This window comes from Alligator mississippiensis, chromosome 1 (genome assembly GCF_030867095.1).
Source record: "Alligator mississippiensis isolate rAllMis1 chromosome 1, rAllMis1, whole genome shotgun sequence".
Taxonomy (NCBI): Eukaryota; Metazoa; Chordata; order Crocodylia; family Alligatoridae; genus Alligator; species Alligator mississippiensis.
The window spans coordinates 455,498,801-455,787,158 of NC_081824.1; positions in this window are offsets into that span (position 1 = coordinate 455,498,801).

Genomic DNA, 288,358 nt, shown 5'->3' on the forward strand with positions numbered 1-288,358 from the left:
GGGCTTGTGCCTTCAGTCTTTGCTGTCAGGTATTCAGTCCTCTGCCATGCCACAGTCCTCCTTCCAAAATGCTTACATCTCTGCTCTACACAGCCCACCAGGCTTCAGGGCCTGAAGGTGCTATGTACTGGGTGCCTCTGCAGCACCTGGTGGCCTCCAATACTCCCCTTACAGCCACACCTGGTCAAAAGCATGATCATCTCCTCCCCAGACATAAAACTCACAAAGCACAAGCTCCCCTGTAAGGGTCAATCTTACCCAACAGAAGCCCCAATGCAAAAGGGTCAAGGCACTATCTTGTGTTGCTTGTGGTAGAGGGTTTCTTCCACCCTTGTGTGGTATAGCGTCCTTCCTCCTTCTGCACCTCTCATGGCCAGATTTCCCTTCTGGGCCAAGCCCTGCACTTATGAGTCTCTCCCTGGGTCACCTGACCCTCTACTTCCACCCTAGGCCTGCCAATCACCATCTATACCTGGGGCAGGTGGCCATTGTATTTAAGGCTCTTCTTGCCCTTAAATGTGTTTAAGGGGCTGCTGGCCAGCCAATGGGCCCTGGGTTCCCTCCCGCTCTCAGTAATGGGGCAGGGACCCCATTATATACATTCACCTTTTGTCTTACACTTACCTTGTAATGTTCCTAGACACAGAGACCAGATTTTAATTTTGTATTTGTACAGCACCTTGCTCAGTGGGATCCCATGACTGGGGATTATACATAGTACTATGATACAAGCAGTATCTTATTATAATAGAAAGATAATAAGAGGCTGAGATTTTCCAAACCACTTCAGGCTGTGCCGGCAGCCACCTAGATTCATAGATTCATAGATACATAGATGTTAGGGTCAGAAGGGACCTCAATAGATCATCGAGTCCGACCCCCTGCATAAGCAGGAAAGAATGCTGGGTCTAGATGACCCCAGCTAGATGCTCATCTAACCTCCTCTTGAAGACCCCCAGGGTAGGGGAGAGCACCACCTCCCTTGGGAGCCCGTTCCAGACCCTGGCCACTTGAACTGTGAAGAAGTTCTTCCTAATGTCCAATCTAAATCTGCTCTCTGCTAGCTTGTGGCCATTATTTCTTGTAAACCCCGGGGGCGCCTTGGTGAATAAATACTCACCAATTCCCTTCTGTGCCCCCGTGATGAACTTATAGGCAGCCACAAGGTCGCCTCTCAACCTTCTCTTGCGGAGGCTGAAAAGGTCCAGTTTCTCTAGTCTCTCCTTGGAGGGCTTGGACTGCAGGCCCTTAACCATACGAGTGGCCCTTCTCTGGACCCTCTCCAGGTTACCTGCATCCCTCTCGAATTGCGGCGCCCAGAATTGCATGCAGTACTCCAACTGCGGTCTGACCAGCGCCCGATAGAGGGGAAGGATCACCTCCTTGGACCTATTTATCATGCATCTGCTGATGCATGATAAAGTGCCATTGGCTTTTTTGATGGCTTTGTCACACTGCCGACTCATGTTCATCTTGGAGTCCACTAGGACTCCAAGATCCCTTTCCACTTCCGTGCCACCCAGCAGGTCATTCCCTAGGCTGTAGGTGTGCTGGACATTTTTCCTCCCTAGGTGCAGCACTTTGCATTTCTCCTTGTTGAACTGCATTCTGTTGTTTTCTGCCCACTTGTCCAACTTATCCAGGTCTGCTTGCAGCTGTTCCCTGCCCTCCGGCGTGTCTACATCTCCCCACAGCTTTGTGTCATCTGCAAACTTGGACAGAGTACATTTGACTCCCTCATCCAAGTCACTGATGAAGACATTAAAGAGTATCGGTCCAAGGACCGAACCCTGCGGGACCCCACTGCCCACACCCTTCCAGGTCGAAACCGACCCATCCACCACGACTCTCTGGGTGCGACCCTCCAGCCAATTCGCCACCCACCAGACCGTGTAGCCATCCAAGTCACAGCCTCTTAACTTGTTCACCAGTGTGGGGTGGGATACCGTATCGAAGGCCTTCCTGAAGTCTAAGTATACGACATCTACCCCTCCTCCTGTGTCCAGGCATTTCGTAACCTGGTCATAAAAAGAAACTAGATTGGTCAGGCACGATCTGCCTGCCACGAACCCATGCTGATTTCCCCTCAGCATAATTTGTCCTGCCGGGCTCTCACAAATGTGAGCCTTGATAATTTTTTCAAAGACTTTGCCAAGGATGGAGGTGAGACTGACTGGCCTATAGTTGCCCGGGTCCTCCTTCCTCCCCTTTTTGAAAATGGGGACCACGTTGGCCCTTTTCCAGTCCTCCAGGACTTGGCCCGTGCGCCACAAGCATTCAAATATTCCCGCCAGTGGCTCTGCAATGATGTCGGCCAGTGCCTTCAGCACCCTCAGATGGAGCTCATCCGGGCCTGCCGACTTAAAGGCATCCAGTTCTTCCAAGTGACTCTGCACCATCTCAGGGTCTACACATGGAAGTCTGGTGCCTTGCTGCTGCCTTTCTACAACCCCAGTGAGAGACTTGTTGTGCCCCACACTTAGGAACACTGAGGCAAAGAACTTGTTGAGGAGTTCAGCCTTGTCCCCCCTGTCCGTCACCAATTGTTTCTGCCCATTTAGCAGGGGTCCTATTCCTCCCTGGGCCTTCCTTTTACTCCCTATATAGCTAAAAAAAATTTCTTGTTGTCTTTTACTTGGGTTGCCATCCTCAGCTCCATGGTAGCTTTGGCCCGCCTAACTGCCTCCCTACAAGCACAAGCAGAGGAGGTATATGCGTCTTTGGTGATCTCTCCCTGTTTCCACTTTTTGTGTGCTCCCCTTTTGTCCCTTAGGCTGTCCTGGATTTCTCTGGTCAGCCAGGGAAGCCTCCTGGCCCCTTTCTCTCTTTTGCCTCGCTCGGGGATCGTCTTGCTTTGTGCCCAAAGGATCGTTTCCTTAAGGCACAGCCACCCTTCCTGGGCTTCCATTTCTTCAAATCTCCTACTCTGCAGTGCGTCCTTGACTAATCGCCTGAGTTCATTGAAATCAGCTTTCCTAAAGTCTAGCACTTTCACCCTACTAGTTACCTTACTCACTCGACGTCTTATGGTGTATTCTATTATTAGGTGATCACTGTCCCCCAGATGGCTACCAATCTGGAGGTCTGCTACCATGTCATCTCCCATTGCCAATACCAGATCCAGTATGGCATTCCCCCTAGTGGGACCATGTACCTCCTGTGTCAGGTGGAGGTCCTGTACACAGGTTAGAAACCTGCGTGAGCGGTGGGACTTTGCTGTCTGCGTCTCCCAGCAGATATCCGGGTAGTTTCGGTCTCCCATGACTACCACCTCTTTAGCTTTTATGGTCTCTGAGAGTTGCATCAGGAGTCCTGAATCTCTTTCTTCCCCTGCTCACATCACCCCTATAAAAAAAAAAGTGAAAAAACAAGTGAATGGGTACACCTGCAGGTGCATACTGCCTCAGGGCCGGAGTTGGTCCTGCAAGCACCTTGCCTGCTTTCCTTCTATTCTGCCTCCCATTGGTCTCCTTAAGTTAGCTGATTTCACATATACAGGTTCTTTTGGTCCCTTAGGCCCTCCTCTTTCCTGGTATCCTCAGCCCAGGATCACTGCTGCCTTTCAAAGCAGTTGGCTGGATCTTTTCTGGAGTCCTCTTGGTCCCCGAATTCCAAAACTGACTTATCAACTTGCCCAAGCTCTCAGTCTAAACTACCCAATTCTCCCTTTGCTAGGGAGGATCAAAAGTAGCCCATATCTCCTACTGGTCTCTCTCTATTATAAGGGAAAGAGCCTGAATATACACAATCCCTGTTTCTAAAACTTCCCACGTCTGCCTTGGCCACTGAAAAATCTTGTCCCATGAATTTTACAAGTCTTTGGGCTCATAAAGAAGCAAGAGCCTGGGTTAATCTTGGTTTCCCTGTACCATTACAGGACTGTTTCATAGGTTTAATAGAGTTAATAAACGTTAGGGCTGGAAGGGACCTCTTGAGACCATCAGATCCAGCCTCTTGCCCAAGGAGCAGGAAGTCAGCTGGGGTCAGATGACCCCAGCAAGATAAGCATCCAAGTGTTTCTTAAAGGCATCCAGAGTAGGTGCTTGCACCACTTCTGGGGGAGTCTATTCCAGACTCTGGAGACTCGAGCTGTAAAGAAGTTTTTCTTTATTTCCAGTCTAAAACAGTCTTCCAACAGTTTGTGACCATTAGACCTTGTCTTTTCTTGGGATGCCCTGGTGAACAGATGTTCTCACAATTCCTGATGAACGCTTCTTTTATACTTATGGGCTGCCACCAAGTCACCCCTGAGCCTTCACTTCTCCAGGCTGAAGAGTCCCATTCCCCTCAGCTTCTTCTCATAAGGCCTGTTCTCTTTCCCTCTGATCATGCACGTGGCTCTCCTCTGGACTCTCTCAAGCTGGACTCCCCGGTATCTCTGAAGCTGTTTTCTGAAACCACTTCCTCTCTTGTGTTGCCTACTTCTGATCTCTTCAGTCTTCAATTGATTCCAAGCCATGGAACAATGTGAAAGTGGACAGATACATGAGTACCCCTTTGTAATAACAAATACATTTGAAGAAAATCACAAGCAGTGAGCAGAAAGACTGCTTATTTATTGGATAATTTATTATACATAGTAATTCCTGCTTTTATCATCATTGTGGGGGTGATAACCAAACAATTAACAGCAGGGACATGAGAGAACTTACATTTATCATCCACCTTTCCCTACCACCCCTGTGCTTTGCCCATTAATTCAGCTATATTAGGATTTATACTCAGATCTCAACCTCAACTCTTTCTTAGATTTCAGACTAAAATGAAAGACTACTTAGATTATAAGGTATTTGGGGCAGAGGTTCATTGACTTTTTGGTGCCATTGAAACTGACCATGAACCCTGGTCCTGTCTATTAGTAGCATCTGATTAAATAGCCATTTGCCTAATGAAGCTCATGTCTCTAAACTAGTTAGTTTCTAAGGACATCTTTACACATGCTTTGGGGGCGGGGGGATGATTTAAATAGAGCTGCTGCTCTTGGGAGCTGCTCTAATTATAGCACCTTCAGCATCTTGTGTATTTAGCGTACCATTCTTCAAAATGGTGGCAGGGGTGCTTTAACTAAAGCTAGTTTGCTGAGCTTTAATTAAAGCACCCCCACCATTTTGAAGTATGGTGATGCCAAATACTCAAAGCGCTGAGGCTGCTGGAGCATGTATTGAGTCTGCTCCAACATGCTGTAATGACAGTGTGTTGGAGCAGGCATCCCGCATGTCTTCAGGCATCCTAAGATGGCATGATGGCTTGCCTTTTATCTAATTTTAGGGTAAAATGGCTAACTGCCTCATAGCCCTACAGTAACATAGCTAAAGGAGAGTGAGGAGATGGGACACTTGTCCTAACTACTGGCTTGGAGGGCACAAAAACAGCATCTACCAAGCTGCTAACCTGCAGCCCTACTGCAGCTCCTACCTTGTGCACTGCCACTGCACAGGGTGCAGAACAATCCAGTTACACCTCTGAGCCCTGTTATTGGAATAATAACACTCTTTGGCCCGTTAATACTCAGTGGGTGAGTCTACATGTGCATTTATTGTGCGGTAACTTACTGTGAAGTAAGCTGCTTTCGTGCTGGTGTCGACATGGGCAGGCACTACAGTGCAGTAATGCTGTGTGTGAATTGACTTCAGACTAAAGTTAGTCTCAAGTCAGTCCACACAAACAGTGTTACTGCGCAGTAAGGCATCTACACATGCCTTACTGTGCAGTAACTATTTGGGCATAAATTTGCTACCTGCATCATACAGGTAACAAATTTACTCCCAAGTTGGCGTATATAACCATAGTTACTGTGCAATAGATTCATAGATTGTAAGGCTGGAAGGGACCTCGAAAGATCATCGGGTCCAGCCCCCTGCACCAACCAGGAAAGATAAGTGGGGGTCAGGTGACCCCAGCAAGGTGACTGTCCAGTCTCCTCTTGAAGATTTTCAGGGAAGGTGATTGCACCACCTCTGCAGGGAACTTATTTCACAGATTGGACACCTTGACTATGAAGAAGTTTTTCCTAATGTTGACTCTGAATTGATCTTCCAGGAGTTTGTGGCCATTACCCCTGGTTTTCCCCTCGGATGCCCTGGTGAATAGTTGCTCACTGAGCCCCTGATGTGCTCCCCTAGTGTAGTGGTAAGCTGCTACCAGGTCCCCTCTCAGCTTTCTTTTCCTCAGGCTGAAGAGTCCCAGATCCCTCAGCCTTTCCTCGTATGGCTTGCCTTTTAAGACTCTGATCACACGGATGGCTCTTCTTTCAACTCTCTCAAGCTTGTCCATGTCCTTGTTAAAGTGTGGTGCTCAGAACCAGACACAATACTCCAGCTGCAGTCTCACCAGTGCTGAGTAGAGTGGAAGAATCACCTCCTTGGTTTTGCTGGAGATGCATTGATTGATGCAAGCCAGAGTATTATTTGCCCTACTGGCTACAGCATCACATTGCCAGCTCATATTCATACTATGGTCTATTACTGCCCCCAGGTCCCTTACATTTGTGGCACTAGTCAGTTTGGTGCCACCAAGTCTGTAGGTGTGTTAGAGGTTGCTCGTGCCAAGGTGGAGCACTTTGTGTTTCTTGATGTTGAAGTTCAATTTCTTGATGTTGAATGAGTGTAGATGCACTCTCGTACTGCACAGTAATTTCCAGTTACTGCCCAGTATCCTAAGTTATTGCAAAGTAACAGTGCATGTGTAGATGCACCCAGTCTTATTTAAATTATGATTAAATATTAAATTAAGGCACCAGTGCCTGCTAAAATGACTTCTCAAGACAAAGGGTAGAAAGCCTAGGGCAGATATTCTTGAAGATTTTCCCCTTCTTTATGTCTATGGGAAAGCCTATTTTGAAGGAAAAGTGCTGCACCTGTTGGTTTTAAAGCACTGCCTGAAGATTTATAATGTTTAGTGTAGCCAAAAGGGTCAAACAGGCACCATGTCTGGGAACTCGTACATTGTGGCCATGGTTCAGAAAGCGTCCAGACATCTGAGATCCTTGAGATTCATTCCAGACACTGAAGAGCTCATAGGCCCAAATTCTGTCTGTGGGGAGGATGCTGGAAATGTTGATAAGAGATGGGGATTAAATAGCGTTCCAGAAAGTTTTAATGTGATAAAGGATAATAGGCTGGAGTTCAAGAAGGGGAGGACTGATGCAGATGAAGTAGTGTGCGGTGTTTGAGAAGATTTTTGATATGGGAGGCAGGGGGAAGCAGTGACATAAGACATCCAGACATCAAAACAATATTTGACATTGCAAAAGAGAGATGATTTTCCCCCAGCAATGATCCAATTTTAAAAGCTATTATTGGAATGGATTTTTAAAACATGCTTAGTAAATGGAGAACAGAAACTTTGGCCAATGAGTTCAGGAAGCTAAGATAGGTTACATGGAGGGCTCTGTTGGGTGAGTATTAGAGACATCTGTATGCATTTTATATTGATATTGTGTATAATTCTGTATAATAGAATATACCCAATATTAGAATCAAGACAAACTACTGGGATACTGTTACATAGAAACACATCACAATACTGAACTGATGGAAATCTAGACCAAGGAAGAAAGAAAGTGGCTGGGGGAGGAAGGAAAGAGGATGGAATTAATATTTAGAGAAGAAGACTGGCTTTCATCCTGTTCTCAGCTCTGACACAGAGACTCCTGTAGGAGCTTGGGTACATAATGATGCCCCAGCCAAGTAAAACCTATGGCAAAGCACATAAGTGTGGGCAAAATATTAGCACATTCTTAAATCTCATAGAAGATGATTGGGTTGAAGCTCATGTTTAAGAGTTTTGCAGAATAAGGGTGGGTGGCTAAATTAGGGCCCTAATGTCTTTTGGCTTTAATTTCTCCAGCTGTAATATGTATATACTGTGGGAAGAGAGAGTGGGAAGAGGGAGACTGAGAGGGTTTTGAGCCTTAATTAGCAGTCATTTGTAAATTGCTTTCTGGGCCCCTTATCAAAGGTCTGTAGCATTATTATTCTTTTATAAGTTTTAAAATAGATTATTTGGCATAACTTCCTCTCATCTAAAGCATGGAGGTATTACAGCTGGGGAAGCCCATTCTGTATTCTATAATACATTACTATATGCTCTGTTTCTTGACATAATGGACTTACGTGTATTCAGCAGTCCCTATACAGAGCCTTATGATATATTGAGACTTTGAAGAATAAATCATTCTACAATGACTGAATATTTTTACAGGATGAAAAAAAGAGGAAAGCCTGGTACAATGGTGCAACAAGGCAATCCAACCATCTAACCAGCCTTCCCCACCAAAAAGGATTTGACTAAACCTTCATTGCAACATGTGTGAGAAGAGATCTGGAAGCCTAAACAAATAATAGGAGCAGGACACAACAGAGGTTTTTTTTGAAAAAAAAGACCATACTGATGTTGCCAAATCATCTGCAAGCAGTGGCAAGAGATATTAGAAAAAGAAAAGGGTTTATGTGTCAGCTTCCCAGAAGCTGAGGTTTGGAATATAAACCAGTGGGCCATCTGTGGCTAGACAGTAGGAGTCACTACCAATTAACTCCAGTCCTGGACATGATCCCACAGGATCAGGCAGATCTCCCATTGAAACCTATGGGAGTTTTGCCTGAGCAAGAGCTGCAGGCATGGGTCTTCCAGGCAAGAGACCCAGGCCCCTGATCACCAGATTTGCTTCCAGACCATGGACCCCATGACCTTCCACTTGCAGTCGTACAGCTCAGTTCTCTTCCTATGTATATCTTCCTATATATATAAAGTAATATAAGATTCTTTTGGCAATATGCCTGCATGGGAAAGTTATATTAGGAAAGAATTAAGGGTATCCTTAGTTTCTTTTAATCCAGTTTATCAGCTGCAAGTGAGGAGGAGGGGGAGCCAGCCTGATCTTTCCAGATCATGGACCACTAGTACTCTGCAACCCAGAGTTCCTGAACTGCCAGCAGTGGCTATCTGAGGAAACAGTGAAGACAGGAACAAGTGGAGGCACAGTAGAGAGGAAGGATGCTTTTGTCATTAAGGCACTGACACAGGGGAACCACCAGGCAGGCACAGATTCAGTGGTTTGCCCAAAGACTATAACAGCCTCCATCCACAAAACAAAGGATAACTGTACTCCCTTACCATGCACAGTGCTCACTAATAGCTGGGGTGCACTCACCTTCTACACTGATCAGTGCCAAAGCAGTGCCTATAAATAAAATGTGAGAAATAAATATATTAGGAAGTTGAACCAATTTTTAGAGGAAGCTTATGGAGCAGATTACCAGTGATAAGCACAAAAGGCTGTCTCTACAGTAGATTCAGATACCCAACCCTGACATTTCCATCCACAAATACAAAAAATGACACACATCCATGTCCTTTCACACATGTAACAGTAAGGAGGTGATATAGGCAACCAGCACATAAGCAACTTCACTGCTGCAGCTATTGTATTCAGAGCTAAAAATGTGACCCTCAATCTCGATTTAAACTTATGAGTCTTCCTATTGTAAAGCTTACTCTTGTTACATAATGAATAAGTACATTCCTTTTCTTAACCATTGCTTATAGCCTAGCAAAGGTTTTGTGTTTTAAAATGGATGTGAAAATTATCTGACAGTTTCAAAACAAAGGAGATCCGGGAAAGAACGTGTGCGCTAAAATGTATCATCATCCATTTTAAAAACCAATACCATTTTTATCCAGCCTCAAACTTGAGTGCGTTTTTCCCATTGAGAGATTACATTTATTTTTCAACAGTGAACATATGACACAGTCTTACTTTAACAAATTTATTGAGTCTGAAGGAGATGCTAAAACCAGACAGGCACCTGGAAATGCCAAAACTGGAATAGAAGAAAATATTTTTTGTTTCAAAAAGAACCATGGCATACTCTATGATTTTCCCCCCACACATAAAGCAAATATAATAATTTGCCTCTCTTCCACCTCTTTCCTCTTAACTTTTCATATTAGATTTTTGGATAAACTTATCAGTCTGATAATAAGATTAATATAGTTGAAATTGATCTCTTCAGAAAGCTAGCAGGCGATGTCATTAGTTTTCTGAGATTTACTCTCTATTCATTTTTCAGAGACACTGTCCTTTAACTGTAACATTTGCATAGGGGTAAACTAATTAGAATCCTTTGAACCTACCTTGAAATTACTTATATGAAATCTCTGCTTTCTGATTTTCTGGGATTAGAACTACTAGATAGTCTGAGAACATCTGTGAAAGAAATAAAAGGGATGCCCTTTTATGAAAAGCAATAGGAACTATTGCTGGATCTGGTGACATCTTGCTGTTCCTAATCTGTGTGCCTCAGCAGAAGCTTTGCCTCATCTGGTTTAATGTCATATCCAGAGATGCAACTGGATGACATTGGAAATTCTGCAAATAAATGACCAAAGATCCACATTCAGCAAAACGTGTAGGGGAGTGCTTAACTTTTAAGGAAATGAGTAATCCAAACCTTTTTATCTGTGCATTTAAGAATATGTTTAACTCCCACTACATCTACGTGTGTGCTTTACTATAAGAGTTGACTAATTAGCTCCACAGTAAAATGTCACTGTCTACACATAGATGTTTTACTGTGGAGCTAATTAGTCAACTTCACAGTACAACACACACATAGAGGTAGTGGGAGTTAAACATGTACTGGTAATAGGGTGCAATAAATTAATTAACTCTGCTGTAGGGTGGTACTGTTGGGGACCGTACTATCCTACAGTAATTATGCGCACTGAAATGCACATGTAGGCAGTGAATTTCAGTGGGCTGGCTGAAGTACAGGGGACTGCCTGCCACCTATTCCCACACTTTAGCACCCTTGTGCCCCAGCCAGCCCCTCCACCACGCAACGCTGCCACCTAGGCTCGGGGCTGAGCCCCCAGGCTCCCTGGCAGCCTGGGATGCTCTGCCCCAGCTCAAACTGCTGCAATCCAGGGTGCATATGCAGACCCTGTGCCCAGGAGCAGCTGACTCTGACCCAAACCGCACTGTAGTTTAACATTTCTGTAATGGCATGTGTAGATGCACGCACTTGTTGTGTCCAAATGAGCATGGATCTTTGATTCCACAGGGAACACCTGTGGCATGTGGACTTTGGCACGCACAAGTTACCCCAGGGGCAGTAGGGCAGGCTGGGACAAGCAGCCTTACCTGGGGTCCTGGGGGCCTTCTGGGGCTGCAGCAGTGGTGATCCTGCTAGGCGGAACCTGGCTGGCAGCCACAGTGTGGCTACGGGTGGCCAGCTCCTCTTTTCAGTGGCATGCACTGCCTGTGTGTGTGCTGGTCTGGGGTTTTGGGGGTTTTTTTGTTTGTTTGTTTGTTTGGGGGGGGGGTTGTGGGTTTTTTTGATTCCTGGATATCCATGGAAAAAAAACCCAGAGCACCACATGCATTGGCAGTACACCCTTGCAGTGCAGAGAACACTGAACTGCACATTATGTGGCACTGCAGACATGCTTAAAGTTAAGCATGTGCTTAGATGTTTTGCTGAATCAGGGAGTATGGAGGATGTTCCAAATGCTACTCTTTTGGTCCTTACTAAAACTTTCTCATACTTATTTTTCCATCTAGTCATATTACAAATTTCTGTTGGCATAGCTAGTTTGGCAGGGGTATGAAGAGATGTGCTCCGTGGATAATTTAACTTTATTGGCAAAAGCCCTTGGTATAGATGCAGTTTTATGAGCTAAACTGTTTTTTTTCTAATATAACTTATTTCAGTGGCAGTAAACTATCCTGATGAAAGTATGCTTTGCCAGTCTAACTGTACATAAACTAGTGTAGTTGTAAAGGCTACATGTTCCTAGTAGAGACTTGATGTTAGTAGTTCTGGGGTTTAAAATATGAGGCTGAATATATGATACTTGGGCCCAATGCCAATTTTAACCAAAGAAGAATAAATGTTAAAACAGTCTCTTTTAAAACACTGATAGTAGTTCTGATAGTAGCTGTGAACAAAAGTAGTAATTGTGAAAACAGATAAGCACATGAGTAACTTGATATATGTGAATAATCCCACAGAGCTCTGGCGATTCTGAAAAGAGTGCTAAAATGTTATTTGAAAATGTAAGTAATTGGAAGACCAGGGATTTTCTTGAGGAATCAACAATTAATTGATTCCTATTAACCAACAGTTAGAATGATGAGGTTGTCTCAGATTGACTCCTTATTCATAGGTTCATAGGAAATCAAGGCTGGAATGGATCTCATGAGGTCATCTAGTCCAGTCCCGTACTTAAGGCAGGATCATCCTTGACTAAACCATCCCAGGAGGATCATCCAACACTGTGTGCAGGACCTCCACCTAACCCAAATGGTGTCCAGTCCCATCAGGGGTAGTGCCCTGCTAGACCTGGTCCTAGCAACAGGGGATGATCTCGTGGGGGACCTGCAGGTACACAGTAACCTGGGTGATAAGTGACCACCACTTGGTAGAATTCGCTATCCAGCAAAGGGTGACAAAAATATCCAGTGATACTAGAGATTTAGACTTCAGAAGGGTCAACTTTACTAAACTTAGGAACCTAGTTAGTGAGGTGGCTGAACTCAAGAGCATTGGGCTAATGGGAGTCCAAGAAGGTTGGAAGTTTCTCAAGGGAGTGATCCTTGTAGCACAAAAGGAGTCTATGCCCTTACACAGGAAAGGGGCTAAGGGGATAAAAAAGCCCCCTTGGCTGAACAGGGAGCTTCAGGAAAGACTGGGGGCAAAGAAAGAGATATATAGGTAGTAGAAGCAGTGGGCAGCCACCAAAGAGGCATACACCACCCTGGCACGCTATTGCGGGGAGTCAGTTAGGCAGGCCAAGGCAGGACTGGAGCTTAGGCTGGCTACAACAAGGACAATAAACAGGACAATAAAAAATCAAGGACAATAAAAAGTCCTTCTACAGATACATAGTGAGCAAAAAGAAGGCACAGAGTAGCATAGGGCCCCTGCAGGACAAATCAGGTTAGTTGGTGGTTGATGCAGACAAAAAGGTGGAGCGCTTCAATGAGTTTTTTGCTTCAGTATTCCTTAATACTGACCAAGATAATCCCCCCACCTTGAACATAGACAGATGTCCAAAAGGCACCAGACCACTGGAGGTTAGTGTTGACTTAGTTAAAGAGCACTTGGAAGGGATAGATGGGTACAAGTCAGCCAGCCCAGATTACCTCCACCCACAGGTGCTGAAGAAATTGGCCAGTGTCATTGCTGAGCCACTGGCACAGCTGTTCGAGCTCTCATGGTGCTCCAGACAGGTCGCTGAGGACTGGAAAAAGGCCAACATGGTGCCCATTTTTAAGAAGGGGAGAAGAGAGGAGCCTGGTAACTTTAGGCCAGTCAGTCTTACCTCTGTCCCTGGGAAAATACTAGAAAAAATCATCAAAAAGCATATTTGTGAAAGCCCAGCAGGGGAAATGATGCTAAATGGAAACCAGCATGGGTTCATCTCAGGTAGATCCTGCCTGACAAACCTTATAGCCTTTTATGACCAGGCCACACACTGCCTTGACACAGGAGCAGGGGCTGATGTCATCTACCTGAAGTTTAGGAAGGCCTTTGACACAGTTTCGCATCCTATTCTCATAGTGAAGCTAATGGGCTGTGGAGTGGACGCCTACACAGTCAGGTGGGTGGCTAACTGGCTTAGGGACCGCACCCAGAGAGCGGTGGTGGACGGGTCATTTTCAACCTGGAAGGAGGTGGGCAGTGGAGTCCCACAGGGTTCGGTCCTTGGGCCGGTATTATTTAATATCTTCATCAGTGATTTGGATGAGGATGTGTTGAGCACCCTCTCCAAGTTCGCAAATGATACCAAATGATGGGGCAAAATTAATACACCAGAGGGCAGGGAGCAGTTACAGGCTGACCTGGACAGGTTAGATCAATGGGCAGAATGTAATAGGATGCTGTTGACCAAAGATAAATGTAAGGTACTCCACCTAGGAAGGAGGAATCCCCAGCACACCTACAGGTTGGGGGATGACCTCCTCAGCAGCTCAGAGGCTGAGAGAGATCTTGGAGTCATAGTTGACTCCAAGATGCACATGAGCCGGCAGTGTAACAAGGCCAACAACAAGGCCAATAGCACCTTGTTGTGTATTAGCAGATGCATGACCAACAGATTGAGGGAGGTGATGCTCCCCCTCTATGTAGCACTAGTCAGGCCTCAGTTGGAGTACTGCGTCCAGTTCTGGGTGCCACACTTCAAGACAGACACAGAGGATCTGGAAAGGGTTCAGAGGAGGGCCACCCACATGATTAGTAGTCTCCATGAAAGATCCTACGAGGAGAAGTTGAGAGATCTGGATCTCTTCAGCCTATACAAAAGACGGCTGAGGGGTGACCTTGTGGCCACCTATAAATATATCAGGGAAAGACAGCAGGGAATTGGAGATACACTGTTTACCAGAGTGTCCCAGGGAGTAACTAGGAATTAATGGGTGCAAACTAGTGGAGACTAGATTTAGTTTAGACATTAGGAAGAAATTTTTTACAATAAGCATGGCCAGAGTCTGGAATGGGCTTCCAAGAGAGGTGGTACTGTCACCTAACTTGGAGGTCTTCAAGAGGAGGCTTGACAGTCACCTGGCTGGGGGTCATCTGACCTCGGTCCTCTTTCCTGCCAGGGGGCAGGGGGTCGGACACAATGATCCATTGGGTCCCTTCCAACTCTATAATCTATGAATCTATGAATCCTTGACTAAACCATTCCAGCCAGCTATCTATTTAAACTGCTTTTGAAAGATCCAAGTATGGAGCAAATGATAAAGTGCATCAGCAAAGCTAACTGCACTTTATCATGCATCAGCAGATGCATGACAAACAGAACCAAGGAGGTGATACTTCCCCTATATCGGGTGCTGGTCAGACCACAGTTGGAATACTGCATCCAGTTTAGGGCACCACACCTTAAGAGGGATGTGGATAACCTGGAGAGGGTCCAGAGAAGGGCCACTCGTATGGTTAAGGGCTTGCAGGCCAAGCCCTACGAGGAGAGACTAGGGCACCTGGACCTCTTCAGCCTCCTCAAGAGAAGGTTGAGAAGTGACCTTGTGGCTGCCTATAAATTCATCATGGGGGCACAGAAGGGAATTGGTGAGGCTCTACTCACCAAGGCGCCCCTGGGGGTCACAAGAAATAATGGCCACAAGCTAGCAGAGAGCAGATTTAGACTGGACATTAGGAAGAACTTCTTCACAGTTAGTGGCCAAAATCATCTGGAATGGGCTCCTAAGGGAGGTGGTGCTCTCCCCTACCCTGGGGGTCTTCAAGAGGAGGTTGGATAGGCATCTGGCTGGGGTTATCTGAACCCAGCACTCTTTCCTGCATATGCAGGGGGTCGGACTCGATGATCTATTGAGGTCCCTTCTGACCCTAACATTTATGAATCTATAAGATTCCACAGCTCCTCTAGGTAGCCTGTTCCCATGCCTCATTACTCCCATAGTTAGAAAGTTCCTCCTATATCTTCTACAGCCACAGAAAAAGTCTATTTTCATCCTCTCTATAGTCACCCTATAGGTATTTGAAGACTGTCGCTAAATTCCCTCCTTGCCTTCCCCTCTCCACCCCTCCATACTAAATAACCCTGGTTCTCTCAATCTTTCCTCATAAGTCTTGCATCCCAGGCCTCTAATAATTTTGTTGCTCTCTAATGAACTCTTTCCAATCTATCCACATCCTTCTTGAAGTGTAGGATCCAAAACTGGGCACAGTACTCCAGGTAAGGCAAGGTGCCTCTGACAAGAGTTGGTGTTGATTCTAATAGCTTCAAACGTTTTTCTAGTAAATAAAGGAGCAGATCTGAAAGGGCTAACTCCATTCACAAGCAAAACCCTCATTGACTGAGACTTTAAGGTGCTGAGACAGTTAGTTATCAGCTTAACAGATCTCTGGCACAATAGCAGAGGGGATTTTGGATTCTTAAGTAGATTTACAAAAACTAAAAATGTGCATCAGTTTTTTATACTTTATGCCCATCATAATTTCTTTTAAAAAGCTTTATTTAAAACATTGCTACGCTTGTATTCACCTTGATATTAGAGGGTTTGTGGGTCTTATTCTGGTCTCTTTTACAATATCAAAGAGTGTATTTACACTGCACATTAGTATAGAAATGTCTGAACTAGCCCTCATTGGCTAGCTTTGGGGACCAGAAACTGTCTAGTTGTAGTAGCAATGAGCTTCTCATGGGCAGTTTTATGCAGTGGAGTAAATAGCCTCATAGAGTAACTCCATTGAAAATGAATGTGAAACAGATGTAATTTAGATTAGAATTAACCCTTTGTATTTTGTCTCATATATTTACTTGGTATTTCCTCTCCACCAGTGACTGAAAAGCATAAAAAGTAGCAATATATTAAGGAAATAAGCCCTAAATGATGCATTAAGTGAGTAACAAATGTATATGTCTGTAAAATACTGCCCTTTATGCTCCAGCCAAATAAAAGCTGCCTTCTGTCAAAGCTTCTCTGTGTTAGGTCACTGCACCAAGTGACCCTCATTCAGTTAATAGTGTCCAGAACTATTGACAGCACAAGACATTTGGACCACATTAAGGATATTATGGAAAGCCCCTTTGGGATTTGGATCTTTGGGAATTATGGAGGTAAGTCATTCTTTCATTTGTATTTTTCATTTGAAGTAAATCTTATAGGCAACTGCACTCATTCATATATTGGATGTATATGCCGCCCTCTCCCTAAAATAGGCTCAGAACAGTTTAAAATGAAAAATAGAAATAAAACTTGCTTGGCTCCTTGAAAATATTTAATGGAACTGTTAAATATTTGTTGCAATTTATGTTTTCTATTTTTGTTGCTATAAAAATCCAGAAGTCCCTGTTATATGGGGCTTAATTATGCACAGTACTGTTTAGGCTACTGTGAGGCTGAGTCCTTTCAGCTGGAGCAGACATCAGTAGGCTTCATACTCTTGCTGTCCCTCATCTGATGGTGAGGTAACTTTACTGATTTCAGTGAGTTATTAATAATTTGCGGCAATAAACACAACAAAAAAGAAGCATCACAAAAAACTGATCAGTCATCTTCTAGTGGCTGCAAAAATTACAGTTACAAAGGCTGGAATAGATGTGACACTCCTAAAAATCAGTGACTGGATTAAAAAAGTTTGCAAAGTTTTAGTGATGAAAAAGTCTTATCAAGTCAATGTTCAACAGGGGAGAAGGAAGAAAGGTGCTTTCTTAGAAACCTGTTGGAAGTTCTTGAAATTTTATGGAAAAAAAAATCTTCTCTTACCAAACCAGGAAGACAGAAACTTTTTTGAGTACTGAAGGAGACTGCAAGTTCTACAAGCTAACAGTTAAGAACAAATTTGGAATTAATTTAAAAATGAAATGCAGAGCTAGGCAGAAGATAGTATGCCTTGTATTATGCAGATTTCAGAGAGAAAAGGGACATGAATTATTAAACAGTTTACACATAGAGATGAAGAAACACAAAAGTTTAACATTGTGTAACCCGTACACCCAAGGGAGTCCCCTTTCCTCAACTGGATAGAACAGGTGGGCAAGCAACAGGGCTGCTATGACTTGGGTACAGATCCCTCTATTATCTATAGAGCCACATCACACAAAGTGTTCTTAACTATATACAGAATTTATTTAACATATAAAGAATTATATGCAACTATATATAACTATATCTATCTGTCTATCTGTCTATCTATCTATCCCAAAGTAATAGATACTATTAGAAAAAATTAACCACTATACACTCTTATACATACACATAGTTATAACTATATTCAGGAATGGGGTTGCGCAGGGCATGCTTTGAGAGAGGCCCCCTTACCTAGGACCCTGAGATCCTTAAGGTAAACCACTAGGCCCACAGGGTGATCCTGTGCAGGCCTCCAGCAGGTAAGTACCAGATTCCCAATATAATACTCAACAAATTAAACAACAAGAAAAATAGACTCCAATAGAAAAATAACAACCTGAAAATTATTTTCCAGCTAAAATATAAAATAACTTACATAGTACAGCTACTTTACAAAATATTAGGTGCAACTCCCCATTTTGTAGGGCACACTCTCATCCAGTTCTCTGAAAGGAGCGGGGTGGGGAGGGGTCCCTTTTTTCCGGCCCCTCCCCTGCAAAGCCCCTATTCCCTGAACTCGTGGCTGTCCTGAGCAGGGATGTGGTAGGCTTGTTTTCCCCCCCGTGTGGACCCGGTTGCTGCTCCGGTGTGCCACAGGGGGTTCCTTCTTCATAGGCTGACCTCCAAGGTCAGATTCTGTCAAGATAAGGGGTGGGGCTCAGCCTGCCTTTTCTGGGCCCAGGCCCAGTACCCCTGTAGGAGGAAAGGGACTGGCAATGCTCCAAGAGCGCCTGAGGGCACATGCCCCTTGATGAGGCCCGAGCAGTCTCTCACCACTCCCAGGACCAAGGCTTCATGCACAGGGGTGTGCACCATGTGGGGCCTGAGCAGGGGGTCTGTTTGTGTGAGGGCAATAAAGTGTTTTTCTGAAACCTGTCCCCAGTGAGCGTGGTGCTGGGGGTGGGTGGTGGGGTGGGGTTTTGTGTTTGGTTGTTCAGGTGTGCTACAGTGGGGAGTGCAGTAGGACATGATTAGCCAGTGTCTCTCACACCAAGTGCCCTGGCCCCCACTGGGGCCTGCTGCTGTCACTGCCACTGCAGCTGATGCTCCTGCTGCCAGGCGTCATCTACCCACTGCACCTCCTATGCCCAGGGCTTGTGAAAGAGCTCCCCCTGTGTGTTGCAGATGTTATGCAGCACTCAGACTGTGATGATGACCCAGGGGATGTTGGCCTCCGAGACCTTGAGTTGGGCGGTGAGGGTGCACTAGTGTCCCTTCAGCTGGCTGAAGGCACACTCCATGAAGGCACGGGTCTGGCCCAGGCACCGGCTGAAGTGGGCCTGGTGGGGGGCCAGGTGGCCAGTGTAGGGCCACATAAGCCAGTGGGGTAGCAGGTAAGTGTTGTCCCTGATGAGGAGGGGCAAGACCACCACTGCACCCAGCTGGAGGTGTGCCCTTCCCTGTGGCATGAAGTGCCCGCTCTGCCCCAGGGCTGGCAGGGTGGAGTTCTGGAAATTTCATAGATTCATAGATTGTGAGGCTGGAAGGAACCTCGGTAGATCATCAGGTCCAGCCCCCTGCACAAAGCAGGAAAGATAACTGAGAGTCAGATGATCCCAGCAAGCTGACTGTTTAGTCTCCTCCTGAAGATTTCCAGTGTGGCATAGTGGGTAAAGATCTAGGTGTGGTGGGCACTGCCCATTTAGCTGGCACACACATTCATGAAGGTGCTGTGATGATCGACAATGGCCTAGAGCACAATGGAGTGGAAGCCCGGCTGGCTGTAGTAGAGGTGATCACCATGGGGTGGGCAGGTGATGGGGATGTGGGTCCCATCCAGGGTCCTGATGCACTAGGGGAATCCCAGGGCATGGAGTCTGTCACCACCATGAGGGTGTCATGCACATGGAGTACTATGTGCCCCAGCATGTTCTGGAGGGCACCATGTACCTCCAGGATGGCCTTCCCAGTGGTGGCTTTGCCCACACCAAAGAGGTGAGCAATGTAGCAGAGGCTGGCAGGCACGGCCAGCTTCAGCAGGTCAATTGGCAGCTGGGTGTCCACATGGAGGGTCTGCCACATGATGGTGTTTTGCCATTCCAGGTATGGGTGGAGCTGGGACCAGGTTGTGGTGTCCAGGGTCATTGGTTTGGGATGTGCATTGGGTTATTGTCCCATTGGGTGTATTTTATTGTGTTGCGGCTCAGGTGTTACGGGAATATTGCATCGGGTAGTTGTTGTGTGGGTTTTGTTGTGTAATACAGCTTATATTGCTCAACCTACCTGTGTTGTAGTATGTAGCTACTCTTTCTAACCCTGATTGGAGTCGAGCAGTAGATCAATGCTCAGGGAAATTAACTTACTTTAATGCCTCAAATCTGACTACTTGTGGGTCGCAGAGGATTAACAGTCCTCTGGATTAATTAGTTAATTGGCATCCCCACAGGCGGTCCTTCAGCCAGAGCCTCCAGTTCCCCCTGGTGGTAGCAGCAGCCTGTGGCAGGGCCCCAGGAAGTGGGAGCTGTTTGCTGCTAGGAGCAGCAAATCTGCCCCCTCTTCCCTGCACATGTAGACAGTTGCCCAGGAGCGTTTACTTGCAAGTAGTTTACTCACGAGTAAGCTGCTCCTGGATCAAATGCATGTGTAGGTGCACCCAGAGTGTAGTAGAGTAGAATCTAACATACAATGAAATGGCTTCTTTGCAACTGTATATATATTTCCAAGTATGATATCTGGGATCTGTATTAAACCTACTGACATCCTTTTCCCTAATAATTAACAAGAAATATTGTTCATTAGTTGAATGGTCAAGTACCTTGTCATTATCCAGCTTGGCCAGTTCAACTTCATCAGTTGGGCTTCTTGCATATGGAAGGAATTAAGTTTATGTGAAACTGTTCCACTAACATGTAGTTTTAGACTGTAAATGAAAAAAAATTGCCTTGCACAATTTCAGGTATGTATCACTCTCTGACTTCCAGATTAAGTTTGGTATATGTACAGTAACATCCATTTTTATATTATTTATTTTCTTTTTTGTTATAGCGTCTCAGCAAATTCAGCTTAAGATTCATAGAGTAATAGATTGTAAGGCTGGAAGGGACCTCAGAATGTCATTGGGTCCAGCCCCCTGCACCAAGCAGGACAGACAACTGGAGTCAGGTGACCCCAGCAAGGTGATTGTCCAGTCTCCTCTTGAAGATTTCCAGGGTAGGCAATTGCACCAACTTTGGAGGGAGCTTATTCCACAGTCTGGACACCCTAGTTGTGAAGTAGTTTTTCCTAATGTTGAGCCTGAAATAGTCATCCAGGAGTTTGTGACCATTACTCCTAGTTTTCCCCAAGGGCACCCTTGTGAACAGTTGTTCACTGAGCCCTTGATATACGTCTCTGAAATAGCGGTAAGCTGCTATCAAGTTCCTTCTTAGCCTTCTTTTTCAGGCTGAAGAGTCCCAGATCCCTCAGTTTTTCCTCATATGGCTTCCTGTGTAAGTCTCTGATTATACAGGTTGCCCTTCTCTGAACTCTCTCAAGCTTTACCACATCCCTGTTAAATTGTGATGCCCAGAACTGGATGCAGTACTTCTGCTGTGGTCTTAGCAATGCCACATAGAGTGGGAGAATTACTTCTTTGGTTTTGCTGGAGATGCATCGAGGAGATGCATCGATTGATGCATGCCAGAGTATTGTTAGGTCTGCTGACTACAGTGTTGCGCTGCTGGCTCATGTTCATACTGCAGTCTATTTTTACCCCCAGGTCCCTTTCAATCATAGTGCTGGTCAGGTTGGCATTGCCAAGCCTGTAGGTGTGCAGGGAATTGTTCATCCCAAGGTGCAGCACTTTACATTTCTCAATGTTTAACTTCATCTGGTTCTGGTCTGCCCAACTTGCCAGCCTGTTTAGGTCCACCTGTATCTGCAGCCTACTGTCAAGCATGACCACACTTCCCCATAACTTAGTGTCATCTGTGAACTTTTGACCCCCACATCCAAATCACTGATGAAAATGTTGAATAGCACTGGACTAAGCATCGACCTGTGGAACACCACTGGCCACTGGCCACTTCCCACCAAGATGAACTCTGGCTCCTACCCCACAGCCAGTTTCCTACCCACTTGACTGTCTTGCAGTTAAGCCCACAGTCTTCCAATTTCCTCATGAGAACATTGTGGAATCCCTGACTGAAAGCTTTTTGGAAGTCAAAGAATATAATGTCAACCTCCTCTTTCTTATCCAGGTGGCGAGCCACCTGATTGTAAAAGTAGATGAGTTTCGTAAGCCATGCTGGCTGTCATTCAGAATCCTACTTTCTGCAAGTCTATCACACATAGACTCCTTAATGATTTTTTCCGGTATTTTCCCTGGAATAGAAGTTAGGCTAATTGTCCTCTAGTTACCCGGGTCCTCTCTCCTCCCCTTCCTGAAGATGGCCCTCTTCCAGTCCTTGGGGACCTCACTGGAGTGCCATGAGTTTTGGAAGAGATTTGCCAGGGGCTCCACAATTACTTTGGCCAACTCCTTCAGCACTCTTGGATGAAGTTCATCTGGTTCTGCTGACTTATATATGTCCAATTTCTTTAATTGATCATACACCAGTTCTACAGCAATAGTAGGAAGGCAGTCATTTGAACCCTGCTCATTCTATACCCTAGCTGGCATGATTCTCTGATTGGCCTGGTGAAAGACCAAAGCAAAGTAGTCATTCAGGAGTTCAATTTTATCCTGTGTGCTGGTGACTAGCTGTCCTGAGTTGTTGACCAATGGCCCCACATTCCCATTTGTTTTTTGTTATCAAGTTATGTGTTTTGGGGATTGTAAATAAAAATGTGCAGATTAATTTTTGCTCTCAGATACACCTTTGAAATTCCATTGTCTTCAAAAGGGCTACATATATGTGACACAAAACTAGGAACTTTGTGTACAATTCTGTGGCAAATGCAACCAAAATATAATTCAGGGGTAGAATTGTAGTTTCAATGAAATCATAAGAGTTCTATTAGTGGTTTCACCAAGTCCAGAATTTCATTCCAGGTTTTTATTGACATTGTAGTGCTAAAGGGAATAAGAAACAGTATTTAAATTAAATAGATACATTATGTACATGGAAGGCTTTATATACTTCACTGCCTGCACCTTGTTCACCAGTGCAGTGTATATATAAAACTTTATCAAATAAAAATTCCCTATTCACTTCCATTCATGTTAGCATCTCACAAACACTGTGTCCAGGTGCTATGCTCACTATGTACTTTATGCAAATTCCTTTAAGGCATTTTCACACCACTCATTTACCAAGGTATACACTTGCTTGGTAATCAGGACACCTAGCACCATGATCATGGCCATAGAATGAACTGCAAACTGTTAACTGATTAATTGATAGCAGGAACTATACAGAGAGGATTTGGAGTGTTCAACTGATTACAATTCTCACCAGAAGTCATTGCGTTTCCAACATTTTTATCAAAGAGGATCAATGCAGCTCAAGGCTGACGGCTTTTCACACCCACTTCAGCTGCAGCCATATGGTCTACTTTTCTACTGAGCCTCAAGGGTATCCAATATGTACCTTGCATGGCTGCCATTCCAGCTTATATTATGTAAACAACACATTCAAGCTGTAATCACTATTAGTGGAACTTCCTAACAATATTACAACTACTCACACCTCTGTATTGATAATGAAAACACAACCAGAAAATGAAGAGACAAAGTTGTTTTTACCCAATCATTACACAATTTTCATGGGGTGCTTTAAGTTGTATAATCAGCCTCAGATATTCAACCACAACTAATTAGCCCTACTCAAATCATTGTTTAAAAATTGAGATTGTTTGTGGAAGGGTTTTAACAGTTACTTAGTTCCCCTGGCCCCTCCTTATTTCAACATTCAAGATCTATAATTTGTAAGAAAACTGGAAACATTATTTTTAGATGCTGTTAAACTGTCTTTTTTAATGTTTAAATTGTTGAAGAACTATTTATGGCTTTTACAGACTAATCAAATGCAGACCTGTCATACCATCGCTATTTCTGAAACCACTGGTTATATTTTAGAAACCTTTATACTTGAAGAAATAGCCAATGACAAAAAAAGTTATTGTGGGCTGTAAGACTATATTTAAAATGTTCTTGTTTAGCTGATCTCAAAAGGAATGGATTTAGATACTTGCAACATGGCCTGAAAAGGCCACTGAAATCAATAGTCTTTTAGCTGTCTTCAAACTCTTTGAACAAGAGGGAACTTCTGGAGGGACTGGACATATTTAAATCAGCAGGTCCTGATGATCTCCACCCCAGAGTGCTGAGGGAATTAGCAGAATTAGTCATTGTGGGACCCCTGGCACAGCTTTATGAGCGCTCATGGTACTCTAGCATGGTGCCAGAGGACTGGAAAAGGGCCAATGTGGTTCCCATTTTCAAAAAGGGAGGAAGGAGGACCCAGGAAACTATAGGCCAGTCAGTCTTACCTCGGTCCTGGGTAAGCTTTTTGAGAGAGTTATCCTGGCGCATGTCCGCGAGGGGCCAGCAGGGGAGATTATGCTTAGGGGCAACCAACACAGGCTCATTAGAGGCAGGTCCTGTCAGACCAACTGGGTGGCCTTCTATGACCAGGTCACAAAATCCTTAGATGCAGGGGTAGCAGTGGACGTAGTCTTTCTGGACTTTAGGAAGGCCTTCGACACTGTCTCTCACCCCATTCTCATTACAAAACTAGGGGACTGTGGCGTTGACACCTACACTGTCAAATGGGCCGCTAATTGGCTGGAGGGCCGCACCTGGAGTGTGGTAGTGGATGGGTTCATTTTCAACCTGGAGGGTTGTGGGCAGTGTGGTACCCCAGGGCTCGGTCCTCAGGCCTGCATTGTTCAACATCTTCATCAGCGACTTGGACAAAGGTGTAAAAAGCACCCTGTTCAAATTCGCAGACAACACTAAGATGTGGGGAGAAGTGGGCATGCTAGAAGGGAGGAACAGGCTGCAATCAGACCTAGACAGGTTACAGGGGTGGGTGGATGAGAACATGATGGGTTTCAACACTGACAAGTGCAAGGTGCTGCACCTGGGGACGAAGAACCAGCAGCAAACCTACAGGCTGGGGAACTCCCTTCCTGTCAGTGCAGAGGCAGAAAAGGATCTTGGAGTCATTATTGATGCCAAAATGAACATGGGCCGACAGTGTGGGGACGTGGTCAGGAAGGCCAACTGTACCTTGTCATGCATCCACAGATGCATCTCGAGCAGGTCCAAGGAGGTGATCCTCCCCCTGTATGTGACACTGGTCAGGCCGCAGTTGGAGTACTGTGTCCAGTTCTGGGCACCGCACTTCAGGAGGGATGTGGACGACATGGAGAGGGTCCAGAGGAGGGGCACTTGCATGATCAGGGGACAGCGGGGCAGACCCTGCGAGGAGAGGCTACAGGACCTGAATCTGTTCAGCCTCCACAAGGGAAGTCTGAGGGGTGATCTAGTGGCCATTTACAAACCAGTAGACACTGGGAGAATCCCTGTTCCCCCGAGCACTACCAGGTGTGACTACAAATAATGGTCAAGAGCTGGCAGAGAGTAGATTCAGAGTAGATATCAGGAGGCACTACTTCACAGTTAGGGCGGCTAGGATCCGGAAGCAACTTGCAAGAGAAGTGGTGCTGGCTCCTACCCTGAGGGTCTTGAAAAGGAGGCTGGATGAACACCTTGCTGGGGTCATTTGACCCCAGTACTCTTTCCTGCCATGGCAGGGGGTTGGACTTGATGATCTGCTCAGGTCCCTTCCGAACCTACCAGCTATGAAACTAAGACCCTTAGTCCTTTTTATCTCTATTAACTAAGCAAGGGTCACACAATAAAAAATATTAGTAAATGAAAACTACCACAAATCTCACAGCCGATTCTGTTCCCAATGACTGGAATAACTAAGACCTGTAGCAATGACCTCTGGTAATAGTCTCGTTGGTTTGATGCCAATCCAAGTTTGTTTTTCAGTTAAGATGATAAAGCTTGTCCTGAAAGTACAACCCAAAAAGACAATTATGCTAAACTAAACTGATGGAAAAACAATTTGGGAATGTCTGCCATACCTATTAGTCATGGATAGTTTGTAGTAGAATCCTTTTCTATTATTGAAGCTGACAGGGCTCCACGTAGTCACAGCAATCCACTCATACATATCACAAAGTGGGATCTATGCCAAATACTTGCTACCCAAAATGATACAATGATTCAGTGCAGGAGAAAATGCATGGAAATAGTTTCTGTTAGTCCTGGCTCAACGAAGTTACTCAACTAACCCCCAAACCCGAAACAATTCTACGTGATCTATGCAGTTTCCCAACCACCATAATTTAAGAATTACAGATGAATGCCACTAAAATTTCTGAGCTTGGCTTACAAACCATAAAAGCCATTGTGGTTAAAAGGGGAGTAGATAAGAGACAGCCTGACTTTGTAACCCAGTACTGTGGACGTTTTCTTGTAAGAGAAGGTGCTCTGGGTTCTGGCCCTTTCATCCAATGTCTTTATGCATTTGGTATTATGTAGCCCTTTATAAAATGCATAAACAGCACTGGGAAGCTCAGAGCAGGGACCAGAATCTACAGTTCCCTTCCTCCCTCCCTCCAAGGGCAGTTTTCTCCTTACATGGCTACGAATCCAGAATCATTGAAAAGTTGAGTTGGAAGGGACCCCAGGGGCACGTCCCCACAAGTGTGCGCATGCAGTTTGTGACATCTCAAAAGCAGTTTGAGGCACTGCAAACTGCATACAGCACACATGCAAGCATTCACTGCACTGCTAATTAGCAACACTGGGTTTTTTGACACTGGGAGATCCTGGTGTCAAAAAAAAACCTGCCACCGAAAATACAGCATAGCACACATGGCAGCAGCATGTGCCAGAGGAAACTGGAGCCTGGCCAGCCAGAGCCATGCTTCAGCTGCCGGCCAGGCTCTGAGCAGCTGGCTCAGCACCACTGTTTCCCTGGGAGGCCCTCAGGGCCCCAGGTACGGCTGCTGAGGCCAGCACAGATGTTGGCCCCCACCTCCTCTACTCTACCCGGGTCCCTTTGCTGCATGCCAGTGCATGCGTGCAGGGTTGTGCCAATATAGACTGGGGGGGGGAGGGTTACCTTCTCTGTAGCAGTGGACACAGCTTTCTATCTAGGATCTCTTGAGCATGTATTAACAACCTTTTATAGAAGCAGGATGTTGGCTGCCATGGTCACCCTGTTTGACCTGGGGCAGGTTAGGGTGTTAGGTCCTGTGCTATGTTACGGTTGGCTCTGGTTTTGCTAAGAGATTAGATAATAGATATGTATAGGATAATTTGGATAGAGATGATCCTGTCTCAGGCAGGTGGTTAATTTAGATGACCTCTTGAGGTCTCTTCTAGTCTTACTTCTCTATGACTCTGTGGCTAAGTACAGACAGTCAAAAAGCCAAAGGTGGAATCAATTCAATCTTCACAGGTTAGTCTAAGCTCCATAGATTAAACCAATAAACCAGTGAACAGACATTCACTTTTGATTCTGGAAATGCAACCACATGCCTGCAGTGGCTTAGGCCAGAACCTAGGAGGCGATAAAGCATGACTCTTTACTTAGCTGAAGCAGACAACTTGGGCCAAGACTAGCCTGCCCACCCTGTAAGCGAGGCAGGAGGGGAGGGGTTGTAGGTGAGGTGTGAAGCAACCTGGGATGCTGGGAACTGTGAGTTAACTTGATTCTGGACGGGATCTGGAACAGAAGTTCAGTAAACTGATTTAACCTAAATCAGTTAAGTCTGATACTACATCCACCCAGGTTTATCTTATACCGGTTTTGGCCATCTTGAAAGTGGTTTATGCACACTGAACTTCTGTTGTGTTACAGAACTGAACTGGTTTCTGATCACTTATACTGGTTTATGTGTCATTTCTGTCCCTAGCCTATAAATCTGTATTCCTCTAGGTGAATGCAAGTCACAAAGCCCAAGACAAAGCATGTACCATCTAGGGGCAGTTTTCTCTCTAAATGAGTTCCAGCTACAGAACAAAATTCCAGAGTAAGCTACATGCATGTAGAGGCCCTTGGAGAATGTTTATAAAATGCTGTAAAAGAATTCTCTTCATTTCCATGATATTGATGACAATCATTACACTGGCACTCCTTTCTAATTTTAAGCCCTGACCAACAAAACCAGGAGATAAAATGGAAAGGAAGGAAGGAATGTATTAGAAGTCACTTGATCCTTATCCTAAATAGTGTTTTGACCCTGTAAGGGAGAAATCAGTTAGGAAATCTGCTACTGCATTTATTTTTTACACGGAAAACATTCAGATACTACAATGATGAACATGAATGTATAACCCAGAGCATAAACACACAGCAAGAAAGTGGCTGAATTTTCTTTCATAGGGCTCGCAAATTATCTGTAGGCAAAAGGGTTCTTTCCCAATGTGTTTGTTTATTTGCAGATTCATTTCTGTGAATAAGTTTTTGGTCCGTAGATCATGTGGTAACAATTTGTTATTAGCATTTAGTATTTATAATTAGAGTTGTTTTGATTGCAGACATAGGTTGCATGGTATCTTTCTGTTCTCCGCTGGGCTGAGTTTAACTGTTAACAGCAGTTTTCTAGTGAGAATATTCCTGAATAAAAATTCAGTATTTGTGAATGTTCAATGATAGTTACTTAAAATTCACTATTTCGGCTACCATTCCTGACAGCAAGCTTGCATTGTAACATATGCACAGATTGTTAAAACAAGCAGAACATGAAAAAGTTTATGATACTGATGCAAATCTAATTAATAGAAGCTCTCTTAGCCTGGAGAGATGACACATTTACATTCGTGTAATTTACACTGGGTTGCTCACTACTGTAAATAACATCATAATCCAGAGTGGACAAATGTGCAGCTATGTCAAGGGCTTTGCATGCAGCTACCACAAGGCGGTGAGAAAGCAAGTATTAGCCTGTTTCCTTAAGCAAATGGCTACTCCAATAGAAACTGCAGACAGATAATACTTACCCCAGTATAACTTACAATGGTGGAGTCTTGCTCCTATTTTGTTCAGAATCAAAGTTACTCCTGTACGGGTAGGGCGTAGACACCACAGATCTACAAACAGCAGCTCAGAATGGTGTCTACGAGGAGTGCTGCTAGGGCCTCTGCCCAGGGGGACAAGGCTAACTGGGGCTGGTCTGAGGCCTCCACCCAGACCGAGCCTATGGGGGAGCTGATGTCCCCCTACCTCCTGGCCTGTGGGGGATCCCCAGCAGAGCTGGGGGGGGCAGAGATTGGGGGCCCCCACACCTGTCTGGCAGGTGCCCATCTTAGGGATCTGCAGGCACAGGTGAGGGAGCTCCGGGAGGAGGGTAGCAGGTTGAGGGGTATCAGGGAGGCGGAGGATGAAATTGACAGTTATTTCCTTTCCCTGCAGGACCAGGCACCTAAGGAAGAAGCAGCCCAGGGAATGCCCTCCACAGCAGAGTGGCAGACGGTCACATCCAGGACCGCAGCGAACAGGTACCAGTTCCTCCAGTCCAACTGGAGAACAGGTACGAGGCCCTGGTGACCCTGCAGGAGATGGAAGGGGAGGAGGAAACCCTTGGGCAGGAAGGAACACCACATTCTTCACGCTCCGAACAGGTCAAGAGATCCAAGAAGACCCAGAGGAGGAGGCAACGAGTGCCCATCTGTCGCCAGGACCCCTCAACATGAGAGGTATACTGCCTACCTGGAGCAAAGATTCGGGATGTGAAGGAGGTAATCCAGGCCAGGATCAAGCCCACCAATTACTACCCCATGGTCCTAGTCCATGTGGGTACTAATGATGCGGCCAGGAGAACCCCCGATCACCTGATGGCGGACTACACTGCTCTGGGCAGCGTGCTGAGGGAGTTCGGTGCACAGGTGGTATTCTCTTCCATCCTACCAGTGAGCGGACGCGGAAGATGGCATGAGAACTGCATCCGAGAGACCAACTGGTGGCTTTGGCAGTGGTGTCTTGAGGCAGGGTTCGGCTTCCTGGACAACGACCCGAACATCACGACGAGGGACATGCTCAGTTGGGACGGGCTTCACCTGTCCCCCAAAGGTAAGTGTGTGTTTTCTTCTAGGCTGGCGGATCTCCTCCAGCGGGCTTTAAACTAGGCTCGCCGGGGGGAGGGGAAGATGAGGGCGGGGGAAGCTGTGGACCACCAATACATGTGGCACTCACAAGGACAGCCCAGCCTGAAGAAAGAGAACATTGGGAACCTGCAAGACGTGGGGTGGCCAGCACTATGTATGGCACAGGTAAGAAACAAGAAGGTAAGAGATAAGGGGCCCCTTGGGACTAGGAGCGGGGGGGGGGCAGCAAAGGCACCAGTCGCAGGGCTCAAGTGCCTACATACTAATGCTAGGAGCATGGGAAACAAGCAGGATGAACTAGCACTCCTGCTTGCACAAAACACCTACGACTTAGTAGGGCTAACGGAAACCTGGTGGGATTCGTCCCACGACTGGGCGGTACATATTGAGGGTTATAGATTGTACAGAAAGGACAGGGTGGGGAAAAAACGGGGAGGGGTTGCGCTCTGTGTCAATGAGCAATATACGTCAACCCTCATCAAGACGGAATCCAAGGATGAGGAAGTAGAAGGATTGTGGGTTAGGCTACATGGGGGGCAAAGAGAAAGGGATTTGGTGGTAGAGGTCTGCTACAGACCCCCACATCAAGGGGAAGAAATAGATGTGGGGCTCCTGAGGCAGCTCACAGAGACCATAAAAGCTAAAGAGGTGGTAGTAATGGGGGACCTAAACTACCCGGACATCTGCTGGGAGTCACAGACGGCAAAGTCCCACTGCTCACACAGGTTTCTAACCTGTGTACAGGACCTCCACCTGACACAGGAGGTACATGGTCCCACTAGGGGGAATGCCATACTGGATCTGGTATTGGCAACGGGGGATGACATGGTAGGGGACCTACAGATCGGTAGCCATCTGGGGGACAGTGATTACCTAATAATAGAATTCACCATAAGATGTCGAGTGGGTAAGGTAACTAGTAGGGTGAAAGTGCTAGACTTTAGGAAAGCTGATTTAAATGAACTCAGGCAATTAGTCAAGGACGCACTGTAGAGTAGGAGTTTTGAATTGATAGGAGCCCAAGAAGGGTGGCTATGCCTTAAGGAAATGATCCTTCAGGCACAAAGCGAGACGATCCCCATGCAGGGTAAAAGAGGGAAAGGGGCCAGGAGCTGAGGATGGCATCCCAAGTAAAGGACGACAAGAAATTGTTTTTTAGATATATAGGGAGTAAAAGGAAGGCCCAGGGAGGAATAGGACCCCTGCTAAATGGGCAGAAACAATTGGTGACGGACAGGGGGGGACGAGGCTGAACTCCTCAACAAGTTCTTTGCCTCAGTGTTCCTAAGCGAGGGGCACGACAAGTCTCTCACTGGGGTTGTAGAGAGGCAACAGCAAGGCGCCAGACTTCCATGCGTAGACCCTGAGATGGTGCAGAGTCACTTGGAAGAACTGGATGCCTTTAAGTCGGCAGGCCCGGATGAGCTCCATCCGAGGGTGCTGAAGGCACTGGCCGACATCATTGCAGAGCCAGTGGCGGGAATATTTGAACGCTCGTGGCGCACAGGCCAAGTCCCGGAGGACTGGAAAAGGGCCAATGTGGTCCCCATTTTCAAGAAGGGGAGGAAGGAGGACCCGGGCAACTATAGGCCAGTCAGTCTCACCTCCGTCCTTCGCAAAGTCTTTGAAAAAATTATCAAGGCTCACATTTGCGAGAGCCCAGCAAGACAAATTATGCTGAGGGGAAACCAGCACGGATTCGTGGCAGGCAGATCGTGCCTGACCAATCTAGTCTCTTTCTATGACCAGGTTACGAAACGCCTGGACACAGGAGGAGGGGTGGATGTCGTATATTTAGACTTCAGGAAGGCCTTCAATACGGTATCCCACCCCATACTGGTGAACAAGTTAAGAGGCTGTGACTTGGATGACTACACAGTCCAGTGGGTGGTGAATTGGCTGGAGGGTCTCACTCAGAGAGTCGTGGTAGATGGGTCGGCTTTGACCTGAAAGGGTGTGGGCAGTGGAGTCCGACAGGGCTCGGTCCTTGGACCGATACTCTTTAATGTCTTCATCAGCGACTTGGATGAGGGAGAGAAATGTACTCTGTCCAAGTTTGCAGATGCCACAAAGCTATGGGGAGAAGTGGACACGCTGGAGGGCAGGGAACAGCTACAAGCAGACCTGGACAGGTTGGACAAGTGGGCAGAAAATAACAGAATGCAGTTCAACAAGGAGAAATGCAAAGTGCTGCACCTAGGGAGGAAAAATGTCCAGCACACCTACAGCCTAGGGAATGACCTGCTGGGTGGCACGGAAGTGGAAAGGGATCTTGGAGTCGTAGTGGACTCCAAAATGAACATGAGCCGGCAGTGTGACGAAGCCATCAGAAAAGCCAATGGCACTTTATCGTGCATCAGCAGATGTATGACGAATAGGTCCAAGGAGGTGATCCTTCCCCTCTATCGGGCGCTGGTCAGACCGCAGTTGGAGTACTGCGTGCAATTCTGGGCGCCGCAATTCAAGAAGGATGCGGATAACCCGGAGAGGGTCCAGAGAAGGGCAACTCGTATGGTCAAGGGCCTGAAGACCAAGCCCTACGAGGAGAGACTAGAGAAACTGGACCTTTTCAGCCTCCGCAAGAGAAGGTTGAGAGGTGACCTTGTGGCTGCCTATAAGTTCATCACGGGGGCACAGAAAGGAATTGGTGAGTATTTATTCACCAAGGCACCCCCGGGGGTTGCAAGAAATAATGGCCACAAGCTAGCAGAGAGCAGATTTAGATTGGACATTAGGAAGAACTTCTTCACAGTTCGAGTGGCCAAGGTCTAGAACGGGCTCCCAAGGGAGGTGGTGCTCTCCCCTACCCTGGGGGTCTTCAAGAGGAGGTTAGATGAGTATCTACCTGGGGTCATCTAGACCCAGCACTCTTTCCTGCCTATGCAGGGGGTTGGACTCGATGATCTATTGAGGTCCCCTCCAACTCTAACATCTATTAATCTATGAATCTACTCTGGTGTGGGAGTTTACATTATCTGTACATGGCTTTCATCTGTCCTAGTCTATAGAAACTGATTAGTGGCCGCAGTTCGGTTATATGTTAGAAAGAAATCCATGATGAATACATGTCAGTAAATGATTTTGCAGTTAGTCAAATGGATACTGGGACTCTATATGGTATCTGGGCCTGAGTCGTCTTCCTGATTCTTCTCTCAGTGATATAAATTATTAGTGAACTAACATCAGTATAAAGCTGGTTAAGTGAAAGGATAATCAGGACAGTATATAGATGTATAAAGACTTTGACCCTAAAACTGTATGTTGCCTCATATCAACAGATCTCTTTATCTAAGACCAAGTTTACATCAACCTGTGAAATGACCCCAAGATAGCATCAGTGTAATCAGGGTCAGGATCAGGTTTAGCCTGTTAAAATCTCAATCTAAAACAATTGCCAGACACACAATCTAAGAGCAAGTCAAGACTGGCTTCAATAACAAAAACCTGTCGGGTTAATCCCAGGATCCAAAGACTAATATCCAATATATTCTAATTAAAACTTCATATTACAAAACTCTAGTAAGATTACTTAGGAATACAGACCAAACACAGGCCTAATTTCAACATGGTCTCATTAAATGGGAGAAAACACAGGCTCTGAAACAGAGCTTTAAAGTTTCATGCTGAAACCGATACCATTACAGAGAATTCGCATTGTATCTGTAAGTGAATATCCATGCTCCCTTGTTTTCTCTGTTTCTCTTTTTTGTTTCCACACTGCGGGTTCTTTACTGTTATCAGCCATCAGAAAACTCATTCCTGGAATCAATAATATGCTCCTGTGCCACAGAAAAGGTATATTTATAACCCAGGTGCACCTTTAATTGTCCCAATTAACTAATTAGTTCTTGCCATCAGGGCCAAGGGTGATGACAATTTAGAGTGACAAAACACCCTTTAAAGGAGTTTCCATGCATACAAAGTGATTTCATGGGAACAAAAATTCCCTTGGGAATATTAACTCAGAAATGTACAAAGATCCATTACAAATACAGATGGTTGCAGGGCAATATTGCGCATAGTGTTCAAGGCTTTATAAAACAGGGCTAATATCACAATAAACATGGGGCAAACTGTGCACAAGGTTAAATTATTAAATCCATATTCCTAAACAAAGTCTCCATGATTAGCAAAGGTGCTAAGCATCTGCAGGGGATTTCTGGGTGCTCCAGTGGTATAACAACGTGGCTAGGCACCCAGGAGAGCTTCTGCAGATGCGGGCACTGGCACTGGCAACTTGTGGTTGTCACTGCCATTGGCTTAATTGCAAGTCTGTAGTGAAAGCCATTTTTTTCTATCCCTGTCCTCTCCTCCCCCTAGGTCTCAGGTCAGCACCCAGGGTGGGCTCTGGACACCGTACTCTAGTAGCACTTGGAAAGACAGGGAGGGGAGAGTCATGGGCTGTGGTCTCTGCTATCAGGGATACTTGTAATTTTAAGGAATAACTGTCTAAAGCAGGAGTATCAAACTTGGCCTGCTCCCAGACTGGATCTGGACATGTGGGGCCAGCAGTGGAAGTGATGGCAGGCTAAGCAGCAGCAGGCCATATGGAAGTTACCCAAATGGCAGCGGGGAGAACAGGGCTGTCTTGCCGCCCTCAACCCCTGCTGCCAATGGGACCATAGAGCTCTGGAGTCTATGACAGGGACTACCTCCCTGGTAGCCCTGCCTCTAAGTTTGCTGGCCCACCAGGAGCCCTGTCAGATAGATGAAGCAGATCCATAGGCCGGCTGTGGTTGATAAGACCTATAGTTGATGTCCCTGTTCTAAGGTAAAATGCATAAACAGGCCTAGAAGAAGGGACTTGAAACCACGTTCTCCCATGCATTCTTAACTCGGCGGCAGTCTCTTTTTGGCTCAATGAATCTTACCCTCGTGGGTGCCCAGTGGCTCAGTTTCCAAAGGTGGCGTAGAAGGTCCCCTTCCCCAGACTGTTGTATGGCCTAGTTATTAGGGTAGCTTCCTGTAAGGTTGAAGGTGTAGGTTTGAGACTTTCTCAGGCTGAGAAGGGCCTGGAACCAAAAGCCTAGAACAATTCCAATTTCCTGGGCAAGTGCTCTGAGTACCAGGCTACTGTGCAGTGTGTGGGCACAACTACAAGTGGTCATGTCCGAGATTGAAAATCATCAAATGTGCTTTATATCATCGGTGTCAGTTAGGTTTGCTTTGCAAATACCTAAAGGCCTAGGGATTTAGGAAGCATTTAGGAACCTGACAGTTCAGAAGAGGATTGTTACAGATTTTAGGCAGGAGCCAGGTGTCTGGATTGCTTCTGAGAATAAGCATAATCTTAATTCAAGGCATATAGGGGACTTTTGATGTCAAAATGTGGACACCAAATGAAATTGGACACCTAAGAGTTTCTTTGGCACTATACCAAGGTGATCTGGATTGCTTTCATAACATAGGCACCTACATTCTATCTATGTCCTGATTAAATACCTCCAAGAACAAATTTGAATCTGGACCTAATTATTTTAGCTGCCCTTAAAATCCTACCCACACTCCACTCTTATAGATGAGAAAACTACTATGATTTACCTAACAAGGTAAAGAGAGTCAGAAAGGTAAACAGAATTTGAATCCAGATCTCCTGATGTCCAGTCCCCCTGTGCTTCCATGCAGGCCTTCAAAGCCTACTGATTCAAATGGACTTCCATAGGCTACAAGTCATGCTTCATATAAGCTGCTCCCTTAAACACAAAAGGCTAGCTTTACATGTAAGATATCTGAGGCAATCCCGGTAATATTCCATGCGGTATGATGATTGCTCTGCTTTTCTCATTGTTTGCTTCTTGTTCTGCAGATCAATACTACAGATTTGCTCTTACAGGAGTTAAGAGACCTGTTCTTTGTGATTGAATTACTCTATGATAATCTCCCCCCTTGAGCTATTATAAAAACAGAGTTAATAACATTGCCTAAATGACATTTGAATATGATGCAGCTGTCTGAATCATATTATTATAACTACCTTTTGATTGCTAGAAAAAACAATTCCAATCATTCTTTCCCCATTTCCATTTCTAAGAAAAAAGTACATCTCTGAAATGACAAAAAGCACTGCATAAAAATGGAAAAGAAGTTTATAAAAAAATTGGGTGGACATATCCTGTAAATATCTATTTGCCTTTTCTAAACAAACTTGCAGAAAGATTCACATGCACGCTGTTCTAAAAATCATCTTTCTAATCACATCTGAGTCTGGCACCTCAATGGGAGAATCACAGATAATTGTCATGTCATTACAGTAATATGCATTCCACAAATAAATTGAAAGCGAAGGCCCACTCCAACTGAAGATTGTGGAAAGCATATATAGTGCAGAGTGGGTGCATCTACATGTGTGCTGGACTGAGCAGCTGTTACTTAAGGGAGTACTAAATGACTGTGCAGTAACTGCCATTATTGCACAGTCCCAGCATTGCATGCTTCATTTCTGATGCTACTGAACAGTAGCGTTGGCATCATGGTTCATGTCAGCATCATGTAGCATCTCATGTAGATGTGCCCAGTGGGTTACAATAGATAGACTGGGCTACAAACTTAATATCAATCTCTTATCTTCAGCATCATTTACTCTACTGGGACCATGGTCTTCCAAGATGCTGAGCTATTTCAGGTCCCACTAGGTCTGATTATTTTTTCATCTTTTTTATAAACTTCATTTATTATTCAATCTAACTTATTAAGTAACAAATTTAAGATTTTAAGAAACAGCCAGTTCCCTAAGTTATATATAAAGACATATAATTATCTTCCATCAATAATGTTGCCTTAACCAAAGTCAATGTCCACAGAGGGGAAGTCTTGTGTTCTTTTCATCTCTTCCTTTCAGTCTCTGACAACTCCTTTACATTTCATAGTCAACTGTAGCAGGCGCACCAGCCGCAATGCAGCTTGTGCGCAGCTTGCCGGCTCAAGTAGAACACCGAGCCATTGATGGAATATCTTCAGCAATCAGGAGAGGGTGCCCCCCCCTTCTCCTGATTGGTGCATTTACAATCCGGGGGCAGAGCTCCCGGAAGGAGATGTCCTAGTGAGGTTTTTGCCGCCCCTCACTCTGATTGGATCTTTTGTGATCCAGGGAAGAGCCCCGGATGGCTATAAAAGACCAGCATGTTTGGCTGGGAGACCAGACCAGTGAGGGATGAGAAGAAAAGTGGAGCCAAGAAAAGCTGGGCGAGTTGCCCCGGTGGGTGGTAGCCCTAAGCTCCTGAAGATGCCGCTGGAGGAGCTGCCCCTGGAGCCTCAGCCCTGGGAGCAGGGAGCAGGGGTTGTGCATGCATGGGTGCCCACAGACCATGGTAAGTCAGACAGGCAGGCCCAGACCCAGGCCCCGGCTCAGGCCCCGGCCTAGGAAGCTGCTGGACAAGCCCTCCCCTCCCCCCACCCCGCATTCCCCTCTTGCTCTCTAGGAGCCAGCGGGTCGCTCGGTGCTGGCCACAGGAAACCTGCCTTCCCTGCCCTGTTCCCAGGCTGGGTTGGGCCTGACTCCTGGCAGCACCTGCTGCTGTGGCTCTAGACCCACTCTTCTCCCTTCTCCAGTGTGGCCAGTGCGTAAGCCAAATGGAGGGTATCCACTGACTATTGACTTTCAAGCTTTAAATGCTAATACTTACCCCTTGATGGCTGCAGTCCTGCCACTATCAGCCTTGACAGAAAGCATCTTGTGTTATAAGCCTGCATGGATAGGATCCATTAATATCAAAGACATGTTGCGACAGTACATGTTTGTAGCCGTAGAAGTTATCATGAGGATAACGTTCGCCCACACCTCGGTAAGAGTTATAGCCCAGGACACTTGTGCAGCACTGGAAACTCTGTTAGCTGTGTATCCACCACCCATAGAACTACAGAGCAATAATGGCCCTCACTTCTGCAATCATCTTGTGTATTCCTGGACCGCAAAACAGCATGTTATGGACATATCACATCCCATACCATCCGCAGTCTAACGGATTGGTAGAGCGAGCCAATGGCATCCTCAAATGCAATTTGCAATTGGCCGCTGGCCTGGCTCTTAAGGATTGGGACTTGTACCTAGATCGAGCTATCAATTGGGCCAATAACTGACCCTATCCAGGAGGTAGCCCTATGCAACAGGCCTTTGGATTGGGTGGTCCCTGCGAGCAGGCAGCAGAGTGACTTAGGAGTACTGACCTGGGGAAGCTCCAAGCAGGAGATCAGGTGGTAATGAAGCAACCTCAGGGAGATAAATGGGAGGGGACACTATTGGCAAAAAATATGCATAATACATGGTGGGCATTTAAGTCAGATTCACCTAACAGGAGCCAAACTCCTTGTTGTCTTGTTTGTACAGATTAGATCTATCCACAAATGCAGCCATAGCCACTCCTAATTGAGCCTGCCACTGAAGACGAGTCCTGCTCTGTCACCAGTCTGAAATGACTGACACGATAAAGCAGTGGACTGTTATAACTGTACTCTTTTTATTAATGCCTTATTGTGTTTCCTAAGTAGGCTGTGTCTACTATCGTTCTTATTACCCAGATATTAATGAACTTGCTCCTGAAGACCTCAAGAAGCGGCCTGACCCTGAAAAGCGTCTCCCGGAAACGTGCTCAGATGAACTTCACATGGTCCAGCTGCAGTATCCATAGGGGAAGAAACCCGCCACCCCAGAGCAAGTGAAATCCTGGTCTCTAAGTAGAAGAAACAGAATAGTTGACTGGCAAAGTGGCAACTGTCAGTGCATTTGTGGCACCAGTTATTATCTTGGGTACATTCCCTACCTGAAGGCTGGAATAGCTAACTGTGGGAGGGGAGGTAATTGTTGTAGCTCTGCTTGTTTAGGGGTTTGTTGTAACATACTTCCTGAGGGAAACCCCATTGAGCTGAACGCCCCTGAGTCTGTGTCCCCAGTTGTGCATTCTGCATCTGTTTAGCCTCTTGAGCTACTGCATTTATGGGAGAATCTTCCCCCTCCCATTCCTATGGCTGACAACACTCTCCAGTGATGGTGTGAAGCCCATCAGGTGGGAGGGCGCATTACAAGTTAGAACAAAGTTATTACATGGTTTGTAAATTATACCTACACAGAGGCATAGTAGAACGGTACCCACTTTAATATAACTAGAAGGAGGCTGTATCCGCAAGTCTCCACTACTTATCCCCATCCTTTTGTACAAGTGGAGTTCCTAAAGCAAATTAGTGCTATGATTCTGCCAGGGCAGTGCCATTTCATCAACTTGGTATAGCATCGTCCCCATGAGTGACAGTGGGAACTATTTCGCTCTCTGGGAGGTGAAGCATGGTTACAAGTTCCCAAAGAGGGAAGGATAAATGTGATCTGTAAGAGAACAGAGTGTTCACTACTATCTCTAGCTGTTCCCCCACGTAAGGCCCCAACACCGCCCGTGTATAACTCAGAATCCTGGTGGAGGTCACAGGTTAAAATCCCAACCCTCCTAAATGCTTCATTGTTCACTGCCCGGGTATTGTTCAGACCAGAACAATAGTATGTCTAAGCTACTTTTCCAAATTGTTCGGAAGGAGCCCACATAGCTAAAGGGTTACTTAAGTGGTAATGGCCAATCATTTTCCGTTCCACAAATGCAGTTAAGTCCCACAGACAAAAGGATACTCCAGGTTATCTTTAAGACAGATTTAACTCAGCTATAAATGTATAGAACTTAGATAAATACCAGAAAAACACTAAAGGAGTAGCCAATCTCTGACAGGCAGTAGGGCTGTTCACTAGGGGAGGCATGCTTGAAAGAAAAACTTTAGAGCACACTGATGATTTGCTAACTAATGTAAAATTAGAGACGGCGTGTCTTACCCAGGCCATGATGGACACTGCTTTTAAAGCAAACAAAAATCAAACTTAGAGTATGGCTTGTGCGCAAGTTCAGTTGTCATTAACCATGCATTTTTCCCAGGTAATAAACAACATTAAAAATAAAAAATAGCATCCTGACTTAAAGCATCATAAAATGTCTGCAACATTTAAAGAAAGATACCCCTATCGAAGTACCTGGATTACCACTTAAGAAAGCTGTGATAGAGGAAAGTGTTCATTCCTAGTGCAGGAAGTAAAAAATAGAAACTAAACCAGTGCTTATTTGCTAAGCAAGAAGCTAAGAGGAGGATGCCTTTAAGACTAGAATCTGCATTGCCCCATATGAAAAATAGTTACCCCCGATGGCCCTCAGTATGTGGTGCAATCCCCCTTAGTTCAAATCAGTAACACCTTAATTAGATTTAAAACCCTCTAGAGAAGCTGGCCTCTCAGCCCACCTAACATAACCTGCATATACAAGTTACCTAATGTGTCATATGTAACAATAGGGCAATGTGTTTGTTAAGAAAAAACAGGTCGTTTGCTATATAAAAATAGCACCACCTAGACTTTATGCAATTCATGTTAGTTAAAAGCTAAAAGTAGAGCGGTTGCTCTGCTGCAATTAAGTAACCATACTATTGCCCTAAAATGGCCCGAAATTTCCTCTGAGACTATACCTCTCAACTTTATGATAACCACTTCATGGGTATCAGATATAGACATGCCACAGTTAAAAAACTAGAATAAAGTAAAAAAATAATCTGCAAAGCCTTAAGGCAAAAGCTCTGCAAGAAACTCAGTTAGCCCTCCTTGCTCGGAAGGGTGGGCAAATTATCAGTTTAGCTGTCAACGTGCCTGAGCCATGTAAATAGTACAATGTAATCTGCACTATTTGTATGTCACCAAGTATCACCTCAACTACATGGCTAACCATTTTAAGCATCTTAGTGTTCTGCATTGCCCTAGTAGCAATAGCTAAATAGTGTTTTAATCGTTGTTATTGTAAATCTGTTCATGCTATGCAAGTTAAATTTAAAGATCCCTCCCCATTCCCTAATGTAGTGCATGTAGCTTTAGCATCTCAACTGTAGCTATCATAGTGCTTCAGCAAGCAAAGGGTGGAGTGTGACAGCTAAAAATTATGCCTGTGTAATAAAAGTGCTTGCTGAAGGCTCTATGAAAATTAGACCAGGTGTTTTTCTGTCATTTGTTTAAATATTAAACTATATGTTGCTAAAAGCCTAATTCACATTTAAAATGTAGTAAAGCCTTGTATAAAATAAGGCCTAGTAAATTTAGCAAAGCCTTAAAGTAGTAAAGCCCTGTGGCATAGTTAAAATTAACCTTATCAAAAAAATAAGGCTTGTACTGCTATTAGTCAGTCTAAAGACAGTTAAAATAAAAAAAACCTGAATAGCTGTAACTTATCAACATAGCTCAGAAATGATAAATTAGCCGACACTTCTAGAAATCATTTAAAAAGAAGATGTAGCTCTCTGAAAGAAGTAATACTTTAAGATTAACTGCTAGACTAAATCAGTGAGCCCGTGAACCTCAAAGAGCCCAAAGACTGAATACCAGGGTCCTTCCCAGTACCCCTCAGACAGCGATAATCAGGGACGCCTGACTTCGCTGAGCTTTGAAGAAGAGAAACTTGTTCTACATCAAGCATCCAAAAGGACTGCCAATAAGTTACCAACGCAAATTATTATTGTCTGTCTGTTATTTTGTTATCTGTGCATAGTCGTGTTTTTGTTAAGTCAATAAACCTTTCTTACCTTTCTACCCTCAACCACACTCCCAATTCCAAACCCTCAGCAGGCAGCTAAAACACCCCTGACCCCACCAAGAGGAGCAAGAGGACCCCACCAAGAGGAGCAAGAGTGGCAGAACAAGCCAGCAGTGGCACCTAGGTAAGCTGCGCAAGGGGGAAGAGGGAGGAGAGGCTGGGCCAGCTGAAGGTAATCGGGAAGGGTTTTTTTCCCCCTTCCATCCCCATATAGCTGAACCAGGTGGGAGCCTCACTCCCAAGCTGGGCGAAGAGGCTGAGCAAACAGGCTTGCTCCTCAAGAGCGTGCCTAGGGGCTACTGGGGAGGGCAGTGGGCCCCTAGGGAGGAGGGGGCCACTTACCGGGGATCCCAGGGGGAGAGAGGCTCCCTGGTTAAGTCCCCTCAGGGGAGGAGGCTGCCAGCAGACTCTTCTGTGCAGGTGCAGGGCAAGCCATACCTGCACAGAACAGCTGATCGGCATTTTAAAAAGGGCAGGAGATTTGGCCCCAGTCGGGCCAGGATGCCAGAGGAGGCAGATGTGTGCAGCTGTACACATGAGCCCTCAGCTCCCCCCGACCCCACCGAGAAGAGCGGGATCTAGGTAAGCCAGGCAGGAGGGAAGGGGAAGGAGTGGCCAGGCCAGCTAAAGGGAATTGGGAAGGGGTTTTTTTTCACCTCCTGTCCCCATATAAGTGAGCCAGGCAGGAGCTACGCTCCCAAGCTGGACGAACAGACCAGGCAAACAGGTGCACTCTTCAGGAGTGCACCGGAGTTTGCACAAGAGTTCACACAGGGAGGAGGGCAGGTGTGGTGTCCAGAACCAGAGGGGGTACTATCATGAACAATAAATATATGCTCTTGGAGACATCCAGGCAATTGTTTAGCAGTTAAGATTAGCTAATGCAAAGCTTGCCACCCACCTCTGTCACAATTTAACTAAAGTGTTGAATCTAACTGTTTGCACAGATCATGGGCCACAAAAATAAGCAAACTACAAGATTAGCTGATCTAACAGGTTTTTTAAAGGTTGGCCGTAACAAGATCTGACCACCTAATATAATTAGCACATTCCTAGGAATCTAAGAAATATAAAACCAGGGGTTGAGCTTGGGCAGGTAATGCTAATTTCAAACCTCAAAGTAATGTGGTGTAATTTGCTTATTGGGTGAACCCAAGTTCAGGCAGTAACCTTTCATGATAATTTCTAACACCTTTTGATCCCATAGGGTAACAGCTATAGGGCAAGATTGTGAGTGGCTCTAAAGCCAACAGATTAGCATAAAATAAGGCATAAAGGAACATACATGTCAAGTGACCAGTTAGAAGGACAGGACACAAGGAGCATCACTGTACCAAACCTGGACTCTGGACTCCCAGTGTGAGTGAGGACCAGATCCTGACCAACGGACCTTCCTGGTGACCCCTTGGACAGTGTTGATTGGGGATGCCTGACTTCACTGGAACAATTTGGCGTGCATCTGGCATAGAAGGTCTGCTGATAAGTTGCCAACCCCATGTGGGAACTCCTTGTCATTCTGTCTATCTGTTGTTATCATTCGTTATTCTATGGGATTTCTCTGATATTGCTCTACCTTCTACCCTATTCCAACCCTACACCTTGTAACCAATAAAGCTCTCCTTTGTACCTAGTGTGGGAGACTTATTGGGAGTGGGTCTAGATTATGCCTTGGGGTCCCCTTGGTTCAGCTGACTGAGGGAGACCATTACTTGTGCTTCTGACTGAGGGAAGCATTGCAAGTTCTTGAAGTGAATCAAGTACCCTTGAGGGCTACTAGGCCTGTGTTTCCTGGGGTGCTCAGAGCCAGAATCAAGCCTAGCCCTGGGTGGTGGCTGTGGAACCCCCAGGCTAGTGGGTGTGCTCCAGGAAGGGCATCAGCCAAATATGAGTTGCCCCCAGGGAGGCACTTGGAGCCTGGAAGGTGGTTGTGTGCAGTGAGGTGGGTGGCTCAATGCAGGAGCACCGCTTACTGGCCCACCACAGGCTGCACAGACAGGACAGTGTAGAAAAAAGTGGGGTGGGGGGGGCATTGCTCTCTATGTTAAAGAGCAATATACAGCTATAGTTAAATTGGGCCAAGAAGAAGGGCAAATAGAGGTACTATGGGTCAGATTACAGGGGGGTTGGGGAGAAAGGAACTTGGTAGTGGGGGTCTATTACAGACCCCCACACCAGGGGGACAAGTTAGACCTAGAATTCTCAAGACACCTGTCAGAGGCAGCACGCTCAAAGGACCTGGTTGCCATGGGTGACTTCAACTTCCCAGACATCTGCTGGGAGAAACAGGCAGCCAGGTCTGCTCATTCACGTATGTTTCTAACCTCCTTACAGGACCTTCACCTATCACAGGAGGTATGCATTCCTACTAGGGGAAATGTCTTACTAGACTTGGTACTGGCCACAGGGGACAACTTGGTGGAGGATCTGCAGGTACAAGGTAACCTAGGGGATAGTGACCACCATTTGATAGGGTTTACTATCTGGAGAAAGGTGGGGAAGATAACTAATAGGGCGGAAGTGCTACACTTCAGGAAGGCCAACTTCCTGAAACGGAGCTTAGACTGGCAACAAAAGGTAAGGATAACAAAAAGTCATTCTTTAAGTACATAGGAAGCAAAAAGAAAGTGCAGGGTAAGTTAGGGCTCCTTCAGAATGAAGTAGGGCAACTGGTAACAGATAGGATGGCCAAACCGGAGCTTCTAAATGATTTCTTTGCATCTGTGTTCTTGGACATGAATACAAATACAAATCCCATTGTGACTTTAGATAAGCCCAGGATAGATACCAACGCACCAACTGTTTGTGCTGACCTACTAAAGGGGCACCTGGAGAGGTTGAATATATTTAAGTCAACAGGCCCTCATGATCTTCATCCTAGGGTACTTAGGGTATTAGCTGGAGTCATAGTGGATCTGCTGGCACAACTATTTGAGCACTCGTGGTGTCAGGACAGGTCCTGGAGGATTGGAAAAGGGCTAATATGGTTCTTATTTTCAAGAAGGGGAGCAAGGAGGAACCACGTAAGTACAGGTTGGTTAGCTTCACCTATAGCCTTGGCAAGACCTTTGAGAAAATTGTTAAGGAGCACATTTGTGGGGGACCAGCAGGTAAAGTGATGCTAAAGGGCAATCAGTATGGGTTCATAGGAGACAGATCCTGCCTGACTAACCTGGTTTCATTGTATGACTGGGTCATAAAAAGCTTGGATGAAGGAATAGAGGTAGATATTATTTACTTAGATTTTAAAAAGGCCTTTGACACAACATCACACCCAATTCTTATAAATAAACTAAACAGTTGCAGTGTAGATTATTACCGAGTCTAGTGGGTAGAAAATTGGCTTATGGGATGCACCCGGAGAGTGGTGGCGGACGGGTTGATTTCTACATGGAGAAACGTAGGCAGCAGAATCTCCTGAGGCTCTCTCTTGGGACCAGTACTATTCAACATCTTCATTAGTGACTTGGATGAGGGAGCAGAAAGCACCCAGTCCAAGTTTGCTGATGACACCAAACTATGCGACGGGCTTTAACCTAGGCTCACCGGGGGGAGGGGAAGATGAGGGCAGGGGAAGCTGTGGATCACCAAACCATGTGGCACCCACAAGGGCAGCCCAGCCTGAAGAAAGAGAACATTGGGAACCTGCAAGCCGCGGAGCGGCCAGCACTACGGCACAGGTAAGAAATGAGAAGGTAAGAAATAAGGGGCCCCTTGGGACTCGGAGCAGAGGGGCAGCAAAGGCACCTGTCGCAGGGCCCAAGTGCCTATATACTAATGCTAGGAGCATGGGAAACAAGCAGGATGAACTAGCGCTCCTGCTTGCACAAAACACCTATGACTTAGTAGGGCTAACGGAAACCTGGTAGGATTCATCCCACGACTGGGCGGTACATATTGAGGGTTATAGATTATACAGAAAGGACAGGGTGGGGAAAAAAGGGGGAGGGGTTGCGCTCTGTGTCAATGTGCAATATACATCGACCCTCATCAAGACGGAATCCAAGGATGAGGAAGTAGAAGGATTGTGGGTTAGGTTACATGGGGGGCAAGGAGAAAGGGATTTGGTGGTAGGGGTCTGTTACAGACCCCCACATCAAGGGGAAGAAACAGATGAGGGGCTCCTGAGGCAGCTCTCGGAGACCATAAAAGCTAAAGAGGTGGTAGTAATGGGGGACCTAAACTACCCGGACATCTGCTGGGAGTCACAGACGGCAAAGTCCCACTGCTCACACAGGTTTCTAACCTGTGTACAGGACCTCCACCTGACACAGGAGGTACATGGTCCCACTAGGGGGAATGCCATACTGGATCTGGTATTGGCAACGGGGGATGACATGGTAGGGGACCTACAGATCGGTAGCCATCTGCGGGACAGTGATCACCTAATAACAGAATTCACCATAAGACATCGAGTGGGTAAGGTAACTAGTAGGATGAAAGTGCTAGACTTTAGGAAAACTGATTTCAATGAACTCAGGCGATTAGTCAAGGACGCACTGCAGAGTAGGAGTTTTGAAGTAATGAGAGCCCAAGAAGGGTGGCTGTGCCTTAAGGAAACGATCCTTCGGGCACAAGGCAAGACGATCCCCGTGCGAGGTAAAAGAGGGAAAGGGGACAGGAGGCTTCCCTGGCTGACCGCAGAAATCCAGGGCAGCCTAAGGGCCAAAAGGGGAGCACATAAAAAGTGGAAACAGGGAGAGATCACCAAAGACGCATATACCTCCTCTGCTTGTGCTTGTAGGGAGGCAGTTAGATGGGCCAAAGCTACCATGGAGCTGAGGATGGCATCCCAAGTAAAGGATAACAAGAAATTGTTTTTTAGCTATATAGGGAGTAAAAGGAAGGCCCAGGGAGGAATAGGACCCCTGCTAAATGGGCAGAAACAATTGGTGACGGACAGGGGGGGACGAGGCTGAACTCCTCAACGAGTTCTTTGCCTCAGTGTTCCTAAGTGAGGGGCACGACAAGTCTCTCACTGGGGTTGTAGAGAGGCAGTAGCAAGGTGCCAGACTTCCATGCGTAGACCCTGAGATGGTGCAGAGGCACTTGGAAGAACTGGATGCCTTTAAGTCAGCAGGCCCGGATGAGATCCATCCGAGGGTGCTGAAGGCACTGGCCGACATCATTGCAGAGCCACTGGTGGGAATATTTGAACGCTTGTGGTGCACGGGCCAAGTCCCGGAGGACTGGAAAAGGGCCAATGTGGTCCCCATTTTCAAGAAGGGGAGGAAGGAGGACCCGGGCAATTATAGGCCAGTCAGCCTCACCTCCATCCTTGGCAAAGTCTTTGAAAAAATTATCAAGGCTCACATTTGCGAGAGCCCGGCAGGGCAAATTAAGCTGAGGGGAAACCAGCACGGGTTCGTGGCAGGCAGATCATGCCTGACCAATCTAGTTTCTTTTTATGACCAGGTTACGAAATGCCTGGACACAGGAGGAGGGGTGGATGTCGTATACTTAGACGTCAGGAAAGCCTTCGATACGGTATCCCACCCCATACTGGTGAACAAGTTAAGAGGTTGTGACTTGGATGACTACACAGTCCAGTGGGTGGTGAATTGGCTGGAGGGTCTCACTCAGAGTCGTGGTGGATGGGTTGGCTTCGACCTGGAAGGGTGTGGGCAGTGGGGTCGGACAGGGCTCGGTCCTTGGACTGATACTCTTTAATGTCTTCATCTGTGACTTGGACGAGGGAGTGAAATGTACTCTGTCCAAGTTTGCAGATGCCACAAAGCTATGGGGAGAAATGGACACACCGGAGGGCAGGGAACAGCTGCAAGCAGACCTGGATAGGTTGGACAAGTGGGCAGAAAACAACAGGATGCAGTTCAACAAGGAGAAATGCAAAGTGCTGCACCTCGGGAGGAAAAATATCCAGCACACCTACAACCTAGGGAATGACCTGCTGGGTGGCACGGGAGTGGAAAGGGATCTTGGAGTCCTAGTGGACTCCAAGATGAACATGAGTTGGCAGTGTGATGAAGCCATCAGAAAAGCCAACGGCACTTTATCGTGCATCAGCAGATGCATGACGAATAGGTCCAAGGAGGTGATACTTCCCCTCTATCGTGCACTGGTGAGACTGCAGTTGTAGTACTGCATGCAATTCTGGGCGCCGCTATTCAAGAGGCACGCGGATAACCTGGAGAGGGTCCAGAGAAGGGCCACTCATATGGTTAAGGGCCTGCAGACCAAGCCCTACGAGGAGAGACTAGAGAAACTGAACCTTTTCAGTCTCCGCAAGAGAAGGTTGAGAGGTGACCTTGTGGCTGCCTATAAGTTCATCACGGGGGCACAGAAGGGAATTGGTGAGTATTTATTCACCGAGGAGCCCCCAGGGGTTACAAGAAATAATGGCCACAAGCTAGCTAACTAAGTAAAGGTAGCCGAACCCTTTCTTGTGTAAGTTGGTGCATCACAAAAGGGTCTAGAGAGGTGATACTTCCCCTATATGTGGCATTGGTCGGGCCACAGCTGGAGTACTGCATCCAATTTTGGGCACTGCACTTCAGGGGGGATGTGGATGGCCTGGAGAGGTTTCAGAGGCAGGTCACTCATATGGTTAAAGGCCTAAAGAAAAAAGCCCTATGTGGACCAATTGAGAGACCTGAACCTCTTCAGCCTGTGCAAGAGGAGGCTGAAAGGTGATCTCGTGGCCACCTACCAACTCATCAGGGGGGTCAACAAGAAATAGGGGATACGATGTTTACCAGGGCACCGATCAGGGTAACTAGAAATAATGGCCACAAACTGGAAGAGAGCAAATTCAGATTGGACATCAGGAAAAAATTCTTTACAGTGAGGGTTGCCAAGATATGAAATATGCTTCCAAGGGAGGTGGTGCTGTCCCCTTCCTTGGAGATATTTAAAAGGAGATTGGACAGACACTTGGCTGGGGCCATCTGACCCCAGCACTCTTTTCTGCCTGGGGCAGGGGGTCAGACTCGATGATCTAATAGGTTCCTTCTGACCCTAAGAACTATGAAACTATAAAACTATGAAACTGAAAGAACATTTGCCAGAATAATTCTTATACCTCTTCCTACTTAGATTCCAGCTTCTGCACCAAATGAAAATCTTTGCTCAATTCTACCAGCTTCCTTTGAGTTGTGGCTCAAAACCTTTTTAGACTTAGCAATTCCCTCAGAAAATGCCAGCTTTTAGCTTTCATTCATTTTTTACTACAAAAAAATGATAAAGCAATTTTTCTGTTGCAAAGAACACAGAAAGAGCAAAGCAAGTCAGAATGTTTTTGACACTGTGGATTCCTATTTGAAATCTATGGGCACACACAAACAAGCGTGGCCATGCATTATGTGGTGCTGCAGACATATTTGCAGCACCACATACTTCACAGTGAGGCATTTTCTGCACTCCAAAAGCATGCTGCCTGCGCATGAGCTGCTGCAGTTTTTTTTCCATGCTTTTTTTTGACCCCTAGTTATCCAGGGGTGATTAAAAAAAAACTGCAGAAAAAAAACCAGAGCAGCACATACTCAGGTAGCTGAAAAGCAGAGCTGGGCCGCCCCAAGCCATGCTGTGGCTGCCAGCCAAGCTCTGCCTGGCAGGATTGCCGCTGCTGCAACCCTGTGAGGCCCCCAGAACCCCAGGTAAGGCTGCTGGGGCCAGCACAGTGCCGCTCCCAGCCTCTCCTACCAGCCCCAGGGTAACTTGCCACACACCAAAGCACTCATGGCACAGGCATTCCCTGGGGACATGTAGCTGCAGCGCAAGGTGCACCACTGCTACTTGCCCCAGGGAACCAAATGTCTATTGGGTTTATCTTATGACTCCCGGTTTGAGTCATAACCAAATGTCTGTGCTATGGGTTTCTCTTATGACTCATGTTTACATCCCGAACAGCGTTAATATTACATGAAACCTCGTGGCACCCTTAAAAGGTGCTGGAGCAGCCTTGCTGAGAATCACTGCATTAGAAGATCTGCAAAATCCTGGGAACAACCACTTAACATTGCCAGTTAGGAAACCTAGCACAGTTTCTATAGTTTTGAGTTTGGATTTTCACAGATTCAAAATGTTAAGGCCAGAAAGGATCATTAAAACTTTTAATCTGACCTCAGCTTCTTAGGTGATCCTAAACATTCCTGGGCGAAAGAGCTTTTGGGAAATATAATACATGCATATATGTGAATCAAAATATTTAATATTAAAATATTATTTTAGAACCATAAAGGATACTTCCACCACCCCTTGTGCTCCTTCCTGCATGGTATTCTCTTTAAGGACATGATTCTTGGAGGTGCTGAACACCCTCAGTGCTCATTGGCTTCAAATGCCCAATTGTCTACTGATTCCTGAGTAGCGCTAACAAAACCGTTTTGTGAAAATCATAAGTGACTTCTTTTTAATGCACTATCTGCACTTCTGTAAGTTGCTGAGGGAATAGCTGTAACCTCCTTATGCACAGCTGTACTAACAAATCCCTTGATCTGTCATCTTTCTCACCACGTCAGCTCAAAGGCTTCCACACATCTTTGTTTTAATTAAATTAAAATGCAAGGAAAAGAGGTACCCTTTCATGCACGTGCTTTGAGAGGAACAATAATTTGAAGTGTAGATCAGACAATGACCCTTTCTATTTACAAGCCTGAGAATTGTATGAAAATGGGGAAACAAACTTTGTTTCTCATCAGAGGAGCATTTAATTATGAAACAAAAAAGGGTTGCTTTTTATAAAAGTTATAAGAGACATAGGTGTTCAGAGGTTGCAGAACACCTGTCCTAGACAAAAAAGTAACTTGGATGGAACATGCAAAATCCTGATTCCAAAATGTGTAATAGTTTGGATCTATTTGGAAACTCTTTTTGGATAAAATTATGAAGCTGACAATATCCTCTGTTAATGCAGCGCTCCATGGTAAACTCTGAAGTGTTTTCTTGCTCTATAGACATGTGTATTGAGTTTCTCCCTATATCAGTCACCTAGAGCCCTAAAGATTAGGCTGAAAATCCCAGCATCCTGTTATTTCTGTGGGCTTCACAGAATGAATTTTCACTTCTTTTCATGGGATGTGTATCCATCTAAGGCTGTATAATAAGTGATGCAGAGAAATGTTTTTACACTGTGGTAATGTGCTCCTAGTTGTGTGCCCTTGGATATATAGATATAACCTCACTTAGGTGCCCCAATTAGAATAAATCTTGAAGAAATCATTTCCAAAGATGTACTAGGCAGAAATATACCATAAGAAAAAAAAAACATCAGCTGGTTACACTTCCTGTATTTTACTGATAGCAAGGCTACTTAATATTATGTCTGACTAGGTGTTTGCTCCATGTTTTCAGCTCCGAAGTCTGAAGCAGTAGAGATCCTCGAAAGAGCAGTTTTCACCAAATCTGGTATCAATGATTAAAACCAATCTGTCACCTTGTAGACAATTTATTTCAATTGCTTCAGTTAAATTTACTGATAATGAATATGCCTTCCACCTCTGATCAAATGGGAAAGAAATGTAATGCTGCATCCTGCCACATAGCATAAAACAGTTTGACACAATGAACCATAAAATCTTAATTGAAAAGCTGCAATTGATTGGTGTCAGTATGCTGCTTATTTCACATTTACCAGCCAGCAGAAGGATGGAAGACTAAACATTGTCACACAGGCCAGTAGGAAATAAAAATCTTACTGGGAGTATGTTTTGAATGTATAAGCATTATGCCTGATTTTCTTCTTTGCTTGCACCATTGCAAACTAAGAGTAACTTAGTTCATTTGGATTTACCCCCGCTAAATAAGAGCATTAATGCCTTTATATACCTGTGTGTAGGTTGTAGCCATGTTGGTCTAAGGACATAGGCAGATAAGGTTCTTTGGGTGAATCTGTTATCTTTTATTAGACCAACTTAAATAGTTCAATTTTTTTTTTAAGCAAGCTTTTGGGTTTAAAAACCCTTTGTCAGGCTGAGAAAGCCTCTGCAGTCGGTGTGTGTTCTTCCTGGATGGAATGAAAAGTAAAGAAGCCAGGGGCTGGTCTGGTCTGCATGCAAGACAGGCAGTCAGTGAAGATGTAAATTGAGGAGTCAGTGGGTAAGAGACAGGCTGGGGGTGGGGCGGGTGGGGGAAGGGAAGAGAGAAAAGGGGGATGAATGTAGCAGTTGAACAGTGGAGTGGTACCTGGGGAGTCAAATGTCAGGCAGGTTATAATTTGTCATAAATCCAGTGTCTATATTTGGACCCCCACAAATCACACACCGCTGGTTATGACATATCACCCCTCCCTCAAACCCATACGGAAAAAACTCAAACAATTTGCAACCCATGCTAGAAAGAGACCCTATCCTTAAAGAGATCTTCCCAGAACCAGCCATCCTAGCCTTCAAACAAGCACCAAACCTTGCTAACCTCATCACCAGAAGCAAACTTCCTCAGGCCCAGAACACACCGAATGGATCCAGACCGTGCCATGACAAGAAATACAAAACTTGCCAACACATCTCCTCCACCCCTACAATTACTACACCCCACAACAGAGCCGTCAGTATTTTTGCATCTTACAGCTGCACCTCCAGAAATGTAATATCTCATCCAATGAACCAAATGCCCTGCTGGAAAATACGTAGCAGAGACCAAACAACAACTGCGCACCAGAATGAATGCACACCGGAAATCTATCAAAGACAAAAATACCCAAATACCTGTGGGGTCACATTTCTCACAAGAAAACCATTCTGTCTCCAATCTCTCAGTTCTAATCCTCAAAGGGAACTTACAAAACACTTCTCAGTGACAAGCCTATGCACTTCACTTCATTGACTTCCTGGATACAAAAAATCATGGACTAAATATAGATTTATGACACATTATAACCTGCCTGATTCCCCAGTTACCTCTCCACTATTCAACTGCTACATTCATCCCCCTTTTCTGTTCCCCGCCCCACCCAGCCTGTCTCTCACCCACTGATTCCTCAATTTACATCTTCACTGACTTCCTGTCTTGCATGCAGACCAGCCCATCCTCTGGCTTCTTTACTACTCATTCCATCCAGGAAGAGCACACACCAACTGCAGAAACTTCCTCAGCCTGACAAAGGGTTTTTAAACCTGAAAGCTTGCTATTTTTTTCCAGCTATTTAAGTTGTTCTAATAAAATATATCAGATTCACCCAAAGTACATTGTCTGTTTATATACCTGTAACTTTTCTGTAGTGACAATGCTAGTGAGTGCCTATGGCAGAATTCTGTTGCCCTTTGTACCCATCAATGGTAACTTTCTAGCCATGTAAACGGCCTTTTTCAGCCTTAACAACAAATTGCAATTCTAGTGTCCCTGCTCTGTAAACATTTTTGGGGTAAACTAAGTATGAGCCATATGTACACTGGCCAGATAGGTATGCAGCTACCTGTGCAAATCCATTCTGGGTGTGTAAGCCACAGAAATGTAGCCTGTCAGAAAATCATGTCTTGGTCACTGAAGGATCAATCTCTTCAAGAAGCTGGAACTCAAAAAAGTAATTCTATAAAAAGTGGAAACGTGGTCATAGTACTAGGGGATAGTATAAGAGTATTGCATGGGCATGAAGGGGAAAAAAATAGATGGCCAAGGCATGATTTGAGATGCAGCAAGGAACATAACTGACAAAATAAAGGGATTTCACAGATACGTCAAAAGTAAGAGGAAGACCAGCGATTCCATAAGTCCCTGACAGAATGAGGAAGGCAAGCTAGTCATACATAATGCAAGGAAGGCTGAAGTATTTAATGCTTTTTTACTTCACTTTTCACAAATAGGGGCAGCTACTAGGTGATAGATGAGGGCAGTTAATAGCAGAGATAGGGTAGGAGAGCAGTGAACATGGTATTCCTTGATTTTAGCAAGGCTTTTGATACTGTCTCTCACAACATTCCCGCAAGCAAACTAAGGAAATATGGGTTGGATGAATGGATTGTAAGGTGGATAAAAACCTGTCTGGATCATTGGGGTCATAGGGTAGTAATCAATGGCTCAGCATCTAGTTGGCAGCCAGTATCAAGTGGAGTTCCCCAGGGATCAGTCCTGGGGCCAGTTTTGTTCAATACCAATGACCTGAAAGATGGGATGTAGTGCACCCTCAGCAAGTTTGCAGATATCACCAAGCTGGAGGGAGGAGTGGATACACTGATAGGACCAAGTAGGACCATGATTCAGACAGACCTCAACAAATTGGAGGATTGGACCAAAGGAAATCTCATGAGGTTCAATAAGGACAAATGCAAAGTCCTGCATTTAGGATGAAACAATCCCATGCACTAGTAGTATAGGCTGGGGCTAAGCAGCAGCTTTGCAGAAAATGACCTGGGGGTTACAATAAGTGGAATCTGAGCCAGCAGTGTGCCCTTGTTGCAAAGAAAGCTGATAGCATACTGAGCTGCATCAGTAGGAGCGTAGCCAGTAGATCAAGGGAAGTGATTCTTCCCCTCTATTCTGTACTAGTGAGGCCACATCTGCAGTACTATGTTCATTTTGGGCCTGCCACTACAGGAAGGATGTGGACAAATTGGAGAGAGTCCAGCAGAGGGCAAAATGGTGAGAGGGATGGGGAACATGAGTTTTGATGAAAGGCTGAGGGAACTGGGCTTATTTAGTTTGGAGAAGAGAAGACAGAAGGGGGGGTTACTAGCAGTCTTCCGCTACCTAAAGCAGGGTTTGAAAGGGGATGGAGTGAGACTGTTCTCAGTGCTGGCAAATGACAGAACAAAGAGCAATGATGTCCAGTTGCAGCAAGGGAAGCTTAGGTTAGATATTAAGAAAAAGCTTTCTCACTAGAAGGGTAATAAAGCACTGGAACAAGTTACCCAGAAAGGTTGTGGAATCTCCATCCTTGGAGGTTTATAAGACATGGGTAGACAAGTTTTATCCTTGGAGGTTTATTAGACCTGGGATGATCTAGTTGAGGCTGGTCCTGCTTAAAGCAGCGGGTTGGACTAGGTGACCTCCTGAGGTCCCTTCCCACCCTTATTTTCTATGATTCTAAGGCTAGAGTAATGGCAGACTAGGTTAAGGACCACTTAGACAAGCTAGATGCTTTCAAGTTGGCAGGGCTGGGTGGGATGCATGTACTTCATGTTCTTAAGGGTATTTCAGGCAGGCAGCTCTGCCTTCATAGTGTGGGATGTCAGTGTAGAGCAGCAGTTCCCAAACTGTGGGTCATAACCCAATATGGGATTGCAACATCAGTGGATGGGGTCGTGGCGTGGCACTCTCTCCCATGCCATGTCCTGCCCCCTGGGCTGCGGAGACCTGGGAGAAGGGCAGCAAGATGGGGAGCCCCAAGCCTGCAGCTGGCATCCCATATCCTTCCTGCCCACCATGGCTCCACTCTGGCCATGCTGCTCACAATGGAGGGGGTAGGGGTGGAGAGCTGGGCTCTACTTTCCCGCCTCAGCAGTTTCTGTTTCTTCTGGGTAGCAGCTGGGGTGAGTGAGAGGCTGTGGATTGGGAGTGAGGGGCATCGGCAGGGCTAGGGGGCTGTGGGTCAGGAGTCAGAGACACCTGGGGAGGGATAGGGAGCTGTGAATTGGGAGTGAGGGGGCGTGCTGAGGAAATGGGGTCATAAATGGGATCGTGCCGAGGAAACGTTTGGGAAGCACTGGGGTAAAAATGGTGGAGACTTAACATGTGTTGGTTTTAGGACACATTACAAACTATCTTATTCCTGAATTCTCTCCACACACGAAAGGTGAGAATGCTTCTCCATCCTTTGGATAGGCCTTGATCTCCCAGGATTTTGCTTATTTTCTGCTGCTGTTTGTTTTGTACCCCAGGAATCTGTTTCCTCCCTCTTACAACTGTTTTTTTACTATGCTGTGCTGGCTTCGACTGCTCAGACCTGAGGAAGAATGCCTTGCATTCCAGAGCTCGTCTAACTCTATCTCAACTATGAAGTTGGTCCAAGAAAATATATCACCCTAAGAAATCCTTGCTTCTTGCCAACTATTGGCATGTGATAAATACTGTTATACATGCTGGTTCTTAGCCAGATCACATGCCCACGTTCTGCTGTTAAGACAGAGCCCCTACTTGAAGCTGAGAAAAGCTGCCTTGTGTGTGTTTCAGGATGTGCTGCGTTTCAGGAAGTCACAAAGCCTCCTTAAGAGTGCAAGCATTTTGCTGTGGGATGTTGGGAGGCCTTATCCCTTTTTAGATAGAAAAGAGGAGAGGTAGAAGGAAGGAGAAAAATGTGGGGAGAAGAATACCCACTATGTCATTAGCTCCCTGTGCAAGGTCTGCAACTGAGGAAGAACTACTGTGCATGCATGAGTGAACAGAGAAAAGACTGGCTGTTCCCTTACATTTCTCCCTTTCACTATCATTATTTTAGGAGCAGACCGAGGTGACAACTAATGATAGCTTGGAAAGTGGGAAAACCTCCATGTGCAGTTGATGGTTGAAATGGTGAGTTATTACTTAATGCTAACCCTTGGTGGGAAGCTGATAAATGAAGGCCGTGCCTACTAGAACAATGCCTTCCCACTCCAGCCTGCACAGCACTCCATGACTAAGGAGAGAGGAAAGTGGAATACATTGTCCTTATTCACTCAGGCATGCAGAAGGAGCCACTGAAATGCTTCCTTATTACTAACGGTTTTAGTATTGCCACATCTGCTGTTCAAAACATGAAAAACAATACTGAAATCAATAAAGTATAATCAGATACATTCTGTAGTCTTTGCCACGAAAGATAACAAGATGCCATTTGTTACATCAGTTAAGGTGTCACACTGTTTTCTTTCCAGTGCATCAGCTGAATGAGTTTCTAGAGTAAATTAGTGCCAAAATATTTGAATAGTTAAGAGAATGTATGAAATGCTGATAGCAGCTGTGGCACCTCTATAAAGAGTGTCTTTCTCTTTTCCATGGACATTTTTTTCTCTCTGACTTTAATAAAAATGTCAATTCCTATTTTTATTAACTGGGTGGCAAGTCATGGGGACATTCTCATTGTGTTGTGCCCCCATTTGTTCTTGTGCCAAACTCATAATGACTTCATTAAGCAATTATCTCCTCCTGCCTTCTCTTTTCTTTTAAACAGTATCATTATTTTCAGGCCCAAATGTTCAAAAATAGAGTGAGATACCCATCCCCTCTCCTCTCACTCCTATCATCCAGAGTTTTTACACTTAAGTCACATTTGTATCATTTGGTTCTGGTTCAAATGGACCAGCATCCAGCACTCAAGGGCAGAAGTACCAAGAATCAAGACAGGTTTTCCTTGGCACCCTACTTTGAATTTGGGCTCACTGAACTCAGGATATTTTGAGCGAAACATTTCAGGATCAATATGCAGCATTTTTTGACAGAAAACATCGTTTTGTCAGAAATTTGTGACTAGCTCCATGTGAAGAGATATTTTTCCATTATTAGTTCAGCTTTACAGAACAGCCTGTTAAATTTTGTACCTTCTACCGCAAATCGAAGAGCCTGACAGGAAGACAAATGCTGGAGATGGGTTGTAAGAAGGGTGATGAGTGCCCTGTGTGCAATCATTTTTTCGTTAGCCCCAAAGCCTACAGCCATAGAAAAAAAAGCTGTCTTAAGAAAGGAAATGGCAACATAGAGAAAAAAAATGGGAACCCTGGTCAAACGTGTGGGAGAAGAGTTTGTAAAAAAATTTGATTTATCTCCTATATTCCTGCATTGAAAATTGCAACATGTATAATAACCCTGTCTAGGTTATACATGTTTGGCTATGATTATGTGCTACAATGGTAACTTTGTATATTCTTTCTTTGCAAACCCTCATTAATATACAGGTTCAAAGGTTTGGGGGCTACTTGGGCCCGCTTTTATTGTTTGTGGTCCTGGGTCTGACTGTTTGGGATTAACGTTGGCAATTGTAAATGGTGGGTGGATCAGATGTTGCACCTACTTGCTCTTCCTTCCAAAATGGTGACGTTTGTAGGCACACAAATGCTGGTAAGGGAAAGTCACTGAAATGCAAAGTAATGCAAAGGTCACTGATTCCCTGTTAGCTGTGCAGAGCTCTGCATGGGGTGGCCCTCAGTTTTACTGGAGAGAGAGTGTGGGTGTGAAGGGCTGGAAAGTTTCAGGACAGGAGGATGGTCTTGTGGCTCAGCAGCTCCTGAAGTTTAAATGCTTGTGAGCACAAGTCCCAATGGTGGGTTCAGGGGGTGGAAGCTATAGCTAAAACAGCTGAAAATCCCTGAGTCTGCTGGTAAAGCAGGGCAAGATCTAAAAGAGCTGGTGTTGCAGAGGCAGCCTGAGAAGGATCAGTAGATGAGTAGAAGCAACCCCTGGAGGTGGTTGCAGGGCAGCTGCAGTGACCCCTGGAGGTGGTGGCCAAAGCAGTACTCCCTAGCGGTGCTCCCCACCAGCCATTGTTGGCTGGCACAGCTGGTAGAGCCCTGAACAGCAGCCCTGGGTGAGTCTCCCTTCCAGCTGAGTGGTTAGGTCAGGGATGGGCAATTATTTTGGCTAAAGGGCTGCTTAATGAGTTTTGGTGAGCTGTCGAGGGCTGCAAATGTAGCCCCGCCCCTTGACTTTGGACCAGAAGTCCCTTCCATAATCCCTGGGCTTTGCCACCCAAAGTTCCTCCCCTTGCTCCCAGAATTACTTCTTTTGGGGTAAGGGTTGCCACCTTGGAACTGGAAAAAAATCCCAAATCATATACTAAAAGGGAAGCATCCCTTATAATATATTTTAATTTTGTTTCAAAAATATTTTTGTCCTGATTTACATGTGTTGCATAGTGTGTGTAGAGGTGATTGCATAATAGCTCAAACATAAAATCTTACTCTTGTATATTGTGGGGGTGGGGAGTGTGTGGGGTGTGGTCGCGGTATGTGTGTATGTATGGTGGGGTGTGGGCTGTGTGTCTTGGTGGGTGTGTGCATGGGGTTTGTGAGGGGGTGTGGCATGTAGGGTATGTTGGGGTGTGGGGGGTGTATATGTGGGGGGTTGTAGGGGCAGGGTGTGGGTGTGTGGGGTTTGTGGGGTGTGAGGAAGGATAGGGGGTTGTGGGGACCTCCCACATCCCCCCGTATAATGCCCCATACCCTTTCATGGCACACGGCCCCCACCACCAGTGGCAGCAACAGCAGGTGGCGGGCCTTCAGGGTGCTCATGGCTGGTGCAGACATAGCCACCCAATGGTTCGTGGCTCTAGCCAGTTGCAGGAGCTGCACATGGCGGCAAGGAGTGGATCCAGATCAGCCTGCCTCTATTGGTCAGGGCTTCCTGTGGCTCATGTGAAGCTCCCGGTACTCACATTCTACCAGGGGGAAACCCCATACGATGAAGCCAGCTGCCTTCTCTGTTCTACGCTGCCACATGCAGCTCCCAAGATCCACCAGGAAGCAAGGAGTGGGTTTCCCTGCCACTTCTGGTGGAGGGTGTACAACATAGTGGGGAGCATGTACTGGGGTCCCCACACCCTCCACCCTTCTTCACACCCCACAAACCCCACACACCCACACTCTACCACCCGAGCTCTGTGCTTCTACCACCCTGCTGAGCATGGGCTTTGGGCTCTGATCTTCCACCAGCCCCAGCCCCACGCTGTGCACTCTCATCCAGCTGCAGCTTCCCCCGACTGCTGCTGCTTCCCTACTGGCTGCCTGGAGTAAGGGCTGCAGCAGGAACAGGAAGAGGAGCAGCTAAAGGCTAGGGAAGATGAGCATTTCCCCTGGATGCTGCAGCAGTGGCAGTAGCAGCCCTGCCTGGAAGCTGTGCAAGCTGGCCAGGGCCAGGGCCATGGGGGACTGAAATGCATAGGTTGGGCAGGGTGCAATTGATTGTTAAGCACCCGTGGGCCAGATGAAATTGCCTGGCAGGCTGGATCTGGCCCTTGAGCCATATTTTGCCCTCACTTGGGTTAGGTGCTAGCTCCCCTGGGTTAGTATGCCAGTAACTGAGACTGATACCTGTTTTGAGATTCAGTGAATGCTCAATAGCTAAGGTTGAATATTTGATTCTTTTTCCCCTGTAATATGCTCTGTTTCATTTGAACATTGCTTGCAAGTGGGGAAGTTTGTTCAAATAAGAACACCAGGTTTCTGGGTGGGGTCCTGAGCCAAATTTGAAAAATTGATGTTAAGCCCCTAAATTGGAGCCTAGCCCTTGTTACTGATGTCCAGTGCCTGACAGAAGGGTGACATATTACACATCCCCACATGCACGGTCCTATCTTGCTCTTATTGAAATCTATGAGACCCATGATATTGGAAATATTACAAGTATATGACCATGGATATATTAACAAAGTTACCCTGGGACAAGTGCCCTGGAAGCAAAAGCCTGGGATGTTGGTTTTAGTAACACTGTCCTAGAAAGAAGCTACCTACTGCTGGATTGCAGTCAGAGTAACATTTCCTGGGGTTAGGACAAACTAGTTCAAAGGGGTTGTATCACAGCTTCAACTTTTTTTTGGCTAAGGAGGTTTTCTTGCAATATCCCATTCATGGCCTAAGACAGGTAGAAATTATTGTTGAACAAATACAAATGCTATGTAATATTTCAAGGCAGCAGCATGTATCCTCAAAGTGAACAGTTAGTTGAGCCGATTAAAGCAAGAGCATTTATCTCCCATGCCTCTTTTGTATTTTGAAGGCATGCAGTGGCCAACAGTTTTCAAAATTACAGAGAAGAACAACACCAGTTCCACTTAGAACAGCCCTACAGGATAATAAAGAGTTAGAATTTGTGGAAGGATTTTTTTTTTATTTTGTCTCCTTACGGCCCTCTTCTCATTCAAGTGGCTGCTATAATATAAATGCACAAGAAATGTATCTGTGGCTACAAGAAAGGCAGCTTCAGGGTGTTAGCCATCCATAGACTGCCTGGGGTTAGATGGAAGCTGGGATTAGAGGCAGATTGTTCCATAATTGCCCATTATAAAATTCTTCACTCATTTATTTTGAAAAGCATCTGGTCACTGTTGGAGACAGGATATTGAACTGAAGATACTATTTTTCTTATCTAATATGGCAGGGCAGGTACAGAATTTACACTTATTGCACGGTAAGCTCACAGAAAGCGCTCTACAGCCGCAATCGAACAGACGGTCGGGGCACATAGAGTGCTGTAAAAATAGTGGATTCTGCTCTAAGATTACCTCGGATGGATGTGGTATCAGACTTCAGTGCTGTAGGTTAGAGCACCATAACAAACATCTGTACTAAATCCCATCGCAATTCACAATAGCTTACATTCTGCCGGCAATCCATGGGGCTTTGCAGCACCTTGCTGACCCCCTCCTCTCAGGGAGGTACTCTAGCTTTGACCAGAGGTAGTGTGGTTTGCCCGAGTACCAGGCTAGCCCTCCCAGTGAGCTGTCACTGAAAAGTGTTAGCAAAGTCCCTATTTACAACCCCACACATCTTGTTCCCTCCAACCCGCTATGAGCCACTGTCTGGTATTATTGCTCAGGGTGTGGATTCCATCTACTTTGTCTGTAAAGATTGCAGCTTTCAGCTAAGTGCTGTGCTGATTGCTGGACTTCGGATTCACACAGGGGCCATCTAAGATGTTCATCTTGTGAAGTGCTATTTTTAACCATCTGTATACAGATCTCAGTCTGTTTAGCTTGACCCATGCTTCTCTGTATAGGTCTTGCCCAATGTGGGACTTGTTTAATGTTAGTATAAAATGCTGTAGGAACACATTTCAGACCAGATTACTCTGAACGATCATTTCATTTCCATGTGCCCCACCTTATCTAAATTTAGGGCAACACACAAGGCTACAGTACCTATCCTGCTGGGCTCTTCATGGGACCAGAAACCTGGCAGCAGGGGAGCAGTTAGGGTCTGTTTTATGTTAGTTGGTCTAATGCCAAGAGTGCATGGGATACGTCTATGTGTGTGTGCAAGTTGTGTAGCCTGTTGTGAGTCTCTGCACACTGTTAAGTACAGTGCTGAGCTTTTTAGTGCAACAACTTCTAGACCATATATAAGACCATTACATTGCTGGTGTATATACCATTGCAAGTGGCTTCACAGATCTGGGGCCAGGGCCACACACGTTGGCACAGAGGGTGCAGGAATATAGGCATCCAGGACAAATACACACACACACATACACAGAACCCTCACACAAGCACAATTGGCAGGTGCAGGGTGAGCTGAGTGGGTATGCATGGGACAGCGGGGTGTTGGCCCATGGCTATGAGGACACATGCCATGATGAGCCAGGGCTGCATCAGGGCCAGGTGGGTGGCCATGAAATCCCTGCAAGCCAGTCAGGGGTGTCTTGGCCATTTGGCAACACTAAGGAGTATTCAACAGCCTGGGGAGTCACGGGGCTCTGGGAGAAGTGTGGCAGCCCTGCCTCTTGGGCTGACTGAGCAGGCAGGCTCCAAGTCCCTTCTCCCCCACGAGGGCTAGCGCATGGTCTGCCTCCTCCTGACCTATCCCTGAACATTTAGAATAAAGCTCAAAAGAGTGCTTCTGCCACTGGCTTCTTGAATGCCTGCACTTAGCTTCAATTTCTATGTTCAGTTTCTATTCACTATCTTTATTTTTGCCCCTTCTGAATGGTACAGCAGGTTGCATTGGTAAGAAGTGGAAGGAGCATGTATGTCTAAAGGTTTTATTCAGCTGCTGGTGTCTGCAGCCCAGTGGGCAACCATTTTATCCCCTGCAGTAAATTGGAGGCATTGGAAAGGTCTGCTGTAGTGTGTGGCTAACATTTACACAACCAGCTGTTTTCAGTATATCCTCACTTGCATTTTTTAACGTATGCAGTAAGCTGGTTACTGCAGTATTAGTGTGAGGGGATCTGTTTCATTTACACAGTGGATATGTTATTTCTATATGGCTTGGCAACTACTATACTTTGAAATTTAACTTCTTTGTGCAGTCAAAATAAGTCTGTGGCTGTCAGTGTTCTGTGATTTATGCTAACTTTACAAAACACTTAATATTCTTCTCCAAAGCACAGCAAAATTAAAAGGTCACATTTTCACATGACTTGTAAAACTGTACTTACAAATTATGTACAGGTAAACGGAGTAGTTAAGCAAGCAAGTGCCTATTTGCTGTGTGCATAGAATAATTTAGTCTGTTTGAAAATCTGGCACTAAGGCTGCTTACAGATGTTAAAAAACAAAACAAAACCGCACTTCAACAGAAGCAGCAGCGCGTTACTTCAACCTGGTTCTATAGCATCTGTATAGATTGGGTGCTTCAGCAGGGTTTTTTGGCACATTTAGCTAAAGCTGATTCAATCAGCTATTAGATAAATGTGCCAAAAAAGCCTCACTAAAGCACCTGATCTTTACAGAAGTCAGGCAAGCTGGGTCCAACTAAGTCACTGCCTCTTCTGGGCATGTGCTGGGCTTGGCATGAGAGCAGAATGAGTTTAAAGTAAAGCACCATTTATTTTTTTTAACATCTGCAAGCATCCTAAGAGAACAATTTTAAAGTGTCAATATACCTTAGATAAAACATTCAGAATCATCTGTGTGATATATGTTACAAAACATTGGGCTACTAAGTGTCTGAGGTACTTTGGAACATCTTACCCCTACCGTAAGAATGGAGAAGAGTGAAAGTTTTATTTTTATTTCAAGTAAAGGAATATGGGTATCTGCTTCATATTTTATTATGCATCATTTATACCACAGTCATGCTCAGGGGCTCCTATGAAGACCTGCATTGTTCTGGGTATTGTGTAAGATAAAATACCTGTCACAAAGCTTAGGCCTGAGGGTTAGTTGGCTCCCTGCCCTGCTACTCACCCCCTGGAGGAACTCGGCAGGGATCCTTGGTGACTAACCCTGTTTATTGGGATCATTGTTCTGGAGTAAGGCAACTAATTATTAGACGAGCTGAAGTCTACATTTTTAACCTAAGGCCAGATCCTGATCATTCTCTTACAGTCAAAATAGACAAGACCAAAATTAAGAGGGAAACAAAGGCATAGAGAGGTGATGTGCCCTAGCTCAAGAGACAGAGCAGGTCAGTGGCAGAACTGGAACTAGACTCAGATGTCCTATGTGCCTGTCCAAGTGCTTTTCCATTAGACCATGCTGTTCCTGCAAACAATGCCCCCTCTCTTCAGAAAGTAGCTATAATGGCTGGGGGAAAAACCCCCAAAAACCTGTGTGTCAGCTCGGCTCTGTAAAAAAGAGAACAAAATCAGCATGTTCTACTCAGCAATGGCCAGTGCCTTTCAAGTAGTGCCTAAATTTGCATTTAAGGTTTGTAAAAAAGAGAAAAAGGGGTGCACTCAGGAGCCACTGCTAATTAACACCAGCTATTGTTCTTGGTGGCAATTTGAGGTTGTTGCTCTTCATACATTAAACCTGCAGCCTTGAACAACTCTCTGTGGTTAATGGCCAGTATTATGAGACACGTGGTACACAGTTCAGCAAGTGGCCTTTTGCTTGCCATATAGAAAGAAGTTCAGCACTACCACCAGGCCCACGTTGCCTGGCCTGAGTGACTGGGTTGAAGTCTACAGAAGGAGACTGGGGTAACAAGTCCCTACATGTGACGTGATCGCTTATGTACACTAGTATTGGTTCTGAGTAAAATGAACCTAAAATAACATCTCACAGAACAAGCATGTGCTGAATCAACTGTAATCTAAGGCAGAGGAGGCCAACCTGAGGTTTTTTCCCACAGGTGGCATGGGCAGCTTCTGTGTGTGTGTGGCATATGTGCCCTGGGTGCTCAGCAAAGAGACACTAGAACGGGGGCAGGAAGTAGAGCACTTGGTGGAGCACAGTAGGGTCAGGGCATTGCTGGGAGGGGATTTGTCAGGAAAGGAGGTGTCATATAGTACTGCCAAGAGTTGGGTCAACTAGGGTGACTATATGTCCTGTTTTAGCTGGGACAGTCCCAGATTTCAGAAGTTGGTCCCAACCAGCTGTTGGGAATTATAATGGGCATCCATGTAGTGGTGTGGGACGCAGTCTGGCTGGGAGTTGAAGCAACACAAAGAGCCTTGCACGTGGGCAGGCAGGCACCGCTGCCAGCCTGGCATGCAGCCCCACCCCCACCGACTTGTAAGGGGATTGTGTCCTGGATTTTTGGGATTTCCATACAGTCAGCCTAGGTGCTTAGATTAACCCTTCCTTGGCTGTGCAGCTGCCACTGAATTCAGTATTTCAAATCATCATTTGCCCTATAAACCTGCAGTGGTTGTACTGCCAAGGAGAGGTTAACCGGGCTCTTGACAGTGACACCTCCTCCTGCAACAGCATATGGTTTGTGTGGCCATGGCCAAAGGTTCAAGCCTCCCTGCCTCCCTTCTAGCACTCTAGGGAGAAAAATCTATTAGGTACACCTCTGAGCGCGTGGGGATCAGAGTGTAATTTGTGGGAGGGTGGGGGTGGGCAGGGGCCTACCCTGTGTCAGGAAAAAAAGTTGTCCACTACTGATTTAAGTAGTTGCCTACATGGGGTATAAAGGCAGCTTGCACTGAGCTGTGGCTCAGTAACTGTTGCATATTAGATAATACCCTGCAGCCATGCTGACACAGTCAATAGGCTTTTAGTATACGGCTGTGTCTAGACAAAATGAAGTGCATGTGTGCATGACACTATAAAGCGGGCTAAATGCTCCAAGGAGTTTTAGTTTGCTGCCCTATAGCCGTGGAGCGAGCACTGGGTTCTGTGCAGCTCAGGGACTCAGCAGGAAGCCCTGCAGGTAGCCTGGCAGGAGCCCGGGAAGGCAAGCTCCACCCATGTCTCCACATGGCAGAGACTTTCTTTATATTAAGCAACACTTAGCATTGTGGGAGGGATCCTATGATTCTCTACTTTCTGGTGCTGGGTCCTGTGCACTGTGTCATATTTCCCAAGGCCCTTTGTGGGATCCATAAGACAAAACCAGACCAAATTCACAAGTCCCCATAATTCCTCTCCCAGCATCCCATGATCCAGGTTTTGCCTAGCCAGCATAAGTTTCAAATCGTTATCAATCACTAGGGTTGGAGTAGCATTGCATATCACATCAGCATCAATATCTCAAGCCCGCCACTGTATCGACAAATAGCTTTTGCATTGGTTGGCCTTCTCCAAAATGTGAAATGTTAGAGGTGCCTGATTAAGAAATCCTTGTGTTTTGGGATTGAGGAGAGGGACTTTGTTTTGGTTTTTTTTGTCTCTTCCTATGTTAAAAATTAATTTCAGGAGGCTTGTGGGTTTTCTTATGTTTGGCCCATCTTTTCATGCATAATTTATGCAACATTCATAGATTATTTCAAGAACTATTTCAGTTGCAGGGACTGTGCTTTCAGTATACAGGATATGACTATTCATATTTTGATTATGTTTCCCCCTTTTGAACTATGTAACCCTGGCAGTTGTTTAGCATAATGTACACTGCTTAGGAACTGTGATCGCACAGAAACTGAACTTGCAGAAAAATTATCATAGTTGAATAAAACTTCTTGTCATATTTACATATGTATAGATAATGTGAAAAATCAAGTAAAAATACAAAGATTAGGAAGAAAATTAAAGTATTTTACTGTCTCGACTCAGCTTTTGAAGAGATGCAAATAGCTTTAAAAGTTTGAAACTGTCGGTTCAAACTCTTAAAATGTGCATGGTTTTCAACCTTAAAGCGGTTTATTGCTACATGGATTTTGGTTTTGTTTTGTTACTCTTCAGGAATCTCAGCGGCTGGAATGCTGTGGCGGCAGCCCTCACTTTGGGGTTGGAGGGTACAAAACTCGGCTCCCAGAAGCCATTGTTTTGATAGCCTGTGGGAAGGAACTGTGGTTTGTGGTCCTTGTGGCAAGAAAAAAGCAGGGTTTCTCTAGGGTGCGTAGGGCTGAAGCTGCAGCCACTGAAACATGTTCTGACAAGAAAGGGGGAAAGCTTTCCTGTAGCATGTTTTCCAGCACAGCTATTTTTGTCTGTTCATTGTCTCCATAGGCAAACTCTGCATTTCCCAGTCTTTTCCCATGGTGTCCTATGTTACTGCAAGGCTCTGCCAACTGGTCATGGAGACATCTTCTTCTGCCAGCTTGGGATCAGACCAAAGCCTTCAGCCTGTGAAAACTCTCCACTCCTGATCTGCCCTGTCTCACTTTAGTGGAGGCTTCTAGGAGCTCACAGTTTTTATATTTGTCCTTTTCTCCCATAATTGGTTGTTACCTGTCTTACTCTCTTTCTGGTTCCACAGTATCAAATTTAATTGCCCAGCAAGGGCACCCTCAAAGATGTGAGACTGTTGAGACAGGAAGACATGTTCTGCCTTACTTTCCATGCCTTGGAATGCAAATGCTGTGAATATTAGATTAGTGATTAGCTGGCCATTGTGATTTCTTGCTCTTAGTCTTGCACAACATGTGTGCTATTGTGCAAGTCATAGCAGTGGGTTGGAAGGACAGGGCTTTCACACACACAAAAGGATGGTGGACATTTGGTTTGAGGGGACCACGCTAGCAATTGCATTAGCATCTCTGCAAACAGTCCTTACGCTGGAGAATGTATGGAGACAGTGCTTGGCTAAAAGAAGCACCGATGCTGTTCTTTAGAGTGGTCCCATCTGACACTCTGTATGGCTATAAGGGAACAGCTACATATTCTCCTTAAATGTAACAAAGTCTTTTCCGTACCTTAAATTCCATTTTAGGTCCCAATAATATTTGCATGAAATCCACTGTAAAATGAATGGGAGTTCTGTAATTCTTGTTCAGAATGCTAGGGGTTAACCATCTCCTATGCCTCTTGCTGTCTTGGTGCTTCTTTATTTTCACATGTTTCCTAAGTGGTGTTTACTTACTGCTGCAAAACCCCTTGAAAATCCCTTTGCACAAAGTTATTCTTGGAAAAATGCTTAGAAAATAACTTGTACAGTACTAACATTGTTCCTAGCTGGCCTGCATTCAAGCATTTCTATGGGGCAGATGTGTTTTGAATCTGGCACACTAAAAGGAAAGGCCACCATTGTGAACACCTAGAGCACATACTTGTGAGCGGGAATGTGTCTCCCTGGGGACAACTAGCAGTGGCACATATTTGTTATGTCCAAATAGCAGACATATATTTGTCCACATAGGCCATATCCAGATGAGTGTGGCCATGCAGTATATGGCGCTGCAGACATGTCTGTGGTGCCACACACTGCACATTCAGGTGTTCTCTGTACTGCAAGGTAGCAGCAGGGGGGTGGGACATGGCCACAGTGGGCATATCTGTGCCACAGTTTGTTGCCCCTGGGGAAAGCCCCTGCGCACATGAGTCCTCAGCTTCCCACCAACCCCACTGAGTGGAGGGGTGGGACCAGAAAAGTGAAGCCACTGCCGAAAGGTAAGTGGGCAAGGGCTGGAGAAAGGCAAGGAGGAGCCAGGCCAGCTGTAGGGAATTGGGAAGGCTTTTTTTCCCCCCTCCTGTCCCTACTTAGCGGCGCCAGCCTGGAGCCGCGTTCCCAAGCCAGGCGAACAGGTTGGACAAACAGGCGCACTCTTCAGAAGCATGCCAGAGTTTGCAAGGGAGTTCACGCAGGGGGGAGAGCAGGGGGGCCTGAGAGTCCATGTGTCAGGAGCCCCTGCCACAGAGGAGGACTCCTGACTGAGACTTCAGGTAAGTGAATCAGGAGGAGGGCAGCGATGCGGGTGGTGACACAGAGCACAGCCAGGGACCTGGCCTTGGTGTTGCCTCTGGCTCAGAGCTCCTGTGGGGCTAGCACCTAGACAGGGCCTTTGGAGGGGTTGGCAACACCCTGATCCCCTGTCTGTGGCAGCTGCCTGGCTGGGGCTCTGGGGCCTGGGCAAAGCAAGAGTCCCCTCACCTGTCCCATGTGTGCCCAACTTGCGGCCCTGGAGGGGCAGGTGAGGGAACTCCAGGTGGAGGTCAGCAGGCTGCAGGTGATCAGGGCAGTTGAGGAAGAGATTGATGGGTACTTCCATTCTCTGCAGGACCACACACCTGGAGGGAATGCACCACAGGCAGCAGTCGATGCAGAAGGATGGAAGACAATCACCTCCAGATCCAGACATCGCAGACCTAGACGTTACACTACTGGTACTCCCCTAGGACAGCTGGGAAACAGGTATGATGCCCTAGCATCACTGGGAGAGAGTACAGCAATGGAAGCCACATCCACAGCTACCAGAAGACAGGCTGAGAGGCAACTGGGCAGCCAGAGGAGAAGACGTCGAGTCATAGTGGTGAGCAACTCGCTCCTGAGAGGAACAGAGGGAGCCATCTGCTGCCCTGATCCTACACTACAGGCGGTATGCTGCCTGCCCAGAGCTAGGATTTGGGATGTCACAGCAAGGCTTTCAGACCTAATCAGGCCCACTGACTACTACCCCATGGTCCTCATTCATGTTGGAACAAATGATGTGGCCTGGAGTAGTCCAGGATGGGTCATGGCTGACTACATGGCTCTGGGAGACAGGCTTAGAGGCTTGGGGACACAAGAAGTCTTCTCATTGGCCCTCCTGGATGGCGATGCCGAGGTCAGGATGAGATCGGGTAGGACAAGCCATGAACCTCACACTGGAAATAATCAGGTAAGTACTAAGAGGCCCAATAAGGATCAGGATAGGGGGATACTAAGGGAACCTATCGGGGGGCTTAGGTGTCTCTATACTAATGCTAAAAGTATGGGAAACAAGCTGGAGTAACTTGTACTCCTGCTTGTAGGCAAAGACTTTGACCTGGTTGGTCTAACAGAAACCTGGTGGGACCCTACCCATGACTGGGCAGCGAGAATTGAAGGCTACAGGCTATACAGGCAGGTTAGATTGGGGAAAAATGGGAGTGGGAGGCATTACTCTATATGTTAGGGAATATTATACATCCTGTGTAATAAAGATGGGGACAGAGGACGGGCAAATTGAAGTCCTCTGGTGGGCTTTAAACTAGGCTTGTTGGGGGAAGGGGAGGATGAGGTTGGAGGGAGCCTCGGAACACCAAACCAAGTGTCGCCCACAAGAACAGCCCAGCCAAGACTGACGACGAGCACAAGAAATACCCAGGTAAGAGACCCGGATAGTCCTGGGATTAGGGAGGTGGTGCATACACCTTCAGGAGGACTTAAATGCCTATAAACTAATGCTCATAGTATGGGGAACAAGCAGGAGGAATTTGCCCTCCTACTAGCTAACACAAACCCAGACATAGTGGGGCTCACCAAAACATGGTGGGATCCTACGCAAGACAGGGTGGTGAACATCAAGGGCTATAGGCTGTACAGGAAGGATAGAACAGGGAGGAAAGGCGGGGGTGTGGCACTCTATGACAAAGAACAATACACATCCTCAACAAGCAGCAGTGGGTCAGAGGAGGGGCAGACTGAAGTGCTCTGGGTCAGAATACAAGGGGGTCGAGGGGAAAGGGACTTAACGGTGGGGGTCTACTACAGACCACCTAACCAGGGAGAAGAGCTACACTGGGAATTCTCAGGTCAGCTCGCGGAGGCAGTTAAGTCAAGGGATGTGGTCATCATGGGTGACCTAAACTATCCGGACATTTGCTGGGAAGAACAGTCAGCCAGGTCTGACCTCTCATGTAGGTTCCTAGCCAAGTTACAGGACCTCCATCTAACCCAGGAATGCACAGTCCTACCAAGGGAAATGCCTTGTTAGACCTGGTCCTGGCCACAAGCGACAACCTGGTGAGGGGACTGCGGGTGCTCGATCACCTAGCCAATAGCGATCATTGCCTATTAGAATTCACCATCCAGCGCAGGGTAACAAAGGCCTGCAGCAGGACAGCAGCCCTGGACTTCAGGAGGGCGGATTTCATTGAGCTAAGGAGACTAGTCAGGGAGGCACTGAGGTCCTGGAGGGGCGGGGAGTTGGGAGTCCAAGAAGAATGGTCATTCCTGAAGGAGACGATCCTCCAAGCCCAAAGTGTGGCCATCTCAACATGGATCAAAGTGGGCAAGAGTGCTCAAAAGCCCCCATGGCTCACCAAAAGTATCCAGGAACTTCTCAAAGCTAAGAAGAAGGCATACACCCAATGGTAAGGAGGAGCCATCACCAGGGAGGACTATACCTCCGTTGCTCAGGATTGTAGGGGGGCTGTTAGGAAGGCCAAGGTGGAGATGGAACTGGGACTAGCGACCCAGATCAAGGATAACAAGAAATCCTTTTTTAAATACATAGGGGGTAAAAAGAAGGCTCTGGGTAATGTGGGGCCTCTGCAGAACATGCTTGGAAATGAGGTGGTCTCACCAGATGACAAAGCTAACCTATTTAACAATTTATTTGCCTCCATTTTTCTGAGCAGGGACCAGGACATCCCCCCAACTGGGATCCCCGATGGTCCCAGGGGAGGCACAGCCAGGCCCAGGGTCAGTGAGGACCTAGTCAGGGAACTTCTGGTGGGACTGGACGTGTTCAAATTAGCACTTCCTGACGATCTCCACCCCAGAGTGCGGGGGAACTAACAGAGGTCATTGTAGGACCTCTGGCATAGCTTTATGAGCACTAGTGGTGCTCTGGCAAGGTGCCAGAGGACTGGGAAAGGGCCAATGTGTTTCCCATTTTCAAAAAAAGGGAGGAAGGAGGACCCAGGGAATTATAGGCTGTTAGTCTTGCCTCAGTCCTGGGGAAGCTCTTTGAGAAAATTATCCAGATGCATATCTATGAGGGGCAAGCAGGGGAGTGTATGCTTAGGGGCAACCAACATGGGTTCATTAGAGGCAGGTCCTGTCAGACCAACCTGGTGGCCTTCTACGACCAGGTCACAAAATCTTTGGACGCAGGTGTCACAGTGGATGTAGTCTTTCTGGACTTTAGGAAGGCCTTCGACACTGTCTCTCACCCCATTCTCATTAAAAAATTAGGAGATTGTGGTGTTGATGCCTACATAGTCAAAGGGTCACCAATTGGCTGGAGGGCTGCACCCAGACAGTGGTGGTAGACGGGTCATTTTCAACCTGAAGGGATGTGGGCAGTGGGGTCCCCCAGGGCTCGGTCCTCAGGCCCGCACTGTTTAATATCTTCATCAGCGACTTGGATGAGGGGGTGAAAAGCACCTTGTTCAAATTCGCAGATGACACTAAGATGAGGGGAAAAGTGGGCATGCTAGAAGGGAGGGACAGGCTGCAATTGGATCTGGACAGGCTACAGGGGTGGGCAGATAAGAATAAGATGGGATTCAATACTGACAAGTGCAGGGTACTGTACCTAGGGAGAAAGAACCAGCAGCATACTTACAGACTGGGGAACTCCCCTCTCATCAGCACAGAGGCAGTAAAGGATCTTGGAGTCATTATAGACTCCAAGATGAACGTGAGCCACCAATGTCGGGATGCAGTCAGGAAGGCTAACCGTACCTTGTCATGCATCAACAGATGCATCACGAGCAGGTCCAACGAGGTGATCCTTCCCCTCTATGCGACACTGGTCAGGCCGCAGTTGGAGTACTGCATCCAGTTCTGGACGCCGCACTTTAGGAGGGATATAGACAACATGGTGACAGTCCAGTGGAGGGCCACTCACATGATCAGGGGGCAGCAGGGCAGGCCCTACGAGCGGAGGCTAAGGGACCTGAACCTGTTCAGCCTCCACAAGAGAAGGCTGAGAGGGGATCTGGTGGCTGTCTACAAACTTACCAATGGAGACCAGCAGGCAATGGGAGAGTTCCCGTTCCCTCGAGCACTCCTGGGAGTAACAAGGAATAATGGCCATAAGTTGACAGAGAGTTGATTCAGGCTAGATATCAGGAGGCACTACTTCACAGTCAGGGCATCTAGGATCTGGAACCAACTTCCAAGGGAAGTGGTGCTCACCTCTACCCTTGGGGGTCTTCAAAAGGAGGCTAGATAGACACCTAGCTGGGATCGTTTGACCCCAGCATTCTTTCCTGACCATGGCAGGGGGTCAGACTTGATGATCTGCTCAGGTCCCTTCCGACCCTACCAACTATGAAACTATGAAACTATGAAGTCCTATGGGTCAGATTACAAGGAGTTAGAGCAGAAAGGGACTTGGTAGTGGGGGCCCAGAAGGAAGAGTTAGACCTAGCCTTCTCAAAACAGTTCTCAAAGGCAGCATGCTCAAAAGACCTAGTTGTCATGGGTGACCTAAATTACCTGGACATCTTCTGGGAGAAGCAGTCAGCCAGGTCTACCCGCTCACGTAGGTTCTTAACCTGCATACAGGACCTGCATCTAAAAAAGGAGGTATGCAGTCCCACTAGGGGAGGTGCCTTACTTGACTTGGTGCTGACCTCAGAGGATGACTTGGTGGGGGAGCTACAGGTACAAGGCAACCTAGGGAATAGTGACCACCAGTTGATAGGATTCACTATCCGGCATAAGGTGGGAAAGACAAATAGTAGGGCAGTAGTGGTAGTGCTAGACTTCTGGAAGGCCAACTTCAACAAGCTCAGGAGATTGGTTAGGGTGGGATTGAGGGGTAACTGCATCTGCAAGATGGGGGTCCAAGAAGGGTGGGAGTTCCTCAAGTGGCTGATCCTACAGCCACAGAGGGACACCATCCCAATACATGCAAAAGGAGGCAAAAGAGTCAAGAAACCTTCTTGATTCAGCAAGGAAATCCAAGAGAGCCTTCAAAGGAAAAAAAAGGCCTACAGGCTGTGGAAGCAGGGGGCAGCCACCAAGGAGGAGTATACCTACTTGGCTTGCACTTGTAGAGAAGCAATGAGAAAGGCCAAAGCAGATACAGAATTCAAGCTGGCAACAAAGATTAAGGATAACAAAAAGTCCTTCTTTAAGTACATAGGGAGCAGAAAGAAGGTGCAGGGTAACATAGGGCCACTACAAAATGGACTAGGGCAACTCATAACTGATAGGATGGAAAAAGCAGAGCTCTTAAATAATTTCTTTGCTTCTGTTTTTCTGGACATGGATACAATTGCACCTCCCAATGAGTCTTTAGTCTGGAGTGAGAGTAATACCAATCCACCAATGGTCAGCACTGACCTAGTGAAGGGGCACTTGGAAGGGTTGGACATATTTAAGTCATCAGGCCCCGACGATCTTCACCCAAAGGTACTAAAGGAATTGGCCAATGACATAGCAGAACCACTAGCGCAGCTATTTGAGCGCTCATGGCACTTGGGACAGGGCCCAGAGGACTGGAAAAGGGCCAATTTGGTCCCTATCTTCAAGAAGGGGAGGAAGGAGGACCCGGGTAATTATAGGCCAGTTAGCTTCACCTCTATTCTTGGCAAGACCTTAGAAAAAATCATAAAGGATCACATTTGCAGGGGGCTAGTGGGTAACACAATAGTAAGAGACAACCAGCATGGGTTTATAGCGGGCAGATCCTGTGCCAGTGTGACGAGGTAATAAGTAAGGCTAACCGCACTCTTTCTTGCATCAGCGGGTACATCATGAGCAGGTCTAGGGAAGTGATTCTCCTCTATGCAGCATTGGTGAGGCCGAAGATGGAGTACTGCATCCAGTTTTGGGCTTTGCACTTCAAGAGGGATGTGGATAACCTTGAGAGGGTTCAGAGGAGGGCTACTCATATGATTAAGGGCCTGGAGGTAAGACCCTATGAGGACAGACTGAGGGATCTGAATCTCTTCAGCCTCCGCAAGAGAAGACTGAGAGGTGATCTTGTGGTTGCCTACAAACTCATCGGGGGGCCAGTGCGGAATGGGGGACACTCTGTTTACCAGGGCGCCCCTGGGGGTTACCAGGAATAACAGCCACAAACTGAAGGAGAACGGATTTAGATTGAACATAAGGAATAAATTATTTACAGTAAGGGTTGCCAAAATATGGAATGGACTTCCAAGGGAGGTGGTGCTTTCCCCTACCCTGGAGGTGTTCAAGAGGAGATTAGACAGGCATCTGGCTGGGGTTACCTAGCCCCAGTGCTCTTTTCTACCTGGAGCAGGGGGGTGGACCCAATGATCTACCAGGTCCCTTCTGACTCTAGAAATCTATGAAATCTATGTGCTCTGGCGCATGACAGGTTGCCCCAGATGGAGTAAGGGAGGCTGGGGCCAGCTCCTGAGCAACCTTACCTGGATCCTGTGGGCTTCCCGGAGCTCCAGCAATGGCAATCCAGGCATGCAGAGCCTGGCTGGCAGCTAGAGCATGGCTCTTGCTGGTGAGGATCTGGTTTTGGATGACACATGCTGCTGCCATGTGTGCTGCTCCCCTTTTTTCTGGTGTGGGATTTTTGACGCTGGGAAATTAGCAGTGTGGTGAACACATGTATGCTTGGTATATATGGTTTGTGGTGCCGCAGACAGGAATGCAGCATCACATACCTCATGTGTGTGCCCATGGGGATGCCCCCTGTGGGCCTCAGGATGCTGAAGTGGATGGATGGGAAGTGAAGGAGGGGTTGTGGATGGGTGGTTGGGCTGTGGGAAATACTAATGGCCAGATCCTACTCCATCTATTAAGTACCTAAGTGTAATTCTATTCCAACCCTGCTCAAGTCCCTGAAAAACTATTAATACAGAAGGTGGATGGTCCTTATCCTTGCTACTGTTGTGTGACTTAGTTTTCAGGCTAAGATGACAGCAGATTACAAAAATAGATGCATTAATGGATTTTTCAAGGACTCAAGCAGGGTTGAACAGCATCACATTTGGCATCTGAGTCCACTTAGGCATCTAATCAGGGGGAGTAGGACCTGGTCCTAAATTTTCACTTTAGCACTGTGTTAAGCCATTTTGAGTCAGCATTTTGAGCAGACAGGGTGAGTGCTGTTCTGTTCTAAGTAGAAATGAGGGGAAAGGGTTTGCGAATAGGTGATGGTCTGAGAGTGATGAGAATACTTTTTAAATGCATATAGCAAGACTTATACTGAGTAGATTTGTCCTTGGAGCTGCAGTTATTTTTATCATGTGGGAACAGAGTAGAAGTCAATGGCTATATCCAAGAAATTTCCAGTGCACTTCATACTACAAAATACCAATTACTTTTAAAATCACATATAAAGAGGCACAATTAGGCTGCTTACCAGCTGAGGCCTCTTGCATGTAGCTGACACTCGGGGTGTGCTGAAACATTTAGAGTCTCCTGCATCCAGCTGTACCTGGTTGGATTCTTGTGTAGTAAAGAGATCCTGGCTTTCCCTTGCCCCTCCTTCAATCCTAAATTGTCTTAGCAGTATCCCCCATAAAACACAAGTTGATGTTGACAAGACATGGCAAAGTCCTGTTCAGTTCATTGTATTGTAAGCGGATGCTGTGAGGGCTGGCAGAAGGCTTGTTCTTGTCTTTTGCTTTCTTGTATGGGAATGTCAGGTCCTTATTTCTGGTCTGCTATTGCATGAGCTATTGCATGCTCATCCCTATGGCAATTTTCTCAGATGGCTTTGTTGCAATATTGAAAGGAAACAATCTCTGTGTGAAAGATTTCTGGTAATCCCACATGCCAGTTCCTCTGCTGGTCACATTTGGAGGCCTGGAAGAATTCTTTAATTGCTTTGGCTTCTGGGGTTTTTAGCTTTCCTCTGAAACACTGGACATGTCCATCTTTAGGTGTCCCACTGAGCGTCCCTAGAGTCTGGCTGGAAGGTCTGTCATATGTGCTCAGAGTCAAACTCTTCACCAGCTTTGGATTCAAGAACAAATTTATCCTTCCACATCAGATTGGCAAGGGTCGCTTTTTTTTACCTTCCTGTTTGGCATGGGGGATTATTCTCTCCATATGTCAATCTAACAAATTCCCTGCCATTGCTGTAAGGAACAAATCAGAGGCCTTGACAAATTAGAGACCTCCATCTTCTATATATATATCTTCCATTTTATAATGATTGGAACTGTTCTTGCTGTTCTTGCTTAACTAAAAGGCAAGGATTTCTTAGGGGGATATTTTTTTATTGCACCAACTGCAGAGTTGGGATAGAGTTAGGCAAACTTTTGAATGAAAAATCATTCTCAGTTTGAATGTCTTGGATCCAGAACTTTGACTAACTATCCCACCTATGCAGCTGGTTCAATAAAAGATATCACCCTAAAAATATTTGCCTCTTGCATAATTCCTGGACTATCACAGCTACACTATCACTCTAACACTACCATAACTAATTAAAAGAAGTTACAGGCAACCCCCACTTAGCACTCTTAATTGATTCCGGAAAAACTGAGCGCTAAGCAAAACAGCGTTAAGTGAAACAGATTATCCCATAGGAATGAATGTACTGTAAATAAATATAATTCATTCCTGGGGCTCCCCACTCAAAATAGAATCACTGAAATCCCTGACTAGTACTATGAATTCAATGAATTCAGACATCTAAATGTATGTAAATGTTTTATTTAACACTTTGAACTTTGAAATAATATATAAAATTACAGGGGTTGAAGCAGGAGTTGTGCACTTCCTGAAAAAGGAATGCATTGATAGTCACACTTCGAGCTTCTTCTTTTCATTGTAGAGCAGCCTGTAACAATTGATTTCATTGTTAACTCCTCTTGCAACTGCAGAACTGCAGTGCATGTCAGGGTCATTCTCATCAAAGTAGGAAAGAAAAGCTTCAAGATTTTTGAAAGCTTCAGCCATGCCTTTGCTGGTTAAGGCCCTTGCTGGCTGAACATCTTCCTCAGCATCTTCCTCCTCTTCATGGTGTCTCTGCTGTTTTATTTGAATGAGTTCCTCGTTGCTCAGATTCAAGTTCATCAAATCCAATTTTCCTTCCAAACTTAACAATGTTGTCCTGAATTGTAACCATTGGTTCCCCAAACTCTTGGGAACCCTGGACACAGTCTGCCCAAAGCTTTCACCAGATACCATTCATTGTTTTGGAAGCAACTTCATGCCAGGCACTTGAAATATTATCTATTGCCTTATGGATATTATAACCCTTCTAAAATTATTTTAAGGTCAAAGCACCCTCTCCGTCTGTAGCCCTGACTGCCTGGGTGAATGTTTTTCTTATGTAATAAGCCTTAAAGGCAGCAATGACACCCTGGTCCATTGGTTGTATAATGAAGGTGGTATTGGAAGGCAAGAAAACAACTTTGAGATTATCACTGAGGTCATCTAGTGTGGTAGGATGTCCTGGTGCATTGTCTAAGATGAGAAGTGCCTTGTGGCACAGATTGTTCTCAGCACAATATTTTTCAACTGCAGGACAAAAATAATCCCTGACCCAACTCTGAAAGACTGACGTTGTCACCCAGGCCTTCTTGTTAGACTTCCCAATGACTGGCAGACTGCTTTTAAGATACCTCTTGACAGCCCTGGGATTTTTCTGAGTGGTATACAAGCAGTGGTTTCAATTTAAAAGTCCTTGCAGCATTACCACCAAGCAATAAAATAAGTCGATCCTTTGACACCTTAAAACCTGGTGTTGACTTCTCCTCCCTGGGAATGTAAGTCCTAGAAGGCATTCTCTTCCAGAACAGGCCTGTTTCATCAGCATTGAAGACATATTGAGAAATAAAACTCCCTTCTCAATGATTTCCACAAGCATCTTTCTATAACTGGAAGCTGATTGGGTGTCAGCACCAGCAGCCTCCCCCGAATAGAAATATCATGCAAGTTTCTGCATCTTTTAAATCTTCGAACCACCCCTTACTTGCAATAAAAGGCTCAGAAGCAGACCCTTCAGGCAAATCTTTCTGTAAATCATCATACAGACTCTTAGCCTTCTTTTGAATAAGCAGCATGCTCAAGGGCAAACGACATCGAGTTGTATCCTCTATCCACACACTTAACCTCTCCATTGCTAATATAATTGGAGCCTTACTCCTACTGAGCTTCGGAGCATTCAAGGGAGTTACAATTCTACCACATTCTTTTATTTTGTCTTTATTTTTCAATATGGTCCTAACAGTCGACCCAGCCAAATTCAGCACTCTACAGACCTCATTCTGGTACTACCCTGCCTCAGTTCACTTCAGGACATCCAATATAAGCTCCAGCCTTATGCCTTTGCACTGTTTTTTCTCAGCACTTGCAGTCTCAGAGTCACTTGCATGTTTCTGACTCCCGATGACTGATTTCAACACGGAGCTCAAAAGATGAAGCAAGACAGTGACACAAGCACGGAAGAGCATGAAAGAGCACAGAGCATGAAAGTTTTTGATGAAGCAAGATGGCACTGAGGCTGTGCACTGCCGATACTCCTTGCTCAATACCCATGATCGTTACAGCAAAACTCACTGAGTGCTAAGTGAAATCGGGTATTGATGTGAAATGAGAACTGCAGCAAAATAGAGCTAAGAGAAACAGGGTTAGGTGGGGGTGTTGTATATTGTTAAACTGCAGAATGGTCATGTTTTACTGAATCCCACTCCCTTTCCTATCTTAAATTCCATCCTCATTCTCTCTCTCTCTCTCTTTCAATTCCAGCCCCCACCCCTCTCCACTATTTTCCCAATTTCCTCTAAATTCCTACTGCCTTTTCCCTGTGACTTTCTGCTGTCTTTCTCTGCTTTCCCGCTGCCTCTGTTTCTTCTGTCACTTTTCCTGTGATTTTCTGCTGTCCCCCTGCTTCCCACGCTCCCACTGCCTTTTCCCTGTGACTTTCTGCACCTTGCTCTGCTTTCCTGCTGCCCTGCTACCTTTCAGTCTCTTCTACTGCTTTTTCTGTGATTTTCTGCTGTCTGTCTCTCTGGTTTCAGGCTTCCCTCCCCTGCCCCCCAGCTTCCCAGACTTCTCTAGCTGCCCCAGAGCCATCCTCTGGCTCCCCCACACGCAGAGCCTCTCTTTAACACCCACACTTTCCCTTAGTCCCACTTTCCCTCTCCAGCACCTACCTTTTCAGCTTCCCCGTAGCTCTGGCTCCAGTCCCAGACTCTGTGCTGGCATGTTTCCCTGTTCTGCAGTTTTTCCACGTTGTCTTTTAATCAGTTAAGATCAATTAACCTAAAGTTACCCCCAAGCCTCAATTCTTCAGCCCAGGCCCCCATAATCTACCGGTTCTAATCCTGGTCCTGGTAACTTTAACTCCCTACACTTCTACTTTCTTACCTTAACCTTTCCCCAAGTACACCAAGCACATGCATACATACACATCATAACACCCAACTTAGAAACTCACCTGTGTGTATGTGTAGGTGGGTGGTATGTGTGTGAATTAGTGAATACACATATATAGATATCATTGTGTGTGTGTGGTATATGAATTAGTAATCCATATATGTGTAATGGATGTGAAGGTGTTGGTAACTGGTAACTGATTCTGTCTAAATGTGGTGTGTGTAGCGTGTATGGGCTTAAACTGGTGATAAGTGTGCATGAACCTAGACTGGTTATTTTGAATGTGTGTGTATCTGAGTTGCTAGTGAGTGTGTGTGTGTGTGTATACATACATATATATATATATATATATATATATATATATATATATAGCATTGCATGCATGATATACAAATTAGTGATCTGTGTCTAACTTTTGGGGTGTATAGTGTATGTGCTTGAATTGGTGATAAGTATGGATGTGCCTAGGCTGGTTTGGATGTGTATGTGCCTGAGCTGGTTGTGTGTGTGTGTATGCACATAATTGATTTGTGTGTATTTTGTATATGTGCAATTGTGTCACACCCTCCTGTCTAACAGCGCAATATTTAGATCCTGAGAGTTGGCCTGACCCCCCAGGGCAACAGTGATACTCAACTATTTACAGGTTTAATTCTACAACATAACATAAAACTTATAACCATAAACTAACATAACAAATATTTCTCTATATACATTATATATATATATATATATATATATATATATATATATATATATATATATATACAGATATAGATTTACACAAACAGTAACTCTTATTCACCCTTATCTTAGGCACAGCCTTAACTTCAATGACAGGAATACCAGGCGGTGACAGGACAATAATTGAACACAACACAAGAAGGTTACAACACATGTGCAAAAATAACCAATACAATAGATTCAGACATAAGCAGCTTATAACCCTTTCATATAGCAACAATAGGGATGCAATATTACAGACAGAATCCCAAAGGCATAAATAACTAAACCTCAATTAATGCCACAGTAGCTATGCCCAAAGAAGAAATGACAACCTGGGAAAGGATCCTGTTACCTAATAGCACATCATTACTCTCTCCCAGGTTGTTCAACTAGGAGGGGCCCATAATCTTGAAACCACCCTTTCTTCAAGGGCTTCCCCTGGATCACCACAGTGAGGAAGGTCCCTCCTCCCTTGTGGGAATCCCCTTTGCTAGGTAACTCAGCATCCTCCCTTGCAGGGGGGTGGGGAAGGTTGATCCATCTGGTGGTCGTCTGTGGCAGGAAGGCCTGAGTTGCCTCCTGCAGCCACTGGGGCCTATCAGCCGTATGCACCAGTCCATGCACTGAGGGTTCCTGCCTTGTACAGGGATGGGGAACCTGTGCTGCCTCATGCAGCTGCTGGGTCCCTTTCAACTCTATTAGCCCCGTGCACCATTGTGTGCACTGAAAGGGCCTCAGCTCCTGCCTAGTACATGGTTGGAGACCCACACTGCCTTGTGCAGCCGCTGGGTCCCTTCATCTCTGCAGACCCTGTGCACCAATCCATGCACCAAGGGGTCCTGCCTCATGCAGGGATGGGGACTCACACTGACCTGCACAGCCACCGAGGTCCTGTCTGACCTCCAGACACTCCATGCACTGATCCATACACTGTCGCTATGCTCTTCTCATGGCTGCTGGGATGCAGCCGCTTCTCCCCATCAGAGGCATCTTTAGGGCACTTCTGGGGCAACTGCTCCACCCCTGCTAGTCAGCTTCACTGGATCTTCTACAGCCCTTGTGTGACAGAATACCCTTTAGGGTGTTTGTCACTTTAAGGACTGGAGCAAGGAGCTGCAAGGTAGCTAATGAGAGTGGCCATTTTGGGAGAGCTCTGTTATAAGAGCGGAGCATTTTGAGATCAGCCAGCTAGGAGCAACATTATCTGGCGGAGCTCCTGTTCCAGGAATATCTCAGAGGTTATGGTGAGGCTATGGGGAAGGAGGAGGCCTCAATGGTCCTGGGCATGACCTAAAGCTGCACCCTGCTGGGATAGGGAGGCCTCATGGTCCTGCCTGTGGTAGGGCAGGGCCATTCAAATATCAGAACCGAGAACCTCTGCGGTATAAAGCAGGTCAGGGTGCCTAAATACTTGCCCCCACCTTTGGGTGAGTGATAAGGAGAGAGGTGGGGCCAGATAAGCTTAGTGAGAAGTGCCTGAGTCCCATGGGGTGTTGGGCCCTGGAGTGGGGGCCAGGCACACTGAAGGACCAGCACCTGAGCCCAAGGGGGTGTAAGACAAAAGCCCGGGCTCTGAGAGTTGCAGGGCAGAGCTGTGGGGCCAGTTAAGCTCAGGAAGTAGTGGCTGGGCCCTAAGGGGTGGAAGACCACAGGCCCTAGTATAAAGGGGGCAGATTTGTAGCCCAGTGAGGGGCTAGGCCTGAGAGAGCCCAGAGTGGGGTCAGCAGTCACTACCCAGATGAGGGTCAAAGTGGACCCAAAAGGCTGGGCCAGGGCTGGCTGAAGTATGAGTCAACAAGCCTGAGGATCTTTCTAGAGTAGGGTGGTGGGACTGTGGCCAGGATAGGCAGCATGTAAGAGGCCCTTGGGAGAGGGGGGCGGAGTGTGAGGGGCCCTTGGGAGAGGGGGGCAGTAAGGGAGAGGCCCAAGTAGGGAAGTATGTGAGTGGCCTTACAAGGGGCTATATTCAACCTGCCTGTAAACCGGAGCTGTTTATGTTTACAGCATGACATCAGCGAGGCATGGGATACATGTAGGGATGGTAGGAGCATGTACTGATTGCCTATGGTCATTTGGGTGCATGAAGGGCAGCCACCTGCCTATTTGACATCATAATTATTTACCAACAAGGTGTGGCAAGTGAGCAAGGTGGGCAGTTTGCCCAGAGACAAGGGCGGGGCCATACTAGTATCAGGCCTGGAAGGTGCCTTTGTCACACCTTCTCTTCATCGTCCCTCAACAAAAGCTCCCCATGTGCTGGGCACACTGGCTTTTTATTCCACCCCCAAATTGGGAGTGGACAATAGGAAAGCCTGAGGGATTAGTTCCCCCTCAACTCCTCTTCTTCACCTTGCCCCTAGGTCAGGGCAGGGAAAGCCTCTCTCCCATCTCCTCCTGATTGGTGGGGAAGGGGAATGCCCCCACCAATCAATCTCAGCCTTCTGGCTCAAACTGGCAAGATGGGCTGCCACTGGTAAGCCTGCCACACCTGAAGAAGTGTGTTTGAAAGCTTACAAAGAACAATTGTTCCAACTATTTAGTTGGTCTAATAAAAGATATCACATTTACCTGGAGAACTTTGTCTGCCTATGTCCTTAGACCAACATGGCTATAACCAACATCAGTGAAACAAATTTGAATATATCCAATCAAAGTGTAGAAAAATGCATATCATTAATGGCTGTATATCTGTGGTTGTAAACCTAGGAAGTTTGGGGAATGATGGGCCTGAGTTGCTGGGGAAACAGCTAACAAGAGCTCAGAAATCCTGGGGTCTGGCCTACATTTATCATCCTAGGCAACAGTATGTTTGTGCATTTCCATTGCCTGATCTGAATGCTAGTTAAACTTATGTTTAGCTTTCTAATACAGTGGTTCTCTTGAAAAGTGACAGATGTGCTCTTTTTTTTCCCAAGGCCCTGCTCCTTTTGTTCCAATTTGGAGATAGAGGATTTTCCTTCAATTGCAGTGGCAGGGCATTCATGGAGTCCTCGTCTCCCCAGCTTTTTCTGTGACACATTGTAGGTCCCATCCTGTGTGCCCCCCTTTAACAGGGAACCCTAGCCCTGTTACTAAGAAACAGGGCGGTCCCTTAAAATCCAGAGCCTTCCGGGCATGGCTGGTTGGTCAAGTAGAGGTTAAGGATTGAGCCCTGCACACTGGTTAGGTGACAAGACGGGGAAGGCCAGAACCATATAAACTGCAAGTGGAGAAGGCCAGAGAGGCAGCAGAGCAGGGGACTCCCAATGACGATGGTGCAGCTGCAGCAGTCTCTTTGGGAAGAACGCGCCACGCTGTGAGACAGAAGCACGATCACATAAAGTAAGCAGGCACTTTGCCTCTCTTATTCCTTTATTATTATTTTCATTATATGGCCACAGAAGCCTATGGTTTACATTTGATGTTAAAAATGCCGGTGGTTTGTGGCTGAGGCTGTAGGGGTGGAGGAGGCCTCATTAGTACCAAAGGGCACTGTGATAGAGGGCTCAAGAATTCCTGCTGCACTAGGGGTGACGTACTAGGGCCATGAGCCCAAAGTCACTTGAAGGGAAGATAGGAACCTTGAAGCCAGGTCCTAGTGGGCAGATCTAGGTGAAAGGCCCTAACTACAGAAAGAAGGGCAAAGCTGAAGGGGGCTGAGGCCCCAAGAGTCTGGCACCACAGGGGCGCACAGTGTAGAAGGGCCAGTAGGCCTGGTGCCGCAGAGAGCATGGAACAGAGAACCTTGAGCCTGAGTGAGTTAGACAGCTAGAGCCCCATGTCACACCCCCATATGGTACTTTGTTTCTGTGATATGTGCTGGGTTAGAATGGATGACCTTGGAGGCCCTGCAAAGTACTTATATTTTGCTCACCATCAGGAGCATGCAACCACAAATAGACCAGTCTTGGTAGTGTGGCAGTATTTAAGCAGACAAGTGATATCTAATCAACATCAGAATGGAGAGCTCAAAGGTAAAAAAAAATGGTTGGTCCTAGTGGGATGCAAAGCAGAGTGGGATAGCTGCTGGAGGACTACCCAGAAATCACACAGTACAGAGGCACCCATAAAAACACTAATGAATATTAATTTATTATGCAGTAAACATATTACCCTTTCAAATGGAATGTGAATTCACTCTCCACATATTATGCCCTAAGAATTGCATGTTATGAATGCAGGTCATTTCAATGCACAGCCACTGAGTATAATGGAAAGTAAGCCCCTGTGTGTAAGAAAGACCTTTGGGAAAGGAAGCAGTTTAGCGGCAAGAGATTGCAAACATTTCAGCATGGACAAATCACTCTCCAGTCATCTAGAGCTAGGTTTTTAAGGGCGTCTTAATTGCAAAAGATGAAATAGGCACTGGCAGAAGCAGAGCAGGCTCCTTCAGTGCTTAGCACTGGTGGTGGGGTTGGGGGGAATATTCAGGCGATTGGAGGTGGGAGGTTGGCAGGAAGGCAGGGAAACAGTCTTACCAGTCCCTGGTCTCCGCATTTAAGTGGCAGCTGCTACTCCTGTAGCTGCTGCTGTAGCTACATGGGATCTTGCTGCTGCTGCTGGGGGACAGTTTCACTGCATATCACCTAGTGCAGGGTTGCACCTACCATAGCAAAGACTCCCTAGGGGCGTTCATCCCCTCAACCCCAGATATACCACTGGGTGAGTGACTGCACCTGCCTGGCCCCAATGGCCAGGCAGCGCGGTGCTACTTTTGCCATGGCAAAGAGTCCTGGGGTGGGGCGGGGGAGAGTCTGGCACCCTCTCTAGATGGTGCTTGGGGCTGGTGCTCTGAGTATGCCCCAGCCCCTTCTCATTGGGCTATTGGGCACCTCACGAAATCTTTGAAAATGCATATCAGCCAATTGAAATGATCAGTATGTTGTGGAATATTATGTAATGTATCTCTCTGAAGATATGACTGAAAAACTGAAAATCTGTGGCAATTGCTTTTCTATATTGAACTAATAACCTGTTTAAATTTTGGGAAGTATTTAGATCTGTGGCTAGGCACCGCCTGATTTTTAGAAATTTGATTTCCTTAAGCTAGCTAGTGAGTCTTCCTTTTTGTTCAATTGTGAAAATGTTAATTATCTTGCTTGGAAAAAGGTAAAGTACATTTTAAATTAAACTTTTTGCCAAAAACAGAAGCATAAAGTCCATAAAACTGTTACTAAGAAAAAAAAGAAAACCCTCTTCATGCTTGAGTAACTTTCCTTAATTTTTTTTTAAACCTTAATTGTTTTTAAATATACACAATTGACTTGTAAAAAACTTACTCGAGGTACTGGAATATAGATATATCATTAAGGCCTTGATCAAGCATATTCTTAAATAAATGCATGGGTGAACACATAGGAATGGAATAGATGACTTCTTGAAGTTCCTTAAAACCTTATTTTCTATTACTTGAACATATTCACTGTAGTGAAACTAAATTGTTCAAGATTAAAGAGTCTTATAGAAATCCATAGCAGTAATGTTAAGCAAAGATTTAGTAGGGAAATGCTATTTTTTCCTTTAAACCATGTTAGAGATTTGAGCAGAATAAGGAGGACCAAAATCCCCTTACACTGTTAAAGAAGTGCCCCTTACTCCAAGCACTGCAAAAGACAGCCATAAATCTTCTTTTTGAGGATCCTGTTGAAAGCCCTGGCATAATGGGCAAAGCCATGATGGAAAGATGTTAGAGATGGATCTAGAACAGTGGTTGTCACATTTGTTTTTTTTGTGGACCATTTGAAAATTGCTGAGGGTCTCAGCGGACCACTTAATAAACTTTTTTTTGTTCTGCAAATCAAAGCACACAATTCATATTTTAATATCAGTAGTCTTACCTTACAAGTACAGATATTCTCGATTGTTCTGCAGCCTTTCTGTGGACCACCTGAATGGAACTCGTGGACCAGTGGTGGTCCATGGATCACCGTTTGAGAACCTCTGATCTCGAAGATACAACACTATGAAGATTCTGGAGAGCAGTGATCCTCATTGTGTACCTTCCCCGGGCTGTGAATTGTTTACTGCGCTTCTGCATAGTTAAATCTCAGTTAGAATTTAATAAGGTATATTTTTCTTGTACCTCAATATTAGCAAGATTAACCCAGTTCCAAGGATCTTTGTCACTAGACTTCATATAAGGATTTTGCCCATCAAATTTCCTACCTATTACTGCATCACTTCTAATTAACTCCCCAGTTAAAAGATTTAATACTTTCAACTTGAGTCTGCAATTTGAGAATCCTATCAAAGCTTTTCTGAAATTAACTACTGTTAGTTCTATTCATTGCTTGAAATTCATCATGGACTTCTTCAGATCATTAATGGCTGTATTAAATGAGCACAGGCAGAATATGACATCTCACTAAGTACTTGTATGATCCTCATCACCATAATACCTGAGCACTTCACAGTCATTAATGGATTTTATCCTCCTTCTCTACCCACTTGAGTAAGGAAGTATTATCCCTAATTTACAGATGGGGAGGGGAGACAAAGATTAAGTGATTTTTCTGAGATTATATAGAATATTTGTGGCTCTTTATAATTAATCAAAATTCTCTTGAATCCAGCCCCCCCCACCCCCTCCAAATATTTTCTAAGTTACATTTTTCCATTGAAAATAGACACTGAGGCCAGTTTCTCTTCTACCTGTTAGGTATCTACATACATTTAAGCACCTTAGTGTGATTCTGTTCCCTTTAGTTCACTTCTAAAAATTTATGATTGCCTCTACTTTTGTAACACACCATCATCTTACCCTTAAGATTCAATCACATAACAGCAATGAGGAGAAGCACCCAACTACCTTTTGCATTAACTGTTTTTCAGGGACTCAAACAAGATGGAACAAAATCAGACTTCGGTGTACCTCAGTCCACTTTCGTGCCTGATTGGTGGAATAGAATATTGACTCTTGTGAAAAAAAATCACCTTGTCAAACAATTTCAATGGGGATGTTTCAGCATGTCTTAACCTACATGGTCATTGATCAGAGTGCAAATATGTGTAAACAGCAAGACTAGAAATTAAGAACCCCTAATTGCTGAGTATGATACCAACAGCCTTCTGATCATGAGTAAGTACTGTAATTTTTTTAGCAGTAGGTTTCCTTCATCTGGTAAGTGGAACTAAGTTCCTGCTACACCGAGGCTTAATTGGGTAGAATGCAAGATGTGTAGTTGTGATATGTAATATCTAAAACCAGGTTATATAGGGTGAACTCTGAAAAGACAAGGGGTTATGTTCTGCCTGTACCCATGAAACTTTTTTTCCAGTTTACAGATAGTGAAGTGAAGCAGAGGAATCTACAAAAGGAAAAGGTTGATGGGTCTCTAAATTCCACTCGGAGTGCAAGACTGTGGGCCTTTAAACACCATATAACCCCTGTGGCACCTATATTTTCACTAGCAAATTCCTCTAGGTTCATAAATTCTGCTTCTGCATATACCTAGTCTTGTTGGAGCTGAGCAAGTTTGTTCCCATGTCTCACTAAAACTCAGGCAGGAGCTTAAGTGGAATCATAGAAAAGTAGGGTAGGAAGGGACTTCGTGAAGTCATTTAGTCCAAGCCCCTGATCAAGACAGGATCAACCCTGTCTAAACTATCCATCAAGTGTCTATCTTATCTTTTCTGGCAAATTTCCAAGGATGGAGATTCCACACCCTCTCTAGGTAGCCTGTTCCAATGCTTAATCACTCTCATTCTTCCTAATATCCAACCTAAATTTCCTCCCCTGCAGTTTGAGAGTGTTGCTCCTAATTTTGTCCCTTTGGGCCACAGAGAATAGTTTATCTCCAGTACTCCAATCTCCATAACTATGTATGTTGCTTTTGGTTTGATCTAGTAGGTATGATCAGAGCCAAATTGGACTCTGCACACTTCTCACCAGCAGGCTAGCAGATGCTTCAGTTGAAAACCCCAAAGGAAGAAGGAGTAGTGGTTTTGAGCCACTCAAGGCACTCTCAGGGTTGGAGGAAGATGTGGACTTGACTGCCCTCAGGCAGGGTTGAAACTGAATCTGGGTCTCCCACATTCTGGGCAAGTGCTCTAACCACTCAGCTCCTGTATACAAAGGGAAGCATCAGCAACATCTCTTTTGGCTCTGCTCTGATTAAAAAAAAAAAAATCAAATTAGATACTTTAACCCATGAGAAGACTCAGGATTCCAAGTTGCAGGTGGAACTAGACACCTTTGCACCTCAGATAAAGGCTCATTAAGTCACAGAAGGGCAGGATTTAAGACCTCCTTCCTTGCAGCATTCATTTAACTAGTTTAAGTGGTTCCCTGCTCACTGTGCTACCTGTTTCAATTCTCTACCTAAGTTTCATATACCTGCATGGGGAGAGATTAATATCCAGAAGCCTACTGCAGCAGAGTTTGTCTCAGTGGGGATCTATACGTAAGTGACTTGTCCAAGGAGTCTGTAGTGAGGTAGTTCTCCCAAGAGTTGGGCTAATTTTTCCTAGCCCTGAATTACAGCTCCTTTCCTCCCATTTCAGCATATGTGAAGCTACACACAGAAAATGAGTGATTCTGTTTTAATATTCATCCTCACACATTGCAGCTGTTTATCACTTAAGAACTAAATTGGATGCACAGCTAATATGGACAAAGGAATCTGTGAATGCATCCAGAAGCAGAATTCTGAACTAATTACTTTGAAATATCTCCCATGGAAAAGTGGAGTGTCTAACTATGGTGGTTCTGTGAAACATATCGCCACAACATCTGAGCACCTCATATTTTTTTAATGTATTTATTCTCATATCCTTGGGCAGTCTTATTCCCATTTCATAAACTGACAATAGAGGCACAGAAAGCAAGTATCCCAAGGTATGGAGCTGTTGAGTTACACCTCTAGTGAAACCAACAGGAGTTAGTGCCTAGGCATTTGGTAAAATCCCATTAGGGGCCTGTTTGCATCCTAACTAACACACCTTTAAATAACTTGATTTCCTTGCACCTTGGAAATTTGAGGCAGAATAGATTCCTTCTGAATCACAGTCTCCAGAGCACCAGACAAGGACCTCCACTCTTGAACCTCCTCCTTCTCCATCCATCCTTCCTCAAAAGAAGTTCTGACCTAACGTAGAAGTGCTCCAAGGACTGGTGTTTTTGGATTGCTGCTGCAATCAGCCTGGACTGGTGAGGCACTTGGCGTGCCAATGAGGCTCATCTCTACTATCAAGGCTGTAAGTGCTTATGTGAAGTAGGCCCTGTAACTCACTCTTGTTCAGCATGCAGCAAATTCCCCAAATGAGGTGACTTTGCTGCCCACAACTTGTCTCAGGTTAGCTCTAGGCCAGTGGAGGCCAGCCTTTTTGCAAGTGCACCACAAATTAAACCTATACTATTCATGAATACCACTCCAATCCCCTTCCCTGCCATATCTGCTGCTCTGCTTTCTGTATCCTACCCTGTACTTCCTGACCAATTTCCTGCTCTTTTTTTTCTATTTCCTGCCTCATATGCTGCTTTGTTTCCTGCCCCATTCCTGATCTGCTGTGTGCGACAAACAGAGGTTGCCAGTGCAATTTGTGACACATATACTGCAGGTTGACCACCCCTCGTCTGTGGCAGGTGCATTGCTCCATTTCTGGGATTTGGCGTGAAAGGAGCAGGCATAAGCGAGTGGTGCATGTTTTACAGTAGGGCATGCCTTTGTGTGCTCAGCCCAAAGTAGATAAAATCTTTGGGGTCCTACAGGATTCCCTGCAGGCAAAGGACAAATGTTCATTGCTTTCAGCTGAATTAGAAGTAGATTATTAGATCCTGATTCTGCTATCCTCCTTGTGGATGTTAGTGTCTAAATACAAAAAACAGCTTGCAAAATTGGGTCTCAAATAAAAATACAATAAGCTATGGTTTGGGTCAGAACTAATTAATCTGGTATAGTTTTCATGCGCAGCCTACACTGGGTTGAAACATCCCACAGTTTTATTTGATAAGCAATATCTCCAAAACATTAGGTAACCAAAAATTATCGTGAGGATGGCATTCTGTAATCATGTATCACATTTATCTAAATCTTCCCCATGTGATGTGGCAACTAAACTCCCTCACTACAATTGAAGCACTTAGCACCTTTCCCATGTAATTCAGTTCATAGAAGTCTAATTAAAGATCAGTGAACCAAGTGTTTAAAAGGCAACCAATTTAATTGCTGTAATTGTATGATTTAGATGAAGAATAAATGTGCTAATGATACTGTAATATTAAGTGTTCAACTTAGTTATCAAGTCAATTAAGATATAATTGTAAAGTAGCAATCCACAAATAATGAGTGAAAGCCTATCTTTTGAGCATGATGTTGACAGGGAACAAAATAGTACAACCCCCATTACATTTTATCACTTCATTCAATATATAAACCCTATACCTGTTCATCAGGCAGAAATCAGAGTGCCCCTGGTATTTCCCAGGCAAGCTGGTGATGAGGAATGAAGATTAATAGGGAGGGAGTATTAAATTTTTCTGTTACCTGTCTTTCATCTTCCCTTTGTCTTGGCCTGTTTTATCTTACTGGATAGGTCTTAGTATATTTAAAGGTCCAGGAAGAAGATAATGGTTGGATAATGGTTGGTTCCACTGCTTTGGAAACAACTATTCACTGTAAGAGTTAAGCTTATTTGTGCAGGAGACAGGGCCTCTTTGGGCTGGTTCAAGGTTGAGTAATGAACTGCTTTTCACTCTAGCTACAGACAGACATTCAAAAAGCCCGAGCCTGAATTGACCCAATCTTTGCAGGTTAGTCTAACCTGCCTAGGCTGAATCAGTTTGCAACTGTACAGACCTTCCCTCTGGACTGATGAATTGCAGGCACATGTCTGTGGTGGCTCAGGCTAGAAGCCGAGGGATGCTAAAGTAGCCATCCCTCCTCAGTGCTGAGCTGAGGTGGGGCATGGCCAGCCTCTGACAGGATGCTCTGATTAGGGAGGGATTAAAACCCCTAGCCTGTCTGCACAGTCCCAGGCTTTTCCCCACTTGCTGCTCAAAGGGAAGTAGTGTTGCCGGACCTCAGCTCCTGGCTAGTACTCTGAGGCAAAGAAGGTGTGTGCAGTGCATGCACCTATTGATGAAGCTGAGCTTTTGAATCTCCCTCTCCCTGCTTCTTCATACTGTCTGCAAACTTGACAGGCAAGGGATCCAGCAGGGTGCTGATAACACAGACTTTATCAGCCCATCAATGAAACAAATGCCTCTCTCATTAGTTCATGCTCTTGTTAAACAGCTTTTTCCAAGGAAGAAATGGAGGGACATTACCAGCTGACCTGTTAATTAGCTCCAAAAAGCCTCTAAGCAGACACTGTTCTGCCTGCCTGTGCCAGTGAAATTGGAGACACACACATGCACATGCACACACAGACAGCATTAGCTAACATACCACATGCCTAGGGACTGTGGGAGATGGGGTCCATGCTGTGGGAGATAGGAGGGAGGGGAGGGGAGAATCCCTGCTTGAGTAGCAAGGTGTGGTGGGGCAGGGAGAAGCCAGGAAGTTTCCGCTGTGCCTGCAGTCTCCGTCGGATCTCCAGCCAGGGAGCAGAGGGGAGGGAACAGCCCTGTTCTCTGGAGCAGACAGCCCAGCCCAGCCCAGCCCAGCCCAGCCTAGGGCTGCAAAGCATCTGGGATGTTGAGGGATTCTGGTTTAACTTAAACCAGGAAGGAGTCTGGGGCAGACATTGCAGAAACCAGTTTGACCCAAATCAATTAAGTCTGATACTACTTTCAATCAGTTTCATAGTAACCATCTTAAACCAGTTTCAGCCATTTTAAACTGGTTTATGTGCACTGAACTTATGTTCTGTTACAGGTTTTAACCGGTTTCTGATCACTTAAATCCATTTATGTGTAATGTCTGCCCCTAGCTTTTGAGAACAAGGTGTACTACTTTGACATTTCCACCTCCAACAATAACTCGGAGCTCCATTAAAGGAACTCCGGCCAGAACAAAACACTGCAGTGCACATGAATAGGCCTTTTGGCAGGAGGGAGAGAGAAAGGCAAAACAACTTCTGACAGTTGTTAATTGTATCACTGAATCTACTGCTGGAAGTGCTGATGCACTGCAGTAGTGAGGGCAGCATAAGAATGTGTTAGGTGCACTAGTTAGATTGCAAGCTCTTTAGGGTAAGGACTGTCTACAGCTCATCTGTACTGTGTTACAATGGGAACTCACTTTTGGGTGAGTTCCCATTGTAATCAACTGGATTTTTTACTTAGGCTCTGTTCTGAGAATAATTTGTGGAGACAATGTGGACATGCGTGTGTGAGGACACATTTTATGACTTTGTTGATACCCTCTTCCTGCAAGGATCTTTGCAACAGCCTTGATTCCATCACCTTTGGGTCCATGGATGTGAGTACACAAGGGGAGGGAAGGAAGGAAAAGGCTTTGGTGTTTACATTAGCAGTCTCTTGGGAGTAAGAGAGATCCTCTAATTTGCTGTCATGGGTGAAAGCCTCCCCTAATAGGAGGAAGCCAATCTTCTCTTGTGTTAACAGTCAGCTATTTTCCTTGCTCTTCAGAGGAATATTTACATTTAAAATATAAAGGCTCTTCAGAGGAATAGATTACATTTAAAGAACAGCTTATGGTTAAAATCATGGCTGGAGTCCAGTGAGGTTTTCTCAAGAACGCCTGAGAAAAAGGAAGGGGGGATAGAAGAATATCATTTTCCTCTCTTGTGTTTTGTCTCCCACTTAGATTGGAAGAATTTTGTAACAGTGACCATCCTCTTCCCCTACATTTTCATAGCAGGGTTCTGAATGAGGCTTTTAACTTCTAACAAGTAATGAAAAAGCAGCTGCTGCCAGTGCCAGTGGAACTAGCTGGTAGGAGGCAGGGAGTGTCATTGTGGCTAGAGATGACTCTCTGACAAAAAGTTTATTCACCAAAAATGCTGTTTTTTGCAGTTTAGCTTGACTTTACAAAATAATTCTGGCTTAAGGTTGTTCCCTGCCTGCTTCTAGAGCTGGATTCACAAAAGCAGCATTGTTGTGGTGCCTCTTGTACACGGTAGCCCAGCAATTCAGATTCACCTACCCTGTGAGTTTGAACTTGAGTTTCCCATCCATCCATTTCACTTGATTCAAACCCAGTCAAGGTCTCCCAACTCTAAGAAAAGCACCTTAGAGGCTAACTGTTTCAAAGACTAATTTTGTAGGTTGTTGCCTATGAGAGCTCATGACTCCCTGAACCAATCTCAAAGGCACGACTGCCTGATCTTCTCCTGACTTCAGACTAACAACACTCTGTTTTGGGTATTGTTTCTGGTAGTTGGGCAAGAAGGTAGAGGGGAAACCACCTTCTCCTTATGATTTCTTCACATTTCCTTTACTGTTGTTAAAATGTTTGAAATAGAACTTTCCAGGGGCTTTATTTTTAGCCCAAAACCCTGAAACATTTTTGCTTTGGTTCAGGCAGAACCATTTTTTTGGTTCACCCCTCAAATGAAAAAAAAAAAAAATCAGTTATTCACACAGCCCTAGTTGTCAATGGTTAGGCCAGTGTCAAACCAAGCATCTGAAGTAGGCACAGATGAGCATATTTATAAAAAAGAACAGAAGTGCTAGGGGAGAACTTTATTGTTAAACTTGTTCTGTTGAATCAAAGGATGAATTGAAAGCAGTATTAGACTGTAAGCTTTTTCTTCTTTCGTTCTTTTTCCTGAAAAGACTTATTTGAAAATAAACACTGATAAGTTCTGTGAAGGTTTTCCTAAGGACAGGCAGTACATCTTAGTAACAAGTTTGTATCCCACATAAGCAATTTTCCATCCTATCAAATTAGCATAATTTTTAATTGAATCTTATCATCTTAGTTTTTTTGTTTTTGCTAATATGGCTAAAGTATAATCCCATTAGTCTCTCATATGCCATGATAAAGGAATACTAATCAGACAGTAATAAAACATAATGCAGAACTATTACACTGAGAACATTAATTTCTTGGTAGGTTGGTGTAGCAGCACTGGGCCCCAGGGGCAGCTGTGTTGCACCATGAGCACGTGGCCCCTGGTCCCCTCTAGCCCCTCAGGTACCCTCCCTTTCCTTTCACCTGCCATGCCTTGATGGAATTGTCTTTTAATTGTAGAAGAAAGGCTGCCCCAGGGTCCCAGAGCGAGTCCTAGGACTTCTTTGGCCAGCAGGTCTCTCCCATACCCAGGTGTCACCAAGCCGTTGGTGACACATAGAGGGTGCAAGCGGGTGCATGTGCACCCCCTGAGCTTGGCAGTACACCCCCTGCAGAAAGCACTGCCAACGCTGCCAGCAGTGCCTGCAGGTGCCCGTCCCTCTCTGCCCCTTCCACTGCTGACATCACCACGGCTGCCTGCGGGAGGTACCTCCTCGCCGCTGCCATGCTGCCACTGCTGCCACTGCTGCCAGTGCTGCAGCCACCTGCGGGAGTTTGTCGTGCCCCCCAGCCTCTGGAGGCACACAGCGTCCATGCCCCCAGCTCTGTCCTTCAAGTCCTAAGGGGGTACCCCCCTTTGTCCCATCAGTGCCTCAGGGCACCCATTTCTTTGAGGGCTATTTGTGGCCTCCTTCTACCCCTACAGCTATACCCATATGATGTTACTTCAAGATGTTACTTCAAGTTGTCTACTGGGCTTTCTGGCCTGTCTGTCATACTCCTGTCAGCCTGCTGGACCCCTGGCCCTGGCAAGGCCTTCTCTTTTCTCTGGGCTACTGGCCCTAATCCCTCTCAAGTCTTTGCCATCTTGGCTTAAGCCTGTTCTGGCCCCAGCCTTCCCACTCTCTGGGTCCCTGGCCCCCACACAGTGCCTGTAGCTCTATCCCAGCCTTAAGCCTTCTGGGTCCCTAACCCCAGGGAGGGCTGCTTCTGCTACACCGGTCCCAGCCCTCAGGGTCCCAGACCCCAAACCAAACTGCAGCCACTGGCCTTGGCTCTCCCAGCCTCAGCTCTGCACCCCTCTGACTCCAGGCTGGACTGCCTGACCCTAGCTGTAGCACTCTCAGCCTTGGCCAGGACATCACACTAGCCCCAGCCCTCTAGGTCCCTGACTCCTGGCTAGGCTGCCTGCTTCTGAGTGCCCCACCAGGCACCTCTATATGGCTTTAGGGAGCCAGGCAGGGCACTCAGTACACCATTCCTCCCCTATAGCCACAACCTGGTCCTCTGGTTCTCAATCAGAACATAAACACAAGCCCCCAGCTATATTAAAACAACTCTCCCCACATTGGGTCATAACTTCCCCACAAGCTATCGGTCTCCCTTAGCGCTTTCCTTGCCACATTCTGGGGCCACTTGGGTGCCGGTCAGTCTCTCTCTTGCAGCCACCTTGCTCAGGAGCCGCTCTCTCTACTGCCTGCAGGGGCAGACTGACTGCCTGGTCTCAGGCTCTGGCCTTATGTACCTCCAAAACACCACGCCTTCTGGTCAGGTGGCTCTCTAGCCACCCACAAAGGTTTCAGTTTGGGACCTGATGACCAGCTTGCCTCTCCCTGCTGAGGATTAGCCTAGCTGCTGGCCCCACACAGCAAGTTCCTGGGATAGTCCCTTCCCCAGGAGTGGCTCCTGGCCCAGCTGATACTGGCCTGCTTCCTTCCCTGCAAGAATGCTAGTTAGATGCTAGTCCCATCCAGCAAACTCAGCTTACTGTTCCCCTTAAAGGAACTGGAGACTCCAGCTCCCTGTTACAGTTGGAAGCCCTGGTTTTGTCCATTCTCTCTAAAACCCAGCTGTTTCTTTTGCCTGACATGTTGAAGGAGGTTTTTTTTTTCCTTTTTGGATTTTCTGTCTCAGCCTCAAACTTACAGGGTGCATATACACATGTGCTTCACTGTGCAGTAGACTGATTTACTGCAGTGTAAAGCATCTCAGTCTACATGTGAGACACTCTTAGACCAGAGCAGTACTATCTTACTGCATCTAACCGCATGTGTAAACGCTGACCCGAGTGTACATTGCCCCCAGTCATCCCAGGCAGCAGGAAGCCAGACTCCTGCCTGCCACTTAGCCACACCACTTTCCTATTTGGGAATTCCTATATTTTTAAAAATATCATTATCCGTTTCATATTTTTCCCCCACACCATAAACTATTTTATTTTAAAAGCAGTAGTTGACCAAATGATTGAACCTGACATTGTAAGTATCCTTGTCTCAGTAACTTTCAAAGTTCCCACTTGGGCAGTAAGAATTCTGGCAGATGAACACAGCTTTGGAGAGCCTCAGTCTACAATTTATTGAGAAAAATCAATATACTATTTGTGGAGACAAATACCATTGGAAATAGCAGAGCTCACTTACTGGGGGAGAAACCAAAGCATTTCTTAGAGGAACTATAACTTAATAACTCTGAAAAAAAAATAAAAAAAAATTGTTGAGACTTTTAGAGCTTGAGGGTCAGAGAACAGAACTTGAGGCTCAACTAAGTCATCCATTAGATTGGAGGATAAATCTGTAGTAGATGTTGCCAAGCTGGTATTTTGCTCTGATTGACAAAAATTCAATATTTTCAGCTGGACTTTTTCTTTCAACAGAATAAACCAGAAATTGTAGCAATGCTAGCTAAAGGCGATCTTCCATATACATTAATCCTTGCAGTGAAGATGATAGCTAAATGCTACTTTCTTTGAGTTGTGTAAGGAAGACTTTATAACTATACTTCTATAATTCTGTATAGAATAATTCAGAGGTCCAATGTATCAAATATCCCATGAATGATACATAACTGGTTGGATCATCATAATCACATTGAGCAGTCCTCAGTGACTCAATATCTAATTGGGAGGGAGTATCAAGTGGAGTTCCTCAGGGGTCTCTCCTGGATCTGGTATTGTTCAACATCTTCATTAATGGTTTGGATAATGGTATCCAGTACATGCACACATGTAGACTGGGGAATAACAAATACATGCCAAATAACCAGATACACAAATATAGACTGGGGAATGGTTGTCTTGGTTGCAGTACTTCAGAGATGGACCTAGAGAATACAATGGACCATAAGCGAAATATAAACCAAAAATGTGCACTTGTTGCAAAAAAAGCCAACAACGTTCTGGCTTGTATTAACAGGTCTGTCACTTGCAAATCAAGGGGAGTGATTCTTCATTTCTATTCAGCACTGGTGAGGCCTCACTTGGCGTACTGCGTCCAGTTTTAGGCCCTGCACTTCAGGAAGGATATGGACAGTTTGGAAAGAGTCCAGCACAAGGCAACAAAAATGAATAGGGGCCTGGGAGACCAGACATGAGGAATAGCTGAAAGAACTAGGGTTGTTTAGCTTGCAGAAGAGAAGACTGAGGTGGGATTTGATAAAAATCTTCAAGTACCTGAAGGGTGATTATAGAGATGATGGCAATGGATATAGGGGACAGGACTAAGAACAATAGCCTCAAGCTGCAGCAGGGGGGATTTAGGTTGGAGATTAGGGTAAACTTTCTGACTATGAGCATGATCAGGCATTGGAACAGGCTACCTAGAGAAGCTGTGGAGTCTCCATCTTCGGAAACTTTCAAAAGCCGATTAGACAGACACTTGCCTGGGATGGTCTGAGCAGGGGCTGGTTCAGATGACCTTGTGAGGTTCCTTCCAGGCCTACTTTCCTATAATCCTAAATCATAGAGTCATAGAATAATAGAGAAGTAAGGCTTGAAGGGACCTCCAGAGGTCATCTAGTACAACCCCCTGCTTGAGGCAGGAGCAACCCATAATCCCCCTCCACCCTGCTATCTCCCGGTGCTGTGGAGTGGCTGGCTGGGACTCAGGATGCCTCAGTACAGGGGCTTCCTGCTGATTAGCCCCAGACTGAGGCACCCTTGAACTCCAGCCAGCCCCTATGCAGCACACTTAGCCCAGTCGGAGCAGTCATGGCTGGCAGCCTGACTCCCTGGATTGCTCTGCCAGCCTGGACTGCTCCAACCGGGTTCCATGTGCTGCACACAAATAAACTCCAGGGCAATATGCTTCAGAATTTTTTGCTCTCAGGTGAATGTTCAAATGGCATAAAAACTCCTTAGCAATAAGCTCCAGAGTTTATTTGTATGCCTTAATTGAATACAATGTGCAATTAAATGTGTAGATGTGCCCAGTATGAGTACAACTGAGGAAGTATGTGGCCATGCTAAATCTTAAAAGAACTATACCTGGGCTGGCTGTTCCCCCCCCATCTCTGTGTGCTGCAGAGCAATTGGCTGGGCGCAGTGTGCCTCAGTGCAGAGCCTACCTGCTGGCTAGCCCCACACTGAGGCACCCTGTGCCCCAGCCAGCCGGGGCTGTGTCTACATGTGTACTACTGTACATGAAAAACTCCACAGCAGGGTAGTACTTGTATTTTACAAGACTACCCTGCTATGGCGTTTATTATTTTTGTGCACCCTAATAGGGGCGCACGTGTAGACACCAAGATGTTCACTGCACAGTTCATTAATCAACTGCACAGTAAATGTCTTGTGTAGATGTGCTCACTGTGTACTCTTTCCTATACTCTGATCTTACCTCCTCTAGTAAGTTAGAAAGGCAGGACAAGGCAGAGGGAGTCTCCTCTTTACTCTTTTCCTTGGTGTGTAAGCCTTGTCCCAGGTTGCCTCTCAAATACCATTCTGCAATACATTCAGCTTGGCTACAGTTGCTTCACAGCTTTTTTTCTGGTGACAAGCTGGTGTCCAAGTCCTCTCTTGCATCACGTATTGCTCAAAAATCATTCTGTTATCTAGTTATCATGATCCCTTTTATGTTTTCTGGGTTGTACTCCTCCAAGTTTAATCCCTCTGTAAGTGGGAAATCAAAATATTGGTAGTCTATTAAGACTTTTTGTCTTTCTTTAGTTTGAATGAAATATTAAAAATGTCTGAAAAAAAATGCACTGCATTCAATAGCTGGTTGAAGTCTAGTCCAGCCATGCAGTTGGTCTAATAAAAATGTCACTTACCATAAGCCTTGCCATTTCCATATTTTCTGGACCATCATAGCTACAGTATTACCCCAACACTACCAATATTACTTGAATTAACTATTTCCTACAAATACTGAAGAAGTCACTTAGGTTGCATCCACACAAGTGAGCACATCTGTTACAGCATCTCAAAGCAGTTTGAGATGCTGCAGGAGGCATGTCATGAACAAAAATATGTTTCCTGCACTACATATTTGTAGTACAGACTCTAAGTTTGATACTGGGGAATCCTCGTATCAAAAGAAAACAGGAGTGTGCCCTGAAGCCGTGGGGGTGAGAGGACCATGTGTGGGTGAGGGGACTGTGTGTCGTGTGGGTGTGGGGGGGACTGTGTGGGAGGGGTGGGTCCCCTACCAACCCCCTATGATGCACAGTCCTTGCCGGTGGCAGCAGCAGGAGTAGCCAGCAGCGGGCCCTCAGGGCACTCCTGGCCCACTACAGGCAGAGCCCCCTGGCAGTGCATGGTGCTGCCTGAGTCCTGGGGGCTACATGTGGCTCATGAAGCTGGGATGGCCTTCTGGCACATGATTTCGCACAGGACCAGGCTAGCTTCTGCTGCCATCCAAGCTCCCAGCACTGGAGGCAGGAGCTGCATGCCATCAGGCCAGGCTGGCTCCTGCCTCCATGTCATGGGCTGGTGGATTCAGCAGCTGGCCAGGCCTGATGCTGCATGGGCCACATGAAAGCAGGAGCTGGCTTGGCCTGATGGTGTGTAGCTCCTGCCTCCAGTGCTGAGAGCCCCAGATGCCAGCAGGAGCTGGCCCGGTAATCCTTGAAGGCTCACATCAGCAGGCCAGCCCGGCTCTGTGTGCCACGTGTAGCCTCTGGGATTCAGGTGGAGCTGCATTCCACTATGGGGCTCTGCCTGAAGTTGGCCATGAGCACCCTCAGGGTGTGGAGTGTGGAAGGGATCTGTGGGTGGGGTGTATGAGTATGGAGGGAGTTTGTGGGTAGATGTGGGGTATTGAGGGGGTTTGTGGATGGATGTATAGGTGTGGGGTGTGTGGGTGTAGAGGGTGTGGGGTGGGTCACAACACATGCACCCCTCTCCACCACCTGCCACACACAGCCCCTGTGGCTGGTGGCAACAAGCAGTAGCAGGGCCATGAGGGACATGAGGGTCCGCCACAGGCAGAAACCCCCAGCGACATGTGGCACTGCCTTGGTCACAGGGCTACACATGGCACAGGGCACCAATCTGGCCCAATGCCACATGTCCTCAGCCAGGACCAGGCTGGTTCTCACCCTCTGGCAGGACTGGGCCAGTTCTTGCCACCACCTGGGGATACATGTGGTGGCAAGAAGCAGTCTGGTCCTGCCCAAAGGCATGTGACATCAGGCCAGGTCAGTGCCCTGTGACACGTGTAGCTCCTTGACTCAGCACTCATGGTCCCACTCCTGCCTGATGCTGCCAGCCACAGGGGCTGTGCATGGTGTGGGGGCTAGAGGTGGGCATGTGGTGACCTTTGTTAATACCCCTTAACACCCACACACCCACCTATCAACCCCCCTATACCCCACACTGCACAGGGCAGGCTGGTGCCCTACACCACATGTAGCCCTGAGACTCAGGTGGCACCGTGCACCATGAGGGGTCTCTGCCTACGGCAGGCCCTTGCATTTCTCATTGTCCACTGCTGCCTGGTGCCACCAGGTGTGAGGGTTGTGCGCTATGGGGTGAGGGGGCCCAACCCACCCAGTCCCCCACCCTGGGGCCCACACAAGCCATCAGGCTGGGTAGCCTCTGTGGCTGCCCCTTAGTTTCTCGCCTGTTTGCAAGCAGCTCTTGCAGGCTGAAACATTTTCCCATGTGCCTTCTTACCAGGATCACCCATAGTCCCTGCTGCAACCTCCAGGTCCTCCTGGCTCTGCTGCTGGCCTGGACAGTCCTGGGTGCCTCCACTTCTAGGACATGGGCACTAGTGACCCCCGTGCATGCCTGGTCCTGGTCCTGGTCTTGCTACTGTGCCTGGGCCTAGGGCATACCCTAGGTGCCAGGCAGCTCTGGAGCAATCAGGGACAAAGCCTGGGTCCCAGCCAGCTCCAAGCCACCACTACCAGCCTTACCCCTCTTTTATTCCCTCCAGCACAATGAGGCAGTGTGCTGGAGCAGCAGCAGCATGTGGCAGGCATAGAGATGCTCTAGCCAGGATCCAGAGCATCTCCTTGGAGGACCCAGCCTCTGGATGCCTCTGGACATGCTCCACAAGTGTGCCCTGTGCCACTTTTTTCTGGAGTGGATTTTTTGTTTTTTGATAATTTTTTGAATTTTTAAATTTTTTTCTGGGATTTCAGACTGCTTTGAGATGCCGCAACAGGCATGTGCTTCCTCATCTGGACACGCCCCCTGGGTGTGTCCAGATGAGCATGGATGTTTCGGTCCCTGGGGACAAATAGCAGTGGTGCAACTTGTGCCGCTGCTACTTGTCCCCAGGGAATGCTCATGCCACGTGCACTTTGGCACGTGGCAAGTTACCCCAGGTGGGGTAGAAGAGGCTGGGACCAGCATTGGGTTGACTCCAGCAGCCTTACCTGGGGTCCTGGGGGCCTCCTGGGGCTGCAGCAGCAGTGATTCTGTCATGTGGAGCCTGGCTGGCAGCTGAAGTATGGCTCTGGGTGGGCTGGCTCTGCTTTTGGGAGGTGCACAGCACCTGTGTATGCACTGCTTCACTTTTTTTTCCTGTGGATTTCCAGGGGTCAAAAAAACCCACTGGAAAAAAAAAGCAGAGCAGCACACATGTGAGCAGCACACCCTTCTAACATGAACATCTAAATGTGTGGTATGTGGCAGTGCAGACGTGTTTGTGGCACCATTTACCACATGGCTGCACTCATCTGCACATGGCCCTTGACAGCAAGTAGCTCTGAACTTTTTAATACTGTTGGGCAGCTTTTTATACTGCTGGGTTCAGCACAGGTGCTGGCCCCAGCATCTAGCTCCCCCTGGCTGAAGATCCAGGAGGAGTTGAGCAGGGTCAGCTTGCCCCAAGTGGCACAATTTATCCCACACCAAAGTGCATATTCAGGCACAGATGTTGAGGCACAAATCTCTGGCACAAACCTGTGCCAGTGCTACTTGAGCTGCTGCAAGTGCACATGCCTGCATGTGTGGATGTACTCTTAGGCCACATCCACACTTGCAGGAACATGCAGTTGCAGGAACTCAAGAGCAACAGCACAAATTTGTGCCAGAGATTTGTGCCTCAGCACATGTGCGTGAACATGAACTTTGGTGTTGGGCAAATTGTGCCAGTTGGGGCAAACTGACCCTGCTCAGCTCCTTCTGGATCTTCAGCCAGGGGGAGCTAGAGGCTCAGGCCAGCACCAGTATAAAAAGATCCCCTGGTGAGCAGCTCAAGGCTACTTGCCCTCCAGAGCTTCAGAGGCCCAGCCAGTTAGTATCTGGGGACACTAGGCCCCTGTGCCAGCTGGACTGTTGCGGTAGCCCTGACCTAGAGTGACCCCTGCACCCTTTACCCACTGCAACAGTCTGGCAGTGGGGGCTGCTGCCTGGCTGTGACTTGATTCCACCTATGACAGCATCCAGACTCTTGAACCTGCAGCCCCATTTCTGCATGCCTGTCAGACCTGGATGGGGACTGCACGGCCACCTGGGATGTGGTACAGGAACTGAAGCAGAGCTGCTTGCACCTCTGGGCCAGCTGCCAGTGGGCCATGGCTGCACAATTGGCCTTTGTGTAGCACTGCTGCCATGTGTGCCCCTGCCCTACCATCTGGGCAGCTATTGCCTGGAAAATGTGTTCATTGTGGTGGCCCGCTTTGAACTGTTGAAGCATGTCCTCCTGTCCCCAAATGGCCAAGAGGTCAGCCACCTCATTTGCACTCCAGGTAGGTCCCCAGTGCCAGCCCTGGGCAGGCTTCTCTGCCTGGATCCCACCACTTGCCTTACTAGCAGGAATCCTGGTGTTCCCTGTTTAAAAACTGCAAATTCTCTGATAAAAAATCCCGAATTCACTCATTAAAATACTCCAAAATCAACGTTTTTCTATGATTGAAATGAAATAACATCAATGTTTCATTCATTTCATTTTAATCATGGAAGAACATTGATTTTGGGGTATTTTAATGAGTGAATTTGGGATTTTTATCAGAGAATTTGCAGTGTGTGTGTGTATATATATATATATCTATATATATCTATAAGAGAGAGAGAGAGATCAGTTGGGCAATGTTTAATTGATATAGTTACAATTTTAATGTAATTTGGAAGCCTAGCAGCGGCTCTATCATCATAATAAAATAAATTCTAAATATCTATATGCTTTGGTGTTTGCTTTTGGTTTTTTTATCATAGAAAAATCAGAGCTCCTCCTGCTTACTTCACTAACTAGGATGTGGGGACAGCTGCCCCTGCAGCCACAGCTACTGCCAGCAGGTCCCATCCTATCTGGCAGCTGGGTACACAGCATGTGAGACATGGGGGTGGGGGGAGCGTGCAGAGTTTGGGGAAGGGGGCCGGGAAGGGGCATGGGAGGTGGGGTTTCTGAGTATGTGTGGGGGATTTGTGGGTGCGTGTAGGGGTGATGTGGGGTTTGGGGTGATATGGAGTGTGGGGTTTGTGGGTGGGGGTTTAGGGGTGTGAGGATTTTTTGCGGAGGGGGAAGATTGTGGGGGCAGAGTATGAGGGAGGGGCTTCCACATGCCCACCCCCCTACCTCCCTTAGTGCTGGCAGCAGCAGTCAGCTAGGCTGTTGGGCTGCTAATGGCCCGCTGCAGGCACAGCCCCGCAGTGTTGCAGTGCTGCTTGAAACCCAGGGGCTGCACATGGTGAACAGAGCCAGCCCAGCCCAGTGTTGTGTGCCTTTGAATAGGACCAGGATGGCTCCTGCTGCTACCCAGGGCTCCTGACACAGCACACAGCAGCTGCACACCATCAGACAGGTTACTTGGAAACCTGGCCCAGCCCAGCCTGGCCCAATTGCATATGGCTCCGGAGTGCAGTGCTGGGAGCCTCAGGTGATGCCAGGAGCCATTCCGGTCTTGTGCGAAAGCTCACACCGGGTCGGGTCATCTCCATTTGCCATATGCAGCCCTTGGGTCTTAGGCGGCTCCAGGCCATTGCAGGGTTGTGCCTGCAGCTCGTCACGAGGGCCCTTATGGCCCAGCTGGCTGATTACTTACCGGGGACAGAGCCTGAGTCCAAGCCACTGATGCCAGCCTTGCTCCACTTCTATTTCCCCCAGTGCGCAGAGGCAGCATGCTGGAGCAGCAGGGGCATGTGATAGGCATAGAGACACTCTGGCTGGGTGCTAGAGCATGTCTTTGGAGGATCCAGCCTCTGGTTGCCTCCAGGCATGCTCTGCACTGCTTTTTTTTCTAGGGTGATTTCTTTAGAGTTTGCAATGCAAATATGCAGCACAGGGAACATTTTTTTCATTTGTGGCGTGCCTCCTGAGGCATCTCAAACTGCTTTGAGACACTGCAACAAGTACATGCTCAGTCATCTGGATGTGGCCTTAGAGGTAAAATTTATCACTTTAGCTGACATAACTGACAGTCATGTATACACTTACCAGGTCTCAGGAGGTCTAAAATGGAAGGCAGCCTTGGTTTTCCTGATAATGACTTCTACAGCATGACATATTATTAAGACACTGAATGAGGTGAGAAAGCATGCACATTAGGCACAAGGTTATGAGATTTTGCAGTTGCCCAGTTTACCAGCTACAGAAATCTTCAAACATATCAACTCAAATCTTTTCATTCAACGGCTTGGAGACAAGAGAATTCTCACTCTCTCACCATTGCAACTTGATTTGAAATAGGAACTTTTCTCTACCCCTATTTTCATGTTATGTCTCTGAAACAAGATGTGGGATAGTTTCCAAGATACTGAGCAAGCAGATAATAAAAGATGAAGTAAACACTCATATGAATGTTTGTTGCATTTGGAAAGCAACAGCTATATAAGGAAATTTGTATAATATGCCTCCTGGATTCCAGCTGTTTATACAAGGATTTTGCTGGATGTAATACAGAGAAGTAGTATCTGGCTACTGTATGAGCATTCCTGATGTCTCACTCAGTACTGCACAGGAACATGCTTAACCATTAAGGAATTTCTTCAGAAAGAGACAATGTGAACCAGGTCCTTTATGCTCCAGAAAAATGTCTAATAACATTGAATACAATTCCTTCATTCTGCAGAGGTCCGCTCTATGGCATCTGTGCTTTTTTAGATGCTATTCGCTTTGAGAGACGGAGATGAAGATTTTTGAGAGGGCTAGAGACCAGTCCTGACTCTTTCACACTGTACAGAAACACCATAGTCTGATATGAACGAATTGTTGTAAGACTTTAATAATTAGAAAAGCTGGATGCTTTTCCTTTGGAGTTCTTTTATGATTCAAGTTTTAAAGAGTCAAGGTTTTTTTTGTGTGTTTTTTATAGAAAGATGAAGTAGGTATGTTCAGAAAAATGGCTTTGGGTTCTCTAAGGTCAGGTTCTAAGTATGGAGGTGTTATATCCTCTTACTGTCTTACTGGTGATTTAATACTTCTTACAATTGTCACTGGATCTGGGAATCCATTATATTTGTTATAAAAAACCCTCAAAGGGTTCCCTCAAATGCCCCATCAAATGCTCCCATTGGAGCATTGCAGAAACCTACTGTAATTTCGGCCTCTCTCCCAAGATCAAAAGGGCTAAACTACCCTGTCAGCCTGCTCCAGGCCATGAATGTGACTCCTATTTCTCAGTAGCCACCTCTCTCAGACAGTAAACACTGATGAGGAGATTCAGCACAGGGTCTAGTGCGCATGTGCCTCCTGGAAATTGCTTCAGCATGTTTTTATTGATCATGATCTCCAGAAAGACACCATGATCCAAGTCTACAATGCAGTCATTATCCTCAGTCTCCTCTATGGATGTGAAATGTGGGTGACCTACTGTCATCATCTCAAGAGTCTGAAGAGGTATCACCAATGATGCCTCCAGAAAATCTTCCACATCAAATAGGAACATCGCCGTACAAACACCAGTATCTTTGCTAAAAGCCAATGTTACCAGCATGAAGTCAGTGATTCCCAGCACCAGCTTTGCTGGGCCAGTTATTGTGTATGGATGCCTGATTCTCAGCTCCCAGAACAAGTGCTCTACTTTCAGCTTAGTTTCAGCCTCAGATTGAGGCAGCCAGAGGAAATGCTACAATGACAAGTTGAAGGCATACCTCAAGAAAAGAGATGCTGACATCAGGAGCTGGGAGGAGCTGGCTGGTAACCAATTCCAATGGTGCTGCAACCTCAACCAAGCAGTAGACCACTTTGACATAAATTATCTTGCCCTCAAAGCACACAAGAGAGAGTGAAGGAAGGGAAAGCAGAGGTATCTCAACCTATAGCTTCTGGTTTCCTCTGCAGAAAGACCTGCAACTTCTGCAGGCAGACCTGTGGCTCAAGGATTGGACTCTTAAGTCACCTCAAGACCCATCAATGAGCTGTAGTAGAGATCATCCTTGAATTGAGGGATTGCTGATGACAACGCATCCTTTCTGGCTCAAGTCCAAGTGGCACCTCCCTGTCCAGAACTCAAACCCTCCATAGAGGTCAGGCAGTGCTTTTACTTGGCATTTGGGTTGTGGCAGTTTCACTGTACAAAGGAAACACAGCAGATACTGCCTGTGCTTTGCTGAATTAGCCCATCCTTCAGCTGTCTTTGTTGCGCACCTCTCCAGGTATCACTCTCCAGGGTTGGTGGAAGGTGGCTCTGGTTGCTTTCCTTTCTTCTACTTCAAGCCTCCCTTGATATGGTGAGCTGTTGCTGTCAAATGCTGTGCAGTTCCTTTATGAACCTAGCCACCAAATCCCTATATACAAAATATTATATACAAATCTGTCAGGTGTTCCTTATACTCTGCTTCCTCCCACCCTCTTTCTTGTTTTGGTTTTCCCTACCAGGCCCTTCCAATGGGTTTTTTAAACAGGAAGAAATGTATAATAAGGCTTGTAGTATAACTGACAGGGAGTGACTGAAGCAGTAGCCCCTAGCGCTGCCTTTGATGGGGGACACAAAAACAGCCATTGTCAAAGTTGTGGCTGTTTGCACCACAGCAATCAGCAATGCAGGAGCCAGAGTTGCCCCAGGTGCTACATGGTTGCCCCAGGTGCAGAGCTGCATTGCTGTGCCTCTGGATAAGACAGTTGAAAATCTGTCCCATTTTGTTGGTTCTTAGGTCAAAAATGATAGCGTCTGCATTTCAGCACTTCCCTACCTCCACTCCACAAACCTCTGCCAGAGGAACTCACCACAACAACCCTATTCCTCCTGCCTTTTTATTCCCTCTGGGCTTCATGGGTGCCTGTACACGAGTGCAGAGGCTGCTCCAACGCGCTGTGATTACAGGACGTCAGAGCAGACTCGATTAATTGAGTCTGCTGGAACCTGGCAATTACCGTACTCCAGTAGCCTTTCGTGTCTTGAGTATCAGCATCCCTGCACTTCAAATTGGAGGCAGGGGTGCTTGAACTAAAGCTTGTTGAATGAGCTTTACTTCAAGTGCCCCCATTGCCATTTTGAAGTGCAGAGATGCTGATACATGAGGCGCTGCGGCACTTTAATTAGATCAGCTCTTGGAGTAGCTCTAATTAAACCACTGCCCCTCCCCCCACTCCCCCCCACCGCACATATGGCCGGCAGGTATGGGATGAGATTGGCTTCAGCCTCTGTCTCCATCACAGTTTCAGTGTTGAGTTTCCCTGCTGTGTTATGTATTAAATTTGAGTGGAATCTCAGCATGACAATGATCATTCCGTGTTTTACATCTGCCCCGGGACTGGTATAGGGTGTTATATACATAATTAACATTAATAATTAAGAGAACACAAACATATTAATATCTCAAGGTTGTGACAACAGCTAACAAAAGCAAAACCATTCAGAATGAAGGAAGAAAAACTCAGATATTATCTGCCCAAATGGCTTAACAGAGTTGCAGTCTCCATAGTATCCACACTTTCACTGTGGTTTATTTTTCCCCAAAGTACTGAACATCTACAGATTACTGAAATCAGTGGTTTCTGTCATTCCTTCTTACTGCAGAAAAATATCCATGAAGCTTACAGTAATACCTGTGTCCCAATCTTGAAACACATATAGACACTTGAAGATTTTTACTGGTACAACAGGTCTCATTAAGACTCATTGCTTAAGTGTTTCTGGGACTGGGGCCTTGAATACAACAAAAAGGGTAAGAGAAGGTTTTTGAAGGGGAACTGGGGGCCTTGTTACACATTCCACTTAACACCTGTTAATTTTAATGTGTGTTAAAATTAGCATGCACTTTGAGCAGCCACATGTTAAAGCTTAATACCCCCTATAACATGCACTGATCTGACCTGCCCTTAGAGGGCTGGCAAGCAGGGACCTGTCTAGGAGCCAAGCTGCCTCTGTGCCTGCCCAGCTTGCCTGCTGCCAGGGGCAGGGTAGGTGGCCCAGACTGTAGGCAGCCAGGGGCTATTAGGGTCCCATAGGGCCTGCTAGCATCTGCCTGTCTGGGTCCCTGCTGTCCCCACCCACCTGGATTTAGCCCATTGCCCCCCAGCTGCCTGGATCAGACCTACCACTGTCCCCTTCTGTCCTACCCACCCCTAGGGCCTCCCTGCCTGCTGCTCAGGACTCCTTCCCTGTCCCTGCCCCCCAGCCCTCACAGCTCACCTCTGCCCCCAACTCTTCCCATAGACTGTGTGGCTCACTTGCAGATCCTTGCACTGTCCTGGGGCAGCAAACAGGGAAGTGGAACCTACCTTCAGCCACCCTTGCTTGGCTGCCTCGGCTGTCCAGGATGAGCCTGGCCTGAGAGTTCAACAAGGAGAAATGCAAAGTGCTGCACCTAGGGAGAAAAAATGTCCAGCACACCTACAGCCTAGGGAATGACCTGCTGGGTGGCACGGAAGTGGAAAGGGATCTTGGAGTCCTAGTGGACTCCAAGATGAACATGAGTCGGCAGTGTGACGAAGCCATCAGAAAAGCCAATGGCACTTTATTGTGCATCAGCAGATGCATGACGAATAGGTCCAAGGAGGTGATACTTCCCCTCTATCGGGCACTAGTCAGACCGCAGTTGGAGTACTGCGTGCAATTCTGGGTGCCGCACTTCAAGAGGGATGCGGATAACCTGGAGAGGGTCCAGAGAAGGGCCACTCGTATGGTCAAGGGCCTGCAGACCAAGCCCTACGAGGAGAGACTAGAGAAACTGGACCTTTTCAGCCTCCGCAAGAGAAGGTTGAGAGGCGACCTTGTGGCTGCCTATAAGTTCATCACAGGGGCACAGAAGGGAATTGGTGAGGATTTATTCACCAAGGCGCCCCCGGGGGTCACAAGAAACAATGGCCACAAGCTAGCAGAGAGCAGATTTAGATTGGACATTAGGAAGAACTTCTTCACAGTTAGAGTGGCCAAGGTCTGGAACGGGCTCCCAAGGGAGGTGGTGCTCTCTCCTACCCTGGGGGTCTTCAAGAGGAGGTTAGATAAGCATCTAGCTGGGATCATCTAGACCCAGCACTCTTTCCTGCCTATGCAGTGGGTTGGACCCGATGATCTATTGAGGTCCCTTCTGACCCTAACATCTATGAATCTATGAATCTATGAGAGCAGCAGCGGTGACAGAGGGTAGGTTCCTCATCTGTGTGCTCTCCCACACCAGTACTGGGAGCTGCAGGGAGGCAGGGATCTGGGTTGTGGTGGGTGGGGATAGGGTGGCAAGCAGTGTTGTATGTCTGATGCAGGGGGGCATGGTGGGCCCACTGTGCCACCTGCACCCCTACCCCAGCACCTCAGGTCAGGCCCGCCTTCCCCACATCCAGATCCCTGTGCCCTCTCCTCCCCCACTCCCCTACCACATAGCTCCCAGTTTACCTGCAGCTCCCTGTGGTGTTCCAGAACACGTTGGAAAGGGGGACTTGGCTACTGCTGCTGCCATTGCCTCCGATCTGACCTGTGGCCTGGTGGCAGTGGCAGGAGCTAGGCAGACAGGTTCCTTTTCCTTGCCTGCTCCCCCAGGACAGCAGTGACAGACAGAGGTGAGCTGCGAGGGCTGGGGGAGTTGGAAGGGGAGCCCTGGGGGTGGGCAAATAGAGCAAGAGCCTTTAGGGGCAAGGAAGGAGCCCCAGGGGTGGTGGGGGGAACCCTGGGGACAGAAGGGACAGGGTCAGAGTCTCGAGGGGTGGGGGGAAGATGGACAGGGGGAGCCTGGGGACTGGGAAGCCTGTGGAAGGGGAGGGAAGGGGGGATTCTTACTTTTAGGTGGTGTCACTGTGGAGGGAGATAGAGCAGTGCCTCCTTGGGTGCTGTAGGACTGCTCCCAACTGGTTTTGGGGTTGTGGAGCAGTCCCATGTAACTGCACCAAAAGCTGCCTGAAGCCTGTTAGAGATAATCCTCGATGGTCAAGGGCCCTTATGTATTTCCCTGCCCTAATGTGTGGACACTCCTGTTTTCAGGGCCCTTAACACATATTTAAGTTAACATGTAACACCACCCTGGCTCAGGTTCTGTATCCCTCTGTAGTAGCAATCCATTTTCTCCTCCAGTTTCCATTTAGAATCTAATTCAGGTTAGTAGCAATCATTTTTTTACTGCCATTCAACATCTATGTGGGACCCTAGCTGTTACTCATTGATCTCTGTCATAGATCTATTGGACAACTGTCTACAAATGCCACTACCACAATTCACACACTAATCAGTCTTTGCTGAGATTGACAAGACAGAGACAAGGCTACCTTCTCCTCTTTAATGCAGAAACAGAAAGGTTGCAGGTAAAGCTCTCGTGGGGCTGCTACATTAAATTCCAAACACATTGTGGCCATAAGTTCCTTTAGTAGATCCTAACACTTTCATTTACTTTAGGCTCTTTCACATGTTTCCTAGAGGCATACTCTTTGTTACGTCTGCCTAAAACGTCTATATAGTCTTCAGGACCACTGCTATTTCTCTCCCCCTTCCTTCCCCCTCCTCCCCCCACAAAATAGCCCAGTTGCTTCAGCACATCCTACAGCTCCAAACTCTGGTTTACAGTTTTCCTCTCCAGGGACAAGCACACAATCATTGAAGCACACAATACACAGACTTTGCAGAAGGGATTCTAATATACTTCCTGTACTGGAGACTGAGACAAGTCTAGGCAAAAGAGCAGAATATATTTCCCTGCCTCTATTTCTTCACCGTTATTGCACATTCTTTGGTATAACTCACTTTTAAAAATAATTCAGGACTCCATCCCTACCACCTGGGGCACAGTGTCTCCCTTTTACTTCATGCTGCCAACTTTCTGCTCTATTGTTTTCTTATGCTTTTTAAAATGGCTCTTATAAAGTTGTAATCTCCTGGGTCAAGTGACCTCTGATGAACCTTGTCAAGTGATCAAACTACTGCACCAGCTGATCAGATGCTCATCTAGTAGCCTACATGGGCAGACTGACTTCCTTGTCCAGTCACATTCTTTGTGCAAGACCATCAATGTTTTACCTCCATCTACTGTTAACTCTTTGCCAGGTGTGAGAATGTCTTCTGATGCCATCTAGATATTCAGCACAATAGGAAGGTTACAGAATGTTTTCAAAATCAAAACCATCTTGAGACATACAATGGAAGTTGTAATTTGATATAGAAATGCAAGGACGCACACTAATCCATCATAGTAACCTCATTCTGTACAAATAAAACCAACACAGGATCCCAGCCACAGTTTTTACCTTGTTCAAAAAACTAGGTAATGAATAACTAAGGAATCATCGTAACTCCCTTAGGAAACAGGTCAGTAATTATTATTATCCTCTCTATTTTTGTTAATGGAAAAATGGATGCAGAGATGTTAAGAGATTAGGCTAAGGTCACTGCAGGTCAACTATCAGAGCCAGGATTTGAACACTGATGTTCCTGGCTCCTTGTCATCTACTCAAACAAACCTTTCAACAAAGTAACTTTGGATTTCAGCATCAGGGACCCAAATCGGGTGATACAGGTAAATTGTAAAGTGGATTCTCTCTCTCTCTCTCTCTCTCTCTCTCTGTTTGAAATACATGAACAGAAAGTGTTAGCCCTAGTAACATACAAGAGGAGGGGATGTGAAGTGACAACTCTAAGTAGAGAAACATTAATTCAAAATAGAGACAGTATAATGAAGTAAGGCAATTTTCCTTAATGCATTTTCAAAATTATATTACTACTTAATTTTTATGACAGAAACATAAGATTTGTGAGGGGAGGGAGAGGGGGGTGTAAAGGCACAAAAACTCTCCATTTCCAGAGCTGATCTGGGCCTGGGCAAGTAAGGTTTTCCTTTCCAAGTTAATTTATTCACTACTGATATTTTCAGCTGGGATGGGCTTCACCTGTCCCCCAAAGGTAAGCGTGTGTTTTCTTCTAGGTTGGCGGATCTCCTCTGGCGGGCTTTAAACTAGGCTCGTCGGGGGGAGGGGAGTACGAGGGCAGGGGAAGCTGTGGACCACCAAACCATGTGGCACCCACAAGGACAGCCCAGCCTGAAGAAGGAGAACATTGGGAACCTGAAAGCCATGGGGAGGCCAGCACAACAGAACAGGTAAGGAACAAGAAGGTAAGAAACAATGGGCCCCATGGGACTGGGAGCAGGGGGGCAGCAAAGGCGCCAGTCGCAGGGCTCAAGTGCCTATATACTAATGCTAGGAGCATGGGGAACAAGCAGGATGAACTAGCGCTCCTGCTTGCACTAAACACCTATGACTTAGTGGGGCTAACAGAGACCTGGTGGGATTCATCCCATGACTGGGCGGTACATATTGAGGGCTATAGATTGTACAGAAAGGACAGGTCGGGGAAGAAAGGGGGGGGGGGTTGCACTTTATGTCAGTGAGCAATATACATCAACCCTCATCAAGACAGAATCCCAGGCTGAGGAAGTAGAAGGATTGTGGGTTAGGCTACATGGGGGGCAAGGAGAAAGGGATTTGGTGGTAGGGGTCTGTTACAGACCCCCACATCAAGGGGAAGAAATAGATGCGGGGCTCCTGAGGCAACTCTCGGAGACCATAAAAGCTAAAGAGGCGGTAGTCATGGGGGACCTAAACTACCCGGACATCTGCTGGGAGACGCAGACAGCAAGGTCCCATCGCTCACGCAGGTTTCTAACTTGTGTACAGGACCTCCACCTGACACAGGAGGTGTATGGTCCCACTAGGGGGAATGCCATACTGGATCTGGTATTGGCAACGGGAGATGACATGATAGGGGACCTCCAAATCGGTAGCTATCTGGGAGACAGTGATCACCTTATGATAGAATTCAACATAAGACGGCGAGTGGGTAAGGTAACTAGTAGGGTGAAAGTGCTAGACTTTAGGAAAGCTGATCTCAGTGCACTCAGGCGATTAGTCAAGGAAGCACTGCAGAGTAGGAGTTTTGATGGGATGGGTGCCCAAGAAGGGTGGCTGTGCCTAAAGGAAACGATCCTTTGGGCACAAAGCAAGACGATCCCCGAGCGAGGCAAAAGAGGGAAAGGGGCCAGGAGGCTTCCATCGCTGACCAGAGAAATCCAGGGCAGCCTAAGGGCCAAAAGGGGAGCACATAAAAAGTGGAAACAGGGTGAGATCACTAAAGATGAATATACCTCCTCTGCTCGTGCTTGTAGGGAGGCAGTTAGGCGGGCCAAAGCTACCATGGAGCTGAGGATGGCAACCCAAGTAAAGGACAACAAGAAATTGTTTTTTAGATACATAGGGAGTAAAAGGAAGGCCCAGGGAGGAATAGGACCCCTGCTAAATGGGCAGAAGCAATTGGTGACAGATAGAGGGGACAAGGCTGAACTCCTCAACGAGTTCTTTGCCTCAGTGTTCCTAAGCGAGGGGCACGACAAGTCTCTCACTGGGGTTGTAGAGAGGCAGCAGCAAGGCGCCAGACTGCCATGTGTAGATCCTGAGGTGGTGCAGAGTCACTTGGAAGAACTGGATGCCTTTAAGTCAGCAGGCCCGGATGGGCTCCATCCCAGGGTGCTGAAGGCACTGGCCGACGTCACTGCAGAGCCACTGGCGGGAATATTCGAATGCTCGTGGCGCACAGGCCAAGTCCCGGAGGACTGGAAAAGGGCTAACGTGGTCCCCATTTTCAAAAAGGGGAGGAAGGAGGACTCGGGCAACTATAGGCCAGTCAGTCTCACCTCCATCCTTGGTAAAGTATTTGAAAAAATTATCAAGGCTCACATTTGTGAGAGCCCGGCAGGACAAATTATGCTGACGGGAAACCAGCATGGGTTTGTGGCGGGCAGATCGTGCCTGACCAACCTAGTCTCTTTCTATGACCAGGTTACGAAACGCCTGGACACAGGAGGAGGGGTGGATGTCGTATACCTGGACTTCAGGAAGGCCTTCGATACGGTATCCCACCCCATACTGGTGAACAAGTTAAGAGGCTGTGACGTGGATGACTGCACAGTCCGGTGGGTGGCGAATTGGCTAGAGGGTCGCACCCAAAGAGTCGTGGTAGATGGGTCGGTCTCGACCTGGAAGGGTGTGGGCAGTGGGGTCCCGCAGGGTTCGGTCCTTGGACCGATACTCTTTAATGTCTTCATCAGCGACTTGGACGTGGGAGTGAAATGTACTCTGTCCAAGTTTGCAGATGACACAAAGCTATGGGGAGAAGTGGACACGCCGGAGGGCAGGGAACAGCTGCAGGCAGACCTGGATAGGCTGGACAAGTGGGCAGAAAACAACAGGATGCAGTTCAACAAGGAGAAATCCAAAGTGCTGCACCTAGGGAGGAAAAATGTCCAGCACACCTACAGCCTAGGGAATGACCTGCTGGGTGGCACGGAGGTGGAAAGGGACCTTGGAGTCCTAGTGGACTCCAAGTTGAACATGAGCCGGCAGTGTGACGAAGCCATCAGAAAAGCCAATGGCACTTTATCGTGCATCAGCAGATGCATGACAAATAGGTCCAGGGAGGTAATGCTTCCCCTCTATAGGGCGTTGGTCAGACCGCAGTTGGAGTACTGCGTGCAATTCTGGGCGCCACACTTCAAGAAGGATGCGGATAACCTGGAGAGGGTACAGCGAAGGGCAACTCGTATGGTCAAGGGCCTGCAGACCAAGCCCTACGAGGAGAGACTAGAGAAACTGGACCTTTTCAGCCTCCGCAAGAGAAGGTTGAGAGGCGACCTTGTGGCTGCCTATAAGTTCATCACGGGGGCACAGAAGGGAATTGGTGAGGATTTATTCACCAAGGCGCCCCCGGGGGTTACAAGAAACAATGGCCACAAGCTAGCAGAGAGCAGATTTAGACTGGACATTAGGAAGAACTTCTTCACAGTTCGAGTGGCCAAGGTCTGGAACGGGCTCCCAAGGGAGGTGGTGCTCTCCCCTACCCTGGGGGTCTTCAAGAGGAGGTTAGACGAGTATCTAGCTGGGGTCATTGAGACCCAGCACTCTTTCCTGCTTATGCAGGGGGTCGGACTTGATGATCTATTGAGGTCCCTTCCGACCCTAACATCTATGAATCTATGAATCTATAAAATGCTGTAACAACATAGGATCTGATCCCTGCAGTGAGATCCCCATGGATGAACGCTTATACATTACTGAAGTCCCACTGAGTTTATTGTAGCTTCACAAGTGTCTGCTTATATGGAGTTCATTGGAGAAGTGGGGAATAAGGACTGCCAGTGACTAAACAAATGATAGATTTCTACATCCTAGACTGGTGGGTATTTGAGTGGGATAGTTTTTAAGAATAAGAATTATATATCGTTTTTAAAACTGGTTGAATGCATTTGGAGCCTAAGTAGCCTCCCACTTTGAGAGTGGTGTTTGGTCAATTTGGGTGTTTATAGGCATTTAAATAGCACAGCTCCAAGAGCCGTGCTAATTAAAGCACCCAGAGCGTCATATGCATCAGCATCCTCACACCGAAGAAGGCAGCGGGAGCACTTTATGTAAAGCTTGTTGAATGTGCTTTAGTTAAAGTGCTCCCATTGTCATTTTTCAGCACAGGGATGCTGATACACATGACACTGGAATCTGCTGGAGCACTGTAATTACCATACTCCAGCAGACTCGATTAACTGAGTCTTTCTTTTCCAATGCTTTGTAATCACAGTGTGTTGGAGCAGTCTCCCTGCAATGTTTATAGGAGCCCTTTGTTAAAAGGGATTTAGTCAGCTGAAGATTCAAATGGATGCCCTGTGGAAGTTTCTGATGTGCTTATATGGTTCTGGAAAAGCAAGCCAGCAAGCAAGCAAACCTAGATACTTCTGTCCTGGACAGGTAGAGCCAAACCCTAATTGCCACTTAAATGCCTCTACTTGGGGAATCACAGTGCCTAAAACCTAGGGGGGTTTCTTCAGCAGTGTGATGCAAAGTAGAGAGAGTGCCTTTATCACTGGGCTACAGAATCACAGTCTGTTTTGTTTGCTTTCCTTCAGCTTCCATCAAACTTGTACTCTTGGCTTCCCAGTGGATTAGCTTCAGCAAAGGGTCCCTCTCTCCCATTCTTCACCCAGCGCCACCAGTTCAGTCTGTAACCCAAGGGCTAAGCACACTCTCCTGGAAAATAGATGTGGGATTGAATCCGTTTATGGTGAGAAGAGTCTAGAACCCCGTTCTGCCATTCCTTCCTACTATCAGGGTATTGGGCAAAAAGCAGATGCTAACTTCTCACTATCTTTTCAGGACAAAATGTACCTGACTAACAGAGGCACAGCATGGAAAAAAATGTGCCCTCAGCAGCTGTCTGTCACCTTTCCCCCATCCTCTCCTGGCATGGAGTGCAAGGTGTTTGGGGCACTGTAGTTCACTAGACTCACAGTGGAGTTTGCTTCTGCTGGAAACATTCACCCCATTTTTATTGCTGAAGCCCATATCTAGAAGGCAATGCACATGTTGATTAGTCCTGTTTAGGCATTTAGGGGTCAAAATAGGATCTGACTTCTATGACCTAGATGCTTTTGGAAATCCGAGTAGGCATGTCTGCATAATTAGTTGCCTAAAACCTTAATATCTTGCCCTTGGAGTCTCAGCTCCTATTGATTTTATTGAGATAGACCCATAAATACCATTAAACTCTAGCTCTGAAGATCACTTCAAACTTTGTTGCTGTGAAGTGCCATTCTGCTGTTCTTTCAGATAGATTTGAAATTCTACTGCTGAAGCAAAAAGAGGATTTCATAAAGCAGCACAACACATCTATTCTTTTATTTCTTTTTAAGTGGTTACAATGTTTCAAATGCAGTGGGCTGATTGAGGTAGGCAGGTATCCAAGAAAGACACAATGTAACCGTCTGAACAGGCTCTGGATGCCTCTAGCTCAGTGCATCCCTTTGTTTCCAACCCTGTAGTATCAAAGCTGTGGCACTCAAACCCAGCATTTTGTACTCAAATCATCTTAGGAAATGGAAAGTGTATCTGAAATTTCATGGCATTAACTCTTACAGGCTACAGCTGTTTGAAGTTGGAGACTGTGAATAGAAACCCCAGAATTTCCCTGCAAAAGAAGTGCTTTTCTCATATAATAACTACTTACAAACGGCTGTGTGAGGAAAATGGGGGGGGCGGAGGGGGGGGGGGAGGAGAAGCTAATGATCCTATATCTTCAAAGCGGGATGGAAAGATGTGCTTGTTTAGAAGCCAAAACATGGAAACTTCCCAATGCAGACTTCTTTACAAAGGGTTTGGTGTTGCAAGTCTACAAGGTAAGGACCAGCTTCTAATTTAATGGTAAGCTGCGTACTCCTGATCTGCCACTGCTGAAAAGCAGGAGCAATGCCTCTAGCTCAGCAGACTAACACCATCATGGCAGCCAGGGAAGTGTTCAAAATCAATGATGATTTTCTCTGAAGATGTAAGGGAGCCATAAAAGTGGTTTAGCCATTGTGTCAGGAGATTGCCCAGATCACATACAGCTGGCACAAAGGCTCTGTGATGCTTCCCTCCTCCAGACTCCCGGTAGAGTGAATTACAGGAAGAAAGTAAGGTGGGTGGAAAAGTACCTCTAGTTAGATTGGCATAACTTTATAGAAACTAGAAGTTTGCCTAAATTTTCCCTCAGGTGCTCTGAACAGACTGCAGCTGAGACCCTTACACTTTGTTGGTCTTAGTGTCTGATCCTTCTTCCATGAAGTCAGTGGAGGTTTTTCTGCTGACTTCCATGAAAGAAGAAGTAATAGCTTAGGATGACAAGTTTGTTAGGACAGGAAGAGCATCTTTCTCTGTGTTTTGTACAGTATTAAGCACTCGGTGCACATGTACCACATATATAAGGTGGATTGGAAGTCCTGGACAATGAAGCAAGTGGTAAAGGGTTTGCCTTATAATGAAAAAGTTGCAGCTTCAAAACTGACATCAATGACTGAGGTTTTTGGTTTAACCCTGTGGCCAGTAGAGACAGCACTGCGACGTGGGGTTAGGGGTTGTGAGTCCAAGTCCCATTTGAGATAAAAATGTACATTTTTTTATCATCTAAAAAATTATGGGATCTTTATACTGGGTATTTTGAGTCCATTTTAGACACAGTTGTCTAGTATAGCTTAGACAGGGATGATCCTGCCGTGAGCTGCTGGGTGATCTTCTGGGGCTTTTTCCAGCTCTGTTTTTCTGTGATTCTGTGGACCAATCTCCATGGCTGGAAGGAGTAAATTGGAGAGACATGTGAGATATGTGAGGGATATGTAAACTGTAAATCTGGCTAAATGACTTCAAGAAATTGCACTATCTGCTTTCACTGTGAAGACTGACCACAGCTTGTTGTCTCCAACAGTTTTGTTCAGTTGACCTATGAAACTGTGATAGACATGCTTGAAAAATGGAAATGCCAACTGTCACAGGCCAGCTGGGCACTGTGAGTGTATCAGTTTTATCACAGGCCAACTGGGCTGTTTGATTCAGTTTCAGATCAAGGAGGCAAAGTTGGCAGTGGAATAAAGGCAAATTTATTATAGCTAACACACACACAACAGTTAACAGAAAGATAAATGCAATTAGCAGATAAGGCAGTATAAAAGAGCTAATAGTAAATAGTAACAACAGATAATAATAACAGATAGATAGATCAATCTGTCGTAGGCCAACTGGGCACTGCGAGGGTGTTAGCCACACTGGGCTGTTCAAAACAACAAATAGACAGACATGGGTTGGCAACTTATCGATAGTCCCTCGATGCCAGGTGTGCGCCAAGTGATTCCAGTGAAGTCAGGCGTCCCTGATGATAGACGCTGTCAGAGGGATTACCGGGGAAGGTCCCTTGCTCAGGATCTGATCCTCACTCACACTGGGTGTCTGGGGTCCGGGCGTGGAACAGAAATGACCGTTCTGTTCCCTCCTTCCTGCTGGTTACCTGATGCATGTGTTTTTTATACCTAGTTTTATGTTAATCTGTTGGCCTCAGGGCCACTCACAATGTTGCCCTATAGCTGTTACCCTATGGGATTGAAAGGTGTTAAAACTATCATAAAAGGTTACTACCCAGGCTCAGGTTTATCCAATAAGCAAATTATGATGCAGCACCTTAAGGTTTGAAATTGTCATCGCTCCGCCTAAATCCTAACCCCTTTTAGGCTTCATTTGAATATGCTTTTTTGGGATATGCTTTCCTGGAATGTGTTGGGTGTGCCAAGCAGTTAGATCTAGTTTTTATCGCTAAGGCTGAACCCTGAGCAAAAAAATGTTAGGTCAGCTAATCTCACAGCTACAGCTTTGCCTCTGGGGCCCTGTCACTTCCATGAATGGTTAATTTATCATTTTGGTTAAACTTATGACAGACAAGTTACATTTGCAATTTACAAACTTATAAGCTAATATTAACTAATATTACCCGCTTAGGCAAAATACCAAATGCCTCCAAGAAGCACATATTATTGCTTATTAATCCCTCTGGTTCTGGCTGTCACACCAGCTGGGGATAATATATTTTGCAAGTGTCACTGGGAAAGTGCTGAAACATTCAAAACTTTAACTGGCCAGCAAACCATTGTATCTGCTGATTCAGTGATAGTAAAGGTGTTCAAGCTAAAGTGTTTCTCTGTGCATAGGCTTTATTCATGCATGGTTGTCTGTGGACCTTGGATGTAAGAAATAATATTTTCTATGTAAAAATTAGGCTTTTAGATTTTTTTTATATAGTAAGCACTGAGTAGAGCAAAGAGACCAACTTACTGTAACCTTTCTTTATATGATGAAGACAGTGGTGAGATGAGAATGAAGAAGCTTGCACTGCTGCTGCTCATATTGAGAATGGCCAAGTGCACCTCCTGTGTTCTCCATCTTTAATCAGCACATAGCAATGAAATGGACCTGAATTTCATGTCTAGATTCATATAGAGTACCTGTTTAGGAGTAGCCTAAACCATGTTGTTGTTCATACAAAGTAGCACTTAATAGGAATATTAATAGCATGTGCTGTGCTTGTTCATGCTATATAAAGCACTAAACTAGGACTCATGAGATGTAAAGAGTACATTTTCCAGTTCTGCCACCAGCTTACTGACTTTGAGCAAGTATATTAAACTTTGCTCCTCATCCACAGAGAGAAATAGTAATAACACCTCCTTTGTCTATTTAGACTGCAAGCTCTTTCTGGACGTCTCTTACTACCTAGTTAGACAGCTCTAGTATAATGGAGCTAAAAGCCCAGTAAGTGCTACCATATTGCAAAGACTGTATTGAAAGTACTCATTACATGAAGCCCTGATGGAAAACACAGACTGTTTTCTGATTTAATTGAGAAATGATTTCTCATTTCACATTTTTCTTTACATAAAAAGAAGGACTAGATATTCTTCCTGGTATACCACGGTGAAAAAGCAGCAGCTTATCCCAGTTGCTGAAGAGAAAAGCAGGGTCCTTCGGAAACCTGTAATGGCTAATAATGCACCTGGACATTGAATATAGTCTCAGGGTGAAATGAGGAGACATTCACATTTGCTTCTCATCACTAGTGTGATTAGTTTGTGCTGTGAAGCCTGAAGATGAATCCTCTTATAATATTTAGTCTCGCAATGGATGTGTGATGGACATGCTTGGAAGGGGGAAGTGCCAGCTGGGGATAATATATGTTGTAAATGGTGCTGGAAATGTGCTGAAACATACAGCCTAAGCTAGTTAGCATAACTTCAAATGCTATTTGTTCAATAAGGGTCTCATCTCTTAGCCATAATAGGCTCTTGTATTAACCCCCCTCCCCCCCTCCAACTAGATTATTGCTCTGGAAGAATGTTTGTGTCTCCCCTGACCCCAACCACTTCATTCTGAAATCCTACCTTTACCTCCTTCCCAACATTTAGGACATCTTAAGTGGCTGGCCCTAGATATGTGTCTAAATCTTTTAGGTCTATATCCTGCAAAGATTTATGTATCATTTGATGGAAGTTGGGATTATTCTCAGATCATACAGCTAAACATATGAAGAAGACTTTAGGACCACTGCTATATTTCCAGTTTGGATTGAAATTTTTCAGTGCAAGAGCTGCTGTTAATTACTTTAGACACAACAATAATATTATAATCAGAGGATGATGATTGTAGGTGAGAAACAAGAAGTAAGTGAAGATAAACTGCCAAAAAGTAAAAGTGAACTAAATAGTGATGGTACAGTATTAATTATGTCTTACTGATGATGAAGCATAAAAAGTAAAGTGATGAGAATAATGTTCCGTGAAAAATGTTGACTGATTTTTTTTTTAAGTTCTCACTAGAAATTTCTGTGCAAAAAAATATTTTCAAGGATAAATCTATTTTAATTTTTTACAAAAAATCCCAACATTATCATTTATCATTTCAAAACATTATAATTTTCCATGGAAAAAAGATCCTATTAAAAAAAAAAATCAAATCATTTAATGAAAAATCCATCAAAAACTTTTATCAGAAGGTTTTAAAATGGCAGTAACTTGAGTTTTATGTCCTAATATGCTATAGCAGTGTTGGGGAAACACTATTATACAGATTTTTAAGTTGCATTTTTAAAGGCCCCATATTGATTTGCCACAGTGTTGAGAAGTATTGTTACAATATTAAAATGGACTGAATGCTTTCTTGCTGTTCTTTTGTCCACATGTGCCATTGCTGGTAGCTGTTGTAGCTTTTACTGTGTTTCAGCTTCACAGCTGAACAAAGATACTGCAGACAAGCTGGGGTCTATAATAGGTATTGATGAGATAGTACTGTGGTACATAAAGCTGTAGAATCTAACATAGTATGTTCAATGTGATGGGGCACAGATAAGCAAGGAAAGTTCATTAAGACTCCTTTTCTCTTTATTCGTGTCAGAAATGATTATTTTGAAAAGATTTTTTAAGTGAGAAGTTACTGTCCATTATCTGTATTTGCCGTAGGGCTTTTTTCTTTTCCTTTTTTTTCATAGGGGTTAAGGGAACAGAGGTTTTCCATGTAATCACAGTGCATTTGTTTAGCATGTCAGCAGCCAATCTTACTGAAATGGCATTTTAACTCTTCAAAGAAAGACATGTTAACTCTACTGCTGCATAGACTGGCTTAACAGCACTTGTCCAGTTGATTGTTTGGGGTCAAAAGACAGGGAAATAATAAGGAGAGACAATGGTAGAAGAAGAGATGTAGGGTCAGTGTCTTAAGTGTAGAAATCACACAAGGGAAGGAAAAAAGAGAGAAGATGACAAAAGAGTATAATGGATAATGAATACTGTTGCAGAAGCACTCCAAGCTCTTCTTAGTAAAAGTGCTCCCAGTATTAGTGAGGAAGAGTTCACGGCTGTTTGTTTATCCAGTAATGCAGTGGTGCATTGATTTCTTTGGTGTGAGAGAGTTTATGGCCTACGAAATGGAGCAGACTGACAGCTTTGTAAACTAAAGTCAATTATTTAGAAGTGGCCTCCCGACTCTATTACTTCATGTACTACCACCTTCTTAAAACTGCTGCTATGGGAAAGGATAGAAAACTGCACTCACCTGCCGTCAGGGGCAGACATACCACAGGCAGGGGTCCCTCATTTAGAGTCCGAATAGAAGCAAGGTGAGCTTCCCCAGATGGCATCACAATGTCCTTCCACCCTTCTCTGAGGATTTACAATCACTTCAAAATTTAATTCTTGGCTTTTCCATTGGAACATCAAACATTGAAACAGTGCTTTTATGATGTGGCACTGAACTAAAACTGTTGGTTCATTTTATGTTGGAGCAACCATTGTAACACCCTCCTCAGTGAGGTATAATACCCACTTCCTATGGAGTGCTGAACTCCTGCGGATATCAGTGGGCTATGCACGGAAGAGCTCCTTTAATCTCCTCTTTTGAGATTATGGCTTCAACCAAAAGGAGGGGAGCAGAGGCTAATAACCCCGGGAGCAGAACAATCCTTGGTACCATCCATCCTACTCGCACAGTACCTAGACAGGAGCATGGAGGAGGTGCATTAAAAGAGTTGCAAGGGAAAAAAATATGGCTGTCTCCATCACAGTTCATTTTCTAGGTTGCATTAATATGCAGCCCCTTATACAGGGCAGTTTATAAAGTGATAATTTAGCTAACTGGGAATGGAAAGAATTCACAGGCAGCATGTCACAAATCTGGGTTCTTGGGGAGAAGCAGCCATGAACTCTACCCTAGGTGTCGGTCCAAATGTAGAAAGAGTCCCACTTTGAAACACATTTCTGTGAATGTGATACTCCAGCAAGTAAAAGACCAACAGGATTATCTACAGCCAGTTAGCATGTTAGCAGGGGCTGTGCAAGCCTCTCTGGGAGCTCTGCCAATGCAGGTGCAGAGACTGCATTTGGAAAACTCCATATCTGCTTCAAAAAAGAATGGCAACTGTGCAGTGATTTATGAAGCAGACTAGGTTTATGGCAATATACCATGTTTTGTAATTAGAGACATGACCCTGATGTGGTATTTTTAGGGAAGTAGTATGCATGCAGACTTCTTTTCTGGTTTCGCTACAGATCTGCTACATGACCTTGGGTAAGAGGTGTCATCTTCCAACATTTTTGTTTCTCTCCCACATTTTGTTGTCTTCTCTCTTTAGAATCACAATCAGGACTCGTAGTAGAGATGATATCTTTTATTAGACCAACAAGATAATTAGAGTGTAAATTCTTCAGAGTATCTATGATAGATTTGTATAGCATCTGGCACATTGGGGCCTGATTTCAGTCACTATTTTTAATTCAGAAGAGATGAGAATCTGTCTGTCTATAAAAGGCTCAGGTGAGAGTTACTTCTGTGTGGGAGATGAGTGCTGAGTATAGGCACTCCTCTATAGGCCTTGCTCTGGCTTCATGGTCCCTACAAGTCACCAGGTTTTGTATATCCTTCAAAAATAAATCAGGAAGTTTGTAGATGCCACATTCAAAAAGAAAAGCTTACGAACAGACCACTTCCATTTGCTTGGGTTAGATACAAAGATCTTTAATTGTGTTAGTGCATTAAAACATTATAATGCCAAACCCAGCAATCAGCTCTTCTGGATAATTTTAGAAATGTCTTTTCAAAAGCCAACCATGGTATAATAGTATGAGTGCAATGAGCAGTGACAGATTATTTGTGTTATTGCCAAGGGAAACTGTTGGCATTAACTTGGTGCAGAGTCTTTGTTACTTTATGAATAAGAAGTGCAGTTAATGTATTATACACCATGTGCCTTCCCACCCTACCCAGAACCTAATTACACTTTATGGAAAGTTAAGTAGGCAGTAAACTAAGTGGTATGGAAAGCACATACAGTAAAACTCTGTTGGCTACAAACACTGAACAGTTGTTTTGTCCTTATACTTTGGAGAACTTCATAATTATACATTTAGTGCTACTGAGAGATCCACTGTGTAATTACACAGCTCAGCAATAATGGCACCAGTTTCTGTGCAAATACAAGGAGCGACATGAGATTAAAATGAACTTAACATCAGCTCTGTAAAAACAAGATGGGAAGTGATGTTGGGGCCTTGGTTGCCAGTCTTATGGGGAAACCTGCAGGAGGGGAGAACCTCACAAGGGTTTGCCCCCACTTCTATGGAGTAGAAAGAGTTAAGGTGTGGTTTACCCCCACCCATGGTATTGGCCCCAAATCTCCACAGGAAATTATAGTGCTTTAAAATCTATCCATTTTAGGTATTATTATACAGGCTTTCATTACAGTAGTATCTGTGCACTTCACAGGCTTTATTCCTCCCTCACTATACCACTGTGATTTAGAGAAGTGCTGTTGTCACCAGTTTACAGATGGGGAAGTGAGGTGCAGAAAGGCTGTGAGCTAGACCCACGAAGGGGCTTAGACATTGTGATACTTAGTGTTGCTGTACCTACAAAGCCCAGAAACTTCCATATCGTTAAATAAAAGCACAGATTTCTCAGATTGCACAACTGTATCTCGAGGTCAGCCCAAGTGTTGCTTGCCAGAGAGGGCAAGCCCAAGCTTTGTGTGATCGATCTCAGACTAGATCTTTAGATCGCAGCATCTCTCTGGCCACATTAGTCAGTATGAACTTGCTCAGCTGCTGTTGACTTACCCCTTTATGTGAAGGAGCACAACCAGATGACAAATACAACAAGGCAGGCAGCCTTTCTAAAACAAAACAGCATGTAGGGCACTTGTACATGTAACCATTTCATTCTATGCCCCCTAAATTGAAACAGTGAGTTTTCAATTGAAATGGTGGGTTTTATTTTTCTGTCACTGTATACATGTCATTGTCCTGGTGAACGCAGGTGCCTGCTGAAGGCAGAAGTGGTGAGGGGCCCAACTCTTTTTTGTCAGAGCTTGCCTGCCTCTCTTGTGGCTAGGGGGTGAGCTGCTTTTGGACCAAGTGGCCCCTGAGTTGCAGGTGGCTCCAGTCCTTACCTCTGCAGTGGCGATGCCACCTGGGGCTACCCAGGCAGGCTACTAGCAGGCTGGGTGCTGCCTGAGCTCAGAGGTGCCCAATCCAACTTTTCCCTGAGCCCGCCCAGGCTTCCAGTGGCCCATACACTGTCCCCACCACCTTCTCCACCCTCCTGCTGCCTCCCTGTGCTGCCCCAGGGTGGCTGTTCCCAGGTGGCTCCAGGTGTCCTGGCAGCCAGAGGCACCTGCTAAAGGTAGACATGGTGAGGGGCCTGATCCCTTTTCTCAGCGGAGCCTGTCTGCCTATTCCACAGCTGGGGGGGTGAGCTGACAGATTAATGGCTGCAACGTTCCTAGTTGCAACATTGTAAATTAAACTACGCCGGGATGTGGTTTAGTTTGTGATGTTGCAAACTCATTTAAAACCCCCCAAACTCACGTACATGTAAAGTGTGATTCCATTAAGCCACACAAAAGGAATTTTTTGTCATGTGTACATGGTATCATCATCACATATACAAGCACCCTTATTGGCTGACTTCAATACAGGAGGCAGAGCCCTTGTATCAGAATGGCTAAGCTAAACCTTAGCAGTATCCAGGTCAGCAAAGGTACAGGCTTAGGCCTAGTCAGTCATGCTATCTAGGATCCATGCTTTTTCTGCAACAAAGTCCAAGCTATGTCCCATTCTCAAGACAGATTCGTACACTGGGTTTTTTCGATTCCTACTCTTAGGTACTAGTCTTTGCAAATTAAATACTTGTCATTAGGGCTTGATTTGAACGGTCCAGGTGCTGCTTTTGTAGGTAAATTGCTTTGCCAGTGGATGTAACTAGATATAGATCCCAATGTCTCACCCTTAGGTCCAGATAAGTCAAGCCTATTCCTTCCAGGTGCATCACAACATAAAATCAGGGCAGGGGGACTGAGGCATGCATCAGTATCACACTATAACAAAACAGCCCTTCGTTCTCTCACAGGTGGTCAAGGGTTTGTCCAGATTGTAGTTTAGATATACTGGAGCTAGCTGTAAAAAGACTGGGTGGGGTGCCACAAGAAGCTGATCCTTAACTGCATGGAGATATGCATGGGATATCTATTCTGATGCGAGGTCTTACAAATCTTAAGTATTTTTCTCCTCATAGTCTGGAGAAGCAGTGTAAAATTTGTCAGCTTGGAGTTTCCCTTTTGTGATTCTTTCTTAAGCTTATTTTTTTGCAAAGCCTTGCTATGTGTCTCTCCTGTCTAGCCACAGATTATAGTTCTCTGGTGAATACATTTGAGACATGCAGTCCATCCTTTCTTTCAGGTCCTCTCAAGGATCATGTCTCTGTGTGGTACTATAAACAAATATTTTGGGTGTGCTTTTTCGATTCAAGAGATTAAAATTCCTCCAAGTCTCAGTAATCTTTTTGGTGTTTTTCACATTGAACAGCACCAAGCCATCCATCTGAGACAGCTGGGGTTCAGCTTTGAGACCTTGCAATATATAAACACATCTTATGTTAAGTAGATTAAACACAGGGTTGATGAATGCCCATTACAAATATTTAACTTGCATTATTATTGCTATCTAATAAAGATCTGTATATTTTTATGTGCAGTTCCTCTCTAGATTTGCGGAAATTAGCATTTTCATTAGACCTTGAAACCTGGGGAGAGCTTGTGATTTAAGTGTTCCAGGATTTTGTTTTAAATTCAGTTGGTGGAATTTTATGTACTAACTGTTAACACACTTATACAGTTACTTTGCAAATTTCTTTCTTTTCTAGTTTCTCTTATAGGCACTCAGTAGATTAGAAACTGCTGCCTCTCAGCAACTGATTACTATGATTAATGTTAACACAATTACTATGACACTCTCTTCAGATTCAGCTAGTTAATTGTAATAAAACTTTGAACATACAGTGCTTTTCGTCTGAAGACCATAATGTATTTTATATGCCTACGCCAATTAAATTCTCACAACACCCCTGTGAGATGCATAAATACTGTTCTTTCCAGACAAAATTATTCTTTAAGCTGCAGTTCAGTCACTGAGATGTATTCATAATCTGCAAGGGGGCGGAAAAAAAAAACTTTTAAAAGTTTGGTCTTTGGAATGAACTGCAAAATCAAACTAGCAATAGATTCATTTGTAAATTAACATTTATTCTCACTCCTCCTGAGCATTTGAAAATATATAGAGCTAAGATTAGTGAAAATAACCTTAACGCTTCCTATGCTCTCCCTATAAATTGATATGACACCCTTGTAAGCCCACATTACTTTTTTAATTTGCATAGTTTAAACCACATACAACCATTACGCTATCCTTTACTTCTAATATTAAGGTATAAAACACTGCCTAATATGTGAAAGCCACTAATCAACCACCAATCTTTTTAAATTTACCCCTCCTTTGAGGAAGCTTCAGCTCTCATTCAAGCCAAAAGAGGTCTGTCTATCATTTCCACTCACAGTTTCATTAGGCCCCTTTTGTAAGACTGTTACTCCATCACCTAAATCTTTTTCTTTCATCCCTTTTTTCTGTTTCTGCCTTATGTAGGGAACATTTTCACAACATAATCTACATCTGTCCTCCACAAATAGTATCCCTATCATTCACATTCTGCCCACCTTCACTATAAAGACCATAATAAATATCCAGGTTTTCACCTCATTCAACCCTCTGATTGGGTTTGAAGGCAACACAGGTTACACAACATGGTTTATCCCTATTTACAGTTACAGATCTTTTACAAAGGCAGGCTGATACCTGTTACCCAGGTCTGAAGAAGCCATATAGGTAAAGCACCTGAAGAGGGATTTAAGCATCTGAGTCTAAAACTGCCATTCTGAAAAGCTGCTTCACTCCATTGATACCTTACCTTAAAGTTGCCCAGTTATCTATTAACTGCCTCTATACCCAGAAATGTTTCATGCTTCACAGGGTGAAGCAGCAGACACCCAAACTTGACTGAAGTCCTTAAAAAGGACACACATTCACCTAAGTCCTCTAAGGAGTTTGATGTAGGAGGTATTCTCAGAGACGTACTAGCAGGGTCAGGCTTCTCACAAAATGCCCTGGTAGTCACAGGTATTTTTTTTAAACAGTTGGAGGAATAGATGCTCCTTCTCCCCCTTTATACCTCTCCCAGATGCAATTTTTTTTTCCTGTCCTTAAGGTGCTTCAACCTCACAGTCCCATTCCCACACCCACTTCTCTACCCCAACAAAACATCTTTACCATTGGGTTATTGGCTACCTTTGCAGTGGATTACTTACCCCCTTTTCTGCTACAGCTATATCACTGTGCAGAAAGAAGGAAATATTCTTCAATCAGAGAGCATGAGGGCAAATAAAGACTGCCTACAGACATGCTTGTAATTAGTACACTCCAGCGTAGCCTCCCCATCACAAGTGTTAAGTCCCCACATGTCTCAACATGGTCACAAGGGTGTTTTATCTAAACCTTATTGAATGAACTTCAGATAACATGTCCCATGGCCATTTTGAAACATGTGCAGGCTTAATGCATGTGATGGTGAACCATTTTAATTAGAGCAGCTGTCCAGGAACCGCTCTAATTAAAACCCTCCCACCCCCCCACCCCTGAGCACATGTATAGGCTGACATAGTACCTATCTTTAAGGAAGGGAAGGAGGATCTGGGGAACTACAGACCCATCAGCCTCACCTCAGTCCCTGGAAAAATTATGGAGCTGGCTCTCAAAGAGTCTGTTTCTGAGCACTTAGAGGAGAAGGTTGTGGTTAGGAACAGTCAGCATGGATTTAGCAGGAGCAAGTCATGCTTGACCAACCTGATTTCCTTCTTTGATGAGAGGACTGGCACTGTGGATGTAGGGAGAGCAGTGTATGTGATATACCTTGACTTCAGCAAGGTTTTTGATATAGTATCCCACAACAATCTTGTAAGCAAGCTAAGGAAGTATGGATTGGATGAATGGACTGTAGATGAATAGAAAACTGGCTGAATCATCAGGCTCAAAAGGTAGTAATCAATGGCACAATATCTAGTTGGCAGCCAGTATTAAGTGGAGTGCCCCAGGGCATTTCTGTGACTGTTTTTGTTCAATACCTTCATCAGTGATCCAGAGAATGGGATGCTGTACATGCTCAGCAAGTTTGAGGATGACACCAAGATGGGGTGAAGAGTAGAGACAGTGGAGGGTAGGGCTAGGATTGAGAGACCTAGAAAAATTGGATGATTGGACCAAAAGAAATCTCATGGGTCACATCCAGACATTTGGCTCCCTGGGGACAATTAGCAGCGGGACACATTGTACCGTTGTCCCCATAGAATGCCTGTGCCTTGTGCCCTCTGGGGCATGGCATGTTACCTTAAGTGAGATAGGGGAGGCTGGGATCAGCAACTGTGTTGGCCCCAACAGCCTTACCTGTGGTCCTGGGTGCCAGGGAAGCTGCAGCTGCATTGCTTCTGCAGCTTGGAGCCTGGCTGGCAGCTGGAGTGTGGCTCCAGGCAGACAGGCTCTGGTTTTGAGTGGCACGTGCTGCCTCCACGTGCATCACCCTGCTTTTTTCTCTGTGGGATTTTTTGACCTTTGGATCTCCATTTTTGACCCCAGTGAAACAGAAAAATGTTAAGGATAATATTAGTTTCCTTATTATTACTGCAGTATTTTACTAAAGATATCTGTTCGGGAGTCTAAAAGAATCTAACAAAAGAAATCAAAGTGGCTACTTTGAAGCTGCATATATTTTACCAAAACGATATCTGGGATCTGTATTAATTCTATGGACACCTGTTTTCCTAAAACTGAACAGAAAATGTTATTCATTAACTGATTGGTAAAGTACTCTGCTGTGCTACTACCCAGCTTGGCCAGTTCAGACTCATCAACTGGGCTTTTTACATTTTGAGGGGATGAAATTTATGTGAAACTGTTCCACTAACATGTAGGTTTACCCTGAGAAGTAAACATGTTCTTTTGCAATTTCAGGTATTTATCCCTCATCTGCTTCTCAACTATTTACCAAATTACTGGTAATTAGTCTTAAACATCTGGGTGCTGGCTGGGATGGGTATGGTCAGTGCTTCCCCTCCCTTGATGCTGGCTCTGCAGTGTTGGCTCCTTTGAGGAGTTGGGTTTGGCTTCTTCTGATCTTGCTCCTGACTGACACTGCATCTCTCTGATGAAAAAGCTGGGTGTTCCCACTGGATGGTAGGTTGGTTGGGTTCTCTTTGATGTGGTCTTTTTGGCCCTTCAAAAGTCAAAACTCTCTTCTGGCAAGGTTGAGTTTGTTTCCCTTTTAAATTACATTGAAGATTAAGCAGGAGAAAATGTACAAATCATTGGTGGATTCCTGTTTACAAAAGCTACAAAATGCCATTCCATTTGGCTCCCCTTTGAATTGTTGCAAATATTGGGAACCAAAAGTTTCTTTAGGTGCTTAGCTTCTTAATTTTTTTTTTAAACTAGCGTTGTTCATATTAATCCCAACAGTGAAAGCTACAAGAGTTAAATTCACTCTTGTGCAAAAAACTGTCACAAGGCATCTGTACCACTTCAACCTTTGACATAGAGCTTAGGTGGGACCTGAAAAAATCATAGACTTTGTAATGGCTCTCTGAACAAGGTCATTCTCATGCTCTGAGCCTGAAAATAGGCAGGCGTGGCGTGTGAACTCAGACTGGTTGGGTAGTGGAGTGTCCCACAGGAGTGGGGTGAGGGGGTTTGCAGCCAGCTTGGGGTGGGGGGCAGGTTGCAGTTAGCCAGGCACTCTGGCCAGTAGTGAGGAGGCTGCAAACCCCCTCCCTCCTCCACTGCCAGCCAGCTGCAAACCGCCACCCCCCACTCCCATGGGACACTCCACTGCCCCACCAGTCTGAGTTCACCAGCCACACTTTGACGAACATAAGAGTACTGGGTTAAACTATCTAACTTAATATCCTGTCTCTCACACTGGCACAGAGCAAATTCTAAGGGAAAGAGGGCCTGATCTAGCCCCTTTTCCCTTATAGCTTCCAGCATTTAGAGGCCTAAGGGTTCCTAATCTGGAGTTTGAAGACCTACTTTATTGTTTAATGAAAATGTGTCCAGTCATCTTTTTTAACCTGCCTAACTTGTTGAGTTCTGCAACATTTTGCGACAAGGATTTCCACAGGTTAGTTGCACAGTGGGTGCATCTGCACATGCTCAATAAACTCCATTTTGCACCAGAGTTGGAGGGTTTGCACTGGAATTTATTGTTCCTAGGTGCAGCAGTGTTTACACGTGCATCTGGAACTGCAGCACATTGAGCTGAGGCAGTACAGCCCTGGCTGGCTGAGGGGCTGTGGGTCAGCCTGTCAGCCGGGAGCTGTTCCCCTCCAGCTTGACATGCTACAGGAGGGCTGGCTGGGGCATGAGGGTGCTACAGTGTGGGGCTAGTGGGCAGGCAGCCCCCACAATGTAGCACCCTTCTGCCCCAGACAGCCCTGGTCACCATCTACATGTGAATTTTGGTGGAGTGAATAACTCTGCTGTAGGATAATACTTGCATTAGGCAGTACTAACCTATGGCAGAGTTCATTCGTTTACTGCAGCCTAATAGCTCCACATGTATAGATGAAGGTACTTTATTGCAGAGCTAATTAGGCAATTCCACAGTAAACAGCTCACGTAGCTGCCCCTAGTGTGTGGCAAAGAATTTCCTTTTGCCATTTTAAAGTCTGCTTACTAATAATTTTCTTGTATGTTCCCAAGTTCCTTGTGTGCTTAACTTTCATTGTGTCACTAAACCCACCAAAGCCAAATCTAGGCACATGTCCAAGTCAGGGTCCTCAGAGAGAAGACTCATTATTGTAGGCTCTCCAAAAAAGTAAACTTGTGAGATAGATAAGCATTTACCCTTGGTTTTTCCCCTTTAAAGAAAACAAATATTTATGGGAGAAATTTTCTACTTTATGTTGGGTCTGAGGTCCCATAAAGAGAATATAGAAAGATGCATTGCAGTAACACAGACTCTGGAGAGTTCTGTGATTTTTCTAAAGGCTTGACATTTCTTAGCATCAGCATTGCCTGTTTTGGGAGCTGATGTTAATGCCTAATTGTCATTTGTTTGTTAGCAATTAAAATAGAAGTGCTAATTTTGATGGGGGGGGGGAGGGGATCCACTTTGAGCAGAGAGGTTGGGATTAAAGAGATTGATTTTAGTCCCTGATTAGCCATGTGGCCTTGGGCAAATCATTGAACTGCTCTGTGCCCCTTGTGTAACATGGAGATGTCTGTAGCCTTCTTTTAAGGTCCATAGAAGAAAGGTAATAACACATGTAAACTGCTATTATACAATCCATTCCTGCAGCTAAAGAAATGTTGCTGTAAGAAGAAATGGATCTGTGGAGGTTGGCCTTTAAAGGCTAGTATGCACATGAAGGATTGATAATCACACTGTTTTACAATGAACATGGTGAACATGCTGTGTAATAATGTGGATGTTGAGAACTGAACCACTATTTTACACTTCAGTTCCAAGGTGTTGGAGGAGTAGGAATGATGAGGCTCCTTTAAGAGCTTATTACCTTTTAGAGTGAGATAAATTTGGAGTGAAAAGTGCTATAAAGATCACCTAATTCGTTAATTGCATATAGAATGTCTCTAATTCTCTTCTCATTTTCCTTCATGAAAGAATAAGGATAAGAACCACACCAGGAGTAGAGGTTTAGTAGGTATTTAGTGTTTCAGAGGTAGATTAGGTAAGGCTGAGTTTTTTGGTTTTTGGTTTTGAGTTCACTTGATCCAGAGGCCTAAAGGATACAAATTTATGTGAAGTGACACAAAGGCAAAGGCTAGCAGAAAACCCTGTAGGCTAAGGCAATGCACCCCTTTTGCAAAGTTCTGTTTTGTGTATAAGAAGTAGTGGGTCCTGTCCTTGGGAGAAGTGACAATGACAGTGGCTAGCCCTAGTGCCCACTGTGGCAGGGTACTGTTGGTGCTTGTCACCCACTTTAAGGGCCGAGCCTAGCAGCCAGCAGTGCTTAATTGTGGCAGCCATTTTAGATCCATGGCTGCCTATATAAACAGGGCAGTTTGCTGCTGGCAGGCCAGGCAGTAACATTGCCTGGCTGCAGGGCTGTTTGGAACATCCTGGAGGTAAGGGCAGTAGCTGTAGAGGATGGTTTGGAGGCTCCTGGTCCTCGGCATGATCTTAAACTGCACCCTGCCAGGAGTGGGTGGCCTGGTGGGGCTCTCAGTTGTATGGGAGATCCCAGGAAATGCCAGGCCAGTTACCACCCCAGTGAAAGGTGAGTAGGGGTGCCTTAACCCCAGCCCTCACCTTTGGGTGGGCCTTATAACATAAGAGTAGGGTAGGCCAGGTAAGCTTCTGGAGGCACCTGAGCCTGCTGGGGGAGTGACTCCGCAGGGCCAGGCACACTTCCAGGAGCACCTGAGCTGGGAATGGGGAACCCCGACCCATAAGTGCAGGTAAGAGGCAAAAACAACACTGAGGTACTCAACTGGTCAATGCTGGGGCCAGGGGCCCACTGCGAGGGACACCCATGAAGATCTAAGAAGCTTGGAGTCCCGACTGGGCCTGAGATGGGACCAGGGCTTATGGAAGCCAAAGGTCCTCAGGGTTGGGGCCACAGCAAATGGGCAAAGGCGACAGTTGAGCTGACTGCCTGATATGCCATCTGCAAGGTTTGGGCTGCAGTGTAGGTATGGAACAGAGCTGCAGATAGCCCCCCAATATTGGGGTGTACAATGGGCAGCCTCCCACCTTAGTTAACAACATTATTAATTACCAACAAGTCGAGGCAGGTGAGACAGGTGGGCGGCGTGCCTAGAGGCAGGTGGGAAACTAGCTCTGTGGCTAGTCAGGGACTCCCACTTTGCCACACCCACCTGTCTGGGTCATTCTGGCCTGCCAGTGTTACCAACTGCTGAGATAGACCAGTATAACAGTGTCACAAAGTGCATGTTCTCTGGGGCTACTCTTGGGCACCCCGGGAGGACACCACCTCCAACTATCCTGCCACGTCTTTGGTCTTATGAAGAAAGAGGATGGTTCAGTAATATCATTAAGAGTTCCCACAGGGTTACTCAGGCAGTGACAGGTTGATGACTTGGGGCTCTACCTCCCCCATGCCCCATCCACACTCCAGCCGTGCTGTTACCATGGATGAAATTGTCACCCAGTTGAAGCCAATGAGCTCAATCAAGGAAGTTGGTGCCAGGAAAGTGCCAATGAAATCTTGTTATCCCTATGAGGTTGTAAGATGCTATTTTGCCATTATCAAAACACCCCAGTCTGAGTTATCCAGATAAATATTCAATTAAGACAATAACAAAAGAAATAATAATATACCTCTGAGGCAGAGGTGTGATATCCCTTGCTCTTGGGCTCATTGACAGGTAAGTCATTAGGTAACTCAAAATCCCATGGCCAAGATACTTCTCTTGGTCCAGGTTGCCACAATACAATGTACCACAAACAAGATAAGTTTGGTGGGGCTGGTAAACTCCCTTCTCAACTCAAGTAAAAGAAAATTCTTTGAATACCAGAAAAAATAAATGTAAACTGCTTGATGAGGTCCTTTTGGCTGGGCTGAACCTCTCAGGCCCTGGCAACCAGCCTTCACAGTTCTTCCTCCCAGAGAAGAAATAACTTGATTACCCCTTACCTGGGTCTGCCGTTAGGTCCTCTGAATCCTGGACTCTTCTGCCTGGCATCTCTCTCCCTTTGAGTGAATCTGTTTCCCTTCTTATGCTGCAGTAGTCTCACGTCTCTTCTACATCACTCGTGTGTGCCCTCTGAGCCGCACAAAGCAGGCGCTGATAAATCGGCTCACTGGTGCCATATGCTGCTTCTGTTCTCTCGCCACTCTACCCCTGCAGGTAAATCTAATGTGAGGCCGGCCTTTTATGGGCTCCTCCCAGCTGGTCCACATCTGCCAACCGTGTCCTCGCTCGCACTTTCTAGCAAAGTTCACCCAACTCCCCAGGTCTTGCCATTACAAACAGGATCCCTGGCCCTGTTACTGAAAGGTGGCATAGCCTCTTTAATGGCAGGGTCTTTGTAGCTTGGGGACAGGCAATCATCAAGGCAGGAGTTAAGAAACAGCCCTATGGGCAGGCTTGAACTATATAGGCCCAGAGTCTGTACCAGTCAGGGAAACCAGACCTGAGGGCCACAAGAAATGGGGTCTTAGCAGCCAGGCCCCTGAAAGACCCAGGAATTAGGGTGAGCTGATCTGCAGGCCCGGGAAGATGGGAATGTTTGCTGGGGTGAAGAGGGAATGCTTTTAATCAGCCAAGTGGCCTTGTTTAAGTTACAACTTGTGTGTGAGTGCCAAGCCTTGGGCCCTGTTGAAGGCAGCCCACGGGTTATGCCCAGAGGGGCTGAGTGAGGGACCAACAGGTCCAGGATCCCAGAGCAGAGCAGAGATAAGGCTGGGGCCCAGCAGCCAAGCCTAGAACAGTGGGCCTTGGCTAAGGGACCAGCCAGAGTAGAGGGGCAGAATCCGGGAGGTCAGAAACCCCAACAAGTAAAGGAAGGCCTGAGGTGGCCTAGAGGCTCAGGAACAAGTGTCCCAACTGATTGGTGATTTAAAACACCCACATGGCATGTGGCATAGTATAGGGACAGACTGGAGCCATGCAATAAGCCAGGGGTTGCCAACTGGGGATACGCTCAGTGGCCGGGGGCACACTACCCCGCGTCTAGCTGCCAGGGGGTACAATGATCCAAAAAGGTTGAAAACCCCTGCACTAAGCCCTTAAGGTATACAAGGTGGAAAGAGCTGACCATAGGAAGACAGAAAGAGCACTGTGGGCTGGCTAGTCTCTGGGGACAGTCTCCTGTTTAAAAAGGTTTCATCAAGATGTGGTAGAAGAAGGCAGGGCGAGACCCAGAGAGGCAAGGCACAGAGAGAGCCTAGCAGGGATGAGGGGGCTTGCCTGGGGCATCACAGCGTCCCTTAGGCTCCTAACCTGTTACAACCAGTCTAACTTAATCGGCCTAAATGGTAGCCATCGCCAAAAGGATCAGGTCCCATATGTTTACCTAGTAGCTAAGTATCAGAGTTTTCATGTGAAAAATCCTCAGGAGACTTTGCAAGCATAGTATTAACATTCTTTTTTCCCTTATTTTTTAAAAAGGAAAACATGTAAATAATTCCCATTTTCTTTAACTTATTGCTCATCTGTAAGAAAGAGAGCACAGTGTAAACAGAGGGACATAGATTAATTATTAACTAACCAACTATCAGCTGCTTTCCTACAGGCAGTTTGTCAACCCCTCTACCGGTTTTGCATCTGGGTTTTCATTGGCAAAGCCCAGTGATTTTTTTTTTTTTCTGGTGATGCAGACCTGCAGCCAGTGAGGACAGCCAAGGTGACTGAGTATCTAGGATATCAGTAGTGTAACTAAGGGTGCATGAACACGGCATCAGCTACAGGTGCTGACTTAGAAGGGGAGCAAGATTGGTGGGTGCCACTACTGTCCAGGACACAGAAACAGCATGTTGTGCCTCTGTGGGAGCTGCACTGAAGCAGTTCACATTCATGCTGAGGACTATCCTGGGGCTTTGGACACCCCTTTTCAGTTCCAAGCTCTACCCCAGATGTTACTTGTGATCCTGGGCAAGTAACTTAGGGTCCAAACCACATAAAGATTTAGATGATTCACTGCCATTTTAAGTTCTAAGGCCACTACAACTACATTGCCTCATTTTGGGAGCTGGTGCACACAAAGCAGGACATACCTAGAAGTGTTTCCCAGCATGGGTTGGAGATGACATGTCCTAATGTTTGCTACTGCTGGGCCTCACCAGAGCCGCATAAGTCCTGTCAAAGCCAAGCACCTTGATGCCCCTTAGCTCATGCCTAAGCCCTTTCAGGTTTGACCAACAAAGTGTTCTTTTCAGCTATTTGGCTTGCAGGGGTCTATCCGATTAGCTATCTCAGAGCATGCTTAAGCATACACAAAGCAGTAAGGAGGAGCATCCCTTTTGTACAGCACACTAGAAGCTAGGGTATTCAAATGCAGGGGTGTAAGAAATGATAGCTCAAATTCTGTCTTTCATAGTTTCATAGCTGTTAGGGCCAGAACAGATCTCAATAGATCATTGAATCCAAACCCCTGCCCTAAGCAGGAAAGAGCGCTGAAGGCAAGTGGCCCTGTATTCAGGGGGGAGGGAGTGGAGTCTCAGTAGAGTCTCAGTGACTCCCAAAACTGCTCTGACAATTTCTGGAGAATAATATTAGTTAATTGGGAGCACTGGAGACTGTGGTGGCCCTTCCAGGAAACTGCCTCTGTGAATTCATACCTTTTTCTTATGGACCATTGTGAGAGCAGGAAGATCTATGCTGCCTACAACATGCCCCAAATTGTGGCAGTTGTACCTTTATGACAATGACTGTCATCATGCTTCAAGTCCTCAAAAAAGCTTAGAAGGAACTGCCTCTCCCACAATGCACAATTGCCCAGACTTTTTTTTTTTTTGAGGAGGGGGAGGAAAAGCTTTTGTCTCAGGTACAAGAGTTTGGATACAGCTGAAGAAAGTGCCTAAGAGTGGACTAACACTCTAAGGTGATCAGTGGATCTCCTGTCTTGGATGCCAAGCTACTGTGTCTTGCTCACATGCTCAGTGTTAAACTGACTGCCAGGTTTGGTGTGTGAAAGCAATTTCCCCCTAGAGATTCAGGGATCTGCCTGGGAACATGTTCACTTTTCTCTGCAGTGCAGCTCGTGATTTACTTGCTGGGATGGTCTGGACTTATCTCACCTAATCATTTACAGGCTATTGCAGAGGCTTAGATGTTGCTAGTATTTCATTCTCCCTTTTTCTCTGCCTCTGATTTAGTTTGGTCTAATAAGGACTAAAATATTTTAGTTTAACCCTAGCTATTGGATGGAAAATGAGCGTAACTAGGTGAAATGTAGTGGTCTGTGTTATTACAAGAGGTCAGAGTAGATGAACCTTTTTAAATTCAGAGCACCCCTCCAAAACCCTTTATGAATTTGGTGCTTTACCCACTCACAGTCAAAAACCACCATTGCATTTCCTCAGCTTACCTCCCTAGTTCTCAGCCAGGATGTTGCCGTGTGTTCTGCCAGTATTAGGATTCTGATAAATCTAAAACTTGATCATTAATCATGATAAATCTAAGACATGAACAGAGGCATAAAGGAAATGTAAAGGTTCTGAGTTTCTGAGACTTCAAACTCCCGGAGCTGCATTTTTCTTCCAGGCTAATGAAATGGGAATTGGTAAGAATTTATTTAGATCATTCTCTCAACAGTGGACAGCACTTTATACCATTTAGAGGGACTCATCTAGAAAGCCAAGTAGGTAATAAATTACACTGTGTATTGCCAGTTGGAAGTGGCCTGACAAAGACTGAATAAGCAAAGAGTAAGGCTTGAATAAGCATGACAAAGCTCACACCTTGTGCCTAATTCTGATTTAACTGTGCTAATACACCACTGCTGCTGTCAATGGAATTGCTTGCCGGACTCTTTGTTGTAAGTGAAAGCAGAATCATGCCTATGGATTTTTAGGCATATGAAAATGTTCCTGTTTATACATATATTTGTTTTAGAAACTTTATACTAATAACCTGCAAGATGCATTGGCATCATTCAGATATACCTAGAGAGTCTAAAAGCCATCTATGAATTAGATTTACACAGGTGAGACTCGGGTGACAGCATCAAGGCAAAAAGACTTGCTTTGAAATCTCATCCATATACAAGTTTCCCTTGCTTCACACTATACATGCAGTCCTGGAAAATGGCACATAACTTGAATTCACATAAAGGAAACCCACTTTCCAATGTAACAACTAGGGATACTTTCCAAGACCTTGATTGTACTGATCCCCAGACTGATTTCTACCACTTTTACAAGACAATTTTGGTACTCACCAACAGCAGGCAGTACACACAAGCACAGAGTGGTGGTGAATGTTTAGTTGGTGGGGATGGCAACTACAGGAACATGTGTCGCAGACAATGAGTGATGAGCCCAGATCCACACAGGAAACTATATTTTGGTGCGTGTCACCTGCACAATGCACTGCACAAAGCAGCTGACTGTGGGCTTCGACCACACCGATCGCATAAGAGTAAACTTGTCTCTAATATAACACATTTTTGGTATAATAAGAGTCATCGCATATGAGTGAATTTGCACATGCAGAACCCACATAAAGTGAAGGAAACCTGTAAATGAGTTCAGATTCTGTCATGCTTCTGTTGGGTCTATTCCAGCTTCCATTAAAGTCAATAGAATTTAGCCATAGATTCCAGTGGGAAAGCGAGCTTTCTATAGTCTAGCCTATTCTTGGCAGGATTTGGAGGTCATACAGTTTGTGAAGTAGGGTTCTTCACTTGCACTTTTGTTTCTGTGTGCACATGATTTTACTAAGTCATAATCTGTCCCACTGTGTATATTGTATACAGAGACTATGAGTATAAGGTGTGCATACATGGAAGTGCCAAACCAAGAAGTGCAGTGATAGTGTTCTGCTTAACTGCATTTCTCTCTCTGAAAAGAGAAATAACTTCATTTAGTAAGTGACATTCTGATTTCTTCTAGATAATAATGATGTTACCATAGTGATGACTGAAAAATAGCTAGGCTTTCATAAAACCATATGGAAGGGGGAAGAAACACTTGTTTTGTTACATTTACAAGTGAAGATCCTGCTTGTAGATATTTTAAGATAGCCAAGATTTGTAGATGTTTGATGTTCTTGTCTCAGCCCCACTACATAAATAATGAATCTGCAAACAACAAATGATCCAAAAATAATAATGGAAAAAAGAGCCCAACTTCTATAGTTCACATCTGGGAGCTTGTGGACTTGAAAGTGGGAGACAACTCAGTTATTTTAGCAGCAGTCATTGGAGAGACTGGTTCTTGACATGGCCTTGTATACCTGCAGTCAGGAAATGCTATTCAAGTTTTTAACTCTGTTTCTGCATATCAGGCTGCTCCTCTGTTCCCTAAGAATGTTAAAATCCATGAAAAATAAGATCTATTTTAAAATTTAAAAAATGAATGTTGCAGATATAACTACTTACTAATTGATTCTGAGCATGTATTTGGCTTCTATAACCCTCGCATTTGAGTATCTTATGACATTTTTTTTCATGATGGGTAGCATCTGCAGATATTAGCAGCAGTGTATCCAGCCCCCGCCATCCCCTCCTCCCAACAGTGGTATTCCCTGGCCTTGATCTGGTCTACCTACACCACTTTCAGGTGTCTCCTGGCCCTTTGGAGTAACATTTATTCCCAAATAAATGGGAAGCCTTGCTCTTAAGAAATCAACATCCACTGCATCCAGATGTCCAAGAACTGCCCCCCTCACTAGATTCTCTTCTCCCAGCTCTCTGTTGGCCAACGCTCAAAGGGCGGCCAAAGGAAACAGTACAAAATCATGCTTAAGGTCACCCTCAAGCATAGAGGCATCGACACCAATGACTGCGAGGAGCAAGATGCTGGCTGCTCAGTGTGGTACCACCTGGTCCACCAAGGCATGCACCACTTTGAGGCCCAACGACTTGATACCGAGGCAGAGCAGTGGCAGCAGAGGAAGGAGAAGGAGACCAATCCAGGGCTGCAAATCCCATTCCCCCATGGAACAACATGTCCCCATTGCTGAAGAACGTGTGCATCCAGAATCAGGCTCCTCTGTCACCTGAGGACCTATCAGGTCTGACGGATATCATCCTCAACTTCGAGGGAGCGCTGCTGCTGTCGATTCCCAAATTGTTATTCCTCAAAGTATTCAAAACAACCATCCTTGACCTTCAGTACACTGAAGACTGCACCATCCTTGATCATGCTGAAGAAGACCTCCAAACTGTGGTGGATCTCTTCAGAGAAGCCTACCAAAATTTGGGCCTCTCTCTCAACATTGAGAAAACTAAAGTGCTTTATCCATCTCCTCCAGGTCATGGATATGACCCCCTCCCCAAACTACCATTGAGGGAAATTTCAATATCAAGAACTGGGAGATGCTGGCTGGTAACCAACTCCAATGGTGCCACAACCTCAATGAAACAGCAGCTTGCTTCAAGGTAAAATGTCTTGCCCTTGAAGCAGAACAGAAAGATCAGAGGAAGAATAAGGATAAAAATTCCAGCCTATGGCCTACTTTGCTCTGTGGAAAGACCTGCAAACTCTGAGGACGGATATGTGGCTCAAGGATTGGATTCTTAAATCACCTCAAGACCCATTAATGAGCCATGGTAGAAATCATCCTCAAATCCAAGGACTGCTGACAATGGAATAACATTTGTAAAATGGCAGCTGCACCATTTTGCAATAAAACATTTGTGTGAGTTTGCAATTAAAAGTGATCCCTTAAATTTGGCATTGTCCATGGTTTTTTTTTTTTTTTGTCAGTTTCACACCTGAACTAGTACTTGTATGAAAAAAACTATATAGAAGAATAACCACATCTGCAGGACAAATTTGCCTGTGCAGAGCTCTGTGTTAATGTGACTGTACACTGCTGCTAATGCAACCTAGTATGCTGTTAGCTTTTTTGGCAACAGGGGCACACTGTTGACTCATATCCAGCTCCTTGCACACTGTAACCCCCAGGTCCTTTTCTGCAAAGCTGCTGCCCAGTCAGTCAGCCCCCAGCCTGTACATGGGATTGTTCCTTCCTAAGTGCAGAACTTTGCACTTGTCCTTGCTGAACCTCATGAGATTCCTTTTAGCCCAATTCTCCAATTTGTCTAAGTCACTCTCACTCTGAATCCTAGTCTTACCCTCCAGCTTGTTTACTATTCCCCCCAGCTTGGTGTTAGCCATGAATTGCTTAAGGTGCGATCCATCCCATCTTTCAAATCGTTAATGAAGATATTGAACAAAATCAACCCCTAGGGCACTCCACTTGATACCAGCTGCCAACTAGAGATTGAGTCATTGATTCCTACCCATTGAGCCAGATGATTCATCCAGCTTTCTCTCCACCTTAAAGTCCATTCATCTAACCCATACTTCCTTAACTTGCTTACAAGAATTTAGGACAGTGCAAAATGGTGGTGTTTCTATTTGGGTTCAGATTCGGCCATTCCGAAGGACAGTGATTCATTTCGGTGTTTTGGATCACTGTCCTGTTTCGTTTTGGCCAAATACGTTTCAGAGATTTGGCTGTGCTGAATCTCCTCTGAATCTGTTTCGAATGGGCTGCAAGGGAAACTTCGCACAGCTCTACCCAGCTGGGCGGGGTTGCAGAGCCAGGGGCTGCAGGCCCGCACTGGGGAGCAGGATGGGACTATGGGTGGCTCATCAGGGGGAGGGCCGCAGCGGCCTTCCATGCAGGCGAGGAATCCCTGATCCCTGTCACACTGGGTTGTGGGGCAGGGAAGCAGTGTAGAGTGGCAAGCAAGCCTGTTGGTCCCTGCTGTTCAACTTGGCTCTGCAGGAAGCAGAGATCTGAACTGGGTGTCTCCTTGCCACTGTTGCATACCCTGTGCTGCCCTCGCAGATCTCTGCTCCCTGTGGAGCCAGGTCGCATGGCAGGGACCAGCACAGCCCTGCCACACAACTTGACTGCACAGGAAGCAGAGATCCATGCCAGGGTCTCTTGCCACCACTGCCTATCCTTTGCAGCCCCAGATCTCTGCTCCCTGCAGAGCCAGGTCATGCAACAGGGACCAGCACTGCCTTGCCACATGACCTGGCTCCACAGGGACCAGAGAACTGTGCCAGGGCCTCCTCACCACTGCTGCCCGCCTCATGTAGACCCGTGTCACCGGAGCAGTACAGGGCAGGCAGCAGTGTCAAGGAGACCCCCGACACAGATCTCTGCTCCCTGTGGAGTCAAGTTGCATGGCAGGGCAGCAGCATACAGCTATTTCCCTGCAAGCCCAGCTCTGAAACTCTGAAATTTTCCAAAACATTTCTGAAACATTTTGATGGCTCGTTTGATGCCAATTTGATGCCTCATTTCATTTTGAAGATTTTTCTGAGCCTTCTGTTTCGATGTGGATTTGGTGTTTTGGGTGCCGAAATGGCCTGGAACACCTGTGAAAAAAAACGGCTGCCAAAATTTTGCACAGCCATAAAAGAATTCTCAAAAGCCTTGCTAATGTCAAGGCATATCATGTCCCCCATTCACAGAGCCAGTCATCTCATCATTGAAAGAAGTCAGGTTGGTCAGGAATGAGTTGCCCTTGGTGAATTCATGCTGATGGTTCCTAATCACTTTCTTCTCCTCCAAGTGCTTAGAAATGGATTGCTCTATAGATCCCTGGATCCTCTTTCTTCCCTTTCTTAAAGATGGGCACTATATTTGCCCTTTTCCAATTGTCCGGGACCTCCCCTGATTGCCATGAGTTTTCAAAGATTTCATAGACGTTAGAGCTGGAAGGGACCTCAAAGATCATCAAGTCCAGCCTCCAGCCCCAGTGAGATAATGCCAGTGGCTCTGCAATCACATCAGCCATCTCCCTCAGCACCTTGAGATGCATTGCATTTGATCCTGTGGGCTGGTACACATCCAACTTTTTGAAATAGTCCCTAACATATCCTTTCACCACTGAGGTCAGCTCACCTTCTTCCCAAACTGTGCTGCCTGGTGCAGTAGTCTGGGAGCTGACCTTGCCTGTGAAGACTGAGGCAAAAAATGCATTGAGCACTTCGGCCTTTTCTGCACCCTCTGTCACTAGCTTGTCTCCTGTATTCTGTAATGGACCCACAGTTTCCCAGATCCTCCTCTTGCTACTGACATACTTGTAGAAACCCTTCTTGTTACCCTTTACATCCCTTGCTAACTGCAACTCCAATTGTGCTTTGACCTTCTTGACTTCATCCCTCCATGCCCAAGCAATATTCTTATACTTCTCCCTATTCATCTGCTTAAGATTCCACTTGTAAGCTTCCTTTTTGTGTTTTAGCTCACTGAAGAGTTATTTGCTAAGCCAAGCTGGTCACCTGCCATATTTACTATTTTTCCTGCACATTGGGATGGTTTGTTCCTGGGCCCTCAGTAAGGTTTCTTTAAAATACAACCAGCTGTCCTGGACTTCTTTCCATCTCAGACTGCCCTCCCAGGGGATCCTGTTGATCAGTTCCCTGATGTGCCTTTCATTTGTTTATATTCAGAAAGCTCCTGTCCTGTACAAGGCACAGATAGATTAGATGATTTGCTGATGGTGAAATAGAAAATCTATAGGAGAGTGAAGGATTAAAGCCAGATACTTTGGGCACAACTCTGGTGTCCTCATAACAAGAACATGTATCCCATCTGTCCTTTCCTAAAGCAACTGTGTTGGTTCTTCAACACTACTGCAGAATGAATGGTGATAAATAGTTTTAGTATCAACATTAGTAGATGTCACATGGCATGTTCACAAGGATCAGAGGAACCAGTTTACAGCACACTAATCCAAGTTTAAAGAACAATGCACCTATGGTAGCACAGAACCCTCAGCTGGCGAATTCTGGCTCAGCTCCCTGTTTGAGGAGTTCTTGTCTTCCTCCTCCCACCAGTCCCTCATGCATCTTTCAATTTGCATGTGCAAGACCCAGGAGTTGTGGCATCTTCATGCACTCACAACCAAAAGCCAGTGGAATGCTGCAGTAATGGGACATGCTTGGAGGGCTGAGCTCCAAGTGTGAAAAGCAGTTGGGACGATGAGGTACTCAGCCATGCTGGGAGAGACTCAGAGTCAAATCATGCTTTGTGCCACAGGTGGCCCCTCTGTAAAGCTTCTGCCTGCAACTCTGGGGGTGGTAAGAGGGGACTGGGCCACAGCTCTGCAGCATTTGGAGGGCACTGAAGAAAAGATCAGGTGGTAGAGCAGAAATGATTTCCTTAGCACTCAATGCATCAATGAAGGAAAGGATCCTACTTTCTGTGGTTTAAAGAGTGCACCAGTACCCTGTGTTTTCTTCCAAGACAAGAGACTTCTATATTATCCTCCTTCTAAGTACCATCTTTGAAGAGCTAAAGAAAACAGGGTCTGTCACAGTCTCAGTATGGGACTGTTTTTTCCAGCCTTTAAAGCAATGATGGGAAGTACGTAATGGACTGACATCCCAGGGTCTGGGGTAGATTATCCTTCCCTATTGTTTATCCCTCAAGCATTGGTGAGACCATAGCTGGAGTACTACGTCCAATTTTGGGCACCACACTTTAACAAGGACATGGTAAAGACTGAGAGAGTCCAGAGAAGGGCCACCTGTATGATCAGAGACTTGCACAGCAAGCTATACGGGAAAAGGCTGAGGGACCTGGGACTCTTTAGCCTGAAAAAGGGAAGGCTGAGAGGAGACTTGGTAGCAGCTTAGCACTACGACAGGGGCATACATCAAGGGCTCATTGAACAACTGTTCACCAGGGCTCCCTTAGGGAAAACCAGGAGTAATGGTCACAAACTCCTAGAAGACCATTTCAGGATCAACATTACCAAAAACGTCTTCACGTATAGGGTGTCTACACTGTGGAATAAACTCCCTCCAGAGGTGGTGCAATTGCCTACCCTGGATATCTTCAAGAGGAGACTGGACCTTGCTGGGGTCACCTGACTCCAGTTGTCCCTTCCTGCTTTGTGCAGGGGGGCTTGACTCAATGATCTTCCAAAGTCCCTTCCAGCCTCACAATCTATCAGTCTATCAATCTATGAACTCCACTGCCCCTTGAAAATCAACAAGTAATGGACACATTCAAAATCTGTTTCAATTACAGACTCCCTTACTAACTCACATGCTGGGCAAACAAGAGTGCCTGTTTGCGCGTCCCGTTCGCACGACTTGGGTCATTCAGCTTCCTGGGGGGCTGGGCAAAGTAGGAGCCCAGGTGGGGTGAGACCCTCCATGGCTCCTCTCAGCTGCCTCCCTGCACCTGGCTAGCCCCTCCCACCCTATGGCACCCTTGAAAGGAACCTAAGCCTCCCTGGTTGAGAGTCACTGGTATAGTGCCACAGGTTACTTAACATTCACAGGGAATTCCAGTGGAGTGTCAGTCTCTTTCTCTAAAATAGGAAAGACCACCCACTTTAAAAGCTAAGTGGTCCATTCAGATGTCAATTGGTTCCATTACAGTCCTGAAAGAAAAGATGAAGTTGGGCCCCCAGCATTTGCCCTTAATAAAAATCTGCCAGTGACATTAATGCTCACGTCTGGGGCTGCCAGGGGCTAAGGTTTTCACTGGTATCTCCAGTCCTGGGGAACAGCTCTCTCCTGACTCCTTTTTTTGCCTTTTCAAGGATTCAGTAAAACCAGGGAGACTGATCCTCATGAATAACAGAGTCAAATAGAAAACTGAATTGTCCATTCCTGGGTGTAAGAGCAAAGGCAACACATGAGTCCTTTATTTATCCCAGGACCATGCCCCAATTGCAGCTACCTAAATCCTATGGCATTTGGTTAGAAGCAGCCATCATTTCCTAGACTTTATGATGGATTTCAATTCTCATAGATTTTTCTTCTTGAGTCCAGTTTCTGATTTATTTGTCATTGCTTTATAATGCTGTAATTTATGTTGGATTTGTCTCATGGGCCAAATTCTGGAAATGATCTAGTCTAGGCACAAACATCCCTGTCCAAACCATTCCAGGCAAATGTTCGTCTAACCTGCATTTAAAACATCTGATTCTGGAGAGTCCATCTCCTCCTGTGGAATTTTGCAAAGGTTTAACCACCATCATAATTAGCAAGTTCTTCATATCTAATCAATATCTTCCATGTTGCAATTGGAGACCTCCCTTCTTATGCTGTTCCCTGTTGTCACAGAAAAGAATTAATCATGTTCTTTTTTATATCAATCATTTCTGTATAGATAGTGTTATTAAATCCCCTCTCCATCTTCTGTTCTTTTGGTTACATAATCCCAGTTCTTCCAGCCTTTTCTCACTGGACATGTTTTCTAGATGTCTAGTCACTGCTTTCCTGTGAAAGTTTCCCAGTTTAGCTACACCTTTCATGAAGTGCAGTGTCGAAGCCAGATATAGTATTTCTCAGTGCTTGGCAGAGAGGAAGAATCATTGCCCGTGACCTGCAGACAGCAATCATATTAATATATCTCAGTGCCTACTAGGTTCTTTTCAACCACATTACATCCTTCACTCCTTTTCCACTTATGATCCACTCCAACACAGCAGTATTTTTTTTTTGTCCTACTGCAGCCATGTTTTGTATTTGTGCATTAAATTGTTTCTTCCTGGGAACAGATATTTTTTTATTTTACATGTCCATAAACGTATTATTTCACTGCATTTCATATTGAATCCTAATCTTCTCCTTCACAGTTTCTGCTACCCCACCCAGGTTGGCAACATAACTCCTTTCATAAATGAATAGAGCTCCATCTTCAACTACTTTGGAACTTTGCTGTACATAGTCATACCAGAATTTTGTGAACTAAATTAAGTTAACCAACACTATTTTTTTTCTTTCTGGTTACTAAATAAAATCATCACTTGAATAAAGGACATCTGACCGAACCTAAACCTAGACAAAGCTGTGTAATACTGGTAAGATGGAAGATGTGTAACCCGGCGGTACTCCAAGAGGTACCCCCTCTCCAACTGAAGGGATCAAAGCAAGTGCACAAGTGCTGTGGGAAGTGTACGGACTCTCCTCCCCATATAGAGCAGAGTCAGACCACCAATGGGGACTTAACCATATACCTTTTAATGATAGAACAATACTGAGAACATAACCAGTATAAACTAGGGTGTATAGTAGACACTACAATGCTCTGAGGGGGCAGGATTCAACAAAGGTTAGACACTTGCAATCATAGACATATTCACCCAGTTGACAAATGACAGGGTTAACCAAAATATAAAACACAAACAGCAGAACAAACAATACTAGTTGGTGAAATATAAAAGGCACAAACTACAGAATGTCAAATGACAAGGAATATAGGGCCTAGGTACTTGGAGGGGCAGAAAGGGGGAAAACACAATATCCCCTTTCCACTGCAAGAAGGTTTTCTCCCTGTTAACCCACTCACCACAGCTGTAACTTGAACTCAGATCTCCCACATGGTAGGCAGAAACTCTACCATACAACCATCAGGCCTGATACTGCTTCAACCTGCTAGGGGTGTTGACCCTCCTGGAGACCCAGCCTCGTGTCAAGCTGCCTGGCCTCTGATTGGAGGAGCTGGAAGCAGAGCTGGGAACCTCTCAGGTCCCTGCTCAGATCCTTGCTGGAGCGGGGGAACCTCTCCTGCTGGCCACAGCCGCTCGTAGGCAATCCTGGAGCCCAGTGGGGAGCCTCTCCTGCCAGCTGTACACTGCACTGCTGAGGGTCCAACTGCTTCCTGCAGGTCTCACTCCTTCAGGGTCTTCTGGGGCAACTGCTCCCGCCCCACTGGCCCAGCTATTGCCAGCTCTTTGAAGCTTCTTCCTTGTGGTCCCTCACTGGGCTCTCCTGAGTCAGACGCGCTGCCCTTTTTATCCCCCTCCAGGTGACCCAAGGGGCCAATCAGGGGACATGGAGGGTGAGTCTCTGGGGCCTGATTGTTGAGGAAAGGGAATCCCAAGTCCTCCAGTCATCTTTTGCCCCTTCAAAGCCCCTGGGCTAAGTCACTGCCAGCTAGCCCATCACAGAAGTATGAAGAAATTGTTTTTGCCAATAATTATTCAGGGCATCTTGATTGTTGAGTCACTCTTCAGCCTTAGGGTGAACTAACACCCTGCGCTTAGACCATGCTAAGGACACTTAAAAAGCTGGAGTTTTAGCTCTTCATGTTAAGGTTTGAGCTTTGTTACACATTAATTTCAGGCAGCTCAGGGAGCTCTTAACCTTGTGATTGTCCACATATTAAGATGTGAAATAGTTTTAAGCATGCTTTAGATATCTTAAAGTTATGCTACTCCAGGGTAAGTTTATCTTTGGTCTGTGTTACCCAGCTCATGTTATACAAATGTGTAGCCGCTATACTCTCCCCTGCTGCATTCCTTGCCCCTGCCCCCTCCAGTGGCCTGGATTGCCCCTCTAGCACCACAGATCCCCATTCACCTGCCTCCTTCCCTGCCTTGCAGCTCCTGGCTCACCTGTGGCTGCTACTGCTGTTCTGGGATAGCAGGCAGGGAAGGGGAATCCATGAGCCTGGCTGCTGCCACTGCTGCCTCTCTCTGGGCTGGGCTCAGCATTAAGAGCAGCTGCAGCTCACTGGTGGCCATTGGGCAGGTTTCCTTTCCCTGACTGCTCCCCTGGGACAGTGCTGACAGCCACAGGTGAGCCAAGGGACATGGCGGTATGGGTGAGCCACAAGGGCTGGCGTGGGCAAGGGAAGAACACTGATGGGCAAGCGGCAGATCTCCAAGGGGCAGGAGTGGATCCCCAGGGCTGGGGGAAGGGGGATCCCCAAGGGGCATAGAGGACAGAGGAGAACCCTAAGGGGCAGGAGTGGAGCCTGGCATGGGAGGGAGGGATTCTTATCTTTCAGTCCTCCAGGTACACGCCCACCAGTCACAGTCATGCCAGTTCAGGACAGTCAGAGGTTTTCAGTCTGAATGTCTGACTGCTCTAAACTCAAGCTAGCATTGACGTGATTACCACTTTGAATGTAAAGTGTAACAAGCTCCCTTGCTAACTTGTACTAAGTGCCTTCTGAACAATGAAGTTATGCCACTTCAGGCGAGTGTTAACTCTGGGTCATGCTACCTAGCTCATGTTAGGGTAGCTTCAGTCTGCTTCATGGGCAATTTTCAGTACTCCAGCATCCCAAGCTGCTGCCATATCAACACAAGGAAGAAGTAACATTTCTTAACTTTCGCTGGTGATGGCACTGTTTGTGAGAGAAGGGACTAGTGCTCAGGATCACCCAGAATCCTGCCCCAGACTTTACTGTGCTGCCTACTGTGTTGTGGCATTATAATTATTACACGTCTTATCACGTTACATATTTATTACTTCTCCATTGCTTGTACTATTTGATTTCTTACAAGGAATACTTTTATCACATGAAAAAGCAGACCTAGGAATGAGATTCATTGATTATTTGTGTTTCTGTAGCCACAACTTTACAAGAGCTACTAGCTTTTGCATACCAAGAAACAAATTATTAATTCATGGGGGAAAATCGGGAAGTGATTTATTATTGCATGTCTAATTTCCAATGAAGTTTTTTTTCCCCCTCAGATCACTCAGCAGGGTGCCTTTCTTGTTTTAAATAAGAGAAATTTCAACTGTCATTAGGATTCAAAACATGACTTGAACTTTTCTAGATCTTCTGGCTGTAGGGAAACTCAGAGTGCATTATTTAAGGTGACATCAAAGTTCCTTAACACACTGTTTCTGAGACTTATTTGATGAGGCTGACTGTGCAAAGGAACTCTCAATTGTGTGCCAGGAAGCTTTTGCTTAGCTCCTCTATTCCTGCATTCCTAGACCACTGAAGGCATCACACATTAACTGTACTGCATGGGAACGAAGGCAACAGGTAATGATAATTGGAGCCACTTCCCTCAAAATATTATGGGAGGAGATCTCTTTTTCAGACAGTAATTGGTTGACCTCTGTGCAATTAATCATGTCTAGGGCTACATTATGCTAGAGCTACTCCGTACAATGTATAGTCCATACAAAGGAGTATGAACTTCCTTGCACCAGTATGTGAGATAACAGGAACTTCAGTCTGAGCATACAAGACTGAGCAGGCCTATTTACTTGTGATTGGGGAAAAAGTAGGGTCATCATACACCCCATTTTAACCGGGACGATCCCATTTTAAATATCTATCCCAGGTGTTCCATCAGTTTGGACAAATGAATACTTTTCCCCCGTTCATTTGACCAAATGCAGTGGATGTGTGATAGGGAACTGATGGCATTCTGCAGCCCTCTGCACCACCATCATCCCACCCTGCTCTCTGGTGTTTTGCACTATTGCTATTAGAAGCTTCAGTGCCTGATCTGATTCGGTGGAGATTTGGCCCAATTCAGTGGCCAAATCTCCAAATCTGAATTGAATCAGAGGACCCTTTAATCTTTCTGAGTCAAATTGGAACCCTTCAAATTGATTTAGAGAGATTCAGAAAGATTCAGAGATTCATACATACAGACAGCTTAAATGTTTTTTCTACATACCTCTGGGTAGCAGGGGTTGGTGAGTGCTGCGATGCTGGGGCACATGGAGCATCCCACAGAAGCACAGGGGGCTCCCCAGCGTGCTTGGCAGCAGGCCCGGAACTGGACCTGAATGCTTCTTCTGGTCCACATCTGGGTCCTCCGGGGAGTGCACAGGCCCCCCCCCCCCATGCTCCCCTGATTCAGCGACTGGTGCCTCCTGGGTCTGGGGGGGCACCCAGGGTCCCCCTGCAGCTGATCACTGAACCAACGGGGCACAGGGGACCCCCCCAGCACGCTCCCTGGCAGACCTGGAAGTGGACCAGAAGTACCTCCAGTCCACTTCTGGGTTCACCGCCAAGCACATGGAGGGCCCCCTCCCCCCCGCACTCCTGTGGGATGCTCCATGTACCCCAGCATCGCAGTGTTCACAAGCTGCGCCTGCTACCTCAACGTCTATAGAAAAAGCTTTTAAAACTGCGTCTATGTCCGAGTCACCGATTCTCCGAATCAGCATCAAATCTTCAGATTCAGCTGAATTGCATCAGGGACAGTGATCTGAATCAATGAATCGAACCACTTCTCCCTAATTCGGGCCAAATCCAAATCCAAATTGAATAGGAACCACTTCTCACACTCCTACTTTGCACCCTCCCTACCTCCCTTTTTTCCTGCCATTACCTCCAACCAACTCTGGCACACTCTCCTGAGACTAGAGTATGGAGTTAGATGAGCTTGCTAGACAGTATGGTAGGGTGGGAGGAGATGAGTTTCCTGGTTTGAGACTTGGGAAATATGGTCACTTTAGAAAGAACTCGATCCATTCTCTACACTTCATGCTACTGAATGAATACACTGAGTAGCACTTCATGCTACTGAATGAATTCATGTTTTATCATTTACTGCATTTACTAAATCATTTACATTACCATTTAATGGTGAATTGCACTTAATTTATTTCTATGCTTTTATTTTATTGCATATTATCACCAAAATCCCACAGTACAATACATTTCAGAAGAGCAGTGAAACAATAAGGGAGTTTGATATATGTTTTTTGATACAGTAAGTGGCAGGGAACACTTTGTAAGGATTACATGGAGCTGAATCCATCCTTGAATTTCTAACCCCAATGTGGGATAGAAGGGAAGGCTGCAAAATTATTTTAAAAATAAAAGGAATCAGAGCTGGAAAGTTATGTGGGAACTGCTTGCTTCTGCTTTGCTCATTTGTCATGTCAGCAGTCCAAAGAAGGACAAGCACAGGAAAATCATCCCAGTTTCCAACAAGTGGAAATGAAGAACAAAACAGAATGATTTTCCCACATACACTTGTTCCATATATCAAATTAATATTGCTGGTTATATGAAAACTATGCCACAGGGATGAAATAGGTGAGGTTTTGGCTGCAGGTGATGATTCTCTGCTTTGCTGTAATATTTTGATGAGGCCTCAGGAAGATTGTCTCTCTCATTTTTCCTTTTCTCATAGGACACTTTCTCTTTTCTTTTTCACCTAAGGGCCTTGTTGCATGGTAATTTTGGGCAGCTCCTAGAGCTCTTAACCTCTGGATTGTCCACACATTAATACCTTAAGGAGGTTTTAAGTACTCACTGGGCATGTCTATATGTGTATTTATGCCATCTTATATTTACTGCACAGTAAATTACTGTGCAGTAAGTGGGAATAGGCCAGCATCTACACATGCCAGTGACCTGGGACTAAATTTAGTCCCAGGTCAGAGCAGCCTGCCATGTGCCCCTGTGGCCACAGGGAGGAGCTCCAGGCTTCAGCCACATGGATGCCAGCACTTGGTACTAACATTAGTTCCAAATTGAAGTCAGAGACAGCTGCCAGCACCTGGGACTAACTTTAGTCCCAAACTGAATCCAGGAGAGGCAGCCAGCCAGAAGCCCCGGGGGCTGGGTACAGGCTGGCCATCAGTGGCTGGGCAGACCCAACAGAGAGGCACCCTGGGTTACTGTGTAATAACGTATCTACTACACAGTGTGTTACTGCACAGTAACTAATCAGGCATACATCTGATACCTGCACGATGCACGTATCAAATTTGCACTTGACTCAGTGTAAGTCACCATATTTACTGCACAATACGGGCATGCATGTCTAGATGCATGCCTGTACTGTTCTGTAATTTTGGTTATTGTACAGTAAATGTGCATGTGTAGATGTGCCCATTATGTAGTTTAAAGTTATGCCACTCCAGGGCAGGATTATCTTTGATCAGTACTACCCAGCTCTTCTTCCATTAAGGTGCATCCACTCCCTAGAGATGTGCCACCCAAATTGAAGTCCTCCAGTACCCAGAATCTCTCACACTCCTGCCCATAGGACAGGGATAGAAGCCTGTCCTAGATCACCAGCCCTGTAGTAGCAACTAATAACTATAGCTCCTAGTCCTGCCCCTGCTCACCAGGCCTCTAGTGGCAAGTCACAGCTGTGCAGGTGGGGGACAGTCGGAGAAGGTTTCCAGACTAAGTGTGTGATTGCTTCAAACTCCAAGCTAGCACTAACACTCATTCACATTTGTGCAACTCACAGTGTAAGGTATAACAAGGCCCTTTAAGAGAGATGATGGCTTTGTCAAAAGTTGTACAATGGAAGGATTTCATAGACATTTTTTTTAGACATTAGGGCTGGAAGGGACCTCGGAAGATCATCGAGTCCAGCCCCCCGCCCAAAGGGCAGGACGTCAGCTGGGGTCAGAGGATCCCAGCAAGATAAGCATCCAGTTTCATCTTGAAGGTGTTCAATGAAGGCGCTTGAACAACCTCCGGTGGCAGGCTGTTCCAGACCTTGGGGGCTCGGACAATAAAGAAATTCTTCCTCATGTCCAGCCTGAAACAATCTTGTAGTAGTTTGTGACCATTCGACCTCGTCATCCCTTGGGGCGCTCTGGTGAACAAACGTTCCCCTAGATACTGGTGGTCACCCCTGATAAACTTATAGGTGGCCATCAGATCACCCCTGAGCCTGCGCTTTTCCAGGCTAAAGAGCCCCAAGGCTCTCAGCCTGTCATTGTAGGGTCTGCTTCCCTGACCTCTGATCATGCGCGTGGCTCTTCTCTGGACTCTCTCAAGCTTCTCCACATCCTTTTTGAATTGTGGAGCCCAAAACTGGACGCAGTACTCCAGCTGCTGCCTCACTAAGGCCGAGTACAGGGGGAGAATGACGTCCCGGGTTTTGCTTGAGAAGCACCTATGGATGCAAGCCAGCGTTTTGGTCGCTTTACTAGCCGCAGCATCGCATTGCAGGCTCATGTTCATCTTGTGGTCAATGATGACCCCCAAGTCTCTTTCTTCCATAGTGCTAGCCAACATAGCACTGCCGAGCCTATACGGATGCTGCAGGTTTTTTTTCCCAAGGTGGAGAACCTTGCATTTATCGGCATTGAACACCATCAGATTCTCTTCCGCCCACTTGCTGAGCCTGTACAGGTCAGCCTGGATCATCTGCCTGTCTTCTGGTGTGGATGCTTTGCCCCAAAGTTTGGTGTCATCTGCGAACTTGGCCAGTCCGCTTCTGACTCCAGTGTCCACATCATTAATGAAGGTGTTGAACAGTATGGGTCCAAGGACAGAGCCCTAGGGGACCCCACTGGTCACAGGACACCACGATGAGTGACTTCCATCAATTACTACCCTCTGGGTCCGACCCCGGAGCCAATTTTCCAGCCAGTGGATCGTGGGGGAACCAAGGCGACAATTGGCCAGTTTCTCCAAGAGGCGATCGTGGGACACCAGATCGAAGGCTTTTTTGAAGTCAAGATATATGACATCAATCTCATCTCCCTTGTCCAGGTGATAGGTCACCTGGTCGTAGAAGGAAATGAGATTGGTCAAGCAAGACCTACCCGCAACAAGCCCATGCTGGCTATCCCTTAAGATGTTGGCATCGGCCAGTCCATAAAGGATGGCCTCTTTAATAAACTTTTCTAAGATCTTCCCCGGGATAGAAGTCAGGCTGATGGGCCTATAGTTAGCCGGATCCACTTTCCTCCCTTTCTTGAAGATAGGCACCACATTGGCCTTCTTCCAGTCTTCAGACACTACACCAGAGCGCCAAGAGTTTTCAAAGATCTGCGCTAGAGGCTGGGCTATGATGCTCGCCAGCTCCTTGAGTACCCTGGGGTGAAGATTGTCAGGGCCGGCTGACTTGAAGGTATCCATCTTCTCAAGATATTCCTTCATGAAGTCAGCATTAATGGAGAGCAGGGGATCACCCTCACCCGGACTTCCCGGCCCTGTAGCGGGCATGGGCGTCCCATGGGGCTGATGAAAGACCGACGCAAAGTACCTATTTAATAGGTTGGCTTTTTCCTGGGCGTCAGTTGTCAGTTGCCCCATCTGGTTCAGCAGGGGTCCAACGTTGCCCCTGCTTTTCCTCCGGCTCCCCACGTATCTGAAAAAGGACTTTTTATTGTCCTTGATGCTCAAAGCTAGCTGGAGTTCAGTTGCAGCCTTGGCTTTCCTAGTCTGCTCCCTACAGCACCGGACCAGTGCAGAATAATCCTCCTTGGAGGTGACTCCCATCCTCCATCCTTTGTAGGCCTTTCTTTTTAGCCTCAGGAGGTCTGCTAGGTCCCTGGAGAGCCAGGGGGGCTGCTGTGCCCTCTTGCTGCCTTTCCTCCGAGATGGAATAGACTTAGTTTGGGCATTAAGGATCGCTCCCTTGAGGAGCAACCACTCTTCTTGAACTCCCCTCTCCCTGTGGTCACCGTCCCTTAGGGCCTCACTGACAAGCCTCCTGAGCTTGTCAAAGTCGGCTTTCCTGAAGTCAAGGACTTGCGTGTTGCTGACTGACTGGCCAGCTTTTTGGCGGATGGTGAAGGTGATCAGCTCGTGGTCGCTGTCACCCAGCTTCCCATCGATCACTAGGTCGCCGACTAGGTCATCCCCAGTAACCAGTACCAGGTCGAGCAGCGCTTTGCCTTTCTTTGGCCCATAGACTTCTTGAGTCAGGTAGAGGTCATCCACGCATGAGAGGAAGCTCTGCAACCGCTCAGATTTTGCAGAGCGATCCTCCCACGAGATGTCTGGGTAATTGAAGTCACCCATGACAACCATGGTCCTGGAGCAAGCTGCCTCAGCCAGTTCCCGGGCAAACTCCTGGTCAAGCTCAGGACTTTGGGTGGGAGGTCTCTAATAGATTCCCACCATTGTGTCCCCCGTGCCGTGTTCCCCATGGATTTTAACCCAGAGGGTCTCCGGCTGTCCACCCTGGTCGCCAATATCGGCCTGCAGGGACGCATAGCTTTCCTTAACTTAGAGAGCTACACCCCCGCCCCTTTTCTCTACACGATCCCTCCTGTACAGGGCATAGCCATCTATACCCGTGGTCCAGTCATGGGTGGAGTCCCACCAGGTCTCTGTGATCCCTATGACATCGTAATTGTTTGCATTGAGCAGGAGAATGAGTTCCTCCTGCTTATTCCCCAGGCTTCTGGCATTAGTGTAGAGGCAGGCAAGTGCCCCCTGGGGGGCTCCTTCCTTGCCCACAGATTTTACCAGGGCTGGGGCTGGGGTGGGCTCCCTTGAGTGCCGTGATCCGCTGGCTTTGCAAGGATTGCTCAGCGGGCCAGCAGTGGCGGTAGTCCCCCCGTCCCCCAACGGGCTTAGTTCAAAGCCCGGTGGAGCAGGTCAGCCAGTCTGGCTGAGAAGAGCCTCCTCCCTAGGGAAGAGAGGTGGAGACCATCTCTTCCCAGCAGCTCGCTGCCTCTCTAGCCAAAGAGCGGGCTGTGGTCATGAAAGCCAAAGCCTTCCTGACGACACCAGCGCCACAGTCTTTGGTTGACCACATAGATCCTCCTGTCCCTTCTCAGCCCATAGCCTGAGACTGGGAGGATCGACGTGAACACCACAAAATCCCTGTAGCGCCTCCCAAATCCCTGTAGCGCCTCATGACCTGGCTGGGAGTGCTCCGAGCCGTGTCATTGGTGCCCACATGAATAAGGAGCATGGGATAGCGGTCTGTGGGTTTGAGGAGCTTGGGAATCCTCTCCGCAATGTCCTGGATGCGGGCCCCTGGGAAGCAGCAGACTTGCCGGGCTAAGGGGTCGGGGTGGCAGATTGGCCCCTCCGTCCCCCTCAGGAGGGAGTCTCCCACAACAAACACCTTAGGAGACCTGGGTGGATCTCTCAGGTCTGTCACACTTCCTTGGTGATTTGGACAATTGCATAGAGGTTTATTCCGCTTTCTTTTGTGAAAAACTCTGCTAAAACCAACAGTGGTATTTGCAAAGGAAAGTAGAGGTTAAATGGATAAAAGCAGTATGGCAAGATCCTAGCCAAATCTAATTTACCCATTTTTGTGGCATAGTCTTTCTCTCTTGACAGACATTTCTGTTACTTAATCTTTTCCTTTATTTTTTTGTATTTATCACATAGTCCATTCTGTTCATAAATGTTGTCAGAATTTATGACAACCTGCTGCTGAGAAATAAGACACACCCACTTGCTACTGGTCCACATGCGTCCAAACCTGGCTGTTAGGCTGAGTGGACAGCTTCATTGTCACCTGTTGTGGGGGCAGGCAGAGGTGAGGGGGAGGTGGAGAAGTGATTAGTGCTTCTGAAAGCACACTTTTTGAAGTGACTTTGAAGAGGAGTGTATGTGGGCATCACAAAAAGAAACAGGACCACAGCTGTAGATGAATATGGTAAAAATAACATGAGATTGTGTGGCTTTGGTGCACTTACATTTTCAACCACAGTCTCTACTAAGTATCCAGTTTGTAAGCATGTGTGTGTTTGATGTGAGGCCAAGTAAAATCAGTCAGATTGCTAAAAATTAACCATATTCATAAATACAGGATTTAGATCTAGCATTCAGTGCTATTTCAGAGTTACTGTTTCATTTCTAATTGTAAACTTGCATCAGCTAACAGATTTGATTTTGTTTAAAAAATAACTTCACATTGTAGAGGCAAGAATTTATAAATATTTTTCTGTAGAGTAAGTTTATGTGGGAGAAATAATATGTCAGATGGAGCCATTAATAACCTGGAGTGAATGAACAAATAAAGAGACAATTCTCATCACTGTATGTATGGAAGAGAACAGATGAAAATCTGTGTCGTCATGTAAAGAAGAGCCATTGGATTGTATAATTACCTAATCTCCGAAGCTAGTTTATAAAATTTAAAATCTTTGAATGGCAACTAGATCACTCTTCTTTTCTGCTCCACAGGGAACTGCTGTGAACATCTGCAAGACATCACCTCCTGCCAGGCAGAACAAGGCAGGTAATGATGAGGACACACATGAGAATAATTATACAAAACACAATTTCAGAAACACAGCCAGAGAAAATATTAGGAGACATTGTAGAGATAAAGAGGAAGGTTCTAATCTCTGCGCGTAGCCCTGCTGAGTTCCTGTGCATTCAGTGGAGTTGCTTGGGAATCACACCAGTGACACTGAGATTGGAATCTGGCCTCGTAGACCGCCTCTAAAGGTTACAAAGGAAGAGATGTGTGTACTAGAGGATGAGAGTCAGGAAGCACTGAAGTGCAAAGTGAATGTTAAAATGCTGATGTTAGGCAGACTGGGTGCATTTGAGGATTGGTAATAGGATATAGAGCTTTTCTCCTGAACAAGAGGGGTCTGTTTTTCTGTTGGCCTGCAGCTTGTGTAATCATTTAAATCAGTGCAAGGTGGATGTAAACCAGAATTATACTTTGTAGAGCAACATAAGGTTCAGGGCTGTGTTACAATGTCACCTCATTGCACAAGACATAGGGCAACAGAGAATAAGGCCCTTGCTTTCTGTTTGGAATTCAGCTGAGCAAGGAAATGGTAGAAACCTGTTATTCTCCACTAGCTGCTTATAGGTCCATAGGATATGAATTTCTTCACCCCACTGCTCAAGAGAGGTGCTTATTATGGCAGTGCTGCTATGAGGTGTTATGCACCTTGTAGGGTACAGGAGCTGGTCTAAACTTCAGTAAAATATTTGAAGAGAGAAACCTCCTCTGTACTGATATCAAACTGAGTTTAGGGCCCACAAAGGAAAATATGGATAAATTGGTGGCTCTAGAGGAAAGGCGTATAAAGGAGAAGGCTAATGATGCTCCAGCTGTTAGTCACTAGCTTCGATCTTTGAAGCTCTGGGCTTGGGTCTTTGCTTTGCCTCTATATGATCTTGAGAGAGTTGTTTAATTTCTTTTTCCATCTCTTGAAAAATAATGTGAGTTGAAGTGGTTGGGAATTTTCTGACACAGCAGATTTTTCTCAGAAAATAGTTATTTGTTGGGACCAATACATTCAGCAAGAACCCTTGTATCACTTTCAGCGAGGATGGATTTTCCAATCAAACTGAGAGGGACCTACTCACTGCAGAAAAGCCAACAGACTGGTGGTCATGGCATTCACCTGGTAAGCGAGACAGGTTCAAGTCTGACTAGTCAGAACAAGGACATGAGTGTTGGTCTCTTGTATACTCGGTGAGTGCCCTAACCACTGGCAACTGGTGCAGACTTCAGAAGTCTTGGGTTCATTTTAATGCAAAACAGAACAATTCTTGAAACCTCAAAATTTTTCACAGGGTGGGAAAAGTAACTGGCTATTGAACCCCAGTGTAACTTGAAGAGAGGTGTCAAGGGTCAATGACCTAAGGACTGCAGTGTTACTCTTAGTTTTAACTGGAGTTGAGAGTGAGACTGATGACCAGTGAGACTATTCCAGACACAACTCAAAAACTTTATTAGGATATATGAAAGTAAAGCTTTCTTTGTATTAATAAAGATTGTACTTACATAGCTTTGGATTCAAGGGAAAACAGATTCCTTTTTTTTGGTGAGCTTTGAAGAAAGCTGAAGTCACAGAGTTTACCCACAATTATATACTTAACACAGAGTTATTTGGTTATGCTTTGGTGCTACATCAATCTTTTTTCATTTCCTTATATCAGTGTATCTTATTCACATTTACAGCACATGTTCAACTCACATCGTTGCTATACAGGTCAAGCTTAGATTATGTCATGACATGGCCTATGCTATACGTGGTCCATGCTGCACGTGGCCTACAAGGCACGTGTGGCCTACAGTAGAGTGCTTAGATACTGTGGTAATGGGGCCACATGCATTACCAGGCCTTGGCTAGACTCCTGATTTATTGTTTTAGGCTCCCAAAAGAGGCTTGAAATTCAAAGACATTTACTGCCCTGCAGCTCCTGCTGATTTGGTGTCTAATCCCCTACTGCTGCCCATCAGAGTATGAATAGCATTTTTTTTATCCACAGACCTTGATGCACTTTCCAAAGCAGGGTCTAAGTATCACTGTGTTCTGTTTAGATATAGAAAGTATGAGGCAGGGTAACCAAAAGTGGGTTGCCAGAAGCTCAGAGTAGATTGTTCAAATGGGTAGAAACCTGCTTTAACTCCTAGTCTAGTGTCCTGTCTCCTGAACTCTGCTGCTTCCCTAAGAATAATAGACATAGGCTGAGAAGTTGGACAAATAGTTTATTTGATTTCAGTGTGGCAGGCTCTAGTGAATTATGCTTTAACTGAGTGCAGTAATCACTTTAGCTACTGTCTGATATTGTAATTGTATTGTACCGGGGAGTGTGGGGTGAGGGGGTTTGCAGTACTCTCACTTTGCAACTGTAATTGATAGAAAAAAGGATATATATATATAAAAAAAGCACTTTCCTTTCTGGGAGCTGAAGATCATCTTTTTTTGTGTCTTCTGGTTAACCACTGATATTAATTAAATATTCTATTTAATGATGCATGGGGATTTGGCAGCACAATTCCAATCAACGTTAAAAGTGCACAATGAAACTGAAAATGTATCTCATTTTGTGTAAGATGCTTGTTTAACATATAAACGGGACAATATCTTGGTTTAACATAATGTAACATAACATAATGTTATGTTTATAGACAAAAACATGTGCAGCAAATCCTCTTTTGTTTGAATCAATGCATTTTACAGACATGTAAAAAAAAAGTATTTGCACCTGAGACCTACAACATACTGTGCAGAATAAACCAATCATACATAAAAATCTACTTAGAATATCAATGTAGATAATGGCTCTTAATTTATTCCAGTAGAATTTAAACCATATGGCCTATGTGAGTATATTAATGCACTATATCCATAAAACATGCTTGCTTAAGTGTATGTTTCTGAAGGAAACAACCTTATGCAACAGTGACAAGTCTCAGAGAACAATGGAAACAAAATTACAGATTCCTAAAAATATCATGGGAAAGCAGACATAGGCCTCTGATGGAAATTCAATCTTAACTCTCTGGTATAACATAAAGAGATTTAGGAAAGCTCAAATCTGCATGTGAACTTCGTAGCTCAGCCTTCCTCTCTAACTTACATCAGAAGATTCAACAAATTGGGCTTAGTACATAAGGTGCACTAGATGAGTGCATAGTAGAAGTGGGTTAGGTTACAGAAATAATGAAGGATAACATAGCAGTGGAGAACCGAGTGGGTCTAACCTTCTGAGACTGCTCAATCTTTGCATTGGGAGTTGATACATTTAAAGCAGTCTTCTGGATTCCACCTTGGGAACCAGACAACTAAATATTAACCTGGAAAATCTGTCTTTCTTGGATTATAGCCATTAGCCTCCTTGTGCCTTGATTGCCCATCTGTTAAGTGGGGATAATAGTACTGGCCAAACTCAGAAGAGAGTGTTATTTTAAAGACTGACATGTAGTGGCTGTTCAGATACCTAAAATAGAAACATAGTGAACAGGTGCCCCCAGACCATAAGGGAAGTGGTCATGGCTCACTACTAGATGTGTATTTCCTGCTGAATAGTCTGAGGAAGAAAAGAAAAAGAAAACTTTATGAAAAGGTATATTTGGTACCTTATTGTTAATTTTTTTGCTAATAAACCCGAGCCCTTGGAAGACTGGGGAGTTTTACTTCTATATAGTACATGATTTGCGTTTTAGAGCAGGTTGAGAAACACATTTGTTCACCCAGTAATAAGCAGGAAGCTTTAACTTTAAGTAGTTAATTTTTTAAAAACATTTTCACTGCACATGTCTAGTTAATTTTCACACATTATTAACTGGATCTCTTACATGATATTTCTGCTAATTATGATTTTCTAATGATCATCTCTTCCCTTCTTTTATTATAGAACATAGGGAGCTCATTGGTTTCTGCAATAAATGATTGCAAAATATTCAGGATTCAGTAACCAACTGCAAACTATGCCCAGTTTCCAAAGAAAACTCACAATGAAATAATTTGAGTTGATAATGGTGAAACAACAGGGCATTGTGATCCATGGTGGAAAATAGCTAGGGTTTGGTATGAAGTGCACCTGTACAATTTATGTTGCTGAAGGTATATGTTCAGTGTTAGAATTTTCACAGAATACTTGTTCAATAATCTTCCAGAATAAACATTGAACAATGTGGAATCTGTACACAGAATTACAGAAAAGTAGGGTTGAAAGGGACCTCAGGAGGTTATCTAGTCCAGCTCTCTGCTTAAAGCAGGACCAGCCCAAACTAGATCATCCGAGCCAAGGCTTTGTTTACTCCAGGTCTTGAAAACAGCCAAGGATGGAGATTGCACAACCTCTCTGGGTAACCTGTCCCCATAATTTACTTCCCTCCTAGTGAGAAAGATTGTCTTAATATTTCACCTTAACTGCCTTTGCTGCAACTTGAAGTCATTGCTCCTTGTTCTGTCATCTGCCACCACTGAGAACAGTCCACCTCTATCTTCTTTTGAACGCTCCTTCAGGTAGTTGAAGGCTGCTATTAAATCTTCCCCTCAGTCTTCTCATCTCTAAACTAAATAAGTCCAGTTCTCTTAGCCTCACATCCAAGTTCATGTTCCCCAGTCCTCTCATCATTTTCATTGCCCTCCGTTAGACTATCTCCAATTTGTCCACATCCTGTCTGTAGTGGAGGGCCCAAAACTGGACATAGAATTCCAGATGTGACCATAGCAGTGCCAAATAAAGGGGAAGAATCACTTCCTTCAATCTGCTGGCAGTACTCTTACTAATGCAGCCCAGTATGCTGTTAGCCTTCTTAACAACAATGGCACATCGTTGGCTTTTGTCCCCTGTAACTTTGAACAAAACCAGCTCTAGGACTGACCCCTGCGGCACTCCACTTGATACTGACTGCCAATTAGACATTGAGCCTTTGATTACTAGCCTTTGAACCTAAAGATCCAGCCAGTTTTCTATCTACCTTACAACCCACTCATCCAACCTGTACTTCCTTAGCTTGCTGGTGAGAATGTTATGGGAGACCATAAAGCCTTGCTAAAGTCAAGCTATAACATATCTAGTGTTCTCCCTGCATCCACAAAGTCAGTCATCTTATCATACAAGGCAGTGAAGTTGTTAACACATGACTTGCACTTGGTGAATCGATGCTGACTGCTCCTAATCACTAGGGCTGTACAAAATTTCACCTGCTGTTTCATGTCAACGTTGTTTTGAGCTTGAAACAGCGAAATCAAAATGAAACAAAAGACTTCAAAAGAGCCTCAAGATTATAGCAGGCTTGCCTTTTGGAGCTTGGGTTTAGTCCCAGGCTTGAAATCTTGCTGTTTTGATTGGTGAAGTCTATCCACCAATCAGGAGGCAGCAAAAGCAGTTCAATCACACTCCTTTCATGAGGGGAGGGAGAGAGGAGTCCCCCACCCCAACCCGGACCTGATTGAAGACTGCAACACTGAGGTCCAGAAGACATCAGGGGTGGAGCCCTGGAGACTGTAAAAGGAGCTGCATACCCAGCATGAGGAAAAACATCTAGGATGGTAAAGAGAGAAGGGCAGGGCTTAGAAGAGCTGAGGAGAGCTGCTCAGCAGGGTGAAGCAGTAGCCCAAAAGCACCTATGAAGACTTCCATAAGCGGGGAATGGCAGATGGCTCCAGCAGCTAGGCTCTCGGTGTGCAGCACAGCACGTGGTGTCCAGACCCTGGGAGCTGCGTGAGGTGGCTCAGGTCTACAACCTCTGGTGTGTGGCCAGGGACATGGTGCACAGAGTAGGACCTTTGGAGTGCTTGGGCAGCTCAGGTTCTCAACCCCCGGAACAAGCCTGGGACCTCGGTGCAGGAGGAGCTGCGTGGAAGGTCCAGGAGTGGACTGAGCCTGGTGCTGCACAAGGCAGCCCAGGCCTCTGAACCATAGCAAAAGGTTGAGCCCAGGGAGCCAGATGGTGCTTGGGCTACTAAGCCAGCAGACAGGGCCAAGCCAGAGTCCCCAGAAGCCCTGCATAGAGGAGCCCTGTTCCAGGGGACAGAAACCCTGCCCCCTTTACCCCCCCACCAAAGCCCACTGCATATGAGAGAGCAGCTTGGTGCAGAGTACAAGGGCCACCTTCCAGGACTGGGAGCCATGAGTTGCAGGGAACAGAGGATTCCCACAGGGGAGGAGGAGTCCCCCCTGGTTAAATAAGGGCTCCTGACAGTGGAGGTGCCACTGGGAGAGCCCCCTAAAGTTACCAGCTGCCTTGTAGGGCTTGGAAAAAGTGCAAGGGCATTGGGGTTTCCCCTTGGGATTAAATTTATATTTGGGGTTTATCTGTTTCAGATCAGATACTTACCTGTGAGTTACCGGTATCTGGAGCACTGGTATAAGGTTTTACAACACCTACCCAGAGGGTATTGTTTATGTTACTTGTTTAGATATCTTATAAACATATATATATTGTACATATGTTTATATCCATGTTGCTTTCCCTTGTGATAAGCTGTTGTAAATAAATTTGTATATAGTTAAGTCCCCTGACTGTCCTAGCCTGATTCTATAGGGACGGAGGGAAACTGAGCAGTCTGCAGTTCCCCCGCTCCCACAGCACACCTTCCAACTAACAGTCCCCTTCAATTGGAGAAGGGGAGTATATACCCGAGTTACTTGGGCTACAAGATGAAATGAGGGCAGTCGAAATGTTTTGAAACATTTCAAGTTTTGAAGCTGGGGTAGCTTGCAGCTAAAGAGAAACTAAGCAGAGGGAAGGGGAAGAGGGGAAGGACTGCTACTGTGTAGCTGGCCAGTGACTGTGATCCATCCCTGAGGTCCCTTCCAATGCCAGTGCTCTGGGGGAGGGACACAAAAACAGCATAAAAAGCATTGTTTTAACTGAGCTTTCTCTGTGCCTTCACACTTACAAGTGATGCAAGTTTTACTCTGAACAGTTTGAGGTGCAGTTTCCCAGAAACCCCTGCACCTATCTCCTTGAAACTTGGTAGGCTTCATGGCCTTACAAGTGGCTATCATCTGTGTAGGTTTCATCTGAATCAGGAAAGAACTGACAAAGTTATAGGCAGTTTCATGCTTCTCCAGTATAACCTACAGGCGAAACATCAAAACAGCATCAAAACAGGGAAACGATTTCATAGATTAATAGATGTTAGGGTCAGAAGGGACCTTAGCAGATTGAATCAGACCCTCTGCCCTAGGCAGGAAAGAGCACTAGGGTCAGATGACCCCATCCAGGTGCACGTCTAGCCTCATCTTAAAGACACCCAAAGTAGAGGGAGACCATCACCTCCCTTGGAAACCCATTCCAAATTTTGGCCACCCTTACCATGAAGAAGTATTTCCTGATGTCTAGCTTGTTTTGATGAAACAAAAACAGAATGGTGCTTTCAAAAGAAAATGAAATGAAACTCTAAATTAAACACTGTCCTGTTGAAATAGTGAAAAAAAAGTTGAAACGAAACAGTGCTGTTTCTCACCGCCCTACTAATCACCTTCTTCTCCTCCTATTGAGTGCAAATGGCCAACTCCCAGGATCCTTAAAATTCTAGTTTATTAGACTGAATGTGCAAAATTGATAGAATAAAAAAAATAAACCATCAAATTATGGGTACTGTCTATCAAATACCACCCCACCCCAACACAGACACACACACGCACACATGTAGCAGCTGCAATAGAGCACTGGTGTCAGGTATAGCTATCCTAAGCATTGGAGTTTGCTGTCGATGGCCAGTCAAGGTTTCCTCCAAGCGGTGTTTGCAAAAAGTTGTTTGCCAGCTGGTCTTTCTGACTGAATGGGTAGAGTGGTGGTCAGGTCAAGAAGGCACCCCTGAGGGTCAATTTTCACTGCCTTTTATCCTCCTCTGGCAGATTTCTGTGCTCCCCCAGTTTTCAGATTTGCCCAATCCAGGGGTTCCTGACCCTCCTGGGATGTCCCCTGGGTGGCTGCCAGGGGACAGCTGTCAGTCCCGAGGGTCACGTCCATTGCTAAGTACAGTTCTGAGTGTCCATTGCTGATTTTAATTAATTTAGTTTTGGGCATTGTCCGGGGTCTGAAAGCAGTCGATCAGGAGGTATTCACTTCAGTCCCAATGGCTGGTCTCCAGCATTGATTAGCTCAAACCCGAGCTTCGCTTTCTTTAACAATGAAGTTTTAGGGAATTTCCGGCTGTGTATTGATACTTTCCTCTTGTTGGTCTGTGGTTTTGTAGGTGTTAATTCCTGCTCATTAACTTGTTATTGTAACTAGCTTCTGTCCTTATGCAAATAACTCACTCCCATTCATACAGAGATCAGCCTGATACATAGAGATGTTAGTTGGATTCCCACCCTTGCTACTATTGTTACAGGGTACAAAATATTTCAAAGAAAAAATAAAATAAAATGCATTTGTTACAAGGTTGAAAGCATAAAATATAAAAGATGAAATGCCATTACACATACAATAGATAGAATACCAAATACAAATGCACAATACCATACTATAGCTATATAAGCCCTTATCAAATATGATTTCATAAAGCATCAATTTTATAGAATACCTAAATAATTCCCCATCCTTATCCTTATAGTGAGAAGACAGAGAAATACCCCAAGAAGGGGCTGGCAGTGCAGGCAAGAAGACTTTGCTATGTGGAAGGGGAGCTTTATGGTATTGGGGCAGACAAGAAGGGGGCTTCTTGTTACACTCCAAGTGCTTAGAAATGGATTCCTTGAGGATCTTCTCCATGATTTTTCTGGGGCGTGAAGTGAAGCTGACTGGCCTGTAGTTCCCCAGATCCTCCTCCTTTCCTTCCTTAAACATAAGCATTATATTTGCCCTTTTCAAATTATCTGGAACCTCTCCCAGTCACCATGGGTTTTCAAAGACAATGGCCAGCAGCTCTGTAATCACATCAGCCAACTCCCTCAAGACCTTTCGTACCTCATGTCTGGTCCCATGGAATTGTCCACATCCATCCTTTCTAAATAGTATACCTGCTCTTTTGCTATTGTCAGCAGCTTACTTCCTCCCCAAACTGTGCTGCCAAATGCAGTAGTCTGGAAGCTGATGTTGCCTGTGAAGACTGAGGTAAAAAAGACATTGAGTATATCAGCTTTTTTCACATCATCTGTCACTAGGTTGCTTCCCCAATTCAGCAAGGGGCCCACACGTTCCCTCATCTTTGTCATCTTGTTAACATTATTGTAGAGAACCCTCTTGTCCTTTGCTAGCTGCAACTCCAGTTGCACTTTGGCCTTTCTGCTTTCATCCCCGCATGCCTGAGCATTGCTCTTATGCTCCTCCCTAGTCATTTGTCCAAGTTTCCACTTCTTTTACACTTCCTTTTTGTGTTTTAGTTCACAGAAGGGTTCCCTGGTAAGCCAAGCTGGTCCTCTGTCATACTTGTGAGTCTTCCTGTGCATCAGGATGGATCATTTCTCTGCCCTCAGTAAAATTGCTGTGAGGTACCACCAGTTGTCTTGGACTCCTTTCCTCCTCAGACTGGTCTCACAGCAGATCCTGCCCATCAGTTCCCTGAGTTGGAGTCTGCTTTTCTGAAGTCCAAGGTCCTTACTCTGCTATTTTTCTTCCTTTCCTTAGGATCCTGAACTCAGTCATCTCATGGTCGCTGCTGCCCAAATTGCCATCCACTTCTACATTCTTTAGGAAGAATTTTCTCACTAGGAGGATAGTAAAACCAGGGAACAGGCTGCCCAGGTGGTGGAAGCTCCATCCTTGGAGGTTTTCAAAACCTGGCTACACAAAGCTTTGGCTGGAATGATCTATTTGGGGTTGGTCCTGCTTTGAGCAGGAGGTTGGTCTAGATGCCCTCCTAAGATCCCTTCCAACCATAACTTTCAATGATTCTGTGATTTTTCTACCAGTTATTTCCTGTTTGTAAGCAGCAGATCAAGAAAAGCATGGTCCCTAGTTGGTCTCTCCAAACTTGAACCAATACTCTCCAAATGAACAGGAAGGAATGAGGTTTCTTTTTTGCTGCCTTGATTTATTATTGCCCAAGCAAATTAGACAGATGAATTATGCCATTTCAGATTTAATTCATTGTCTGAGTGGTAGGTAGATTTACTGATACACCCTTGTTCTTAACTAGATCCTAAGGAGGATGTGCCTAACAGTCGTGTATCTAGGTTTGGAGCTCAACTTCAAAGCCGGCAGTGATTATGGATAAGGATAATTTTTGTGTTCAGTAGTATTTTTTCAAATAATTTTCTTAGTGAAATTTCACATGCAACACAGATATCCATGGAGACAATAGATTTAACATCATGTTTCTGTAGCTGAAGTTAATTCTGCTGAGCTTTTTTTATGTCTGATTTTCAGTGTGGATATTTTGCTCTCAATGGAAAGGTATTGCCATGATGTGAAACAAGATTTTGCAAGGCCCTTTTTAATTAAATAGCTCATTCCATAAAACACAAACACTTTACATAGAAATAAGTTAATCTAGTACACCTAATTAAGCATTATATATTGAAGCCACGCATCAGTGATTGGAACTATATCAATGGACCATTTCATTTATTGAGGCTGACAGTCCAAGTTCTTAACTACAATGATAAATGACTTCCCTTCAAGGGAATGATACTTCACCTTGGCAATTCCCTTTCTTTTTTATGCTTTAGAAACAGCATGAAGTGTGCAGTTCATAAACATCTCAAACAGGGACCCTTCCACTTGGTCAGTCTGTATAGTTTGTTTCTCCCAGTGAAGTCCTCAGGGTTATCTGGAGGTTAGTACACTTACTTTTACAGTCAAATCTTCGCAGTAACAATATATTTAGTATTATAATGGTTATAGCATTATCATGCATTTCTCTGGCCACTTTGTCCCTTACCATTTCCAGAGTAGTTCTGAAGGCAAAAGCCAAATTTTAAGTGAAATGCACAAGACTATTTTATATTAATAAGTGCAGACACGGAAGGACACAATGGGACCCAATGAAACCAATAAGAAGTAGTGAGAAAAAAAGTATTTCCTTTCTTTTAGTTGAATCAATACTATTATGGAAGTATGCTATTCTGCTTTAATTTGAAATAAATTAAAGTAAATGCAGCCCTCCTGGAAAAGAAAGTAACATATGCTACTTAATATAAATAGATCCTTGGGCTTTTATCCAGTAGAACGCAGACATATTCTTAACATTGAGTATGTAAGTAATCCTCCCGTTTGCAGTCTACATACCTTAAATTTAGTGTTCATTGAAGAGACAGACTTACTGATAAGGTTGGCTGGGCAAGGATTTTCTGTCAAAACCATATTTTTAATAGAAAATCTGGTAACCATTTTTTTCCAAGAAATAAAGTCAGTTATCTGCCACTGATGGAAAATACTACATTTAAATTTGTAAATATTGTTTCACAGCCCTATAGGAGTTTTAGTTTGTTGTCTTGTATCTCATTCCCCTTCATGGGCCAGAATCCCAGGCAGAGTAATCCTCCATGATGTACTGGGCACATCTACACACACTATTAATTCACAGTAAGGTTATTCCACATTAAAAAATGGTGCAGTAAACTGCTGTGGGGAAAGGATCTACACATGCCCTGGCTTGGGAACAAATTTGCTCCCAACCAGAGCAGCTGAGACCAGGGATGTTTCTGCCCTCCTTCCCTGCCCTGCCCAATTGCAGCAGCCAAATGGAGCTCCAGGCTTCCCAGAGTGTCAGCTGAGGGCTGGCAGAGAGAAGGGTGCCTGGTCCCAATCCCCATGTGGGGAGGGAGGGAGGGGGAGGGGAGACGTGGCCTAGTGGGGATGCTGCCTGGCAGCTATGTGGGGATTGGGAGAGTCCCAATCCCCATGTTATTTGGGGAGGCATCATTGGGGCTGTTCCCACCAGGCAGTGACACCTCTCCAGGCCACATAGGGATTGGGACCCCATGTGGCTGTCCCTGCCAAGTGGGGACACATCTTCCCACCATGTTGGGATTGGGTCCATCTTCACCTGATAACTCTAAGGAAGTGTCAGTCTCCATGTGGTGGGGAGACAGCTGCCCCTGTAGTAAAAACTCTAGTTTTTCTTTTCTTTTCTTTTTTTAAATACATTCCCTCCCCTTTCCCAACCATTTCTGACTTTGTCTCTCCCTCTCTATTCCCTATAGATAAGTATAAGTGAGCTAAGACATAGGATAAGCTTCAGCATTTAATTTTGGTAGCAAGTTGTATTGGTTTTGTTTTTTCTCCTTCTTTATATTGTATAATTATTATGTTTATATTGATTTTTACTGTTCTATATTACTGTTTTACTGGTACTATATGATTTAGGCCTACATATGTAAGTTAGCATAAGTCATGTCAAGTTTCCATTTTGTTTGTCAAGTCTCCATCCTGTCCCCAGGCCCAGCTGTGTAATCCATGACTCACACCTACCCCTCCTATGTAACTTGGTTCCTGAATGAATGGGGATGAATGAGGGTGCTTGAGAGACAGTGGCAGTAGGTCTAAAAATAGCTCCCTCTGAATGACTGAACTATCAAACACCAATACCTGGACAAATGACCCAGCCCTTAGAACCACCCTCAGCATTCAAGAAACAAAAGATGAGGCAACCCACCATTGTGCCAGGCTGCACATGCTTAGTAAGAACACCTGGAGACCTCTGGGACAGGACTGACCTTGCCTGGACAGGCCCTCCCCATAGGAGATCAGAGGTAGACTGCCCCATAAAAGGGGTAATGAAGACAGACTCCATGGGATGCCCTCTCCATCTGGACCAGCACCATGCCACACCACCTATCCACCCAGAGGCCCTGCCGGCGACCCCCTTCTGGACAACACCTACTGGACAAGGACCCCTTTCCAGCCTGGATAGGTAGATATCACCCCTCACCCCCTCTTCAACCAAGGACTTGGACTCTGTTTCTCTTCCCTACCTCGACTCCAACCCTTCCACTGAGACTCTTTCTCCTGCTGCCTCTGTGTGTGTGTGTGTGTACCAATAACTTCATGGAGCTAGGCAGTGTGTTGTCTGTTTAATAAAACTGTTATTTGGACCCCTATGTTGGGTTTTACTTTACTATGGTTTGGCCCTGCTCCAATCTCTGCTCCTCTAACTTCTGTCTCATTTCTCCCTTTCCTGCTTCTGCCTCACTGCCACCTCCAACACCTGTCCTGAGCTCCTCTCTGCCTCCAAACCCCCTGTTTCTTTGCCACTGTCTTATCCCCACTGCCTTTTCCTTTTCCCCTGAGCAACCAGGTTTCTGCCTCAATTTCTTTCCTGGCAGTACCCTCCTTGCCACCACTTATCTGCCCCCTACCCCCCTGCAGTATCTCAGCTGTCTGCCTCATTTTCCAGACCCAGTCCACCTGAAGTAAACCCAAGCCTCAGTTCCTCAGCCAGTTTCTGTGTAGTCTACCAGTTCTAATCCTGGTTCTGGCAAATTTCACTCCCTACACTTCAACTCTCTCTCTCTCTCACCTGAACTTTCCCCCAGGTACCCCAAGCACACAGATACACACTGTACCATCCAAGTTAGGAACTTACCTATGTATAGGTGGGTTGTATATATATATATATATATATATATATATATATTATAGTGTATGTGCTTGAATTGGTGATAGGTATGCATGTACGTAGGCTGGTTTGGATGTGCATCTGTCTGAGTTGGTTGTGTGTATGCATCCAATTGATTTTTGAATGTGTGCATGTGCAGTTGTACACCATGCCCTCCTGTCTAACAGTGCAATATTGAGTTCCTGAGGGTTGGCCTGCCCCCACAGGGTAACCCTCCTGGAGCCAGCACAGCTCCCTGCCACATGGAGCTTAACCAGGTAGCAGTGGGCCCCCTGCTGCCTGGGCTGACTGAGAGCAAGTTGCTCCCATTTAGCAACTACATGTGTGCTACTGAGCAGTATCTAATGCACAGTTAATCTAATACCTGTATTTTCACATAGTAGAAAACCACACATTACCCTATTTTACTGTGCAGTAGACTTGTGCACAGTTAAATAGTGATCCTTTACTGCACAATAAATTAATCTATTACGCAGGAAAGTGTTTCGTGTAGACATATCCACCAATTCCTAAATCTTTCCTCTTTACTCGAATTCTGTCCCAGACCAAGCAGTTTGCTCATTTTCTAATGGCTCCTTTCTACTTCTTTTAGTGGTACATAATTGATGAGTTTTCCTGCTTCTACTGTCATGAAAAACAATGTTATTCTTTCCTAGATTAGACTCAGTAGAATTATTTAGGATTGGCAAGCAGGGCACCAGCCCCAGGCACTGACTTAAAGGGGGAACCCAAGTGGTGGCCCCCTGGGCAGTCCATGGTGCAGCAGCAGAAGCCCCCACACAGTGGCTATAATGAGAGCAATACACTGCTGGGACTTCATCCCGGTGCTGTAGCAACCTAGTGAAACCTTGGATTAGCGAGTAAAGAATGCTTGTGTTCTCTATGTTTGTTCTAATGAAGCTGTCATTCAAATCCTCTGAAAGACAGCGAGGTATTAATGAAATAAAACACTGCCTTTACATGTTATAAGCACATTGCTGGCCCTATCTCCAGGAATTACAAAAGAAAACTAGAATTGACCCAGTTACCTTAGGGAAGCCTGATGTAATATCAGTCATCACGATTATAAGCTAATGTACAAACTTGTCAACCTTGTTAGAAACCAATTCTGAATTCACATATAGTTTATAAAGCAAGGAGCAGACAGTGAATGTCATATGTTGATAGCAAATATTTAGTCTTCTATCACTTGATTTCCATTTGATTTCAATAGTAGGAGAGGATACTCAGAGAATTGGGACCCATACAGTTGCTCCCTTACTGGGACTAATAGGAAGAATACCCTGGTATTTCTGTTCCGCGTGCTGCTTCAGCACAATAAAATGATGGCTAACAGCATGGAAAAGAGCCCCCCGAGTCCACAACTAAAAGCAACAGCCTTTGTTGTTCTCCACAGTGAAACCCACAGACTTTATTTTGGTTGATGAGAACAGGTGTAATCCTAGAATATAAAGTGATGGCAAGTCCAAGCTCAGGAGCAATCCAGTGTCAAGGTGGATATAAAAGCCACCCACAGCATTGCTTATCCAACAGCAGATCAGAAACCAAGGGCACAAATATGGCTTAAGGCTACCTTTGTCTCTTCCCCTGAGCAACAGTTTGTCTTTAAGGCTGTAGAAGAAGGAGGATGGTTCCACTGTTACAGCATTTGCTTGGGATTTGAGGGCTGGGTTTAATTCATTTTAGATATTTAGCAAGTTGTTTAGCCTCTCTGTGGCTCAGTTCCCCATCTGTAAATGGAGATAATACAAGATATGACAATGATGGTGGCCATTTAAGTACCTTTAAGATAGACTGGAATCATGGGTAACAAATTTGCATGAGCTGTGGGGGTATGAAATATCTGCTTGAGACAGAGTGTTTTTTAAAAATCATAAAATATCATTGTTTATATATTATTGGCATTTAATGTGATATGCCTGTCCACAATGGGAGTCATCATGGATGAAATAATAGCAGTACTGAGATCACCACTGTGTATGTGGGGATCCAGAGCCTTGGCTTGGGATAATACTGTCTTTCTACTGGAGTGCTTTGATTGTATGGCTGAAAAATGGATTTACATCTTGTAGGCAGAATTATTTGAATGGAGTGGATAGAATAAAAATGACAGCAAATCTCATGCATTAATAGAACAAGCAGGAGATGTATATATAGCAGGTGTTCTGGCACCCCCACCCCCATAAATGTATATATGCATTACACAAGCACATATGGTACAAAAAAAGCCTAAAAGCAAGGGAGAAATTATAGATGATGCTAATTATAGTTATCTCCACTACTTGAGGGGAATGATACATGCTCACACCCACGTGTACACCACTCTCTCTATAAGCTAGTGTATTACAGCCTAGAGGGTCTCCTAAGATTTGTTACCTCAAATGGGACAAGGGATCCTATTCATGATTGGCAAGTGTCTGACACATGAAATATGCAGACAAGGTTCTTTGGGTGAATCTGATATATTTTATTAGACCAACTTAAATAGCTGGAAAACAATTATTAAGCAAGCTTTTGGGTTCAAAAACCCTTCATCAGGCTAAGGAAGTTTCAGCAGTTGGTGTGCGCTCTTCCTGGATGGAATGAAAAGTAAAGAAGCCAGCGGCTGGGCTGGGCTGCATACAAAACAGGTAGTCAGTGAAAATGTAGATTGAGGAGTCAATGAGTGAGAGACAGGCTGGGGAGGGGGGGAAGTAGAGAGAAGGGGGATGAATAGTGGAGAAAAACTGGGGGAGTCAGATGTCAGGCAGGTTATTATGTGTCATAAATCCAATGTCTATATTTAGTCCATGATTTTTAGTATCCAGGAGGTTGATGAAGTGGAGCTCATAGGCTCGTCTCTGGGAAGCGTTTTGTAAGTTCCTTTTGAGGATCAGGACTGAGAGATTGGAGAGAGACTGGTTTTCTTGTGAGAAATGTGCCCCCACCGGTAATTGGGTGTTCCTGTCTTCGATAGATTTCCGGTGTGCGTTCATTCTGGTGCGCAGTTGTTGTTTGGTCTCTCCTACGTATTTTCCATCAGGGCATTTGGTGCATTGGATGAGATATATCACATTTCTGGAGGTGCAGCTGTGAGACCCAGGAATGCTTACAAAACACTTCCCAGAGATGAGCCTATGAACTCCACTTCATCAACCTCCTGGATACTAAAAATCATGGACTAAATATAGACATTGGATTTATGACACATTATAACCTGCCTGACATCTGACTCCCCAGGTATCTCTCCACTATTCATCCCCCCTTCTCTCTACTTACCCATCCTCCTCAGCCTGTCTCTCACCCATTGACTCCTCAATCTACATTTTCACTGACTACCTGTCTTGCATGCAGCCCAGCCCAGCCCAGCCCAGCCTCTGATTCTTTACTTTTCATTCCATACAGGAAGAGCACATACCAACTGCTGAAACTTCCTTAGCCTGATGAAGGGTTTTTGAATCCGAAAGCTTACTTAATAATTGTTTTCCAACTATTTAAGTTGGGCTAATAAAAGATATCAGATTCACCCAAAGAACTTTGTCTGCATATGTCCTTAGACCAACACAGCTACAACCTACACCCCTGTGACACATGAAATAGGTTTTCTGCAAAATACAGTGAGGGGTGGGGAATGATGGCTGAGACAAATGGAGATCTGCTGGCCTGTCTAGACTGGTTAGTTTGTGCTGTCATTGAGAAGTACAGCTGTATTTCTGGATGTTGCTCTCCTGTTGTTTTACATGACCACATTAGTTATTTCTGCTTGTTCCCCCTGACACTTCCTTGGAGTTATCAGTTGTAATTAATTTATATTAGCAAAGACCATTTACATTTGCCATAGCAGTTCCCCAATCCCCTCAGGCTTCTCAAATATTAAATAGATGGCATAGTAAGATACGTTACTGGGGTTTTACTCCCATCTTTAATTTTTTGAGGGTCCCAAGGGCATGTCGATAACCCAGCAGCATCGGTCTATGGTTGAGATGGCCTCAAGTATTCCCTGCCCACTTGTTCCCACAGACATGCTCCAAATCCAGAATTAAACCAGTGCAACTGCTCGGGGAAACCATTTGTAACTGGTCTCAGGACATTGCTTTCCATGATGCTTGAGAGCAGCTGCTGGACTGTGGACCCAGAGTGTCCTCCTTATATGCTTTTGCAGTATGTCAGTGATCAGGGTATGTCTGGGGCATGCCACTGCTTCACTGTAGACATTCCCTAAATCTGTGTGGTAACACATTTAATAAAGGAGAATCAAGATGGCCTACCCATTTCCACCCTTCGCCTAATGTAGCTTCTTGATTTGGGTGGGATTTTTTTTCACAGAGCAATATGCCAGTCCAATTGATTATAATAAGTTATCTTTGGGAACAGTCAGGCTCTTGCCAGGAGGATTAAAGGGGTAAGTTTATTATTCTCTCAGTTGGATGGAAGCATCTATTTTTTTTTCACACTTGTGTGCACACACATTATTAGCAGAAAAGCATGTTCTGTCCCCTTGACTACAGTCAAATCCAGTGAATTGTGATCCAAATGTGCCCAGTCAGATGTGGGAATAATTTTATTTTGCATAATTGTTCTATAGCTCATAGCTCATTTTACATAGCTAATATCTGGGGCCTTGTCAATAGAAAAAAAGAAAAATGCAAACCACTGATTCGAAATCTTTGCCACTGGTCTTCGGTTAGGGTTTAACTGAAGCATTTAAATGGATGTTTCTCAGCTGTGCAAGACCAAAAACTTTGCATGCAGAGAATCACAAAACATAAATCACATACTTCATGCTTTACCACTACCGGCTAATTGTATTGATTCACTACAATTTTAATTTCCAGCAAACCATCCTGAAAATCTGATTGCCGTTCGGTGAGGTATGTGAAATGCATTTGATGGCCATGGTCCATTTTCAGGTAGACGAGCTTCCACAGCACAAAAATCCTGTTGGGGCTTAATAGTATTCAAGTAACAAAGACTGTTGTTAGAATGGCATGGAAATCAAAGTTACATCTACATAGCAAAATGAAAGCTGGTGTGCAGCTGTGGTAGGCATTCTGACTTTAAGTTAGTAGTAGAGGGTAACGTAGAAGTGAATGCACACTGGTACAAGTTTCAGAACGGGCAAGATACCCAGATTTGTGTGAAGGTGCCATATACCTTTAGGTTTTCTTCCAGATTTGTTATAACTGGACTGAACTAGTGACTGCCTGTTCAGAAAGCCACTCAGATTCTTAGTAGGGCTGCCTTAAAAGATGAGGTAACCTGCCTCCCACTGCAGATTTGTGATGGATGGATGGATGGAAAGCATAAATGTGTGAGAGCAGATATGAATAGAGGGAGGGTGTGGGGAGAGATGGGGGACTGTAAGTATGCTTGCGAAAGAGAGTTATGAATGGGAAGAAATCTTCATTTACAGTGTTTTCCTTAATCTTGGGCCATCCATTTATTTATTCATTTTGTAAGAGGTGCCTAATAGATTTGAGTGTTCTTGCTCAGAAGAACATCACTGTGCCAACCTCAAAAGTTCAAATACCACAAATCAGCCTACAGATAATCACAAGACTGTCTTAAAAATCATGACATTTAAAAACATTGTAATATATTGATGCTCTTATTTGCCTTGTGGTTTGAGAACTCAGGGTGCCCTTAGTTGTAGTTTCAAGCTTTTCTCTGAAAGGAGTGCCCAGATATGTCTGAAGCCTTTTGGCGGTTGTTGCTTTGTATTTTGGTTTTACTTCGATTTGTTTTTTCATCTTCTTTTTCTCCCTCCAAATGAAAGCTGAGATTCATTCCAACTGGCAAGACTGGAGCATACCAAGCAAAGTTTGACAAAGTATACATAAGAAGGGACTAAGGAGGCAGAAGATGATATAGAATAGGGTTTCAGTAACAAGGTGGAATAGTTCTTCAGTAGGTACTTCTGCATGAGACGCTGACTGTTTAGTTGATACTACGCAGTCATTTCATACTTGTATAAAGTTGTATAAACAAGTACTAAATGACTGCGCAGTAACCCAAGTTACTGTGCAGTAGTGCTGACGAGAATCTTTTTCATGATGCTACTGCACAGTGGCCTAATACTACTGTGCATTAACATTGCATCACTGTTGTTACCACACGATGTTACTGCGTAGTAGTATCAGGCTACTGCGCAGTCAGTGTTTCATGTAGAAATGGCCAGTGACATCTGTAAACCTCTCCTCCCTAAGCTTTCCATGGACCGCTGTCTCCAAACCCCTTTGGGTTGTCAGACCAAAGGTTTTAACTCGCTTTTCCTAGGTACAGCATTGTGTGCTGTGGCCAACTTTTGCAATTTTATTGGATTATTTTACTGTGTTCAGCAAGGGAGATGACGCTAATTAAAAAAACAAATCTGGCAGAGAAGGGTACAAAAGGAGTAAGTGTGTGTGTGTGTGTGTGTGTGACTAATGGAGAAAACAGGAAGCTGAGAGAGATGCCTGTAAAGTAGAAGCTATCACTTGTTTAAAAAAAAAAAAAAAAAAAATCAATAAAGGAAGAAAAAGAATAGAGGAAGAAATCAATGTTTGAGAGTTAACAACAATAGGAAGTTCTTAAGGTATATAAGGAGCAGAAGGAATCCTAAAAAAATATGATTGGTCTATCATTAGATGGAAATAAAAGAAATGTCAATAATAATGTAAAAAAGCCAAGTGTTAAATACATGTTTCTGCCTGCATTTAGAGAAAAACCAAGTGCTGAAGCCATATCATATAACAGTGACGAAAAGCTTTATTACAACGGTAACTGAGAAAGATGTCAAACAACAACTACTGGACATTATTTTAAAAATTAAGTCTAGATAACTTGCATCAGAGAGTTTTAAAAGAGTTGGTAGCTTTCTGGATCATTCTTGTTTATTCTGAGAAAGCCTCAGAACGTGGGGGATGTCCTAGAGGACTGGAAGAAAGCTAATATTGTGCCTGTGTTTCAGAGGGGTACACAGTAAGATGCATATAATTATAGGCCTGTCAGCTTGAAATTCATCCCAGGCAAAATAATGAAACAGTTGATATGGGACTCAATTAATAAAAAACTAAAGAAGGGTATTATAATGAATGCCAATCAACATGGGGTAATGGAAAATAGATCTTGTCAAACAAACTGACATCTTTTTATATGGAATTGCTAGTTTGGTTGATAAAGGTAATGGTATTGATGTAATATACAATATATTTAATATTTAAAGAATTTGACTTGGCATCACATAAGAGTTTGATTAAACAATCTAGAGTGATTCAAATTCAACCTGGCATATATTAAAAAGAATAAAAATTCTTCTGTTCATAGGTCTTCAAATGTATGTATATATGGAGAATTATCAATGAGTGTCATGTCATGGCCCCACCCTGGGATGGCTGTGATGTCCATAGGGCACTGTGATCATGCCGGCTCTGTCTTATGGGCCTACTAATCTTGCCTGCCACATCTTGCTGATATAAATGATGAATTGGAAGGCTGCCCTTGAGTTGCTGCTCTACCACAGTCCTGACAGACTCCTCTAAACCCTGTGGGTTGCTGGACCCCTTTATTGGGTCCCATACTCAGGAGGTGCCTTATGATACCCCCAAGCTGTATAGGCTGTATGCACAACTCCAGAACCACCCTTTTATCACACCCATGCATTGCAGATGTTATGTAGACATTGTCTTCTTGTGTTGAGGCCTCAGCTTAGTCTGGCCTCAGTAACTGCACCCTCTCTGGCACTGGGGTCTCCACACTATAGTGTGCCCCAGTGAGGCCGCCTCCTCCCCAGATAGCCTCAGCCTGGTTCACCGGTTTAGATAACAACAGAAAGCACAAGCCTCTGGGCTACAACACAACAATAACATAGGGTCTACCCTCTATCCCTTTTAAGAAGGCAAGCTTCTCTCTCAATTTTATGGGCCTCCTCCCAACCAGCATTTGTGAGCTCCAATAGCCCCTTAATCCTACCATGATCAGAACAGGCTGTCAAGCATCTCCAAATAGCTTCCTTTCCCCTTAGCTGCTGCTGGAGAACTAACCCTCTAGTCCCAGGCCTGGGGTTTATATATGCCCAGGGCCCTGCCTCCTTCTCGTCAGCTGACTGGATGTGGGTGCTGGCTAATTCCCTCATTAGCCTGCTGCCACAGTAACCTGCACCTGTGGGATTTCTGCCTGGCTGCAAGGACCCTCTCTCTAGGCAGTTTCTGCCCTTAAAGGAGCAGGCACCTTAGTGCCCTGTGACAATGAGTAAGTGTATTTCCAGTGGGTCATGCATGGATTGGTTCTTGGATATTTAATATTCTTATTGATGATCTGGACTAGATGAAATAAAATCCTTACTAAGACTTGAAGATGACACACAGATTGGGGGGGAATGAAGATAATAGGTTACTGATACAAAGCTATCTCGATTATGTAATAAGTTAGGTACAAGAAATGAATAGGCTTTCAAGTTGAACAAATGTAAAGCTGCTTCAGCTAGGAAAAAAGAATAGAAGCCATGGGGTTCAGGCTGGAAGACCCTTAGAAGATAGAATCTCTATCCTGGGAATAAATGATGCAGAAAAAGAGCTAGGGGCCATAATGGATGATTAGCTGACTGTGGGCTCACAGCCTAATGCTGTGGCTAAAAAAAGACTATGTTTTTAAACCCTTTCCTTGGCTGAATAATACTGAGTAGCAGTAGAGGGTATGTTGTTTATCCATGGTGTAACTGCTAGGGGGATGTGAAGCGGGCTGTATTTGATTCAGATTTGGCCTGATTCAGGGTTCAGTGGTTCAATTAATTGATTTGGAAGATTCAGTTCTGATTCAGAGAATCAGCAATTCAGCCATAGACACAGCTTTATGTTTTTCTACATACCTCTGGGTACCAGGCATGGCTCATGAGTGCTGAGATGGTGGAACAGATGGAACGTCCCACAGGAGAGCTGGGGGTCCACTGCTGAGCATGTGGGGCATCCCCCTGTACCTTGCTGGCTCAGTGTTTGGCCATGGAGGGACCCTGGGTGCCCCCCAGACCCAGGAGGCACCAGTCACCAAGCTGGAGGGGGGCGGGGGGAGTTCTCCGCATGCTCCACAGCAGACCCAGACGTGGACTGGAAGTGTTTCTAGTATACTTCTGGGTCCTCTGCTGAGTGCACTGGGGACCACCGCCCCCTGCCCCCCGCTCCTATGGGATGCTCCATCCACCCCACCATCTCAGCATTCATGAGCTGCCTGGTACCTTGAGGTATGTAGAAAAACATAAAGCCATGTCTATGTCCAAATCATCAAATCTCTCCAAATCGAATTGGTGGCTTCTGATTTGATTCAGAGAGATTAATGGTTCTCCTGATTCAGTTCAGATTCAGAGATTTGGCCACTGAATCAGGCCGAATCTCCACCAAATTGAATCAGCAACTGAAGCTCTGCACAGCCCTAGTAACTGCTATTTGAATACACAAATTCTGGCATCCAGAAGTATGTTGAAGAACTGGAGATAATGCAGAGAAGACCAGCAAAGGACTAAAAGTTCATAGATTCATAGATTTTCATAGACATTAGGGCTGGAAGGGACCTTGGAAGATCATCAAGTCCAGCCCCTGCCCCAGGGGCAGGAAGTCAGCAGGAGTCATAGGATCCCAGCAAGATAAACATCCAACTTTCTCTTGAAGGCATTCAAAGTAGGTGCTTGAACCACCTCTGGTGGCAGTCTATTCCAAACCTTGGGGGCTCAGACAGTAAATGAGTTCTTCCTTATGTCCAGTCTGAAATGGTCTTGGAGGAGTTTATAACGATTTGACCTTGTCATCCCTTGGGACACTCTGGTGAAAAAATGTCCCCGCACATCCTGGTGAGCACCCCTTATAAACTTATAGGCAGCCATCAGATCACCCCTGAGCCTGCACTTTTCCAGGCTGAAGAGTCCCATAGCTCTCAGCCTCTCGTCATAATCTGTTTTTCTGACTTCTGATCATGCGTGTGGCTCTTCTCTGAACTCTCTCGAGCTTCTCCACATCCTTTTTGAACTGTGGAGCCCAAAACTGGATGCAGTACTCAAGCTGCAGCCAAATCAAGGCTGAGTACAGTGGGAGAATGACATCCTGGGATTTGACAGGAGAATGACATCCTGGGATTTGAGGAGTTTGCAATACAAGTTTTATGATGAGAGAACCAACCACCTCAATGGTGACTTATTTTCCATTTCTGAGTACCTACATGGATAACAGACATTTGGCAGTAAAGGGCTTTCACTGTAGCAATGGTGTATAATAAAATTCAACAGTTGCACACTGAAGATAGATAAATGTAAGTTTAGCACACACTTTCAATAGCAACTCTTGCTGTTATTAACCATTGATAATTTACCATTACCCAGTAATAAACCACTGAGGCAACTTGCAAGTGAAAGAGAATCTGCCACAACCTCTGTAAATTTTAAATCAGGGTAAGATATAGTTCAAACAGTCAGTACTAGATCAAAGTACTGTAAGGTGGATACATAGCTAGTTGGATCATTGTACTCAGCAAGTAGTCCATAATAACACTGTGGGCACATCTACACATGCATTTACTCTGGCCTAGATTTACTGTGGTGTAAACTAAGCCAGGGTAAGGGTTTTCAGGCAGGCATCTACATATGCAGGGATTAGGGAGAATATTTGTACCCAGTTCCCTGCAGCCCTGCAATGAGTCCCTGCCACCATTGGGGAGAGTTTCAGCTCCCCCTGGCTGCTAGCCCAGGGACTGACCAGGAGGCACCGGCTCAGGAGACATCTGTCTTCTGTGCCCTGATTGGGTGATTGAGGAACAGGGCTTGGAAAGAGCTGCAGGGGTTGGAAACAGCTGCAGCCCCCTACCCCAATCCACCAGTGGAACAGCTAGCAGCAACTAACTGCTAGCTGCACCGCTGGCAGATCAGGGCAGGGGGCTGGGACCTGCCCCTCCCCTGCAGCTCTTTCTAACCCCCATGCCCATGATTAGGGAGCCAGGGCTAGGAGCTCCTTGCTGCTGGGGGAGGGAGACATTATCTCCTCCCCAGCAGCAAGCAGCCCTCCAGGGCAAGAAGACAGATGTCTCCTGGGCCGGTGCCTCCCGGTCAGTCCCTGGGTTAGCAGCCAGGGGGAGCTGAAACTTTCCCCAATGGTGGCAGGGACCCATTGCAGGGCTGCAGGGAGCCTGGAGGTGGATGGAGACTGCCTGAAACAGGGCAGTCTCCAGCCACCTTCAGGCTACAAGTGCTTCCCTGTGCAGCCTGGGGCTGGCTGGGACCTGTCCCATTCAGGGGTAGGCTCCAGGCTTGGGGCTCCACCTCCCCTGCAGCCCACCTAACATCAACTGTGATTTTATCTGTTGGGGCCAGTGTTCTGGCCCTTACTGACAACCGATTTCTTAAGGGCTATGGCTGTGAGCTACTGATGGTACGGGCACCGAGCACCCACTGCCACTCTTTGGTGTTCCCTGATTCATGGGATGTCAGCCTCCACACAGACTTTGGGTCCCCTTGACAGGTTATCCCCTCCCTGGGTTCGGTACCTCTTGCCCATTGTCTGCATATGGGTTCTAGCTCCGTTGTCCTCACCAGTGTCCCAATCACCACTGCTGCTGGCCTCTGTCCACGCCAGCCTCATACATGACTCACTGGGCCCTAGCTGGCCCACCTTGTCTCTCGTGGTTCCCTCTCTGGGGCGCCACCACGCCTCCTCTGCCACCAGCCCCTCGGCCCTCTTCAACCTTTATGAGCCAGGTGGGAACACCTCTTCCTGTGCCCCCAGCTTCCTTCCTGCCAGGGCTTTTATCTTGGTGCAGGGTGGCTGCTTGGCCAATCGGCCCTGGCACACTTTTACAAAGCATGCCCACACAGGCATGGGAGCCATTCCTGGCAGCCACTGGTGCAGCATCCCGCCACCTCTCTCCAGCTTCAGGTAAGTTTCCTTCACATACACCCCCGTTTAAGTCACCTTGGGGCGTCTCATCATCTATTTCTTTCTTCTTGATGCACCTCAGTAAGAAATTAGCGACGTGATTAGCTGACCCTGGTCAATACCTTACTTTGAATTTAAATGGCTAGAGTGACAATGCCCGAATAACCCAATGGGCCTTGTCATGCTTAAATTAATTCAGCCATTGTAGGGGTGCATGATCAGTAATCAGGTCGAACTTGTGCCCCATCAAATAATATCTGAAATCGTTCACTGCCCACTTTATAGCTAGGCACTCCCTCTCGATGGTGGAATACCTGTTTTCCACGCTGTTTAACTTTCGACTAGCGAAGACAATTGGGTGATCTACACCCCCTTGTTCCTGGCAAAGCACAGCCCCTATGGCTGTCTCGGAGGCGTCAGTCTGTAGAATGAAAGTTTTTGAGAAGTCGGGTGTTTATGATGACCACCTCACTACACAAATCTTTCTTGACATCCTCAAACCATTTTTCCATCTCCACTGTCCATTTTATGGGGCCCCCCTGTACCTTCCCTTTTATAACCTCCATTAGCACTACAGTTTTCTCCACAAAGCAAGGAATGAACCACCTGTAATAATTCGCTAGCCCTAGGAAAGCCCTCATCTGTTGCTTTATCTGCAGAGGAAGGTATCTTTTTATTATATCTATTTTACTCACTAGAGGACATATCTTACCTTGTCCTACTCTAAATCCTAAGTAATTTGTCTCTTGCACTTCTAGGGCACATTTTTTTGGTTTAATCATCAGGCCTACTCAATGTATTTCTTGCAACACTGCTTCCACGTAGTGTAAGTGCTGTTCCCAGGTCCGCGCATAAATTACCACATCATCAATGTATGCTTCTGCATACATCATGTGTGGTGCTAGGATGTGGTCCATCAGCCATTGGAAGGTTGCAGCAGCCCCATGCAGGTTGAAGGGCATCCATGTAGACTCAAACAGCGCCCATGGGGTGCTGAAGGCTGTCTTTGGCCGGTCTCTTCCTGTTACAGGGATCTGCCAGTATCCTTTTGCCGTGTTGATAGTGGAGATGTATCGAGGTTGCCCTATCCACTCTAGTAGTTCTTCTATATGCGGCATGGGGAAGACATCAAATTTGGCAACCTCATTAAATTTCCGGAAATTGATGCATAATTGGAGTGTGCCATTGCCCTTCGGCACTATTACCATTGGACTATGCCAGGGACTATGCAACGGCCTGATGATCCCTTGGTTCAACATCCTTTGTAACTCCTCCCAGACCTTCTCCTGCCAATGATAGGGGACGGGTCTCCATCATTCCCGTATGACAACCCCCTTCGGTGTGCATATCTCATGTATCCCTTAGGCGTGGCCAGGCCTCTCATCGAATATTTCACGGAATTTCACCACCACCATTCCCAACTGATCACGCTGGTGGGCATTGAGTTCTGCTCCGTACATTGGCGAACCGCCTGGTTCTGGTTCATCTGGTAGCTCTTCTACCTCTGGTCCTAGATCCTCCCGGGGATCTTCAGGGCTTAACAGCCAGCCCTCCAGTTCCTGCCAGGCCCTTAATAAATTGACATGGTAAATCTGCCGTTCTTTCCTATGTCCTGGGCAATGGACCTCGTAATCTACGGATCCTGCCTGCTGCACAATTTCAAACAGGCCTTGCCACCAAGTCAGCAATTCATCTACAGTAGTGGGGAGCAGTACAAGGACCTTGTCCCTGATGTGGCACTCTCGGGCACGGGCCCCTTTGTCATACCTCCATTGTTGCTTCTGCTTGGCCTTGGCCAAGTGCTCCTGAGCTAGTTGCCCCGCCTTTATTAACCACTCTAGCATCTCCTGTTGGTAGTGATGTACACCCACTTCCTGGCATCCCACCTTCTCCCATGCCTCTCTCACCCCTTGCAGCAGTCCTTGGGGTTTGTGGCTGTATATCAGTGCAAATGGGGACATCCGCATGGACACCTGTGGAGCATCCCTCAATATGAAGAGGAGGGGTATTAGGAGCAAATCCCACCTCCTTGGTTCATCCTGGGCACATCATCGCAATAGGTGCTTAATGGTGCTATTTAGCCATTCTACTAGCCCGTTGGTCTGTGGGTGGTAGATCGAGGTACAGAGATGCCGTATCTTTAACAGCTGACACATGGCTAGGATGACGCCAGACATAAAGTTTGTGCCTTGGTCCATGATGATCTCCCTTGGAACCCCTACTCAGGACACCCATTTTAATAACTCCTCCGCGATCTGGGGGGCCATCACTGATCGCAGTGGTATAGCATCCGCGTAGTGCGTAGCATTGTCAGTGATGACTAATATATATTGATGCCCAACACTACTCTTGGTTAGGGGCCCCACCACGTCTAGCACGAGCCTATCGAAGGGCACTTCGATGAGGGGAATCAGTTGCAATGGTGCCTGGGGAGGCTGTCTCTCCTGGACCCTCTGGCACTCTGGCTGGGCCTCACAGCACTGCATGATGTCATTCCTCATCCCTGGCCAGAAAAACCACTGCCCTACTCTGGTCAGTGTTTTGTCTGCCCTGAGGTGGCCCCCCATTGGGCTGGGGTGCACCAACCTCCACACCTTCTCACGGAGCCTCTCTGGGACTACTAGTTGTTGGGTCCACTCCCCCTGGACTGGGTATGGTAAACACTGATGTATCCAAAAATAAGCACTACTCACATCCATCTCTGGCCGTATAGTTTCTTCTTCCACCCGAGTCACCTCCGTCTCCCGGATATGTTGTAGCTCACTGTCCTCCTCTTTTGCCGTATGAAAGTGCATGTCCTTGGGGCTCGCCCCGAGGCTAACCCACTCTTCCTCATTGGATACATCCAAATCCTCTTCTGCAATCCATCTTTCCCCTCGGGCCCATCTTCCCTGCCTTAGTTCTTCTGTACATACTTCCTCTAGTATTTCATAGAGGGGTGGCCAATCCCTTCCCACAGTCATCTGCCCAGGCAGTTGCAGGGCCAGACCGATGCGTAATCTGGCCTTGTGGCCAGCAATCTTCACGTCCACAAAGCCCCTTTCGTACTGTTCGGTTTCACCGTGTATATAGCGCATCCAGACCAGAGGGTACCATTCAGTAACATTCTGGGGGATTGCCCAGGCCCTTATCAACATTTGGGAACAACCCATGTCCAGCGTAGCTCGTAGTGGTTTACCTGCTACCCATGCTGTCACCATCGGGCGGTCCAATCCCTCTACCTCTCAGCAATGCCCAAAGCTACAGTCCATTTCTTCCACCTGTTCATGGGCCTCCTGGCGCTCCTTCAGCCCCATCGCCTCTCTAGTGGGTCTCCACTTCTCCAGGGCCCCTATGATGCATTCGTGAGACATGTGTCCCATCTTACCACACCAGTAGCATACAATCCCTTGTCTACTATAGTGTACTGGCCCTCGCTGGGGCTCATCCTCCCTCTTCTCTTGCAGTGGTTCTCCTTCCAAGGTGGAGAAAGCCTCTGAGACCCTTAAGGCTTCAGCAGACATCCAAGGAAGGTGTCGGCAGACTCACAGCTGGGTGTCCTCATCCAGATACTTCATAAATAGTTCCAAGGGGATCTGGTCCACTAGGGCTGCTTGATTGACCTTCCTGGGTGGTACCTATTTATCCAGGAGATCCTTCAGTAGCTGCATTGTTTCGGGGCCTACGGTCTTCCTTGCTCTTTTGGGCCTGGAAGAGCCTGTGATAGTGGTCTGGAGTGAGTTCCAACTGCTGTAATATTGAGGTCTTTACTTTTTTATAATAGTAAGCCTCTTTCCGTGGCAAGGCTCTATAGGCGGCCTGTGCCTGGCCCACTACTAGGGACCCAAACTGATTGGCCCATTGCAGCCGGTCCAACCTGGCCTGTATCGCTGTTCTGTCCAATGATTCAACGTAGTCCTCTTCATTGTCCTCTAACATCATGCGATGTATCTGGAATGCTGTCGAGTTCCAGCTCATCCATTCCTGTTGTTGGATGGGTTATTGTTGCTGGACCTCCAACACTTTTGACGCTGCATGCAATGTCTGGCCCAGCAACTCGATCTGGGGGTTTAAATTTACCTCCATAGCCACACCAGCTTCCAGGGTCCCCCTGGTTCCATGTTTCCCAACCAATGAACCAAGGTGTAGCTTTCCGTGCCTCTCTCCCTGAGCATCACATCTCGGTCTCCTTCGAACCTCATCACTGCCTTCTGGGTTGCACGGCCCGGCTACTGGGAGCAGCCTTGGGTCAGCTCCCCAGGGGTATCACCTGCCATGTCTTTGATGATGATTACTTCTTTAGTGGGAGGAAGATGTTTAAACCCGTCTCCCCTGGTACTCCCCTTCGGTCGTCCTAGTGATTATTGTTTCTCAGGGCTTCACCTCCCCTACACCCCGCCTAACGCCAACCGTGATGTTATCCATTGGGGCCGGTGTTTTGGCCCTTACTGGTGCTCGTTTTCTTAAGGGCTATGGCTTTGACCTACCGATGGTATGGGCACCGAGCATCCACCACAGCCCTTTGGTGTTCCCTGATTCATGGGATGTTGGCCTCCGCCCAGACTTTGGATCCCCTTGATGGGTTACTCCCTCCCTGGGTTCGGTACCTCTTGCCTGTCATCTGTATATGGGTTCTGGCTTCATTGTCCTCGCCAGTGTCCCAATCACCGCTACTGCTGGCCTCTGTCCATGCCAGCCTTGTAGATGACTCTCTGAGCCCTAGCTGGCCTGCCTTGTCTCCCATGGTTCCCTCTCTGGGGCGCCACCACATCTCCTCTGCCACCAGCCCCTTGGTCCTCTTTGACCTCTCTAAGCCAGGTGTGAATGCCTCTTCCCATCCCCCCAGCTTCCTTCCTGCCGGGGCTTTTATCTCAGTGTGGGATGGCTGCTTGGCCAATTGGCCCTGGCACGCTTTTACAAAGCATGACCGCAACAGACGTGGGAGCCGTTTCTGGCCCCTCCTGGCTCTACCGTGGGTTTTCCTTTTGATCTTGGACTGCGGCGGTGGGAGCCACCATGGTTTCACTTTCACCGCCAGCAGCCGCCAGCGCAGCATCCCACCACCTCTCTCTGGCTTCAGGTAAGTTTCCTCCACAGTGAGCTCTTGGAAAGAGCTGCTGGGGAGTGCTGGCAGAGCAGGGTGAGGAACAAGCTCCCCACCCACTGCCATCAAGGAGCTCCCAGTGCCCACTTTCCAACTTCACGGCTGGTGCAGTTAGATCCTTATCTCCCAGCCTGAGCTCTGGGGTCACGGGGCTTGGGCTGGGAGACTCTTATCTCAGGGCAGGGCAAAAGGACATAGTCCCCACTCGGGCTTCTCTGGCACAGTCTGCCCTGGCAGCAGGCCAGGTGTCTACATGAGTGTTAGTAATCCTGAGTAAATTTGCTTCTTGCATTTGCAGGTAGAAAATTTACTCAGGATTAGGGAGGTTTACTGTGAAGTAAGCATGTGCATCTGTAGACCCACATGCTTACTTTGCCATAAACTATGCTAATGTGAAGTTAAGCATCTCATGTAGATGCACCCAATGTCTATTTGGGAGGAAGTATCAAGTGGGGTTCCCCAGGTGTCTGACCTGGGTCTGGTATTGTTCAATATCATCATTACTGGTTTGAATGATGGGACTGAGTACTACATGCTGAGCAGAACTGTGGATGACACCAAGTTGGATGGAATTGCTGATATTCCAGAGGGAAGAGCTATTCAGAATGATGTCAATAGCCTGGAGAAATGGTCCACAGTCAAGAAGATGAAATTCAAGAAGGACAAGTGCAAAGTCCTGCATTTGGAATAGAATCACCACATATATAAATATAGACACAGGAATGACTGGCTTCATTTCAGTTATTTACTTTAGACCTGAGGGTTGCAGTGGACCATGAGAAGCCAACAGCATGCTCTTGTTGCAAAAAAAAGCCAAGAGCATCCTGGGTTGCATTAACAGGAGTGTCATTTGCAAATCAAGGGAAGTGATTATTCCTTTCTATTCAGCACTGGTGAGGCCTCACCTGGAATACCATGTGGACAGATTGGAAAGAGTCCACCACAGGGGCCTCAGAGGCAACACTTATAATGAAAGGCTGAAAGAATTGTGGTTATTTAGCATGGAGAATAAAAGACTGAGGGGGGATTTAATAGCAGACTACAAATGCCTGAAGTGTGATTAAAAAGAGGATGAGGATAGGCTTTTTTCTATGGCTGAAGGGGACAGGACTAGGAACAATGGTCTCAAGTTGCAGCAGGAGAATTTTAGGTTAGAGATTAGGAAGAATTTTCTGACTGAGAGTGGTCAGACATTGGAGCAGTCTCCCTAGAGAAGTTGTGAAATTGCTATCCTTGGAAACTTGCAAAAGTAGGTTAGACAGACACTTGGCTGGGATCATTTAGTTGAAGATGATCCTGCCCTGAGCAGGAGGCTGGATTTGATGAACTTATTAGGTCTCTTTCAGCCCTACTTTCCTATGATTCCTGTGATTCACTCAGTGTAGATGTATGGCTTGTGTTATGCAGGGGCTCAGACTAGCTAATCACTGCAATCCCTTCTGGATTTATAAACCACAGATCTATTAAATATGACTCTTTCTGTATATATACTGAAGCCCCAGTTTATGGAATTAGGTAAATACACGAGGATCTCAGATTTCATTTAAAAACAGTAGTTTTTTTACCCCTTATGGTTGTAGAGAAAAACTAGAAGAGTTGACCCAAACTTTAAAAACCAGAAGGCAAATACAAGCAACTTCAGCTGTCTTTTCTTTGACGTAAAGATAACATTTTTTTAAAAATCTCAACGCCTTTGTGCACTTCTGATTACCAGTACCACATCTGGCATAGTTCAGCAAATTCAGTCTTCTTCTTATGGCAGTTTACCTAGGCAGTAGTATCAGTGAACTATACTTGCATAGATCTCCTAAGTGTGACTGCTGTCACTCTGCATGTATGAAAGCACTGAAACCACTTTGGGAGCATCTGGCATGCTTCAGCTCTCTGCTTCTAGAGTGCTTGAGAAGGGTAGCAGAGAATGCCATCATGGTAGCTTTGTTGCTGCATTTCTGGGTTTGACAAGTGAAGAGACATTGGAGAGTGGACATGGTTGTGCTTCTTTGCAGTTCTTCTATGGTTTATACCACAGACTTACCCATTGTAAACATACCCAGTGCGATTGTGCTGAACAACTGGTGGTAGAACAGTCTGTGGTAAGGCAAACTTTCAATGTTCTGTGTGACAATCTGGGTGAATGTCCACCAACAAGACTTGTTGCATTGTACTCGTATATATTAGGATGATGTTCCAGTACCTGTGACAGGGTAAATGCTGAGCTCCACGATGAGTCTGAGGTGCACGTGGCCAGGTTAGTACTGGAACTACAAATGCAGGATTTCCACATGCATGGATGGTATTTAGTGTCTTGCTGTATGTGATGCGTATGTGACTGGTTTCATAGATTCATAGACGTTAGGGCCGGAAGAGACCTCCATAGATCATCAAGTCCGACCCCCTGCATAGGCAGGAAAGAGTGCTGGGTTCAGATGACCCCAGCTAGATGCCTATCTAACCTCCTCTTGAAGACCCCCAGGGTAGGGGAGAGCACCACCTCCCTTGGGAGCCCATTCCAGATTTTGTCCACTGTAACTGTGAAGAAATTCTTCCTAATGTCTAGTCTAAATCTGCTCTCTGCTAGCTTGTGGCCATTATTTCTTGTAACCCCTGGGGGCGCCTTGGTGAGTAGAGCCTCACCAATTCCCTTCTGCACCCCCATGATGAATTTATAGGCAGCCACAAGGTCACCTCTCAACCTTCTCTTGCGGAGGCTGAAGAGGTCCAGGTGCCCTAGTCTCTCCTCGTAGGGCTTGTTCTGCAAGCCCTTAACCATATGAGTGGCCCTTCTCTGGACTCTCTCCAGGTTATCTACATCCTCTTGAAGTGCGGCGCCCAAAACTGGATGCAGTACTCCAACTGCGGTCTGACCAGCGCCCGATAGAGGGGAAGTATCACCTCCTTAGTTCTGTTTGTAATGCATCTGCTGATGCACAATAAAGTGCAGTTAGCTTTGCTGATGACTTCGTCACACTGATGACTCATGTTCATCTTGGAGTCCACTAGGACTCCGAGATCCCTTTCTGCTTCCGTGCTGCTGAGCGGTTCATTTCCTAGGGAGTAGGTATGCTGGACATTTTACCTTCCTAGGTGCAGCACTTTGCATTTCTCCTTGTTGAACTGCATCCTGTTGTTTTCTGCCCACTTGTCCAACCTATCCAGGTCTGCCTGTAGCTGTTCCCTGCCCTCCGGTATGTCCACTTCTCCCCACAGTTTTATATCATCTGCAAACTTGGACAGAGTGCACTTCACTCCCTCGTCCAAGTCACTGATGAAGACATTGAAGAGTATCGGTCCAAGGACCGAGCCCTGTGGGACCCCGCTGCCTACGCCCTGCCAGGTCGACACAGACCCATACACCACCGCTCTCTGGGTATGACCCTCTAGCCAATTTGCCACCCACTGGACTGTGTAATCATCCAAGTCACAGCCTCTTAACTTGTTCACCAGTATTAGGTGATATACTGTATTGAAGGCCTTCCTGAAGTCTAAGTCTGCCCCTACTCCTGCATCCAGGTGTTTTGTAACCTGGTCATAAAAAGAGACTAGATTAGTCAGGCATGATCTACCTGCTATGAACCCGTGCTGGTTTCCCCTCAGCATAATTTTTTTTCTGTTGGGCTCTCACATATATTAGCCTTCATAATCTTTTCCAAGACTTTGCCAAGGAAGGAGGTGAGACTGACTGGCCTATAGTTGCCTGGGTCCTCCTTCCTCCCCTTCTTGAAAATAGGGACCGCATTGGACCTTTTCCAGTCCTCCGGGACCTGGCCTATGTGCCACGAGTGTTCAAATATTCTTGCCAGTGGCTGTGCAATGACATCAGCCAGTGCCTTCAGTACCCTTGGATAAGGGTTTCTTGGATAAGGGTAATGTAGCAGACTTAATAAATCTAGATTTAAGCAAGAGCTCTGTTTTGTTTTGTTTTGTTTTTTTAAATACCATTCATCATGGAAAATTATTGGCCAAACTGGGGAACATGGGGTCAATCCTATAACTGAGGTGGATAAAGTTCTGGCTTAAATAAAGGGAGGCTTCATTAGGTTATCATTTCGTATGTATTTATGTTGACAAGGAAATGATCCGACTGCAGTGGTGTTCCTTAGAAATCAGCCATGTTTAATGGCTTTATGGGTGACCTAAGTACTGGAACCAGATATATCCTCATGATATCTGCAGATAGCAATAAGCTCAGGGGTATAGACAATACAGAATAGGACTAGATCATTATATAGAAAAATGTAGCTAATCTTATGGAGAGGAGCATTAGAACAGAAATGAAATTGAGCAGTGTATAATGCAAAGTGTTGGAGACCAACAACACCAACTTTAGCTATAAGGTGCGGGTTTATAGACTGAAGGCAGCCATGGAAGAGAGGAATCTGAGAGTAATAGTTTATTAAAGGATGATCACGAGTCATCAGTGGTGCAGTGTAGCTGTGAAAAAGGCTAATGGCAGGGAATATGAGTATACACAAGCAAGTACCAATGGTGTTTACAACACATTAGTAGCATTGTACAATAATCTAGGCAGTTGTGGTCACCAGTTTTCACTATAGATAAATTGGAACTGGAACAGATTAAAAAAAGCGCCATTAAGATGTTTAAAGGAATGGAGGCCATGTATTATGAAAGAGGATTAAAGGAGTTTGGCTTGTTTAGCTTTGAAAAATGGAGATGGGTTAGTGTATCTTGCTGTTCTGCACAGGGTCATGTTATTTGCCTAGACTGGAAGGATTTTTTTTTCATAGATCAGACTGGGACAGACAGAGTGGGGCATTACCTTCTTCTGTACTGTGAGACAGGGTCCTTTTCCTAGGCTCTGAGCATGTATCAGCTGAGTACTTCCCTATGGTTGCAATGGCAGGACATTGGCAATGGCAGGACATTGTTCTTGATGTTTTGGGTAATGTGTGTTGTAGCAGTCCCATGCGAGAGCTTGAACTGGTGATTTCGGGGATTCCTTGGCTAAAATATTACCTGTGACCACTAAATTAAATGGCCCAGGAAGTCCCTTCCAGACTTATGTTCTTGAAACAAGAGAAAAGAATCACAGTTAACTACACTGGATAAATCTATTAAAGATAAAATAAAACTATCTTTGGCAAAATTCTGGCCCCATTAAACTCAAAAGGGAGTGTTGCAATAGACTTGAATGGAGCTCAGATTTCACCCATAATGTTTCTACTTATTTCTCATCCATGATCATTGGAGAGCAAGCAGAGCAGAAATTACAAACTCTACTTGGACCTGGAATGATTTTTTTCATGAAGAGTGACAATCCTGAAACTACTGAATGCGCTCTTATTAGGACAACTCTGCAGGTCTGTTTTATTGTTCTTCTCTTTTCTCAGTTAGGATTCAAAACATATTCCTCCAAGAGGAATATGCATAGAAGCTTCCTTTCTTTTAACTTTTTCCTGGTTATTTTGCCCCACATGGTGTATCAAGTAGGTGACTAATAAAGGACCAAAGCCTTTGTGTTTTATATGTAAGGCCATTAATTTGAGTCCCAAAGATGGATGGCTTTCCAATCCACTTCCCTTTGTTGTGCTGCATTTGTGATTACCCTGGAGAATACAAAGAATACAAAAAAAAGAAGCTCTCTTGCCCATTTTCTTTATTACTCTAGGCATAGAGTTATCAGCATAAAGGCACTGAGCTATCAGCGTAGAGTTGATATAGGGGGATCTTGCAGGTTAATCTAAGAACAACCAGTAAGAAAAGTATCCAAAGTTTCTTTGTCACCCCCATGTAATATCATTGACAACGTTTATCTTGTATGATTTGCCATCTCTGTAATAGTGAGTCTTCTTTAATAGCCTGAAGCATTTAAGACCAAATACTTAAGAGTCATCAAAAGTCAGTTATTTATAAAGCCCCGACTTTCACATGCTTAGGTCAATGCATTATGATAATCTATATCTTTTAATATTCTTTTCTCATCCACATTTATTAGTTTCCCCCCTTGCTATTATGTAAATTAATTACTTAGAAAATTACTGCATATTAATGGCAGGACAATAACATTCAGTATAAGAATAAATTGCTGCAATGTCATTGTGTGGGGTTTTTTTGTTTTTCCATTTACTGCCACGTTTACATACTTTCTTGGCTTTCCTGTATTGCAGCTATAGAAAAAAAAAGTGTGGCTTTGGTTCTTGTTAGGAATAAATGAAAGACTTAGCCATATCATCTCCTTTCCTGGACAAATCCTATAGGAGAATCCACAGGAGTAGGAACACCAAGTGATATGAACCTTTCCAAAGTCTTGAAGAGTAATGGATTTAAAAAGTTTAAAGGGTTAGCAGAAAGTGAATTGTCTCAATGCCGTGGATTTTGAGATCCAAAGAGGAAGCTCCCTGTCCCTAGAGACAGGAAAAATATGCATTAAAAACTAGAGGTGGCCAAAACTACTCAATCCCTCCATTTATACATTTATTTTCTTTCTGAATCAGAACAAAAAGTTGACATTAAAAACATTTCTATGAGAAAATTATTGGTAAAATTGTTTCATATACATTGAAATTAAATTGTCAAAAAAGCATTATAATCAGATGTAGGATTGTAGGAAAGAAGTGCTGGACCTTGTGAGGCCATCTAATCCAGCCTTTTGCTCAAGGCAGGAACATCTGACTAAACCATCCCATTCAAGTGTCTTTCTAACCTGCTTTTGCAAATATGCAGTGATGGAGTTTCTACAACTTGTGTAGGTAGCTTGCTCCAATGCTTGACCACCCTCATAGTCACAGAGTTTTTCCTAATCTTCAATTTAAATTTGTTCTGCTGCAGTTTGAGGCCATAGTTACTTGCCCTGTCCCTTACAGCCCCAGAGAAAGCACATATTTTAACATTGCTTCAAATATATAAGTTGTTAAATTCAGGTTGATGAAATTGAAACAAATCTTTTTGACCCCAAGAAAAAGAAATAGTGCTTTGCATGATGAGACCAAAATTATCAGTGGTGTGTTGTTTATACAGCACTTTTTTGCTTTGTTTAAATGCCTTTTTAAAATATAACCAGTCTTTGCTAAAATAAAAATGCAATGCACTTTGGGAAGATCCTGCATAGTTTACCTACTCTGAACTGTCAGTAGGAATTGAGAATATTCAAGGCTTGTAAGATCAGGCACTTTTTTTTCCTACAATCAAATTGCCTGTAGACAGCCTCTCAATTGTTTGCAAATTGGGTTTTCATTGTTTCATGGGGTTTTATATGTTTCCTAAAGGCATCAAAGAATGTGCTTCTTCAGATATACTGCAGGGTTTGATATTTATGACAGTAATGACTAAATCTGTGCCTTGAAGTATGCAGCTGGAGTGCTGGCTTAATTTGTTTTTAGCAGTCCATATGTTAGGGGTAACGCATAGAGTCTTCCTTGCATGCCTCCTGTTCTTGTATACTTTAAATATGGCCTCAGCCTATAGCTTTTGCTGACTACTCCCCCCTCATCCCCCTCTTCAGGTGTCTGTTACACACAGCATTTGTGTTTTTAATAAGTGTAAAAAAGAATGTGGGTTGCAAACTGTGGAATATTTCTTTGACTGATAACTGATCTTGTCAAACATGTTCTTGGTTACGGACACCGTGGTTTCTTCATGCCTGCTGTGATTCCTGGGGAGAAAGTTAGCCTATCTCCACCTTTGTGGCTTTTGAATTTACTTCTTTTCAAAAATAGTTCATTTTAGGGGATACCAATCTCTTGGGGAGATGTGACCCATACTGTGGCTAATATTCAGCCCTTGATGCATCATATTTCATAATCCTTTGTAATACAAAGGACTGTGGGTGTTGAGTTTGGGGAGAAACACTGGGAGGTTTGGAAGCATAGTGAGACAAGGTCTGAGCTTGTGAAGTGTTTGGGATATGTGTGTAGTGCCAATAGGTTTTGCTGTATGCATGGGTTCAGCAGCTGGGTGATTGCTGAGAATCCTGGATTGAAGCACTTGTAACAAGTGAGAGAAGTGCAGTTGAGTTGTTTTTTCAAACAAGCTTTTTTAAAGAATAAGACACAAGGGCCACATCTACACTGTGGAACAGACTAATTAGCTGTGGAGTAAAGTATCACCATATACATGTGCACTGTGATTAGGCTGCAGTAAACTAATTTATGCTGATGTAAGATAGTATTGACAGGGACAGTACTATCTTATGGTGGAGTAATTAACTGTGATTAAATGCATATGTAGATGCTGACCATAGGCATAAGTTACTCTGGGGCAGTCCAGTCAGCTGGGGGTCAGATTCCTGCCCACCGCCTAGCCACATGGCTCTGCACCTTCAACATCCTCATGCCCCAGCCACCTCCTCTGCTGCCCAATGCTGTTGCTGGGAGCGGGTATAGTGTTTTCTACAGCAGCCCAAAAGAAAGAGAGAGAGGACAGAAATACTCTACAATCAGAACAAAGGACTGCTTGAATTATTTTCTATCCCTTTATAACCTGACTCTATTGTTCTGACTGGTTGAGTATGAATTTACTTTGATAATATTCCCAGTGTATTAGCTTGTACCTTTAGGCAGACACCTTGGTAAGGGGTGACATGTAAGCCACACTGAGTGAGGAAGGCACTGAGGGTAAAACATCTTTACCTCTTCATCCTTGTCCTTTGAATCTGCTCTGAGACATCACCAAATGTGAAGCTATATAACAATAGTTGAAAGTAGCAGGGCAACCCAATTGAGTGTGCTGCCAGTCATGGAGGGGAAGGGAAGGTGGAGAAGGGGAAGGGAAGACAGTGATCGAGGGATGTTCTGTGGGAAATGGGCCAGGTTTTCCTCAGGATTTCTGGACTCGTGCTATACACCACGTGTGTACTGTGCTCCTGAGGACTGGCAATGTGGGGAAGAGAAGGCTGAAAAACTTTTAAATTATAGACTTCATGTTATTTTCTCATTCTCCACAAGCTTTTGTTCAAAATGATAGAGGCTTACATAATTTAATTTTATTCCTTTTCTCTAGGGCTTTAAATAAATGTGGCATGTCTCAAAACAGGTAAGGAACTGAAATGGCAATCCTGACCTTATTGGTGCTAATCAAACTTTTCTGAAGAAGTGAAAAGAACCTGGAAGTCACTTAGAAATACAATCCTGTAAAATTGTATTATAGCTCAATCCTATTTTTCACCTTGGTAGCTGAAAAATCAGAAAAAAATGGTTTGGGTCAAAACAAGGTAGATATGTTATGGGGTTTTTTTGTGTGTGTGTGAAATGAAGCCAACCTGAAACAGTTTTTTGGAATAAAAGAAATGTTTTGTTTCATCTTTCATATATCCAAACCTCTTATTTAACCCCCTTTTTTTCATTTCCCATTTTTAAAAGAGAATGCAGGGTTTGGTGGTGGTAGGCGTGGTGGTTGTGGGGAAGGAGGGGGGGTTATAAAATTGAAAAGTTGAATTTAAAAAATGTCTGATGAGATGATCTGGTATTTCCAAATGAAACATATCATTTTGAAATTACTCAAACAAAATATTTTGACATTCTAATATAAGAAAAACCTTAGCACTTTCATCTGTCTGTCTGTAATGCTCCAGGCCAACTGCGCACACACGGCTCAGAGCCTTAGGATGCACAGACAGACAGGCAGAGGTGGAGCTGGGGGCCAAGAGGAGCGGGGCCAGGCTATGCTCCCCACTGCAGAGACCAGCCATGCAGGGGAATAGCTTACCTCCATGAGGGATGTAGTTTGCTGCTGCTGCGAGGGGTGTGGTGCACAGCCATGTGGCGGGGTGCTGCCCCCCTTCCCACTCCCCTTAGGGCTGCCTTCAGCTGTCCACCCACCTTCCGTGCCATGCCCCCTCTGTGGCCGGCAATCTGCAGGTGCTCCCCGTGCAGGGAAGGTGGGGAGGAGCATGGCGTACAGCTGCAGGGTGCCACACAGGGAGTGGGCAGGGGGGTGCACCTGGGCCCATGTGCTACAGGCATGTGGGTGATGTCCATGCCTCCCATGCCCCTTCTCTGGGCAGCACCCTGCGGCCGCATGCCCCACCCCCCTGCATGCCCTGCTGTCCACAGCCAGCGGGCGCTCCCGACACAGGGGGTGGGGTGCGGCACATGGCCACAGGGTGCCACGAGTAGAGTGGGCAGGAGGGTGTGGGTAGCGCCCGCTGAATGCAGCATGTGACTGTGGGGCAGGGCACATCCCCCATGCATGTTCCCTTCACGTTACCCTGCAGCCATGTGCCACGCCTCTCCAGGCACTGGGAGCACCTGCTGACTGCAGGCAGTGGGATGTGCAGGGGGGTGGGGGATGCGGGGGGAGTGGGGCACACAGGTGTGTGTGTGTGTGTGTGTGGCTGGGTGGGTGCGTAGTTGTGGGTGGCATGTGGTTGGGTATGTGTGTGTGTGGCATGTGGCTGTGTGTGTGGCTGGCTGTGTGTGTGTGGCATATGGCATGTGGCTGGCTGTGTCTGTGTGGCATGTGGCTGGGTGGGCGTGTGTGTGTGTGGCTGGGTGGATGTCTGAGGTATGGGGGGAGTGCATGGGGCTGGACACAGAGTGTGTGTGAGGGGGGGAGGAGCTGCGCATGTCCAGATGTCGACTGACAGCAGCATGGGCCAGTGGATGGTGGTGCTCTGTCCCTGCCGCCCACCCATTGTTCTTGATGGGCACTTTGCTAGTATTAAAACATTTCCCCATTTCTCCAGTTAAACCTATTCACTGAACTCAAACAGAATTTTACAACTTTATCTCCTTGAGACACTACTTTTTGGTAAATTTACTATTTCTTGAAAAATTTCACCTACCTTTTGAATGGATGGCTGGGGATAGTGAAACAGCAGACCGTAGTAGGTTACTAGTAAAATAACTATTCCAGACCAATAGGACACTTATACACATCATGGGGTTTAATCCTTATTAAATTTTATAGGTTTATAACGTTTAAGCTTGTTTATTTTGGAGTGTCGCATCCGTGTTTGCACGCATTTGGTTTTGGAACTAATTAAGCCCTGTCCCTGGCCAGTGCCATAGGACAGTGGGATGGTCCAGTCCTCCCCTCCCTAGTCCCAGAGCCCTCCACTCTGTGCCACATAGCTGTGACAGCATGGAGCTGGCAAATGGCACAAGAAAAAAAAAGCAGAAGCAATTCAAAAGTGGAAGCAATTTGAAGTGGTGAACAATAAAGAAGTTGCAGAGCCATCTGGTGGACTAAGAGGCTTCTTACACATCTTTGAGTGCCTTTGTGTTTGCACAAAATGAATCTATGGACACAACACTTTAATTTGTGGCGAGCCAAACTAAACTATGTCCTAGGAGTTTTGCTTTAATGCACCAGAAAGACTTTTAAAGCACCTGGAAAACCCGCTTGTGCAAACAGTCTTGCCAATGCAGCGCAAGAAAGGACAAAGAATGTGGCGTGTACAAAAGCCCATAGGGACCAAAATCAATAGCCATCCATATCACTGGCACCATCCTTGATAGTCTCAGCACAAATGACAGAGAGATAATGAACTCTTTCATTTCCTTAAGCTGATTTGAAGTGGTGTGGGGAAGATTCATTGCAGAGGCTTGTCCTGCAGACATCAGTCACATGGTATTTGTTTTAGTATGATAATTTTTCAAGTCAGTTTGCATCCTTTATTATTATTATTATTATTTTTTAGCAATCCCTCAAATCAGGCAGATGAAGCAATAATGATAAATGTCTGGAATAGCTGCTTAAAAACACAGAAGGGGCAACATTCTGATAGAAATGCATGTATTTCTCCTGAAGATGAGAAAAGCCTTTATAACTTTAAGATCAGTGGAGAAGGGAACATTATTAAATATTTATTGCCTCCATGCTGCCTTGTAAATGTTTTAGCTGAGCAGCGAGTTTGACAGAAGACCCCTGCTTGCTTCCCAAACACATAGGAGCAGAAGCCAAATGGTGGCATAGAGGAAACTTATTACTATATTGCACTGTGACCACTCTGCTCATGTGACAGCCTATTTCATGGTAAAGACAGATTCCTTTTTCATAGAAAAGCCCTATAGCATTGAGTTGAAAAGAAATAGAATTTAGTAGCCTTGAAAGTGTGTTTTATAGAAATGCAGGAGTCTATAGAAAGTTCTCTAAAAGCCAGGGATAAAATCCTGACTTCACTGAAGTCAATGGCAAAATTACCCATGATATAAGTGGAGCCAAGATGTTACCCCTATAGAATGAACAGGAAACTGAATTTTTCTATAGAGATTCTATTTCATCCTATACTTTCTATTGTAAAGATACTATTTTCTATTTGACCCTATAGGATATGGAAAAAAAAACAACACCCTTACACAAAGGTAATTTAGCTTCTGTTTTTATAGTCTTTTTCCATCCAGAGGGACTTGGCAGAACCAAAAATATTTCTGATATAAAGCAAGTATGAGTTACACAATGTCTGGAGGGTTTTGTAATATTTCAAGGTTATATCTAAGGTCTTTTCTACTGTTGGTTGTTAGACTTATCAGTTTTAAGGCCCCAAAGCAGGATTGTGTTCATCTGGCCTGACTTACTGAATAACACAAGCTTCAGAATTTCATTCAGGAATTCCTGCAATGGTAGAGATTATCGTTCTCTACTGGCATGTGTTTCTCAGGCAACATTTTTACTGAAGTATATAAAATATTACCAGAATAATACAAAGGACTTCAGTATTTGGCCCTAGCTTAATTAAAGTATCCACATGTGAAGGACTTAGCTTCACCAAATTCACAGTGGTTTATTGTGGTATGTAGTGCTGCCTGATGTCAGTTTTGACCTTCTTCCCATCATAACCATTCCACAGGAACCACTGCTCTCCCTTTGCACACATCTTAAATTGCACCAGAAGTATATTGAGGGCAAGAATCAAGCATTCTTCATGAAACTCCAGTAACTGCTTTTCAAATGATTTTGTGACAAAATACAAATCAAGTTTCTTTGAGTGCAGAGCCAGCAGGTCAACAGTGAAGTCACAGGGTATCATTACATGAGTATATATGTTATTGTCTGTAACAAGTCACCCTCCCCAGCGCCATCTTCCTGGTCATCCACACCTTACGTGGGGCACCCTTGGAGCCCTCTTGGAGTTTTTCTGTCCCGCCCTAATCTCGCCTGGCGCGTCTTGATGGAAATTATTATGCAAGAGGGAGACTGCCTATTATATTGGGGTATGTTGGGGTCTCTCCTAGGATGGCCTGACCCCTTTTTTTTTCTCTCTAGCTAGGCCTTCCCGTCCAAACCCACCAAACAGGGTTTGACTCCGAGGTTCTAGCTTTTCCTTCCAGTGCCTGGAGGCTCGTGGTCCCCTTTTCTGCTCTCTTCTGGAGCACAGCACTCCCTGGCCCAGAGGCAGGGGTGCTAGCCCCGCAGAAAGGGGGCTGCAAGCCCAAAACCAGGGTGTGACCCTGCCAGTCCAAGCAAGAGCAAAAAAAATACACCTGCACCCGCAGTGGCATCAGGCCTCCCTGGCCTTTTTATCATCCTTCGAGAGCCGGGGTTTGTGTCATCCCAAACTACACCCTTACTGGCACTTGGGCTCTCCGCAGCCCTGTCTCTTTCTGCGCCTCACTGTCGCTGGGGCTGTGCCCTCACTAGCACCGGGGCTTCCACTCCTGAGTGGGTCCCCAAAAATGAGGCCTCTGTCCCCTCATAGCCTCACCCAAACCTCTGGTCTTATTCAATAATCACAAAAAAAAAAAAATAATAACTGCATGTGCTCAATCAATGCAGCGGGTCAGCTTACATGAATTCTCTTTGAGTCTCAGCTCTGCACTGCCAGCTACAGTCCTGGTTGTGGATGCAGTCGCCATCTTGCAGGGGCTTCCTTAGCTTCCCCTTTCCTGCTGTGGACTACTCCCCAAACTTCTTCCTGGAGCTCTCAGGGGCACTGCTTCCCCTTCGGCTGCTGACCTCCCTACTGCCATGCAACCCAGGGTTTTCCTAGTCCTGCCTCTTCCAGTCAGCTGACTAGCCATCCTGGTTCAGCAGTTAACCCCTTCCTCACCAGCCCTCCATACCCAGAAGGTTCTGGCCTTGAAGGGGTGCACCTGCTTCCTCATGACAGGGTTAGGGTTCCCTGTCACAGTGTCACAAGATACACAAATACATCTTCACCAAATTCAAGCTTGTGTGAACCGTAGACTATGCACTTTTACCCCCTATAACCATAATTAGTACCTCTTATATTGCAGGTGTAAAAGAACAAAATATGGGGAAGCCTGGGCTTCCTGAGATATGACAGAGTTAAGGTGATCTGGGTGCTCCATCCTTGACTTGCTGTACTGTCAAATGGTTGGGTTTCATGTGAAAACAAATTTTTTAAATCTCTACTTTTAAGCATAATTTTTTAAACTGATATTTATATTTTCTAAAACCTTAGTTACACATTACTCAAGGTACAATTTCTTTTTGTGAGTGAATGTATGTGTGCATATCTAAATGTTCTGTTTCCTTCCTTGCCTGTCCTTTGATTTCAACTTTTTTAATCATCATGTGAAATGATCTGCCTATTCCATTGCTTCATTCTGTTTCTCATTCCTGTTTGTTGATATATAGTAGTAGTGAGCAAAGGGTCAAGCTGCAATCATGAGGAACATAACAGCCTCATGTGGTAGCATACATTTCTTCTGGCTTGACGAATGATCATCATTTGTCCTGAGGAGTCCCTCCATTACATGCCCCCCTTTGACCTTATGCTTAATAAATATTGCATCCTCACTCAAGTAATTGAACTACCCCATTTGGCTGAGAAACTCCTCATACCATAAAGTGTGATACACGTTACAGTGAAGATTGCATTGTGGTGAGGATAAGATACTAGTCTTACTATACCTTTTTGAGGAAGATGGATTCATTCTCATTATAAATCCTTGTGGCATTTTTTTTTTTTTTTTTTGTGACTACTTCACAACTTTAAACCAAACTGATCCATTTGAAATTTCCAATGCTAAGTAGCCTGTGACATTTTATTTTAAAGGTTTGGTATGAATTAGAAAAGGTGTATAGGAGATAAGGGACAACAACAATGAAACACTTTTTGATTTCTTATTGATATGTCTTGATATAGAAAAGCCAAATTCACTTCACTGTGTTGATTTTAGTAATAGCAATGCCTTTAACTTAGTTTTGCTTGAGATGGATGTTTGAGGTTAGCAGTAGTTTATAGGTACACAATAAAATATACATGGCCTATTCACACTTTTAAGATGAATGTTTTATGACTCCCAAGCTGTTTCTAGGATAGCAAGAAAGGTGTTGGAAGCTGTGAAGTCTGCAGAACTACTATACATTATGAGGTCAAGGATGGGATGAACCTATGTGACTGAGTTGCAACTGTTTCAGTGTCTGCCTGTTTTGAAGGGGTTTGCTCCTCCATTTTTCAATTCAGTGGGGATTCTTCTATTGACTTGAATGGAACAGGATCAAGACCAAGTGAAGAAGCTGAAAAAACTGAGCTGGTCTCCAGGGTTTTGGAGTTTTTTGTGAAGTAGAACTGAATTCTAATATTTGTGACTTGAAAATACCTCACTGTTCTCTAAAGGGATTCTTGGCTGAATAACTAGTAGATTCTTTCAACCTTAACTGCAAGTTAATAAAGTGTTTTGCCTGGAAATAATACCTTATATTTCTTACAGTACTAAGTAACTGAACAACACATAAATCATACAGAAATAGACTGTGATGCAATCATAGAGCCTTGTTTCATGATAGACTGTTGCGTTGTAACACAGCATTCCCTTGTGGGAGAAAAAAAACTACCATTTTCCTTTGCTTTTAAGACTTTCCATTCTCTTCTTTTTTTCTCACAGAAACTGTAGCTGAAAAGTGCTAAAACTTGAAGCCTGCAGGAAATTGCCCTGAAACTGGAAACCGCCAGGAAATTGACCAAATACATTGCGCACAACATCCGTGGTAATGTTTCTTGGTTCTGTTCCTTTAGATTTAATGCTGGTGATTTCTGTAATCCACAACCATAGATGCTTTCCTCTGAATGCACAGTTTTTGGAAATCTGCAAAGTAGCAGTAATATTATGCCTGTACCAGAAGGATACTTTCATCATAAAGGAGCAATGGGTTTCTCACCACAACCTGTTTATTATTGAAGAAAACTCTTTAAGGAAAAATCTTACACCAGTTTTCTATGCAATGCCCATGAAGAGAAAATCTACTAATAACCTAGTTCAGTGGTTTTCAAACTGGGCTGTGAATACCCTTAGAGATACATTGCATCATACCAAACGGTGTACATGCCTAAATTTTAGTAAATGTGGTGGAACTTCATGGTTCATGCATGGTGAGTAATGGTGTTGCTATGTGTTTATGTTGATGTTGACTCTTCCTAACTTGGTTCCATAGTTTTCTACCAGGCAGGTCCCACAGGGTGGTGATGGACAAGTTATAACCTCAGGACCTTTCCTCTAGGGTTCCTTGGGGCTTCATCTTTTCATTCTTCCTGTTCAGTGTGTAAATGAAGCAACTGAGCACAACTCTGTGGAATGAGTTGCTATTGGTATGCTGGTGACACCCAGCTCTATCTCTCCTTCTCTTCTGACCTGGACCCCACAGTCTTACTCCTTTCCTAGCAGGTGAACCAATTGAAATTGAATCCAGATAAAACAGAGGTGATGGTGGTAGAAAGATCATTTGACTTGGGGGGATTAAGACATCTATCACTGGGGTTTAGCATCCCCCCGTGTCACTCAGGTTCACGGTGTAGGGGTGCTCCTGGGTCCTCTGCTATACCTGAGTCTTCCGGTGGCAGCATTTGCTAGGAGTGCCTTTTACCAACTCTATCTGGTGAGAAGGCTGTGACCATTTCTTTCAGATTCAGATCTGGCCACCATCATCCTTTGTCACCTCAAAGATAGACTACTGCAAAGTACTGAGTTTGAGGTTCCCCTTGAAGACTGTCCAGAAGACGCAGCTGGTGCAGAATATGGCTGCTCATCCTCTGATGGAGGTGGGCTGTCATGAACATACACCTGCAATGCTCTATAATCTGCACTGGGTTCCAGTAGTTTTCTGGGCACAATTCACAGTTCTGTTTTTGACCTATAAAGCACTAAACAGTCTGGGCCTATTTATGTAAGGGACAGCCTTTTCCCTTACCCTTTGTTGAAATCCATAAGGTCATGCAAGAGCAACCTCCTTGAAGTACCACCAGTGCATCAAGTCTGTCTGGCAAAAATGCATGTGCAGTCATTCTCAATGGTCATCCCTCATCTCAGGAACTCCCTCCCTCTTGAGACTCACCTGAGCCTGAGACTGGATGTCTTTTGGAAACTGTATAAGACCTTATTTGGGTAGTGTTTAGTAAATGAATCTAGGCTGGGACATCAATTTTTCCTTTTTTTATAGGTTGTTCTGTTCTCCTAGTATAAGCTGCCTTGAGCCTCTGTTGGGAAGGGTGGTATATAAATCATATAAATAAACAAGAGATGAACATATAGAGATGCAATGCGTGTAGAGAGAATGAGCAGCAATTATTTGCAGGGAAAGGGGTATGTAGCCAAAAAATGTAAAAATCACTATTGTTCTGAGATCATCTAAAGATATTCTAGTGAAAGGATCCTTTTCTATTCCTCTTTCATATGGCTGTTTATAGGGAGCTAATTTCTGCTGTCTTTAATTGGTCAAATCTTCTAGAGTCCTAAATGGTAATCCTGACTGTGGAAAGAGAGCAATGTTTGAGTTAGAGTTTCTACAGAATATATCTAAAGATGTAGTCTTGAGAGCCTAAGATTTTTCCCTTATGTAGCAGGGCACTAAGGTGCCTGCTACTGAGAGAGCAGGGAAGACTCCTCAGATGCTGGTTGCTGAGGCAACTAGTGGGATAATGACCCACACCTGCCTAGCCAGCTGAAGGAAGGGGCAGGGCCTGTCTCCTATATAAAGCACAGGCAGGAGGCTAGAGGCAGTTCCCTACCAGCAGCTAAGGAAGAAGGAGCTCCCTGCAAGAGAATAGCGGAGAAGCCAGATGCCGAAGCAGCGTCTGTCACTGCGGTGGGATGGAGCACCCCCGGTAGGCGTGAGCGTAGTTATAGCTGGGCAGTGCATGTTTATGTTATAGCCCAGGGGTTTGTGTTTGTGTTCCTATTTGTTACACCAGTGGTTTGGGTGAGGCTATTAGGGGATGGAGGAGGCCTCATAGGGGACTGACAATAGTGTGGGGACCCCAGGGCCAGTGAGGGTGCTGCATACGGGATACATAGACCCCAGCCCCAGAGAGGGGCAATTGAGAAGCCCCAGAGAAGGGGGAAATTTTGAGAAGCCCCAGTGTGGGCATGGTAAGCCCCAGAGAAGGGCGACATTGTGGTGAGCCCCAGAGAAGGGTGGCACTACTGAGAAGGCCCTGAAGGAAGGGCGCGGAGAGAGAGACAGAGAGATGGGACTGTAGAACGCCTGAGTGCCAGAGAAGTTGTGAAGACTGAGAGAGGGACAGAACAACCTCTATTACATCTGCAAGGCTTGGGGCATGGTATTGGGGTGGTAAGAGCCACGCATGGCCCATAAGGCTGAGGAGTATGGAAAAACACTACCGTAGAAGAACTAGAGGTAACAGGACAACCGTGGCCAAGAAGAAGGAAGGCAGCCTCCCTATAAAAATATATACCATCAAAGTCGTGGCAGACGAGAATACAAGGGTGCGAACCGACAGCTTGGCACAGTAAAGGGGGCGTCAGGGGAGAGCACGGCGACCCTGACGTCCCTCCTGTCACACCTAACATTGTTAACTTTTACTACTGTAATAAGTATATATCAGTCAGCTTTGTCAGTTTTCTTTCTACAATACAGCTCAACAGCAGGTTACCTCAAATTTTCTCTCAAAGGGTGTATCTACACAAGACACGCTAATGTACATTAGCCTAATGTAATGTGCATTTTGGGCACGTGTCTACACGTGCACGTCCTTAATGCACATTAAATATGGCAAAATTAGACTAATTGCACCTAAATCTGATGCTTGCACTTTAACTTTAGTGCCAAGGGCACAAACTTTAGTGCCAAATCTCTGCACTTAAAAAACACCTGCCAAAAATCACTTAATGTGCATTAGCTAAATGAACATTAAATTTAGTCATGCTTAAATGCACGTATAGATGCGCCCAAAGAGGAGCAATTCCAGTTTTTGGCAAACCCTGGATCTGGAGTTCGGTAGTCTTCTCTTGACTGTCCAAATTGTAATCATTTCAGGTTAATAATTGCCTTCCAACTAGATTTTGTTTCACCAATTCTTTGTAGTGCCTTATAAAATCACATATTAAACTTTGTTTATTGCCTCTGCTTTTGCAATCTACTACATTGTCTACCTCCTTCTCCCTCCACCTATAAGTGCAAAGCTCTTTCTATGGTAATTCCATATTTTCCTCTTCAGCAAGTAATATTAGGATTGAAATTTGGCAGATGAATACTATAATTTCACTCAGTGGATCATACTGAAAGTGATGTTATATCCACACATGAAAAGAAGGCAGAGACTACGGCTACTTGAATCTTATCCTATACATCAGTGTTGTTGCTCTTAGTGGTATCCTCCTGATGGTATTTTTGCTGTTTATACATCACACATCAGGTGACACTTGCTGATCTTAGAGGTATAAGAAGGGGGAACCTTAAGCGTTATATCCTGATGTGATGTAATAACTGTATATGCCACATGATATTTTATTTTAGGATGAGTCTACAGAGCAGTAGAGGAAAGGATCACTATGACAGCATAGCCATAAGTGAGGATAGCAGTAGGGAAGACTAGGCTTTTAAAAGTGACAGGTTGGGGAAGATAGAATTCTTGCCATTATATATTCAATAGGAAAATATCGCTTTTGACATTTTCCTCTGAGAGAAATTTTCTTTTTCGTGTTGGATTTAAAAAAGAACAAAAACATTTATTTTTTTTGAAAAGCCAAAATGTCAGTGTTAGCCCAACATTCATTTTGGAAACAGTAAGAAACAAAAATTGTCATTTAGTTTATGGATTTTTGAGGTGTTTCCTGTTTTTAATTCATTTCCTCTATTTTTTCCTTCTGGAAAATATGTAGGGAGTACTAGAGGAATAAAAAAGTCAAGGGAAATCAAAAATGTTGTCACATTTTACTTATTCCACTTGAAACCCTCAAGACTTTTAGCCATCAGAGAAAAAGACATCAGGGGGGAAAGCTTTATCCATGGTTTCTTTTTAGCTTGGGAAAGTGTTTAAAAAGTTAAAAATGAAAGTAAAAAAATAGCCCTTACTTTTTAAAAATATCTCTCTTTGCCCAGAGAAGAAGGGACTGAAAATATCCTCAAATCAAAACAGAAAAAATAACATTGTTTATGGTTCCAGCACCTGAAACAAAATGAGATTTGAATGGAAGCAAAGCAAATATATTTATCTTGAAATCAGTAGGCGCTTTGAAAATCCCAGTTCTGGATTTCAAGTCCGTGTGTAGATGAAGCGAATGAATATTTAATCTACACAAATAATTTGCAAAGAACCATTTATTCAATAAATCTAACTTAATTTTCTGCCCAAGAATTGCCTGCAAACAGACTGCGTTTTCCTCTGTGGGATTCAACTTAAGCAAATCAAATGAATTGATCTATTCTTTTCTTCCTTAAGGTTTTTGTTTCAAATCTTAAGGTGCTTGTATTAACTACCATGTTGCTAAGTCATTAACTATGCAAACTCTGGCTGCAGGTAAGAATCAAGTGAAAAAGAAGGGTCAAGTGTAAATTCTCGTGAGCTATAGCCTTCCTATCAGTTGTTTTTTGTCTGAATATTGTCAGTGCAGAAACTGAGGAAGAACCTCAGGACTTAGCCCCACCTGCATTTTTTTGAAAAAGCAAGGCTTTTCTTAAAAATTAAATTGTGATTAAAAAAGATTTTGACAGGACAGATGATTATGTTTTTTTAGATGTTAACAATCTGACAAGAATAAATCCTGTTTTACATATATCACTTCTTTTTATTTCAGCCCCTGAGTACTTGAATCTAAGAATCTGGCACAGGAAAAAGGAGTCAAATTTGGTCTACAGAAGCTATTATTTATGTAGTGCAATTTGCTCACATTGTCAGGACCTTCTTCCCTGTAATATACATCTCAGCTTGAAAACTGTCAGTATCTACAAGAGCTGAGATGTGAAAAAATGTGATACCTACTGTTCAAACATTACTGCCTCATTAATACCACTTCACTGAACAGCATTGCTAATTTATACTTCTAAAATAATTAGCATCTGCTAGACTTACTTTTGCTAACTCCAGCTATAATACTGATATAGGTTGGTTTATATGTGCTGTGAATCCAGCGCCCATAAATAGCAGTGTCGTCAAATTTCTTGAACTTGTAAGCAGTTGCCTCTTGTAAGTGTTATCTTACTAAGGAGAGATGCTGCTTGAATTAATAATGCAATACACAACCACAGCATTCTCTTGAAATGATTGTTTCTATTTTTGCGCATTGTCCTCTCAGATAAATCAAGTTCCAAAAGTTTAGCAGTATATGGTGAAACACATTGCATACAATAAAAAAATTAAGCGACTCGTATTTATTCTGAAAAAAAAAAAAATCCCCCAAAATGTATTGTTAAAACAGAATACAAATGACCCATCCTGGGGACAAAAGGGATTCTATATATATATGTATTCTGTGCACACACATATGTAAATAGGCACACATCCCTGTGTATATGCATGTGTGTGCATTTATACATCCTTATGTGACTACCTATTGGAAGTTTTAACCTAATTCCTGGGTCAGTGGCTGGATATGGATCACATCCCCATTTTATCAGTTCCAGGTGCACTTTTCCCTAAGAAAATAAGATAGTAATATAGAACTGAGCATGATAAACCAGCATCATGCTGTGCTATTATTTTAGGCAGGGATTCCAGAAATGACCCAGGAAATATGGGAGGCAGAAGTGGTGATGGAGTGAGAGAGAAGCTGATAGCAAAAAACACAAAACTGGCTTCAAAGACCATCTCAGGTGGCAGATCTTTAACTGATGTAGAACAGTGGCACCTGATTGCCCTCAATACCCACCCACCTTTTGCCAAGATAGTAGCCTCATTCCTTTAGATGCATCAACACCAAACAAAATAATGCATCTACATGCCTATCCCACTTCTTAGTGGTAGAGGAGGGATGTAGAGAATGAGAGAGAGTCTTTTTTAAAACCTCTGTTATAAAAAGTTAAAAACAAAATGTGAGAGTCCCCTGGAGGCCAAAGGTGAAACACTTAACACCTGTATCATCAGTGACTGAAACCTGCTTCTCCCCAACACCCTTCATGGGGCTCCACATTTAGGTCTAGCTGTCTGTTTTCCACCTGGACCTCTATATGATCCAGCAGAAACTGGTCCATATTTTGCTGCAATGCGGAGTGTCCAAACTCAAGAGACGCATGACCAGACTAGGAAACAGTTGTGGTTTCTACAGTTCTTCATAATTGCCATCTTGGGTTGGCCCAGCAGATAAGCAGCCAGGTAGATCACACTCCCCTTGACCACTTGGTACAGAATAGGGAAAATGTACAGAGAAAGAGCTGTTCTTTGTTAACTTGAAGGAAGTGTTATAGCGTTAGGTGATCGGAGAGATCAATAAATAGAAAAAAAGAAGAGACTGTTTTACACTAGCTGAAGATCTGGCCACTGTATTCAGTAGTACCTACATTTTCAATAATTAAGCAGTTCAGCACATTTTTTTCAGTTCAAGTCTGCTCTGATTTCTAAATCTAAGGTTTTTAACAATCATCCCACCCCTGTACACTTAATAGCTAATATATTATTTTGAGAAAATGAAGAACATTTTTTTTTTAAACTTTCAGCTTAAAACTTGAAGGGATATTGTATAAATCCTGAAGTTGGTAAAGAATCATTGAACAGACAACTCAAATTAATTTGCACAGATTTAGCTGAAGTAAAAAAAAAAAATCCATTAGCACTCTTCACACTTTACAGTGTGAACCAGCTAGAGCAAATATTCTCTGAAGACACAGTACAAAAATACTCAGAGAGGTAGGAAAGCAGAATGCTGGAGCATAGAGAATTTGTAGAGATGAACTCTTGTGATCCTTGACAGTGCTGGGATTTCAGAATAACCGAGCCAGCACCATTGGACAGAATTCTGTCTTGTTCCTTCCTTCCTACATAATAACAAGACCTATGACTTTTCAGTGTTAGTATATTCAAGCAGAGATGAATTCCTCAAAGCAGAAACAACCATGAAATCCTTGGTAGCCAGTGACATTTTTTAACGGCCTTACAACTGACCAGTCTAAAACCCCCTACATGATGCAGTGCCTATAGCTCTTAAAATTTATAGAACAAGACATGAGCAACTTCAGTTATTGGTTACTATAGCATAATGTGACAAAACTGAGACCATTTGAAATATTAATATTCAAGAGAGAGCTTGATAAAACCCATTAGAGAACAAAGTAGTAAAGAAGGTATGTCAACTTTAATTCTGAATGGCCTTGTTCTTTGCTTCGGGTTAGAGCACAATTCATTTTTATCTTGGCTTTTTTAAAGGAAAAATTAATAAACCTTTCATTGCAGTAATTTTAACAGTGTGTGACAGTGTCTAGATTTCAGTGGTTTGCAGTTAATGGCGTTGTGAGCGTGAAGTTCCATAGAGAGGCAGGTGTACATAAACAGAAAACATGGAGGTGGTGAGGACAGGTAGTCAATAAATAGTCCACAGTGAATGAAAAACTCTAGCTTCATAAAAAACAGACTACAATTTTACACGTGTATACTTCTGGCTTTGTTAGATCAGTTCTGAGTGTCTTTCTAAACTGTAGTTCAGAACTCAACAGAAGCAGCTGGAAATAGATATGAGAACTTTTGTGAACTATTATTCATTTTGCTTGTGAAATAATGGGCTTGTGCAGTTTTTTGTTGTGGTGTTAGTTATGATAAAATGGCTCCCTTTTAAATCACAGTGGGTGTATTAACATGTACAAATACTCTAGGAGCAATAAACTACTTGAGTGTAAGGAATCCTAGGCATGTGTCTACACGTGCGGAGACACAGGAGTAGATTTGCTGGCCCTAGCAGCAGGCTGCTCCTGCTCCCTGCAGCCTAGCAATGGACCCCTGCAGCAGCCAGGAGGAGCTCTAGGCCCTCACTGGGTGCTAGCCCAGGGGCCAGGAGACAGCTGTCTCTTGGCAGGGACTGGGACACTGTCCACATCTGGGCTCTGGTGGTAGAGCCTGTCCTAGCAGCAGGCAGCTCCTGGGGTCAGGGAACAATGTCCCCCTGCCCTGGCAGCAGGGAGCTCTTAGGACCTGCTCCACAGTTGCAGGGCTGAGGCTGGGAGATCCTTCCCTCTGAGCCCAGGCCCCATGGTTGTGATGCCAGGAGGTCCTTATTTCCTAGTAACAGCTCCATGGTCATGGGACCAGCCAAAGTCGTGGGACCAGCTGAAGTCCCATGGTCATGGGACTGGGGGATCCTTATCTCCCAGTAACAGCTCTGCAATCACAGAGCTGGTGCTGGGAGATCCTTCTCCAGCTCCGTGGTCATGGGGCTGGCACTGGGAGATCCTTATCTCCCAGCCTGAGCCCCATGACTGCGGGTGGACCATGGGAGATAAGGAACTCAGCACTGGCCCCATGACTGCTTACCTGGTGCTGGGAGATAAGGATCTCCCAGCCTGGGTCCTGTAACTGCAGAGCTCGGGCTGGGAGATGAGCCTTTTCCAGCCCTGGGCCCAAGACAGCAGGACTTAGGCTGGGAGATAAGCAGGGATCCTGGTTTTCTCTGATAAAAACATTTTTAAAAATCCCTGATTTTTGGATTTAAGAAAGTAACCCAAAATCCATAGTTTTTTCATGATTAAAATGAAAATGAAATATAGATAACCAAAGCCTTCGACACAGTGAACCGTGAAGTCCTCTGGGAAATCATGAAGAAGTACGGATGCCCCCCAAAATTCATCAGTATGGTTTGACAGTTCCACAATAGCATGATGGCACATGTCTTTGTGAATGGCAAATGATCTGACACCTTTCCGATCAGAAATGGTGTCAAGCAGGGCTGTGTGCTTGCACCTACCCTCTTCAGCATGGTATACTTTGCTATGCTGTCGGACACCTTCCAAGATGATGACCTTAATATAGGGATCAGGTATCATTTTCATGGAGACATCTTCAACCTGTGCAGGCTCCAAACAAGCTCCAAAATCCAGACAGCCACGCTTCATGACCTTCTCTTCACTGATGTCTGTGTGTTATGCACAGGCTCACAGGCTGACATGCAATGATCCATGGACCTAACTCTCATTAACCTGTGGCAACTTCAGACTCACTGTTAACATGAAGAAGACTGGAGTGATGTTTCAACCTACACATGGCAGAACACTCCAGGAACCACACATCTCACCCGAAGGCCAACAACTGTTGATGGTTGACAAGTTTGCCTATGTCGGCAGCATGCTCTCCTGTGCTGTCCACATTGATGATGAAGTCAATGAGAGATTAGTGAAAGCTAGCGTGGCCTTTGGCAGACTCCATAAGTCAGTCTGGGACTGCAGAGGTATCAGAATGTCAGCAAAACTGAAAGTTTACAAAGCCATCATCCTTCTGACCCTCCTTTAGGCCTGTGAAACCTGGTCCGTTTACCAGCATCATGCCAAGAAACTAAACCACTTCCACTTGTGTTGTCTGCAAAAGATACTAAAGATCAAGTGGCAGGACAAGATACTGGACACCAAGTTGCTTGGAAGATCAACTCTCCCCAGTATTGACACCCTGCTGAAACTGGCACAGCTAAGATGGACCGGCCACCTGTCAAGAATGCCTGACATTCGCCTGCCAAAGAAAGTCTTCTATGGCAATCTGTCAAATGGAATACATTTTCTCTGTGCACCAAAGAAGTGGTACAAAGACACCCTAAAGGTGTCCCTGAAGAGTTTTGGCATCGACCCAGAGTTGTGGGAGCAAATTGCTTTCAACCGTCCATCCTGGAGGTCCCAAATCCAAAACGAAGCATTGGCCTTTGAACAGCAATGCAGGGCAATGAAGAAATGCATGGCCGGGAAAATGAAAACCTCCCTTATCCAGACCTCATTGCTCTCCTGCCCCTGTTGCAGCAGATTGTTCAAAGTAAAGATTGGACTTATAAGTCACCTACGTACTCACGTGACCTAGCCTCCACCCCCTTCGTTGTCTTCCCTCTCTCTTTTTTCTCCTTTTCTTTCTTTCTCCTTTTCTCTTTCCCTTTCTTTTCTCTCCTTCCCTCCCTGCCCCCACTAGATGTGGTTGTGTTTGGCTGTGAAGGACAAAAGTGTATGCGTATGTGTAAGTGTATATATGTATATGTGTATATATATATATATATGTATATACATTAGTGGTGTTTCATTTTGAACATGGAAAAATGTGGATATTTTGGGTTTCTTTTTTTAATAAAAAAATTGGGGATGTTTTTTAATCAGAGAAAAACGGTATCCCTTGAGATATGGCTCTCCCAGCCCCAACTCCACAATTGCAAAGCAGTGCAGGGAGTTCCCTGGTGCCCAGGCAGGGGGACATTGTCCCCATCCGGGCTTCAGTGGTGGCAGCCACCCTGGCAACAGGCAGCTCCAAGGGGAAACAGCTCCCACCCTGGCAACAGGCAGCTCCCACCCCCTGCTGCCTACAAGTGCACTACTGTGCAGTTATTAATCAGGAGTAAATTTGGTACTTGCATTAGTTAGTAGCAAATTTACTTGTGATTAGAGCCAATTACTGTGCAGTAAGCATCTGCACATGTAGATGTGGATGCTTACTGCACAGTTATTAGCTCTACTGCTCAGTAAAGCATCTTATATAGACACACCCAATGAGTTACTCTTGTAGACATCAGTCTACCAGATAGGGATTCAGTCAGCAAAACTGCGTATATAGGTCCAAACACCTTCAACAAATGAGTAAGCAAAGGATCCATCGTGGGATTTTCAAAAGCGCTCAGCTTAGGTCCAGCCCTGCCCCCATTGAAATCAGCAGTGCAATTCCCACTGGCAATGTAAGAAAATGTGAGCCAATATGAGAGCTTTTAAAAGTTGTATGCAAATTCTTCGCTGAAAAAGGACAGATTTAAAAGTTTGCATAAATCTTTTGGTGAGTCAGAGCCTAATGTCAGATATAAAGAACCATAAACAATTCTGTAAATTGGTATTGATTTAGGTAGTAGGCAGTATGGATGTGATATTCAGTAGCATAACTTGTGGATTGGGGAGCTGGTGCAGCAGTCCTGGGTGCTGTCTTTCTTGGGGAGAGGCATAAAAATAAAAGCTGCTGCAGAGGCAGCTATACATGCCACTACCAGCACTGTAGTAGCCAGCTCTTCCCCATGTGCTATGACTGCCTAGAGCACAGAGCTGCCCTGCTATGCCTCTGGTCATGTTCCCGTGTGATAAAAAAAATTAGTGTGTATCTGCCGGGGTCTGTATTATAGGACAAGTGTTATAACAGCTAGATTTTATTTAAACTGACTGCCAATTAATAGTTTTGAAAAAGCCAGCCAGAGATACTAAAACAAGATGTCCACCTATATCAAATTGGGTCTGGCTGTATGAACTACTGTTGACTTTCACATGAGAGATGTGTCAGAAATACTAATTCATTATGGAGGAACTATACTAATTCAGTGTAGCCCACAGCTAGGGAATTCCAGAAGAAATAGTTTCACAGCTGGATCTTACCAGTGCTTCACGCAGTATACCAAGTGCAGGGTACCTACAGCTGAGATGTGGAGGAAAGAGGCCATTTGGCAGAGAATTTGAAAAACAATAGACATAGTGATAACATATAATTATGAAATACAGTGAAATAAAATATGTTTATCTTTTATTATCATTTATACAAAACAAGATGGATGTACGGTATTTCTAGAAATCAAAAGGAGAGCTCTTTTTCTCTGAGCTCTAGTCTGAGTTGTATCAGCTATGATGGTTTCCCTAGAACTCCAGCCATTTCTACCTGTGGCCTCCCAAATGTGTAAGGCTACCTGGGGAAGGGTAGGTGGCACAGAGACAGTTTCATACATTACAGGACAAACAGAGGATCCTTTGCTGTCCCATTACAGCAGCTCTCTGGCTCCAGGGCTCTGTCAGCCTCATGCAGAACAGTTGTAACACATGGATGAGACCTGTCCCTCAGTTATTTAGTCTGTTCCCTGCCAGTGCAAGCTGGTTCCACAGACTGCATATGTTTCAGTGTTTTATCCTGTCTAGCTTTAGAACATGTTGAGTAGAAGTGGCAGTAAAAATATCCCCATGAAGGGATTTTTTTTCTAATAAAATATTTATTTGGTAGTAGATATAAAACCAGAGGGCCTCTAGTTGAAAGGAAATGCCTCCTCCCCTACTGGACTCTCTCCAGTTCACAAATTTCCATCTGCTAATTGGACTTAATCCACTGAAAAAGACTTCATAGAACATGGAAAATAGTAAAGTGCTACACCGATCTATTTTCATATTTCAAGCCAAAACACACTCCTTTAACCTGGCAAGCCAGACAAGTGAATGAGTAGCTTTTAAAAAATAAATCAAAATGTTAATAGGGATTTTTTTTTTAACTGGTTCAGAAATGAGACTGTTAAATCATTAAAAAAAATGCTGAGCAAATGCACATAATGTAAAATAATCAAATGCAGCCCTCCCTCCACACTGAAAGCTGGTAAAATAATGACACTGTTAATACTTTTTCCATGCATTCCCACTCTACAGTTAATGCCTTTCTACTGCAAGAAGTCTCTAGTTTGTTCTTATTCATGAACACAAACTGCCCTTTAAAACAAACCCCTTAGGTTCCCAGGAAGAAAAAAACCAAGATGAAAACATAACATAAAAAAACCCTTCAGGGCCCTCTAGCCATAAGGAAAATTGCAGCTTGTCCTGCTTCAGATTTTTCCACTCGGTTTCCTTTCATATAAGCTTCAGCTTCATCAATAAACACCAAATGATAATAACACATTAGTCAAGACGCTTCTGCTCAAAACCTCTCCCATTAACACACTAAACTTCACTCCCACAGTATTAAAAGATTAAAAATAAACTAATTACCCAGAATTTAGCATCCTAAGTAACCGGTTCTAGCCACCTGGCTCACAGCTGCTATGGAAACTGCTCAATTAATCAAATAAGTTTTTCTGATTATTTAAGAGGGAAAAACCACATACACGCAGTAGGAACAACATTTCCTCCTGAAATATTCAATAAGAAAATTAATAATTCCATGGTGTTAACACATTAATAGTACTACTGTGGAGAAGCTGCAATTTAAATAAAGATATTGAAATGTTAATTTTCTCTGTGCAGTGCTCTTAACACCATACCCGTGAGTGTATTCTTGGTGCAATGACTTACTTTTAGTGAATATTGATGGCTGCCTATACACATGCTCATTCGCATTCCAGTTATAATGTTGTCCAATTATAATCTGATTTCTAATTAGAACGCTTCAGTGTTGCCTCACTGTCAAATGGGGCGTTTATAGCTGCGCTCTGGGAGTGGGGGACACTTTAATTAACAAGCTGCATTAATTAAAAGTGCCCTGGCATCATGTGTATCAGTGTCCCTGTGCTGAAAAAATGGCAGCGGGGTGCTTTTTTGAACTAAACTCATTCAACAAGCTTTAGTTCAAAGTGCCCCACCACCATTTTTCAGCATGGGGATGCTGATACACATGACGCTGGAGGCTGCTGGAGCATGTTAATTTCCACGCTTCAGTAGACGTGATTAACCAAGTCTTCTACAACACACCAGGTTTACAGAGCAGCCCAGCAACCTCTCTGCATGTGTATAAGTGCCCATATATTATAAAAGGGCTGGGGGGGCACTTTATCTAAACCTCATCAAATGAGGTTTAGATAAAGCATGTGGTGGCTTAATACATATGACAGTGAGTTGTTTTGATTAGAGTGGCTGTCTGGGAACCACTCTAATTAAAATGCCCCCCACCTCAGCTCCAAGCACATGTATAGGCAGCCATAGGGAATGAATGGCAGTTTCATTTTTCATTCTGTTTCATCAAATGTGAGACTGAATTAGATTTCAATAGCTAATTTTCTAGCTCCTCCCTCCCCAAAGATTTCAGCCACCTCTGAAACTGCATGCAAACATTTACATAGCAAAGCATAAAAGTCAACTTTTTGCTAGGGGACATACTCTGCATGCACAGTTAATTATGAGTACAACTGCAAAAGTCCAGCAATGAAAGTTTACTCCTCCATTCATAGGGACCAATGTTTCAAAGGATCTCAAGGATGTGTCTACACTGTCTCCAAGGAGAGCACCTTGCCCTACTAATTCCTGCTCAGTATATGCAATTTTGGCAATGTAGCCAGTTTAGCATGGTCTAAGTGTGTTCCTCAGTTCTGCTTTTAGGTGTCTGTTTGAGGGCGCTCACAGGCACAGTACACAAGTGGCAAGGGGCTTTAGCTCCCACAACCTTTTAGCTGAAAGGAGGGCAAAATGGTGGATCCAGCCTCCAGGGTGGATGGTCCAGAGTGCTCAGGCAGCAGGGCTAGGTTTGGCAGTGGCAGCCAGAAGGAGCTGCTGCCACCAGGGCTGCCAGGAAGTGGAATCTGCCATGGGCTGTATTTTGCACACCCTTGTATTGCTGCTTCTGGATCCTACCCATAATATGTTTAGTTAAGGAAGCCTAATAAGTTTACTGTTAAAAATAACCTGCAGATATTGGGATGTTCCTAGCCTTGGTTCACATGCAACTTAAGAGAGTACGGGTGAAGTTACATGTTACACGTACACTAGACTAAAGTTTAATTTTGGGCCATGCTACCTAGCATTTATAAAGGTATCTTTAGTCTTCTTCATGGAGATAAAATGAGCAATTTGCAGTCCTCTAGAATCCCAGAATGCACTGCTCCCAGCCCCACTCCATGACCCAGAGCAGGAATAGAGCCCACACGTCTTGGCTCCTAGCCATGCCTCTGCTCACCAGCCCTCTAGTGGCAGGTCAGAGCCATGCAGGCAAGAAATGGTATTAACCTTTACTGTGCCACTGCCCTCATCGTGTTCTAACTTTAATACTACTTAGTATTCCACAGATTAACAAAGGCATAAATGTAATATGTAACTTCACCTTAGCACTATGTCATATCAATAAAGCACATATTTAGTGGGTTAAGAACTGTCTGACTGACAGATATCAGAACATATCTGTCAATGATGGATCACTATTAAGTGGAGGTCCTCCAAGTAGTGTTCTGAAGAATATGTCATCGTCATCGTTGTTGGTAGTCCCTCGGAGTCTAGGATGATGTCTGTCAGGCTTGATGGGTCCTCAGGTGCCTGAGGAGCCTGATTCTGGATACACACATTCTTCGGCAATGGGGACATGTTGTTGCACGAGGGAGTGGGATTCACAGCCCTAGGTTGGTCTCCTCCTCCTTCCTCCTGTGCCACTGCTCCACCTCAGTATCCAATTGTTGGGCCTTGAAGTGATGCGCACCTTGATGGACCAGGTGGCACCACACCAAACAGTCAGCAGCTTGCTCTTCCCAGCCATTGGTGTCAATGCCCCATGCTTGAGGGTGATCTTGAGTGTGTCTTTGTACCATTTCTTTCAGCTGCCCTTTGAACATTGGCCAACAGAAAGCTGGGAAAAGAGAATCTGATGAGGGAGGTGGTTCTCGGACATCCAGACACAGTGGCCTGTCCATCAGAGTTGATTTCTCAAAGGCAAGGCTTTGATGCTGGAGGACGCAGCTTCATGGAGGACTCTTGCACTGGTCCAGTGGTCCTCCCATTTGATCCCCAGGATTAGATGCAAGTACTGCTGGTGAAAACTCACTAGGGTCTTAATGTGGCATAAGTAGACAGTCCAAGTTTCACAGCAGTAGAGGAAGGTGGTCAGCATGACAGCCGTGTAAACCAGGACCTTTGTCGACTCCCAAAGGTCTCTATTTTCAAAGACATGTTGTTGCAGCGTAAAGAAGGTAGCACTGGAACAGCTGACCTGGTGCTGGACTTCTAATATGTACTAAGCCCAGCACTAGTCACCATTTTGACAAATGAGTGAGAAATAAAATATAAAACTGCTACTGCTCACATTCATAAGTGACACAAAGACTGGGGATATGGTCAGTACTGATAAGGAAAAGGCCATCAGAGCAGTCTGGATCCCTTGGTAAGCTGATGCAAAGCTGTGCAACTAGGAACAATGGACCCAGGCCATACCTGTATGCAATATGGGGATTGGATCCTGGAAAAAGAGATCTATGGATCACTCCAAACAAGCAACTGAACTGGAGTCCCCCAGTTAAATTATTTATCAATAAATAAATAAATAAAATGCAAAGGAAAGATATGCTTCAACACAAGCTATTGGGCTCCATACAGAGGTAACAGGGTTAAATTCAATGATATACAGGTGGTCGGACTATATAATCTAATGGCACTTTCTGTATTTAATTCTGTAAATCCATGAGAACAAACTATATTGGTCTTAGGGATGGTTTGGCTAGTAAACTAAGTCAGATGGCAATGAAAACATATCCTATACCACCCCTGAGCAGAGTGGCATGATCACAAGGATTAGAGGCTTTTATCTACATAGATAGGAGCTTGGACATGAGGAAGACCTTGCAAGGCTTTGCATTGTAATTGATATTTTAAGATGATTTGGGGCAAGTGGTGTTGGTATCTGGACATCGGCGTGGATTCCTTTTCACATCATAGATAATGACACAAAGAACATTTAAGGAATCTGAAAATGAAAAATGAACATATCAGTGTATTAATATCAATTCCAGAGTGTTATTAGAGCTTATGCATGCAGTGGATAAGTGTTAAAATAAAAAAAATGTTCACTGAAGACTGAATGGTAACAGCATTTGAAATATTTATGTTTCTATCTTATTAGTTTTCTTTTTCTCTTTAAACTATCAAACAGCATATGTCCACATTAAAGAGAGGCTTTCATGTTGGTGAAAATTTCCAAATTTATCAAACTGGGAACTTAAATGCATTTACCTTTTGGACTCATTTGTAATATTTATAAATGCTGTCCTTCTGGGAGTCCTGAGTGTGCTGGCTACAGGTGGAAGCTGACCCCACAAATGTCTGGTTTGCTTTCTTCAAATAAATGCAACCCTGCCTTAATAAATGTATTGTAAAAAGCAGCCCTGGGGAGCACCGTGGGATGTTGTTCACTGGCTATGATCACTGTAGGCCTGCCTGCTGTGTATTCTAGAAGGTATCAGGGGCCCACTCAAGATCAGGGCCTCAATTGTGTCAGGTGCTGTACAAGTGCACAGGAAGAGATAGTGTCTGTCCCAAAGAACGTGCAATCTACATAGAGAAGACAGACAACGATGGAGAGGATAAGCACTGACAGAGAGGAATTAAGTTACTTGCCCAAGATAAAACGCTAGGTGAGTGGCAGAGTAGGGAATAGAAGCAAGGGTCAATCCAGAGATTTCATTTTGGGAACAAAGGGGAAGTACCAGAGACTTTGTTTAGGAGAGCGGGAATAGGGGGTATCTTTGTACCTGGTCACACTGCAATGTGTCTTAGTGCTTTTGCATAGAATTTGGTCTCCTGAGTCCCAGTCCTGTGCCCTGTCCACTGAATCATGCCATAAAGATATTTCTTGTGGAAAGCACCTCACTTCTCCACTGGATAGATATAAAGACAATTAAGCCAGGTTACCCAGAAGGGTAAATCAACATAAACTCATGGAAGGCAATAGAATTGCACTGCACTTAGCATTTGACCTGAAAATAAGTTTGTTGTCAGAATTGCTGAATTAAGGTTAACAAAAATTGAAATCACTGTTGGAATCATTGTCATGATCATCATCATCATCATTTTCTTGGAGGTGGAGGAGTAGGAATTAGACATGTTTCTGAATAAGTTGTAAGGGGTGTGATTTGCTAGGGACTGAGTTTAAAAGCTCCCACACATCCCTTGTTAAAATTCAGCTCGTGCAAAGGATTGTTCTGTGTGTGATTGCTCACCCACTTTATGAACATTGCTAAATAGTGACCCACCAGTGTGGCTTATCTTGTGTGGCTTATAAAAGTACAAGAACCATTTTCATAGATTCATAGATGCTAGGGTTGGAAGGGACCTCAGTAGATCATCGAGTCCGACCCCCTGCATAGGCAAGAAAGAGTGCCGGGTCTAGATGACCCCAGCTAGATGCTTATCTAACCTCCTCTTGAAGACCCCCAGGGTAGGGGAGAGCACCACCTCCCTTGGGAGCCCGTTCCAGACCTTGGCCACTCGAACTGTGAAGAAGTTCTTCCTAATGTCCAATCTAAATCTGCTCTCTGCTAGCTTGTGGCCATTGTTTCTTGTAACCCCCGGGGGCGCCTTGGTGAATAAAACCTCACCAATTCCCTCCTGTGCCCCCGTGATGAACTTATAGGCAGCCACAAGGTCGCCTCTCAACCTTCTCTTGAGGAGGCTGAAGAGGTCCGGGTGCTTTAGTCTCTCCTCATAGGGCTTGGGCTGCAAGCCCTTGACTATATGAGTGGCCTTTCTCTGGACCCTCTCCAGGTTATCCACACACCTCTTGAAGTGTGGTGCCCAGAACTGCATGCAATACTCCAACTGCGGTCTGACCAGTGCCCGATAGAGGGGAAGTATCACCTCCTTGGATCTGTTCGTCATGCATCTGCTGATGCAAAATAAAGTGCCATTAGCTTTTCTGATGGCTTCATCACACTGCCGACTCATGTTCATCTTGGAGTCCACTAGGACTCCAAGATCCCTTTCTGCTTCCGTGCCACCAAGCAGGTCATTTCCTAGGCAGTAGGTGTGCTGGACATTTTTCCTCCGTAGGTGCAGCACTTTGCATTTCTTCTTGCTGAATTGCATTCTGTTGTTTTCTGCCCATTTGTCCAACCTGTCCAGGTCTGCCTGTAGTTGTTCCCTGCCCTCCGGCGTGTCCACTTCTCCCCACAGTTTTGTGTCATCCACAAACTTGGACAGAGTACACTTCACTCCCTCGTCCAAGTCACTGATGAAGACATTGAAGAGTATCGGTCCTAGGACCGAGCCCTGCGGGACCCCACTGCCCACGCCCTTCCAGGTCGATACTGACCCATTCACTATGACTCTCTGGGTGCGACCCTCCAGCCAATTCGCCACCCACCGGACTGTGTAGTCGTCCAAGTCACAGCCTCTTAACTTGTTCACCAGTATGGTATGGGATACCGTATCGAAGGCCTTCCTGAAGTCTAAGTATACAACATCAACCCCTACTCCCGCGTCCAGGCGTTTTGTAACCTGGTCATAAAAAAAGACTAGATTAGTCAGGCATGATCTACCTGCTATGAACCCATGCTGGTTTCCTCTCAGCATAATTTGTCCTGCCGGGCTCTTGCAAATATGAGCCTTGATAATTTTTCCAATGACTTTGCCAAGGTTGGAGGTGAGACTGACTGGCTTATAGTTGCCCAGGTCCTCCTTCCTCCCCTTCTTGAAAATGGGGACAACATTGGGCCTTTTCCAGTCCTCCGGGACCTGGCCCGTGCACCACGAGTGTTCAAATATTCCCGCCAGTGGCTGTGCAATGATGTCGGCCAGTGCCTTCAGTACTCTCGGATGGAGCTCATCCGGGCCTGCCGACTTAAAGGTATCCAGTTCCTCCAAGTGATTCTGCACCATCTCAAGGTCTATGCATGGCAGTCTGGCACCTTGCTGCTGCCTCTCTACAATCCCAGTGAGAGTCTTGTCTTGCCCCTCGCTTAGGAACATTGAGGCAAAGAACTCATTGAGGAGTTCAGCCTTGTCCCCTCTGTCCATCACCAATTGCTTCTGCTCATTTAGTAGGGGTCCTATTCCTCCCTGGGCCTTCCTTTTACTCCCTATATATCTAAAAAACATTTTTTTGTTATCCTTTACTTGGGATGCCATCCTCAGCTCCATGGTAGCTTTGGCCCGTCTAACTGCCTCCCTACAAGCGTGAGCAGAGGAGGTATACTTCTCTTTGGTAATCTCTCCCTGTTTCCACTTTTTATATGCTCCCCTTTTAGCCCGTAGGTGGCCCTAGATTTCTCTGGTCAGCCAAGGAAGCCTCCTGGCCCCTTTCCCTCTTTTTCCTCGTGTCGGGATCGTCTCCCTCTGTGCCTGAAGGATCATTTCCTTAAGGCACAGCCACCCTTCCTGAGCTCCCATCTCTTCAAAACTCCTACTCTGCAGTGCATCCTTGACTAATCGTCTGAGTTCATTTTGTTTGTCTCAGAACATACCTGAAATTATCTCCAATCAGCCAGTGATTAGCCCAAGCTCTGGGCACTTAGTTTTTTCCATTAAAAGTTATTTTGCCTCTCTTGGTGTTGCCTGTCCTTTGAGCATGGATTTGCTTGAATTTAGAACAAGATAGATTGTCCCCCTCTGAGCCATCATTTCCACAAGCACCATAGGTATGTGGGGTTTATCAAAAGTTAGGAGCAAAATGTTGTAGAAACTCTCCAGTTTAAAAGTGTAGTTGTTGATCCAGAGAATAGATTTTCAAGCATTGAAGCCAACTTCGTGCTGATATATTTTCACCAGTGGTCCTTAACCTTTTTCACAAGTGCCCCAAACCTTAAAATGAAAAATGAGCTGAGGGCCTCATAGAAAAGCATGAGCTCCCAGCATATTAACAAGGCTTTTGCTGGAGCCCTCCATGTGCATAGGTTCTCTGAGGTTACCAGTTGTCAGTGCAGGCTCTGGCCACAACCACCACTTCCATGCTTTCTTGAAGAAGCCATGTGACATGTCCATGAGCTCATGCCAATGATGGACTGTTCACATGGGCTTTGTGGCCTGTAGGTTGAGCACCACTGATTTAGATGATAGCATCATAGAAGGTTATGAAGGAAAAGGCCATCTTGTCTTTATGTTTGCAAATGTAAAATTCATCCTTTTGATGTATTTTATGTCCTAGTGCTTCATCCAGCCTAGTTTTAAACTGATGGAGCTTTCATTATTTCTCGAGAGATTAGTCTGAAGTCTAATAGGTTTCACAGTCTGCAGTAATACAGCATGAGGTAATACTTACTAGTTTACAGAGCTTTTGCATCATGATAGTATAACAAGACATGGTGTAATACAATAGATAAAATGGCTGGGATACTTGAAGATAAATAAATCACAGAAAATGCATGCAGTCCCTTTGTCCCAGCTTTGCCTTTGTGGAGTTGAACAGAAAAGTTAACGGCGATCCTGTTCTTAATCTTAATATTGGGAGGAACAAAGACTTTATGGTCCCCTGCCAATTCCAGCTACTTTGTAGTACTGGGCCCTGAGAGAAGATGACAGCTGCAGACAGTGTGGAAGGAAAACCACCTTGCAACACATTTTGTCAAGTTGCAGTCTCTGGCATTGGCCCAGAGCCGGTATTGCTGGAGACATGATGAAGTGTGAAAAGTACTGGCAGGCATTTTAGACAAATAAAAGATGGGAGGCAGGGGAAAATCAGGACCAAAAGAGATTAATATTTGTGAGGTTTATAGCAGAAGGGGGAAAGCAATAGGAAGTAAAGAATTCCCCATGGGGATTTTTTTGCAACAGCAGCAGATTAGAAACAGGATGGACCTGAAGAGGAAGCTTATTTTTCCAGCTGGACCCTTCACCAGAGGCTTGACATCAGTTTGTGAGCAGTGGTCAGAGAAAAGTAAATTGGTAATAATGACAGAATTTACAGTCCCTGAGAAAGAGGGAATGGAGAGAAGATGTGGGAGAAAGGGAAGGCCAACAAAGGAAGAGTAATAGGTTTGCAAAGGCAGTTCAATGGAGAAGAGAAGGTGGCCAAGGCATGGTACATAACACCTTACAAAAAAGCTTGCAAGAAATTAGTGTTGCAGTTGGAACCAGTATAACAAGTTGTTTCTGCATCCTGGGGGGGCAGTAGTAGTAAGGGCATTGATGCCACCAATGGCTAGAAAATGGTATTTAAAGGTTTGCTTTTGGAAATTGGCTTGTAGGTAAAGTAGATATGCATTAGAACAATGGTCCAAGGGAATGGCAAGGGATAACTGGTTTCAAGAAACCTGTTTGTGAGAAATTTTCCTTCAAGGCCCCTGTGTCTAAAGCCAGCAGACACACAGGCTGGGAAATTGAAGACATGTACTACACTGTTCCATAACTGTTCCACCGGGCTTTAAACTAAGCCTGCTGGGGGACAGGGGGACTACCGCCACTGCTGGCCCTCTGAGCAATCCTTGCAAAGCCAGCAGGTCAAGGCACTTAAGGGAGCCCACCCCTGCCCCAGCCCTAGTAAAAGCTGTGGGCAAGGAAGAAGCCCCCCAGGGGACACTTGCCTGCCTGTACACAAATGTCAGGAGCTTGGGGAATAAGCAGGAGGAACTCATCCTCCTGCTCAGTGCAAATAATTACGATGTCATAGGGATAACGGAGTCCTGGTGGGACTCCACCCATGACTGGACCACGGGTATAGATGGCTGTACTCTGTACAGGAGAGATCATGTAGAGAAAAGGGGCGGGGGTGAAGCCCTCTATGTTAAGGAAAGCTACACATCCCTGCAAGCTGATATTGGTGACCAGGGTGGACGACTGGAGACCCTTTGGGTTAAAATCCATGGGGAACACGGCACAGGGGACACAATGGTGGGAATCTACTACAGACCTCCCACCCAAAGCCCTGAGCTTGACCAGGAGTTTGCCCAGGAACTGGCTGAGGCGGCATGCTCCAGGACCATGGTTGTCATGGGTGACTTCAATTACCCGGATATCTCGTGGGAGGATCGCTCAGCAAAATCTGAGCGGTCACAAAGCTTCCTCTCATGCGTGGATGACCTCTACCTGACTCAAGAAGTCTATGGGCCAACAAGAGGCAAAGCGCTGCTTGACCTGGTACTGGCTACTGGGGATGACCTAGTCGGCGACCTAGTGATTGATGGGAAGCTGGGTGACAGCGACCATGAGCTGATCACCTTCACCATCCGCCAAAAAGCTGGCTAGTCAGTCAGCAACATGGAAGTCCTTGACTTCAGGAAAGCCGACTTTGACAAGCTCAGGAGGCTTGTCAGTGAGGCCCTAAGGGACTGTGACCACAGGGAGAGGGGAGTTTAAGAAGAGTGGTTGCTCCTCAAGGGAGCGATCCTCAATGCACAAACTAAGTCTATTCCATCTCGGAGGAAAGGCAGTAAGAGGGCACAGCAGCCCCCCTGGCTCTCCAGGGACCTAGCAGACCTCCTGAGGCTAAAAAGAAAGGCCTACAAAGGATGGAGGATGGGAGTCACCTTCAAGGAGGATTATTCTGCACTGATCCGGATCTGTAGGGAGCATACCAGGAAAGCCAAGGCTGCAACTGAACTCCAGCTAGCTTTGAGCATCAAGGACAATAAAAAGTCCTTTTTCAGATATGTGGGGAGCCAGAGGAAAAGCAGAGGCAACATTGGACCCCTGCTGAACCAGATGGGGCAACTGACAACTGACGCCCAGGAAAAAGCCAACCTATTAAATAGGTACTTTGCTTTGCTCTTTCATCAGTCCCATGGGATGCACATACCCGCTACGGGACAGGGAAGTCCGGGTGAGGGTGATCCCCTGCCCTCCATTAATGCTGACCTTGTGAAGGAACATCTTGAGAAGCTGGATACCTTCAAGTCAGCTGGCCCTGACAATCTTAACCCCAGGGTACTCAAGGAGCTGGCGAGCATCATAGCCCAGCCTCTAGCATGGATCTTTGAAAACTCTTGGCGCTCTGGTGTAGTGCCCAAAGACTGGGAGAAGGCCAATGTGGTGCCTATCTTCAAGAAAGGGAGGAAAGTGGATCCGGCTAACTATAGGCCCATCAGCCTGACTTCTATCCCGGGGAAGATCTTAGAAAAGTTTATTAAAGAGGCCATCCTTAATGGACTGGCCGACGCCAACATCTTAAGGGATAGCCAGCACGGGTTTGTTGCGGGTAGGTCTTGCTTGACCAATCTCATTTCCTTCTATGACCAGGTGACCTATCACCTGGACAAGGGAGAAGAGATTGATGTCATATATCTTGACTTCAAAAAAGCCTTCGATCTGGTGTCCCATGATCACCTCTTGGAGAAACTGGCCAATTGTCGCCTTGGGTCCTCCACGATCCACTGGCTGGAAAATTGGCTCCGTGGTTGGACCCAGAGGGTAGTAATTGATGGAAGTCACTCATCGTGGTGTCCTGTGACCAGTGGGGTCCCCCAAGGCTCTGTCCTTGGACCCATACTGTTCAACATCTTCATTAATGACGTGGACACTGGAGTCAGAAGCGGACTGGCCAAGTTTGCCGATGACACCAAACTTTGGGGCAAAGCATCCACACCAGAAGACAGGCAGGTGATCCAGGCTGACCTGGACAGGCTCAGCAAGTGGGTGGACGAGAACCTGATGGTGTTCAACGCCGATAAATGCAAGTTTCTCCACCTTGGGAAGAAAAACCCGCAGCATCCTTATAGGCTCAGCAGTGCTATTTTGGCTAGCACTAAGGAAGAAAGAGACTTGGGGGTCATCATTGACCACAAGATGAACATGAGCCTGCAGTGCAATGCTGTGGCTAGTAATGCGACCAAAATGCTGGCTTACATCCATAGATGCTTCTCAAGCAAATCCCGGGACGTCATTCTCCCCTTGTACTTGGCCTTAGTGAGGCCGCAGCTGGATTACTGCGTCCAGTTTTGGGCTCCACAATTCAAGAAGGATGTGGAGAAGTCCAGAGAAGAGCCACGTGCATGATCAGAGGTCAGGGAAGCAGACCCTACGATGACAGGCTGAGAGCCCTTGGGCTCTTTAGCCTGGAAAAGCGCAGGCTCAGGGGTGATCTGATGGCCACCTATAAGTTTATCAGGGGTGACCACCAGTATCTGGGGGAACGTTTGTTCACCAGAGCGCCCCAAGGGATGACGACTAGGTCGAATGGTCATAAACTACTGCAAGACTATTTCAGGCTGAACATAAGGAAGAATTTCTTTACTGTCCGAGCCCCCCAGATCTGGAACAGACTGCCACCGGAGGTGTTTCAAGCGCCTACATTGAACACCTTCAAGAGCAAACTGGATGCTTATCTTGCTGGATCCTATGACCCCAGCTGACTTCCTGCCCTTTGGGCAGGGCGCTGGACTCGATGATCTTCCGAGGTCCCTTCCAGCCCTAATGTCTATGAAATCTATGAAATCTAGAAAACATGAAATAAGGTGGCATTAGGTCACAGTGACAAACTGCAGAGCACTTGGGATTTCTGGCTTTGGTGGACAGACCAAATTAAGAGGTCCAGTAAATAACCAAATTAAGATGTATGCATGTGATGGGTTTGGGGAACAAAGGAATATGCTGTCAAGACAAAACGTGGACCACAGGGAGACCATTCAATGATGCTCACAGATGAAGAGTCATCAGAGGGGAGAAAGGATACAAAAGGAGGGATTTCAGAGCAGCAAAGGGTCCCCAAGAGCGGGAACCCAAAGCTACCATGGATAGATGGCACACCACCAGCCCATCTCACCCAACCCACTGGGAGTGGGGAGAGGGCAAGTAGGAATCCTCGGCCTTTGACCTCCAGGCTGCTGACATCTGACATTCAAGAAAGAACCTCAGGGTGAAGTTCGCATAATGGCGAGGTGTATCTTTCCTCTGTGACTGGTAGATATAGAATTGTTTGTGTTATTCTTATTTGTTATCATGGTGCATCAATAAAAATGACCTATTATTGAATGGAGAGGTCATGGTCAGTCTGAGGGTTTGGGTCCACCTGGAACAAAGTATCTGGATCATAAATCCAGTACCAACATCACCAGCCTGGCTAACAGTGATTGCAACATCTAGCCTGGCAGTGGCAGTAGCTGCCGTTCTTCTACTCGCTCTAGGTTCGCACCCAGGGCTGGTGCTCTGGTTATCCACCCTTAGGTACACTACTACCTGCCTCAGTCCTTTGGTCACATCAGCCAGCATAAGGGACTGGGATATTACAGGTATGTTGATAACAGCCTACTTCATGCTAGAGCTTTGAATGTTCTGGTAGTGGTGGTGGCTAAAGATACAATGTGCCAGCCAGGGGTAAGACAAAATTGCTTTAAATAAACAAAAGTCTGCCAACCTTGGAGCTCAGAGAAAGTGTAACTCCAAAATAGCCAAATGCAGGCAAAATATAAATAATTCTTTTTGGCTTCTAGCACATGGCATGTTCCTGGATTTTCCATGGATGGACAGAACTCTGGATGGTTCTCTTGCCCAGTTTTTATTGGAGATTTGTGACCATGGAAAAGTTGGACCCAGAGCTGGTCGGTGGCCAGTTATAAACTGATGTACTGCATTTTTATTAATGGTTTGCTGTGACTGAAATTAGGCATTCAGGGACACCATGAAATTGGTTTATCTTTTGGGTACATTTTTCATGTAATATTTTTGAAGGTTTTTTCCACATTGTATGATATATACACACTATATCATGGACTTAATGCTGCATTATGTACATGCAGCATGGTATACAAGTACTGGGATGAAGAAGGAGGAAGAGTTTAAAGTGCTTTATTAAGTATTATGTGGTTGAAGATGCTTAGCTGCTGTTCATAAACATAGATATTCTGGCACAAATGGAGATATGCATGCCAGTTGAAGATCTGGATTGAAGTATATGAAACAACTGAGGAAGTGACAAGTTCTAAATGAGACTGAGAGAAATTTCCCAAGAAAATGCTGAAACAATTGCAGAGTTAGTGAGCTGCCTAAGTATCCTGCCATTTAAGTAGTCAAGGTTATTGTTGTACTAAAGAAAAGATGCCCATTCCTAATGAAAATGGGCTCATCAAATACTGTGGTGATAAGAATCCAGAAAAACAGTAATGTAAGTACCTAAAACAGAAAAAACAGCTCATATAAGCACTTAAAACAGAAAAAGGTGAGCGAGAATGAGATTCTGGCTACTGCCTTGCTATGTAACCTCTTGTACCTTCTTTCAAGTCATGTAGGGAGGGTCTATAACACTCAATAACAGCACCAGGCAGCACCGCTGTTGAGACCAATCCTGTCCACTTTGCATGTGCTATGCATGGTCTTGTTACACAGGAGCCTTAGTATATATTTTATATGAGATTATAGTAAGCATTACTGTGTTGTATTACAAGTTAGAACTTGTTTTGTGTAGTCTCATGGTAATGGTTACTGTGAACTCAGCCTCCACCTCAGGACACTGATCATGGCACCAGGTGCCAAAGCTCACACATCCACTCAGGAGGATGTAAAACCCCCACACCTAGACCCTACACCCTCTCCCTGCCGACTGCCTAGCACTGTCCATTCTCGTAGGGTCTGCCTTTGGCATGCCAGTGTAAGCTGAATCTACCACTGGCAGTAGGCAGGAGACATGAGGAGCCAAGCCTGGGAGACTGCCACTCCTGCCGCTAGATCTAGAGCTGCCACTGGATCCATGAGGGAGCTGGGTCATTGCTGCTGGTAATCTTGAATTGTCTCTGGTGTAGTGCTGCGGTTGGGTCCAGGGCCAACAATCACCTGCTTGTTGGGTCCAGTCCTGGCCTTGCGTCAGAATTGTGAGCTTTTGTCATCTCCTTGTAGCAATCCAACTATAGCTGAATGTATGTTACTTAACATGTGTACCAATCCGGAGGTAATCTTCCCATGACAAGCTTTAACTTCACTAAGATACAATCATACTTCACATGTTTTACTGCTTGAACATGTGGACGCTCACGTTTTAAGTGCAATTAACATGTCCTAAGTGTAACGTGCAACATACTTACTGAACTGGAAGGCAGGTAGCTACTCTCAACCCATTACTGGCCCTAGTGAAATGAGGCTAGGGCAGTGTAACATTGAAGGTTCAGTTGCTGATGCAACAAGGTTCCCAGCAGCTCTTTACCTTTGCTTCCAGACTCTCTGTGTCCTGCCCCCTCATGGCTTTCTCACTTGCCATGACTTGATGTTATAGGTTCATAGGGAAGTTGCCCCAGGAGGCAGATGCAGATTCAGGGTAGGTCCTTGTCTGAACTCAGGCCCTTCTGGGCCTCAGATCACTTTTAATATGACTGGGTCCCACAGCCCAGGGCCCACCACACCAGGACCCTAGGTGCTTGGGCCCCAGCTCCAGCTCAGCCTTTGTTGGGTCTGGGCCACTTAGTCCTTAGGTATGCCCCCTTTGTGGGCATGGGGTTTATACTTCCTCCATTCCCCATCCTTGCTACCAGATACCAGTCCTCTGACATGCCATAGTCCTCCATTTTAAAACATATTTGGGCGACTACCTGCACACAACACCCCAGGGCTCCGGCCCCTAGGAGTTCTTTAAATTGGGTGCCTCTGCTACACTCCAGTGGTCTCCAATCCATTCCTTACAGACACTCCGGGTTTCTCTGGTTCAAAAGTAAATCAGAAGTATGAGCATCCTCTCCCAAACATAAGGCTTGCCAAACATCAGCTCCCCTGTCAGGGTTAATTCTCACCCTGGGGTAGCACAAATGCAAAAGGTTCAGAGTGCTTTTCTCATGTTGCTCACAACACATGGTTTGTTCTGCCCTTCTGTGGCACACAGTCCTTTCCTCCAGGCAGTCTGGGCTGGCTTCCCCCCAGAGCCCTGCCTGCAGTGGCTCCTATAGCTAGACTGCCTCTTCTGGGATAAGCACTAGGCTTTTGAGCTTCTCCCTGGGTCACCTGACCCTCTATTCCCACCCTAGATCTGCCAATCATTGCCTATACCTGTGCCGGGCAGCCATCTTCTTTACGTCCCTTTTTACCATTAAGTCTGTTCAAAGGGGCTGAGCTAGCCAGCGAGCCTTGGGCTCCCTTCCCTTTCTCAGTAATGGGCTGGTGGCCCTGTTACAGGCAGTCATACAGAGCAATCTAGATGGCGTGGTTAGCAGAGCCCATTAGACATTTCCTATCTCTACTACTTCCTACTGATCCCTGAGGTCCATAAGCAAGCTCTTTCAGCTCTTCCTCTCTGATGCTGTAATAGCTGGAAAGTAAATGCATGGTCTGTAAGCACAATACCTGGAGGAAGAATTCCATAGCCTGAGGAAAATTGCTTCCCTTTTTTTCTGCTATAGGCATCAGGGTGCTTTTTAACTTCCCCGGAAGCATTGAATATTGGCTACAGTTAAGGCTGAGGACTTCAACTGGAGCCTGCTGATTGTCTTGCTAGGAGCAAAGCCAGAAGATCTTGCTCCTTTACTCAGGGTCAGACCAATTGCTATATTAGGGATCAGGAAGAAAAATCCCTCCCACTCAGATTGGTATGGATGGTGGGGTACAGTGTGGCGCAGTTTGCCCTCCTCTTCAGTGGGAGTGTAGATGCTCCACCACTTGGGCATCTATACATGAGTGCTGAGGCTGCTCCAACCTGCTGGATTTCTAGCACATTGGAGCAAACTCGATTAATCTGTAAACCCTTGTGTTTCATGTATCAGTATCCCCATGCTCAAAAATGGTGCCAGGGGCACTTGAACTAAAGCTCATTTTATGAGCACCCCTGCTGCCATTTTAAGTGCAGAGACGCAGGTACAGGAGACACTTTAATTAATTGTTTCAGAGTTGAGGGTAGTCTTATGTAGAGTTTAGATTACAGATATATGGGATGGTTAGGGTTAGGATGGTCCTCCCTCAGGGAAGGAGTTGAACTAGATGACCTCTGGAGGTCCCTTCCAGCTCTATTTCTCTATGACTGCCATTCCCATACAACTGTATCTATAAATTCACATTAACATATATTTGATCATTGGTTTTTTTTTAGAATAAATGAGCTATAAATCAGTCCTTTTCACTCTGTTACAATAACATAAACAGATTGCTGTAAAATCTTTTTTTCAGAATGGGAGCCAATGAAGTCCTGCTTGAACTCTAGTGGAATTCCCCTGAAACAGGCAGAATTACATCAGGGTTTGAGTCATGCCATACAAAAACTCTTGCAGTTTTTCAAGAAGCATTTTGATGGAAGAATCCCTCCAGCTCTAGCCAGGAGGGTATTCCAGTGCCCAGGGCCCTTTAAGAGTGGCAACTTGCCAGGCAAAAGTTAGATTGCCTTTCAATAATATGTAAGCTATGTAATATGTCAGGAGTTTTCAACCTTTTTTAACAAGTGTACCCATTCTGCCTCAAAGTTTCAGCTCATGTACTGCTTTATATTTTTTTCTTGGTTTTAAGGGGTATGGGGGAGGGGAGGGGAGGGGTGATCGAGGCCCCTGTGGTAAGAGAGGGACTGGGGCTCGGGCAGGGGCAGATGCTGCACAGCTGGGGCAGAGTGCGGGCCAGAGCCACAACAGCCGTTTATCCGAGACGCTCAGGGAGGGGGAGGTCTGGGGGGCACGTGCCCCCCCAGATCTGTGCATGGGGCAGAGACAGCTGCTGCTGCAGGCTGGACTCTGCATCCTCGTGCCCCAAGAGCTGCACGACGGCATGTGCCTGCTGCAACTGGGTGGGCAGGGGACAGACACACACACAGGCACAGACACAGGCGCAGACATACACATACAGGCACAGACACAGACAGACACAGACACAAACACAGTCACAAAGAGATGCATGAATGCATGTATGCACAGACAAACACACACATGTGCATGCGCACACACACCCAGCAGAGGTAAGTGTGTGTGGGAGGAAGGGGCAGAGGAGAAGGAAGGGGCTGGGGTGGGGGAAGATTGAGAATGGGGAGAGGAGTGTGTCTTTGTGGCTGCTTCCAGGAGCAGAACCAGGGGGGCAAGGGCAGTGGTGCCCCTCTTCAGGCTACATATGTGCTGCCTGGCTGGCTGGCCGGCTGACCAGAGCAGGCAGGGATCATACACGGTGGCCACCACCACCCTCTGCCACCACTGCTGTGCCTTTTTCCTGCAGCCAGTTGCACATGCAGAACCATGGGCTGCTGATGGGTGGCACATGAGGCAGCAGTGGTGGCAGCACGGGGTGGTGACAGTGGCAGCCACCGTGTGTGAGCCTCACCCCCCCTCCCCAGCTGGTCAGCCAGGCAGCACATGTGCGGCCTGCAGAGGGGCACCACTACCTTTGTGCCCCCTGGCTCTGCTCCTGGGAGTGGGTGCTGAGAGCGAGCTGAGGTGGGTGGTAGGGAGGTGTTGCAGTGTGCCATGTGGGGCATTGGTGCCTGGCACACCCCTCCGCCTCCCCCAGGTAAGAAGCAAATTATGGGAAAGCAACAGGGGAGATGCCACCACTGTGCTCCAGGGCACGCTCCATCCCTGCCCACCTGCCCACCCACATATACCCCCTACAGCCTTTCTAAGTACTCCTGGGATTACATGTACCCTCAGTTGACAACCCCTGTAATATGTCAGTTCTAGCATGTGTTTCCATGGGCTAAAGTTCCTTTAGAGCAGCTAGATGTCACCAGCTTATTCTCTTCTTTTTGCCATTTTTATTCGTTTTGTTTTTCATTCTCTCTCTCCCACTGTTCATCTTTATTTCAGCCTTCCTATCTTGGGCACTGCACTTCAAGAGGGATGCGGAAAATCTTGAGACGGTTCAGAGGTGGGCTACTCATATGGTGAGAGGCCTGCAGGCAAAGCCCTATGAGGAGAGACTGAGGGACCTAGATCTCTTCAGCCTTCTCAAGAGAAGGCTGAGAAGTGATCTTGTGGCTGCCTATAAATTCATCAGGGGAGGGCAGCAGGGAATAGGAGATGTGCTATTTACTAGGGCACCCCCTGGAGTTACTAGGAACAATGGCCACAAATTGATGGAGAGCAGATTGAGGTTGGACATTAGAAAGAACTTCTTCACAGTAAGGGTTGCCAGCATCTGGAATGGGCTTCCAAGGGAGGTGCTGCTCCCCGCTTCCCTTGGGGGTCTTCAAGAGGAGACTGAACAAGCACCTGGATGGGGTCGTCTGACCCCAGTGCTCTTTCTTGCCCAGGGCACGGGGTCAGACTTGATGACCTACTGAGGCCCCTCCTAACCCTAACATCTATGAATCTATGACTCTCTGCTTCTTCCTTGTGAACTAGCTGGCTTCCGAAGAATTTCTAACACATATACCCCCTGTGACTCTGTTTGATTGCTGTTATTGGTGTATCTGATATCTCGCTCAGTGGCTGAAGTTGGGATGGGAGACTTGGAAGTTGGTTGGAAGGTAAAGAATAGGTTGGTAAGCAGGAAAAAAGCAGTTGGTGTAGGATCAGTTCTCTTGGATAAATGATCCCTGAATAAAAGTGACACTTTTTGGGTGGGCTGGAAGTGTAGGCCATGCAGAAATTTAAGCTGTAATCATATTTTCATTTTTGTTATCTTCAGTTGCATAGCTAGGTGCATTTTATATGTTGAAAAAAGATTTAACATCTCTTCAGATACCTCTGGCTGCTCTGAAGCATCTCTCACAGTTAGCTTTCCCCACTATTTTAATTGCCGTATTGTGTGATGTGCTTCATTCTCAAGTGCCACTGGCATGAAAAACCCTTTATTAATAGGATATTGCTGAGGTGGCAGAAGGATGAGGACTCTTGAGCTCCCTGAGAAGAGCTTGCTCAGAGGCTAAATGTCTAAAATCAAAAGGAGAACATATACATTTCTTTCAACCAGTGCCCAAAAGGTAGGTTCAGAAACTGGGTTAAATGGTTGGGAGAAAGATTTAAGCAATGTACTCTTTACAGAGCCTACCTTGTCTGTGAGGGGAAGGCTAGACTTCCCCACCTAATCTCCCCATTCAGTATTTGTATTAACATTGTGGTGCCAAAGCCACATAGGTCTTTCAAAATGAGTATTTCAAAACAGTCTGACCAGAGCTTTTTTTGCTATGACTAGTCTCAAATGGAGCAGAGTTTACAGTTTGTGAGATGCTCAGATTTTATGGTAATAGAGGCCATGTGAATGCCTAATTTTAAGTCTATTGCCAAACACTTCAAGATGGAAAGATCTGTCTGTTCTTTCTGTTGGTGGAAAAGAAAAAACAGAAATGAAGAGCCCTATTTATATGTATTTTTTATACCTAGGATTCCATCGGGAGCAGTAGAAAGTACCCTAAACCTAGCTGAGTTAGGTAAGGAGACAAAGTCTGAACACTGCAAGTGAGAGGGAAAAAGAATATTCTCTTAGTGTGGAGGGCATATCTTCAAGTAATAAGAAGTCTGTCATAGGGTCTGAATGGCCTTGGATTCCCTCTGTTGACTGTTCAACAGTGCAAAGAGGCTTTTTCAGAAGAGATTAGTTAGTAATAGAGCTTCTGTGGCTTTAACAAGGTCCATGACATTTTAAATGGAGCTGAATGAACATTTAAAAAGCTGGACCATATAATAGCACCTCCAGGTGGAAGTATATGAGCAGGGTCCACAGGGCTGAAACCAGTTCTGCAGAGGGCATGGTCCTGTGGCTTCAGCACTGGCATTATTCACTGACCTGAACTGTGAGTAGCGTTGGGGATGAAGGCATAACATGGCCTGTTAGCCATTTCCAGACATAGGGGCAGAGGAAGCTGAATGGATTATTGCAGTTCTACCAAATGCTTGATCTTCCTTTGAATGCTCTGTCAGTTCTGAGGTTTCCAGAGTCTGTCCCTGCAACATAACAGGAGCTCCACTGCTCTGCAGCAGACCTGAGTTCCAGAGGAGGATTCATTTATTTTTACGCAGAATTCAGGGTAGGGCCCAGACCCACAATTGCTGGTTTGGAAGGTTTCCTTTGACACATTGAACTTCGTGCCAGACCCCATGAGGGACCTCAGCATCAACACATCTAACTTGTTAAGGGCCCAGCTCCAGGAAGCAAATTCACAGATTTGAGTCAGGTGTTCATGTTGCATACACAATGATTTAGGAGAGTTAGGGACCTAGAACTCAATTCACAAAAGACACCCTAAGCCAGCCAACAGGACACTATGGGCACTCGTACACATCACGGGGGTTTAGTCCCCTAAATTGTTGGGTTTTTAACTGGGATGATTAAAAACCCACTCTTTCAATTTAGGGGCTTTTGTCACTGTTATGGTGAGGGGCCCAATCCTTTTTTTTCATGGAGCCTGCCCACATCTCCTGATGCTGGGGGGTGAGCTAGTGGCAGGCCAAGCAGCCCCTGAGCTCCAAGGGGGCCCAGTCCTTCTCTCTGCCATGGCAGCACCCCCAGGGCCACCCAGATGGGGTGTTAGTGAGGCAGGGGCTGCCCCAGCTCGGACACAGCACCCCACCAGATCCAACTCTTTTCTCCGCCCACCTGCTAGAAGCCTGTCAGGTGCTGCTCCCTGGGCTTCCAGCAAGCAGGCTCATGGAAGAGTTGGATCTGGCAGGGTGCTGCCTACAAGCTCAGGCAGCCTCTGGCTTGGTAGCACCCCTCCTGGGTGGCCCCAGGGCATGCCACTGCTGCAGTGGGAAGGACCGGGCCCCCCTGCAGCTCAGGGGCTGTGTGGCCTGCAGGCAGCTCATGCAGGCAGGCTCCACCAGAAAAAAACCAAAAAAGTGGCGAGGGGCCTGATCCTTGTTTTTTTCCCCGCAGGGCCTGCCCATCCCTCCTGCACCCAGGGGACAAGCTGCTGGTGGACCCTGAGCTGAGGGGGGCCTGGTCCTTCCCTACATGGTGGCAGCGCCCCCCAGGGATGCCCAGGCAGGCAGCTAGTGGATGGGTGCTGCCCCAGCTCGGAGGCGGCAACCAGCCCAATCCAACTGCTCCCCAAGCCCAAGCTGGGGCAGCACCTGGCCTGCTTGCAGCCCAGCCCACCTGAGCAGCCCCAGGGAGTGCTGCTGCTGTGGAGGGAAGAACCAAGGCCTCTGCAGCTCAGGGGCCACTTGGCCCACCAGCAGCTCACCCCCTGGCCATGAGAGATACAGGCAGGCTGTGTGGAAAAATAAAAAAGGGACCTGGCCCCTCAGTGCTTCTGCCTTCAGCCTGCCTCTCCCATGGTCGGGGTGGGGAGCAACCTGTCAAAAAGGCTGCAACATTACAAACAGCTACATTGTGAAGTGCCGCACTCATTTAAATTGTAAAAAAACTCTCACACGTGCAGCGCGATGCAATTAAACTGCACGAATGGGCAATTTTCATCCCCTGTAAAAGTGCCCTATGAAGACAAGGGTGTGTCTCACAACCTGGTACCTTCCTAGGTTTTGGTGCCTACCCACAGCCCTGAATTAGGCACGATTGTGCGATTGGATCTCTCAGTCTGCTATTGCTTTTTGGACTCAGGCACTGAAGTCATCCCTTTGTGTACTCATTCTTTTCTTATAAGACATGAAAGGGGGTTGCTGATCATATCTTGCATAAAATCCTAGCAGTTAAAATGCTTGCGTAGGAAAGGGAAGACCTGAGTTTTAGGCCCTTTTCAACCTAAGGGGATTCAAACCTGCATCTCCTGCCTTCTTGTCATGCTACAAGCTGGGGAAAGGACACTGTCCATTCTATTATTGAGGGTTGGACTAGATGACCTCCTGAGGTCCCTTCCAACCCTGATTTTCTATGATTCTGTGATTAAAGCTGTTTCACAGTTTTGTAGTGCAGAAAAGAGTGCATGATTCTTGGGAGAGAGAGGGAGCAAGAAACGAGAAGCATTACATTATATCCCAGTGGTGCCCACTTACATGGGAGAAGTGTTCTTGGCTTTTTGGTCCCTGTTCCCAGGATTGCTTATGCATTATTCATGGAGCAGGCTTGGGAATCAAGGATAGCTCAAAAAGCAAGTGTTGTCACCAGTGGGCTGCCTAGTCATGCTCTCTTTCTTGGCCCTTCCCCAGACACAGAATATAAAGTAGAGTCAGAAGATTACACTATGGGGAGGTAAATATGTGTGTGATTGTGCGCATGGATTGTGTGTGTGCGGGAGTGCATGTGTGCATGCTTGTCTTTGTGGCTTTTCTACATTAGCTACCACTGTGTGAAAACACTATACCCCAGACAATTTGAGAGTGGGTGAAGGCTTTATAATGTGGACTTTTTTCCTGGCTCTTTTTCTTTGCATTTTTTTGCATAGCATTAGGTGAAGTTAAGTTAATACTAACTTAAGTAGCTCACAAGGGTGCTATGCAGATTAATTATGTGCTAAGTATTATTAAGCAGACCGCAGACCTAATAAAGGTTGAGTTGATCTTCTGAACTTACAATGTTCATGTGGGTTCTAAATTAGCTAAACGAGCTTACAGAATATTGCTTTGTTCAAATGAAACTATAAGGATGAATTTAGGTATGCAAATTTAATTACCTTCCTTGGTATTTGGCCAAAACACCACAGATTAGTTGCCCTTGTAAGAACAGAAGTATAGATTTTTACAATCACCACAGTAACGCACTTTTTTATGTGAAAAGTTTAAAGAATACTCCATGGAGGTTTTGATTAGAGCTGGAAGAATATTGGATTTTTCAGGTCTTTGGAAATGAAGAAAAAATATAATTTTGGGTTGAACCGATTCTAATTGTTTTGAAAGGTTTAATAAATCAGAAAATAAAAACATAAAAATCAGGTTGTGTTAAATGAAATCTTTTGTTCAACCCAGATTATGACATTTCACCTCAAACTATTTTAAATATTGTAACTTTTAAAGGACAGTGAATTTAAAAAGTAATTAAAAACAAAAAGTTATTTTGGATAGGAAAAAAACCCAGGGGTTTCAAGTGAAAATCATTTGCTAAACTCTTCTTTGCTAAGGTATTTGCTTCTAGCATGAAATATCTGCCTTACTTGTTTGTTTGTTCCTGGCTTGGAGTCTGAAAGCACAGGTATCTGGACTGGAGAAACTCAAGGACCACAAGCCTAGGTCTAAACGTAAGTTCTAATACAGTACAGTTATGAATATAGTTATTAATTCAAGCTACCTCTAGTCTAATGCGGATAAACAACCACTGTAAATGTGTAAGTGATAATTTAGTGTTTTCCCATGTGACAATAGGAACATGATACTATATAATGAATAATTGCACATATGCACCCCAGCTAGGGTATATCAGTAAAAAAATCAGACCCTAAAATGATATCGTTTTACTGGGAAAAGGCTGTGTAGACTAGGTCTTGAGCACTTCTAGAATGGAATGTCTTTTGGAGAAGAATGATTGCCTTGTGGCTATGGCTCTGGGCTGAGACTAAGGAGGGGTTCTAACCCCCAGGGCTGCTGCAGACTATTGTTATCTCCCCATAGTGTAATCTTCTGACTCTACTTTATACTCTGTGCCTGAGGAAAGGCCAAGAAAGAGAGCATGACTAGGCAGCCCAGTGGTGACAACACTTGCTTTATGAGCTATCCTTGGTTCCCATGCCTGCTCCATGAATAATGCATAAGCAATCCTGGGAACAGGGACCAAAAAGCCAACCCCCAATAATAGAATGGACAGTGCCCTTTCCCCAGCTTGTAGCGTGACAAGAAGGCAGGAGAGTCATGTTTGAATCCCCTCAGGTTGAAAAGGGCCTAAAACTCAGGTCTTCCATCCCTATGTAAGCATCCCTTCACCTATTTGGGCCTTGGCTTGTCATTTGTAGAGTAGGGGCTCATCTGCCTGAGAAGTTTATTGTGAAGTTACCTAATTAGCTCCTCAGTAAAGTCTCATTGTCTACACATGCAGCCCTATTAGGCCGCAGTAAACTAATTAACTCTGCTGTAGGCTAGTACTTGTAAGCACAAGTACTACCCCACAGAGAAGTTTTTTATTCTGTAGCAATGCATGTGTACATGCTGACAGGGCTGGCCAGGGCTAGCCCCAAACTGGAGCACCCTTGTGCCCCAGCTAGCCCACACTCCCCATGCCCCCCCCCCCCCCGGGCTATCAGGCTGACTTCCTGGACATCCTGCCAGCCAGGGCTGCTCTGACCCAGATCAATATGCTGCAGTCCCAGGTGCACATTTAAATACTGCACCCATGAGCAATAAACTCTGGCACAAAAGTACATTGGAGTTTATTCAGTTGAATTAATTGCATATGTGGATATGCCCAATAGTTATAATACTTTGATTCTTCCACACTTAGGACACATGAGACATTCATACTGCTTAGTCTTTACTGTATTTAAAAAAAAAAAAAAACAGAGACAGAACACTCCAGTATAATTTCCTTCAATCTGGTGTAGATTTTCCGGGGAAAATCAGGGGTAAAATGACACTAAATTCCCTGCCACCTAGTGGTGAGTAACTGTAATACTGTATTGTCTAGCATAAGCAGAAGACCTGTGCGAAGTGGCTAGTATTCTCTTCAGATTTGGGAGACAATGATTCGATTTGATGATTTGAATCACTGCCCTGATTCGATTCAGCCGAATCTGATTCAGAGAAAAGGGGGGTGTACAACCAGTGGAAGGGAGGAGCTATCACCAAGGAGGAGTACTCCTCCTCAGCCTGGGAGTGTAGAAGGGCTGTTAGGAAGGCCAAGGCAGAGATGGAACTCAGGCTAGCGTCCAGGATTAAGGACAACAAAGAGTCCTTTTTTGAGTACATTGGGAACAAGAAGAGGGCACCAGGCAATGTAGGGCCCCTGCAAGATGCAAACGGTAATCTTGTGGCTACGCCAAACAAGAAGGCTGATATTTTTAACAGTTTCTTTGCCTCTGTTTTCTTGAACAGGAACCGGGATATCCCACCTACCAGAGGTAGGGACAATCTTGGGGATAGCTCTATCAGGCCTTCAGTCAGTGCAGATGTAGTTAGGGATCTTCTGGAAGGGCTAGACATTTTAAAATCTGCAGGTCCAGATGCCCTCCACCCAAGGGTGTTGAGGGAGCTGGCAGGGGTCATCGCAGAGCCCTTGGCCCGGCTGTCTGAGCATTCATGGTCATCTGCCAGGTGCCGGGGGATTGGAAACTGGCTCATGTGGTCCCAATTTTCAAGAAGGGGAGGAAGGAGGACCCAAGTAACTATAGGCCTGTCAGCCTCACCTCGGTGCTTGGGAAGATCTTGGAGAGAATCATCAAGGAGCACATCTGTCGGGGGCCTGCAGGGGAGATCATGCTCAGGGGCAATCAGCATGGGTTCATCAAAGGCAGGTCCTGCCTGACCAACCTGATTGCTTTTTATGACCAAGTAACTAAATCCTTGGATGATGGTGTTGCTGTGGACGTAATCTTTCTAGACTTTAAGAAAGCCTTTGACACTGTCTCTTACCCCATCCTCATCAACAAATTAAGTGACTGCGGCATTGATGCCTACAGAGTTGGAAGGGTAAAAAATTGGCTGATGGGGTGCACCCAGAGAGTAGTGGTGGACGGGTTATACTCAACCTGGCGAGATGTGAGCAGTGGGGTACCCCAGGGCTTGGTCCTCAGGCCCACACTGTTTAACATCTTCATCAGCGACTTGGACGAGGGGGTGGAAAGCACGATGTCAAAATTTGCTGATGACACTAAGATGTGGGGCGAGGTGGACACTCTTGAAGGGAGAGAGAGGCTGAAAATAGATTTAGACAGACAACAAAAGTGGACATATGAGAATAGGATGGGATTCAATGTAGACAAATGCAGGGCACTGCACCTTGGGAGAAGGAATCCACAGCACACATACAGGCTGGGGAGTTCCCCTCTTGAAAGCACAGAGGCGGAAAGGGATCTCGGAGTCATTATTGACTCCAAGATGAACATGAGCCGCCAATGCCAGACCGCAGCCAGCAAGGCCAGCCATACCTTGTCATGAATCCAAAGATGCATCTCAAGCCGGTCCAGAGAGGTGATACTCCCCGTCTATGCGACTTTGGTCAGGCCGCAGTTGGAGTACTGCGTCCAGTACTGGGCGCCGCACTTCAAAAGGGCCAGCCTGGAGAGGGGTCAGAGGAGGGCCACACACTTGGTGAGAGGGCCACAGGACAGGCCCTACGAGGAGAGGCTGAGGGACCTGAACCTGTTCAGCCTCAGCAAAAGGAGACTGAAGGGAGACCTAGTGGCTGCCTCCAAGCTCATCAGGGGAGATCAACAGCAAACAGGCAGAGCCCTTTTCTCCCAGCACCACCTGGGGTGATGAGGAACAATGGTAATAACCTGATGAAGAATAGGTTTAGGTTAGAGATCAGAAGGCAATATTTTACAGTTAGGGTGGCCAAAATCTGGAACCAACTTCCCAGGGAAGTGGTCCTCGCCCCTACCTTGGGCAAATTCAAGAGGAGGTTGGACAATCACCTGTCTGGGGTCTTGTGAACCCAGCATTCATTCCTGCCTGTGGCAGGGGGTCAGGATAGATGATCTGATCAGGTCCCTCCTGATCCTAGCTACTATGAAACTATGAAACTATGAGATAATGAAACTGGAGATTTTTGCACAGCTACATGTCCATTCTGTTTTATATGTGTAGGCAGATCCTTTAATTTCTCTCAAAGCAGGAAGAAACATCATGACCATCATTAGCATACACTGATAGTTACTTTGAACTCAGTGCATTCTCTTTTAAGTCTGTTTCTGAATAGGTTCTGGAAAAAAATGAAGTTTTTATCAGTCAGCTTCAGATTTATCTCAAGAGCTTGCCTTTCAAAATGTTTGGTAAAAATCAAATCCGTAACCATGTTTAAGTTCACCCTCATGCACAAGTCTTTTTTCGGTCCTTCTGTCTAGAGCAAATCAAAGTATTTTGAATTTCCTAGATTGAAGTGTCATATAAGCTGTCTTAACTACTTGCATGAGTTGCATCTAATGCTGTTTCATAATTGTGGAGTATGAAAGGATAGGGTCTTCTGAATCACAGTCAGAAAAAGTGGGTTTCACGAATACCGTGCTGTGACTGCTGATGAAAGGGCAGTGAATTTTAGATAAGTAGCCCTACCTGTAGCTTTACACATTGATTACATTGTTATAATAGCTTATGGTTATTTTGTTGCTTCTTTCTAAGCAACTCATTGTTTGGCCTTCTTCCATGTGACATCAGTCACTAATGAATTTTAACCTTACACTGCCGGTTGAGATTGAAAAGTACTTTCCCCACTTCATAGATGGAAAACTGAGGTATGAGGCAGGTTAAATAATCAGGTCAACCAGGAAATCTCTATTGGTGAGTGGGAACTGGATCAAATCTCCTGAGTTGAATTCTAGTATCTTTTCTATGAGACCATCTTTCCATTCATGCTTGCTCTATTTATAGTAAAGAAAAGGGCTTCTTTAATATAGATTTTTTTACTTGTATATAGATCAGGAAGAGAACCAAACCCAAACTGGAATGTTTGGTCCAAAACTGGGATCTGTGGATCCATATCCAAGTTTTCTTCTGGATTCAGTAGGATTGGGTCCACCTCAGTTAAGAATGAAGTACTGCAGAATCTTAGGCTAGGTACAGACATTCAAAAAAACCAAGGCAGAATTGATCTGAATTACACAGTTTTCTATAAGCAGCATAGCTTAGATTGGTAGTGAACAGATTACACATTAGTCCTTTGGTTGGGTGGGAAGGAGGAGGGGGAAATGCAGGCTGACTTAAACTGGGGTTTGCCCTCTTTCAACCAGTCTATGGGTGCTGAAATTCTGTTCTGCTATGGGTTTAGACTAGTTTCCAATCACTTATACCAATAAAAGTGTAATGACTGTTCCTGGCCTTAAAGGGAAAAGAGAGGCAAGCAAGGGACCGTATATTCAGAAAATCCTCTTGAGTCTTCATAAACTAAGAGTTAATAACAAATGAGAAAATTAAAGATCTTAGAGCAAGGAGATTTGTAAAACCTACCTAGCAGGCAACCTCTGTCTTTGGGGAATATTCTCTTCTCCTCTTAATATGTGGTGATTCAAGCACATAGCTCTCATTAATGCATTGAGGATATAGCTCTGCTTAAAATGAACTGAAGCGTGTCTTTGCCTGCTTCCTGATATCTCACTGACAGTACCAACTGTCGTTGACCAGTCATCTTGAGATGCTGGACCAGTTTTGCTTCTTACCTTTTTACTGATGGCAGCACCTTGCCTTCAAACACTTCTAATTTCATCAAAAAAGTCTAAAGCTATGCAGGAATTTGCCATCAGAACAATTTTCTAACTAAAAATTCTTCTTTTAAATTCTGCTGTGAATTTTACTTTCTGTCCAAAGAGGGCAAAACTGGCCAAATCCTCACCAATAGGCACCTGAGGAGGTGCAGCTGGGGAGAAAAGGGGGCCAAAATCCATAACCATTAACCTGTCCTACAGTGCAGCGTCCCAGCTGGGGGACTCTGCTCAATTTCATTTTTGGCTAAGGAACTGGTACTAGGTTTTTGAAACAAGTAAAACTGGCAAGAGCCTTCTGGGTGGGTATTTGGCAACCTAAAAAAGTAATTTCTCCCCCTTCCCCCCCCATATAGATTTTTTTTTCTGGAATCCTCTTCTGAAAAGAAAATAAGCCATCTTGACTTTTGATTTCAATTTCGGGTAGAAAACATTTTCAAAAACTATTTTATTTTGCAGAAATCTCTATTTAATAATCCCCAGGTAAACATTGCAATGGTCTCTCCTTCTGCCAGCACAGGATTGTTCGTGATTGTGTTAGACCATGTGTTGTCCAGGTCCGTTTTAAACATCCTAAGTCTTGAGGATTTCCCTGAGGACATTTTCTTTTTCTAGAGTACTGAGCATGATCCTTCTCTCAGGTGATGTCTCAATATTTGCGGACATCACTGTTAAGACTCAGTGCCTTGATCCAAGGTGTGTTTCTTCTCTGGTTCTGGCCAAAAAGTCATGTGCTCTTCTATTCTATTTCCTTTTGTGATTCCAGGACAAAAAGCACAAGGATCTAGTTGCCTTCAAACTCAGCTTGACGTTTCAGAATTTGGCTTTTTTTTTTTTGCTTTTGAGCCAGAATGCAACCTTCATATCTGATCCACAGTGCCAAGGGAAACCCCACTAGTAAAGGGCATGCTCAGGCCTGGGGTGGAGGTGGGCTGTCCCTGCTCGCTGCAAAGCCCTTTTACAATAACATGGTGCCACAAAGGGTTTCCAGTGTAAGTTCAAATAAGACCTATTACCTTCCAATGAAGCCCTAAATGCAACCTCCTTTTCTTTGCAAATAATAGGTAAGAAATGGAATTGATTTCACTCTCCCACAGCTGGGTTGGCTGGCTGTGTTAACGGGCATGAACAGAGCAATAGAAATGTATATTTCCCATTGAAGTCAGCAGATGAGACTGAATATTCACAGGAGCAGTGATCCTAATTAAGAAGGTCCCACTGTTTCCTTTTTCAAAGTACTTTTGCTTCTTAAGGCCTTGAGAACATAAACAGCATCTCACGAGACTGCCTGCTTTCCAGATCAAATGGGTTTGCAAAACATTTTTAGATAAGGATCTTAAGTACTTTGGATGCTTCAGAGGATGCTACACAACCCACAAATATTTCCCTGAATTTTCCAGGGCATATTTACTGGCATGTACTTCTGTCAGTGTAATTTTCTTAATGATAACAGGTGTGGGTCATACTGCCTGCTCAATGAAAGATCTCCTGAGATCTCCAATTGGGCAATGTTATTGGAAGCCAGCAGTTGCAATAGGAAACTATAATTTGGGGCCAAATGAACTTGCCTCAAGAAGCTGTGATGTTGTTGCATTATTAGGTGATAATAGCACCATTAATGAACGCTTTTGTGAATGATGTGCTGTTAGATTTATGTTATGGTTTGATTTGAAAAGTTACCAAATGCTCAAGATTACGTTTTAAGCTATACAACATCACATGGGAAAACATTCCTGTTTTGGATCTAAGTGTATTTTTGATTATATGAATTCTCAGTTCTGGACCACTTTCCACACCATCTGCAGCCAATCTGCATAGCCTAGGAAATTCAATCAGATATCTTGCCCATCTGTAAAACCAGTACTGCTCTGCTACTGTTTCACCCTAATTAATGGGGTTTATTTCATTTGCTGCTTTGTTTACTGCTAGCCTTGCTCTCTAAATCCCATTAGGAAGACTACAGAATAGATTCAGCACCTGAATACCAATGCCTCTAAAAGCATTATTAACCAGGTGAAGAAACGATTTGGCTTTGTGAATTATATGGACTAGTTTGGATATGAGGAGGTTGTAAGTATAGGGGGACTGTTAGAATCTGGAGTCACAGCTGAAAATAAATGGTACTATTCTGAAGTTTCTTTTAATTTACTGTACACTTTTAATGCAGGCATTTAATTTAGGAAACGCTGTGTGGTATTCAAAAGAAATACATTTTAATCATCAATAAAAGTAGCAGGCTGGCTAATAGGAAACCAGAGAAATACTGTTTGGATCAGAGGAGTAAAATTGAGCCCCAAAAACCCAAAGCTTCAGAGCTAGCGCTTCTGATTTGTATCAGCTGAATGTAAAAGATGAAGCAGTGTTCACTTTCCAGGCTGTTTGCCTGTGATCCTCCACCTTTCCTGGCATATTCATTTTTATCTAGAACGGAATGGGGGGGGGAGGGGAAGAGTTGAGAATTTCCATATCCACTTCCCTGAAATGCATCAAGTGACCCCAGATTGTACAGAAAGCAATGTTTCCCTTCATGGCTGCCACACTGACAGCATCAAGTTGAAATCCAGCTGCAGTCAGACTAATTAAAAACACACTAATCAAATCACTGCAAATGTTAAATAACACGGTCCTCAGGGAAATGAATGCCTACTTTGTTCTATAGTCAGAATGATACAAATTATATTGGTTGTGAGCTGCAAACAGTTTCCATTTATAAGCAAAATCCAGCTTCCCCTGTGCTTCTCCATTTTTAGCCTGAAACTATTCATGCTTGGTATCTTTCTAAGAGAAATGTATTGTTGATGAAAGTTTGAGGGAAATCCCTTCAGCAATTCTGGAGTTACGAGAGCATGAAGAAAATGTTTGGTTTTTTTTCCCCCATGTTCATTTTTCATGGAGGAATCATTCAGAAAGGGTTGTGCTTTCAAAATTTCAAGCACCCTGGACCAAGTGACCATGCTTTTGATGAGTTTGAAAAGGTATTGCTGTAAAAGTTATAGCCATCTTAATAGGGCAGTGCCACGAAGAATATTCCACCCACTCCATGCACACCAAATCTGTAAATGAGACAGTATATGAATTTTAGAGCAATGCCTCTCTTAAGCCTTGTGTCTTGGACCAGCTATTGCTGCACACTCGGGGCCACTGAACAACAGGTACGTGCTTTGTTTCTAGGATTTGGCATGTGTGGGACTGCAGTGAGTGGGCAGGGTGAGCTTTATGGAATTGGTGAATATGTACCTCCTGCATCCAGTAGACCTAGAGCAGCAGTTCTCAGCCAGGGTGCTGCAGCGCCCAGGGGTGCCTTGAGATGTTTTCAAAGGTCCCATGGGGTGCCATGCAATATTAGCATTATTAGGTGTGAAATCATGATTCACAAGGTAAACCCAGAGATTTCAGATAGGAATCTATAGTGCAGGGGTGGCCAGAGTTACTCACCCTGGGAGCCACAGCTGATCCTCCACTGAAGCTGCAGAAGCGAGGTGGGGGTGCTCAGCAACCTGGTGCAGCTACAGAGCCGGGGGGCTTCTTTACCAAAGCTCTGCTCACGTCTCCTTGAGGCAGCAGCCCAGTGTCCCCTGTAGCCACCTCTGGGAGAAGTGGGCAGAGCTTCAGTGGAGAAGCCCCGGAAAGCCGCAAAAACTGTGCCAGCAAGCCGCGGTTTGGCTACCATTGCTATAGTGTTAAAAACATTCTGACCTGTTGTGATATTTCTGAGATCTTTGCAGCAGAAAAAAATGATTTGTTATTTCTTCAGGCAGAAAATGAGTAAAAACTAAGAGCTGGCGCTTTCTAAGGGGTGTCTTGAGTCTAAAAATGCTGTAGAGCCTACCCACATGAACCAAGTTACAGAAACTGGCCCTTACTTTCTTCCTTCTTCCAGATACACATGCTGTTCAAACATTTCCATTCCCATGCCTATTTGGGAAAGGACATGCTGATGCTCTCGGAGAAATGCCACCATTAGGACCTTCAGCTGGAACTGAGAACCAGTCAATGCATGCTTGTTGGGATGTTGAGCAGTCCACTTTGAGCGCTAGAAAACTGTCGCTTTCATGTGAGGAATGGTGCACAGCCCACTGATGCATGCAATGCTTGTTCTACACAACTTCTTACTAAATCCCTTAGTGTGGCTTCTGCAGAGGGCATCCTTTCAGAGCAGATACTGAACAGGCCACTCTTAGGCCTTCAGTGAGCAAAGGAAGACTGCATTAATGAGCAACTCTTTGGACTGTCAGCTCCTTAGGGCACTGACTGCCCCTTCCTGAATGTCTGGAAATGCTAAATGCTTTATGGTCACTCCCATAAACAACTAATGAATAATAATGAAGGTAATTATATCACTAGAACATGAGCTGCTAGAAGCCTTAATCACAATAAATCTAATGGATCCATTAATATGTCAAAAAAGCAGAAAAATATCTCTGTGTTACAGTTGCTTATGTGAGTGTTACAGATTATATAGCCCTAAAAGCATAAGAAAACAATTATGTTTAGATACAGAAGAGTATAATAATAATAATAATAATAATAAATAAATAAATAATAATGGATAACACCTAGCCTTCTGTAGTGCTTTTCATTGCAAAATCTCAGAGCACTTTACAAAGGAGGCAAGGTTCACTGTTAGTGTCATAAAACCTGAGTTTGTTTTGCTGGTCTGAATTCATGCATAGTAGGATGTGATCATGCTGGAAAGGTAGACATACCTCTTTGTAAGTAAGAGTCAGTTATTTTTGGTAGGCAAATGGTTGGTTGTGAAATACTGTATTTACTTGAATGGAAGACGCGGTCCCCCTGCCCAATCAGCATGAGTGAAAAAGCCCTGTCTTCTTATATTCACATACGACATGGAGTGGGGGGAAAGCAGGCAGCGGCTGCAGCTCTGACTTAGGCCCCAAGCACAGGTTGAGGCCAGAGTCCGACCCATAGCATCCCCCACTGCTTCCCCTCTGCAGCTTCTGATCCTCACCCTCCTCCCTCCACCCCCTTTCCTTTCCCTTACTGTCAGGTGCAGCTCAGCTCCACCTTGGCCTCGAGGCTCTGCTGGACATAGAGCACATGGAAACTCCTTCCCCTGCCCAGTCAGTCAGCAGTGGTGACACTTGCATTGCCAACCTGGCCTGGGGGGTGGAGGGGAGGTAGGCAGAGACTAGGGGAGCAGGAGGGAAGAGGCAGGGACTTGGGGGAGGAGTAGAGGCTGCGAGGAGCTGGCGGTAGGGGGTGCAGGTGGTGGTAGGGGCAGGAAGGCTGCAAGAGGCAGAAGGTCAAGGGGGCACTTGAGCACCCCAAAAAGTGCTTTCCCTGTCATAGCAAGGCGAGTGGGATTCAAAACAACTCTCCAATACCCTCTATAATTATAAAAAAATATAACAAATTTATAAATTTCCTATACATAGAATCTAATTACTGGGGGGGGGGGGATCATTTTATAGTCAGGGTCATCTTATATTACAGCAAAGATGGTATTTTGCTTATCTAGTTTTTAAAATACTACACTTATGATGTAGCAGTTAGGCTTCTCCTGTTCTAAATTGCAAAAACAGTTCTAGTTCTAATCCTTTTTCTTGGTTATCTGGTTTCACCTATTCAAGCAAACAGCTTCACATGTGTGTTGGAGGACTCTATGCAGCTGCCAGTAGTATAACCCCCAAAGGGTCACTGAGGACCCTATGTCCTGTTCAGGATATTTTCTTATCCAAACTTATTCACATTTTGGTGTGTGGCCTGGGACACATGGTCACACACACAAATATTGTGGCATTTTCATGGACTGCAGTTTCTGGGGGCTTTCCTAGAAACATCTTAGATTTACACATCAAGGAATACTACTTAAGTTCAACAAAAGATTGCTATGGAAATATGTGATAATGGAGGTGAGTACAGCTGGGTGAATGATTTGCAATGAAAAAAAGATGCAAGTAATTTAATCTTATATGCTAACATAACATGACTTAACTTTGAACACAAATTTCTTTGTTGTTTCATCTTTGTTGCTTGGTCAATCAGTGAAGAAATCTCTGTTAATGGATTACTTGAGATTTTTTTTCTTATAGCTATTGAAAAGGTATGTATGCTTGACCTTGTTTTGTTCCTGAGACTTCCCCATTCCTACCCAGAGCTGGGGGTACTCTGTTGCTTTCCTTAGGATGGCCGCACAAAATTTTATTCTAAATCTCTTAGCTCAAAGGCAGTAACAGACATAACTCATGGCCCAGGCGAGACAAGTCACTGGGGGTATTTTAAAGAGAAATAAATAGCCAGAGACAAACAGGCCTAATGTGTTTGAGTTTGTATACACAAATTATTTTCCTGCAGCCACTTCTCCATACAACCTGGTCCTGTTTTGAACTATAGATTATAAACTATAAAATGAAACTGGGGGGGAGGAGGGGAAAGCTACAAAATGAAATGGGTGGGGAGAGGAAGATTTATATTAGTTCAACTTCTTTTACTTCATGTTAGAAGACAAAACTGTTACCCCAGATTCATGTGCACTTTAGTAATTCTCCAGCCCTTCCTGTATTTCAGTGTAACTGTTTTATCTCTCCACACCCAAGATCCCCATTTGCCATAGCTTTGCAGCATCCTTGCCTGATATAGATGGAAGGGAAAAAGACGCTTCTGGCTATCAAAGCCTCTTGAGCATCAAAGAGAAATCAGGGGGTACAGAGGTACCCTCCATGTTGAGAAGAGGTTTAATAAAGGTTGGGAGATTTCTTCAGACACCCTCTTGGTTGTATTCTCTGGATGCTTACTGATTACAGCAGTCCTGCCCATCAACATCAGTCCTGGCTTGGAGCATCACTCAGAAAACAGACTTGTATCTTCTAGATAAGGTATCAGCAACATACAACCCATGGGCCAGATCTTGCCTGTGGAGTTGGAGGGCTTTGCTCCTGCCCAGGTCTGTTCTGGGGCTGGGCAGGAAAGAGCTGGGCTAGGGCTGGGCAGCTGAAAGCTGCACCTGCATGGCTTCTCCCTGCCCCTGCAACTCCCCAGCTGAAGTGCAGGTACTGCTTCCAGCTGGTAGGGAATTGAGCTGGACTGTTCAACTTCCAGCTGCAGCCATGCTGAATCTGGGGACGGGGAAGAAGAGGCATGGTACAGGCCAGCTCTCAGCTGCCTGGCCTCAGCCCCAACCCCAGGCCCAGACCTGGATCCGTTCCCTGTTGGCTAGAAGCAGCACCTGCTCCCTGGCTGGAGCAAAGGAGAGGGGGTCCTTGGAGAAGCATTGGCAGCACGTCACCCCAGAATGAATGCAAGCAATACCCCCAACCCTCTCCTCCATCCTGCTGCTGATGTGCTGCAGAAACCACTCAGCTCACTCTAGACTGAAACTGCATTTTTCCAGCTCAAAGCCAATAAAGGTTATGGGCCCCTGATGTAGATGAAAAGACTATGATTTAAATCATCTCATATACTGATTTGAAGGAGAAACTCCTTCCAAAACCAATAAGATAAGTAGGGGTGGGTGACTAGGGCATCAGCCCCAAGTGATGGTGCATCAGCCCCACATAGAGGGTGCACAAGAAAGGCAAATGTCATCACAGCTGGGCCTTTGGATGATGCCACCCCTGCTGCTCAGAGCTCAAAATATGGTTGCTATGGCTCTGTCCAAAACATACAGGGGTTGCAGAAACCCCACTAGGTGGTCTCTGTGCCTGGGTCCCCTCCTCCAGCACTGGTTTAACGGTTTAACTGATTCAAGGATCCTCTGCAATTTCCCCACGAATGACTTTCATCTTCCAAGCAGTTCCAAGATTAAGTTTATTCTGTGTGCAGAGTGCTAGATATTTTTCACTTGAAAAACAGGCGGGGGGGGGTTGTTTTTTTTTGGGGGGGGGGGTTGGTTTTTAAGGAAGAAAGATAATGTCATATGAGAAGATTTGCAGCCAGATTCACTACTGCACAACAGTTACTTTCCATGAGCAGTAGTTAGTCATGTCAGTTTGAAGTCAGGCAGAAGGCAGGGCAGGGTGGCACCTAAGAGACTAACTTTTTTCAGAGATGTATAAGCTTTCATAGGGGACAACCTACTTGGTCAGATGATATGAATATATGGCTGTATAAATATTCATAGCATCTGACGATGGAGGCTGTTGCTTAACTTTTGAATGAGTTAGCCTCTAAGATACCACCCTGCCCTGCTTTTTGAGTGACTGCTGTGTCATGCACAGCTTGATAGCTTAATTTCCTCAGCACTACAAAGCAAAGCACACCCATGCACCAGTGCCTGTTGGGTGTGTGTTGCTGATTCCAGATGCTAATGGACATTATCCATACCAATGGAGTGAAATTACATTTTTAATGCACACTGACTTCCCTTGATAAGGGCCAGATGCTGAGTAGTCCTGGGTTCATCCTGAAAGGACTTGAGCACATCAGAGAAGTCAGTGGGAGATGAAAGAGTGCAGCTTCTCAAAGAGCAGGCCCAGCATGGTGTAGAAAATGCACTGTGTTTCCAAGTAGTATGTATCTAATTGTATTGAATTGTAGTACTATTTCTACAGTAAGATAAGTTAATGAACCTCAGATGATTATGCCCTAGTTTACTTAATAGTTCACATTATTATTTAAATGTGAAGCAGTAAGTATGCCAGCCTATAATTGTTTTTACTGTTTCTCTCTTTTATTATAGTGCATCTGTAGTATGTGGTTTAATTATGCTTTACTCTATATGTAAATGAAGTGAAGTCTTTTTTGTCTTATACAACAAGAGTAGTAGCAAAGGAATAATAGTTATATGGCTACAGTGCAGATCTGGGAGACCAAATGTTACTGTCTTCTCGCCTCTGTCCAACACTCCTTGAGTGACTGGCCAAGTCCTGTAGAGCAGTATTTCCATGCTAGAGTGAATAGTTCAGCTCAGTGAGCAAGACTAGTACATTCCTGCCACACAGGTAGTTAGGAGCCAATGTCTTTTCAACCAAGAGGATCTGGATTTTATCTTCACAGCTGCTGGGAAGTATTGAGTGGCCATGGTGTGCAACAGGACCCAACTGTGAAACTGCTATAGAGTTGTAAGTAAATGTATAGATTTGCAGACCTGCTGAGCACCTCTAGCTTATATTGACATCAGGGCAGAAGCAGTTGTTGAAATCAGGCCACTCATTTAGTTGTTTTAATACAGATTTAGCTTCCTGGGGTTGAGCTCCTACACTTCAAATTTTTGGCTTTACTTCTGCCCTACCTCGATTTGACATTCCTGAAAAGGAGGGTAGCAGTACTGTAGCAAATGAAAAGATGCTTAGTGACATCACAGTTGTTTCTTCAATGCACCTCACAGCCGCTCAGAACTTCTCAGCAACAGTGAAGATAGGATTGAAGTCCGTGTGCTTTGAAATTCTTCACCTTCATTTCGTGTGCAGGGACCGGGACTCCCCCACCGTGTTTCAAGACAGACTTGAGGGGAACGCCTCAAGACCTAAGGTTGAGGAGGACCGGATTAGAGTGCTTCTGGAGGGGCTAGACGTGTTCAAGTCAGCAGGTCCAGATGCTCTCCACCCCAGGGTGTTGAGGGAGCTAGCAGGGGTTATTGCTGGGCCCTTGGCATGGCTTTATGAGTGCTCGTGGTGCTCGGGCCAGGTTCTAGATGATTGGAAGATGGCCAATGTGGTCCCCATCTTTAAAAAAGGGAGGAGGGAGGACCCGGGCGACTATAGGCCCGTCAGTCTTACCTCAATCCTGGGGAAACTCTTTGAGAAGATCAACAAGGAGCACATCTGTGATGGGCTGGCATCGGGGATGATGCTTAAGGGCAACCAGCATGGTTTCATTAGGGGCAGGTCACGTCAGACCAACCTGATTGCCTTTTACGATCAGGTCACAAAAGCACTGGATGCAGGTGTCGCCGTGGCTGTAGTCTTTCTGGACTTCAGCAAGGCCTTTGACACTGTCTCCCACCCCATTGTCATTAAAAAACTAGGCAACTGTGGCATTGATGCCTACACAGTCAGATGGATTGTGAATTGGCTGGAGGGTCATACTCAGAGGGTGGTGGTGGATGGGTCATATTCGACCTGGGGGGAAGTGGGCAGCGGAGACCCCCAGGGCTTGCTCCTTGGGCCCGCACTGTTCAATTTCTTTATCAGCGATTTGGACAATGGGTTGAAAAGCAACCTGTTCAAATTTGCTGATGATACCAAAATTTGGGGTGAGGTGGGCACGCTAGTAGGGAGGAAAAGACTGCAGAAAGACCTGGATAGGTTGCAAGGGTGGGCTAACAAAAATGGGATGTGTTTCAATACAGACAAATGCAGGGTGCTGCACTTGGGCAGTAGTAACCAGCAGCACACCTATAAGATGGGAAACTCCTTTCTTGAGAGCACGGAGGCAGAAAGGGATCTTGGAGTCATCATTGACTCCAAGATGAATATGAGCCGACAATGTGAGGTCACGGTCAGCAGGGCTAACTGGACCCTATCGTGCATCCACAGGTGCATCTCAAGTAGGGCCAAGGAGGTGATCCTCCCCCTCTACACGACACTGGTCAGGCCACAGCTGGAGTACTGTGTCCAGTTCTGGGCACCCCACTTCAAGAGGGATGTGGACAACATTGAGAGGGTCCAGAGGAGGGCCACCCGCATGATCTTGGGACAGCAGGGCAGACCCTACAATGAGAGGCTATGGGACCTGAACCTGTTCAGCCTTCACAAGAGAAGGCTGAGGGGGGACCTTGTGACCATCTATAAACTCACTAGGGGGGACCAGAAGGGTTTGGGGGAGACCTTGTTTCCCCTAGCACCCCCCAGGATAACAAGGAATAACGGCCACAAGTTGTTGGGGAGTAGGTTTAGATTAGACATCCGTAGGAACTACTTCACAGTTAGGGCAGCTAGGATCTGGGACCAACTTCCAAGGGAAGTGGTGCTGGATCCTACCCTGGGGGTCTTTAAGAAGTGGCTCGATGCCTACCTGGCTGGGGTCATATGAGCCCAGTTTTCCTCCCACCCAGGCAGGGGGTTGGACTTGAAGATCTACAAGGTCCCTTCTGACCCTACTTCTATGATTCTATGAAAGGATGGCCCTCAGTATCCAGTTAGAATAATATTGTAAGAAATGTAGGGCCATTAACATACTATTGATTAGTTCTGACTTCCTGGAAGAAGGGGATGACAGTGAAGTGGGTACTTCATCGGTAACATGTTGGCCTTGGCCTTCATCGGCTAAGGCTGTAACTGAACTTCAACTGGCTACACAAATCAAGGACAATAAAAAGTCCTTCTTCAGATATGTGGGGAATCAAAAGAAAAACAAAGGTAACATTGGTCCCCTGATAAACCAAATGGGACAGTTGGCAACCAATACCCAGAAAAAAGCCAATCTGCTTAATGAATACTTGGTGTCAGTTTTTCATCAGCCCAAAGGGACTGCCTTGCTTAACATGATGCGGGATGGCCAGGATGAGGGTGAATATGCACCCATCATTGACATTGACCTAGTGAAGGAACACCTTGAGAGGCTGGACATCCACAAATCATCTGGTCCAGACAGGTTTCACCCAAGAGTGCTTAAGGAACTGTCAGGGATCATCAGATAAGATAAGGATATTTGAGAACTTGTGGCACTCAGGCAAAGTACCTGAAGATTGGAAGAGGGCCAATATGGTGCCTATCTTCAAGAAAAGGAGAAAGGAAGACCCAGGGAACTACAGGCCAATCAGTTTGACCTCAATCCCTGGAAAGATCTTGGAAAAAAATATCAAAGAAACCTTTCTCGATAGGCTAGCTGAAGGCAACCTTCTAAGGAGCCAGCACGGGTTTGTTGCAGGTAGATCTTGCCTGACCAATCTCATTTTCAAACTTTGGGGAACAGCGTCCACACTTGAGGATAGGCTGGTTATCCAGGGTGACCTCCATAGGCTTGCAGGGTAGGCGGATGAAAACCTGATGGCATTCAATACAGAGAAATGCAAGATGCTCCACCTTGGGCGGGGCAGGGGGAAACCCACATTACACTTATAGGCTTGGCAATGTTACAGTCACTAGCACCACGGCGGAAAGAAACTTGGCAGTTGTGATTGAGAAGATGAACATGAACCTCCAATGCAATACTGCAGCCAGTAAAGTAAGGATTGTAGCACCAAAATGCAGAACCTGCTTCCTCTTTATTATTGTGATTATTCTGTTACAGGAAACTCTGGCTTGCATCCATCGATGCTTCTTGAGCGAGTCCCAGGATGTCATTCTCCCACTGTACTCAGCTTTGGTGAGGCCTCAGCTGGAGTACTGCATCTAATTATGGGCTGCACAATTCAGGAAGGACATGCAGAAGCTTGAGAGAGTCCAGAGGAGAGCCACGCACATGATCAGAGGGCAGGAGAACAGGCCCAATGAGGAGAAGCTGAGAGCCATGGGACTCTTCAGCCTAGAAAAGTATAGGCTCAGGGGTGACTTGGTGGCAGCCTATAAGTACTTAAGGGGTGTGCATCAGGATCCGGGGGAATGTCTGTTCACCAGAGCACCCCAAGGGATGACGAGGTCCAACTGTCACAAAGTCCTCCAAGACGGTTTTAGGCTGGACTTAAGGAAAAGCTTCTTTACTGTTTGAGCTCCCAAGGCCTAGAATAGACTCCCCCCAGAGGTGGTGCAAGCACTTACTTTGGACTCTTTTAAGAAACACTTTGGTGCTTATCTTGCTGGGATCATTTGACCCTAGCTGACTTCCTGCCCCTTGGGCAGGGGAGCTGGACCCAATGAACTTGCGAGCTCCCTTCCAGCCCTAACGTCTATGAAATCTATGAAACATGTTTGTGGCTGCTGGGAGGGTACATTTGTTCATGTTTGTAAAGTGTTCTGAGTTTCAGATGTAAAATAGTTATAACAGCTCTGCATCATCCATCTGAAATTGTAGAACACCATGATATTAATGACATTACTTTAAAGGTTAATATATTTTCACATAATGAAGGCTATGTATTAATATACGTAAGCAAGTGGGGAAAATAAATGCTGAGGAACATTCAGCCTTAATTAGCATTTCTGGAATTTTGTGCGCTTGCTTGCACAACCTTAACATTGCATTAATGTCACTTTTTCTCCACATAGTATATTTCTGCTCCTGGAAAAGTAATATATATAAAGAGTCTGAAAAAGCAGGAGTGCTTCTAGCTTAATAGATTGAGGAGGGAGCAAGGCTGCCTGGGCTGGAAGGCAATCTGCATTTCAGTCACTTTACAGCATTCGTGTTGTGACCAAGCTGATGCGTTTTTCAACTAAAGGTTTTACTCCCTAACACACAAATTATATTTTTGATCTTATTAAAGCACAGAGAGCGTAATTCAATGTCTGTTTTTCCATCTTGTTGATGACATCCAAGGTCTTTTTGGACCTGATTGCAATTTATTTATTTATTTTTGCCCTTCTGAGTCATTCAGCTCAAAGAATAGTGGCACAAACTATAAGAGGATTGTAACACCAAAATGAAGACCCTGCTTCCTCTTTATTATTGTGATTATTCTGTTACAGAAGCTACTTCTGTTTGTAATTGCCGACTGTCTCCAGATCTTCTGTATCTTTCTTAATGTAGCTTTGTGGCTGGTGTTGACTGATCTATTAAAGAACTCTGAATCAGATTACAAAAACAGAGCTATTAGATGGTTCAAATAGCTATCATCATAACCCTCCTCCCATCATGAGCAGTTTTTATAAAGTCTGACACACAGGCCATTTCTATCCCCATCCTGTGAGGACAGGCAATTGCTCTGATAAAAATACAGACAAATACTAGTAAATTCAAAAACAGCAGTAATCATAGCTAGCACCACACTATGCTGCTGAAAGACATTCTTTTGCAATGAAGAGTTGTATTTACTAGAGAAGAAGGAGTGCTGTGATCAAGTGCTTGTGGTGAGGAGGGAAGGGAAGAAGAATCATTAGGGAAGAAATTATAGGGCATAAATACCGAACAGGAAGACACAGGAACTTTCTCTGCTTTGTGAGCAGAAAGAAGAAAAGTATTGTTCAGAGGAACAAGAAGCAATGTCCCCAGATGACCTGTGACTTGTGTGCCTCTAGTTTATGCTTCCAAACGTGAAGTACAGGAATGGGCCAGATTTGCAAATGATGGTTATTCTGCTCCCATAAAATATACCTAAAACCAGAGGCATCCAAAAATGGCTGGTTGCTTTCTGAGACTCTTGCCTGCTGTTCTTGGATGCCAAAAGCATCTAATGAAATCTAAAAGAAAGTTCTAGACACATTCCTGCCGCAGCACAGCAATGAAGCCTGGATATAATAGAAGCATTTGAAAAAATGTTAGCTTTTAATTGTTACTGTGAGGTTTTAAAGTGATGAGCCTTAAAGGGTGAACAGTGACTCTTTGATCTTAAAAAAGCTTGAAAAGAGAGAGCTTTACTCCGTTCAAATATTTGCAGGTAATTGCAAGTAATCCAAATTGAGGCTTAGGGCTGCAGGGTTTTACATAAGTAACTTGCATTTAAAGAGGCTCTTTTGAATAAACATGATTTTTGACATTTAAAGTGTTGTTGGGAAGCTAATCACTTGAAATAAACTTTGATTAACCATCAGTGGGCTGCAATGGGAGTCAGAGGTCAACTTATGAACCAGGGCATAGCTGAAGAGAAGCAAGGATTGACTAGGGTCGAAGCAGGGGAGGATGGTTTGTGCTTTGTATATTATTTCAGTAGAGCTCACATGCTGCCCTTTTCTTGGGTTAATGGGATCTGACAAAGATGAAGAAGTTTATTTAGTGAGATGAATTCTTCATGAAGCTTAACCTCATGCAATTGACCTCTGCAAGACTGCAAGGGATGTGAGGAAGAGCACAAGATGGCCCTGTATAAATCCCAAAGAGATCCAGGCTAGTACAGTGTTAGCATTCAGCACAAAATGAACCAGAAACTAATTTCTCTGTAGGACTATAACGTTGGAGAAGCCGGGCCAACTAGAATGCAGCCTTCAAGGAATCAGTGGTCTGATATGGTCTTGCTGCAGCAGGGGGTGAGCCAACAAACAAAGGCCAACTTGGACCTTGGGTAAATGACTGAAACAGTCTTCAGTGGAGTGACAAACCTTTGTCTAAGGGCTAGTGACAGTGTCTTTGGGAAATAACTTTATGAGAGCTGATAATGAGGCCATCTATCTAGTGGTGGTGTTATTATTGTTAATAATTATTATTAACAATAACAACAACATCATAATAAATTAGAGTCACAAAAGGTCTTGGGTGCTGCAATATTGGTTTCCTGTCTCCCGGTAGAACCAACAGGCCTGTGTTAGGCATCTACAATGCAGAGGGAGAGTTAGGCACTCAGAACAGGGTGAACAAAAGCCAATATGCTGCCCTACTAATTACAAGTGATATAACAAGGCAAGAGGGTGCAGCTTAGGCTCTGTTTCCTAAAGGAGATAGGCCTCTTACTGGGGACTATTAGGAGGCACTTCTCTTCCTTCAGGATTCACAGCCATAAATCCTTTCCTTGAGTGAAGTCCCTGAACCAACCTGTACTCACAAATTATGGCAAGGCAAGGATGTCCCCTTTCTACCCAATTCTTACATCCCTAGGCTACCTGCAAAAAAACAAGAACAAAAACAAACTATTTTTTGTGAGTTCTGACATTTTTTGTTGTTGTTCTGGTGGCAAAGGAAATGTTTTATTGGCCATGCAACAGTTCAAGTGGGTCAATAAGACCAGCTCCACAGCTACTTGGTAGGACACTCATCCTAGATGCTGAAGAGTAAGATTCAGTCTCTTCTGCTTGCTGAGGGGATATGAATACATATTTTCCACCTTCCAAGAGTGACAGAGCCAGCAGTTATAGGTGCTTTGGTATATTAGATGTAATCTCTCCTGTTGACACAGTTCTGCTTTGCATGAAATGCTTCCTGTATTCTGGGGAGCAGGGACATGAGCCCAATTGCCTTTATGTGGATAAGTGCCCTAATCAGTGGGTATGCCAGATGTGAGAGCTTAATTCTTGTTTCAGGACCTTTATGACTGGAAAAATGGGTAGTGGAAGGAGCCAGAGGAGGATTCCCTTGGCTTGGGCACCTTAGTAGGAAGCTGTGCATCTGCTCTTTAAGGACCTTCCTGTAAACTTTTGTAGCTAGGGCATGGCATAGGACTTGGGGCAGCCACAGCGTATTGGGGCAATGCCATGCCATGACATGCAGGATTGCTGAGCAGTGTTACGACCCACTGGTGTTTGGGGCAGGATACCTTAACTTAGATTGCTGGGCCTGCATTCATTGCATGGAGGCCTTTAAATCTACTGAGGTTCAGAAAACAAACAGGGGGCTTACCGCCCTTCAACCTGAGCTATCTTCTGTGCTGAATCTGAGGTGCATCATGGCTCTTAGTTCAGGTCCCTTAGCTTTATGGTAGTAGCGGACTCAATTCAAGGTCCAGCCAGTAGACAAGGACAAAGACCTGGGTAATGAGGGCTACATTAGTTTCTTTAGAGCTTTTCATGTTCAAAAGCTTATGGTTTTTTTTAGAATAACTCTTGCAAGTTCCAACTTTACTTTTAGATTTAGGGTATTTTTTACAAAGAGATTATTCTTTACAAGCCTTCTAAGGCTGACAGACACTTCCAAATCAGATGGAGCACATGTAAGGGATTCCCTGCTCAGCAGCTACTTTAATTTAGTCCTTCACTTGAAGATAATTAAAATAGCTGGTAAGTTGAATCTGGTTTTAAGACTTTCAAAAAGGCAAGCTTGTTTTGGTGCCCTGGAGAACACAAACCAAGCCTACCCCATTGAGCCCAAGAAAAAAAGTAGACCTTATTTCTTTTCACTTTGGGATTGTGTCCCAGAAAAAATAACTTTGTGATTTCTTTTGTATTTGCCTTTGCTTCTTATCCTCTAATAGATTCGACTGGAGCAGAAGAGGACAGATAATGGACTAACAATAGCTTTGCTGTATGCAATGGACTCGTGTTAAAATTATAAAACAGGAGAGAGAAAGGAAGGTTGGAAGGGATGAATGGGGAAGGTTAGAGAAAAAAGCAAGTAGGAAGTAGCTCCCAACCTGTGGTTGGAGGTAACTGGTCACATGTTTCTAAGAGGATGGTCTATGTAGCACAAGACAGGCTGTGGAGAGAGATTGTTTGGGTGCTAGCTGTGGGATCAGAAAGGAAATAGTTGCATAGTACAGCAGATTGCCTAATAAACTCAGCTGAGAAGAAGCTAACACAGATAGCTAGCACCTTCAAAACTAGAGTGGTGTGTCTCCACATGGCATTGCCTTGTGTCATAACCTGACACTTCTTTCCATGTCACACTTCTTCCATCATCATACTAAAATGGCATTCAGCTCATAAAAAAGACTACTGAGAGGGGATATGATAGAGATCTATAAAATAATAAATAGTGTGGAGAAACTAAATATGGGTTTGCTCTTTGTCATCTTACACAATACCAGGTTGAGTGGGAACACAAGAAAAATATTATGAGGCAGTTTAAAAAATAACAAAAGGAAGTTCTTTGCCACACAGCGGGCATGTCTACATGAGACACTACTGTGCAGTACTACAAGTACTAAATAAGTACTTATACAAGTACTAAATAAATGCATGGTAATGAGTTACTGTGCATTAGCACTGGTCAATGCCTTTTAAGTGGCACTGCTGTGCAGTAACCTAATACTACTGTGCAGTAGTGTGTCAACATGGGTTTTGCCTTGCCATGCTACTGCACAGCTATATCAGGCTACTGCACAGTCAGAGACACGTGTAACTAACTTATGGAACTCCTTGCCACAAAATATTGTAGAGGCCAACAATTTAACTAGGTTCAAAAGAGGATTGGACACATCCATGTTGGACTGGTCCCTGCCAGTGGGTATTGAACAAGGCAGTAGGGTTGCAACCTTCAGATTAGGACTTGCTAGGCCTCTAAATGCTCAGAATTGTAAGGGAAGAAGGGTAGGGGATGGATCAGTCTGGATAGGCCCAGATAAGTCCTGAATATCATGTACTCTATGTGATACAAAATATTGGGCTGGAAGAACATGTAGTCAGATCCAATATAGCAGTGGTCTCCAACCTTTTTAAGTAGGAGATCACCTTTGGCATTTAAAATCAACCCAAGATCTACCATGCCCCACCCCCCCAGTCCAGCAGGTATGGCTGTGGGGTGGGAAGGGGGGGCAGATCAAGGCAGAGGAGAAAAAAATATCGGGGGGGGGGGCATGCCTCCCCGGCAAGTAAGTCCCACCTGACTGGGGCTCAACTCAACTGACCCCTGCTTCTGCCTCTGTGACACTGTGCCTCACTGCAGGGGCCTTGATCTAGCCCCCACCCTTCCCCTTCCCCACGGACTTGGGTGGGGCATGCGCATGCATACATGCAGGCAGTCAGCCCCCCACCCAGCCTTAGACTGACTCCAAGAGGCTCCAAGATCTACCGGTGGATCAAGATCCAGTGGATGGTGACAACTGCTGCAGTAGAGCATCTCTTATACTCTTGTCTTAGTGAACATAATGCCCAAAATATGCTCCTGCTATTGTCAGCAACAATGATATAACAAAGTTTGCCATCCAACTCTTGGAATATTATTGTATCTCAAGAATGATCTTATTTTTAATCTTAATTTACAGAATACAGGCCACTCTTGAAGAGGAATAATAATTTTAATTAAATATTTTTTTTAGGATTCATTTTAGATTCTGCCCAGATTTCTTTGTATTCTCAAGGCCATACTAATTAAATCAATATTTTTCCTCTTTAATAGCCAAAAAATTGGAAGTAAACTTAAGATTCAAATGTTGCTTATGGACAGGGATCCTGGTTTTCTCTGTTTAAAAATCACAATTTCTCTGATAAAAACACAAATTCTCTTATTAAAACCCCCAAAGTCTGTCACTGCCCACCCAGAACCCCCTAGCCCTGCTCATGTCCCTCACACTCCAACCATGGACCCCTAAACCCTGCTGGTTCCCTTCACTCCCCACCTGCAGGCCCCTGCCCCTCTCTCCCCACCTCCCCCAGCCCTGCCGGAGGGGACCCCAGCTGCTAGGGCTGTGGGGCCAGGGACCCAGGTCCACAGCCACCTGTCCCCTGCAGCAGCACCCAAACCCTGGCTGCTGCCCACAGGAGGTGGCAGCAGCTGCAGCCCCAGTGGGGAGCGGAGCATGGGGCCCAGTTTCCTCTCCCCCATGGGCAGCATGCTTGGAGCAGAGCCTGTTGAGTGGGCAGGGGCAGGCTAGCTGCTGTGGGCTTGGGTCTTACTGCACTGCTGCCCTCCCCCTGGGTCCTCTGCCATCCAGCAGGCAGGACCTAGCTTGGCAGGGCAGAGCGGAGCAAGGAGGCTTGATGCCACTGCTGTGAGCCAAGTGTTTCCATGGCAAAACACCCCCTGCTGCTGCCAGGCAGGTGGGCATACTTCACCATGGCAGTTCAGGACCCATGGCAGTGGTACCAAGCTTCCCTGCCCAGCCCTGCTCTGCCCTCTGCACCAGGTCTTGCCCTCTGGGCTGCGGAGAGCATGGGGGCAGGACAGCAGGGTGAGAACCCAAGCCCACAGCAGGCAGCCAGTCCATATCTGCAGTCATGCACAAATCAGGGGGGGGCATTTGCCCCCCATGTCTCTCTGGGATTGCGCACAATGACAGAGAACCAGCTCCAGCACCTACGTGCTGCCGCCTGGATGAGCTATGTGCCACCCCGTCCTGCTTCCTGGGACCCTGCAGCTGTGCATTCCAGCTCTGGGCTCCAAGCATCGCTTGGGCTGGGCAGCAGCAGCAGCTGCCCAACTCTCTCCCTCCCTCACTATGGGGGCCTTAATTCCCCCCACCCCTAACTAACCTGCACGAGCTACTCTCCAGGCTGCCTGGTGGCCATTTGTATGCAAACATGCACACTGTGCTCCCTGCTGATCACCCTCCTCCTGGTCCTCCCAGCCCCTTGCAGGCTGGAACTCTGCCAGCCTGCAAGGGGAAACCCAATGTTTTGCTTATTTTTCTCCTTTAAAGAAGAAAATCTGGGGTTTTCACCTTAAAGTGAGAAAACCCATATTTTATCATGTTTTTCTGTGGCAGACAGAAAAGCTGGATGCCTGGTTATGAAGCATTTTCTACTGTTGCCTTGTGGGGTCAGGTCAACATTAAGGATCTCAAAATTGTGCTGTTAGATGGGAGGGTGTGACACAATTGCACATATACAAACACACAAATCAATTAGGTGTGCGTGTGCACGCACGCGCACACACACACACACACACACACACACACACACACACCCCGACCAACCAACCAACCAACCAACTCAGGCACATACACATCCAAGATTACCAGCCCAGGCACATGCACATCTATCCCCAATTCAAGCACATACATGCCCTAATTAAAATGGCATGAAATCATACACAGTACACACATACATACACATATACACATAGGTTAAACACTGACTCAGGTGACACTGTGTGTGTGTGTTGGTGCCTGTGGTACCTATGCTTGAGGTGCTTGGTAATTAAAGAGCAAGTGGGAGAGATCAGGGAAAAAGGCAGTGGGGATAAGGCAATAGCAAAGAAACAGGGGTTTGCAAGCAGAGAGGAGCTCAGGACGACTGGAGCCACAGGAGCATGGGACAGAAGCAGGAGAGGGAGAAATGAGACAATAGTTAGAGGGGTGAGGAGCAGAGATTAGAGCAGGGGTAGTAAAGCAAAACCCAACTCAGGGGTCCAAATAACAGTTTTGTTAAATGAACACTGGACTGTACAGCTTGGTTCCTGCACACACTCATACAACCACTCCGACACACACTCACAATGGCAGCAGGAGAGAGAGACTCAGTGGAAGGGTTGGAATCCAGGTAGGGAAGAGAAACAGAGTCCAAGTCCTTGGATGAAGAGAGGGTGGGGGTGATAGCTACCTATCCAGGCTGGGAGGGGGTCCTTGATGGCCAGTTGGGGTCTTTCTCCAGCAGGTGTTGTCCAGAGGGGGTCGCCGGCAGGGCTTCTGGGTTGATAGGCAGTGTGACGTGGAGCAGGTCTGGTCCAGGTGAAGAGGGCATCCCAAGGAGTCAGTTTTCACTACCTTTTTATGGGGCAGACTCCTACGATCTCCTATGGGAGGGCCTGTCCAGGCAAGGTCAGCCCTGTTCCAGAGGGCTCCAGGTGTTCTTACTGAGCATGTGCAGCCGTGGCACAATGGTGGGTTGCCTCATCTTTTGTTTCTTGAATGCTGAGCATGGTTCCAACAGTTAGATCATTGGTCCAGGTATTGGTTTTGATGGTGGGGTGATTTAGTAGGGGATCTTGCTATCATTGTGTTTCACTCATCCATTCACTCTTTTGATTCAGGCATTCCAGGAAAACCAATTTACATGGGAGAGGTTACAGACTTAAAGGTGGGTCATAATTGCAACAGGGCATGGGGACAAGATGAGAATAAGATGGGAACCTGACACACACAATGGATACTTGACATCACTCATGCCAACCCACATTGCAGGCCTAAATACATAGAGACACTTAAGACACAATAACTGTATAGTGTAACACATTACAGTAATCCAACATACACAGCAAAACACTATTACAATAGCTCATGGTTACTATAAAAGGGGGCTTATGTACACAGGGTTTCAACTTAACTTATAACTACGTATATATACCCATAGGGAATAGAGGAGGGGAGAGAAAAAGGCAGAAATGATGGAGAAAAGGGGATGCCATATTTCTGAGTAAAAAAAAAAAAAGAAAAACCTGGGGGGGGGGGGGTGTTGCTACACTACCTGTACTTTACTGCGTATCACATTTATTTACAGTATTTTGCAAAGGAATCAAACAATGAATGTCATGTCAGCCATCAAGTAAACCCAGCTCCTAGTTAAAAGACTGAGGATCTTAATACTGCCCATGGCATATGGTTATTATTTTGCCTTTCAAATCTTGCGTGAGGTTCATTAAACCTCAATGAGTTACTCTTATAATATGCCTTTGAATTCTAAAAGATCTTTGCTTTTATGGGTGTCATCACAAGAGGGCAGAGTTTATGGCACATATATAAAACGTAAAACTGATGTGCTGTCTCCTGTGCATATTAAAATTCCATGGCACTTCTTACAAGCAATGGTAATGCTTATCCCCTACAGTCTTACCAAATGCAAGATAAAATGATTGCATCCTGCCTCCTTTATTTCACTCCATTTGATTCTTTGTTTCTCTTCCAAGTTGCCATTTATTTTCAAGTAGCTGCTGTGTTTTGTTTTAAACATGGGTATACTTCAGGTACACTGCTTCATTCCGCTGTGTGTATAGCTACATAGTCAGTGCATCCCATGTGACACTTGTATACATTTTTTCTATGAAATGTGGATGAAAACAAGTGTGAGAATGACTCTATTATCCGCTGGTTACAGCATTTACTTGAGAAAGGGGATATCTGGATATTTTTTCCTGCTCAGGCAAATATTTAAGTATCTATACAAAGGAACAGGGACTTAAACTTGGGACTCCTACATGCTAGATGACTATTCTTTGCATTGGACTATCAGGGATAAGTAGATGGAAAAACAACATCTTTTCCTCTTCAGTTTTGTGTATTGCTGCAAGTCCCCTTTCAAATCCCAAATGAAAAATCGTATCTTTTCATTTTAGAAGTACTGAAGGAAACCATGTAAACATCAATTTTGAAAATGTTCACATTGTCAAAATGAAATATTTTTTACATTTCAAATATTTTTTATGAATGACACAATTTTAAAATGTTGATGTTTCATTTATTTTGTTTTTCAAATTGCACTTCCAAACAAATTCCAAAAAGGCAACATTTTCCAGGAATTGAAGATTCTGTTTTATGACACGTTTTTTTCTAAATGTTTTAGCAGTCCACCATGTTCTTTGCCTCGGTAATAAAGAGCTGCTGTGGGTTTATTGTAGTGGGTATTTGGAGGTGGCTATTCTAATGAGGATTCTTTGTTGCTTTATTTCTTTCCTTACTGTGAACATGTATCATTTTCCTTTTGTTCCTTCCTTCTTCCCACAAATGTAAGACTTTTCCCTACTGTGGGTATAACTGTTACAAGTTGACTTGTCACAAACCTTTATTTACTGTCTTTTTTATGTTTGGCTACTTAGACATTTTGCAAACTTTAAGAAAGAAGTGGGGGGGGGGCGGGGGGAGAAAGAGACAAGATAAGAATGAAAAAAAAACACAAGATGGTTTTAAAGGAAAGACCTTCAAGAGTTTGACATTCACAAGTTCACTGTGGAAAAAAGTTTGTTTACTGTTGTAATTAGTTAAAACATGATGGGTGGGGGTTGAAGGGCAGAAAAAGTTAAAATGTTGAAAATCCTGCTCTCCCCCCTCCCCCCCCCATCTATTCAAATATTAAAATCTTACTAAATTAAAAAAAAAAATCAAATGGCATCAGATTGGACATCCAAAGACAGACTTTGCCCTTTGATCTTTGTTATGCATATATATATTTTTTTCCTATTGCTTTGGCTAATTAAGTAGATCATTTTATAATTCTTATCTTCTCCATTTAAATTTATTCTCTGGCTGTCATTTATTCTTGAGCTGTGCACTATTATCTGTTCTGCACTCAGATGTGATGGTGAAGGTTATATTATGCCACAAATAAATTTGCTTATCAAAGACAAGGTTAAGGAATGACTGATAACAGTGTATAAGTAACTATATGGAAAGGAGGTATCTAATACTCCACGGATCTTTTAAATAAAAGTAAGTATAACAAGGTCCAGTGAATGTAAATTCAAAGTAGCTGCATTTTACTAGAGGACAACTATTTATTTTGTAACAGAGTAATTAAGGTTTGAACTGGATTACCAAGGGTGTGGAAGAATCTCCATAATTTGAAGGCTTTAAATCAAGATTGGATTCATTTTAAACTCATACAATAATTCATTCAGAATGGGTTTGATGCAGAAATAGCTGGCTGAAATTGTATGCCTTGCAATATGCAAGAGGTCAGGCTAGGTTATACTGGTCTTCTTTCCTGCCTTTCAAATCCATTAATCTATGAATTAGATAAATTTGATCATTGGACATTAAAGATATTAAATATGGTATGATACAAAGGAACCAAGAAAGATACAAGTATTCAAGTTAATGCCAAAATAAATGTAGGGCTTTATACTTAGGAAATGGAAAATTTTCAAGGATTTTTTTTTTTAAAACAGCAGCAACATATTTCTTTCTCAAAGGAAGAACAAGCCCTGATTACTTGGATACATATTTTGGTAGGTCTGTAAATTGCAACTGTCTGTTTTACCTGAGACACAGAAATATCTCCTCCTGATGCTTATTAGTTTTTGTGTAAATAGCTATTTAACCACATATTGGTATATTCTGAAAGGGAAAGATCCTATTCCACATGCACCCAGACACTAAAAAATTTAATATCTTTCTATTTCCTTTGGTAGACAAGATTCTTTGGGGAAATCTGATATCTTTTATTAGGCCAACTAAAACAGTTGCCTATAAATTGATCCATTTACCTTTGGACCATGTAAAAATGTGTTTATAATCTGAGGACTAGATTTCTAATCTCTGTTCTCCTTCCATGTCCCTACCAGCAAAATCCAGATACCTTTATAGTAAGGTGTCACAATGCCGAAATAGCTAGACCCCAGGTGGTTGTATCAAGGAAGGTAAGTTCATTTGCTAGCCTTACTATATGTTCAGTTCAGATAGGTAGATACAAGGCACTTGTCTCAGGCTAAAGGGTTCAAACTTATATCTGCTACTTTCCAGGACAGTGGTGTAGCCACTCAGCTCTAGGATAATATGTCTGGGGGAAGCCTGGGTAGCTAAAAGGGCAAGAATTATGGTGTCTGGAGGAACATGTGAGCAGGAGGGAACCTGGCTCTGTAGCATGGTATGGGTAGCACTCAGCTGGTAAGAAGTACTTCTAGATTTTTGTCCATTTTCCAAGGATTACATGTGCATTATCCATAAAAAGAAACCGGGTAAAAATCAGAAATTATCCTGAAAGTACAGCCCAGCTTCAACAGGAGTAGAAGGTACCTCACCCCAACTATATACAGCCTGGAGGTTAGGGCATCCTCCTAAGAGATAGGGGGAGTGACTTTGAATCTCCTCAGACTGAAAGGAGTCTAGAATCCAGCTCTCCCGTGTCTACTAAATGCATTATATGTAGGCTATTATATGCAAAATGTGAGTAACCCCTAACTTTCTCCTCCTTGAAAGTGACCATGAATTCTGTGCTTTATACTGAACTCTGTCAGGGAGCAGGAGGTGTGACCTGAGCAAACCTAGTGATTCAGTCCCTAAAAGAAAAATAAGCAGAGCTTTGGTGCCTCTTCACATCTGAGGAGCTTAGGCAGGAGTTAGGCACCTAGCTGCTCAGCCTTGGGCTGTTCTGGCCAGATGAAGAAGCCTGAGCTTGTGCTCAGCAGCTGCTTTCTCACTGTCTTAGGATACATGTGGTGCTGGGGTGCATCTCAGGGCAGGTCTCAGCCATACATGATGCCTAGTTATAGGGTGAACTGGAGCTTATTTCTTGGTAGCAGTCCCAGGCTCAACTGCACAGCAGGGACCGGGGGCCCATCTTGGTAGGAGTTGTACAAACACCTAATGAAAAGAGAAGCCCTGCATTCAGAAGTTACAATGTTACTATAAGACCAACAACAGAAGGATACAGGCAGTCCTTGAACTTATGATGCAATTGGTTCCTGAAAACTTCATCTTAGGTTGAAACTTTGTAACTCAGAACCGGTTTTCCCAATAGGAACAATCTTATATATCAGGGATTGGTTCCTGAACCAAGGCCCGATACCCTATTTTCACCAGAAATAACCCAGAACTTTGTACTTAATCAATTATAGATGAGTAATATAGATACATTAATGTATTTATATTGTGAATAGCAATTATATAGACTTCGAAGGACTTCTTTGAGGTGACTTTGCTGGACTTCATGAAGGGCTCTTGGTTGGACTTTTTGAAGGATGCTGCAAGAGTACTGCAAGAGTTGGCCAAAGTAATTGAAGAGTCCATGGCAAAGGTCTTTCGAAAATCATGGGCCTCTGTACAAATCTCAGAGGACTGGAAGATGGCCAATATTGTGCCCATCTTCAAGAAGGGGAAGTGTGAGGACCTGGGAAACTACAGGCCAATTAGCTTAACTTCTATTCCAGGGAAAATCCTAGAAACATTCATCAAAGAGGCTATATGTGACAAACTTGCAGAAGGCATGATATTGAATGACAGCCAGCATGGCTTCATCTTGGGTATGTCTTGTCTGACAAATCTCATTTCTTTCATCACCTGGACAAGAGAAAAGTGGTTGACATCATATACCTCAATTTCCAGAAAGCCTTTGACCTGGTAACTCATGAGGTACTGATCAGAAAACTGGAAGATATCGGGCTCAACTGCAGGACTGCCAAGTGGGTGCGAAACTGGTTGCAGGATAGTATGAAGAGTCAAAATGAATGGATCAGTGTTGTCCTGGTGAGATGTGGGAAGTGGCATTCCCCAGGGGTCAGTGTTTGGCCCAGTGCTGTTCGATACCTTCATCAATGACCTGGATGAGAGGGTGAAGAGGCCATTGGCCAAGTTCACAGATGACACCAAGATATGGGGTTGTATGGACACACCCACAGATAGGCTGCAGGTACAAGCAGACCTAGACAGGCTGGCATGTCAGGCAGAATGGAACCAGATGAGGTTCAACACAGAGAAATGCAAAATGCTGCATCTGGGAAGGAAGAACCCCCAGCACACTGACAGGCTGGGCAATGCTAACCTGACTAGCACTACAAATGAAAGGGATCTGGGGGTAACAATAGACCCCAGCATGAATATGAGCTGGTAATGCAATGCAGTAACCACTAGGGCCAATAAAAGTCTGGCATGCATCAATCAATGAGTCTCCAGTAGAACCAAAGAAGTGATTCTTCCACTCTACTCAACATTGGTGCAGCCGCAGCTGGAGTATTGCATCCAATTCTGGGCGCTGCATTTCAACAAGGACGTGCTAAAGCTTGAGAAGGTCCAGAGAAGGGCCACCCATATGATCAGAGACTTGCATGGAAAGCCATATGAGGAGAGGCTGAGGGATCTCAAACTCTTCAGCCTAAAGAAAAGAAGACTGAGAGGGGACCTGATTGCAGCTTACTGCTATATCAGAGGTGTACATCAGGGGCTCAGTGAACAACTGTTCACCAAGGCACCGTGGGGGAAAACTAGAAACAACAGCCACAAACTCCTGGAAGATAGTTTCAGGCTGAACATTAGGAAAAACTTCTTCACAACTAGGGTCTCCAGGCTATGAAACAAGCTCTGCCTAGAGGTGGTGCAATCATCTACCCTAGGGGTCTTCAAGAGAAGACTGGACGGCCACCTGGCTGGGGTCACCTGGCCCCAGATGTCTTTCATGCTCATGCAGGAGGCTGGACCTAATGATCCTTCGAGGTCCCTTCCAGCCCTATGATTATATGATGCTAAGGGTTCTTGGCTGGAGTCTTCTCAGGAGTCCTGGCTGCAGGTTTTTCTGGAGTCTGGTCTGCTTTCTTAAAGAAAGTGTCCAAGGAAGCTTGGACAGATGTTCTCTAGGGAGACAAGCAATACAGCAAACTCGTTCACTGGCGTGGTGTGGTGTGGCATGTGATCAAGCATCATAAAGTCGAAACTGATGTCAGACAGTCAAAACAGGGTGTCAATTCATAAATGTTGTAAGTACCATATGTTGCAACTCAAAACGTCTTAAGTTGAGGACTTCCTGTACAGACAAGTATGGGAACACAAGGAAACAAGATGTCCAGCCTGATATTCAATAGTGATATTCAGTAGTGTAACTAGCCATGGGCAAGCAGGACATCAGTCCCACCAGTGCTGCCACTGGTCTGTCCCTCACAGCTACCACCTTGGTTTGTGCTGCTGCCCAGAGTGCAGCAACTGTTTGCTATACCTCCGTTAGTCATGGCACATTGACAGCCCACTGCCATGAATGTTTTTGGGTGTCTTGACAAAGGAATGAGTGTTAAAAAATCTGAAGGAAGATAGTGAAGAAACTTTACAGATATTTCTTCCAGTGTGTGTGGCAGGTAGGTATCTACTATGCGATATCAGAAACATTGACCATGATTTTAATCTAGACAAAAAGCAACAAAAAGATTTTAATCTCTGCAGTAGAGAGGTAGACCTGTGGGTCATTGGTGCTGTGATGGTAGTTGAATTGATGTTTGGAGATGAGCCAAGCCAGGAAGAGTAGGTATAGGGGGAGAAAAGAAGAGACCTACAATAGGAAGTTGAAGAGAAGATGAGAAAAACTTGCTAATACTGTCAGCTACCTCTGGTTTTTCTGACATTCTACGTTTTAGGTGATTGCTTGCAGTGCATTTCTCCCTTGGGAGGCTGAACAGCAGATTAGATACCATGACAGAGATTTTTCCAAGCTGCAACAAGGATTTACATGCTCAAATCCAGATACAAGGAAATCCCACTACAAGTCATGGGACCCAGCTCCCCAGATTAACTAGAAGAGCTTTGGAAATGCTGTTCTCTTTTTTTTTCTTTCTTTTTTTTTTGGGGGGGGGGGGGGATTGAGGGGTGGGTAATGCCATTTCACATTTCAAGAGTATTTTCTAATTGGAGACATCTCTGATCTTTACAAATGTCACAATAATCAAGTGAAATGGAGGAGTACTATTGTCTCAATTTTAGAGATAAAACTGAGAATACAAAGGCCACTGTAAATTAATCTCACTTTTTTCAATTGCTACTTAAAAATTAAATCTATCAACATTTGCCTTGAAACATTTTTCCATTGCAATATCCTGTTTTGTCAAAATCTGAATGTTTTATGGGAATGCATTCATTTTAATGATATTTTTAAAGGAAAAAATATGTTTCCATTTTGTTCTGACTTTATCTTTTTAACTTTTAAAACTTTATAAATACTATAGTATACACATACATTATACTTAATATAATATATTTAATAACTTAAGGTTGTGGTGGGACTTTCAAGCACTTCTGCTTGTTACTGAATAATAATGCGGTTATTATTACCATCATTCTTCATGGTCCCAATCTGCTCCCCTTTTCTGTCTGTTTATGACTCCTGCTGGTATCATACTGAATTTAGATTATATACATTTTAGAGCAGGAACCCTGCTGTGAGGCAGCTAGCACACGTTTGGGAACTCCAACAATAATAAATAATAATAACTGAGTTTCTCAAGGTAATAGAGCAACAGAAGAGACATGAAGACCAGGTTTCCTGTCTCTGGCTCCTGTGTTTTAATCTCAAAACCATCCTTGCTTCTCTGAAATCACTAATGATGCTGATACATGATAAATACCTATTAAATGAAATCTACTTCTTGTTAGGCCATGTATTATCGAACATATCCTTTCACAATCCCTGTCAAAGCTGACAAAGAGGAAAGTGGAAAGAGTGCAGGTGATAGTGGTATTTATTTGTGTCATTTTCAGTGGATAATGAAATTAAATAATTATGAATATGTAATAGAATATGTAATTTCTCCAGTCACTAAATATATTTACATAATCCGTTTTTCTAACAATGATTATAGGATCTGTGAGGCAAAACTTGCTTTGAAGCTGCATGTTATTTATCTCTGCATTTGATATTCTATTTCTTAGCATAGATTTTTTTTTCCCCCCGATTTGCTCTTGCATACACAATTACTGCTTTTCCTAAGCAGCACTGTTCAAAGCTGAGAGGCACTCAAGGGATTTAGCTTTACTTTATGCACTAGAGTTTTAAGTTTTATGCAAAATAATTTCCTATCAGTAGTGAATTTCTCTGCACAACCCTCAAATAAAGTGGCAGTTTCTAAGAACTTTCTTAGTTCATAGGAGCTGGCAGAGGAAGGAAGTACAGTTAAAATGGCCATATTCCCTACTCCCACCTCCATCCTAACACCAGTGTTGGCAATGATGATACATTGCTTTAAACTTCTTGAAGAGAACAGGGGAAAATTGTAAAGGTAAAGGTTCACCCTGTACATTTTGCCTTCTTTCTGTTTATGAATCAAGACGAGAGACAAGGTTTCTTCAGCAAGACCTTCCTTCAGCAAGGCATTTAAGGACTTGTCTATTTGCAAATTTCCCTAGACTAATTTTCCTTGACCTCAGTTAGTCTATATTTGTGCTTAAAGTTCAGCACTTGCTTAAATTCCTTGTTGAATCAGAGCCTAAACTATTAAAAGGCACTATTTTTTTTCTAAAGTGGTGGATCTGGGATGCTTGGTGGGGTGCTGCTTCTCCTCATGGCAGCTGCATCTTATAGAAAATATACAAGCACAGGAATCACCATCCTGGATTATCCCAGAGTGCTATTTAGGTAAGAAGTTTGTGAGTTGTGTTAGTTCATATCTGTATAACAATGTATGTGTAAGAAACTCTACAGTAGGCAGTTAGAGAGTAATTTCCTAATTGGGAATCTGTGTACTCTTACAGATTACTTTACGCTGGGAGGCATGAAGATCTATATCCCTTCCAAAGCTCTTCTTACATTGTGAGCTTTACAATTATGAGTAATGTTATTACTGTGTCAACACTGATTGTTAGAGATTACCTCAGGGGTGCCCTCAAGAGCCATACTTATTAACCGTAAAGTTAATGTAAAATGCAGAAGGGACTATGCATTTCCCATGACCTGCTAGTAACACACCTACCAATGCAGCCCAGTACGCTGTTAGCTTTCTTGGCAACAAGGGCACACTCTTGGCTTATATTCATTTTATCGTCCACTGTAACTCCCAGGTCTTTTTCTGCACATCTTCTGCCCAGCCAGTCAGCCCCCAGCCTGTATCGGTGCATGGGATTGTTCCATCCTATGTGCAAGACTTTGCACTTGTCCTTGTTGAACCTCATGAGATTTCTTTTGGCCCAGTCCTCCAGTTTGACTGGGTGTCTCTGAATCCTAGCCCTACCCTCCAGTATATATACTACTCCCCCTCCCCCCCACTGCCCCGCTTGGTGTCATCTGCAAACTTGCTGAGGGTGCACTCTATGCCATCTTCCAAGTTGTTGATGAAGTGATTGAACAAATCCAGCCCCAGAAACAACTCTCATGAGATTTCTTTTGGTCCAGTCCTCTAATTTGCCTAGGTCTTTCTGAATCCTAGCCCTACCCTCCAGCATATCTAGTACTCCCCCCAGCTTGGTGTCATCTGTAAACTTGCTGAGGGTGTACTCCATGCTATCTTCCAGGTCGTTGATGAATATATTGAACAAAATCAGTCCCAGGAGCAACCTGTGCAGCACTTCACTTGATACCAGCTGCCGACTAAACATCAAGCCATTGATTACCACGTTCTGATCCCAATGCTTCAGTCACCCTACAGTCTATTCATCCAGACCATACTTCCTTAGCTTAACTGTAAGAAAGTTGTGGGGGACTGTATCAAAAGCCTTGCTAAAATCAAGGTATAAATACACATCCACTGGTCTCCCTGTATCCACAGAGCCAGTCACCTCATCATAGTAGGCAATCAGGTTGGTCAGGCATGACTTGCCCCTGCTAAATCCATGCTGACTGTTCCTAATCACCTTCCTCTCCAAGTGCTTAGAAATGGATTTCTTGAAGATCTTTTCCATGATTTTTCCAGGGACTGAGGTGAGGCTGATTGGTCTGTAGTTCCCTGAATCCTCCTTTTTCTCTTTCTTAAATATGATCACTATGTTTGTACTTTTTGAATCATCTGGGAGTTCTACCAATTGTAATGAGTTTTCAAAGATGAATGCCAGCAGCTCTCCAATCACATCAGCCAACGCCCTCAGGACCCTCAGGTGCATCCCATCCAGCCCCATGGACTTGTATACATCCAGCTTTTCTAAATATTCCCTAACCTGTTCTTTCACCACTGTTGACTGCTCAGATCCTCCCCAAACTGTGCTGCCAGGTGCAGTAGTCTTAGAGCTGAATTTTCTTGTGAAGAGTGAAGTGAAAAAGCCATTGAGTACTTCAGCCTAGTGCCCCTCACCCATTCAGTAAAGGACCCACATTTTCCCTGACCTTTGTCTTGTTACTGAAATACTTGTAGAAACCCTTTTCTTACCCTTCACATCCCTTGCTAACTGCAACTCCAATTGTGCTTTGGCCTTCCTGACTTCATCCCTGCATGCCCGAACAATGCTCTTACACTCCTCCCTAGTTGGTTGTCCAAGATTCTACTTATAAGCTTCTTTTCTGTGATTTAGTTTACTGAAAATTTTCCTGCTAAGCCAAGCTGGTCTTCTGCCAGACTTGCTAGTGTTCCTATGCATTAGGATGGTTTGTTCCCGCACTCTCGGTAAGGCTTTTTTAAAGTGCAGTCAGAAATCCTGGACCCCTCTCCCCCTCAGACTGGCTTCCTAGTGGATCCTGCCCATGAGGTCCTTGGCTGAGTCGATGTCTGCTTTTCTGAAATCCAGGGTCCTTGCTCTATTGCTCTCCATCCTTCCTTTCCTCAGGATCCTGAACTCAGTCATCTCATGGTATCTGCTGCCCAAGTTGCCATCCACTACTACATTCCCCACCAATTCTTCCCTGTTTGCGAGCAGCAGGTCAAGAAAAGCATGGCCCCTTTTTGGCCCCTCCAGCACTTGCACCAGGACGTTGTCCCCAACACTCTCTAAAAACTTCCTGGATTGCCTGGGCACTGCTGTATTGCCTTCATTGAGGTCCCCTGGGCCTATGATCTGGAAACTTGTGCCAACTGTTTGAAGAAAGCCTCATCCATCACTTCTTCCTGGTCTGATGGTCTATAGCAGACACCCACCACAACACCACCCTTGTTGCTGTCCCTTATGGCTCTAACCCAGAGACTTTCAACAGACCTATCTCTAGTTTCATATTGGAGCTCTGAGCAATCATACAGCTTTTTTACATAAAATGCAACTCCTCCTCCTCTTCTCCCCTGCCAGTCCTTCCTGAAAAGTTTATACCCATATACGACAGTCATTTAGCATGGGTCTTCTTGCCATGGCTGCCAGCAGTAAAGGAGCCTTAGTGCCTGTGTCAGCAGCAGAATCAGCAGTGGTGCTAAATCTTAAGCTTCATATTCGCAGCTGACAAAGCCACTGTTTCAGAGCAGGAACTCTGGTAGGTGCAGAGGTTGAGCAATGGTGGCTTTAACTCTTTGGCTGCTGGTGCTGACAGAGCAGCTGTGGCAGCTGTGCCAAGAAGCCCTGTGATGGGTCATCTGAAAGTAAGTTGCCTGGTCTACAACAAATCTTGCAGTTCATTTTGAGCCCATGGGACCAAATGAATTTGACACCCCTCTTGTAGATTAAAGTGCATTAAATTTGTATGTAGACTCTCCCATACAGAAGAAGAATATACTTATTTTCTTCTAGCTTAACCCCAGGATGAGCTCATTTGAAGAGAAAAAAACAACAGTCACATGGATAGGTGTGGCCATAAAAGGATCAATGCACTTTTACATAGGTATGTTAATGTCACAACTTTAATTGCTTTGCTTTAACTTTCTCAAACATCTACATGTCACTGGGAATCAGGCCCATAGAAGAAAGTCTATTGCAGAGGGGAGGAGAGCATATAGGAGGAAGCCTTCATCACTTCCTTTCAGAAAGTGATGTATAAGGTCAGAAAAATCCTAGAAGTGCTTTAAAACTCCTTAACCTGCAGATTTCCCTTACAGAAGCTTCTGGCAATTCTGGCCAGAGTTGGCAGCCTACAGGTGGCTGGAGAATGGGTGGGTGGAGAATTCACACTTTCTCCTGTATGTAGATCCCATTCGGCATGAAATTACCAAGCAATTGCTCTCTCTAACATCTGGTCCCATGTTGGTCTGTAGCGTGCAGAGTTATTGTATTACATGGTTATTTGTGACCTGTAAAATTGATACCAAGTATATTATAGTGCAGCTGACTTAGTTTCAGATTTCAGATGTTATTAATCATAATAGAATAGAGAGTAACAGCAGGTTTAGGGCTGCGGGAGAAGAATTCAGACTGAGAATTGTCCTATTTGTAGGCTTTACATTACTGAAGATATTCACAGTTTTAGTGGAATTCCTGACTTGTGAGATCTCAGCTTTTTATCCACATCTACTTTTAAAAACCCCTTAGTGCAGGACAAGGGATTGTGATTTTAGGAGTTTGATTACAGGCTATAACTAGGACAAAAGATCTTAAATGAAAGTCAAAACTAATAGAAAAGTGAAAACCAAAAGTTAAAGTTAAACCTTTGCATTAATTGCTGAGGTAGCCTTATGAAATGGAGCTTTATAAATCACAGAGGGCCAGATTCTGAGCTTAGTAATACTCATATAAATCTAGAGTTACTTTGCAGGCATGAATACTGTTAGACTATTAGAAGTGAAAGCAAATTAAGAGACAAAATTTGGATAAAATCCTATTTAAAAAATTGGGTGTTTTGTATGCTGAGGGTTATCTTCTTTTGTTTAGAAAGTGCCTCCTATATTTTGGGAGTCGCTAAAATTAGAAGATGAATTAATAATATGGATTAGACAGGGAAATTATAACACTTAAAGGGTGTGGCATGGGATTTGATACAGAGTCAGGTGATCAATGAAGAAAGATTTTGACAAAAGATAGCTTTAAGGGAGGGCAGAAGCTCCACCAGTCTAACTTTGCACAATTCCATTAAACGAAATAAAGCTACACTCATTTATATCATTTCAGGATCTGGTCTATAGAATGAAACATGTGAGGAAAGTGAGAATAAAGCCAAAATAATCTTTTTTTGCACCCACTAGGGAGGGAGGGTTGCAAGGAAATTTTGGTTATATGCAATGTAGACAATTCCTATAACTTCATTGCGAGTCTCGTAGTATTTGTTGCTTTTCTCAAAAGCCCAACTCTTGCATTTATATGATTAGGTGAGAATCTCAGCTTTCATTTAAAAACGTGGAGGGAAAGTTTAAACATGACCCAAATGAACCCTAAAGGTACAGAAACCAGGACACAAATAAAATGAGCCCCAAATTTATCATTTAAAACAAATCCAATTACATGATTCATAGATAGATTCATAGAGTCAGAAGGGACCTCAGTGGGCCATCTAATCCGACCCCCTGCCCCTGGTAGGCAAGAAAAGAGTCACCAACCCTGGGGCCATGTGATCCCAGCCAGGTGCCTGTCCAGTCTCCTCTTGAAGACCCCCAAGGATAGGGGAGAGCACCACCTCCCTTGGGAGCCCATTCCAGCTTCTGGCAGCCCTGACTGTGAAGAACTTTCTCCTAATGTCCAGCCTGAACCTTTTCTCTAGTAGCTTATAGCCATTGTTCCTTGTCGTTCCAGGGGGTGTCCTGGTGAACAGATCACTGCCTACTTCATGTTGCTCTTCCCTTATGAATTTGTATGCAGCCACAAGGTCCACTCTCAGCCTTCTCTTGGAGAGGCTGAAGAGGTTAAGGTCCTTTAGCTTTTCCTTGTAGGGCCTTCCCTGAAGGCCTCTAATCAGGAGAGTGGCACTTCTTTGGAAACCTCTCCAGGTTGTCTGCATCCTGCTTGAACTGCAGCATTCAGAACTGGACACAGCACTCCAGCTGCAGTCTGACCAGAGCTGCATAGAGGGGGAGAATCAGCTCCCTGGACCTGTTTGTGAAGCACCTACAGATACACAACAAGGTGCGATTGGCTCTGCCAGCTGTTTCATCATATTGGCGACTCATGTTCATCCTGGAGTTAACAGTGACTCCAAGATCTTTTTCTGCCTCAGTGGAGCTGAGAAGGTTGACCCCCAGCCTGTAGGTATGATGGCAGTTCTTCCTCCCTAGATGCAGCACCTTTCACTTGTCCTTATTGAATTGCATCCTGTTGCTCTCTGCCCACTTCCCCAGCCTGTCTAGGTTGGCCTGGATCTGGTTCCTCCTCTCCAGGGTGTTAGCTGCACCCCATACTTTTGTGTCGTCCGCAGATTTGGACAGGGTGCTTCCCACCCCCTCGTCCAGATCACTGATGAAAATGTTGAACAGCACTGGCCCCAGAACTGAGTCCTGAGGGACTCCACTGCCCACATATTTCCAGGTTGACACTGACTCATCCACCACCACCTTCTGAGTGCGACCCCTGAGCCAATTTGCTATCCAGCCTACCGTATAATCATCCAAGGCAAATCCCCTCAACTTATTTGTATGGATGGTATGGGATACCTTGTCAAAGGCCTTCTTGAAGTCCAGATAGATAACATCCACCTCAACTCCTGCATCTAAACAATTGGTGGCCTTGTCGTAAAAGGAAACTAGGTTTGTCAGGCAGGACCTGCCTGCTAAAAACCCATGTTGGTTACCCCTCCACATCACATTAGCCAGTGGGCACCCACAGATGTGCTCCTTGATAATTTTTTCTAGGATTTTCCCAGGGATAGAGGTAAGGCTGACTGGTCTATAGTTCCCTGGGTCCTCCTTCCTCCCTCCATCTTAAAGACTGGGATGATGTTAGCCTTCTTCCAATCTTCTGGAGCCTGACCCGAGCACCGTGAGTGCTCGTATATCCTTGCCAGTGGATCAACTATGACCCCCACTAATTCCTTCATTACTCATGGGTGGTGTTCCTCCAGCCCTGGTGATTTGAATATGTCCAGTCCCTCCAAGTGTCTTTTTACCATGTCGGCACTGACCGTTGGTCGGCTGATGTCTCCTTTGTTGGTGTCCATGATGTATGTTGAGGGTTCATCTGGATTCCCATTTAAGAAAACAGAGGCAAAAAACTAATTGAAGAGCTCTGCCTTGTCCCTGCTATCCGTCACTAAGTGCCCCTGCCCGTCCTGTATGGGTCCTATGCTACCCCGCACCCTCTTTTTGCTCCCAACATACCTAAAGAAGGACTTTTTATTGTCCTTTATCCCTGACGGTAGCTTGAGTTCTAGAGTTGCCTTGACCTTCCTGACTGACTCCCTGCAGGTGTGGGCCAAAGAAGTATACTCCTCTTTGCTAGCTACCTCCTGCTTCCAATTCCTGTATGCCTCTTTTTTTGCCCTTAAGGTATCTTGGATGCCCCTGGTTAGGCAAAGGGGATTCCTGGCCTCCTTCCCTCTTTCTTCTGCCATGGGATTAACTCACTCTGAGCCTAAAGCATTGTTTCCTTGAGGAATGTCCACCCATTCTGGACCCTCAATGCCTCCAAGTTCTTAGCTCCTAGCACCCTGCTAACCAATCCCCTGAGTCTATTAAAGTCAGCTTTTTTAAAGTTCAGCACCCGTGCCCTGCTGGATATAATGCCCGCCCTTTGCTGGATAGTGAATTTAATTATTTGGTGATCAGTGTCCCCTAAGTTGCCTTGATTGCTGTTCCCTAACATGGTTTTAGAGGTCTGCCTCATGATTTCTGAAAACTTGTGTTTGACAGTACTATATAAGGACAGGAAAATGTTATATTTGCCTCATATTAATAATTTCTCCAAGAAAGATTTTTTTTTAGCCATGAACTAGATACAGGGGTGGGCAAAGTGTGGCCTGGGGGCCAGATGCAGCCCGCCAGGCCATTCTATCTGGCTTGCGGGGCCCCTAAAATATTTAGAAAATTAATATTTATCTGCCCTGGGCTGCCTGTCATGCAGCCCTCAATGGCTTGCCAAAACTCAGTAAGCGGCCCTCTGCCCAAAATAACTGCCCAACCCTGAACTAGAACTACATATGGACTTAGCCATATGCGCAATTGCCCCAGTTCTGACAGAACAAGGCAATTCCAGCAAATTAGGCATTGCTTCACCTAGCTGCTATGCAAGGCATTCTCACAACCTTCCTAATGGACCACACAGTGAGAAAACAGAGGGGGTAGTGATGGTATCCCCGCCCGCCCTGCCCCTAAGAACTTGTAGCATGCAGTGGTCATCTGTGGTGTGCCAGACCCAGGTTGCAATCTGCTTGAGTTGAACCCAGCTTTGCCATTCCCTTACAAAGTGGCTGAACCACAAGGCTATAAAGCAGGGCTGTTTCACTCTGAAGGGGCTGTGCATGTTGTGTGGACCGCACCCAGGCGAGCCACCGGCACCACCACTGCTGCACTGCACCACACAAGTGACCCAGGCCCAACCCAATACACTGGGCTATGCAGGTTCCCAGGCTCTCAGCCCCAGATTCCTGTCCGTGGGCTCCCCAGCTGTAGTGTCACATGGTGCTGCATTGTGCCATAGGCTCCCTAGTACAGTGAGCTGCACTATTATGTCCTGTCCCACCCTGTCCCATGTAACAGGGTCAGGAAGCAGAAGCCAGAGAAGAGAGGAGGAACCAGTAGCCCTTGGCTGCTGCTTGAACAGGAATGATGGGAAGGTGTGCCTGGAGAAGAGCCCAGACACTGCAGATTAACCTCTTGTGGGCCACAAGTTGAGCAGCTCTTCTATAAGTTATGCTGTCTTTCACTTTCCCTTGTACGTATGCACAAATCTTGGGGAAAAGCAAACTTCCTCGCTGCGTTTCTAATGAAAACAATAGACCAAGCCCAGGTTCCTACTTCAAGGAAAGGATTCTAGTCATCCTGGATGTAGGCTCCCCAACTCCCTGGGAAGGGCAGGATAAGGCATTTCTTACTGACTTTTTTAGACAGTTCCACACTTAACCTGCTTTTGTGGATCTTATTCTACAGTGCTTAGGAGTTGTGTGAGGAGTCTGGAAGCCAAACACAGACTAGAGATTCTTTTAGGCATTTGGGCATTTGGACGATAGCCATTGCAATGCTAGATTAAGTCTTCTTGATGGATGTAACTATTCTCTTTCCATCTTGACTGTATTCTTCAAATCTGAAAGGATCCCAGACTTAAATACCAAAAATAGTTTCATATTTAGCAGCAGCACATCAGGAGCATTACTTTCTTGCAGCGTGGATCTCAGCTGCGGTAAATATCGTTAACTTAGAGCAAAATTCTCCTTTTAGAGGACAGCTAGGGAGAGCAGAGCAAGGATGCCAGCACCTGCTGTGTGGATCTAAAAGCAGATTTTTGCTTCAAATATGCCTGTACAGTTCCAGATTCTTTTATTCTAATTTTACCTTTCAGATGTGATTCTGGAAGGATTGCCATTGGCAATATCATGTTAAGATGAAACAATAGCATGACATTATTCAGTTACTTCACTGAGGGAGTTCTGATTATTTGACTCAAAAGCTTCCAGCTGCATGAACCAAGCATGGGCTGTGAGGAAGAAACAGGAACAATTCAGGGTATACATTTACGATTCATAATTTTTTCTCTGATTAGGATATCTCTAGTCTTTTATATTATTAATCAGAACAGTTAGCTGCATTAGTTATTAATGTCTATAGCTAGTAGGATTTACTTACTTATCAGAACCACCTCATCTTGGCTGATTCAGGTGTAGGGGACTCCTGAATGTAATATACAGTTTGTGGAGGAAAATTGGTATGAGAGATCAAGATGAGACCATGACAAAGATTGCAGTTCAAATGGCAAGAGTAAACAAGAACAGTAGCACTTTGACACCATAAGGAATATCAAACAACTTGAACAGAGGCCTGGCAGCCAAGATGTTTCTAATTCTAATTCTGATTTCATTGACTAGAGATCCCAGTTGAGTTTTAAGGTCCCAGTGTGCTAAACACTGTGCATACCCATAGGAAAGGGCTATGGCTGCTCTGAATTAATATGGGAAAGGCTACCTCCAAGTAGGATAGATTTTGGGCATGGCATCATCATTCACCTCTTACAGTTAAAACTTTGAGACATTTCCAGGGGTGTAAGGGTATGATGAGGTCCTGGCAGGTGGGAGACAGGAGAAATAAGCATGATTGGTCTCCTGTTAGACATGTTACAGGCTGCAGGACCATCTGTTGTAGCTCTGGAGGCAGCATCTGGTGAGGGGGGCTTGAGGCTGGGGGGAAAGGGTATCATCAAGATTTGTATGCCAGGAGTAAGTAGCAATACTGCATCTGTTTGTTGTGAGGTGGATATGTGAGAAACAGAGAAAAGGATGACGACTAGTAACACCAGAGGAATTAGATGCTTCATATAATGTGTGTTACAGACTTTGGACCACGAAGCAGCAATTTAATCCTAATGTAAATAGATGGTCAGCATGTGCTAATGTGACAGACAGAGGGCTGGCCCTACATCCTTGCGCTCCTATTGAAAATTCATACAGTGCATCAAGTCCTTGCACATGTGCTGCAGTACAAGGGAATCAGGAACATGATTGCCTAGTAACAAGTCCTAACCATATATCTAGGTTTAGGTACGCAATAGCATCATGGCATAAACATGTGCATATCCAAAGGCCTAAATGAAAGCTGCTGTTTAGTTTATGGGGTCAAAAACGAGCCGTCTCCATCAGATTTAGTTTGAGGATTTGTGTTAAATTTCAATATACAAAAAGGAAGCACAAAAGCCATTTCTTCCTTTGACAAATGTCTTCAGCTTCTACTCCAACACAAGCTGTAGAAATAACAATGGGAGACTAGTGCCACCTGAGTCAGGGGGGCAAGTGGGGGGGGGCACATACCCCCCTGCAGTGGCTAGTCAGCAACTGGAGGGGGGTCCCCCTGCAGCCAATCATGCCGACTGGAGGTGGGGAGGTGTCCACCCGCGGCCAATCTCAACTAGGAAGTGTTCGCGGCACTCCTGGAAGTGCCCGCAGCACTTCACTGGGTGCCCCCACTCCCCAGCTGGTGCTCACTGGGGGGGTACCAGCATTCCTGCCTGCCCCCTGTGCCTATCACCTAAGCAGGGAGTGTTGCCTGTCAGGGGGTATACCAGTGCTCTCAGGGGGTGCATGTGCCACTGGAAATAACTGATTTGTTTTGTTCATTTTTTAACAAAAAATAATTTTGGTCAGTTTAGAATTTTTTAATAGACTGAAAAAATAATTTAAAAAACAAATTCAGGTCAAACAAAACCCTTCATAGACTCAAAGTAAAAAAAAAAGTTTTGGAGCTTTTTTGAAAAAAAAAGTGGTGGGGGGAAATTTATATAAAGTTGAAGTGACTTTCAGAATAAAAAATAATGTAAAATCAAAACACACTCATCATTTTGAAAATGTCAGTCTTTTTTTAATGATAGGTCTTTGTTTTTTTTACTGAAACATGATAAATAAGACACATATTTGTGAAATATTCCAACTGTCCTAAGTCTGTATTTCTTGGTAAAATGGTTTTACTTGCAATCTTCCCCACAACACTAAACACAACTGCTGGAACTTTCCCAGTAATTCCTCCTCGATCACTCACATGTAAAATGAGAAAGGGGGGTATTTTGGATCTCATTAGAGCATGGCATTAGCTCTGAGGCAAGACTAAAAATATTGGCTTCAGAGCAGAGGACATGCTCCAAGCCTACGTTTGCTAAACTTCTGCTAGTACAAACATCTCTCAGTTCAAACCTGAGGCTCAGTTTAAACAAGAGATGTGATGTGATGTGACCCAAAAAAACCTAATGGACCAGGCTGAAAAATGAAACCCAGGACAGTGCCTGTGCTTTTAGTAAGTATTCTGAAACTTTCTTTGGCTGGCCTGGCATTGCACAATTACATCTTTTCTGTTAGAAACTTGGTCTTCATCAAAGAACTGCAGCTTGCTTTAGCCCATCATGTTGACTTATTGTGGATCAGTTTTCAGAATGCCCTTGTTACCACCTGAAACGTATTCCATGCTTTGCACCCTGTTCTTTTCAAAAGATGCTGAAATCCTGATTTATGCATTCATAACGCTAGTCTGA